This window comes from Meriones unguiculatus, chromosome 3, assembly GCF_030254825.1.
Source record: "Meriones unguiculatus strain TT.TT164.6M chromosome 3, Bangor_MerUng_6.1, whole genome shotgun sequence".
Taxonomy (NCBI): Eukaryota; Metazoa; Chordata; class Mammalia; order Rodentia; family Muridae; genus Meriones; species Meriones unguiculatus.
The window spans coordinates 151,652,991-151,941,348 of record NC_083351.1 but is presented as its reverse complement, the minus strand read 5'-3'; positions in this window follow the sequence as shown (position 1 = coordinate 151,941,348).

The window sequence follows — 288,358 nt, the reverse complement described above, 5'->3', positions numbered from 1 at the left end:
CCAAACCTTGAGCAGAGTGCAAGGAAACATATGAAAAAAGGGGGAGTTAGTAAGAGCTGGAGAGGAAAGGAGCTCCACAAGGACCAAATATATCTGGGCGTAGGGTTTTTTTCTGAGACTGATTCTCCAACCAAGGACTATGCATGGATATAACCTAGAACTTCTGAGTGGAGGTAGCCCATGGCATCTCAGCCTTCTCTACAAAGTGAGTTGTAGAACAGCCTAAGCTACATAGTGAGACTACACATACACACACACACACACACACACACACACACACACATGCACACATATATATATATACATATATATCAAGATTACCTCTTATTGATTGCTGTAGGCAAACCTGATGTAGATAATTCTTTATTAAGACTCCCTTTCCAAGTGCTTCAACATTATGTCAAGATGAGAGACATGATAACCAGAACATCATGCAAGCTTGATAACTTGAGTTTTTCCAATGAACCATACCATCAACTGAGAATAAACATAAAAAAAAAAATAAAAATATAAAATGCCACTTAGTAGAGATCTTGCTCATCTCTATATATAGGCAATATATACATTGCCTATACTGTACATGTAACTGACCACCCATGGCTGGTGGGGCCATGTAACTAGAGGTGAGCCTACTACTACCATTTTCCTAGGCTAGTATGATCTTCTCCTAAGTGGAGATCATCTTCTGGGTAGTGTAAGACAACTGACCAGGTGGAATAAGTTCTGGAATGCTGGTGAATTGACTAACTCAGCTACTACCCAGGCCCAGATCTTTGAGCTGGCCCACCCCAACATGTACCCCCAACTATGAGCCACTAGAGCACTTTAAGGGGCTGGGCCTGCACATCCAAAGCTACAGGCTTTCCATGACTCAAGACAACAGTAGGATATCTCAGAGGAGTCTCTGTGAGGGCCCATTATCGATTGTTTAGCAGAACCCAGAGGCCCCGAAACAGACTAATGACTCATTGCAATTAACGCTTACAGGTAAAGCTGCATGGACAAAAAGGTATTTTGTGTGACATACCATGACATACTGCAGCTTCCATAGCGAGATTTTACTTTGTTTGTTTTGTTTTGTTTCATTTTAATTTTGTATTTTCTTTTGAGAGGATTTACAAAGGTGGGTGGTGGATATGAAAGGACTTGGAAATTAGTGGGATTGGGGGTCACGATGTGAAATTCATGAAAAATCAATGAAAATTTATGAAAGAAAAACTAAAAAATGAGCAAAAGTTGAACATACTTGAATGACACCAATTAATAACAGACTTATCTCATGCTCTCATTTACACATACACACACGCGCGTGCACACACACACACACACACACACACACACACACAATAGTACACACAGTAGACTCAAAGTAAACATTTTCCTCAGTGACCCATAGAATATTCTGTAAAATAAACCACAAAGCAAGTTTTTAAAAAACTACAAAATATAATAAATTGTTTCAGGTGTTTTATTACATCATGTAAAACTAAAACTGAGACATGCTCTTCTCTGGGTCCAAAGTGGCTGACCCTGAGTGCAGTGCTTAGCCTCGCATCCTGAGCGTAACATTTTAGCTTTTTATGGTATCCAACCATGCTTGGGGAGAATGTCCTGCTTCAATGGCTGTAAAGGCCTGAATGATCATGGCTGCATCACACTGTTGTGAGACTCTAATCTTGCATATATACCACAGGCAAACCAAGGAGACCAACACCAGAAGGCCTGCTAACGCTCCCATGCCCGCCCATTCCTTCAGATGATTCATGGCTGCAGCAATCCATGATGATAATCCTGTGGCTAGTCCTGCGTCCACTCTGGTAGAATTTACTGTGACAATGGCCACTCTCAGCTGCTCCATCATAGTATCGAATTCTCCAGTCCAATTACCTAAAATATAGCTAGACAATTGTTTAGACATTTGCAGCACAGGAAAAATTCTCATGTTATATGCTAGTGACTCAAGAAAAAGGTATCGGACGGGTCTGATGCTCTTTGGGTGGATGACACCTAAATGAACATCGATACAAAGTCCCAATTTATTTCTAATATCAGAGATCAGACCTCTACTCTTGCCTGATGCATCTAAAACAAAAAGGGGGAACTGTAGAGAGCTGCGGAATGCTGTGCCTTAAAGATAGAGCTGGTTTCCGCCTTCCACCTTCCCGATGGTGAGTGCTCTCTGTCACGAACAATTCCACATTTGGCTAAGGCTGAGGATCTGGCTTGCTTCCATGTATGTGGACCTATCTGCATTGCCCACGTGGCACGCCTGGGTTGGCTACCCAGAGGCTATTTAAGCTGTGGGCTGGCTTTCCCCGGGGTCCGAGGATTGTTCAATGTTCCTGAATAAACTGCATTGAAAAAAAAAAAACTAAAACTCAATAACAAAATGTAAGCTAGAAATTAAAAAGATGTGTTCCAAAATGACAATGAATGTGTCATGTCTGTTATAAACATGGATTCAAGCAGGCATGGTTAGCTGCACACAACCTGCAGAGTGAAGCACGCTGAAGGGGCAGGACTCCTGTTGGTCCACCCTACTTGAGGAACTATTGCTAGATGCTGGCTGTCAATGGAAGGAGAATAAATGTTCCTTGGGGGACTGCCCATTGACACTTTATCTTGCCTCTGTAACTGGTCTTACACACTTGCACATAGCGGCGGCTCCAGATAGACTCAGTGAGTCAAGAAAAGAATGAAAAGAGAGAAAGAAGACAACACAAGGCAAAGAAAAAAAGGTGGAGATGTTATGGGCCTCAGGTATTTGAAGGGAGAGAGTAAAAAATATGACCAAGATACATTGCCTATACTGTACATGTAACCGACCACCCACGGCTGGTGGGGCCAAGTAACTAGAGGTGAGCCTACTACTACCATTTTCCTAGGCAAGTATGATTTCTGAATGCACTAAATTCTTATCCTTATATTCACAGATTAGTTTAGCTATCACCCTTCTTCACAGAGGCTTCTTTTATGAGGCAAAAACTACTATAGAAATCTAATACTCATCAAATGCAGACAACAACTGATTGTGAAATGTCCATCCCAATGGATACATTGACAGTAAAATTTTCACACTTAACAATTAAGAAGATGGCTGAACTTCATTTTCATTAAGTGGGTTTCCATAGTAAGGGGAACAGGGACTATTTCTGACACGAACTTAATGGCTGGCTCTTTGACCCACATCCCCCAGGAGGAGCAGCTCTGCTAGGCCACAGAGGAGGACTTTGCAGCCAGTCCTGAAGATACCTGATAAAACAGGATCAGATGAATGGGGAGGAGGTCCTCCCCAATCAGTGGACTTGGAAAGGGGCAGAGAGGAGATGAAGGAGGGAGGGTGGGATTGGGAGGGAATGAGAGAGCTCAGGATACAACTGGGATACAGAGTTAATAAAATGTAACTAATAATTAAAATTAAAATTAAAAAACATAACAGAATAAACTCATTTTAAAGAAGAAAAAAAAAGAAGATGGCTGAAGAGAAGACTAAAGGTTAAAAGAACCAGAGGACCTGAACTCTACTTTAGGATAGTGTCTTATAACACTAGAAGAGGACAAGAAATGGGAGAATGGAAATAGGGAAAGAGTGGATGTATTGGGGAGAAATAAAGAATAAATATGACCAAAACATGCTGAATGAAATTATCAATGAATTACTGTTACATATAAAAAATTATAATAATTGGTTACAATAAAAATTTTGATAGTTTGCTAATAAATTACTTAATGATATGTTAGGAAATTTAAAATAAGCCATGCTCGACTATAGTATAGATAAAATACAGATTATGGCAGAAATTAATGAAATATATATATAGTACATTGAATCGATTAAAGAGTTGCTTTTTTAGAAAAAAAAAAGAAAGATTAAGAAAACTTAAGCCAGCTATGACAATGAAAGGTGGAAGACACAAATTACTAAAATTAGGGATAAAAAAAATGAAGAGGTTATAACAGATTCCAATAAAATTCAGAATTATTAACAAGTACCTTTAAAACACATTAAAAATAAAAACCAGAAGAAATGTACAACTTCTTAGACATGTATATTTTTAAAAAGTAAATCAAGAGAGTACAGACAACTTAAAATATTTATACATGATAAGACTCCCAATAAAAGACTCTATCTAACAACATATCAAAGAAGATGCTGAGACTCATAACCAAATCTTTGGTAGAGTGCAGGGGATCATATGAAAGAAGGGGGAGTTAGTATGACTGGGAGAGGACAGGAGCTCCACAAGGACAAAATATATCAGGGCACAGGAGTCCTCTATGAGACTGTTTCTCCAACCAAGGACCCTGTATGGATAAAACCTAGAACCACTGCTCAGATGTAGCCCATGGTAACTCAGTATCCAACTGGGTTCCCTAGTAAGGGAAACAGGAACTATTTCTGACATGAACTCAAAGACTGGCTCCTTTACTCCTCCCTCCCCCCCTCTGAGGGAGGAACAGTCTTGCTAGGGAACAGAGAAGGACATTGCAGCCAGTCCTGCAGATATCTGATAAGCTAGGGTCAGATGGAAGGGGAAGAGGTCTTCCTCTATCAGTGGACTTGGAAAAAAACAGGGAGGAGATGAGTGAGGGAGGATGGAAATGGGAAGCCCTCTGTGGCAGGCTCCTGTACTGTTTCCTTTTTTCTTCTACTTCTGATGTCCATGTTCTTTGTCTTTATGTATGGGGTTTGAACACTTAGCCAGAGTAATCCTTTTTGATTAGTTTCTTTAGATGTACAGATTTTAGTAGGTATATCCTATATTATATGTCTAATATCCACTTATAAGTGAGTATATACACTGTGTCAGCCGCTTTGGACCCAGAGAAGAGCATATCTGATTGCATGCGGGTTGATGCCCCAGGTCCCGCCTCTGAGAAAAAGGTATCAGACGGGTCTGATGCTCTTTGGGTGGATGACACCTAAATGAACATCGGTACAAAGTCCCAATTTATTTCTAATATCAGAGATCAGACCTCTACTCTTGCCTGATGCGTCTAAAATAAAAAGGGGGAAGTGTAGAGAGCTGCGGAATGCTATGCCTTAAAGATGGAGCTGGTTTCCGCCTTCCACCTTCCCGATGGTGAGTGCTCTCTGTCACGAACAATTCCACATTTGGCTAAGGCTGAGGATCTGGCTTGCTTCCATATATGTGGACCTATCGACCTATCTGCATTGCCCACGTGGCACGCCTGGGTTGGCTACCAAGAGGCTATTTAAGCTGTGGGCTGGCTTTCCCCAGGGTCTGAGGATTGTTCAAGGTTCCTGAATAAACTGCATTGAAAAAAAAAAAAAAAACCAATCCTCTACAATAAAAGATCTTCTGGAGGTATCTCCATCCCTGATCTCAAGCTGTACTATAGAGCAACAATAGTAAAAACTGTATGGTACTGGCATAGAAACTGACTGGTAAATCAATGGAATCGAATAGAAGACCCTGAAATAAATCCTCACACTTATGGACACCTGATTTTAGACAAAGATACCAAAACCATACAATGGAAAAAAGACAGCATCTTCAACAAATGGTGCTGGTCTAACTGGATGTCTACATGTAGAAAAATGCAAATAGATCCCTACTTATCACCCTGCACAAAAGTAAAGTCCAAGTGGATCAAAGTGGGACTGTCTCTGACATGAACTTATTGGCCTGCTCTTTGATCACCTACCCTGAAGAGGAGCAACCATACCAGGCCACAGAGGAAGATAGCGTAGCTACTCCTGATGAGACCTGATAGACTAGGATCAGAAAGGAGAGGAAGACCTTTCCTATCAGTGTACTTGGGGAGGGGCATGTGTGGAGAAGGGGGAGAGAGGGTGGGATTGGAGCAGAGGAGGAAGGGGGCCACAAAGTGAATAAAGTGTAATTAATAAAAATTAAAAAATGAAAAAAATTATTTACATAAAAATAAAAAAGAAAGCTATAGGTCAATTTTTATAAAGAATGCAAAAGTTCTCCATAATATTCTTGGAAATGATAATCAAAACCACATTATGAAGATATTTGTCATTACCAACATAATATCATTCCAGGGATTAAGTTGATTCAACGTTAGGGAAAAATAAATTTAATAAATCACATAAATAAATACAAGGGCAGAAATTTCATGATTGTCTCTATATGCAGAAAAGGACTTTCATGGACTTCAAGATCCTTTCATGATTAAAAAAACCATGAAATAATTAGGAATGTAAGGAACATACTTCAGTATAATAGAAACTTTACATCACAAACATTTAATACTTTAAATAGGGAAAATGAGAGCATTTCCTCTATAAAGAGCAACCAGAAAAGGGTGCTCCCTTTCTCTGCTTTGCTTTGATATGGTGCTCAGATATTTGGTAGTGTCAATAAGAAAGAAGTAACCTGCCTACAAATGAAGAAATCACTTTATTCTCCTATGCTGACTACTTGATTTTATGCTTTAAAGGTCATTAAGGTTTCAGTAGCAAAGTCTTACAGCTGAGAAATACTTCTAGAAGAGCAGCAAGATAACAATTACCATACAAAAATCAGTAGTTTTTTTTTTTATAGCATAACAATCTCTCTGAGACAAATAAAAAATCCAATTCACAATAGCATCACAAAAACAAAATGTTTAGGAATAAACCTGACCGAGGATATATACATACTTGACAGTGAAAAATTGAAGACTCTGAAGAAAGAAATTGATGAAGGAACTAGACGATGGAAATACTTTCCATTTACATAGATTGACAGAAAATAAATAATAATAGAATAATGGCTATATTACAGAAGGAAACACACAGGTTCAACAGTCTTCATCAAGATTCCAATGACACTCTTATCAAAATATAAAAATAGTCCTATGATGAATATTAAATAAAAGTGAATATAAACCACTCTAAGAAGAAACAGCAATGCTTATATATCAAGGACCTAATTGCAAAAAAAAAAAAAAAAAAAAATCTGAGTGAGGGAATCACATCAATTTTGGGGATTGGATAAAGTCCTGAGAAAATATGTGTTATGGACATAAGCATGATCACATCAAACACCTCAGTGCCTCAGACCCCTTGGAATGGCAGGGCCTTCTATTCTGAATATAGATGTTGACTGTGTGAGCAAAGTATCATACATAGCTTCCTCCTCCAAGACTCGAACTTGAGATTGGTCTCTTACATAGGTGTGCTAACCCTTTTCTTCCTTTAGCTAAATATAATAAACTTGCCTCCTCATTCAGCTGTATGAAATAAACCCACTTCCTTCTTTAGCTGGTTATAATAAACATGCTCAGTTTCCGTTCTGCTGGTGCTTCTCCATCAGACTGCACTGCCCACCAGAACCCAGCCTTCCTGTACATGTATCTGTCATTTCTTTATACCCTATTTACCCAGTCACTTTAATCCCAAAGAGATGCAGATTACAGTAATCAATGTTCAATGTCTCGTTATTTACAGTAAAAAATGTGGTGTGTATGTACAGTGGTGTCATTTGCATTAAAAAAGAACGTTATTATGACATTTGTATAAATTCCATGAAGCTAGAGATCACTATGTGAAACAAGACAGAATCAGAGAGACAAAACTATGTCTCCTCTTACATACAGAAACTGCACTTGAATTTATTGTGTGCTTATGTATTGTGAATATCTGTACATATAAAAAGGAAGGACACACAAAGGAGTGAGAAGAGGTATGAAGAAAAAGAATGGTTGGGGTTTCAGAATAAGAGCGGTATGATGACAGAAGAGGGATGTGGTGGAAAGAAGGGTGATAACCAGCAAAGCAGTAGAAGGATTATATGCAGATACATACAGACAAAGGAGAAAGATCATATACTAGATCCAAAAGAAATTTGGGGAGATTTTTTAATGGAATGTGAGCAATATGTTTAGCGCATGCCTAATGAGACACACGCCTGATTACACTGCATATGTCAGAGAAATATAGCTTTACTCTAAAAGCTGATTTCATGAATTAAAATATGAAGTGAAGAATTTGAAAAACTAAGGGCAAGAACACTAACTAAAAAAAAATCAAAACAGAGAATATGTAATACAGCTTTCTGTACAAAACAGAAGCCCATTCAGTTTCAGTGGTAGAGCTATAAGAAGAAAGAAAAAAAAAAGACTCTGGAATGGTTATTTCATGGGAAGGCATTGGCTAGAGGTACAAATATCTAAAATAATCCTTTAGGAAGATGAGTCCGGTGTCTATTCTGTTTTCCCTTCTGAGTGAGATTTAAGCATCTTCCCTAGGTTCCTCCTTGTTGTTTAGCTTGTTTAGGTCTGTAGATTTTAGTATGTTTATCCTATATTATATGGCTAATATCCACTTATAAGTGAATACATACCATGCGTGTCTCTCTGCCTACCACAGAGCCTACACAAATGTCCCCTAAAAGACTCCACCCAGCAGGGGATCAAGTAGATGCAGAGACTCACAGCCAAATTTTGGACAGAGTTCAGGGAGTCTTATGGAAGAAGGGGGATATAGAAGGATCTCAAGGGAACAGAAGTGGTATAAGGAAAAGAAAAAAGGCAAATAAAATAAAATAAAAAAACCTTGGCCAAGCTGGGATTGCAGACATTGGCACATCAACCAAAGACCATGCGTACACAGGGCCTACACACCTTGCTCAGTTGTAGTCCATAGACAGACTGCATCTCCATGTGGGTTCCCTAGTAAGAGGAGAAGAGACAGTCTCTGACAAAAACTCGTTTGCCTGTTCCTTGATTACTACTCCCTGGTGGGAGGATCTAGCTAGCCCACAGTAGAAGAGGATCCAGGCAGTCCTGATGAGACCTGATAGGCTAGGGTCAGGCAATAGGGGAGGACAACCTCCCCTATCAGTGTACTACATAATACTGATAGGGGAGGAAGAGGGAGGAAGGGTGAAAACTAGGAGGAGATGGGGAGGGTACAACTGAGATACAAAGTGAATAAATTGTAAATAATAATAAAAGGGGGGGAAAAGACATATGAGTCAGAAAGAGGTGAGGAAGTGTACTTCATAGACTGCAGTATTCCTTAGAGCTGTGTAGGTGTCTTTCCACAAAAATAAAGGGGGGGGGGTTCCGTCACAAAACTTGCTTACAAAATTATTTTGTCTGCTTTTGTAACCTCCTAACAAGTCGTCACTGTTTGCAAAAGCCTGAGCCTAGAAGCACAATGGGCATTGTCTTTAGGAAGAGGAGTTAGCCCTTCAAATTTTTTAAATTTTCTTTTTCTTTTTTAAATTAGTTACAGTTTATTCACTTTCCATCCCAGCTGTAGCCCCTTCCCTCATACTCTCCCAATCCCACCCTCCCTTATCTCCTCCCATGCCCCTGACTAAGTCCACTGATAGGGGAGGTCCTCATTCCCTTCTATCTGACCCTAGCCTCATCAGGACTGGCTGCATTGTCCTCTTCTGTGGCCTGGTAAGGCTGTTCCCCCCTCAGTGGGAGGTGTTCAAAGATCCAGCCACTGAGTTCATGTCAGAGACAGTCTCTGTTCCCCTTATTAGGGAATCCACTTGGATACTGAGCTACCATGGGCAACATCTGAGCAGGGGTTCTAGGTTATCTCCATGCAATGTCCTTCATTGGAGTATCAGTTTCAGAATGATCCCTGGGCCCAGATTTTTTGGTCCTGTTATTCTGTTGTGGAGCTCCTTTCACCTCCAGGTCTTTCTATCTCCCCTTCATTCATAAGATTCCCTGTACTCCGCCCAAAATGTGGTTATGGACCTCAGCATCTGCTTTGATACACTGCTGGATAGAATCTTTCAGAGGCCCTCTGTGGTAGGCTCCTCTCCTGTTTCCTGTTTTCTCCTTCTGATTTCTGTCCTGTTTGCCTTTCTGAGTGAGGATTGTTCATATTACTCAGGGTCCTCCTTCTTGCTTAGCTTCCTTAGGTGCAAAGATTTTAGTATGTTTATCCTATATTATATGTCTAATATCTACTTATAAGTGAGTATATACCATGTGTGTCTTTCTGCTTCTGGATACCTCACTCAGGATGATCTTTTCTCGTTCCTACAATTTGCCTGCAAATTTTATAATTTTCTTGTTTTTAATTGCTGAGTCGTATTCTATTGTGTAGCTGTACCACAATTTCTGTATCCATTCCTAAGTTGAGGATATCTGGGTTATTTCTAGGTTCTGGCTATTACGAATAAAGCTTCTATGAACATGGTTGAATAAATGTCCTTGTAACTTGAGCATCTTTTGGATATATGCCTAGGAGTGGTATAACTGAATCTTGAGGAAGCACTATTCCTAATTGTCTGAGAAAGCACCAGATTGATTTCCAAACTGGTTGCACAAGTTTACATTCCCTTTCTCCACATCCTCTCCAGCATGTGTTGTCTCTTGAGTTTTTGATCTTAGCCATTCTGATGGGTGTAAGGTGAAATCTCAAGGTCGTTTTGATTTGCATTTCCCTGATGACTAAGGATATTGAGCATTTCTTTAAGTGTTTCTCTGACATTCGATATTTCTCTGTTAAGAATTCTCTGTTTAGGTCTGTACCCCACTTTTTGGTATTGTAACTCATCACTAATGTAGAGCAGAAGGTACTAGATGTTTGCTTCCATGAAGCTAACTGAGCTTGTGAAGGTAAGTGTATATACCTGTATCCTCACTAACCATCATTTGAACAGGAGACTTTAGCAGAGTTACAGTCAGTAAAATCCATGCTGGTGCTAAAGATAGGAAACCATCATTCTGTTGCTATTTAAATTTCATAGTTTAACTATCCTGGTCTCAATTTCATCCACTATGATTTGAAGGTCACAGCATGATATCAGTTGAGAACTCTTCCTGGCAAGGCTGCAATTTAATTATTGACTTAGTGTCCAAAGGCCTCATTCTGAGCTCCTATTGTACCATTGTTAATTAGCTATGTGACATTAACCAGAGCTCATAATTACTCAAGATATATTGAGTCCACAGAAAAATTGTGATTCAAGCAGCCATCTCAAGAAGAATGTGAGATAATGATGTAAAATGCTACCTAAACGTGAAGCAGTATTTTAAGTATAAAATTGGTAAGGTTTCAAGTTTCAGAACCGGGTGAGGGAGGTGGACAAGAAGCAATCGTAAGGATAATCTTCTTATAAGATAATCTTTGACTCCATTATTTAACCAACACAAACTTCCAATTAAATGTGATTAAGCGATGAATAAGGAATTTATATCGTGAAGTCTAACTGAGAAAATATACCGATCTCTTTAAATAACATAGTCTACTAATACTTAAATCATGATAATTATTTCCTGCTCTTGTCTTTCACAGAGAATAAATGGCAATCATTCTCCATTTAATAACCTTTCATAATTACTTTTATATTATTATTACTGAGCTGCTGCTGTTAATGTTTGTGGTACTTAAAACAATAGCCTTGTGTGAATCTGCTATCCCTGCATGCAGAGTCCATTTACTTCCGTGCCTCCCTTCACAGCCCATGACTTCAAAGGCATGAGGAGAGCAGAGGGAGGCTGTGTTCCTTGTTAAGACTAAATAATTAATTGGGTAAATAAAATCAAGGCCAGGAAGAAAGGAAATAACTGCTGCTTATAAATGTTTACTTCGTTTGCTTTGATACCCATGAGTGTAGTTCTGTATAAAAACCTGGATACAGTTTGCAAGACAGTATGCTAATAAAGAGGGGGAAAAGCAAACAAGGAAACAAAAACTCTAATCTCTTTGGCCTTGGTTAGTGTTCCTCTGCTGATCACAAAGGATTTGAGGGATGTTCTGAACTCTGCAGGTTTCAGTATTACCTGTGTTCTCTCCGATGTGGCTGCCTTAGAATTTTGCGCATTACTCATCTCTTCTTTGAAAGTATTTACCATCTTCAGTTTTAACAGAACATTCCACTTTACTTTGACTCCTTTGTCTGCTAGCAGTTTCCATCATTCTTAACAATGTAGTGCTTATTTAGATAATACAGTACATTAGGCTTTGTCAAACACGTTGTAAGGCATGCTTTTATAACCTTGACAACAACAACAACAAAAAACGATTCAGGAAAACAGTTCTGGTATCTGTTTTCCTTGTTTTTCTGTCTTCAAAGACATAGGGAACCCTGTCCAGGATTAGCTTTATCCCTGAAGCTTCACAAGTGTCCATTGTTTGCTTTCACTGAGGCTACACAATAGCTGAAATCCAAAGCGTAGCACTTATATACCATTAACATTTGTATTTGAAGGTTGTAATCATCATCAAAACCAAATGCAACAAAAGACAGTTTCCATGATGTCCCTGGTATGTAAATTAGATCCAATGGGTGGGTCACATTAAGCACCCTTGAAACTGCAGGTGGATAGTTAATAGCAGTCAAAGCCTTAAAGAAAGTGATAACACTGCAATCAATTCACTGTTTTTAATTTGATGCTTGCAATAACTCCAGGAAAATTAGAAGAGTAGCTTCTGATTCCACTAGAATATAGATCAATCAGCAGTTCCAGTCCCCCTGGTCTTCTGAGGTAACCAATACTTTCAAGGGTAAATTACTGAGTTTATGTGAAAGGTCTTTTAGCTTCTATGGTTGACATTTGAGTTATGGACAAGTATATATGAAAATATCTGTGAACACTATGTTTATCTCACTGCAATTGCCTTTCACTGTGGTTATGTTTTGGGAGATAGGCAGAGAAATTTCACTTATCACAGTTGTGTTTGTACTTAATAACATTATACATTATCATAAATGTCTCATGAAAGCAAGTTGCCACTGAAATATGCCACCTCAGCTCAAACAATGAAGTTTATAAGAGTTTATAAGTTGGGAAAAGGACTTTATATATATAAAAAAAATCCTTTAAAGAAATCATAGTGAGACCACGCAAAATCAACATTGATGAATTTCAGGTTCATCAGAGAGTCTATTATCAATGAGACATATTATTACACCATTGCATATAAAATAAAGCTCATCATTTTAACAGTTACTTTGTTTATTGATAATATTCATATTCAATAAATATGAAATTTTAAAGAATTTGTTGCAACTGTTTTAAAGAGAAAACTGTTATTATGCCTATAGATACATGTTTTCTAATTATGGGCATTAAATCAGTGTTTTATAATGAATTTAACATCATTGTTAGTTACTGCAGATTACCCTCTCAAACTGGTAGATGAGAAAAGATGTAGCGGGCAAATAAGTCAGGTGAACCTGCATTCCAGGCACTTTATACTATGTGTCATAAATAACATTCTTCCATGACAAGTAAGGGAACACAGCTTGTACATGAAGTAAAAGGCTATTTGTTGATTCTGATGATAGAAAAGTCAAGGGGAAGATGTGATGCTAGAAAAAGTTTGACTATGTGTGTTGTATTTTGTCATTAGAATTTACTATTGATATATCTTTTAGTAAAGCTGAGATTAATCCTAAACAGCTATTTAACCAAATCACCACACAGAGACTAGGATTTATTTAGTTAACCTAGAACACAATGCTGGGCAACAGTTACTCCATCCTAAACCTCCAAGCCTGCATAGTTTTCTACCATACAGATTCACCCATTATGCTTGCTTTTAGTGATATCTTAGATCCGATTCATTCTCCATGTCGTTCAAAGCCCTGTCTTCCAGCTTCTCCTCTCCCAGCTCCTGTTCCTCTCTCTCCTCCAGCTCCTAACTCTCTCCCTTCTACTCCTTCCTCTCCTCCTGCTTCCTTCTTTTCCTCCCATTCTGAACCAGGATGCCCCACCCACCCACAGTATCCTCTCCTTTGCTCAACATTTTGGCTGGTTGTTTTAACTGACAATTTAGAGAACAAATGGTGGCATGTTTACACAAACTTGAGACAGGTGATGCTTAGAATAAATATCACAATGCAATGTCCAGGTCGAAACCAGATAGTGGGGGAGAAAAAATCAGCATTTGAATGAACAAGGGTAAGGTGTATACATTCCAAAAGAACATTATGCCAACACCAGTGGTACAAAAAGCCATCAGGATTCTAGCTCGAGATCCTTCATACCTGCTCCCCTCACTGTGGTGCTCACTTACTGAGGCACATGTCAGCAGTAACTGTGGAATTCTAGACTGTGCTCATGAGAGCTGTCTATGCTGGTAGATGTTCTGAGCAAGTTACTGTGCTAATGAGGATGCGTGCATGCACTGCATCACTACTGTTGGGATGGAAGGTAAATTATTATTTTAAAAAAATCAAACCACTGTTTCTTCTTCCCCCTTTTATTGTAAATAGATATTTTTCTCATACAATATATCTCAGTTACAGTTCCTACTCCCTCTACTCCTTCCATATCCTTCCCACCTTCTCTCCCATCCAGATCTACTCACTTTCTGTATCTCATTAGAATAAAACAAGTTTCTACGAGATAACAACATAGCAAAATAAAATATAATAAGATAAAAAAAAAAAAAACATTACTTCAAAGTTGGATAGGCCAACCCGGCAGAAGTAAGAGAGTCCAGAAAAGGCAGGAGAATCAGAGACCCACTGTTCACACACTCAGGAGTCCCATAAAAATGCTAAACTGACCTGATCCCTACAGTACCTGTACTTGCTGCTGCAGACTCTGTGGGTTTCATAAGCGCTTTCCCCAGATGATTTAGAGGGACTGTTCTCCATCCACATGACAGAGTGATATGGCAGTATTATTACTCTCTGTAGAGATTATCTTAATTAGAATGCAAATATGTAAGATATCAGGGAATTGTGTGATAGCGCAGTTTTGAATGGCCTGGAATATTAGCTTTAAGAGACTGTTAATTTTAGAATCTTTATTATCCAAAGCATACACTAGGATCAAAGTTATCTCCTCAGAAACTTACTATTCTTTCCCCTTAAATGTTTGCATGAATATGGCAACTAGAAAGAAAAACATAGAGCTATCTCAAGGTACAAATTAAAGTTTCAATAGTAGGCATTCAGTCTTGCAGAAAGGAAATGATTTAGATAAAATTTAATCCACCCAAAAGCAGATATTATGGACTGAGAAATTAAGCATACTTTTCTGTGCCACATATGTAATGGTGTTGATGGCTTGGGTTAGTTTCTCTCCCCTCACTCCTGAGATATTGCTGTAGAGGAGAACTCATCTGAGCAGTTAAGGTTGTTAGTGTTCCAGGGTTGTTACCTTTCGTACTGAAATGTGAAATTTGCTGATGGTTGGTTTTGTACTTTAGTGAGATTATCTTTTTAAAACAGCCTAAGAGTACCTCTCAAACCTAGAAAGGATTTTATTTTGAAAACAAGGAGAAGAAAGAAAGCCATGCACATCCTACTTATCCTAGATCCTTGTCTCGAAAGCAAAGCTTAGGAGACAAATCTTAACACTATGGTTAGGGATTACTCTAATGCTTCATTCCAGATTTCAATTGTGGACTTGACCAAGGTTTCCCCTGACAGTTGGGAAAAGTTCTTATGTTTGTTTGTTTCGGTTTATTTGTTTTAATTTATTTTTAGGGACTCCAGAAACAGCTCAGTAATTAAGCATACTGCTGCTCTTGAAGATTATGTTCTGAGCACTCATATGGTGGCTCCCATCCACCTGCAACTCCAGCTTCCGAGGGTCTAACGCCTTTTTCAGGCCTCTGTGGTCACCTGCATGCACCTGGCATACTTAAACTCACATGGACAAACACAAACAAGTACATTTTTAAACCAAAATCTTTAAAAATTATTTAAAACCAGTAATTGTGGTTGGAGTATCACCTGAAATTTTTTCTGTTTTTTTGTTTTATTTTTAGATTTTTATATTAATTACACTTTATTTACTTTCTATCCCAGCTGTATCCTCTCCCTCATTCCCTCTCAATCCCATACCTCCTCCTTTACCTCCTCCCTGCCCCTCTCCACTTCACTGATAGGGGAGTTCCTCCTCCTCCTCTTCCATCTGACCCTAGCCTATCAGAGCTCATCAGGACTGGCAGTATTGTCTTCCTCAGTGGTCACATAAGGCTGCTCCCTCCTCAGGGAGAGGTGATCAAAGAGCCACTGAGTTCATGTCAGAGACAGTCCCTGTTCCCCTTTCTATGGAACCCACTTGGATACTGAGCTGCCCTGGGTTACATCTGCACAAGGGTTCTAGGTTAACTCCACGAACGCACCTTTGTTGGATTATCAGTCTCAGAAAAGACCATGGGCCCAAATTTTTTGATTCTGTTGCTCTCCTTGTGGAGCTCCTGTCCTCTGCAGGTCTTACTTACTATCTGCCCCTTCTTTCATAAGATTCCCTGCACTCTGCCCAAAATTTGGTTATGAGTCTCAGCTTCTGACTGCTGGTCACTGTGCTGATCCTGCTGTGCTGCTGGTCAGAACAAGAGTCCACCCGGCGCTGCCATCTTGCCCTCCACAGCATCTGCTTTGATACCCTGTAGGGTAGAGTTTTTCAGAGGCCCTCTGTGGTAGGCTCCTCTCCTGGAATGTTTTCTCCTTCTTTCAAGGTCTATCCTGTTTGTCTTTCTGAGTGAGGACTGATCATATTACCCAGGGTCCTTCTTTTTGCTTAGCTTCTTTAGGTGTATAGATTTTAGGATGTTTATCCTATATTATATATCTAATATCCACTTTTAAGTGGGTATTTACCATGTCTTTCTGCTTCTGAGATACCTCACTCAGGGTGATTTTTCTAGATCCCACCATTTGCCTGCAAATTTTATAATTTTCTTGTTTTTAATTGCTGAGCAGTATTCCATTGTGTATGTGTACTACAATTTCTGTATCCATTACTCCGTTGAGGGGCATCTGGATTGTTTCCAGGTTCTGGCTATTATGAATAAAGCTGCTATGAACATGGTTGAGCAAATGTCCTTCTTGTGTACTTGAGCATGTTTTGGATATATGCCTAGGTGTGGTATAGCTGGGTCTTGAGGAAGCGCTATTCCTAATTGTCTGAGAAAGCGCCAGATTGACTTCCAAAGTGGTTGTAAAAAGTTTACATTCCCACCAGCAATGGAAGAGGCTTCTCCTTTCTCCACATCCTCTCCAGCATGTATTGTCATTTGAGTTTTTGATCTTAGCCATTTCTGATGGGTGTAAGATGAAATCTCAGGATCGTTTTGATTTGCATTCCCCGATGACTAAGGACGTTGCACATTTCTTTAAGTGTTTCTCTGCCATTCTATATTCCTCTACAGAGAATTCTCTGTTTAGCTCTGTACTCCATTTTTTAATTAGATTACTTGATTTGTTGCTGTTTCACTTCTTTAGTTCTTTCTATATTCTGGATATTAGCCCTCTGTCAGATATAAGGTTGGTGAAGATCCTTTCCCAATCTGTAGGATGTTGTTTTGTTCTAATGATTGTCCATTTTTAATTGAATTATTTTGCTATCTATTACATTTCTGGAGTTTTTGCAATAACTAGCTATTAGAGATTTATTAGTTATATTTTATTGCATATTAATTGTTTATGTTCTGAATCTACTCACTCTGTCAGTTTTGGTGTGCTGAAGATCAATTTTAATTTGTTGAATTGCCACTCATGTGGTTTTTTGTTGTTGTTGTTTTGTTTTGTTTCCTCTGCTTTTAGTGTGTTTTAAAATGCTTTTGCCCATAACTCTACTTTGAAGTATCTCTCATGTTTTGCTTCTAATATTTTCATAGTCTCTATAATCATTAGAGTTAAGTCTTTAATCAATTTTGATGGGTTTTTTTTTTTGTTGCAGCTTGTGAGAAATAGGAGTCTAATTACATTCTTCCTCCTGTGTATGTTAAAATCTGCTTACACCATTTACTGAAAAGGCTGCCTATTCTCTGATGCACATTTTCTTTTGCACCATTATGAAAATCTCTGGACTGGAAATGTGTAGGTTGCTTCTAGCTTTCTGCTTTGTTCTGTCAGTCTTTGTCTGTTTTATGCTAAAGAATGCTATGAGGATTGCTGCATCTATGCAGCATATATTGAAGCCAGACAGCATAATCACTCAGGCTTTGTTCTTTTTATTCAAGAATGTTTAAGTTACTTGGACTTTTGGGGGTTTATACAGATCTTTGAAGAATGTTACTAGTATTTAAAAGATATTGTCTTGAATCCATAGACTGCTTTGCATCATGTGAATATTTACCAATGCTGATTTTTTTCCCAATCCATACCCATGCTGTACTTTTTCACAGTGTTTGTTTGTTTGCATTTTCTCTTCAGTTTTTAAATAAAAAGATCAGTAGTTTTATTGCTGATGTTTTTTTACTTCTTTGTTTAAAAGTGTTTCAGGCATTGTACTTTGTTATTATAAATGGAATTGCTCAATAGCTTAGCGTTTAAGGAATTAAACTGACCTAAACAAAGTTTAATTGGCATATTACAGTGTTCCTGATTTATATGTTAATTTTGCATTACATAATTTTCAGAAACGTTTAAGTAATTCCAATAGATCTCGATGGCATCTTAGAGGACGCCTGTGCACAAATAGGATCATGGTCTTTGCAGAAATGGAATCAATTTGACATCTTTTTTTCAATATCTACCCCTCTTATTTCTTTCTCTGAACTAATTTCTTTGTCTATAAATTTCAGTATTGTGCTGAATAAAGTATGGAAAAAGGCATCATTGACTTGATTCAGTTATTTATGAAAAAATCATTCAGCTTTTTTCCTTTCAGTATAACATTAGATCTCAGCTTGTTACATATGGCTGTTGAAGAACTGAGATACATTCCTTCTTTCCCCCAAACGTCACTATTTATAATGAACAGATATTGGTCCCAATCAAATGTTTTTTGTCCATGGTTCATTTATTGACTATGTGTTGAGCCATACTTGTAACCATGAAATGAATGTTACTCCATTTCAGTGAATACTGCTCTTTGTTTACTGGCTCTTTTAGTTTGTTGAAACTGTCTTGGGGATTTTTTTTTAATCTACTTTCATTGGCCTAGAATTGTGTGTGTGTCCCCTGTCTGCTTTTTGTATTCTGGTAATAATAGCGTCATAGAACGTATTTGGAAGTAATAAAAAAATAAACAACTTTAAAATATATTAGCTTTGCCGTAGTTTAACTTTTTCTAGAGTTAAGCAACCTGAATGTATAAAATTAGACTGAAAAGAAAAGAATAAAATTGATATATATGTATATACATAATGAATTTTCAGTTAGTCTAACTTTAGTCATATACATACATATATGTATATGTATGTATATATATGTGTGTATGTATATATATATACATCATATATATGTTGTAGACATATATATATATATGTCTACAACACTCTCAGGGACCAAACCAAATAGCTGCTTCTCTAAATTTCCTTAACACTCACTTACAACTCTTTTGTAATGTTTCATCACCTTATATTCTAAGTTCTACCCCCTACCATCAGTTAGGCATTAATCCCATCATGATTGTAACATTCAAGCCATAGAAAAATCATTGTATTGTCCTTCAGGAAAGAAATCTGAAAGAGAAAACCTTGTTCAACTGAGACTGAGAAACTGACCTAAACAAAGTTTAATCCCGAGGAAAGAAAGAAAGAAATCAGCAAATTGCTTAGCAGTGGCTGAGGTTGCAGAGATGTGGTCCAGTTTACCGCAGTGTGTTGTAATGTGGTATCATAGTTGCAGGTAGGCTTGCAGCAAAGAGATGCTCTATAGCCAGGCAACAGGCACTGATTGTGCAGTGGACAGATCGAAGAAGTGATGGAAGGTTGGAGACATAACAATAGTCGTGTAACCTTTGATTTGGGTGATGTGTCCATTCCTACAAGAACCATAATGTTATCTGGAATGCCAAGTCTCTAAGGGAAAAGACCATTTGTGCATCAAAGAAGTCTATGCAAAGTATCATAGGAAAGATTTAGCCATAGAGACAGACATGGATTCAAAACATGGCTTTGCCACATTTCAAATTACTCTGGAACATCCTTCTTTAAACTCTTCATGTTCCCTCTTTTTCACCTTAAAATGAGAATTATAACATGTATTGCCTATACATAGTAAGAAGTAGAAGAAATTGCTGCTCCATAGTGATTACTTATGAAGCAGTTTTCAAAGAGCTGTTGTTTGCAAGATAAACATTAGTATTTCTATACTAATTAATTATTCTCAAAGTGCTGCTTCTGTCCACTATTTGCTAGGCCTTTTAAAGTTTAGGGAGATAGTTGCTGTCCGAAGCATAATACTGTGTTTTTATTACTTCATTATTATTATTATTTATACAGTTCATTCACTTTATATCCTAACTGTAGCATCCTCCCTCATCTCCTTCTGGTCTCACCCTCCCTCCCTCTTTGCCCCCTATGTCCCTTCCCTAGTCGACTGATAGGGGAGGTCCTCCTCTCTTTCTATTTGACCCTAGCTTATCAGGTCTCATCAAGAGTGTCCAGATCCTCGCTCTCTGTGGCCTAATAAGGCTACCTCACCAGGGGTAGTGATCAAAGAGCAGGCAACCAAATTCATGACTGTGACTGCCCCTGCTCCCCTTACTAGGGCAGCTGGAGACTGCGCTGCCCATGGGCTACATCTGAGCATACAGTCTAGGTTCACTCCATGCATGGTCCTTGGTTGATTCATCAGTCTCTGCAGGCCCTCTTGGGCCCAGATTATTTTGGTTCTGTTGGTCTCCTTGGGTCCCCTCCAGATCTTTCTGTCTCCTCCTACATTTGACAGAGGGTTAATATACAGAATATATAAAGAACTCCAGGAGTTAAAAATGAACAAACCATGTAATCCAATTAAAAATGGGATACAGAACTAAACACAGAATTCTCAACAGAATATTGAATAGTGGAGAAGCACTTAAATAAATGCTCAACATCCTTAGTCATCAGGGAAATGCAAATCAAAATGACCCTGAGATTCTACTTTACACCCATCAAAATGGCTAAGATTAAAAACTCAAGTGACAACATATGCTAGAAAGGTTGTGGAGAAAGGGGAACCCTCCTCCATTGCTGGTGGGAAAGTAAACTTTTACAGCTACTTTGGAAATCAATCTTGTACTTTTTCAGAAAATTGGGAATAGTGTTACCTCAGATCTAGCTATATCACTCCTGGGCATATAACTGAAAGCATTTGCTCAAATATGTTCATAGCATCTCTATTCATAATAGCCAAAAGCTGGATGTCCCTCAACTGAAGAATAGATACTGAAACTGTGGTACCTTTACACAATGGAATACTACTCAGCAATTAAAAACAAGGAAATCATGAAATTTGCAGGCAAATGGATGAAGCTAGAAAAGACAATCCTGAGTGCAGTATCACAGAGGCAGAAAGGCACACATGGTATATAATCAGTTATAAGTTGATATTAGCTATATAATGTAGGATAAACATACTAAGATCTATAGTCCTAGGGAAGCTAAACCAAAGGGAAAACCTAAGGAAAGATTCTTAATCCTCATTCAGTAAGGCAAGTGAGATGGACATCATAAGTGGAAGAAGACAGGGAATAGGACAGAAGCTTTCCACAGTGGGCCTCTGAAAGACTTCACTCAGCAGGGTATGGGAGCAGATGCTGAGACTCATAGCCAAACTTTGGGCAGAGGGCAGGGAGTCCTATGGAAGTCAGTGTTGCTTTTTAGCTCTATTATATTTACATTTCTTATGCCTCTTTCTCCTTACTGCACCCCAGTCCTTTCCAATAATCTAATGCCAGCTAGTAGAGAAAGAACATTAGTGGGGAGAGTGGGCATAGTTCTTTTAGCTACTTCTTGCTAGTTAGGGTACTCAGGTTTCTTGGGGCAAGTTCAATCCTCCTTTCAGGGTATCTCCAATTTCTTTGTGTTACAGTCCATCAACCACAACTAGAGGCAGCAGAAATGAACACTAGCAGCCTTCTTCTTTCTTGGAGCTCCTCAACACTTTCTGGGCTCTGACTTTTATTCCTTCTCCAGATTTAAACTATCTGCAGTTGGAAAGAGCCCCCCTCAGAGCCCGCATAAATAGTTTGCTGCTGTGGACACTGAATCAGCCCCATATCTTATATCTGGGATCAAAACAAAAATACGTTTACATCCACAACAATACTATAAAACTTTATTTTTTTCTTGATGAACAAAAGACCATAGAAGTGTTAGAAATATTATTTAGTTGCATGCATAGAATATTATGCCAATGTAGAGGAGGCACCTATAAGCAACATTGCCACTGACGGAAAATATAAATTAAAACAGATTTTCAGAAACAAGAAATACATTAGCTTTTATTTTAATATATAATTGAATAATATAAACTGTGATAAATATTTCATGCAAAAAGAATAAAATATGTAACACCATATAGCTTTCTAAATAAAAGACATTTATTTAGCTAACAGTCCTAAAAATTCAAGGGATTTTTACTGACATTTCCTTGACTCTGGTAAAGGTTTTTAAGTGAATGACATTACATTTTTGAGTTAGTGAGCCTCTTCCGGAAGATAAAAAGAAGATAATATTTTTTAAAAATACTCCTATCCATTATAACTGCATGAAAATAAAAGATAAAAGAAAGTATATGAACAGAGAAGGACATAATGAACTCAGATAGATGGTACTTTGTTTATGACAAAAAAAAAGAATGAGTGAACACATAGAACTCATTATAATGGGCTACATATGCCACACCCTGAGTCTGAAGCATCTTTTTTCATATAAAGGAAAATAAAGTGAGAGAAAGTTTGACCATTGGCTTATGCTTAAACAAGAGCCTCACAGGAACACTAATCTGCGATTCAGTTGTCCAAAAAAATCACAGGCTCTAAGAGCAACAATCAACAAATGGGACCTCATGAAACTGAAAAGCTTTTGTAAAGCAAAGGACACCTTCATCAAAACAAAACGATTGCCTAAAGATTGGGAAAAAATCTTCACCAACCCTTTTTCTGACAGAGGGCTAATATCCAGTATATATAAAGAACTAAAGAAGCTGAAAAGCAGCAAACCAAATAATCCAATTAAAAAGTGGAGAACAAAGCTAAACAGAATTCTCTGTAGAGGAATACAGAATGGCAGAGAAACACTTAAAGAAATCCTCAACATCATTAGCCATCAGGGAAATGCAAATCAAAACAACCCTAAGATTTCACCTTACACCCATTTGAATAGCCAAGACGAAAAACTCAAGTGACAACACATGCTGGAGAGGATGTGGAGAAAGGGGAACCCTCCTCCACTGCTGGTGGGAATATAAACTTGTACAACCACTCTGGAAAGCAATCTGGTCCTTTCTCAGACAACTAGGAATAGTGCTTCCTCAAGATCCAGCCATACCACTCCTAGGGATATATCCAAAAGAGACTCAAGTACGCAATAAGGATATTTGTTCAACCATGTTTGTAGCAGCTTTATTTGTAATAGCCCAACCTGGAAACAGCCCAGATGCCCCTCAACTGGGCAGAATGGATGCAGAAATTGTGGTAATCTACACAATGGAGTATTACTCTGCAATGAAAAATAAGGAAATCATGAAATTTGCAGGTAAATGGTGAGAACTGGAAAGGATCATCCCGAGTGAGCTGTCCCAGAAGCAAAAAGACACACATGGTATATACTCACTCATATAGACATGTAATATAGGATAACCCTACTAAAATCTGTACATCTAAAGAAACTAAGCAAGAGAGAGGACCCTGACTAAAATGCTCAATCCCCATCCCAAAAGGCAAAGAGGATGGACATCAGAAGAAGAAGGAGAAAATAGGAAACAAGCTAGAAACCCTTCACAGAGGGCCTCTGAAAGGCTCTGCCCTGCAGACTATCAAAGCAGATGCTGAGACTTATGGCCAACTGTTGGGCAATGTGCATGGAATCTTATGAAAGAAGTGGGGAATAGTAAGATCTAGAGAGGACAGGAACTCCACAAGGAGAGCAACAGAACCAGAAATTTGAACACTGGGGTCTTCCCAGAGATTCATACTCCAACCAAGTACCATGCATGGAGATAACCTAGAACCCCTGCACAGATGTAGCCCATGGCAGTTTAGTATCCAAGTGGGTTTCATAGTAATGGGAAGAGAGACTGCCTCTGACATAATCTGATTGGCCTGCTCTTTGATCACCTCCCCCTGAGTGGGGGAGCAGCCTACCAGGCCACAGAAGATGACAATGCAGCCACTCCTGATGAGATCTGATAGACTAAGATCAGAAGGAAGGAGAGGGGGACCTCCCCTATCAGTGAACTTGGGGAGGGGCATGCGTGAAGAAGGGGGTGGGCGGGTAGGATAGGGAGGGAGGTGGGAGGGTCTTATGGTGGGATACAAAGTGAATAAAGTGTAATTAATAAAAATAAAAAATTCACAGGAAAGGTAATCTGTGATTCAGTTGTCCAACAATCAGCAAGATACTGAACAATAGATCAAAGAAGGGAAGGGAAAAGACATATTTTTACTAGGGAAACATACACTAGGAAGACATACAACAGATATTTGGCAGGCATAATTATTAAATCATATGATATATTTTTTTAATTTTTTATTTAACTTTTATTAATTACACTTTATTCATTTTGTATCCCCCCATAAGCCCCTCCCTCCTCCCCTCCCGATCCCACCCTCCCTCTCCTTTCTGCATGCATGCCCCTCCCCAAGTCCACTGATAGGGGAGGTCCTCCTCTCCTTCTTTCTGATCTTAGTCTATCAGTTCTCATCAGAAGTGGCTGCATTGTCCTCTTCTGTGGCCTGGTAGGGCTGCTCCACCCTCAGGGGGAGGTGATCAAAGAGCAGGCCAATCAGATTATGTCAGAGGCAGTCCCTCTTCCCATTAAATATGATATTTTTTTAAGAGAGTATGTGGCAGTGGGTTTCAAACATCCTGTGTGTCTGTATCAGTGATAGAGTTTCAAATGCAAATTTCTGGGCATCAGCATGATTGTTTTGGCTGCAGTGTGTGGAGTGAAAGATCTAGAATATTAATAATGCTTTCTATTTGTTGTGTTGTATGAGAAGGCTTGAGAATTTATTTTTGAGTGATGAAAATGGAAGACTCTTCTAATGCACAAAAGGTTGCATCAGGAGTCAGTGTGTCAGCAATACAATGAGGCAACACAAGCAATAAAGGCAAAGAAATCATCAGGAGGTGTAGGGACAGGTCTTGCTGTGCCACTCCTATGATTATTTGCCTCTGGATCTGAAACTTTATGACTTTTCCACCATTACAGAAGTTTTAATCAGCCAATTGCCCTTGTAGAATATTCTACACAGATTTTGCATATTTTTTGAGAATATCAACTTGCATTGCCCAACCATTCCACTGAGAAATGACAATAAGGCTAGGCAGCTGTGACTGAGTTTATTATTTCAGATTTGATACATTAGGGACTGTATTCAAAATAACAAGATGAATTCAAGACATACTAGGTATGTAAATACAGATAAAGGCCAAAGCAAAGGAAGCATCCAGTTTACTCTCTTATTGCAAAAGTTAGGATCCGCTGGATGAAGAGGGATGGACTCAAACTGCAGGCAAAAGCGAGGATTCCCTGGTCACTAGCTCCTTTTATTTTTCTTGTAGGAGCTATTCTTTTTCTCCTGTCAAGTCTTAAGAGTATCTATATACTTCATTATATACATTACCACAATTTATAATCTTCAGTAATGAGTTTAATGGTTCAAACATTATGACTTCATTGAAAAAAGGAATAGCCGGGATGAGAAGGAGAGGAGGAATGGAAAAGGAGAAAAGGGAAGGGAAGAAAAATAAAAAGGGGTGGAAAAAAACGGAAAGCAACAGAAGAGACCCTTTAACCAAAACCAAAGCACTTGCTAGAGGTTTGGAAATTTCTGCTCAAGGATCTTGTTAAAGCAGTACTGTATTCAGGGAATAACAACCATTGTTTTAATAAACGGAACAGGTGTGTGTGTGCCCGTTATTTAAGGAGACTTTTCCTCAGTCATTAATCCTCATATAAGAAAATAAGAAGGAGTAATAAATCCCCAGTACAAATGGGTTGAATTTGATCGATGATTCTCCTCAGGAGAAGTAAATAATAGAGTATCCCCAACTCCGCAATATGTATATTCCCCCACATTTTGTGGCCCTGGTGTGGAGGTTGATACAGACTGCTAAAGGGAAAGAAGACCTCATCCTTGCTTCAGAACCACCACAGAAACAAGTCATCATTTATGCTACAAATAGCACCCCACCCAGGAGCAGTGTCCTATCACGGAAGAGCTGCCCTGAGCTTTCCTTCTTCCTCCCAGAAGAACTGAAAAGGGCTCATTTCATCAATCATCCTAACTTCAAAGAGGGAGGAAATCACATTTAGAGAGAAACGACTTGATAGTGAACAGTTTACTTATTCTCTGATATAGTCCCTAAAACCCCTGTGTGGAAGTGAAAACCATACTTCCAAAAGAGAGAGCATGGGTTTGTAGGTTAGCGCAAAATATGATGTCATATACAGATTACATTTTGTTCAAATGCTGATTCTTCACCTGAATGTCTGCTCTCAAAACCCTATCTGATGTATGTTATATTATATGTTTTATTTAGAAGGAAAAGTTAATTCAAAGCCACTAATCTAAAGACAGGAGAAATTGAACATCTCCAATCAAAAAATATTTACTTAGGAATACATGGAATAACAGTAGATAATTGCTGAAATTGCTCATGGTTACTTATATTCAAGAAAGCTAGAGTCCCCAGAAAGAAATAGTTTAGTATATGATTCAGGGGCAGTGCCTATGCCGTTTTTAATACCATTAGACATGAAAAATGCTTTTTGATTATATAAGTAGCCCTTCTTCCCCTCAAAACTACAGTCGCTGGATATCACTCTTCAAATGTGTTCAGTAGAATATTGTTAAAATAGCTGGCTCCTATCCAAGTAGGAGAGCATGACAAGTAAGGCTTATATCAAAATGAGGCTGATAAATGGGAAGTAAAAGAAAAGGCAACTTTTATTGGATTTAAAGGGGAAAATGTTGGTATAATGTTCTTGCAGAATGTATACAGTTTACCCTTGTTCATTCAAATACTGATTTCTCTACTCCATGAGATCTGGTTTCAATTAGACATTGCATTGTGATGTTTATTCTAAGCATCACTTGTCTCAAGTTTAAGTAAACAGTCACCATTTGTTTTCTGTATTGTCAATAAAACAACCAGCCAATGCTAACACTGGAGAGACTAGGGTGGGACATCATGGTCCAGAGGGGAGGAGAAGGAAGTGGGAGGATTCAGAGAAGAGAGAGGGGTAGGAGAGGACTTGGCACCAAGAAGAGAGATAAACCGGACCTAAGATATGACTAAAAGCAAGCAAAATGTGAGAAATCTGAATGGTAGAAAACTATGTGGGTTTGGAGGTGTAGGATGGAGTAACTATTGTCCAGCATTGTGCTCTAGGTTAATGAAATATTTAAAAAAAAAAAAAAAACAGTGAATAGAGGTCATCAGAAAGAAGGGAATTTCATGTCAAATATAAACATAGAAAAACATACCTTATTCTTCTAACTCGAGGCTTTCAGCTGTGAAATAAGGAATTATATTAGATGACCTCAAACCCTTTTACTTTTAGAATTAATAAAGATAATGGTTCAATAATTGGAAGAATTTGTCTGTTTTTTTTTTCCTAAGAGCAGAGTAGTAAATGGAATTTCATTTGAAAACCTATTCACTTCTGTTTGTCATTATTTTATGGATTGTTTTCATCTGCTCTATTGAACTATTTAATAACTAGTTGAATAAATTATTTCTAAGTCACAGTTTAGAAAAAAATTAGCTAAGACTATAATCTATTTTAAAGATAGCAAAATATATAAATATGTTTTGGACATTAAAAGATAAATTACTGAGGCTATAACTTGGGAGGTATTAAATGGTATTTCATGAAGTAATGGGGAATGAGGTTTGGGTAATAGCTTGAAATTCAGCTGTCTACAGGATCCAGAAATAAATTTCAATAAATGAAAAAAGAACCAATTATAAGAGAGTAAAGAGAAATTAACTGTCCACCTGAGATGCACTGGGAGCAGAGGAAATGGTCCACATTGTGGAGAAGTGGATTAAATAAGGCTTCCATCAAGGGACAGCTAGTACTAGTCACAAGCAACAGTTGTCCCCTGGGAATATGAGTGGTCTGTCATCACTTCTAATATCCAGGGGAAACTGGGAATGTTTACATTGAAATGAAAACTCTTAAACTTTTCCTCTTGAAAGGTGACTTCAATGAAAACATCTGCTTTCCATTATTTGAAAGGTAGCAATTCACAGACCAGAGGACATAGCTTCGTGTTATTATTGACAAACAAGCTCTCTGCTTCAACAATCAAATAGGGATGTGTTTACAATAGTAACAGACATATTGGTGAGCCAGCATTGTGGGTATGGTAGCTCGTTTTATGTCAACTTGACACAAGCTAGTCTTTTGGAAAAAGGGAACCTCGGTGGAGAAAATATGATTACCAGATTGACCATTGGTACATTTTCTTAATTAGTGATGGATGTGAGAGAGACCAGCCTATGGTGGTACCACCACCCCTGGGCAGTTAGCCTGAGGGATATGAAAAAGCATGCTTAAAATGTCCTTGGATGGAGCTGGCAATCCAGTAAGCCGTGTTCCTCCATGGCCTCTGTATCAGTTTCTGCCTCCAGGTTTCTGTCCTCACTTCCAGTCAGTGATAGAGTGTGACTTGGGAGTTGAGGTAAAATAACACTTTCTTCCCAAGTTGTTTTTAGCCACAGTGTTTTATCACAACAATAGAAACCCCAGCTGAGACCACAGGAGAAAGAAATCTCTCAATGGGGTGTTTATGGTGTTTATGGTGGGACAGTATTAACTAATGAAAGACATTCACAGACATGGAAACACAGCAATAGGTACTTCAATTACCATTGAAGAAAGTTATATGGGGAAAGTTGTGGAAGCTGAGTTTGTTCACAGAAATCTTCACAAATCTCAGCAGGAGGAATTTGTAGGGAGGCTGAGTTAGTCACAGCTATAGTCAGAGTGTGAGGAAAGGAACCATCCCAGCTCTGTTTCCAACTGTTTTTGTAACTGAGCACAGTAAGCGTGATAGAGAAGAGTAGTTTGCCTAAAAGTATGCATTTTGATTCACTGAATTTAGGAAAGACAACCAGCACTTTCTGTATTAAGTCTTGTCTTTATTTTTATTTTGACAAAGCATAATGCTTTTGTTATCTTCAAACTGTATCTCTCACAAACAACAAAGGAATATTACAATAAATGTACCCTGTGACAATACTTTGTTAACCCTTCTCAAGACCACAAAAATTACACAATGCAATGTTCTTTAAAACTAAGCACAGGTAAGCAGCTTGCATTATAGAATATCAAAATGATATCCATTAGATAATTGTTCCTTTCAAATGAGTCCATGTAATTCTAACTTTAGCAGTAGGATGTACTAAAGTACAGAATAAAATGTGTCATGAAAAGTCTGAATATTTGCACTTTTCTTCTTCCATATACATAAAGGAAGACAGACAATGATCAACAAAGGGCCGACAAAACCTGTGATCCAAAAATTACCCTGCCTACAGGAAGTACAGAGATAAAGAGGAAACAAATATAGAGAAAAGTTGGCCCATAATTGGCCCAACCTGAGACCCATCCCACAATAGAGAGTCAGCATCTGACACTATTTATGATACTCTGCTATGCTTGCAGACAGGAGCCTGAGTTGACTGTCCTCTTGGAGGCTCCAGTCAACAGCAGATCAACGCAGACGCTGGGACTTGCAGGCAAGCATGGGGCAGAACTCTGGGGGTCCTGGAGAAGTGTTGTGGGAAAGATGGAAGGAACTGGAGGGGACAGGAGCCTCATAAGAAGACCAACAAAGACAACCCAGTCCCATGGGGGTTTTCAGACACTGAGCATCAACTAAGGAGCAGGCATGATCTGGACCTAGGCCCGCTGCACACAGGAGGCTTGGTCTTCAAATAGGGCACCTGGCAAATGGTGGGAGGGGCTGTTTCTAACATGGACTCTATTGCCTGCTTGTGGATCACTTCCCCCTGGCAGCGCTGCTTTGCATGGCCTCAGGGGATGAAGATATGCTCAGTCTTGATGTGACTTGATGTGCTGGGGAGGACTAATATGGGGGGAGGGAGGTTCCCTTTTTCTGGGAGAAAAAGGAGAAAGGAAGGAGGAAAGCGGGGAAAGCGGGGGGGGGCACTAGGAGGAGGAGAGGGAGGGGGTACCCTCGGGATGCAAAGTAAACAAACTAATATAAAATTTAAAATAAATAAATAAGTAATTTTAAAAAGAAAAAAAAAATGTCAGCGTTAAAAGAAAAAGAAATTGAGCTGTGACACGGAGCTAACATCCAGGAGCAGCACCTCAAGGTTTGAAGCTACAATGATGCAGGGCTGACCCTGGTTGGGTCACACTTGCTGAATCTTTGGTTTCCTACAAGACATGACAATGGCATCAGAATGGCTGGGTGGGCTATGGCATTGAGTGAGATGTCTCTCTGTAGCTAAGGAAACCATTTCCTCCTTCGGTAATGTATCAGCTAGCGATTTCAGGACTTAGGGAAATAGTTTCTTTGTTCTCTGCTACCAGTAGGTTCTAGATTAGAATACTACAATATTCATTCCTTTTTCTTTGTTTGTTTTGTTTTGTTTTTTATGATCACACACTGAAATTTCTTTGTAGGCAGAATTTTACAACTTCATAGACCACGACTTTACCAAACATTCTGCACTAAGTCTAAATGAGAAAAAAAAAAAAAATTCCCCCCATAGTTTTGTGAACTTTGTCTCCAGTTGGTGTCACTGTGTGGAGGGTAAGGTAGTGTAATCTTACTAGATAGAGGAAGTGTCGGTGGAAATGGGATCTGAAGAAGAAAAGGCTGGCCTACTTTGAGCTCACTCTCTCTGTTTTGCGCTTGAGTTTCAGTATACACATAGGCCCTCGCTCCTTATCTGGCCGTCATCCTGCTGCCTGTTACCTTACTGTCCCTGCCATTTCCAACTCTAACACTCTGGAACCACAAACCTACCTAAGTTTTCCTTCCCTAAGTTTCCTTGGTCATGGCGTTTTTTTCCTAACAAAATAAAAGCAATGTCGACCTCCTAGGTTCATTATCTTGAGAGGTGTTATCAACAGTTGTAGTATGTATTTTTCACATTTCATTCTCTTTAGAACTTTTTCTTTTTTATTTCAATTTTATTTTTTTCTTATTAGTTACATTTTATTAACTCTGTTTCCCAGCTATATCCCGCTCCCTCACTCCCTCCCAATCCCACCCTCCCTCCCTCATCTCCTCCCTGCCCCTTTCCAAGTCCACTGATGGGGGGACCTCCTCCCCATTCATCTGACCCTGTTTTATCAGGTATCTTCAGGACTGGCTGCAAAGCCCTCCTCTGTGGCCTAACAGGACTGCTTCTCCCTTGGGGGGTGGGGAGACCAAAGAGCCAGTCATTGAGTTCCTGTTAGAAATAGTCCTTGTTCCCCTCATCTAAAAGTAAATTTCATGTGGTTTGTCAGGCACTGATTGTGTTTTTTTTCCTAGATACTGAGTTTTATTACAACACAACATAAGATATATGCATCAAAAGCATATAAAAATATATTTTCATTACCTAAGTCGTTAATCAGTGAGACTTCAGGGCAGTCATAAAAACTGCCTAGGCTCAGTAAAGTGTCCACCGATGATGCCTCACTGACATACTTCATTTTAAGCTTTCAAAAGTGTTCATCTATTACGACCTTAGCATTAGGTAATATGGTATGTGCTAAGTATACATATAAGCCTCTATCTTTTAGCACCTAATCATAGGGAACTTAAAGTCACATTGAGGAAATACACATAGAAAGAAGAAAGAAGGAAATATATAATTCTGTCTATTAACAAAAAAGCTGAAAAATATAAAATAAGGTGAGCCAGCAATTAGATTACACACACCAAAGGGTTTCTGTGTGGAATAAAGTCTACAAAACTTCTACACACAAATAAATAAATAAATAAATAAATAAATAAATAAATATACAGAAAAACTTCTACACCATCAGTCATCACATACTTGCAATGTCTTTGATCCGAGATAGACCAACTCATGTTGTTGATGCACACCAGTAATAAAGTACTAGAGCAATAAATTGTAAGGACAACTCTAATATTGGCAGAAATATTGAAAAAAATCAAGTGTTTATCATCTGAAGGAGGTCTCTGGTTAAATTTTTGGGGCCATTCATGTATATCATGATGTCATCTGTGAATATTGATACTTTGAATTCTTCCTTTCTGATTTCTATCCCCTTGGTCTACTTTTGTTGTCTTATTGCTCTAGCTAGGACTTCAAGTACTAGGTTGAAGAGATATGGAGAGAGTGGGCAGCCTTGTCTTGTCACTGATTTCAGTGAGATTGATTTAAGTTTCTCTCCATTTAGTTTCATGTTGGCAATAGGCTTGCTGTATATTATCTTAACTATGTTTAGTTATGTGCCTTGTATCCCCAATCTCTCCAATACTTTAAACATGAATGTTTTTTTTTGGATTTTGTCAAATGCTTTTTGGGCATCAAGGAGATGATCATGTAGTTTTCTCCTTCAGTTTGCTTATATGGTGGAGTGCATTGATGGATTACTGTATATTCAACCACCTCTGCATGCCTTGGATGAAGCCTGCTTGGTTTATTAGCACTATTTTTAATGCTCATAAGTCTTATCAGCTAAGTAATCATGAGTTTCCTCAAACGTTGTTGCTGAGAATGAAAAGACAAAGGAACTTCCAGGACATCATCAAATAAAATAGTAAAAAATTAATTTCTTGTGTCAAAAAGTTAAAATTTAGGAATGAAGAGAAAAAGAGATGCCAATAAAAAGCTTATACTATTTCTTATTCAAAATATCAAGGGAAATTTAAAACTGGATTGATTTAGAAAAAAAACTATTTTTAGTCACTTTGCATTTCATACAGTTATCTAACTTTAAGAGGCAATTAAATTATTAAGTATACACATTTGCATCTGAAGGAGTCATGGGACATTTGAGGAATCAGCAAATTATATATTAATAAATGTCCCCATTGTCTTCTACTTGCAAACCAAAACTTTCAAAGATCTGTGTGCCCAAATATTTGGTTTTGAACTATCATTTCAAGCCTTGTGTATTTGCTTCAGGAACTTTCCTCAATCCAGGAAAGTGCCTTAAGTGTAAACAGTGCTAAATTCCAACAATGTAGGAGACCCCAGCTAGTGAGGTCTTTGGGTATCAAGGGACAGAAGCTATAACCCCTGTGTTTCATCAGTCGGAGTTGGTACCTTTATCATTTTTAGTACTTGTCCTCAGAAGTGATTTATGTATTATGGTATGTGATTACTGGATGTACTTTGATGAAAAATGTATTTTAAAATAACCATGATCAAAGATAATTTGATGGAGAAAACTTCCTACAGAAACACACCTCTGTTACACACCACTGACAGTAGGGCTTTGATAATAGGCAGGAACAGAGTGAGGACTTGCCTTAGAAAGCAGTGGAGATGACTTGACTGGCCTGGGGATATAGACCAGATCATTCCTGTGGGAAGGAAAATGGCTGTCATTCCAGCACTGTTTTGAAAAGTCATGAACATTTGTTAAATTGGGTACCTAACAGACTTGGAAAGGAAATTCAGCCCACCACGTTTTTGAAGAATCGTTTAGACTAGTCAGTGATGATTTTTATTCTTTAAAGAAGCATGGTAAAGTGGACTGTCTGGTAAAATTAGCAAGAGAAAAAGATGACACTCAAAGAAGTAAAAGGGCAATGTAATTCTATTTCACAATGTTTGACTTGATAAATTAAAAATTACATTTCAGATCCAAAATGTAAATATCTGAGAAAGATATTCCCACAATTGTGCTTAGTAAATATAGTTACCATTAACAATAGTACACAGAAGCCATTAGAAATTTTCAGATGAGTTATCTTCTCAGTTTAAAGCAATATTTGAAAAAGCTTGAGAGGAGAGTTTGTTTAAAGAATTCTACTATAAAAATAATTATTGATGTGCATTAACATTTAAATATATGTACCAGTTTGTTTCTATATTGATATTTAAGAATCCTAGTTTACTACAATTTTTACACAAATGTTTTAATATTCATACAGTGCATTAAGCATTTATGAGGGAGAAGACAACATTTCAAGTCCTCATGTTCTGGACCAGTGAGGTGACTCAGAGAGTAAGGACACTTGCTGCTAAGCCTGACAACCTGAGTTTGATCCCAGGAATCCCTGTGGATGAAAACGAACTGACTCTCTCTGTTGTCCTCTGATCCTCATGTAAGGGTTGTGATACCTCCCAACACATAAAATTTTAAATGCCTCATGTTCATGTAGGCCAATACCTTTTGGTAGTTGTTGTGAAAAGTGCTGCAGTAAACATGCAGCCCATCCACACACTAATGGGTTATGAAAATGCAGTACAAATCTATCATGATTTTTTATTTGACTACAGCAAAGTATGAAACCATGCCATCTTCAGGAAAATGGATAGGGCTAGAGAACATCATACTAAGCAATTAAGGTCAGATTTAGATAGATAAATATAAAGTCCTCTCCCATGTAATATAAAGTCCTCTCCCATGTGTGGGTAAACTAGGCTTAAAGATAAATATGAATTATGAAAAAGTAGCAAAGTACCATGATAGGGAATTAGCTCTAAAGAGAAGAGAGAGAGAGAATGAAAGAAAGTAAGAGAGAAGGAGAGACATAAAGTATCAGGATTTTTCTTACATGCAAAATCAAGATTTAAATGTAGACATATATACAATTATTTGTGACCATAAAAGCAGAAAATATTTGGAGAGAGGAACAGGCCAGTAAGACGGAAGAGGAGAATCAAGGAAGATACTAGTGGGGAATGGATATGAGCAGAGTATAGATAAGTTTCTAAGAAAAGGTACTAAAAAACAATTGTTTGGCACAGTAACAGAAACTAATTAAATTTTAAAACAATCTTGCTTAGGAATAATTACTTGAGTAAAAACAATAATTTAAAAATATTTTATTTGTACAATATATGTTATCATATTTTTCCTCCTTCAACTTCTCCCAGAACAACTCCATCTCACTATCTCATCTACTTTATGTTCTCTCATTCTCTGTGTGTGTGTTTCAAAAAAATATTAATACTAAAAATCTGCAATGCCTTAAAAATTTAGTATTCAACACTTAAAGATATATGTTGAGTACTTCATTAGGGAATTATGGTTAAATAATTGTTTGCATAAGAAGTTGCAATGTAGCCCATGACAGTTCAGTGTCCAAGTGGGTTCCATAGTAATGTGAAGAGGGACTGCTTCTGACATGAACTGATTGGTCTTCTCTTTGATCACCTCCCCCTGAGGGGGGAGCAGCCTTACCAGGCCACAGAAGATGACAATGCATCCATTCCTGATGAGATCTGATAGACTAAGATCAGAAGGAAGGAGAAGGGGACCTCCCCTATCAGTGGACTTGGGGAGGGACATGCGGAAGAAGAGGGAGGTAACGTGCGATTAGGAGGGGAGGAGAGAGGGGTTTATGGAGGGATACCAAGTGAATAAAGTGTAATTAATAAAAAAATTCCGTAAAGAAAGAATTAACTGTTTCTTTTCTTGTACTCATAGTAGCTTGTTCCTTTTACTTTACAATTAAATATTCTGATCAATAAAAAAAAGAAGAGAGAGGGAAGGTGGGATGGGAAGGCAATGGGTGAGGGGGCTACCTCTGGGATACAAAGTGAATAAAGTATAATTAATAAAAATAAAATTTAAATAGTTAAAAAAGTTGCAATGTACATCGATCTATGTTGAAGTTAATTACATTTTAGTGATGTCTTAAGCTGAAGCAATCATACATGCACGCAGCACACAAGCATACATGCAAACAAGCACAATCAAACTTTCAAATGAACACAAATACAATCACTTTTTTTTTCACAAATCACAATAAGAGACAATAGTCCAGAAATAAGATGAACAGCTTTTTTGAAGTTTTTTTATATTCATTTTTTATTTTTTAAATTAATTTATTTTTTATTGATTACAATTTATTAACTTTGTATCCCAACTATAGCCCCCAACTGTATCCCAATCTCACCCTCCCTCTCTCATCTCCTCCCATGCCCCTCCCTAAAGAGATATGATATATATATTTTTAAATTTTTGTATATATTTAAAAATCTTTAATGTCTTAAAGTCCAAGTAGATCAAAAATCTCAACATAAAAACAGAAACACTAAATCTGTTAGAAGAAAATAGAGAAGAGCCTTGATCTCATTGACACAGGAGATAACTTCTTGAACAAAACATCAACGCTCAGGTTTTAAGATCAACAATCAATAAATAGGACCTCATGAAACTGAAAAGCTTCTGTAAAGCTTAGGACACTGTCATCAGAACAAAACTTCGGCCTACAGACTGGAAAAATTTCATCACCAACCCTATATTCGAGAGAGGGCTAAAATACAGAATATATAAAAAACTCAAAAATTAAACACTAACATACCAAATAACCCAATTTAAAATGGGGTACAGAGCTAAAGAGGATTCTCAATGGAGGAATATCGAATGGTGGAAAACACTTAAAGAAATGCTCAACATCCTTAGCCATCAGAGAGATGCAAATTGAAAGAACTCTGAGAATCCATCATGCACATATCAGAATAGCTAAGATCAAAAACTCAAATGACAACACATGCTGGAGAGGATGTGGAGAAAGGGCAACACTCATCCTTTGCTGGTGGGAATATAAATTTGTACAACCACTTTGGAAATCAATCTAGCTCTTTCTCAGAAAACTGGGAATAGCCCAACCTCAAGACCCAGCTCTACCACTTCTGGCCATATACCCAAAAGATGCTCCAACATACAACAAGGACAGTTGCTCACTATGTTCATAGCAGCTTTATTCTTAATATCCAGAATCTGGAAACAACCTAGATGTCCCTCAAGCAAGGGACTCAGAAATTGTGGTACATTTACACAATGGAATACTACTCAGCAATTAAAAACAAGGAAATCATGAAATCTGCAGGCAAATGGTGAGAACTAGAAAAGAACATCCTGAATGAGGTATCCCAGAAGCCGAAAAACACTCATGGTGTATACTCACTTCTAAGTGGATATTAGCCATATAATATAGGATTAAGAAATTAAAATCAATAGAACTAAAGAAGCTAAACAACAAGGAGGAGAACCCTAGGGAGGATGCTTAAATCTCATTCAAAAGAGCAAACAGGATAAACACTGGAAGCTGTTGAGGAAAGGGAACAGGATGGGAGCCTATCACAGCTGTCATCTGAAAGACTCCACCCAGAAGGGGATTGAAGCAGATGTGGAAACTCACAGCCAACCTTTGAGCAGAGAGTAGGAGTCCTATGTAAGAAGTGGGATAGGAGAATATAAGACCTAAGATGGAAGAAGAGCTGCACGAGGAGAACAACAAAGCCGAAAAATTCTGGGTCGAGGGGGGGCCCTGCAAAGACTGATGCCTCAACCAAGGACCATGCATGGACATGGCTGAGACCCTCTGCTCAGATGTAGCCCATAGATAACTCAGTCTCCAAAGGAGAACAGGGTCAATCTCTGACACAAACTAGGTTACCTGCTCCTTGATCACTTCCCCCTGTAGGGGTGACCTTACCAGGCCCTAGAGGAAGAGTATCCTGGCAGTTCTCATGAGAATTGATTGGCTAGGGTTAGATAATAGGGGAGGAAGACTCCCCTTTTCAGTAGACTAGGAGAGGGGGAAAAGGGATGAGGGGAGGTGGAACTGGGAGGAGATGAGGGAAGGGGCTACAGTTTGGATACAAAGTGAATAAACTGTAAAAATTAATAAAATAAAAAATTAAAAGTCTTAGAAACAAAATCTATGGTGTCAGATTGGATGATTACAATATGATCAAATTGCTTATACCTGAAATATACTCACACACAAGCTAAATTTATTTCATTTTCAAAAATAAAATTCTAGATGACCATATCCTATAGTTTTGTAAATTACAAATGTTGTTTTAAACATCTTGAACTATAAAACAACTCAATTCAAGACATCCCTGCAGTTCAATGCAATGTTACTTGTGTATGTGTGGAAGGGTAATTAGCACAAAATGCCAAAAAAATAAAAGCAAAGTTTATCAGAGTCACTGAAAACAGCTGGTAGCAACATTTTACTATCTTTTTCTCCAAACCATATTAGAAGTTGTTAATTAGCGTAATTACACAGTAACTTGGCTTTTTACTGTTAAAATTATTAGCTAGTTAGTGAGCATAATATATATCAGAGATGGATTAATTATTAGCAAAAATAGTAGGTTTCAAGAAGTCTAGCTTTGGGTAAAAGGGTCTTAAATAGCATTTTTTTTTTTGCCCTTGTATTATGGAGGGATTCCAAACCATACAAGCAAAGAAATCTGGGCCCTTTTAAGTTATAACATTGGTAGTCTTGGGTCTTCATCTTACTCGAGAAAGTTGCTGCATTGCAACTCCACCAAGCATGCCAGACTGAATCTTACTACATGATTAATGCCATATGTGAAGCACCCAATACCTGTGAATGAGTCAGGATTACGATCTACCCGCTCTAAGGTTGCTTATGGGGGAACCTCTCACCATCCCTTTAGCTATCAGACGCTATACAGAAGCTCTCCTCAAACTGTGGGTTGCGACCCCTCTGTAGGGCAAGACACGTTTCACAGGGGTCACACATCAGATATACGATCCTTAACAGTAGCAAATCACGGTTACGGTGTATCAATGAAATTAATTTTACGGTTGGAGTCATCACAATATGAAGTGTTAAAAGGTCACAGCAGTGGAAAGGTTGAGTCCCACAGCTACAGAGAGTCAGTAAGGAATCCAGTCCGGTGTTAGCAAGCTAGGTAAGGGCCCTTACAAACCATTCCTTCAGATATAAAGACTGATAAACTAACTTGTCAGTAAAACCAAAACTTTGGAGTTTATAGCAACTGTTTAGAAGGTAATGTTTTCAGAGATCTGTTCACACTATTGCTGATCTGCTGAGTATATTTCTAAAGCTTCATGGGGTTAGATTTGCAATGTATGGCAAAACTCTGCTTATAAAGAATTTAAAACCAAAAAAAAAAAAAAACAAGATTTTTTAGTATGAATCCTGAAGTTAGCTTTTTTTCCCTCACAATTTGTCATAAGCATATTTCATTATCACCAAGGTAAAAACATAAAACATATACTAACACATTTTCTATGAGTGATAAAAAAGGAGAAAAATATTTAATTGTGTTCTAAGTTCCTTCTAGAGAACTAATTGTGTTCTAAGCTCCTCCTCTAGGGATCCTCCTAGATTATCTTTAGCAGCATTCATCCAGATGAATAGATAATGTTTATTTTAGTTATAAATACATTACAAGAAATGGGTTACAGAATATAAGAGTATTCATATTTGATTTTATTTGTTTCACACAGACAATTCTGTTTATTTTAGTTTTGATTGACACTCTTTAATTATATGCATTGATGGGGTTGAGTGTAATATTTCAATAAAAACATACAAAATAAATGAAGGACACCACCTTGGTACACACCTTGCTTCATTCAGCAATGCTCAGCCTTTCACAATCATTAGCTCTCATTCTTACTTTCTATTGTTTTCAGGAATGTTATTCAATTGCAATTATTTTGGTACAAATGATAGGATTCTGTGCCTCTTATTAGTTTTCCATCACTGAGGAGCATCAGCGTCCATGCATGTGCACTCATGTCTTCCTGGTTTTTGCTGGCTAGTTTTAAGTCAGCTTGGCACAGTAGAAAAGGAGGGAAACGCCTTCTTAAGATGGGGTGGTGGGCAAGCTAGTAAGGCATTGTTTTTTAAATTAGTGATTGATGGGTGAAGTGACCTGTCCTGTCCCGAGGGCTAGTCCAACAGAGTCCACCTGAAAGAGGGAGTGGATATTGGGGGACAGAGATGCGAAGAATGGAGACAAGACAGATTCCTGATCAAGTCTCAGTTTACTGAACTTGCAAACAACACTTAGAAAGCAAAGGGTACAAGCAAATTTTTTTTCACGGTAGCAACACATCTGTGCCACCTGGCAAGGCATGCAGGAATTCACTCAAGGTTATACAAAGTTTGCTGTCTGGTTCCCAAGGTTGCAGGGAGCTTGCTATCTACTTCTCAGGCTCAGAGCACCCCGTCTGTAGAGACCGCCAAGGACAGTCTCTGAGAAATGGAACTATGAATAAGACCCGCTTCTGCTAAGGCCAGGAGGCAGAATTCCAATTACCAGACTCCTTCAGTGAAGGTTCAGGAATTGGGAACATTGTGCCATCCCTGAGATAGTGGAGCTGGGTTTTATAAGAAAGGAGGCTGAATAAGCCACTGGCGTAAACCCTTAAGCAGCATTCTTCTATTTCCTCTGCATGAATCTCTGCCTCCAGGTTTCTGCCCAGTTTGAGTTCCCCCTTGATCTTTCCCTCAGTGACGGACTGTTACTTGGAAGTGTTGCTTTTAGTCATAGTGTTTCATCAGAGCAATGGAAATCCAAACACACACACACACAATCCACACAATCCCTCCCCTCCCCTGCCACATGTTTGTATGTATATATCACATTTTCTTTAAACATCTATTCATTTATGTGAACAAATTAGATCCACATATTAGCTATTATGAATACATAATACCAATTATGTATTCTAAATCTCTCTCTCCCTCCCTCCCTCCCTCCCTCCCTCTCTCTCTCTCTCTCTCTCTCTCTCTCTCTCTCTCTCTCTCTGTGTGTGTGTGTGTGTGTGTGTGTGTGTGTGTGTGTGTGTGAGCTGGGACATCTGGATTAGATGGTAGCTCTGTTGTCAAGCTGATGGACTTACATACGGTTCTTCATAAAGGCCCACCTTTAGAACCTTACACATCTAGCAGCTCATGTGCTCTTCAGTGTTATAACCTCAAGAGCAAGCCTGTGCCTCATCTAGCCATGCCGTCATTTCCTGTTCATCTACTCCAGTCTTTACTATTCCAGGTTTATCTCTGCAGAAAGCTTGCAAGAGTATAAAGTCACAGATGAAGTCATAAATCATTATTTGAGTATTTTTAGCTACTAGGTGGTCCAATTAAACATAAAACCATCAAGAATCCTCTTCTTGGTTGTGTCTTTCACTATTCCCTAAAAGTGAAATTTTCTAAAACCAAGTGTTTTGTTCAAATACCACCGAACTGTTTCTGCTTTTTGAAACTGCTATTATCTATTTGCAGTAAGAAAATCAGTGGTCTTCTTTTACACATTAAAGGTTTGCAATATTGCCAATCCCACTCTCCTTCAGCAGATTTTAGAACAGTTATGTTTTTCCCAACACTCCCCCAAAGGCTATTCACCAAGTCATTTGTTTTCTTGGTTCAAAAAAGAAAACTACATCGGCAAAGAAAGTATTAGGTAATGAATAAACTTAAAATTCAGAAATGTACTTCCATGTTTATTGCATGTTTAGTGAATAGTAATGCAATTATAACATACAAGACATCAATAGAGAAAAAACTTCCACCAGGAAGTGAATTTTCTTCAGTGCTGTTGTCATCCTGAAATCACCTAAAATACAGCTCTGCATTAAGATAAAGATCTACAAAGCTGATACATAGATGTTTTATTTATTCATTTTTTAATTTTTCATCAATTACACTTTATTCATTCTGCATCCCCCCATAAGCCCCTCCCTCCTCCCCTCCCAATCCCACCCTCCCTCCTCCCTCTGCTTGCATGCCACTCCCCAAGTCCACTAATAGGGGAGGTTCTCCTCTCCTTTCTGATCTTAGTCTGTCAGTTCACATCAAAAGTGGCTGCATTGTCCTCTACTATGGCCTGGTAAGGCTGCTCCCCCCCAGAGGGAGGTGATCAAAGAGCAGGCCAATCAGATTATGTCAGAGGCAGTCCCTCTTCACATTACTATGTAACCCAATTGGACTCTGAACTGCCCTGGGCTACATCTGTGCAGGGGTTCTGGAAAAACTGCATGGTACTGGCATAGAAACAGAATGGTGGATCAATGGAACCGAACAGAGGACCCAGAAATAAACCCACACACTTATGGACACCTGATCTTTGACAAAGACGCCAAAACCATACAATGGAAAAAAGATAGCATCTTCAACAAATGGTGCTGGTCTAAGTGGATGTCTACATGTAGAAAAATGAAAATAGATCCATACTTGTCACCCTACACAAAACTGAAGTCCAAGTGGATCAAAGACCTCAACATAAAACCAGACACATTAAATCGGCTTGAAAAAAAAGTGGGAAATACCCTAGAACTCATTGGTACAGGGGAAAACTTCCTGAACAGAACACCAACAGCACAGGCTCTAAGAGCAACAGTCAATAAATGGGACCTCATGAAACTGAAAAGCTTCTGTAAAGCAAAGGACACCGTCATCAAAACAAAGCGACCACCTACAGATTGGGAAAGAATCTTCACCAACCCTTTATCTGACAGAGGACTCATATCCAGTATATATAAAGAACTAAAGAAGCTGAAAAGCAGCAAACCAAGTAATCCACTTAAAAAATGGGGAACAGAGCTAAACAGAGAATTCTCTGTAGAGGAATACCGAATGGCAGAGAAGCACTTAAAGAAATAGATGTTTTATTAATTCTAGCTTATTGATCTATTTAGAAGAGAGCCTGTAAAAAGGTATGGGAACTTATTTCCAGAATGTCCCATTTACTTCCATAAAGAAGCCACTCGGTTTGTTAAACATAAAAACGTTACAATAATCCTCAAAAGAAATTCAAATCTGAGTTTAAAAGCAACTACAGTTGTCCCTTTCCTAGTATGTTGAATTATGTTTCATTTATGGAAATAATAAATTGTTGTGTACCAGATTCTTATGTACTGTCTGGGATTCTCTCTAGTATCAATCACCATCATTGATGTAACCATAAAATACTTTAAACAACCATATTTGTTTCAGTTTCTAACTTCTAAGATTTGCTTATCACTATCACCTAGCTTAATGCGTTTTTCATATTGGTTCAAAAGTCACTGAGACCTCTTTTTATTTTTAGAAATGGACCAATTAACTAAACTATTAATTAGCCAGCCAATTGATAATAAATGTTTGCTATAAATATGCCTATGTGAGTGTATTATGTGAGTGTATTATAAATATGTACACATTTATACATTATTCTCATCACTCTTCGTTAATCATTTCTTTTTATTTGTGTTGTTTATTCTCTGCCCAAGAAGAATAGAAGATTAGCTAGCAGCCCACGTGAGTCACTTTATTCTAATTTGGTTACATTGTTCGATTGTTGATATTTTTAAGAAACTGAATTTCCTTACAGCAGCTAGTGTTTCATTTTTGTAATCATTATTTCTGTTCAAGACAATTAGAAATGATGAAGGCCTCATTGGCTAATTAGGAAGAACTATGGAACACTGCTCCACTGCTGTAATTAAATTCTTTTTAAAACTCACAGCACAAGCCAAAGCAGGCTGTTAAGGATCAGCACATCTTATCTGTTTGGTTCCATTTTTCTTTCATGTTTTTTTTTTTTTTTTTTGCTTTTTCTTTTAAGCCAGAGTGTTTCCAGGTTTCCTAAAAGGAGAGTGAAGCAACCACTAAGAGATATTAACTGGAACATCCAAAAGAATACATCTTAAAGTTTCCTCTTCTGTAAAGTGTTACTATGTCGTTATCTGTCAAAGGGACTTCCTTTTTGCTCTTGCCACTTTCCAAGGCAATTTCCAACCCCAAGTGAAAAATAACACAGGAAAGGAGACAATTCCTCATTTAACTTCTGTCTTTGAAAATAAGGAGTTTGTTACTCTATTGAAAATTATTTTCACATAATTCTGTGTCCTGAAAAAGTAAACATAACTCTTATCTATTGTGTTGCTGCTACTGCATAACTAATAAATTTCTTAACTTCTGCATCATTTTCATTACAGTTTCTTTTAGTTCTCTTCTTCCGTAATTAATATATATTATGTACTTACCCAGCCATTGATTTTTTTGCATTCATTGTGCAGAAATTTATTTATTCATAAATTATGCACAACTTATTTGACTTCAAAGGAGTATTATGAGCTAAGTAGAATGACCGTGTTCCCTGTGTGGTTATGGTACACTCAAAGGAAACCAGTGGAGGAGACAGAGGGAGAGCAAAGAGGACAGAGAAGAATCTCAGCTGCGTGCTAAGGGCTTTTTTTCTGCACCGAGATCAGTTTCCATTCTGAAGGTTCTCACAGCTGAAAGGTCAGTCAGAATTCCATATGGATAGTGGATTGCAAGTGGTTGAAATCATAGTTACCCATCAAATAGCCCATACATTTTTTTTTCAATGCTGTTTATTCAGGAACATTGAACAATCCTCGGACCCCGGGGAAAGCCAGCCCACAGCTTAAATAACCTCTGGGTAGCCAACCCAGGCGTGCCACGGGGGCAATGCAGATAGGTCCACATACATGGAAGCAAGCCAGATCCTCGGCCTTAGCCAAATGTGGAGTTGTTCGTGACAGAGAGCACTCACCATCGGGAAGGTGGAAGGCGAAACCAGCTCCATCTTTAAGGCATAGCATTCCGCAGCTCTCTACAGTTCCCCCTTTTTGTTTTAGACGCATCAGGCAAGAGTAGAGGTCTGATCTCTGATATTAGAAATAAATTGGGACTTTGTACAGATGTTCATTTAGGTGTCATCCACCCAAAGAGCATCAGACCCGTCCGATACCTTTTTCTCAGAGGCGGGACCTGGGGCATCAACCCGCATGCAATCAGACATGCTCTTCTCTGGGTCCAAAGCGGCTGACCCTGAGTGCAGTGCTTAGCCTCGCATCCTGAGCGTATCATTTTAGCTTTTTATGGTATCCAACCATGCTTGGGGAGAATGTCCTGCTTCAATGGCTGTACATTTTTTTTTAGTGAATACATTTTAATTGGCTTAATTATTAACATTACTGCAAAACTGCCTCCTACAGTCTTATGAACATGCAACAGTCTTATGAACAATACTGACCACTAATCTGGCTAAAAGAAGGGCATATTATCCAGAAAATGTTCACCAAAATGGAAAGACTGGGATAGGCCCCTTGCTCTTTCCTTTGGATTTGTTTAGAGATTTCATGAGATCAGATTCAGATTTTTTTGCCCATGTGTAACTCTGTTCAAAATGACTCATATCAGTGCTTAAAATAGGACTCAAAAGTATTTCTAAGACACATAAATCAACTATCCCTTTCACTAGCTTTCCTGTCATCATCTCCTACTGAGATTTTATTTGTGAACTGAGAAATTTTAGGCCAGGTGATATCAGGTCTGTCAGATTTATAAGCTTAGAACACACAACACACTGCTTGTGGACATTGATTACATAATATATAAGCCAAAATATACCAATATTGCATGCTGTTGAAAATATTTCAGGTTACATTGCTACATTATTTTCCTACGTATTTATAGTTTACAAGTTATGTCTACAAATGCCATAATTTGTCTTCATGCAATTAATTTATTAATTAGTATAACAAAGAATGATTGTATACTCCCTCCATTTAAGCTACTTATTTGATCAGTAATAGTTAAATACTCACTGCAGAATACCATCACATAATCTTTCTGTGAAGTGTAAAAATTGCTAAACAAAAATAATAACTTGAAAATTTTCCACTATTTATATTATACTGTTATATATTGGCGTTATATAAATTGTAACTAGACTAATAAAATAGTTTTATAATTTAATTAGACTTGATGAGAAGTTTTGGAATGTAGATAAGATACATGAGACACTCAAAATAAAAGGTAAAATATTAAATTTGTCAGAAATATCACAAAAACAAAGAAGAATTTGCTGAAGGTATACATTTATTTTTCTAGTAGTAATAGATGCAGCATTAGCTTTAAAGTCATTTTCTTGTGTTTCCCTTGAAATGGAGTAGCCATTAATTTGGGGGTGTTGCTGGTGAAGCCATGATGTCTTGATTTATGATGGATGTTTTCTTTCGCCGACCCGTGGCCATTTGTTCACTGTTTGTTCCTGGATTCTGAAAATCAGACTGGTCTTTCTCTGGTGTCTGGAGAATTTTTCAGGAAGATGAGAGAGGTGGTTTCAGCGTGCACATTGGTATTTCAGCTGTACCATGGGAGGAAAGTACGCAGGTGCAGAAGGACAAATGCGGGGAAGCGTGTGAGCGTGCCTATGCATGGAATTGTGCCCTGAGAGACAGGGTGCTAGAGAATGTAGAGGCCTTCAGTGTGAGGGAGGGGTGCCTTGCAGGCAATGAAGGGGTCGCAGGCACTTAAGATATCACAAGCACTGTTAGTGATTGTGGGCACAGATTCCCTGAGTACATCTGTGGCCTACAGGCTACTGGTATTCTTCTCTAACTGAGTTCCGGGAGTTATTTGCCTAAACTCCACTGGTAGATCCACAGAGCAGTGGCTTCAATGTCCCATGCGGCCCTCTGTTTTCCATAGTGGATATGTGGGTGGGGAAGGGTCTGATGTCTGGCTGCTAGCTTAGAAGTACCCCGAATCTGGGGTTCTGTAGGCATTTGAGGGCACACTCACTCTCTAGCAGGTAAAATTGAAAAACACAGGGTTTCCTCCTGGTCTCTACTGGCCAGATTGGACCTCTGAGTCAACTATGGCAGGTTGAGCTCAGTCAGCTCAGTGGTGCTGCATCTGTTACACAATGGAGTCCAGCTGTGGCTGCAGAACTGGACTGTCCAGGTGATTGCTGGTAGGTCCTGGGGAGCCACTAAAGTTGTCCACAGACCTAGGTGGCCCAACACCTGGTGTACCTGGGTGGTTTTGCAGGTCTGCTGGACTTTGGTGTCTGTTCAGCTGTCTGTCTGTCACTGAGGGGTTGGATGGTCCATACAGTCAATGGCTGGGAGGCCCTGCGGAGTCAGTACTGATTCTTGTAGAAGTGGGACTTGAGAAGGATTGTACTGCGTGCGGATCTGGGACTCTGTGGCAGGCCTAGATGCAGCATTAGAAAAGACACAGCTTTGCAGCCAGAATCTGACATATGGGGTTAGATGGTGAAAGAGACAGAATCACAGACAGAACAGCATGAGAGAGGACATAGAAAAAGAAAAGATGATCAGGTAGCAATCAAAACTGTGTTTTGCCTGCAGATTAAGAAAGGAGAGAGCCAATGCCTGGTGAGTATCAGTTGTGAGTTCATAGAATAACCACTAATGAGCTACTTTTCAAAAGGAAAATAGATAAATCAAATACACTCACACACTTCTTTTAGTAGGAAGACGACCTTTTGCAACTAGAGGCATGACTAAAAGGGTTTCTCAGTGCTCTGCAGTGGAGTACCTCTGGTAACACGTTCCTAACCTCTGTTTCTCCTTTGATTCACTCTCCTGCCCTCACAGATTACTTCTGTATCTGGAAATTGGAATGAAGCACTGGAAAGATGCTTTCCTGTGTTGTCTGAGTCTTTGTCAACTTCAATATTACAGTCCACCAAATGTTGTCATTGTCTACAAGAAACTTAACAGCCTTTTAAAACTCAAAAGTCTTAAAGCTGAGAGAATCAGAAGGCATGTGGCTTTTTTATCACAGGAAAGATTTGGAGTTTGTGATGCTAGTTAATTTGGATATAGAGAGAAGATGAGGTAATTTAACAGACTCAATTGTGAATGATACAGCAGCCCTCAATTGCTGTGTAGCTGCTGAAATGCCAAAGGCTGAAAAGAGGTTGCTGAGCATCACATTTACCAGTGAAGTCTGGAAACCTACAACCTGATGCTGTTGATTTCTGGATTACACCCCGTGCATGGTGTCACCTTTGGAATACCATTTAATCAAACCGCTACACTTTGCACACACAATAGAGCCATATCTGCTTAGGAGATATTTGATAAGTCAAAATTAGGGATTTCTGCATCAAGAATGCAATAGATCTGCACTACTTAGGGGTGCTGCCGCTGATGCAGACACCATGGATAGATGTTATTTCTTCACGGCCACAATTTATTTATTTTTCTTCATGGACACAACATCTAAAGGTTTATCATTATTAAGCTTGAGAGAGTTGAGAGGATTCATAGCTTGGAAAGATTTAGCACATAAGAAAATAAAATTTGGAATGTTTCATGGATTGCTAAACATTGAAGATTTGCAAGGTCCTGAGTGAAAGTGTTTTGCTGGTGTGATGAACATGGCTTTCTTTCACAAAACAAGACACAGACTGCTTTGAAATGTTTCCAAAGCATTCATTCAGTGTTGGTGCTATCAATGCCAAATGTCGCTTTTGCCAGAAGTTGCACTCCTACAACAATCGTTTTCGTGAAAACACTCTGTTCTGTAGACAGAGGTGAAATTTCTAAGTTATGGCAAGTATCTCAGGTCTGTTAGTTGAGTCTATAGCTGAGTTTACCTACTCTATTTACTCTACTCCACTTATTCAATAACTGCAATTTCTGAAAGACTACTGTCTCTGTTTATTTGTAAGCATAATTCAACCTAAACTGGGGAGATAGATACTTAATTCTAGAGAAGATTGTGAAAGCCTATTTCGGAGTATGAGTTTTTAAAAATGGTAATTTATGCAAATGATTCCCTAAATAGTAGAAAAAGGAGAATAATATAATAATTAACAACAAAAATTTTGTGGCTATTCAAGCATGATGTAAGCCTGGTTTTGATGTGTACAATTATTCATGTACCCAGGTCAGTTAACCATCTTCTGTGAGGCTGAGCTTTGTATATATATATAAATATATATATCTATATATCTATATATATTTATATATATATATATATATATATAGAGAGAGAGAGAGAGACTATCTATATGGCAGAATAATAACTAGTTCTTGAAAACATGACATAGAAATAGTATCCTAGACATCCCTCAACCAAAGAATAGATGCAGAAATTGTAGTGTATTTGCATACTGGAATACTATCCAGCTATTAAAAAAAAAAGGACATCATGAAATTTGCAGGCAAATGGATGGAACTAGAAAATATCATCCTGAGTGAGTTAACCTAGAAGCAGAAAGACACATATGGTATATACTCACTTATAAGTAGATATTAGACATATACTATAGGATAAACATACTAAAATCTACAGATCTAAAGAAGCTAAACAAGGAGGTCTCTAGGGAAGTTGCTTAACTCTCATTCAGAAGGACAAACAGGATAGATACTGGAAGCAGTAGAAGAGAGGGAACAGGATTGGAACCTACCTCTGAAATACTCCAACCAGTTTGGGATTGAAACAAATATGAAGACTCACAGCTAACATTTGGGCAGAGAGCAGGAAATCTTATGGAAGAAGGGGGATATAGAAGGATGCAGGGGGACAGGAGCTCCACAAGGAGACCAACAAAGGCAAAAAATCTGGGTCATGGGGGTCTCTGCAGAGACTGATGTATCAACCAATGACCATGCATAGAGAGTACTTAGAACCCCTGCTCAGATGTCGCCCACAGGCAACTCAGTCTCCATTGGTTCCCTAGTAACAGGAGCAGGTGTAGTCTCTGACATGAACTCAGTTGTCTGCTTTTTGATTACCTCCCACTGACAGCATGGACTCACTAGGACACAGAGAAAGACGATCCAGACAGTCCTGATGAGACCTGATAGGAGAGGGTCAGGTAGTAGGGGAGAAGTGGATGGAGAGATGGGAGGACTTCCACTGTCAGAGGAGTATGGGAAAGTAATGGGAGGATGAGGGAGAAACGGTGGGACTGGGAGGAGAGGAGAGGGTGCTACAACCAGGATACAATGTGAACAAATTGTAAAAACAAGAAAAAAATATGAATAAGAAAAAAAGTATTTAGCCAGCAATGAGCAGAAACATAGTAAAATCACATAACAGAGAGCTCACAGTCTTCTGTTACAGTCATCTCTAATGAATAAAAGCCACCCCATCTCCATCAATTGGATGATGTATGACATAGGATTTCCTGAGGGTTGCTATGCCCCTAGAATGTGCCAGTGTCTTAAAAGCTGAGCTTTGTGCTTGCATAAATTTAAGTCAGAAAAGGAATAAACCAAAGGTATGGAACCACTAAACTTGCGGTGGGCGAAGAGCAGGACACGACTTAAGCCTGAGTGTTCTGTGAGGTGACAGCATGACAAAACGGCTTCCATCTCCACTGACCGCATTCCCTTTTCAAGTGACCTTTCTTTTATGAATTAGGTATATTGATCTTGAGGGAGGAAATGTTAAAAACTTTTAACAGAGGACTGTGAAGCAGCAATGACCACTCATTTCCTGTTACCTTCAACGGAGAGTAGCTGAATGAAGGTTATATACTGATGTCTTCAGTCAGGAAATCCTAGAGGGACAAGTGACTCTGATCTACCACCCTTGCCATGGGCCTGAAGCTGACTTGTCTAAGGATCTTCAGTTTTCCATTTTCCAATCTCCAACGTCAGTATTTTCTCACCGCAGGCCTTTGAATTACAGAACTTGACGAGGTGTATTTTATTCTGTTTCCTATGCTTTGGGTTTTATCCTCCTCACAGTGGCAAGAACTTTTCCCCATTCCAGGTTTTGGTGGTAAAAATAACAAAAAAATATCTACTCAGTTTATTATAACATATAAGATATACTTTACATACGACATATAAACTTGAAAATAAATTTTTTTGCACAATACATTCTGATCATTTTCCCTTCCCACAATGCCTCCTAGAGCCTCTATACTCCCTCACCCATCCAACTTCATGCATTTTTTGTTTTTAATTGTTTAATTATTGTTTTATTAATTAGTTTATTCACTTTGAATCCCAGCTGTAGCCCCCTTTCTCATTCTGTTCCAATCCCACCCTCCCTCCCTCATGTCCACCCATGCCCCTCTCCAAGTCCAAAGATAGGGATGTCCTCCTCCCTTCCCTCTGATCCTACTCTATCAGGATTGGCTGCATTGTCTTTGTTTGTGGCCTGGTGAGGTTGTTTCCCCCATACGGGGAAGTGATCAAAGAGCAGGCTAAGGAGTTCATGTCAGACAGTCCCTGATCCCATCACTAAGGAACCCACTTGGACACTGAACTGCCATGGACTACATCTGTGCAAGGGTTCCAGTTTATCTCCATGAATGGCCCTTAGTTGAAGTATCAGTCTCAGAAAGGACCCCTGTGCCCAAATGATGATGATGATGATGATGATGATGATGATGATGATGATGATAATGATGATGACTATGATTTTGCTCTCCTTGTGGAGCTCCTGTCCCCTCCAGGTCTTTCTATTTCCCCTTTTTTCATAAGATTCCCTACACTCTGCCCAAAGTTTGGTTATGATTCTCAGCCTCTGCTCTGATACCCAGCTGGATAGAGTCTTTCAGAGGCTCTCTATAGTAGGCTCCTGTCCTGTTCCCTGTTTTCTTCTTCTTCTGATATCCATCCCATTTGCCTTTCAGAGTGAGGATTGAGCATCTTACCTAGGGTCCTCCTTCTTGCTTAGCTTCATTAGGTGTACAGATTTTAGTATATTTATCCTATATTATATGTCTAAAATCCACTTTTAAGAAAGTATATACCATGACTGTCTTTCTGCTTCTGGGATACCTCAGTCAGGATGATCTTTTCCAGTTACTGCCATTTTAATGCAAATTTTACAATTTCCTTGTTTTCAATTGCATGAACATATTAAAGACAATATACAGCAAGCCTGTAGCCAATATCAAACTAAACGGAGAGAAATTTAAATCAATCCCACTGAAATCAGGGACAAGACAATATCTCAATATCTTTTCAACATAGTTCTTGAACTCCTTGCTAAGACAATTAAAGGAGAGCAAATGGATTCAGTTCAGAGAGGAAGAATTCAAAGTATCACTATTTGCAGATGATATGATAGTATATATGAGTAAAAACAAAAATTATACCAGGGAAGTCCTACAACTGATAAACACTTTCAGCAAAGTGGCTGGTTACAAAATTAACTCAAAATAAGAGTAGCCCTCCTATATACAAAAGACAAAAGGGCTGAAAAAGAAATTAGGGAAACACCACCCTTCACAATAGCCACCAAGGACGTAAAGTACCTTACTGTGTTCCTAACTAAACAAGTCAAAGACTTGTATGAAGAAAAAAATCCAGTTTCTGAAAAAAGAAATAGAAGAAGATATCAAAGATGGAAAGACCTCCCATGCTCATGGCTTGGCAGGATTAAATTAGTAAAAATGGCCAGTTTAACAAAAGCAATCTACAAATTCAACACAATTCCCATCAAATTACCAACACAATTCTTTTCAGACATTGACAGGAAAATTCTCAAATTCAGATGGAATAATAAGAAACTGAGAATTGCTAAAAAAAAATCTCTACAATAAAAGAGCTTCTGGATGTATGTCCATCCCTGATCTTGAGATGTACTATAGAGCAACTATAGAGCAATAAAAACTGCATGGTACTAGCATAAAAACAGGTTGATGGATCAATGGAGTTGAATAGAAGACCCAGAAATAAACCCACACAGTTATGGATACCTGAGTTTTCACAAAGATGCCAAAACAATACAATGGAAAAAAAGATAGCATCTTCAACAAATTGTGCTGGTATAATTGGATATCTACATGTAGAAAAATGCAAATAGATTCATACTTATCACTCTGTACAAAACTAAAGTCCAAGTGGATCAAAGACCTTAACATAAATCCAGACACACTAAGCCAGTTAGAAGAAAAAGTGGAGAAGAACCTAGAACTCATTGGCACAGGATACAACTTCCTGGACAGAACACCAACCAGACATGCCCTAAGATCAACAATCAATAAATGGGACCTCATGAAACTGAAAAGCTTCTGTAAAGCAAAGGACACTGTCGTCAGAACAAAATGACAGCCTATAGACTGGGAAATCATCTTCATCAATCCTAGATATGACAAAGGGCTAATATCCAGAATGTATAAAGAACTCAAGAAGTTAAAGAGCAACAAATCAAGTACTCCAATTAAAAAATGTAGTACAGAGCTAAACAGAGAATTCTCTATAGAGGAATATCGTATAGCAGAGAAATACTTAAAGAAGTGCTCAACATCCTTAGGTATCAGGGAAATTCATATCAAAACGACCCTGAGATTTCATCTTACACCAATCAGAATGGGTACGATCAAAAACTCATGTGACAACACATGGTGAAGAGATTGTGGAGAATTGGGAGCCCTCCTCCACTGCTGGTGGGAATGTAAACTTGTACAAACACTTTGGAAGTCAATCTGGTGCTTTCTCAGACAATTAGGAATAGTGCTTCCTCAAGATCCAGCTATACCACTCCTAGGCGAATATCCAAAATATGTTCAAGTATATAGCAAGGACATTTGCTCAACCATGTTCGTAGAAGCTCTATTTGTAATAGCCAGAAGCTGGAAAGAATCCAGATGTCCCTCAGTTGAGGAATGGATACAGAAATTGTGGTACATTTACACAAAGGAATACTACTCAGAAATTAAAAACAAGGAAAACATGAAATTTCCCATGCCGTTTTTAAATCTCTATTTTTGGAAAATAATTAGAAAGAAAATTAAAAAATAATAAAAAGCAAAAAGCACAAGAAACACAGATACAAAACAAAGCCCATACAAACACAAAACTGAAAAACATAATACACAAATGAAAGACCAGTAAGGCCAAAAAAAAAAAAAAAATGCTTAAACAGAATAAAGTGAAACAAAAAGTCTACATAATGGCCAGTATACACAGTGAGACTCCATTGAGAATTTTTTTCTTTTTTTTTTTTAATTCTCTATTAATTACACTTTATTCACTTTGTATCCCCCATGTGGTTCCCTTCCTCCTCCCATTCCAATTCCTCCCTTCCTCCACCCTCTGCATGCATGCCCCTCCCCAAGTCCACTGATAGGGGAGGTCTTCTTTTCCTTCTGATCCTAGTCAATTAGGTCTCATCAGGATTGGCTGCATTTTCTTCCACTGTGGCCCGGTAAGACTACTCCCCCATTAGGGGAGGTGATCAAAGAGCCAGCCACTGAGTTCATGTCAGAGACAACCTCTTTACCCCTTACTAGGGACCCACTTGGAAACTGAGCAGCCTATGAACTTCCTTTGAATAGAGGGTCTAGGGTTGGTAGAGTGTTGGAATCCTTATGGAAGAAAAGGAAGATAGAAAGACCTGAAGGGGACAGAAACTCCACAAGGAGAACAACAGAGCCAAAATACCTGAACCTAGGGGGGCATGCAGAGACCGATACTCCAACTAAGGAATATTCTTAAGAATTTTGTTAATAAAGTTGTGATTATTTATTTTAGATAAAATTTCTATTTCAAATTCTCTTTCTTTTTTTGTGCTTAAAGGGATAAAGAGGATCATTGGTTTTTTTTGTTTTGTTTTTTTACAAGGAGTGTCATTTGGAAAAAGATTCTCAGTTGGAGACATGAGACCCTATCCACTTCCTCACTTAGGTCACTCACTGGGTCACCCACTCTGGCTTAAACCTGCAGCTGTGTGCATGTTGACACAAAGTCTGTGAATATAGATTACACGTGTGCATTCATTCTGTTTTGTCTAAAAGACCCTGTTTGTTTGGAATCATTCCTATCCTCTGTCTCTTATAGTCCTTCCACATCCTCTTTCAGATAGCTCCATGAACCCAGAATGAAAAAGTTTGATAAAAAACCTCCTATTTATTGCATGGCGTTCCAAAGTCCCATGCTATCTTCACCTTTCCAGTCATGGATCTAAAGTGGAATTTTCTGGTTTCTTTGGATACTCAATTGAATCATGTGACATTTTGCAGAACACATGTAAAACTTTTTTGTGAACTCAATATGTGATTTAACTTAAACGGTGTCTTGTGTGGGAGAGAGAATATATGTACTATTGATGTCGGATAAAATGCTTCTCACCAATAGTAATAAAAAAGGCATGGCATTGGCATAGAAACAGAAAGGTGGATCAATGGAACCAAATAGAAGACCCAGAAATAAAGCCAAACACCTATGAGTACTTGATTTTCAACCAAGAAGCCAAAAGCATTCAATGGAAAAAAGACAGCATCTTCAACAAATGGTGCTGATACAACTGGATATCTACATGCAGAAAAATTCAAATAGATCCATACTTAATACCTTGCACAAAACTAAAATCCAAGTGGATCAAAGACCTCAACATAAAACCAGATACACTAAATCGGTTAGAAGAAAGAGTGGGTAAGAACTTGGAACTCATTGGCACAGGAGACAACTTCCTGAACAGAACACCAACAGCACAGGCTCTAAGAGCAACAATCAGTAAATGGGACCTCATGAAACTGAAAAGTTTCTGTAAGCAAAAGATATTGTCAATAGAACAAAATGACAGCTTACAGACTGGGAAAGGATCTTCACCTACCCTATATCTGACAGCGGCCTGATATCCAGAATATATAAAGAACTAAAAAAATTAAAAAGCAATAAATCAAGCAATCCAATTAAAAAATGGGGTACGGACTGAGCTAAACAGAAAATTCTCTGTAGAGAAATATAGAATGACAGAGAAACACCTAAAGAGATGCTCAACATCCTTAGCCATCAGAGAGATGCAAATCAAAATGACCCTGAGATTTCACCTTACACCCATCAGAATGGCAAAGGTTAAAAACTCAAGTGACAACACATGCTGAAGAGATTGTGAAGAATTGGGAACCCTCCTCCATTGCTGGTAGGAATGTAAACTGGTACAACCACTTTGGAAATCACTCTGATGCTTTCTCAGACAATTAGGAATACTGCTTCCTCAAGATCCAGCTATACCACTCCTAGGCATATATCCAAAAGAAGCTCAAGTACACAACAAGACATTTGCTCAACCATGTTTGTAGCAGCTTAATTCTTAATAGCCAGAACCTGGAAACAACCCAGATGTCCCTCAGTTGAGAAATGGATACAGAAATTGTGGTACTTTTACACAATGGAATACTACTCAGAAATTAAAAACAAGGAAATCATGAAATTTGCAGGCAAATGGTAGGATCTAGAAAAGATCTTCCTGAGTGAGCTATCCCAGAAGCAGAAAGACACACATGGTATATCCTTACTTATATAGACCTATAAGCTAGGATAAGATATAAGATAGGCTATACACCTAAAGAAGATAAACAAGAAAGATGACCTGGAGTAAGATGATCAATCCTCACTTAGAAAAATGAATGGGATGAACATGGGAAGTAGGAGAAAACAAGTAACAGGACAGGGGCCTACCACAGAGGGCCCTGAAAGACTACCTAGCAGTGTATCAAAACAGATGCTGTGACTCATAACCAAACCTTCAGCAGAGTGCAGGGAATCATATGAAAGAAGAGGGAGTTAGTATGACGTGGAGAGGACAGGAGCTCCACAAAGACAAAATATATCAGGGCATGGGGGCTGTATGATACTGTTTCTCCAACCAAGGACAATGTATGGATATAACCTAGAACGCCTGCTCAGATGTAGCCCAGTAACCAAATGGGTTTTCCTAGTAAGAGGCACAGAAACTATTTCTGACATGAACTCAACAATTGGCTCCTTTACCTCCTCTCCACTCCCGAGTGAGGAACAGTCTTGCTGGGCCACAGAGGAGGACATGACAGCCAGTCCTGAAAATACCTGATAAGCTAGGGTCAGATGGAAGGGGAGGAGGACCTCCTCTAGCAGTGGACTTGGAAAGGGGCAGGGAGGAGATGAGGGAGGGAGGGTGGGATTGGGAGGGAATGATGAGATGAGGGATTGGGAGGGGGCTATGCCTGGGATACAAGTTAAATAACCTGTGATTAGTATAAAAAAGAAAATTAATAATTAAAAAAATAAATAAAAAAGCTAAAATGCTTCTCACATGTCTGTTGATCTTCTATGTATTCTTTAACTCCATTATTTCTTAATGTTCTATGTAAATTATTTATCCATTGTTTAATGTAGGGTATTAAAATCCTTCACTACTGTCTACACATTTCTTTCTACATCTCCCTTCAGTTTTGTTAGTAGTTTATTTATGTATTTAGGTGCATGTGGCATTGAGTCTACATACATATGTGATGAATTTATATCTTTAACATGACAAAATATTCAATTCACATCTTGTTACATACTTATTGTGCATTTTGTCTGATGCTGATGTAGCTACTCCCTGCCCACCCCCATTGTCTTCATTGGCATTGGATATCATTGCCATGCCCTCGCCATCAGTCTACACAATTTCTTAAAACCAAATGAGCCTCTTATATGTATCAGATGGTTGGCTTTTTTTTTTTTAGATCGATTTCACCCCTATGCTTTACAATAGAGAAATGAACCTGTTTATACTCAATATGCAAAGTTATTAATATATACAGATTATTGCAGCCATTTGGATAATTCTCCATGGCTTTGGTTTGCATTTTGTTCCTTTCTTCCTAGCTCTTGTCTTTTTTGATAATTTAATAGTTTTTTATTATTATTTGCTTTGGTTTGATTCACTCCCCTTTATCATTCCTTTAGCTACTGTAGACAGTGTTGAGGTAGTAGCTTTCCGATTAAAACACAGAACGTTCACAGAGCTTGTCTGGCTTATAGGACTTAGGATACGGTGTGGTGGTCCTTGTTCTCAGGTTGCACTTGTTGACAGTGTCTTACAGGAGATAGAGAAGGAGCTAGGAGTTTGTTCTTGTTTGGGGGATCCGAAGCAGTGGGTGTCACTTGTTTAGCCGGGGAACAAAGCTACCAGTGTCCTCTGTGGAAGAATCCACAACAGAAAACCCTAAGAGGATCTTTGCTGTGTTTGCTACAAGGAGTCTATGGCTGCTGAGGGGCAGACTGATAACAACCTTGACTGTGGGAGTGACTGGAAATCTCTGACAAGCATGATAATGGGGACTGCAATGTCATCTTCTATGGCTGATTTTGGAATCCTCTGTGCCTTAATTTTCATTTCTTCTTGCTGTAATAAAATAGCAATGGAGGGAGAAAGGGTTTATTTTAGCTCATGATCCCAGGTTACAGTTTATCATTGCAGAGAATTCAAGGTCACAGAGGCATAAAGCACCCACAGCCAAGAATACAGAGGAATGGCTGTGCACACATTTGTGTTCAGCATACCTTCTCAATATTTTACTTTAATTTATTTCATTATTTTTAAAATTTATTACAATGTATTCACCTTGTATCCCAGCTGTAGCTCCTTCCCTCATACCCTCCCTATCCTTTCCTCCCTCCAGCTTCTTCTCCCGTGCTTCTCCCCATTTCCACTGATAGAGGAAGCCCTCCTCTCCTTCCTTCTGATCCTAGCCTATCAGGTCTCATCAGGAGTGGCCTGATAAGGCGGCTACTCCAACCAAGGATCATTCATGGAGATAATCTGAACCCCTGCACGGATGTAGCTCATGGCAGCTCAGTCTCCAAGTGGGCTCCTTAGTAAGGGGAACAGGGTCTGTCACTGACATGAACTCAGTGGCTGGCCTTCTCCACTCTTAAAATAGCTTAGGATCTCCTCCACAGAGAATGGTGTCACTTTCAGGAGGGAGGTCTTTCCAACATCAATAAACACAGTCAGTATTATTCTCCATCAGATATGCCCCTGGCCAACCAAATCTAGAGAATCTTTCAATAGGACTTTCTTCCCAGGTGATTCTATGCTGTGTGAAGTCTACAATACTGACTAATCATCATCCACTCTGCCTATGACTTCTCTCTACCCATCTTGATGTATTTCAGGTATGCTGATCGTCTCAACACTTTTTTTTTATCAGTTATTGCCATTCGGTTTCACTGTATGGTTATAAATTCTAAAATGGATTTTAAAAATTACCCAGAGATATTCTCATTTGCAAAACATGGTTTTATTTTAGAAGGTTCTTGTGGAGGGAGTAGGGAGAAAAATCAACTAGAAAAAGCACAAAAATACTCCGACAACTGAGCTGTCAGAGCCTTTTTCTATTCAGCTCTTTTGGTGCCAGTGTATTTTCCTATTCTTTTAGTTCTGGTCATCATTTAATTATGTCATATAGTTCTTTTGATAACCAGAAGGAATTAACTTTACATCTATAATGCTAAGGAGGACTCAAGACTGAGGAATGTTAAAAGGTTTCTACGGCGACTGTTGGAGGAAGCATGCAAGTGTTAGTAATGAAGCTCAAGATGCTGACCAAACTATGAAGAAAGTTCCAGTTTATACTCTGCTGCCTGCTGCCTGCTTCCTTTTTATTTTAAATTAATAAATTCTAGCAGATTTGGGCCTGATAGGCCTTGACAGCTTACGTCAGGGTGGCCGTGGGCAGTTGTTCCTAATATCCAAAACAACCCATTGATAAACAACTACCATCCACTTTAGCTCTGAGTCATTGGTTTGACACAGTTGGCCTCACCCATCTGTCTCACTCTAAAATTCGAGCAAACACATTTGATCTCTCAGCTGATAATTAACTTGATCAAAGTCATCTGCTTGTTAATGAGTTTTTAAGAATGTTAGGAAAGGCTTTGTTTCTTTAAAAACTTACCAATGCTTCAAGGTAGAAACTAAACTACATATGGTTAATTTATTGTAAAACCCTCAGAGAGAACCTGTAGAACAAGAACATGGCCTTTACAATTAAACACCAAGTAAGATGTGCCTCAATCTACAGACGAGAGGGGGAAAAAACACTTTTTTAAAAAAAACCTAAACCTGTTAAAAAATTTTTAGAACAAAGTTGAAAAGTGTAATACAGTTGTGAAATAATAATTTTACGGATGTCAGAAGAGTCATTCTCCTCCATGTAAAGCTAAAATCAGGTGTTTGCCTTAATTGCATTGTAGTAGATGATGATAGCAACGCATATTTATTAAACATGTTATATACAAATCACTGTGGGAAATAGAGAGGTAGGCAGAAATAAAATACTAACATATTCAGGTTTTTTTCAATACATCATTTTCCCATTACTGAAAAATTCATAAACAATCATAAAGTAAAAGTAATTTTAATAGGAACGAAAGCAGTGTTTCTATGCACTGACTTTGAATAGGACCATGAAGGATGCATTCTGTACTCTTGGCGTAGCTACCAACACTGTAACTTTCCCACGCTTACTTATTTTTACAATGGTTGTTAGCATTCTTATGAATCAGCTTTCTGTCTCCTTAACAAAGTATCTGAGACAATTAGCTTGTAAAAGAGTTTATTTGGCTTACAGTTTTAAAGTCTACAGTTCATGAATGAATGCTCCTATTGCTTTGCCCCATACATTGGGATGAACGACAAAGACAGGAACATCCAGACAAACGGACGTCACGAACCAGAAAGCAAAAGATAAATAGGAAGAGATGGGTGTCTCATCATTCCCTTCAGGAGACTTCAAGAGTGACCTAGGTCTAACTTTCAACCTGTGTTCCACCCCTTATGGTTATATGTCTTTCATGCATATCTCTCTGGAGAACATTCAACCTCCAGCATATAGTAGTTTTCAAACTAAAATTTTTTGTACTTATTTATCAACTCCGACCCTTGGCTTTTATCTCCCTTCCAGTTCATAATAATGCAAGAAAGTTCAAACTCTCTAAACTTAACCTTAGGATCATGATCTCAGCAGATGGCCATTTTTATCCAGCTTTCTCATTAATAACACAGAGGAAATCAAATATATCATGAACAAGCAGTATCTCCAAGAATTATGGTATAAATGGTCCCTTGAAAAACATATTAAGTAAAAGTATACTTATTCAATTAATAAATCAAAGCAGCAGTGACCAAATCTAAAAGAAAAGAGGTACTGAAGGGCATGCATCACAGCTATAAAAAGGCTGGCGGTTAAAGGCACCCTCTCCACATTAGGGAAGATGCTGCAGATGTATCCTCTGAGTGTAAAAGAGAAAGCTTTTCTCCTATTACAAGTGTCATTTACCAAATGAATTTGTAATGCCCTATTTCACATTATCAGTGCTAATATTAGCTCTTCTGGCAATATCTGACTTCCAGAAGGGACTAGCAAATGATAATGAAAATATTACTGTGATGAAGTTGTACCCTGAGACAGTAATGCACAGTGGAAGATTCTCTCTGACCTGTGGCTACAGGCTACAGTGGACACACTTGGCAAGCTTTATTTAGAGCCAATTACAGACTGATGCTATTGATTTGAACGTTTTTCTTTCTTTAATTCTTTAATTTCTTTCTTTAATACAAAAGTATGTTTTAGATCCTTGGCACTCACTCGAGGAATTACCCTCCAGGAACAGGAAGTGCTATGATTAGGAGAGCAAGGACTACACTTACCCAGGAATTGTCATGGCATAAATTCCCTATCACCTATCTATGATATGATGAAACAGGAACCTAAGTGACTTACGAAAGAAACCTCTGGTTAATAATACAGCACTATACATTGAGTAGGATTAATCTATGATTCTGTTACTCCGTTCTTCTAAATAAATGGAGAAGGGCCAACGGATGAGACAACGGAATGAGAAGATTTCCAATTTTCCAGTGGAATGAGCACTGGGCTCCAACAACTGCCACCAAGGGGAAATCAAGAGATTCACAAATCACTCTTGATGGAAGAAGGTTTCAGCAACCCTTAGAGGGTTACAAAACGCTTAATTTTATAACAGTTTTAATAATAATGAGCAACAGAGAGTAGAAAATTTATCAAAAGGAAAATGGTTACAAATTATAAAATAAGTTCCATCTTCTGTACTCTTCTTGAGTCTTTCATCATCCAGTACTTTGAGCGGAAAATTAAATTTCTGAAGACCCTGGGCGGAGTGGTGGTGCACACCTTTCTTCTCAGCTCTCAGGTGGGGAGCTGGACGTCTCTGTGTTCAAAGGCAGCAAGCTCTAGGTAGTGGGCTCAGGCCCTGCTGCTCTAGGACTGAAGCTAAGCATTCTACTAAAAGCACACTCTATTTCTTTTGTTTTAATAGTATGATTACATTTAGTTATGTAGTTTTATTATAACAGTAAATTTTAGAATAATTTATAAATGATGATTTTTCATTATAGTCATGTGAAATGTATGCATTAATATATATTCAGGAAAAAAATTTTCATTCAGTTTTCTGAAAGTCTCCCTCAAGAAAATTCTTTGGTTTTGACTTCTAGATTTTTACTTACTATTTTTACCTCAGCTTTCTGCATAGAAAAATACAGATTCAGAAAAGAATTGCAGTCACACAATTTAATATTAATATTAAAGTAGTTTATTATGTACCAAGTTCTATAATTAAAGCAGAATGTTATTTCACTTAAATTTTTCAGAAGCCCAAAGGTAGCAGGGTATAGGTTTGGGACCTTGTTTCTTTGATCTCTCCTTATTTAGCTCGGCTTATCCTTTGTCAACTAAAATCTGTCTGACTTTAATTCCACTCCAGTTTTCATGTGGTTACCTGATGGTCTCAATTTGATATTTCAATATTATGGCTCTTTAATTTTGAAGTCAACACAATTCTCTTTTAATTTAAATAAGGACTCTCAGGATCTCACATCAGAGTTCTCCATCAATCACTGAATGCCCTTTATCTTTACAGTCTTAATATCCCCATTCGCAATTTTGGCCACCGACAACTCTTCCTTTACATTTCCTATGAGTATATTCCAAATGTACCAATCACACGCCAGTTAAATTTAATTACCCTTTGACTTGATCTTTGCACCTTCTGTTCTTTCAGGAGGTCCTGTCTATGTTTCACCTACTTTCTTCACTCCATCCTGGACTCGCAGGCCAATGACGTTAAGTAATTGCTAATTCTTACTAAGAATATTCTGATCAAAAAGTACTGGATATAAAATAAGACATGTAGAGGTTAACATCTTATTTCTACTCTGTTGAACTCATGATTGTCTCTGAAGCACTGAGATGTCTCAATTTTAATTTCCTCTCAATAAGATGGAAATAATGTCTATCTCTAAAGACTTTTAATGACAAATGTGGAAGTATTTTTTCTTTACTAAGTCTAAGTCTTTTATTCTTACATTCACATCCAATTTTTCTTCCAATTCTAAAAAATTACCTTCTTTTGCATTCCTCTGAGAACCTAAAATATATGAAACTGGATGTCTATCAATCTTTTGTCATACAACTGCAAGTTTATATATCCCTATATGTATATAAGCCTACCTTTCCCACCTTAAATTCACTCTCTTTTCAAAGTCATTGAAAGAATACTCTTTATTTTCTTCATTTTCTAAGGTAGCATTCCCTCCTTAACCCAGAGATATACCTTTATTACTTATAAAATAAATTGTGTTATTGTATCTGGTCAGTTTTTTTTCTTTCAAAATCTCATGGGGAGCTCTTATTTTTATCTTAATATGTTTAATTTTTATTGAAAATATATTCTTCTCTTATACAATATTTTCAGGTCACAGTTTCCTCTTCCTTTGCTCTTTCCAGCACTTCCCAGGACCTCTCATCTCTCCCAGATCCACTCCCTCTTCATTTTCTCTTCAGGAAAGAGCAGGTTCTCAAGACACAACAAACAAACACGACAAAACAAAATACAGTTAGACAAAGCAAAAACCCAAACGCTAATGCTGGAAAAAACAACCCCGTAGGAGGAAAAGTCTTAAGAGCAGCCCAAACAGTCGGAGGAACACCTGCCAGCACTGGTATGAATCCTAAAGAAACAACAAACTAACATCCATAACACACATGCAGAGGACCTGGTGCGGACCATGCATTCCCCCGGTTTGTTGCATGAACATTACTTTCCTTTTTTTTTTCTTTTGTTTTTAATTTTAGTTTTTTATCAATTACAGTTTATTCACTTTGTATCCCAGCTATAGCCCCTCCCTCATCACCTCCTAATCCCACCCACCCTCCCTCATCTCCTCCCGTGCCCCTCCCCAAATCCACTGAGAGTGGAGGTCTTTTTTTATTCAGTGGGCCATTTTCTCTTGGTATCCTCCATTCTCTCTGATTCCCACAATCTTTTTTCCCCATCTTCCATGGGTTTCCTGATTTTCCAGGGAAGGGAGCCTATGCAGACCTCCAATTTAGACCGTCTCATCCTCTTTGTTGGCTACTGGATGAGGCACTGATCTATGAATACAACAAGATAGCATTAGGAATCATTTAAGTGGTTCTGAATGTTTGTTTTTGTTTTCTTTTATTTTTATTTATTTATTTTTTTTACTTTTGGCCAGGTCTTTGGTTCTAACCTAGGTCTCTGGGCTATCTAGTCTCAAGTCCCTGGTTATCCAGGCAGTATATTGTATGAGATTCCTCGCACGATATGGGCTCAAGTTAAATGAAACAGCTTTTAAATTCACTGTCCAGCTTCTCTCAAAGATATTTGTAAGTTTGTTGTGTTTGTTTTTTTTTTTTTAAATCACCAGTAACTCAATAAGCACTCTACTATAAATTATATCACTAACCTTTACCACATTGTTTTCCTCTTTATGACACAGGATCTCACTAAGTTGTGCAGCATGGCTTCCTTGCTTTACTGCTGAAGTTGTATTCCATCCTTCTATCCTAAGTGAGTGGGATTGCAGGAACATGCATCATGACTTGATACAGATATTAACTTCTAAAGGTATTTTTTCGCCTTATAAACTGAGTGTATGTTTTTCTTCCTATATCTACCAGCAAATTCTTCCATTTTATTTTCTCCTTATTTTACAGCCTTAACATTCTTTGTTTTCCTTGTATTCTTTTTATACATTTTAAATAAAATATAATCACACCATTCTCTATTTTTCCCTTCCTCCCTACACCCCATCCCATTTCTACTCCCTCATGCCTGGCATTTAAGTTTTGCTAGGCTGTGCTTTGTGGTTTTGCTTGGAAAGCATTGCTAGCCCAAATTGTTTTATTTCCTCTAAGGTACATATTCTAAAAATTGTATCTATTTATAAAAATTATTATAATATAAAATATAATACGGAACATGTATAATATATATATATATGTTAACTTGTACATGTTTACAAGATAGTAAGTTCTGTGAAATTTTTCAGACAAATTGTCTACTTTTTCACTTCTTTTTCTTCTTCTGTACTGATTTACCTTCTTTCTTAGCTGGAGTCCTCTCCACAATTTTCTGTTTCCCACTTCATACAATCTGCGTTGCTATTTTGCTCTCAGAAGGCCCCAACATGACTGGTTTCTTTGTTTTTCCATGTTGTATATTCACATCTGAAGACTTGGAGCCAGGAGTCAGAAATGACAGAGCAAATTTGATTTCTCTCTTAGAGGAAGTCAGAGTGAAGTTGTTTTTAGTGATCAAAACTATGGCCCTGTTGTTGCTAGGATGGCGTTGTAGCATTGAGTTGCATTGCAGACCCTAACTTTCTTTTGCAACATATATTTTCTTCAAATGTTTGTATTTATTTTAGTAATTGGTACTAGATAGCTACAACTTAACTCCAATTATCCAATGCTTATCATAATTCTTTGTGTATAGCAGTGTGTGCATGTGTGTTTGTCTGTGTTTGAGTTGTGTATGTATGTGAGTGTGTATGTATGTGAGTGTGTATGTATGTGAGTATACGTTTATGTTTGTGTGAGTGCATGTGAGAAAATGTGTGTTTGTGTGAGTATTTGTGTTTATGTGTGTGTGTTTGTGTTTAAGTATGTGTGTGTGCGTGTTTGTCTGTCTGTTTAGAGGTTAAGTCCAAGGAACTGAGAAGTTAGTGTTTCTTCTCTATATATGAGACAGTCAAAGGGAAAAGAGTAAGAACCTGAATAAAAACCAATGAACATGCATTGACATCTGAGGCAAGAGTAGGTCAGAATAGCGATAAAAGTACAAAAGGAGTGTAGTAGATCAGGCAGAAAACCCATGTTGAATGTTGGAATTGGTATAAGCATGCTAATGGCCCATGATGCCAACTGCCAAAATGTTCTGGGGTAGACCATGTTGCCCCAAGGCAGACCTAGTACTAGACCATTGCTCCTCAAGTAACATCATTACATATAACAGCTCTAATTACCTACTCACTGTACTATACTACCTGCACTGACAACAGAAAAATCCACATCAATCTCTTCCATTAACAATACTTCAGGCCGTGCTACTGTTATTCGTCAATTACATATACTTCTATTGTAGCCTGATTATCATTTTCTCTTGACTACTTTACCACCATTCTTTCTCGAGTCTATTTCATCTTCAGCAATGTCCTTGGAGTAAGCATTTCACAACAAGAGTCCAGACAAGGCAATCATTTGCTTTAAAGATATTCTGCTAAAATTCCTGATCCTTTAGAGTAATTGGGGTAATTCATAAACCTATCTTGACACTTGTGTAGGTTTAGCTAACACTGCTCGTTACAACTGTCTTCTTGTATTCTGATTATGATATATAGTCATAGCACATATTTATATTATAACGGGTACGGGGGGTATTAATGTATTAATATATACTTAAGAACAGGGATCACTTTTATGAATATTTGTAAGTCCCTTATTTACATGTGTGCCTAATAGCTGAATATTCTCAAAAGATGTCTGTAGACTCTCTGGTTACTTTAATAAATTGATGGGTTAATGAATGAAAGGCTATTGTAGGCTATTATGCTTCATGCAAAGACCAAGATGGCTTGAACATGCTTTACTCTTAGTGAAAATAACTGCAGTGCTTTGCAAAAGGAAATCAAAATTAATTACAGAGAATGAGAAGAATTCTCAGATCCAAAGAGGAAGTCTTCCTTTCACAAACTAGGTGACAAGATCAATGATAGCGGTGCTCTTACTGTTAGCATTGGGAAATTGCTAAATGATATTTAAATACATGAAATTACTACTCTTCATAGTAATTATAGCTTAAGAATGGATTTAATGTAGTCTCGGAGGGTAAATTAGCATGTGGCAACACATAGGTGATATATGAAAAGGTGAGGTCCTGTTGGATGGCTCCTGTTCTCAGGGCTCCTTTCAATAATTATTGATGTCTTTCTCCAGCAGGTTCATCGCCAATTTATAGAGAGTGCACTTGGTCCCAGAAGCCGTCATCTGCTGCAGCCTGGAGGAGGCAGAGAAGCTGCAGTCCTGCCTGTAAATGCAGCCCTTTACATGCTTCATGCAACAGTTTCTCCTCTGGCACTTGGCCTCTCCTGTTGCCCAGTCTTCCCAGGCAGGCCCTGAGATGGCACCTGCCTCGTGCCAACTTCCTTCCCCTTTGGCTAGATGGATAGGTCCCTCACATTAAATCAGCTTGTCCGTACTGATTGCTTTAATAATACTTCTCACCCAGAGGAACGCTAGGTAGTGAATCTTTGTGTCTTCCTACTGTTTTCTTAACTCGGAATTATATTTACATTCAGCTTTCAACTATTATAGTTTTGAAATTGAGTTTTTAATATAAGGGTCCATCACCACGATTCAAGTACATCAAAGATCTTTTTCTTTCTTTCTCTTTTTTTTTTTTCAGCTTACATAAGGGACAGTAAGTCTTGTTGGAGGGAAAGTGAGACCTTTTCCCCCATACAGGATATTTAGTAAAGTCTAGAGCTATTTTTTGATGGTCAGAATGGAGGCATCCTTCTAGTATTTGTGGGTAGAGACCTGCAAACCTGTGCTTTTGGTCATGCTATAGTGTCCAGGACAGCTCCCACCATCTCACAGTGAAGAATCAGCTGGCCCAAAATGTCAGGCTGATTCTGCAAAGACCTGTGCTTTAAATTTATACAATTATTGGGCTTAAAGCATCAACATCCTGCATGGCTAAACTGGCCTCACTTATAAAATCAGGGCAGAAAGTGAATAAAATTTACCAATTTGGTACCCTATAGCCTAGTCATTTGGACTCTTTCTACCCATTTTTTCCATCTTGATGAACTAGCAGCTGACCATCCCTCTTCTACACGGGGCCCTGGAGGCTTAATAAATCCATTTTAATGAGGCACTCTGCCATCCTTGGGTGAAAAATGTTCCACAAGTGTTATTCCCACACAAGGGAGAGCAAGGATTGCTTTGCAGACAGGCACATGAAGTTCATTCCTGCAATGCTCCTCCATCCCATCGCTCCAAAAAGTACAAAATTTGCTCATAAAAAATAGAAGCGGACTGACAGCTTCAGCATTTTCTTTTCTCTCTGTCAGTAGAAGTGGAGTCACTGAAGAATCAGCTGTCAGACAGCTGCGTCTTTAAATTATCCTGCGCGTCAGCCACTACTGTTATTGAATTTCGCTTGCTTCAGAGAATACCCTCATGTATAAAACAGGCAGGAGAGGCAGATTACACTGATCTCACAAAAGGGGCGATTAAAAAGTTCTTATCGTGCCCACCAAAAGTTTTAATCTAGCGCCCGGCGGCATATGTAAAGCGCTAAAGATTGAGAGGAAAGATGAAGGACCCGGCCTCCTTAAAGTTCAAAAAGGCAACGGCGTTTTTCCCACAGGATCGAATTTAAATGTTGATCTGTCCTTAGGGTGCTGCACACAGGAAACCTAAGGGAGCTTAACTTTTTCCTTCTAGGAAAGCTGTGACATAATGACACTGCGAAAAAATGCTAAAATAATATTTTTACCATTTAAAATATCTTCATTAAAAGTATTTCCAAGAAATACTTTCAAGTATTGCTTTGATATATAGAGTGAATATGATGATGTTGAATTTTATAGCGTTTTAATTAACTTTATTCAATATAATTTTACTATTCATTCATTTTTATTTCATATAAATGTTTATAGAATATGTTCTCCAAGCCAGTACTGTACTTATAGACCATCAATCCTACAATACCGCTGTGCCAAACCACTATATCTTCTTGTTTGCACTACTTTTTACAACTCTCTACTTTATCTCTATTTTCAATTTAGGGAATGAGTTTGGCCACATTAGGAAGCTGAGTCTAATAAGAGTAGCTTAAATAAAATTGGATGTGAATTTTATGTCATGAAACTGGGAGTGAGCATGTAATGGTCTCTGCCCTACTCTGCCTCTCAGACTTCCTGTGATCACAGCTTCTGCCCAGCTTCTGCCCTCCAGGTGTTCATTCAGTCATAATTTGCTCCTCGTTTACCCATCCTGACTTCCACAAGAAAGAAGGAGAGAAGGAAAAATGAAAGACTACAGAATAGCCCCATTTGAAGAGCTTTGCCCATCGCATGATTTCAGCTTATCTACTCACAAAACAATTTAAAGCTACAAGGTAGGTTGAGCATTTCTCTGCCTAAGTGAAGCGAAAACATAACACACACATACACACACACACACACACACACACACACACACACACACACATATATATATATATATACATGTATATATGAATATATATATAATACCCAGTGTTCTTCTGGAGATATATATGTATATATATATATATGAATATATGATATGCTATTTTCGCAGATTTGTTGCAAGCTACTGAATGTAGTTAAGTGACTACATATTAACCAACCGGTCAATATAAACACAAGTGTGTAATGGTGCCACTTAAGACCCATACTACAGCAGTTCTTATCACAGAGTCTTCAAAAACTGCCAAGACATTTTTGAAATAGTTAATATTTTTATTTTTCTTTATTATACAATAAAGTCACATCGAATAGATTATTAGTGGATCATTATTCGGTAAGTATTTTGACACTTCAAAGTTTACATTGTGAATTCAATTCTGACCTAGTTTTAGAGGCCAAAAATTATGATGGGAAAAGAAGAGTTTAAATCAGCTTTATATCAAAGCTACCATCCCTAAAACGTGTGTTAACCTTCAAACACAAGTTTCTTCTTCGTATTATCCTCCTTCCTCCTACAACTGTGGTAGTAACCTATCATATTCATGATACTTGTAAATAGAAGCAGATGTAGAATTATTTAAATCCAAAAAACAAACAAAATACTATAGACACAGTAAAGCACAATTAGTCAAACTCTGAAAACCCTGTGCCTTCAAATGAGACAAGGGTTTGCTTTAGTTTTGCTTTGTTTCGCTTAATATAGTTTAGTGTTTTCCACACAGTGTGATTGAAGATGGACTGGGCATTTCTCCTGGAGAAGACACAGGAATCCACTCAGACACTACATTCTCAAGGATGGACTCCAAAGTCAGCTTGCGGTCAAAACATGTGGCTCCATCCCGAGAGCATCAGATCCAAAATATCTGGGCCCAGGGGTCTTTTCTGAGACTGATACTTTTCTGAGACTGATATACCTCATGGAGATAACCCAGACTCCTTGCTCAGATGTAGCCCATGGCAGCTCAGTCACCAAGAGTGTTCCCTAGTATGGGAAATATGGACTGTCTCTGTCATGAACTCAGTGGCTGGCTCTTTGACCACCTCCCCCTGAGGGGGGAGCAGCCTTACCAGGCCACAGAGGAAGACAATGCCGTCACTGCTGATGAGACCTGATAAGCTAGGGTCAGACGGTAGGTGAGGAGGACCTCCCCTATCGGTGGACTTGGAGAGGGACATGAGAGGAGATGAAGGAGGCATGGAATGAGGGAAGGGGCTACAGCTAGGATACAAAGTGAATAAACTGTAATATAAGAAAGGAAGAAAAATAACTTATGTTGGAATTCTTCAGCCTGAAGTGTTTCATCTCAGAGTGAAACATGGTTATTTATTCTGTCAATCTTGTAGCTCCTGTTGGTTGCACAGTTTCTCTTGACTGGAAAACACAGGGAACATGTGCTATATCAGCTATACCATAAAGCAAAGGACCTATTTTGTGTGTATTTTGTAATTTACCATGGTTCTAAATAGAGAGGAGTATTTAGGATAAAAGATTTTTTTTTACTGATAGTAGCAAAGAATTTTTTTGATTGACACATCAGGCTTTGTGCTCTGAAACTAAGGTTTCGATAGAAAGTGGGAGAAAAATCTATCATTCACAAATAAGTGAAAATGTATTTTAAATTATTTAAATGGACATCGAATTGCATGGCAAGTAGTATTTATCAAAAATTATACATCATAAAGACGTATTTTGAATTTGGTTTCTTTAAATGATCATCAAATATGCTGTACAAGTAATTTTTTTGCCCTTGTGTTGTTGATATTGTTATTGAAGAAAAGGAAATAGATGCTTTTAGTCTTCAACAAACATCAGTGATCTTAAGAATTTAAAACAGGATCAGATGAATGGGGAGGAGTGGACTTGGAAAGGGGCACGGTGGAGATGAGGGAGAGAGGGAGGGACTGGGAGGGAATGAGGGATCGGGACACGGCTGGGATACAGAGTTAATAAAATGTAACTGATAAGAAAAAAATAAAATTTAAAAAAAGAATTTTATTTTTCAAGTAACAGTGTTTTAATTACAAAATACCAAACAATAAAACTAAATTCATGATTGACTGAAAATGTTATTTATTCCTCAAGCATAATAAATCTTGAATGAATGCAAAACAAATTTTAGCAAAAATGCTCACATAAAACAATTTATTCCATAATATTTACTGAAAACTATGTTTTAGGCAATATTTATAATGTTCCTAACTACTAATAAAATACAAGGACGAATTTTTAGTGTCTATATTGATAGTCATAATTACCCCTGGATTTTACACAAACCTAAAGAAATTAATCATTACCTGCCAACGACCTCTCTTAGTCTTAGAATGCTGTGTTAGAACTTAAAATTTTTTCTGTAAAAGATATATGTATTTGGATTTATGTCAGAATAGTGTTTTTACATTTTATGTTCAATCTAACCCTGTTAAGAAGTAAAATTGTAGCTGCTTCCAGAGGCAAAGTTTTACAACACGGAGTCAGTGCATCACGCATTTTCTTGTTTGCTATGCGGTTTTCAAAGGGCAAAGAGTGACATTATAACCACGCAGAAGCTTTAAAGTCATTTTGACTTTGTAGATATTTAAAATGTGCACCTGCTGTTGTGCTGTGCTGGCAGGTGGCTAACAATTTTTAACACTTCGAACCTTTTCCCGTTAATGCCTGCGTGAGGCTTCGTGTCATTTTCTGTGCTGTGGAGCAGAGTGCACCTGCTGTCGGAGCTGCCTGACCGTGGTTATGTGATAAGCTTTGCGGTTTTGTGTGTGCCTGTGTTAAAGCTGCAGTTCAAGACACATTCAAGAAGCACTTTAACTCCAAAGCGATTATCTCTTCTTTTCTCTTGTGGATCTCGATCACGTCCAACATAAATACTCTCTCCCATCTCCCCCAGACAATGCTGCTACTTCCCGTCCCGCTTTATGTCCTCATTTTTTAAGCACACTGGTTCCACTTACTGCTGCCTACATGAACATGGATGTGTGAACAAACCCTAGAGTTTTGCAACTGATGAACTGTCACACCACCCGGGGTGGGGTAGGGAGGAATAGAAAGGGCTCCTCTCTCAGAAGCCAGTAGGCAGCAGCTACATTCTTAATAAAGGTGGAGTCTGACAAGCCCCTCCCTCTGCCAGCTATCGTGGATTGTTGACTTGCATGATGTAGTGCAGGCAATTATAACTACTGTGGGTTCAGCAGTGTGCCAGCCATGTCATGTCAGAGGACAGTGCTTCGTAAGAGCCCTCTCCATTCTCTAGTACGCAGCTTCTTTCTGCCCTTTCTTTTGTGATGTTCTCTGAGCCTTAAGGGGATACAGATTTCTCATTTAAGACTGAGCCCTCAGCAGTCCCTTTCACCCTTTGACCAGTTGTGAATATCTTCATTAACCGCAACCCACTGCAAAAAGAAACTTCTCATCGAGAATAAATGGATATTAAAAAAAGTACTTAGAAAATAACTTGACAGCACATCTATTTATCAATAAATAAAAGCAGTAGGCTACCCACTAAGCTCAGTACATTGATGGGTTTTCTTTCTTGGTGAACTGTACAGCATGTTCTGGAACCATGAAATCTAACCAGTAGGGAAAATTTTTTTTCTGTCAGTTCCAGCTTGACCTACATCCTAAAACAGAAATGTTTTACATATTCAGCAACACACCTATCACCTGTCTATAGTAGGCAACCACGAACAACGATACTAGCCCGTTTTGTTTTGAGAGGTTTTGGTGCTTTACTTACCAAAAACTCATAGAGAGGTTTCAATGTCTGACATAAAATAGTCAATGATTAAACTTCAAATATGGTTCCACATGATATTAAAAAATATGATGAATGAAGATTTTCTAGTCCTTAGAGTATAGAAATCCATTCCTTCAAGAAGTCATTGTTTCTAAGGACCGGACTTCAAGTTTTTTTTGCAAATCCAGATAACTTACTTTATTATGTTACCGAAATCCAATCAGGCATTCAAAAATTAAGCCAGGGAGTGGGTAACACTAGAGACAATAATTCATTGGCTCAGGACAGAGCTCTGAATTTCCTCAAGCTACAATACTGCACACACCTCACACTTCACAACCACAAAGTCCTGTTCCATTTTTTAATAATAATTTGGGACATTCTGAGGCTTTGTTAAATGACAAAATTGAAGAATGTCTGAACTGATTTAATAAAATGTGTGGAACTAGTATTTTCTTTAGTATTAAAAAAAAAACTTTTCTTGAGAAGAAATAAAAAGAAGCGTATTCATTAGGGCTCATTCTGATTCAGGAGGCATGCAGTGAACACATGCAAGCTTGCATAATTTGCTCTATAATTCAAAATGAGAGACATACTTATTAGCTGATACTAAGATCTACTGTAAGTTGGGAGCTGCTCTCATGGACCAAGTGGAAGCCTGTTTGATATCCAAACCAAGCAGGAGACTGTTTAATGTGACATTCATATCCTCCATCACAGCATCACCTTTCCAGGATGCAGAAAACCAAGCAAAAACTGGCTTTAATGTTTTTCCTGTGTCCTCTTCTAACTCATACAAACCTCACTTCACTCTGGTTGACACTTTTCTTCCCTCAGACACTTGTACAAATGCAAGTTTCTTTATTTCCAGTCTTACCCTGAGGCCTCTTTGTTCATCATGATCAGACATGGGTATTTCCAAACTTCTACAAACACTTGAAGAAAATAAAATGGTATTACAGTGTTATAACTAGCTCTGAGTGAACTCCCATTTCCTTCTAGGATTCATTACTTTCATTCAAGTAAACTGGCTTTTTGAAAGTAAGACCAAGGTAATGTTATAAAATATGAAATAGATTATTTTTTAATCGTTGCCTGCCAACATAGTCTGCTGATTTTCCATTCCCCACAGGAGACAGACATTTTTAATGAGCATCAGAAAAAGATTCTACAGCTTTCTGGCACTTTTATTCTTGCTCCAACTCAGCACAAGATTCCACATGCTGATTCGCATAAAGGTTAACTCTTCCCCATTGTTGGCTTTCATTGCAGATTTAGGAAATTAATTGGAAAATGGTTATATTTCTTTTTCAGTGCTTTCGCTTGTTATGTCTTTCCAGAAGTAGCTACTACAATAATGAGCATAAAGAGAAAAGCAATGAAAATGATGAGCATTGGTCTGTTAACAAGGTCCACCCCAGTTTTCTCTGTGTTGGCTGTTGTTGATTTGCAGCCAACATGAATGAGTGCCTTCTGCTTGCTAGTGTGTTTCTCTAATGAGGCACTTCGATCTCTCACACACATTTCTCATCTGTTAGGCTACATAATGCCAGGAGAAAAAGAGTTCAAGCCTCTTACACCGTGATATTCTCTGCTTCAGGGAATGGTGCTACCTATACTTCCATATCAAATAATCTATTTTTTTATAAGCCCATCTCCTTTCATCATCTTCTCTCCTGAACTACGTGTATGGCGGGAACTCACTTGCCTTCTTTGACAGTGTGTACTTGACACAAGGGAGATGAAAAACTCCTTAGCATGCTCCACAATTCTTTCTTCTTCTTTCTAACCTTCTCCTCTTATCCTCAGATGAGCAGGAACATAGTAAGAAGTGCGCTAGTTTACGTTCAGAATAAGATATGCTAGTCCCTTCCTGTAGTTCAGAAGTGCCAGGATCTAAAGGCATCCTCATCCCTTGATTTTGAAAACAGTGTAGGATGGTCACTTGGGTAGTGTTACAGTACCGCACTATCTGTCATCTCCTTTCCCTGAGGCCAGTGACACTGATGTCACTCTCTTTATTTCTTGGCCCCCAATGTTTTGGATGCATTAGAAAGAAAATAAAGTCAAATATTAAGTATTACAGCAAGGCCTGTGCTTAGCTGATTCTGAAAGGAGAAATATTGCACCAGTTTTTGGTACCTGTGGGTGAAATACTATAATAGTGTTGACATTTTCTTTTTCTTTATACTGACTTGAACTATTAGATCTTAAGAAAAAGGGGGAAAGTCCTATTAAACTTTCTATAACACATTTTACTATGTTATTTGAAATATGGCTGACTATATTCAACACAACTGACATTGCAGGAAATACCAACATAAAGAAAACAGAAAATGTGTCTAGATCATGTGTCTGAAGGAACTGACTCATGACCTGTCTTTGACCACAATGTTCATAGCTGCTCACTGGGTTTAACTTGAGCCTTTTCTTAGTGTGATGATGTATTTATTAAATGTGATAAGGTCACCTGGAGGAGTGAGAATGGCTCTCAGTGGGAGACAGGAAGTTAGGGACGACTTCACAGATGAAGAATTGTCCCTCCTGTCTCTTACTAAGCAGGTAGGAATTGTCCTGTTTAGAAGATAAGAATTGGCATTCAAGGCAGAGTTTTTCAGAGGTCCTCTGTGTCAGGCTCCTGACTTGTTCCCTCTTTTCTCCTTCTTCTGATGTCCAGCCTCTTTGCCTTTCTGGATAGGAATTGAGCATTTTAGCAGGAAAGGCATGCATGCAGAGGGCAGAGAAAGGGAGGGATTGGGATGGGAGGAGGGAGGGAACCACGGTGGGGGGGGATACAAAGTGAGTAAAGTGTAGTTAATAAAGAAAAATAAAATTAAATAAATAGATAGATAAATAAATAAAAAAATTGGCATTCAAGACTGAAGGAACAGCTTGAGAAAAAGCAGGAAGCCACAAAGGAAAAGGAAAAATACAGGTAATCAAGCATGGCTTCAGCAGAGAGTCCATAATAGTAAAAAGATAAGCAAAGTAATTTTATATTTAGTAACTTTCCTTTGAAATGAAAGTTTGAATGACTGAGTTTTACCACATAAAATTTGTCAGTGTTCCTGCTCACATACAAATGAAAAAACTTGAGTATTAGAATGAGAGTTAAACAGAGCAAACAGAGCCTTTTTCTGAGGGGAAAAAAAAAGTTTATTCATGGTTTTAATGTGAGAGAGAAGATGTGCTCACTAATCATCAAAAGACAGAAGTTGTGTCCAAAACGAAGAAAGGACAGTGGCTTCTACAAGAAAGTGGTAATGGAAGCTTCCTGGTCAAGGGATGGACATTCAGGGCAGCAGCCAACCATATGTAAAGTTGCATGATCTATTTCTTAAGGAGCTATCTCACAAATTTGGATGGTCTAGTCTGATTTCTTCACTCACAACAACTAATGGAATTTCCTTTGTCTGTCACTGAGCCCCAGTGAGAAGGTTGGCAGGAGGCATTCCATATTTGTTTGTAAAATAGCTTCCATGGAAAATGGAGCTGCATCTCCAAAGGAACCTATCAAATCCTTTGGTCCAGTCTCAAAACCTGACAGTTAACTAATGAAATAAATCCTATGTGAATTCTCCCATAAGTTCTCAGAAAAACACGGATGAAAATATTTATGATTGTGCTGTACAATAGCTTACTGTTACAGCATAAAAATGGGTAGGAATAATATTCTGAGATATTAGTATACGACCACGTTTTTCCAATCTTATGTATTTCTCTTAATAATCAGGCAATTCCAAATTTTAAGACCTACAGATGCTTCATCTCTCTTTAACCACCAGGGCACAACTTGGGGGTAAACAGAAATTCCTGAAGTCCCAATATTTTTTAATTTGTAAAAACCAAGTGCTCAAAGTAAAAACATACAGAACATACGAAATTTCAAACATTAAACATCACATGTGAGAATGAACAGAGACTTATTTAATTTGGTGTGCTACAAATGAACCTAAGCAATTACATATGTTTAACATGGACAAGTAGAATATGCCACCTTCTTCTTTTTATGAGTACGAATAACATATACAAACAAACAAACTCTGAATAAAAAGGCAATGATTATCAAATTAGAAGCTTAATTTCCAAGAGAGGGAAGCAACCTACAGTCCCGTCCTGCTATGGTGCCCATGAAGCACAACAATGACCAGCATGACACTATGAGCCTAATGGTACTGTCGGCACCCATCCCTTGGGAGTAATCAAAAGCTCTCTAAGCAGAATTAATATCTACTCAACAAGGGAGAAATTGTGGTTAGTTCTGAAAACCCAGCCAACCCTAAATGCTAGTGAAACCATAGATCTTAGAGGAAAAGATACTACTACCACTTTAATTAAATATTCTAAACATAAAGGTAACATTAACCACTCATCAAGGAAACTTTTCTTTCTTGTTTTATTGTCATTTTAAAAATTTATTTTTTTTATAAATTACAGTTTATTCACTTTGTATCCCAGTTGTAGCCCCCTCCCTCATCCCCTTCAAATCTCCTCCTACTTCCCTCATCTCCTCCCTTGCCCCTCCCCAAGTCCACTGATAGGGGAGGTCCTCCTCCCCTTCCATCTGACCCTAGCCTACCAGGTCTCATTAGTACTGCCTGCATTGTCTTCCTCTGTGGCCTGGTAAGTCTGCTCCTCCATCAGGGGATGGTGATCAAAGAACCAGACACTGAGTTCATATCAGAGACAGTCCCTGTTCCAATTTCTAGGAAACCTACTTCGAGACTAAGCTGCCATGGATTATCTATGCAGAGGTTCTAGGTTATCTCTATGCCTGCTCCTTGGTTGGAGTATCAGTCTCAGAAAAGACCCCTGTGCCCATGATTTTTCTTTCTATTACTCTCCTTGTGGAGTTCCTGCCCCCTCCAGGTTTTTCTATATCCACCTTCTTTCATAAGATTCTCTGCACTCTTCCCAAAGTTTGGCTATGAATATCAGCATCTGCTTTGATACCCTGCTGGGTAGAGTTTTTCAGAGGCCCTCTGTGGTAGGCTCCTGTCCTGTTGCCTTTCTTCTTCCTCTTTTGATGTTCATCCAAATTGCCTTTCTGAAAGAATTGAGCATCTTAGCCACTGTACTCCTTGCTTACCTTCTTTAGGTGTACAGATTTTAGTATGTTTATCCTATATTATATGTCTAATATTCACTTAAGTGAGTATATATCATGTGTGTCTTTCTGCTTCTGGAATACCTCATCAGAATGATCTTTTCCAGTTCCCACAATTTGCTTGCAAATTTCATGATTTACTTGTTTTTAATTGCTGAGTAATATTCCATTGTGTAAATGTACCACAATATCTGTATCCATTCCTCAACTGGGAGACAGCTGGGTTATTTTCAATTTCTGGCTTTTACAAATAAACCTGCTATGAACATGGTTGAGCAAATGTCCTTTCTATATACTTGAGCATAGTTTGGACATATACCTAGGCTTGCTATAGCTGGATCTTGGGGAAGCACTGAAAAATCTGGTGTCTGAGAAAGCACCAGATTGATTTCTGAAATGGTAGTACAAGTTTACATTCTCACCAGCAATGGAGGAGGGATCCTTTCTCTCTGCATCCTCTCCACTTGAGAGGATGTTGTGTTCTTAACCATTCTGATGGGTGTAAAGTCAAGTCTCAGGGTAGTTTTGATTTGCATTTCCCTGATGACTAAGGATGTTGAGCATGTGTTTCTCTGCCATTCAATATTCCTCTATTGAGAAATCTCTGTTTAGCTCTGCACCCCATTTTTTAATTGGATTACTTTATTTGTTGCTGTTTAACATCTTGAGTTCTTTATATATTCTGGGTATTAGCCTTCTGTCAGATACAGGGTTGGTGAATATCCTTTCCCAATCTGTAGGCTGTTGTTTTGTTCTGATGACAGTCTCCTTTGCTTTTCAGTAAGGAAACTTTTCTTTTGTAATTGAGACCATTACAAAACAAAACAAAGACACAAATGAAAAACATAACCAATGATGAAAATGCAGGGTGATAAAGCCCAGTCCTAATGGATACATCCACAACACAATTCACTCACACAGGCTCAGGTATCATTAAAGAAAGGGTGCAGAGATATTGTAAGAACCAATGAACTAGAAGTTTCCAATAAGTCTGTGTTTACCAGAAATGTTAGAAGCTACATGCATAAAGTGTTACCAGCATGAGTGATTCAACATGACCTGAACAAGGAGGACTCTAACAGACTTGTTGATATGGATGCAGGAGAGCTCATGAATCACAGAACTACAGGCAAATAAGGAATGTTGAGAATTGGAAAAAATGTCCTCCCCAGGAAAGAGCATACCGACTATATACCGTGTACCATATGGTAAGCCCTGAAAACATATACATTCAAGTAACATTATATAGACTAAGCAGGTTGTATTTATGTATTTAGGAGCACACACACACACACACACACACACCAATTAAGTTAAAAAAAAAAAAGAAGCCATTAATTTGAAAGAGCAGAAGGGGTGAGGACAAAGAAGGAGGAAATGATGTAATTGTATTCTAATCTAAAAACTATAAAAGAAATTATAAACTTATCAAATTATTGGCAACCCCCAGAATATACTCTACACATGAAGTTCTTTGAGAATAGCAAAAGTGACATTGTTTCTCTCATAGGACTGTTCACCTAATGTGCACTGAAGAAATAGTTGCTAGATGATTGGATGAGATGAAATTTAATGGTGTTATATAAATATAGTATACCATTTTGTACCAAGCTGCAAAATTGCAATCATGCCACATCTGAGAAACTATCTGCCTTCTTTGATTGAACAATGAAAGCACACACAAGGGTTTAGGCATGCAATTCCCAGTTTCTACTCTGTCTGTGACCTTGGGTGTAACTTTGGGTAACTGGACTAACCACTCTTTCCGTCTATATCCCTACACTTCAGTTCACTCAGTCACAGAATCATAGTAACCAATGTAATCCATCCTGACATCTTTTGAGAATGGTGAGAGATAAATAACCAAAGCTTTCAGAAAGCCCGCTGTGGCTGAAGCCTGATGGCCTTCTGAAATGATTGTTGAAATAGTCAAGCTGACCTTTCAGCAACCAATGAATTATTCAGTCACTGTCACTATAGAGACGTCTAAACACCAGTGAGATTTCTTTGACACTGACACAAACATAGCATGTCCAATTTATGTGGAGGAAATAATTTAATATCTTTCATGTTAAAATTAATAAAAAGTCTCTACCAATAAGAAAACCAAAATATTTTTAATAATCAAATCTAAATGAACACTCAACATTTAGTTGAAGTAGAAATTGTGTAAAACAATGATAGATAACAACCTTCACTCTGAAAACCATAAATTTCTACTTTCTGCTTATTTTTTTGTTAGATACCACACTTGTCTATGAATAACGAATTTTAAAATCTAGTTGATATATGGCTATTGTAATAGAATATTCAGCCTGGTTCCTAAATTCTAAAACTTTATTTCTGGCCAGAAAAATATTGCCAAGACAAAATTTAGTTATGAAGTGTGGTTAATATTTTGATTCTTTAATACTTTTTTCCCCTTTTTTGCCTGTAACTCCAAAAACATTAGGTATATGAAATACAAAGTGGAAAGCATAAATTTCATCCTTGCTTTCCTGAAATGAAGAATATTGTGGCTATCTAAAACACACAGCAGGAGACTCTTGCAGAGCTTAATGATGATAATGGCATGAACCCTGAGCCTGGCTCTGCTGAAGGGAAGATCAAAGTTGGTGAGGAGAGTGAACATGGCCTTACATTTGTCAGTTTATGAAAAGGATCACATCAAAGACGAAATCTTCAGAGTGGCGACAAAGTGTCACATTGAAATGCTACTACTTGCAGATGATTGTATGTTTTCTTTTCCTGCAAAGGTAATAAAATGTCACAACACAAAATCACAGAAAAGGAGATTTTGCTATTACTGAAGTAAGGTATGCATGTGGATTTTCTTTTAAGTACAGTAAACCACGTTTTTCTTTCATCAGAATAAAAAGCTAAGTATTCCTTTAATACACAGTTTCAGACAATATTTTAGCTTGATCCCACATGAGGTCAATTCACCACAGCTCTGACACCCTTAGCTCAGTTGCCTTATTCTTTCAAGTGCTAACATGAACTTTTTCCTTGAATATTGTACAAATCCAATTAGGCAGGCACAACATTTTATTTATTGTTTTAAGAGGGTAAGGTGTTTCCTCACTCTGCTAGTTTATAAAACCAAAAGTGTTCAGCAAAGGCTTCCTGCGAAACGTGTCAACTGACTACAAAGCAATAAATAAGACAACCTGAAAAGCTACCAGGTCACAAATGCAGTCAAGCAGGAGAATGAGAGAACGGGCCAAGTCCACTGCCATCTAGATGATACCAACTCTGCTTAAAAAATCTTAAATAACTTCAAGTGATAGATCATGTATCACATGATGGCTAGAGCATAATAGTCTCCTAGAAACAAAACAAACAACACCTCTGTTCCCCTAGGGAGCTGCTCATCTTGAAACTAAAACTTAAAAATACAAAGATTGGTAAACTTGTTTTGTTGTTGTTGTTGATGTTTTTCATCACCAAGGATCAAAGCCAGAGATGTATTCAGGCCAAGAGAGGAAGCACTTTACCACTGATCCACATGCCATTGTGTTTTGCTGTTGCTGTTCTGTTTTGTTTCTACTTTAAACAATTGAATTGCTCATTGGCTCAGCTGACTTTGAATTTATTATGTTGTACAAGCTAGCCTCAAACATGTGATTCTCCTGTCTTGGTTTATTGAGAGTTGGAATAATAATAATATGCTCACTATGTTCTGCCACTGTTACTTTAATACACACACACACACACACACAGGAGAGAGACAGAGAGAGAGGGAGAGAGAGAGAGAGAGAGAGGGAGAGAGAGAGAGAGAGAGAGAAGACAAAAAAATCTATCTCAGGCTGGAAAGATGGCTCAGGGGTTATGATTATTTCCTGCTTTGCAGAGTACCAAGCCAGGTTTGATTTTCAGTATCAAGACTGTGGCTCACAAACTGTCACCAGTTCCAGTCCCAGAAGATATAGTACCCTCTCATGGCTTCTAAATGTAACATACATGCATGTAGTGAACACACATACATGCAGGAAAGCACTCAAAGAAACAAGGAAGGAAGGAAGGAAAGAAGGAAGGAAGGAAGGAGGAACAGAGGGAGGAAGGAAGGAACAAAAGAAAAAAGAAAGAAAGAAAGAAAGAAAGAAAGAAAGAAAGAAAGAAAGAAAGAAAAACACTTCTTGAGAAGATGCCACAGAAACAAAATGAAATCTTTCAATTACTCTGACACAGCTACAGAAAAAAAAAAGACTCATACCAAAATTCACCTTCATAATTAACCTAAGATTGCTAAAATTGAAGAATATTGCTACAACTTCTCAAACTAGAAATGCATCAGGACATTCAGCAACACCATCACTTCACTCCCAAATTCCCAGACATAGAACCAACCGTGTTCTCTGGGAAAGTATAAAGAGAATATTAAATAGGATAAACATATATGCCAAGTTTCTCCCGAAGAGAAGACAGGCATACAAGTGACAAAATGTGATAAAACATGAGTAAGTTGTACAGTGGAACAAAACTGTATGAATAATTGGATTAGAATTGCAAGAACATTCTTCACCAAATCACATATTCTATTCTTCAAGTCAATTTTAATTTCTTTTTTTAAGTTTTTTTTCCACTTTTTAAAAATTTATTTATGTTTTTATAAATTACAGTTTATTCAATTTGTATCCTTTCTGTAGAACCTTCCCTCATCCCCTTCCAATCCTACTCTCCCTCCCTATTCTCCCATGCCCCTCCCCAAGTCCACTGATAGGGGAGGTCCTCCTCCCCTTCCTTCTGACCCTAGTTTATCAGGTCTAATCAGAACTGGTTTCATTTTCCTCCTTTGAGGATTGGTAAGGCTGCTCCTCCATCAGGGGGAGGTGATCAAAGAGCCAGCTACTGAGTTCATGTCAGAGACAGTTGCTGTTACCATTACTAGGAAACCCACTTGGAAAATGAGCTGCCATGGGCTACATCTGTGCAGGGGTTCTAGGCATTCTAGGTTATTTCAATGCATACTCTTTGGTTGGAGTATCAGTCTTAGAAAAGTCCCCTGTGCCTAAAATTTTTTTGATCTGTTGTTCTCCTTGTGGAACTCCTGTCCCTTCCAAATCTTCCTATATTCCCCTCCTTTCATAAGATTCCGTGCACTCTTTCCAAAGTTTGACTATGAGTCTCAGCATCTTCTTTGATACCTTGCTGGGTAAAGTCTTCCTAAGGCCCTCTGTGGTGGGTTCCAGTCCTGTTGCCTGTTTTCTCCCTCTTCCAATGTCCATCACCTTTGCCTTTCTGAGTGAGGATTGAGCATCCTACCCTGGGTCCTCCTTCTTGCTTAGCTTCTTTAGATGTACAGATTTTAGTATGTTTATCCTATGTTATTTGTCTAATATTCACTCAAATGAGTATATACATATATGTATGTGTTTTCCTGCTTTCAGGATACCTCACTCAGGATGATCTGTTCTAGTTCCCACCATTTGCTTGAAAATTTCATGATTTCCTTGCTTTTAATTGCTCAGTAGTATGCCGTTTTGTAAATGTACTGCAATTTCTGTATCCATTCCTCAGTTGAGGGACATCTGGGTTGTTTCCAGATTCTGTGTATAAAAAAAAAACACGGCTACTAACATGACTGAGCAAATGTCCTTGTTGTTTACTTGAGCATGTTTTGGATATATACCTAGGAGAGGTGTTGTTGGATCTTGAGAACGAACTATTCCTAATTATCTAAAAAAGCACCAGATTGATTTCCAAAGTGGTTGTACATGTTTACATTCCCACCAGCAATGGAAGCAATTACATTCCCACATCCTTTCCAACATGTGTTGTCACTTGAGTTTTTGATCATAGCTATTCTTATGGGTGTAATGTGAAATCTTAGGATTGTTTGATTTGCATTTCTCTGATGACTAAGGGTACTTTAAGTGTTCCTCTGCCCTTCACAAGCCTATAGCCAACATCAAACTAAATGGAGAGAATCTTAAATCAATCCTACTGGACTCAAGGACAAGGCAAGGCTGCCCACTCTCTCTGTATCTCTTCAACATAGTACTTGAAGTCCTATCTAGAGCAATAAGACAACTAAAGAAGATCAAGGAGATACAAATCGGAAAGGAAGCAGTCAAAGTATCACTATTTGCAGATGATATAATCGTATACATGAGCAACCTCAAAATTCAAACAGTGAACTCTTTCAGCTGATAAACACCTTAAGCAAAGTCTCTGGATAGGATATTAACTAAAAAAAAAAAAAAAAAAATCAGTAGCCCTCCTGTATACGAAAGACAAAATGGCTGAGAAAGAATTTAGGGAAACAACACCCTTCACAATAACCACTAATAACATAAAGTACTTTGGTGTGACTCTAACCAAGCATGTGAAAGACCTGTTTGAAAAAAACTTCAAGTCTCTGAGAAAGAAATTGAAGGAGATATCAGAAGATGGAAAGCTCTCCCATGCTCATGGATAGGTAGGATTAATAATTTTTATTTCTGAATCAAACTATTCTTTAATATTTTTTACAATATGAAAAAACAAATTTACTGCCAGAGCTTGAATATCTACAATTTTTAATTAAATTTTTATTATTTTTTGTATTTAATTACAGTTTATTTACTTTGTATCCCAGCTGTAGCCCCTCCCTGATTCCCTCCCAATCCCATCCTTCCTCCCTCATCTCCTCTTTGCCCTTCTTTAAATCCACTGATGGGCAGAGGTCCTCCTCCCCTTCCATCTGATCCTAGCTTATCAGGTCTCTTCAGGACTGGCTGCAATGTCCTCCTCCAGGGCCTGGCAAGGCTGCTCCTCCCTTGGTGGGGCGAGGGAGGTCAAAGAGCCAGTCATTGAGTTCATGTCGGAGACAGTTCCTGTTCTCCGGCTCCAGGTTTTTCTCTGTTTGTGTTTTCTTTATTGATTCTAATTCTGTTTTCATGTCTTGCACCATTTCCTTCATCTGTTTGAATGAGGAGTCCTACTTTTCAATGATGGCTTCTGTTTTCTTGTTTGTTTGTTTGTTTCCTCTCTGTATGCTGCTAATTGTGCCTCTACTTGTTTGGCCATATTTGCCTGTATTTCTTTGAGAGCTTTGTTCATTTCTTCTTTATTTTCCTCCATCTGTGTGGTTATTTTTTTGAGAGATTTGTTCATTTACTCTTTATGAGCCAGGCAAGGCTTATGGTGGTTGGTCCTGGGGGAGTTCTGGGAAGGGTTGAGTTGAGTGTCCTCAGTCCCAGATCCTGAGCTGGGGTTTCTTTGCCAGGACCCGCAGGCACTAGAAGATATTGCAGCTGGTCCCAGTAGAGTGCCAGAAAGGGTTGAGAGTCCTCAGTCCCAGATCCCGAACTGGAGTTTCTTTGCTAGGAGCCTGCGTTTGCTCTGGGACCTGGGCTGTATGGACTGTGGCAGATTCTGATGGCCACCTCCTCTGCCTCCTCCAAAGAGGGAGTGGGGAGGTGGATACCGGGAACTGCCTGTGATCGAGCCCCCAGGAAAGGACCATGGAGGAGTCTGCCTGTGACCTGATTCTAAATGAACTCAGTTCATGGTTAATCTCTTTCTCCCTGGAAGCCTAGATAACTCTGTTTTAGGTTCAGCAGCCCCTTTACTCACCAATTTCGTGGTTTCAGATCCTTCACCCCTCAGATAAGGTACATACTCTCCGCCACCATCTTGGATCCCTGCCTATTCTTTAATATTAACCAGCCTCTTTCACTCAGATTTTCACTGGTCCCCTAAAACAATTCTCAGCACCTGTATCCTGTATGCTAACCTCATGTCAACTACACAATTTAGCTATATCACAAATATTGAACAAATTGTAGGTTTTTGTCCCATCAACCTCATTGGTGAATGTTATACAAATACACCAAAACATATGGTTCTAGTATACAATGGAATCAAAATGTAAATAATGATAATCATCTTAAAAGTTAAGAAATAAGAAGTAGGGGGACTAAAGGGCAGGCTGAGAGGTTGGGAGCACTGTTTAGTTTGCAGAGGAGCCACCTGGGCTCACTATGGAGTGGCAGTTTACAAGTATGATAGCTCTGGTTCCAGGAGATCAAGCACTCTCATCTGATCTCTGCAGAGATGAGGCATGCACACAGTGAATTCAAATAAGTGAAAACAAACATTCACACACAGACACACACACACACACACACACACACACACACACCACCTACGCATCACCACAATCATCAACAATAAAAACAACTTTTAAGAAAAGAAACACAAGTTAGTACTGTATAGTGAAATACTAGAAAATTAACCATTGCAAATAATTTTGATATAGTCTTCATTTCTTCAATTTGTAACTTTCTCAAAGATCTATCAGAGTACACTTTGGAAAACTAGGCTAAGTTTGTAGATTTCGTAGATTTTAAACAAACAGGTTACAGATTTCTTCATCTCATTATTAATGGTTAGGGTCTGTAAGTGAGCCAGATAGGAAGATTCATGATTTTATGGATTCTAAAACAAAAAGTAACTCACAGATTTAGTGTCACAATGAAATTACCAACAAAAGCTGTGTATCTAAGAAATAAGTTTAATCTGGTAATGTTTCTGTTACAGATGGCTGGTTAAACACATATAAAATGATTGATACAAACTGAGAACTGGTCTCTGAAACAGCCACTATTCCTCAGGAATAACTGAACCAGTTTCATTTACTATTTATCCACTTGAAAGGAACCATGTAGTTTCCCAAGCATTTATTGCGGAAAGTTTGCCCTCAAATGTGAGTAGAGAAAACAAAACAAAACAAAACTGAACAGTTCAATTCATATTTCCTTACTTCTCTGAATCAAAAGAAACTCTGTAAGATGCTTGAAGTGAACAAGAAACCAGAAATATAACCTTAGGGTATTTGATGTCATGTTATAAGTTTCCTAGCTTTATGCCATCATGTTGTCAAAACATCTAGATATGACAGCACTTCAGCTTTCAACATCCCTTACTCAAATGTCACATAGAAAAACCAAAAACAAGATTAATGGGGGGGGGAATTGAAGAGGAGTCTCCAGAGCATGGGTGGAAAATGAGAATTCTAAACTATAAAGAATATTTACAAGTCTTAAAATGTTTTGTTCATTGTCTGAATTTTCAATAAATAAATGCTTACAATGGGATTATGAAAATAATATAAAAGCTAGACAATACTTCACATTATTGGAACTTTGATAGAAAAAGATACTGTTTGTTTTTTCTTTCTCACTGAAATAAGTCATTGATAATCTACACTGTGAACATGGGGAATCTTAGAGCCATGGAAAAAGAATTAATGCAATGTTCCCTGACCAACTGTCTACTACCACACTTTCTATAGATTGTAGATGAAAACACTTAGTTGGAAAACTGCCAGATCTTCAAAATGAATAACTCTATGATGCCACCTCAAGGTTTACACTAAAAATATTGGGTCAGGTTTCTATGTTTTTCATATTTTGAGGGTTAAGATCATGACAAACTGCCTGTGAATTAAAATAAATGAAAATACTAAAGAATATAAGACTTATCACCTAAAACCCTCTTCTTGTCATTGAAGTCCCTTTTACCTTGTAATATAACATATTCATAGTTTGGGGGGAGTTGACATGGCAGTCTCAAGGAGTCATTGTATTCTATCTACTAAGAATTATATATGGCTAAGGAAACAGAAGATAAACACTATACTACTGACTGTAAACCCAGCCATACCATCTCATATTAAAATGTTAAATCTTATGTCAGTATATACAAAATGATCATGCCCAAGAGCTATTCATATGGACTCACTATTATCTGAAGGGTTGTTTCTAACAAAAAAAGTTATAGTAATTAGTGTCAAGCATTCATTTCATTTTAATTTACCAAGTTTAATTAAAAAAACAATATAACTTTCGATTACAAGGAGATAGCCAGTGTTATTAAAAAAGTATTACAGAAACATACAATATTTTGTATATATTTTTCTGTCTAAAAATGTTCTGATATTTTTGAAATACACATGGCATTTTGGATTCATGCTGATATGTTCCTGAATCACCCATTAGTTCATTACTTTATTTATTATGGCTTTGAATCACATATCTCATGATGATAAAGAAATGGCTCATTTAGCTTTCTTGTGGCTTTTTAAAATTTTTTATTAATTACATTTTATCTACTTTGTATTTTTCCTGTAGCTCCCTCCTCTCTCCCCTCCCAATCCCTCTTCTCCTCTCCCTTCTCCAAGTATGTCCCTCCCCAAGTCCACTGATAGTGGAGGTCTTCTTTTCCTTCCTTCTGATAATAGTTTATTAGGTCTCATCAGGCGTGGCTGCATTGGCTTCCTCTGTGAACTGGTAAGGCTGCTCCCCACTCAGAGTGAGGTGATAAAAGAGCAGGCCAATCAGTTCATTTCAGAGGCAGTCCCTGTTCCCATTTCTATGGAACCCACTAGGACACTGAACTGCCATGGCTACATCTGTGCAGGGGTTCTAGGTTATCTCCATGCATGGTACTTGGTTGGAGTATGAGTCTCTGGAAAGACCCCTGTGTTCAAATTTTCTGGTTCTGTTGCTCTCCTTGTGGAGTTCCTGTCCTCTCCAGATCTTATTATTTCCCAATTCTTTCATAAAATTCACTGCACTCTGCCCAAAAGTTGGCCATTAGTCTCGACATCTGCTTTCATAGTCTGCAGGGAAGAGCCTTTCAGAGGCCCTCTGTGGCAGGCTCCTAACTTGTTCCCTGTTTTCTCCTTCTTCTGATGCCCCTCCTCTTTTCCTTTTGGGAGGGGATTGAGCATTTTAGCCAGAGTCCTACCTCTTGATTAGTTTCTTTAGGTGTACAGATTTTAGTAGGTCTATCCTATATTATTTGTTTATATGAGTGAGTATACACCATGTGTGTCTTTCTACTTCTGGGATAGCTCACTCTGAAAAAAAGAATTAGAAGAAGATATCAGAAGATGGAAAGATCTCCCATTCTCATTGCTTGGAAGGATTAACATAGTCAAAATGGCCATCTTACCAAAAGAAATCTACAGATTCAATGCAATTCCCATCAAATTACCAACACAATTCTTTACAGACCTGGAAAGAAAAATTCTCAACTTCATACGGAATAACCAGAAACCCAGAATTCTTAAAACAATTCTCTATAATAAAAGAACTTCTGCAGGTATCTCCATTCCTGATCTCAAGCTGTTCTACAGAGCAACAGTAATAAAAACTGCATGGTACTGTCATAGAAACAGAATGGTGAATCAATGGAACTGAATAGAAGACCCAGAAATAAACCCACACACTTACGAACACCTGATTTTTGACAAAGATGCCAAAACCGTAGAATGGAAAAGAGATAGCATCTTCAACAAATGATGCTGGTCTAACTGGATGTCTACATGTAGAAAAAATCAAATAGATCCAAACTTATCACCCTGCACAAAACTAAAGTCCAAGTGGATTAAAAACCTCAACATAAAACCAGACACACTAAATTGGTTAGAAGAAAAAGTGGGGAAGAGCCTTGAACTCATTGGCACAAGAGACAACCTCCTGAACAGAACACCAACAGCACAGGCTCTAAGAGCAACAATCAATAAATGGGACCTCATGAAACTGAAAGCTTCTTAAGTCAAAGGACACTGTCATCAAGACAAAATGACTGCCTACACATTGGGAAAGACTCTTCACCAACCCTTTATCTGACAGAGGGCTAATATCCAATATATATAAAGAACTCAAGTTAAAGAGCAACAAATCAAATAATCTAATTAAAAAATGAGGAAGAGAGCTAAACAGGGAATTCTCAGTAGAGGAATATTGATTTCTTTTTATTTTATTAGAGAGTAAAACAATTTCTCCTGGCCCTCCATCTGCCTCCATGTCTGATATCCATTGCATATCAGTACCTCATTATATAAGGTCAGATTATCAACAAGGAAGAGGAGAGGGAAGTCTCTTGGGTAGTCAACAAACCATCTTGGTAGTGTAATAACAAAACCCTTTGCTGGTAGTCGGAGTTTCTTTGTTGTACAATTGTAAAGACTTTCATACTTCACCTCTCCCCTTCTTCTACCACATAAGATGTTCATAAGAAGTATAACACTTTACTTTGATGCTGGAAGTTCAAACTATAAATGACACTCAGGACTCTCATCCAAATTGTCAATTTTACCATCATTTCTCAAAACACCTTAGACTCAAATGGAGACCAGTTCTGTGTTTCTCTAAAAAGCCTCATTATGGAGGACCTCCCTTATCAGTGGACTTGGGAAAGGACATAGGAGAAGATAAGGAAGGGAGGTCGGAATTGGGAGGGGGCTGCGGTTGGGATATAAAGTGAATAAACTTTAATTAACAAAAAATAATTAAAAAGCAAAAAATAAGTAAATAAATAAACTAATTTCAAAAAGAGCCCTCAAATAACTATTTTGGCCAAAAAATATTCTAAGTAATGGGCAACTTTTTGTGTGTTTGTTTTTGTTTCTGTATTTCTAACTTAATATTTATCAGAGTGCTGACATCTAGAATATGCAAACCTCTAAAACAATTAAAAATTATGAACATAAACAATTCATTAGAAATTATGAACTTGAAATGGTTTGAAAACAATGACACCCCCCCCCCACCAAAGGGACTAAGCATATTTAAATGCTTAGACATCAGGGCTTAGCACTATTTGAAGAGATTAAAAGAATTAGGAGGCATGGCCTTCTTGGAGGAAATGTGTCAATGTGGGGTCAACTTTGAGATTTCAAAAGTCTAAGCCAGACCCAGTGTTTCTTTCTCTCTACCTATGGATAATGATGCAACTCTCAGCCACTGCTCCAGGGCCTGCCTGTATGATGCCATGAACCCTGCATGATGATAATGGACTAAACCTCTGAAACTGTAAGCAAATGCCAAATTAAATGCTTTCTTTCATAAAAACAAAAAAAAAGAAAGGAAGATTTGTACATAGACATCACCTGCCTACAGGAGGAATCTCATGTTCATAATTCGTCACTAAGGAGGTATGCCTAAAGCATGTACTTCCCTCACAGCCTCAATTAACCTTGACTTCAAATTTCCATCCTTTACATGTGAGAATTCAAATTTGTATAAACCAGCCAGTTTGTGGAACCTTGTTACAACAACCATGGAAACTAATCTATACTCAGCCTGTCTCCATTACTCCCCTTTTCCTTTCTCTCTCACCCTTTAGCAAGATTGCTTTGAATGTACTCTTCTGAGGTGCATAGAACTGGGGCAGTGTGTTGGTTTGAATAGGTCTGGGCCTCCAAAGACTCATGGGTTTGAATGGTTGGCTCATAAGGACTGGAACTACTAGGAGGTATGGTCTAAATGGAGTACATGTGGTCTTGTTGGAGGAAGTGCGTCACTGTGGAGGTGAGCTTTGAGGTCTTGCGTTCAAACAATGCCCAGTGTGACACACAGTCTCTTTCTGCTGCCTACAGATCAAGAGTGGAACTTTCAGCAACCACTATGATGATAATGGGCTAAATCTCTGTAACTGTAAGCTAGTCCTAATTAAATGTTTTCCTTTGTTGGAAAAAAATAAAAATCTTCTTTATATATGGTCCTAACATGTTGCATACCCTTATGGGTAGTGTGCAACATTGTCAGTGTTAATATCCAAATCAGCTTGTAGTAGAAAATATTTTTAAAGCAGGGTGGTGATTAGGGAAGTAGCTGCTTCCCTAATCCAGTTCTTAACTTTTATGAAATATTTTTGCAACAATTCTTGCATATATTATCACTTATCTAAATGGTCCAAAGTGACAGACTGGGATTCTGAAATATAATTATTCTTCCAAAGGCAGATGAAAAATGGCAAACCTAGAGCTTCAACACTGCAGCTGGGAGTGGTTGTCTTTGAAAAATGATACTCCTTGTGCTTATTTCTTTTGTACTTTTGTTTTAAGACAGGCTTTTACTGTACAACCCAGGCTGGTGTAGAACTCAAAAGTTCCACCTGCCTCTGCCATCCAGGCTTAGGGATTAAAGGTATGTACCACCCTTCCTGGCTAGTGTTTATTTCTGAAAGAAGAAAAAGAAAGAAAGAAAGAAAGAAAGAAAGAAAGAAAGAAAGAAAGAAAGAAAGAAAGAAAGAAAGAAAGAAAGAAAAGAAAGAAGGAAGGAAGGAAGGAAGGAAGGAAGGAAGGAGGAAGGAAGGAAGGAAGGAAGGAAGGAAGGAAGGAAGGAAGGAAGGAAGGAAGGAAGGAAGGAAGGGAGGGAAGAAAGTCTTTATTTCAACCAACTTAATAAAATGTGTCTCTAGCTAATGTTTCTCTAGAAACTGTAACCAGAAAAGTGTCAAAGATTTATACAACAAATAATATAATGAAGCTCTGTCTGGTGGAATATTCCTATACTCCTAGATTGGGAGGCAGAAATGGGAGAATTAAGGAACTTTCATTTGAAGCCAGCTTCGACTATATATAGAAAGGCCCTTTTTCCAAAACACAAAATTAGAATATAGAATAAAAGAAAAACATTGCTGCTTAAATAAAAGGATAGGTTCTTTCTTAAGCAAAGTATAAAAGTATAATGACATATAGTCAAGAGACAATCTGCATAGAATAGATCTATAAGCTGCTCTCTCTTGCTCTCTCTCTCTCTCAGCTTCTCCCATCCCATGTGTGTGTGGTGTATAGGAGTGTGTGTGTTCTTCAGTTTTTGAGACTTTCCTGTTAAGTCAGCATCCTTATACATCATACCTGCAATAATATTCTTTTAACAATGCTGAGAGATAAATATTCTTATATTTCACAGATAATAAATTAAAGTGCTTAGAGAGTTTATGTAACTTGCTCACATTTATGGAATAGATATGTTCTACAACTGTGATTTGAATCCAAAAGACATGGGTGCATATAATATGTGCAATTGGCACTATATCCTTGATGGTTATGCTTCTAGATATTATTATGATTTTAGAGGTAAACAATTACTATATTGAAATGTATCCAGCATATATTATTGTTACTGTTTTAATATTTGAGTACTTTACTTAGACTTATGAACTATTTTATGATAATGGCTACAAAATATTTATTATTTTTGATGTCCTAGGACATAGCCTGAGTTTCTATATCTTATTACAGCTTTGGATAATATCATTAAAGAAAATGAAAATGCCTTCATGACCGAGTTCTCACATTCATTATTCGTTTTAGAATTTCCCTTGATTTCCACGGTTACTTTTACAGTTCCAAAGTGCTTTCATATTCTCATTTGATCCTCATAAACAACCCATCAAGGTAAGAGGGAAAAAAAAACATTATTATTCCTACTTCATAGCCACAGCTGCTGCAGAGAAAGTTTATGCATAATGTTTCAGAGTCTAGTGTAATGTTTTCATCCTGAAAATAAACAAAAATGTTGACAACATAATAGCTTCCGAAAGAATGAATTTTGTTGTTGTTGTTGTTTTTTTAAGGCTTTTGAATATCATCGTGTAATCACCTTCAATATGTACTTTACAAACTATGCTTCGTGCTGAAATGTCATAGGGTATTCTGTTATTTTATATGTAACATATATTCTGATGTAAAGTGTTTAGAGTTTCGCCATGGCTGCAAAATAAGCATATTAACAATAGATATATTAAGAGGCTTTAATTATTATTGCACATTTGCTTTAATCACTTTTCCACTTATACATTTAAACCATTTTATTTGATTGACATGCTAGCATAAAACACAATGTCTGTTGTAGTCACCTTGGAGAGTTTTCCATTTTCTAAGCATAGGTGTTTGATGATAAGTCAGGGGACAACTACATCAGAGCTAGAATACTTTTCCACTCATTCCGAAGCTAACAGTTAAGGAAACGCTCTTAATTTTGTGAGCTTCATTTCTCTGATGAAAAGAAAATGGAGTCCAGTTTTAGGGGAAATTGGTTAATGATGAGGATTCGCTATAAGCTGATAAGTATTTCATTTCTGTTCAATTCCGTATTCAATAAGAATTGTTGGTGGCTAGGAGGTGGCCAGTATTGTTTTGGCAGGAGCGCTAACACAACAATAATGTACATCGTTCTTCCTGTTTATCGAGCTTGCTTTGCATCGAGGGCAGTGGGTGACGAGAAGCCTTCTATCTGGCCATATATAATCATGAAAAAATATTGGCATTGATTCTATTATGGAACAATTGTTCCACAGTTTTATCCATGAACACTATTCCCATAGATCGACGCTGTCTACTAAGTAGAAGCATTCAGTTTCCACCCTAAGAGCTTTTAAATATAATACACCAGTCTAAATGTGGCATTTCCCCCTAATTATTCATTTTTCCCTTCCTCTGGAAAATCAGTTTCTCCAAATTCCTATCTCTTTCCTCGTTTGTCTACTTGAAAGTAAGGTGTATGGAATTAGATAGGACATTCCCTCTTTTAAGGTAATGCACCTCGAAGGTCCAAATAGATTCACCAAGAGCAACATGACAGCCATCTGCGTTGATCCCCCAGCCATCTGAAATCTATATTTGAGGCAGTTTTATTGTCTCTTAAAAAATAAATAAATAAAATAAACATAGGCTGATTTACACTTTATTTGTTAGTGTTTAATTTATCAAGACTTATATTTAGTTTTCACTGTGCAACATTTTAGTTTCCCCTCTTAGTTTTGTATAATTTGAAACTTCAAACATGTCTACTCTTTCTCAATGTAGTCACTGTTATAAAACATAAACCATTTGTTATAAAATGTTGAGAAAAGGAGAGCTCTTTGTTTCAGTGCTAAAATTCTCCTACCAGTTTGAAATCAAGCCATCCATCATTGATGTTTGGACACTAGCAACTGGCTATAAATCTATCTGGTAATGTTGTTTTCTGTAGAACCAAATTACCACAGTGGAAATTGGAATTACAATCTCCTATCCCATTTCTGGCATTTATCTTAGTCCTTATAGTTCCTAAAACCTACCTTAAAATTCTATCTGCAAGTTGTCCTAGAGAAAAGAATTTAATCACAGATCAAAATAAATATAAATTTTACTTTAGAATCCAATCATTCATTCCCTTCATCTTTGGGGACACTCTTCCCTTTCACTTTCAGTAATCATTTGCTTTTACAGTAACTAATCTCAAAAAGAAAGTTTCTATTTCTTCAGGTCATCTGTATTAATACATAAATATGAATATATTTCCTTATTTCCCTAATATTACATAATTGGAGGGTGATCAAAGTGCTTTTAAAAGGTAGACAGAAACATTTTTCTAAACATATGGCAAAAATATAAAAAAACTATTACTTTTTACAAAATAGACACATTTTAATTTTTTAAGAATAGAAGTCATCATTAGCACATTCTTTGTATGAATAATTTATTTAACTTTTTAAAATTTTTTAATTCACTTTATATCCTTGTTGTAGTCCCATCTTTCTTCCCCTCCCAGATCCAATCTTCCTCTCACCACCTCCCCTCCCCTTTTCCACAGAACATGGGGGCTCTCTTTCCCATCCAGTCCAGCTCATCAAGTTTCACCAGTACTGAGCTACTGAGCTTATTCTCTTCCTTTGTAGTCTGGCAAAGCAGTCCCACCAGGGGGAAATGATCATAAAGATAACAATTGAGTCCATATCCAATGCAATCTCCACTTCTATTACTAGAGGACCCACATGAGACCTAACCTGGCCATCTGCTACTTCTTTGTAGGTCCAGTTCATGCATGGTCTTTGGTAGATGCTTCAGTCTCAGCAAACCCCTCTGGGCCCTGGTTAATTGGCTCTTTTGCTCTTCTTGTGGAGCTTCTGTCACCTCCAGGTTCTTTTCTCTTTCTTCCCACTTTTCCACAAGACTCCCTACGCATCACTCATGTTTGACTATAAGTCTTAGAATCTCTTTTGAGGTGTTGCGAAGCACAGCCTCTCAGAGGACAACTCTGTCAAGCTCCTGTCTCTAAGTTTAGAAAAGAATGTTGATAGTGTCAGGGGTTGGCATTCTCCGATAGAGTGGGTCTTTGGTTGGGCCAGGCATTGGTTGGGCATCCCTGTCAATCTTTGCTCTTTGTGTTCTATCTTTGTTTAAAACATATAAATCTTGCTTTTAACATAGTGCATTTTTTTAAATAAAAAGATTGCATCCTGTTGAAAAGGTGAATTTTTAATTATATTTGAATGACATGTTGCTGAATGTGAAATTTATAGTCAAAATTTGTTTCAATAAATTGTGAATTATTCTCAATAGCATAAACATCAACACTGTTTATTAAAAGATTTTTTATGATTTCTAAAGTGATTACACAGTCTCCTTTTTGGTTCAATTTTGTTTACAATGTATTTTACTTAAGTGATCAAAAAGATGGAGCAAATATTAAAGGCATATATTTTAAGTAGCTGTTACTCACTAAAAATCTAGATTTCTATTAATACTCCCAAATTTCTCAGAGCATTAGAATAATATTTAGTGATTAACATTTGACTTTTCATTCCCATTTGAAAACTGTTCTCATTTTATGATACTAAATAGATTTTTAGCATACTTTATCTGTTTAAGATAAAAGTTTTAAAACATATTTGATCAAAAAATCTTTTTGCCATTGAGTTTAGAGAAATCTGTGTATCAAATGCTTTATCCTGAAGGTCTGCATTTATCTCTCTTCAATCACGTTGGCAGCATTCCGGCATCTTTTATATCTCATATGCTTTATCCTTAAACTGAAGTTGATTTTATGTTTCTTTAGGCACTTTGATAACAAGGTGTGATCCTTCTATAATGTGTCATAATGCCAACCAAAATACTGGATGAAGTAAGTTGGTTTGCTCTTTTTTTATGAAGCAAATGAGATATAAGCCTTCCAGGTTATTCCTTTAATACCAGTCATTTCCTTGGCAGGAAATAAACTAAACATACCATCCGCTTAATAATTCCTTGCAATATTCTCACTCTCAACATTCAGAATGCCTCGGTAGTTCACCAGACTTTGGTGCTGGGCACTTAACATAGTCTTCAGTCACACCACATCACAAAAACTGATGAATGCTGCCAGTGTTTTGCCATTCTCACTCTTCAGATGACCATATTCTGCCCTGGCATGTTTGCAATATTAAAAAAAAATGATGCCTATTTTGATGTATAGCAGTTGGGAACTATTATATTTTTAATGCTTTGGAAGGACATGTTAATGTTTGTGAAGTCTCTTCCATCATTAGGCTTGTGTAACATTTCTGCCTTTTAATATTTGAATTTCAGTATTGAATGTTTAGACCTCTTGAAAATGGTGTTTAGTAATGAATACTTTATGCATATTGTCTGTTCTTGAAATTTGTCACTTGTGCTTGACATGGAGATAAATCTTCAATTTGCATCTTTCTTCACTATGTTGATCCCATATTCCACTTAAAATATTATCTTTGACCCTCCTTTTCTAGTATGCTGTATATTTCCTCAAAACTATATTCAAATGATGGAAGAAAGTCTTTCATATGCTTCTATTGTGGTTTTCCATTTTAATTTCTAAAATTCCTATTTCTATCATGATATACTATGAAAATAATATATATTATCTTAGACTCTAATTAATAACTTGTCAGAATTTCAAAGAATGAGGCCTCGTAAGTCAATTCAATTTAAGAATAAATAATCTCTTTACTGACAAAGTATCCATAGTGTAATGCCTCAAATATAAAAAAATAACTAACCAGAACAATTATCTTTAATTAATTTTGGCATAATAATTTGTGTATGATGCCTATCATGTGATTATTGGTAGCTAATAACTACTTTTTATTTTATAGGGATTTATTTAATAGCAAAATTCAAGCCCACTAGAATTTGAATATTATGTTATGAACCATATAGTTCATATAATTAATTACAGATAATGTAAGTGATATTGCATGTTAATGTGATTGTCAAATTTACAATAAAGAACTCTTATATTTAATTTCAAGATAATGAAAAAAATCTTCTATAGAGGCACATGCAGTTTAAATTTGGCTTGATCAATAAGTTTTGCTATCAAAATAAATTGTCCTGCATAATTCAAAGCGGGATGGCTTATTAATTCTGCAACAATAAGGAAAGCTACAGAGATTTTTGTCCGCCAGAGCAAAAGTGTCAGTTGTCTTCAGGAACAAACTCCCTGATACATTACCCAAACCTAAGTGGTCAACTTTCAATACACAGGAACACACTGAATAGACTTGGAAGGTTATATATAGCTCTCAAGGTTGCCTCCTGTTCCCTTCAGGCTCACAAACCTGCCATAGTTGTTACTACCACCATTGTTTCTAGAACTGCCCACTTAAATCACAACTAGAGCTGCAATCTCTGCTTTGATTACTGTTCTCCTCCACTGAGTTCTGCCCAGAATGATTCCAATATATGCCTGAAACACTGAAGAGCATGGATACCACATGTAGTTATTTGCTACTAAGGATATAGCTAGGAAGTTTCCCTTGTTAAGTACACATGCACCACCCCACCCTCAACAGAAATCACTGCAAGTATCGATGGTAGTGATTTATTTTCATAGACATCTCAAAGAACAACCACATTATGATATTTACACACAACTTTAAAATGGCCAGTTACTGTGCCTTTATAATGAATTCTTAGTTCTTAAATTAAAGAGAAAATCATCAGATCCATTTATAGAACTGAAGCACCAACCAAGGACCATGATGGACTGGATCTTTGCACATATGTAGCTGATAGGAAGCTTGGTCTTCGTGTGGGTTTCCCTAGTAAGAGGAGCAAGGGGAGAGCACAGGTTATCTTTGATAAGGACTCTATTGCCCAACTTCAATCACCTACCTCTGGTGAGGATGCCTTGCCTGGCCTGAGTGTAAGAGGTGGGACTCAGTACTGATGCAAATTGATGTGCTGGGCTGGTTTGGTTGGGGTCTCCCCCTTTTTGGAGCTGGGGAGGGAAAAGAGGAGTAAGCAGAAGGAAGAGGGCTACAATCAGGATGTGAAGTGAATAAATAAATGAGGATGCTGCTACTACTAATAATAATAATGAAAAAACACTGGAAGCATGAGATTCACAAGAATTACATTACTACTTTAGCAATTTGGCACTCAAGTTAGATCCTAGTAATCAGCTAGACATCCACAGACTACTCGTTATCAAAACTCTAGTGCCTTCTTGGGTTAAGTTTTGAAAAGGCCAAAGTCTGGTTCACTCTATAAATTTTACTATATAACAACATGTCTCAGTGGAATTCATGAGTATATCTAATGAATGAGGTCATCCAGCAGCCTAACCATAGGGTGCTCTAGTAGTATATTCAATATTCCCTCACTTCTACAGCTATGAAGATTTATAAATTTAGAACTCATAATAACAAATATTGCCAACATTCTGCAAGAAGCCTACTTCTTATCAGACTCTTATGTATCTGAATAATGAGTTAATTTCCAATTCACTGATTCTCCCCAGAGCTCCAAAATTTCCTTAGAATTTTATTGTTTCACCTCAATATTATTCTTAATAATATGCTTCATTTTGGAAGGCAATGTCAGAAGTCTTCACACATTGTTAATGAGCCATCTAAGCCCTTCTCCCCAGAGATCAGTTTGAATATAGAAAATCTTGTAAAAAATGAAAATTCTTATGCAAAAAACATGTTAGAGTATAAGAATAGTTATGCCACAGTGAAAAAGAAAGTGTTCCACGTAGACAATAAATTAAGACAGTCTTAGAACACTGAATAAATTCTGCAGCCATTTTCTCTGCACTGTTTTGTTTCCACATTATGCCCCGACTAAGAAACATCAGATTTCATTTTTCAAAATCCTCCATCGTGATAAAAAAAACCACAATACATTCAAGCTTGTTAGCACATTTTCTAAGATAACATTAGATGTGCAGCCACAGTGGGAATTCTAAAATAATTCACATATAAAGACTATTGTACTTCAGAGGAAAGTAAGTGTGTGGCATGTTTTGTTTCCCGTGATTAGAATGTAAGTTTTAGTCATGCATACTGGAGCCGGGACAAGGAAAGAGTTTTAATGTTCCCCAATTAATTAATGGCTGTTCTTAGGTGGACATTACTGTGAGATAGTTAGCTGAAACAATTTCTCCCTGTTCCGAGTAATGTGCTACTCTCTTTCCCCAAACCTTGGAGACACTAAAACTCTGAGAAAAAAAAAATTCTCATCAGAAAGCTAATGCTTCCAACTGTGACAAGTGAACATTAAACTCAGGAGTTGTCTGTGTCCTCCATCAGTCCTGATAATAGGCTCTTATGTTTCATGTACTGATTCAAGCACGGTTACTTGCTGAACATAACTCTAACTATGCTGATACAGGGCTCAATTCACCAAACTTCTTGTGATTCAAAAGCACTAGCCTCAGACCCAAGACTTGCAGCCATTCTGAATCAGCTGGAACAGTGAAGCCTTTTGTAAGCCACGGTGCTGACATTTCAAGGATTAAAACAAACAAAAACAAAAACCCAGAGTGATTCTTATGTGAATCATGATGTGCAAATTGATTATGAATTTTGTTCTCCTGTTTTATTCCTTTTGTTGAGAAAGAGAGACATTAGAATGTTTAATGTTTTAAGACATATGTCAGCTTATGGCTGTCCTGCTCACTCTACACAAATGTTTGTTGATAGACTGTTATATTCTTTTCTTACTAAACTACTGTTACCTTAGTCTTTGGTCATTAATAATATAACCGCTTTAGGACTAACTGTTATAACACTAACTGTTATATGAATATGTTTAATTCATTTTTTATAGTTTTTTTATATTAATTACAGGTAATTTACTTTGTATCCCAGCTGTAGCCTCCTCCTTTATTCCCTCCCAATCCTGCGCTCTCTCCCTCATCTTCTCTCTGCTCCTCTAAGTCCACTGATAGGGGAGGACCTCCTCCCCTTCCATCTGACCCTAGCTTATCAGGTATCTTCAGGACTGGCTGCAAAGTCCTCCTCTGTGGCCTAGCAAGGCTGCTTCTCCTTCGGGGTGGGAGGAAGGTCAAAGAGAGCCATTGAGTTCATGTCAGAAATAGCCCCTGTTCCCCTTACTAAGGAACCCACTTGGATGCTGAACTGCCATGGGTTACATCTGAGCAGCGGTTCTAGGTTATATCCATGCATGTATTAATGCTCCCAAACACATTTCAGTTTCTTTATCCCTATTTCCATTGCCCCTACTCTCATTATCTCTCCTTGTTGCAATCTCACCCAAGTAAGATTCAGTCCACAGTCCCACCTCTGCCAGAGTGCTTTTACATCACAGTTCAGCCTCTTGATGTCTTTTCTAGGGCTTGGAGTGTCTGAGAAATCTATCTCCAGCATGAAAACAGGGGAGAGAATGTGTTAGAGAGGTGCGCATGGAAGGTTCTAGTAAGTTCTGGGAACAGTTCCCACCACTTCGGCTCACCTTCGAGTGGCTCAAACTTACTCACATGGGCACTCCTAAGTGCAAAGGAAATTCAGCCATGTAGTTGGGTTGCTAGGTTCAAAACAAAGAAAAGAAATATTTGCTAAGGGCTTGACCGTCTCCACCACACTGCTCATACCTTTTGGCAGTCCTTTCTAATTCAATCTGGTCTCTGCAGACTGTAGTCAGTAGTCCATACACACAGGTTCCCATGCTTTCTAGAACTGATCAACCACACTTTAAGTAAGATGAATCTATATTGAGCATGTACTGAGATAAGTCTTGTCATTCAACCCCCTAACAATGCAGTATACTATTTACATGGTAATTCCACTGTACTTAAATATTTTAAGTAACCTGGAGACCATTTAAAGCACTTTGTAATTTATGAAAAGTTTATGTATATCCTATAAGGTATTTTATTATTCTTGGATCTCTGTATCCAGGGATCCTGGAATCATTTTTCTGCAGATATCAAGGGTTAGATATAATACTTCATAACCAGATCTCTATAGTCCTCTGGTTTTTATACACATACATTTCGATAGTGAGACACAGGAAGATTCATGCCCTTAATACATATTGAGTCGTTGCTCTGAATCTGGACCTGTTCTCGGTGCTGAAGGAAAGTTGTACATGTGGCAATCAGAAGAAACAACCCTTCACAGAGCTTGCATTGACTCTGTACCTTCTCACATTGTAAGGAGAGACTAATAGCCACTTCTCTGTGCCAGAGAACGAACAGGGCATTCAGGAAATTCTTCTGAATAGAAATAGTCCATGGATTAGGCTAGCACGTGATTAAAAGGGATTCAGTGACTTGAATTAATTTCCCCTTTTCACTTTAAATAGTATTAATTGTTCTGGAAAGTATGATACATTAAGTTGCAAGAGATTCTATCTGGATGTACCCATTGTGTTCCTCTTTTTTTTTGAGACAGGATATATGACAACATAGAAAATGAAAGGATTCCAGAGGCATATAAAAGTAAATAAAAGGTGGACAAAAGGTGATTTTTTGTCTTATATTTTTTGTTTTTATTATTAATAAGACCATAAAGATATTAAAAACTTCAGAAAACATTTAACATATATAGCAGAAAAAAACACAAATTAGAAGAAATAGATTATTGAAGAAGAAAACTGTAATATTTATGTATATAATATATATGCCTTATATGCCATATATGCTCATGACTATATATGACTATATATATGGCATATATAAATGTAATATATATTAATAAGTCTATGTTGATTCTTATTATTCTACAGTTGATTCTCTTTTTTTCAAAAGGTGATTCTTGCAGCATAATTTCACTCCAAGATTCTGTGAATGTTATGTGAACTACTTATTATTCTTATTTGCACAGGTTGAAAAAGAATTTGCATGAGACGCCGTGTTTACACCCAGAATAGTGTATGCTGAACTTTGCCATGACTAACCTCATCAAGTATTCAGTCTCTAAATTAATATAATGTAGACCACTTTTAATCACCCCCCAAAGTCACTGCTTTATAGTCTGAGATTCACTTATGCCTCTGCTACCATGGTTCAGAGAGAAAACTCCTTCCCTCTCTCCTGCTGCTTTCACGTTGCTGCAGTGGTGAAAACCAGTCACGCGTGAGGTCACATAAATGAGATTTTACATGAGATATTGCAAGCATAGTGTGTGGTTTCCAGTGTTTTTCTGTACGTTTCAAGGAGCCGAGTCCTCACCAGTCCTCTCATGGACAAGCCCATCACTTCCTTTTGAACCACGTCTACAACAGTACTCAGATATTTTGAGGAACAAAAAGTTTTCACACAAAGGTTATAAAATGACTTCCATGTGGGGTTCTTTCCATAATTATTAAATATGTTTCCTGTTAGTGGAAAAAAATATATACTGTCAGTAGTTCACTTAGGTTTACTATTCATCCCAGCTCTCTGTGAACTCGGAAACGAGTAGCTTCGGATACAGCTGAAAAATAGCCATTTCGGCCCAGGCTAACAAAAGAAACAATTGCTGGACTTTTGTAATTATAAGCTTCTGGAGACCAGGATATTCTAGAGCTACAAAACTGTTTTAACCTAATTTTGCACATGAGAACTGTAGAAAGCCATTAGGAAGACTAGAAAAATCACCCACCTGGATTCTTCCTTTATGACACATGAGCAATATCAGTTACATATAGGAAGCATGTATGATTTGGGGGGGGAGGGTGGATGATGTGTTGAGACAGGATTTTCTCTGTGTAGCCTTGGCTGTCCTGGACTCGCTTTTGTAGAAGAGCCTGTAATCTGCCTGCCTCTGCCTCCCTGAGTGCTGGGATTACAGGCATGCGCCGCTGCACCTGGCTCCAGGTTGTTAAAGGACTGGGTGGATTTTATTTTCAGATCTCACGTGAGAGAACAAGGAGTGCAATAATTTTGGATAGACATCAAATAAAGGCAAACAAGAGTAGATATCGCTTTTTAACAAGTGTCACGAGCTTCCACTGAGCATATTTAATCGCGTATATTCGTACGGGCGCGGTAAACCGACCAATCCCTGTAATTACTCGGAGAAGCAAATATTTCTCTCTGTTTTGAAAGTGGGTTTGCTCTTGTTAAATTAGTTATCCTAAGGGAGGATGAAATCTAATTCAGAGCTTGTTTATCTATTCAAAGTGGTGCATTCCCATTCTGCCTCCACTGCGAAATTCAAGGAAACTCAGGTCCAAGGCATTAATGCTGAAACTAAATCTGTTCATTGACTCTTTACAGGATTAACTTTCTAAGTATGCCTTAATTCGGAGGCATTTGTTTGCGATGGAAGTCAGAATCCTTAAGCCTAATCAGGAGCGGTTGCTGCAGTTTATTTATAGTTCAGAAGGTCAAACTGATCCACTTAATTGGAAAACGCGGGTTCCTAGTCTATGCTCTTATTGATGTACTGTACATTTGATGCGATCAGTTACCAGGGTGAGATTCTAAAATGACCTTTGTTAATAAGGTGCATTCTCCATAATGGGCTGTTTGCAGTTTCTGAGAGTCGTTTACATGATGTGCTTGGTAATCAGTTATACGGTGCAATTCCCAGAGTGGAAAAAAAAAAAAATCACCTTAATTGGAATAGCACTGAAGGCCCAAATCTGAGAGCTTTTTAGCAATTTGTGTCTGATAACTTATAAAATTTTACATAATTTTTTTTATTTAATTCAAAGATATTTGTTTGTAGAACTAACCTAATATCACACATTTCTCATTTGGAAAATTACACAGCTCAAGACACAGGCGTTACTAGGGAAGAGTTTTTGAGTGACATAATGGAAAATTATTTAGATGAATATCATTTATAACATAACCATTCCGCATTCACTTCATTGCATAGACTCTCTCTGTCTCTATCTCTCTCTGTCTCTCTCTACCTCTCTCTTGCAAGCACACCACACACACATACACCCCAATTCCATCTCACTTTGTAACTTTTCCAAGTCTCCGTGGAAAAGAACATTGTCGTGAAAAATACTTGGCCCACCAGTTTTAAAGAATGCAGTGATGCTTAAATGCAAGGACACAAGACAAGAACGTGCTTTTCAAAGAGAACAAAGAAAACACGCTTTCTGAAGGAGTAGCTTGAGAGAGTATAAAGTCCTCTAGACGCAGAGCCATGTGCCCTGCAATGTGTGTTGACCTCACCATTTATTTGCTGTGTGATCTTGGTCAAATTAATTATCTTCTTTGAAACTATGTTCATTTGTCTATGAAATGAGAATAATAACTATTTCTTTGGCATATGACTATTAAATATCAAATAAGGTGTCATACAACATTTTTGATACGCACGATATACATGAGAATCGCTGTTTGGCTATCATCTTTCGGGGAGGAATGGAAAGGAGCAGATCTAGAGAAGAAGGTAGGTGTAGGTGCTGGGAGGAGTGGATGGTGGGAAAACTGTGGTCAAGATGCATTGTATGATAGAAAAAAACTATCTTCAATAAAAAAAAATTAAAAATAAAAACACAAAACACAATACCAAAATATCAGTCTAACAGTTGTGTTATATTTGTTTTCTAACAAAACTAGTAGAAACAAAATTCATGGGTAAGAACCCTTAAGGAAAAAAAAAAAAGTCTTTGTCCCTATACAGTCATTAAGAGAAATGATTTCACTTAGCTATAAAGTTGTAGTTATAAAAATATTTCCATAAAATCCTGAAGCTAAACATCTCTAAGACCTTGATCTTCAATTGCTTATTTTGCTGGCTAAAGTACAGTGTTTGTCCCCAGTTCCACAGTATTTCTGACACAGTTCCCCTCGTGGTCATATTTCTAATACAACGCAAGGCCATTAAAACAAAGGAACTCTGCTGCTAAACCATGACCGTGTTTGCTGTCACTACCAGTCATATCAAAGGCAGCCTGCACATTTACAGTAATGACCAGCGGGGCTGGAAAGATTGCTCAGTGCCCAGTGCTGTTCTAGAGAACTGTAATACAATTTGCAGAACCCACATCTGTTTGCTCATCGCAGCCTATGTCTTCAGCTGTAGTTATACCCTCTTCTGGCCTCTAAAGGCACTGAATGTATGTACGATGACAAACCTACACAAAGACATGTGTGTACACATAAATAAAAATATAAATAAACCTTTAAACAAAATGAATTGTTTGGTAAGATTTTTAAAACCCCATATTTCAGACTCACCTAATATGTCTGTAAGGATGTCAGACCCTACACTGTAATAAGTGCCTGAAATGGCTCAGATGTAAGAAGTCTACAAATGTGCTTGGTGACCCAGAGAAGCATGCAAATCATTTTTCATGACTACTTTCTATTTTTAATAATGCCATCTTTAATGTGCCTTAGTAATATGCAAGCATTAAAAGGGATGATATCCTTGAAAACATGAGCCACAAGATTCTAAATGATTTATATGATCAAAAATGTTATTTATTCTGCTAGCCCAGATGATAAGTCACATTCGTAGGAGGTAAGGTAAGATACCAGAACGTCGCTGTGGATTGCAGCCGTCGCTGTGGAGGCATGATCTTCAGGTGTCTTGCTAACAGTGGGTACCTGAGAACTCTCCTGGCTTTAAGACAGTTCTCCACCTGTGTGAAATACTGCTCGGAGATACATAGAGTAGAGCGGGCTTCAAGAATTTAAGTCAGCGGATGTAGACAATCATCAGACAAAACAATATTACTGCGTTTGGCCAAACTGCATTTTTTTCCCTCACTGGCCTAGCCTGGTAAATGTGGATGTGAGACAGTACAGCACAAACTCTAATAAAATCTCTTACGGGTAGTTAAAATTAATTATGATATTAATAAATATAGGAGAATTAGTCTGGTTTTACTAGGGGATTTATTTTAAAATTTCTCAGACTAAGGCATTATGGCTTAATTAGGAAAATAAAGTCATTAAGGAAACTGCATGGACGCTTGTGCCCAAGGGAATTCATTCCTCAGCTTCATTCCTTAGTTTATATTACAAAGTTCCAGATTTCTAAGCAGACAAATATCTTAAAATGCAGATTCATCTATGCCTATCTTTCAAAAGAGAGCAACTAGAAAGCCTTACCTTCTAGTGCATATTAAAATACACGATTTTACATTCTTAAGTTACATATGTTAAGAAACTTCCAAGCATAGCTGATAATAACCAAACTGCCTAATTTTTAGATTTTATCTCTTCCTTTTTCAATCCAAAACATACCATCTATTGTAAATACAATATAAGAGGCAAATTAAAATCATGTAGATACTGCTTCTCCATTTTATTAAGCCATCTTGTTTGTTTGTTTGTTTGCCCCCGGAATTAATGACAGTATAAAAACTGGATAAAATTGATAGCTTTCTATTTTGAATATAGTGTTTTATACAGAAATGACAATTACTTGTACACAGTGAATACTTCAAGCTTAATAACTGTACAGGAAAAATATGTTTGGAATGGGTAGAAATCTCTGGAGCACTGTGTGTAATGAGCTGCAGTCACAGAGCTTGGTTGCATTTCTATTTATTTTCAAAGCTTTCTTCCTCATCTTGCAATACTGTAATCTTTTAGATAATGTATCCTTTATTTGATTTGACAGAGTAACAGCTGCTTTATGTCTCATGTTTCTTCACCATCTTTGTTAAGGGAACATTGCATGTTCTCCATTTTTTAATCATGTTTAATATGAAAAAAATTATGTGAAAACTGATTCATGAGCCAACTCTAGTACAGTGGGTTTGCAGTTTATGCTTCAACACTTTTAAGAGCAAGGTGCCTCTGGGTTTTTCTTAGATCAAGGGTGTATACGTTTTCAGAATGTAATGCCTAACTTCCCAGATTTGAAAGTGGAGCTACCCTGACACAGAGTTGGTCTAGGACCGACTAGCTTCTTTGTGTGCATGCTGAGTGCTCATGTGCTAGAACTGGCTCCATCCCCATCATGGCAAAGTAACAAAGAATCCTTGTGTCTGTGCCGATTGAAAGTCTGCCTGGTATTTCTATAACTTATTTGAATGGGATATCTGTGTAAATGAGTTACAAAACTACAATTATTTACCCCAATGAACATAATAGAATAATGCTTGTATAGCAAAAAGATTTTATAGTTAATGTGACTATAACTCTTGCTACATGTCTCTAACTTGCAAAGCAATGACCTTATGCAGTCTCCTGTTTTCTCTGCACTGTTATCTTTAAACAAGAAATATTTCTAAAGCTAGTTGCACTGGGAAGGATGATTGCCCAAGATAAAATATGTAAGAAGGAATCAATAAGTAGCTCTGTTTTCATTGTGTTCTCCCTCCACATCTGCTCACTGTAAGAGTAAAAGGCAACTTAAAATAAAAGAGTAGAAGCTTCATTCTTGCTTGCTTGTGTTGATGTAAAAAGAGAACTAGATCATTAAGTCAAAACATGAAAAAGAAAACACAGAAGGAAGCCACCAATTTTAAAAACAGGTTCTGCAACCAACAAGAAAACAGAGCTACAAGGTCAGCTCTATCTGATTTCCTGGCTTTTAATCTGTTTCCCAATAATGTCTTCCTTTATGATTCCTGAAAACTAATAAAGTTTAAGGCATTACTTTTACCACACTTTTTCCTGACTTTTTAAGCCTTTTAAGTGTCTTTTGTATCGATTTCCATCTAAGTTTTTCTTTTTGTTGTTTTTTGTTTTTGTTTTTGTTTTTAACTCTAGAAATGGTGAGATTAATTAAGAGCTTGGATTGAATGATAGTCCTGCATAACTTGGTCCACCAGAAGACTCCCCAAACGGCATTTTTGCACAAGAGGCGAAATATTGTTTCTTTAACTGATAACATTTATGTGTTACTGTATCTAATGTGAAAACTGGTAGTTACTACATGATTCATAAGACGTGGTTGCATTGTGGAAGATTCAGACTGGAAATCAAGTGTTTGATCTGGGTAGCATCACTGGGCTTTTAGGTGACATGGCTGTGGCTATCAGTGGCTGCATCTTGGGAAGCTATATCTTCTGAACCCCAGCATTCTGTAGGTATTACTTGAAAGCCAGAGGATAAAGACAGCACTTAATGTCTTTTTCTTGAGCTAGTTGGGGAAATTTCAGAAGCACAAATAACTGAACAAAAGTAGGCAATGCATCCCAGTACCCTTTGTTAATTCTAGTGTCTGCTGGGGTTGTTTACAATAAACTATAATCTGTGTAACACAGTCATATCCATACCACTGCACAATGGATGGTTTCACCAAATATATGACCAAGGACCAAGACTTATGTAGCAGATTTAATTGTAACATAATAATAAAATTTATTTGACTAAAATAGTCTGGCTCTCCCTCTGCCTTATATCACTGGATCCTCATCACTGTAACCTCATTTTTATTCCAAGAACCAAAAAAGTGCACACATAGATGATTTAAATTCTTTCCACGCTGCTTTAAAAAGCCTTCACTTATAGCTTTACAATCTAGTTTCTTTCTTTCTTTTTCTTTCTTTCTTTCTTTCTTTCTTTCTTTCTTTCTTTCTTTCTTTCGTGAGCTTTCTTTTATTTTAAATATTTTCCCTAACTTATTCTTAAATCTTATTTTTGATTATAAGGTATGTGAGGAATATGTTAACACAGGAGTATATGAGCCTATAGCCCTAAAGCACATAACAATGAACTGAAATTTAGATTCATCTGATTGACAGTGTAATTCAAAAGTATACTGTAATGTAAAGGCCAGCTTTGATCCCTAACAACACAATGTTAAACACACACACATACACACATACAGAGACCACACTCATTGATTCCAGATGAAGTGAAAAAGGAGGGAAAGCTTTGCTTTTGGGATCACAATTTAACTTGGTTAGTAAGCAATATTAATATTATTAATATCAGAAAGAAAACACTACAATATCATCAAGGGTAATATTTAAAAATGGAATATAGATTCCCTGAACTCTGCCAAGGACAGCAACAGATCCAAAAAGTCTGGGCACAGGGGTCTTTTCTGAGACTGATGCTCCAGCCAAGGACCACTCATGAAGATGACCTGGAACTCCTGCATGGAGGTAGCCTATGGCAGTTCAGTGTCCAAGTGACCACCATAGTAATGGGGAGAGTGTATTTTCTTCTTTATTTTTAAATGTTAAAAACATAAAAATACAAATTCTTATACATGCATGTGTTTGTTACAGAAAATTTATTTTGATGAAGCTTCCTTTAAAATTATGAACTATATAAAATTTTATTTAGCTCATTAAGATGTAATAGATTAGAAGAAACTATCTACAAGTTCAAAATGGCTAGAAATTTTAATTTTTTAATGAATATTAATTTTACATAATACAGGGGTTCATTATGACATTTTAATAAATGTGTTTATACTTAGATTTGGCTTTAACTCCCTGTTTGCCCAAACTTGTCTCCCTGCCATTAGTCACACTTTCATTCTCTAACATTTGTTTTGAATATTTGTGTGATTTTTATGTGCATGTTTTGCCTACGTGTAAGTATATCATACACATGCAATGCCCACAGTGGCCAAAGGATCGCAACAGAACACTCAAAACTGGAGTTACACAAAGTATGAACAGCCATATACATGCTAGGGACCTAACCTGGGGTTTATACCTAGGGACATAACTTGGGGTTTATACAAGAGTAGAAAATATTCAACCACTGAGCCACCTCTCTATCCCTAGCTTTTCATACTTTAAAAAGAAAATTATTTCACATAGGAAATGGTATAAGGACTCATTTCTTATTTTAACTTTACTTCTTTTTCTAAAAGTATCTTTTAATTTTGTAAGGTATGTCTTGTAGTATATGTATTAATCTTTCAAGTCACTATCTCTCTCCTTCACTTTCATTGACACACATTTGAGGACTTTTTCAGCCTTGCCTTTGGTACAGCTATTTGATTGGCACTTTATTACTTTTCTCAAAGAGTTATTTAAAGTTTGAGTCCGTGAAAACTGTTTCTTATCTATAAGATTCTGTCAGCTCTATACACTTGATTTGTATTTCCTATGTAGACATTACACTTATCTATTGTATACTTCGTACTCTTCTTCTAGTTTCCATGGGTCATGTCCTGTTGAACTTAACTTAGAGTAAAAAAGTAACTATTCACCCAGGGAACAATGTTTTAAGGAAATTTTTCAGTGTATTTTTCTGGAAAAAAAATGCTTCGTTTCTTTAAGTCATGAGATATGCTCCTCTAGTGCATACAGATTTTTCTTCCTTTTACTTTTTCTTTCCTAATTTTTGAACAAGAAGTCTACCCAGACTCAAACTTTTCCCTTTGAGTATGTGTGTTTTGCTTTCGCATTGGACTTTTAAGATAATGGATTTTTCCTTTCAATGTTAACCCTGGGAGAGCTCAATTTTGTTTCCTGCCGGTATCCATCAGACGTAGCTTCATTGGCTGGTGAGAGGTATTTAAGCCCCAACAATCAAATTCTTTATATACGCCAGAAAATTGGGTATGGTTTGCACTGGTCAGCTTTAACACTACCTTCCTTCTCTAAAACTCTAATACCAATCCTGCTCTCCACTGTCCCACTGCTACATGCTGTGACTTCTCTAGGCTGGTGACACATCTTAAAACACAGTTTCTGCTGACCTCATCTCTGCCTTTATATGATTTCATGTACAGATAAAGAGAGAACTAAGCGATGCTGTTGGAGTGCAGTAAAGACAGATTGGTCCATGCTATTATAGCTTTCTCTAACTCCAGCATTGTAATAAATGAAAAGGTTTACATTGCCTGGGTACTTATTTTACCTGAAACTTCAAGGGCTCATAAGATAAGCTAAACTTACAAGAGTTTGAGATCTTACACATCACAACTTAATAATTCTTTCAAGAATGCAAGTCACTGCTGGATACGGATGAAACAGCAAAATTCTTAAGCCTCCATCACAGCTACTCATCCTAGCACAAAGCGCAAAATATCCTGTTTTCTACCTTACCTATATAGTCACCTCATTTCCACAGGGTTGGGGTGGGTTGGTTTAAGTTGTGAAGTGTCTTTGCCTCACACAACAACTAGAAATACTTTCCCCATTAATCCAAAGATTTCAGGCATATTTGTCCTAAGCAATTCTAGATAATTGGGTGCATTCACTAAAGACATTAGAGATGACATTATTGCTAGCAAAAACCATTTGGTTATTTTGGTCATTCAATTCTTTGAAATATGAATATCAGATCTAATCTTCAACCCCCCAAACCCCAATCTCCCTTTCAAAGTACCCAGACATCCATTCCCTACTTGTGTAAATAAGGAAAACATTACAGATTTATGATTTTTCCTCTTCCAAATTATAAGGTTATTTGAAGATAAAAAATTTTCTCATATCTATTACCAATAAAATGCCCTTTAAAAATTGTGTTTCTAGGTACAGACCCCTCCAGGAGAGACAACTGGAATGGGGGAGAGGTATCTCTGAGACAAGCTAGAATCAAGGACAATGGAAGCTCCTAGAATCTATGACGGTGACCTGAACTAAGACTCCCAGCAATGGGAAATGTGGCCGTAAACTGGTCATCTCCTATAACCAGGCAAGGCTTCCAACAGAAGGAATGAGACACCATTCCACAAAAGAGCCGACCCACAATTTGTCCTTTCTACAAGATGTGCAGGGACAGAGTTTTAGCATAACCATCATCAGAGAGGCTTCACAAAGCAACTGATGGACACAGATGCAAAGACCCACAACCAAATATTAGGTGGAGCTTAGGGGATCTTGAAGCAGAAGGGAAGGATTTTTGAGCTAGAGGGGTCAAAGAAACCACAAGAAAAACTACAGAATCAACTATCCTGGGCTCACAACTACCCATAGTGGCTCCCAGAGACCAAACTGCCAAGCAGGGAGCCAACATGGGACTGACCAAGACCCCCTGCACATAAATTACAGTTGTGTAGTTTGGTCTTCAAGTGGGAATCCTAACAGCAGAATCAGGGGATATCTCTGACTCTGTTGCCACACGTTGGGACCCATTCCTCCTACTGGGCTGCCTAGTCTTGCCTCAATAGGAGAGGATGTGCCTTGTCCTACTGTGACTTCATATGCCATTGGTAGTTGATATCTATGAGAAGCTTCACGTTTTCTGAAGAAAAAATGGAAGATTAGTGAATGTGAGGTGGGGCACAACACAACAGAACAAGGCGCACGGGGGACTGGGAGGAGAGGAGGAAGAGGAAACTGCAGTGAGGATGTAAAGGGAACATTCTGCTCGTGCATATGACTGGATTTAGTTCCCAGCAGCCACATCAAGCAAGTCACAATGGCCTGTTACTAGCTCCTAGATATCTGATGCCAAAACCTACACAAGTGTGCATATAACTCTCATAAAAACTCATACACATACATACAAGTAAAATAAATCTTTAAAAACATTTTTTTTTTCTGGAGATCTTATTGTTACAACTTTTAGTGAAACTTCCCCACCAGGCCGATATGAGTGATAGCATTTTTTGTTTAATGAGATTGTGACACTTTTAAGAGTTAGATCTTAACTAGAAGAAGCTAATCACTAAGGGAACACTTTGATATCTATAGGCCAGCCTTGCCTCTGGACTGAACACTCTGCTTTCTGGCTCATGGAGATGTGCGAAGTCCCTGTCATATATTCCCAATGCCACAAGTTCTACCATGCTGTTCCCACTCTGATGGACTGTATCCCTTGAAAACATAATCTAAAATCAGTTCCTTATTTGTTGCTCCTGTCAACTATTTCGCCACAGCACTGAGAAAAGTACGTAGCACAGCTTGACTCTCAAGAGGATATTTATCATCTAAGGTAAAATCAAACTCCTCCCCATGCTTTCCTAATGTCCTAGTTAACCTCAGTTTCTGTATCCCTGAAGCATATTATGATACTGTCACTAGGAACTTCCGAGTTCCAACCCAACACTTCATACCACATATCTTCACTTGTCTTTTTCTCTTTCCTTGGTAAGTTTTACACTTTTTTAAAATTAATTTTTTTACATTAATTACATTTTATTCACTTTACATCCCAGCTGTAGCCCCCTTCCTCATTCCCTCCCAATCCCCCTTCCCTCCCTCATCTCCTCCCATTCCCCTCTCCAAGTCCACCAATAGGGAGGTCTACTTCCCCTTCCACCTGACCCTAGCCTATCAGGTCTCATCAGGTTACACTCTTAGCAAAAGTTGGCCTTCTTGAAATTAGATGCTTACCTCCAGTAAGGCAAGACATTTATTTCAATTGAGTAAGTAGGAGAAATAAAATGATATCTTAAAGATGTAAAAGGAACAAGAACACACTCTTAGTAAGCCTGAAAATATTTTCAAAGTTACCTTGTTAGTAACTGGAAGAAAAGTGAATTAAGCTGATTACTCTAATTGAAAATGAAATCACACTGAACCTAATTATACCACTGCATAACACAGAGGCTACACAATGAAAATATCTGTTTTACTGTTGCAGACCCTGTAAACATTGCCAGCATTCTGGGAATGCCTCATTTCACTCAAGCTCTTTCTAAATATAGCCAGGATTTATTGATGTGTTCTGTGAGGTCAAGTAATGAACTTTCAAAGGCACTCTACAAAAAGGAACATGGCTTCTTTCTGGCTTCTTCTAGCCATCTCTTCATAACAGATTATTCCTACTGATTCATTACTGTTACCACCGTGCTTTCTAGGCACTAGTTATCTGCCCATTCTAATTCTCATCTAATCATAAAGATTCTATGATATCATCTAAGTAATTCATATTAGCTTTTTGAATAAAGTAGGAATGGTACACAGAGCCTTTATTCATAAAAATACAGATTTGTGGATATATTTTCTTCAGTTCTATAAAATGAACCAAGACAAAAGTTCCTGGTCAAAGTTGCTATTCACGCATTCAAAATCTCATCACTCTCTTCAGTCACTACCTCTGTCTATTCTACCTCCTCTTGTGAATGATATTTATGCATCCTCCCTTGGATCATCTATGTTATCTTCTTTGTGTCTGTGCCTCATAGTACACTTATCCTGTACTATGAGCTAAAGTCTACTTATAAGTGAATAGACTTACCATGTGTGCCTTTCTCAGTCTGGGTTCTCTCACTCAAGATGGTCTTTTCTAGTTCCTTCCATTAGCCTCCAAATTTCATGATTTCTTTGTTTTTAATAGCTGAGTAGTATTCCACTGTGTAAATGGGTCACAATTCCTTTATCCATTCTTTGGTTGAGAGACATCTGGGATGTTTCCTGTTTCTAGCTATGGTGAATAAAGCTGCTATGAACAAAGTAGAGCAAGTGTCCTTGTATGGTGGAGCATCTTTTGGGTATAGTACCTCTTCTGGGCATAGACTCAGTCTACTGGAAAATGACAACCCCCTACACTATGAACAATATTCTGCTAAGCTTGCAGACAGGAGCCTGACAGAGTTGTCCCCTGAGACACGCTACCCAGCAGTGACTCAAAACAGATGCTGAGACTCACAACCAAATATTGGGAGAGGCATGGGGAACCTTGTGAAAAAGTGGGAGGAAAGAGAAAAGGACCTGGACATGACAAGAGGTCCACAAAATCAGCAACAGAGTCAATAACCAGGGCACAGAGGACCTTGCTGAGACTGAAGCATCAGCCAAGGACCATGGGCGAAATGAACCTAGGCCCCTACAAAAACATAACAGATGGGCATATTAGGCTTAATGTGGGTCTGAGTAAGGGTGGCAGACTCAATTGCCAGCTTTTTCATCCCTTTTGCCTAGACTGCCTTGCCAGGCCCCAGGGGAAAAAGATAGGTTCATCCTGATGCAACTTGATGAACTGGGCTAGATGGGAAAGGGAGCTCACATTTTCTGAGAAAAAGGGGGACAGAGAAAGAGAGGGGTGGGACTGATAGGGGAAGAACAATGGGGCTAAAACAAGAATGTAAAGTGAAATAAAAAATAAAAATTTAAATAATAAAAATAATAATAAAACAAAATACCATCACACATAAAAAAAATTTCAGTTGAACAATTCTTACCTATGGGAACTACAAAAAAGCTAAGGCCACACAATACTTTGTAAAGTTCAGGCTCATTATAATGTCAGTGATGGAAGCTTAAATAAAAATCAAGCTTTTCTGGAGACCACTAATTAATGTGAACGAGCTTTCCCTTCTTATATTCTACAGGATCATCAACGAGCATTGTGCAGCACTTGAGGAAGAAAGAAGAAGGGACAGAGGATGAAGGTGCTTCGTTCACTTTCTTTAAAATCTTAATGTTCATGTGGCTCTCAAGTAAACAAAAAGAATAAGGTCGTAGAGTCTAGCTATAGTGGCATAGTTAATTGGGATACATCAATTGTGTTGACTTAAAGTACTTGGGAGAATTTGTCTGGACAAATAAGCATTCAATTTGTAACTTGGAATACTAAATTCTAGTTTTTAGGGAGACAAGAGTAGAATGAATGGCTTCAAATGCACATAGTTCACAGAGCCATCCTTTAGAAAGACCCTTACATTTATTTTAATGCCTCTCTATTACTGTCTTGAAATAACATTTAAACTATGGGCCATATATATATATATATATATATATATATATATATATATATATATATATAAAATACATATATATATGTATTTTAATTTTACACTTAGCCCTATGAATTATGTATCTGGTCTTGAGCATGTAAGAACTCTCCATCCTGACATGTGGCAAGATTAAAGTTACAGAGTGCCAGAGCTAGTCAGTACTACATCAGGACGGGGATGTGGTTGGGAACTAATTAAAAAGAAACTAGTTTGAAAAATAAATAAATTATATATATATCACAAGTGCTCAGAATTCAGGAACTACGTTTAGGATTTATTCTGTAACTACTCATGCACTTTTGCAGAAACTTGTAGATAAATTTGGTAGTTAGGATTGTATGAAAATGTGAATGATAAATTCAATGAATTCAATGCATTTAAAAACAAGAAGTTGAAACTGAATGTTATTTAATAGGTGTTTAATGGTATGACCTAAGATCAAAATAGAATTTGAGACATATATCAGAGTGGAGAATATGTTTTTCCTCATCCTGGTATTATGTTTATCTGCAATGTTTCCCTCCAGAATCAACAGGGGCAAAAAAACAAGTAATTTAATAATTTTGTGTCTCATTTCTAATATTATGTCAAATATATTATAAAATAACTCAAATGGTCCACAGTAAAATTTTTCACAAAGTACTCCTCCTTATATGTCAACAAACCCATTTTATTAATAAAATTGCTTAGACACATTCACACACGTCCTTTTACCCATCATTTTGCCTTCTACTTTATTCCTCCCACCTCTGCCAGATTCTTTTCTTCCCTACAAATCTCTTTCCCATATTCATGACATTTTGTCTTGTTTCTGACCCACCGAGTATATAACTATTTAAAACTATTTCAGAGAAAATATATTTAGGACAATCATATGTTTGTACCTCTCAAAAGTACTTCCATTGTGCTATCATCTTTCTTAAAAATTACTCTTGAAATAGCATCTCAGCGTGTTTTCAGTGACATTTTAATTCTAAAAATATTATAATAATAAGTAATTCCAATACTCGCTGAAAATTCTTACTGATTTTTAAACGTGGGTTAATCAGGATTAACCACTTGACAGTATAATACTGTGAATAAATATTAAAGGTTCTAAATCAATATCCAGAGTTGAAAAATAAATCTTCATCTAATACTGACTGTGAAGCATTGATTTTATTCAGAGTATTGACTCTGCTCAGTAAAGTACATTCATTCTTGCTTCATCCTCTTTCAGCCACATAGAGAAGTTTGTACAGATTGAGAATGGCACCCTCACAGTCCAAGAGAATGGCTTTGGCCCCAAATGTAAACTCTGGCTTACCTTGCCTCATCAAAAAGATTGGAGCTCAAAGGTTTTGCTCAGATAACACCTCTTGTCTGCTTAAAAATAAAGCATCTGGATCCTGAGCTTCAGGTTACAAAAAAAAAAAAAAAAAAAATCTGTTAGAAAACTGTCAACATGCAAATGTAAAAATTCTCATTTTAATTGCAAAAATGTGCAGAAATTAGCTGAATCCTGTAATTACAACTTGGTTTGGTTCATTAACATTACTTTGAAAATTCAATGCAGAAGCATTAGCACTGCCCGTCCTATAAACTCTTCCTCGCCTGCCACATGTGAACCTATTTTTCTTTCTCTCACTTTCTCCTCCTTGCTCAGCTGCAGCCACCCTGGGCTCTTGGTCTATCTTCATGTACAACCAAGCACTCAGTCCAACGTTTACGCCAACTGTGCAGCATGTTCTTTGATGGTGTATTAAACTATAAAGGAGTCAAAACACCTATTGTCTCATGCTGTAGAGCCATGCATTGCTTGTGATAATGGTGGGACTGGAGTAGCATGTCTACTGAGCTGCCAAAGGGATAAAAGCATGGCAGAAGCAGTCATGGCCAGACAGTACACGCCTGATAACGTTCATGAGTGGCTGTCATCGGTTTCTATATTTACTAGAGTATATGGCTTACTCTTGTTTTGAAATATATACATATATATTATCTTTATTTATGGATTTATCCAAGAAAGGATGACATGAGTGCAGATTTCTGGAGCTTTGGGGGTTGTAAGATTTGTGATGAAAAGCATTTAGCCATTATTCAAGGCTGCATGGAATAATATTACTTGCCCCCCATATGAGAACTTGATGTACTATCAGGGCACCAAAATTTCTGCCTTTTCATTTGGTTTATTAAAAACACTATCCACACCAAGTATTCATCCACAATTCTATCCCACTGTGTGAAAACTAAACACAGGTTTCTTAAGACAAAAGAAAGAGAGAGCAAGATCAAACCAGAGTTGTAAAAAATGAAATTTTTTGAGGAACTAATTGACAAAAGCATTGTCCTAAAGGTCAACAAGCAGATCACACACAAAATTACTAAAGAGAAACAATGTTGGTTAAAAATTAAGATGGCTACAGTCAGGTCATGCTATGTCCTATGTCTATCTAGAGGAAAATTATGTTGAGGACCAGAAAACAGAAAAATTATACCTAGTTTAATTGTCCTTTTACAAATCTTAAAGCTAAATACTTTAAATAAGCTACGCTTATTCCCTCTACAAAAATTCTAAATTTTCATAGATTATCATGAATGTAGCCTTTTTTCTGTTAAACTTATCTATTATCCATAAGCATAGAAGATCTTTCCATCTTCTGATACCTTCTTCAATTTTTCTTCAGAGACTTGAAGTTTTTTTCACACAAGCCTTCACTTGCTTGGTTACAGTCACACCAAGGTACTTTATGTTATTTGTGGCTATTGCTATTGTAAAGGGTGTTGTTGCCCTGATTTCTTTCTCAGCTCTTTTGTCATTTGTATACAGGAGGGCTACTGATTTTTTTTTAGTTAATTCTATATCTAGCCACTTTGCTGGAGGTGTTTATCAGCTGTAGGAGTTCTCTGGTAGAATTTTGGGTTCACTCAGATATACATACTATCATATCATCTGTGAATAGTGATACTTTGACTTCTTCCTTTCGATTTGAATCTCCTTGATCTCCTTGGCTTGTCTTACTGTTCTAGCTACAACTTCCAGTAAGATGTTGAGATACGGAGACAGTGGTCAGCTTTGCCTTATCCCTGTTTTCAGTGGGATTGAGTTAATTATCTTTCTGTTTAAAAGAGCAGCATACTTTAAAAAAATTAAGTGCTTGTTTAATTTTGCTCATCAAACATAGCGGAAAATTTGTTCTGTGTAATGCAGGAATAGGTTAAGGAGCTATATGCTTTGGTTTCTGTAATAATCACTCCCATGTGTAAACTCAGCAGAATTTATAAAAGTAAACTCCAGATGACTTACCATCATATCAGTGATTTTATTCTTGTTTTTTTAAATTAAATAATCACATTTATACTTTTTCTGAAAAGTGAAAAGAATCTATGAATGATAAATTATTTTAAAATAATGCTTACTTCATAATAGGTGCTATGTTGTGATTTGAGTTAAGGTTTATGATACACAACTGAATAATTTGTTAACACTTCATGTAGACTAGGCACAGAGAGGTCTCCACTATCTTATCATTACTTTGTGTGTAAGGCTTAGGAAAATAACTTCAAAATAGTGTTACATAGTTAAGACTTTCGGGTGAAATGCACCCAATAAATGAGCTAATCACATCACAATAAAAAATAATTTCTTCTAAAGTTTATTTATAGCATAAAAGCCTTATTTAATGAAACAGTTACACTGATAATTTGAAAATCTTGTTCCAATTCTCAAGTATTTTTACTATTTTTTTAAATCTTTTTTTAATATTTTATGTTTTATGTGTATGTCTATCTGTGTGTAACAATGATGTTTGTGTGTATGTGTGTCTCTGTATGTGTGTGTCTCTGTGTATGTCTTTGTGTGTTTGTGTGTCTGTGTACATATACCTGCCTGTGTGTGCATGTCTGCATGTTTCTATCTCTCTGTGTTTGTGTGCATGTGTGTGTCTGTCTATGGAACATGGTTATTCTAGAAGAAGAGGTCACAAACTTGAAAGAGAGTAGGGGAGACACTAGAGTTAGGTATGAGAGAGGTCAAGGTCAATGGTGGAAATATTTTACTCATATATGAAATTTAACAACTTGGTAAATCACTTAGATTTATAACAGGTTAAAACTTCCCGCATATAAAGCCATTTATTGTAAATGAAAACTATAGGAGATATAAACTAAAAATGAGTTTCTTAATATTCTTCTCACATGCACTAATGTAAAATGAGCTTTTTGTTATCAACATTTTGTTCAAGAAAAAAAGAGCATTTGAAATCAAACAATTTAAATGAGCATATTTCCACGGGGAAAGTCTTACTAAGACAGGTATGGCGGCATTAAGTTCTTGGTGGGTTCTGTCTAGGATTTAAATTTAAGCCAGTGAAACTAAGATACAAGGTCTTGATTCTATTTTTAATCAGAAACCAGTAATATATATAGTCTGACAGAATATGAAGCATAACACACAGTCAGGTTATGCATTATTTTGCTAAATTGTTCCATTATCTTACTTCTCTGAATGACCATTAAGTTCTTTTAAGTAATAAGATATTAAACATCATTAGTAACCATGAAAAGCTGTAGAACAAACAACACTGGTCATTTCCTACTTCCTCCTTATCAGTACGTGCTCCTGCCATTAGCTTTTTGCTTTATAGTGCTTTTTTTGTTTGTTTCTTTGATTGTTCGTTTGTACTTGGTGTTTTTGTAAAGAATCCCAATACTTGTGAACATATTGCCTGGCATCTACGACTATTAAAATTAAACTGTAGACCACAGAAACCTGAACACATCTGTCTGACTTTTTTTTATTTTGCCAAATGATGTGTTTTGAGCATGTTATGTGTGCACTGACAAATAAATGTGAAATTGTTCTGATGTGCTGCTTGAAACCTCTAAAATCCTTCTTTGCCAAGGAATTTAACCCAAATCAAATAGCATTTCAAAGCTGATGAAAAGGGGTAGGTGGCAGAGTCATAGAGTAAATGCCAGTGAGTATATTTAATTTGTGAGTTTTGAGGTAATAAATATCACATGGTTACAATCTGCAAGTGAACTAAATTGGACTGGTGAGTCTGGGGCATTTAGTGGAAAGGAATCAGAAGGTACAAACTACAAACACTTATGGGTCTAAAGGCTAATTAGATATCAAAAGAATACAATTGAAAGGATTTAATTCGCTAGTAAATTAACAAAGCATATTGGAATCTTATTGTTATGAATGATTCTTTTTCTCAGTTTTCTTTTTTCAAAGCCCTGGGGTAGCCTCACACTAAATGTGAGTGCAGAAGTCAAAAAATGAAATCTGGCACTGTAGTACAACGACAAAAAAGCTTTCAAAAACAGTAAGAAAATAACAGAACTGGTGATTTCTGTCCCCGTGGAGAGATCTCAGAGAAAAATAGCCTATGCATTCTTGTTCCTGCAGACGAGTCTGATTTTTCCCTGTTGGCATGGCTCACATCTCTTAACCAGCTAGTAACCACTTATGCATTCATGTCTTTCACATTTATTTCATGTTTTTTTTTTCTTTTGTTCTTAGTAGTCTATGACTCACTTCAAAAATCAATATATATATCATGTCCTTGATTTTCCTACTTCTGGCTACCTTTACCTGCAATTCAAGTGCCCACATCTATAGTAAAGTAGACCTTGCTGCCAACAACCCAACAGGTACCATTCAGAATCTCAGTCCCTAGTGCTCAGTGTCTCAACCACACTCTCTGAAATAAAATAATATTAGTGTTCATATTCCAAATAATAGTAGTGTTAATAATAATAATTTCAAAATTATTTCTTATCCCCTAAGTTTGCCCAGTCTGATGCATTTCATTCTTTTGTTCATCAAATAATAATTTTAAATATCAGGGTTTAAAAGAGTAATAAAGTACAAACCTCCCATAAGATACATATTCTAAGGAAATTAATTTGTTTAGTTTTGGGAAAGCATTCCATGTTACACCAAATATATATATATATATATATATATATATATATATATCACAAATTCATGCTTCTTAACTCTGACTTGCTAATTCTGAAACCATGTAAACATCATCTAGAAAATCTGATCATGGTCCAGAGGTGGTAATATAAACCTTTAATGCCAGAACCTGGGAGGCAGGTAGATCTCTGTGAGCTCAAGGCAAACAAGGCCTAAATGGTAATATCCTGTAACAGAACAAAGCAACAATAACAAGAACTACAAAAAACCGTGATGAGCTGCTCTAAAAAAAAAAGCTTGACAGGAACCCCACGATGAATGCAACAGAACCAGAAAATCCAAACACAGAGCTCTTCCCAGAGACTCATACTCCAACCAAGTACCAGGCATGGAGATAACCTAGAACCCCTGCACAGATATAGCCCATGGCAGTTCAGTGTCCAAGTGGGTTACATAGTAATGGGAACAGGGACTGCCTCTGACATAATCTGATTGGCCTGCTCTTTGATCACCTCCCCTTGAGGGGGGAACAGCCTTACCAGGCCACAGATGACAATACAGCCACTCCTGATGAGATCTGATAGACTAAGATCAGAAGGAAGGAGAGGGGGACCTCCCATATTAGTGGACTTGGGGAGGGGCATGTGTGAAGAAGGGGGAGGGAAGGGTGGGACCAAGAAGGGAGGAGGTAGGGGCTTATGGGGAGATACAAAGTTAATAAAGTGTAATTAATAAAATTAAATTAAATTAAAAAATTAAATTTAAGAAAAATCTTGTAAAATAATTTTATCTGAGTAAAGAATAAAAGAATAAATAGCCCATTGCAGTCTGCTTCACACTCAGAAACAAGGAGCACTTCAGCTTTCAAGAATATTTTACTCATAATCTGCCCTGATTTATAAGAAATCCCAATTGTTTTCAGTCATGGTTACTTCCATCTAATTTTTTAAATTATCACCTAGAATGTAATAGGCATACGAGAATTTTTGACCCTTTGTCAAAGAAAAGCAATCATATTTTTCATGCAATCTTTTGGAATAGTTGAAAACTTCCCTTATCATTAGGGTAGAAGCAGTTGTTAATTGTACAAATAAGGAGAAAGAAATGATGAATAATGAAAGAAGTCATTGGCCTTCCTAAGTGTTCATTCCTAGAGACATAAATCTCAGCTATTACAAATATTTCAGGCAGACTAAAGTGTACTAATGAGCATTTAGTGGAATGTGTTCAATGAATGCAGTATCTGAGAACTTCGGTGTTCAAGTTATTGTGTCTCAAAAAACAGGTATTCATATTTATCACACTGCACAAAACTAAAGTCCAAGTGGATCAAAGACTTCAACATAAAACCAGATACACTAAATCAGTTAGAAGAAAAAGTGGGGAAGATCCTGGAACTCATTCGCACAGGAGACAACTTCCTGAACAGAACACCAACAGCACAGGCTCCAAAAGCAACAATCAATAAATGGGATCTCATCAAACTGAAAAGCTTCTGTAAAGCAAAGGACACTGTTGTCAGGACAAAACGAATGCCTACAGATTGGGAAAAGATCTTCACCAACCCTACATCTGAGAGAGGGCTGATATCCAGAATATATAAAGAGCTGAAGAAGTTTAAAAGCAACAAATCAAGTAACCCAATTTAAAAGTGGGGTACAGAGCTAAACAAAGAATTCTCTGTAACGGAATATAGAATGGCAGAGAAACACCTGAAAAGATGCTCAGACAATTAGGAATAACGATTCCTTAAGATCCAGCTATACCAGTCTTAGGCATATATCCAAAAGAAGCTCAAGTACACAACAAGGACATGTGCCCAACCATGTTTGTAGCAGCTTTATTCATAATAGCCAGAATCTGGAAACAACACAGATGTGCCTCCACTGAGGAATGGATACAGAAATTGTGGTACTTTTACACAATGGAATACTACTCAGCAATTAAAAACAAGGAAATCATGAAATTTGCAGGCAAATGGTGGGAGCTAGAAAAGATCATCCTGAGTAAGGCATCCCAGGAGCAGAAAGACATGATATATACTCGCTTATATAGACTTATAAGATGGGATAAACATACTAAAATGTGTGCACCTAAAGAAGCTAAACATGAAAGAGGACCTGGGGTAAGATGATCAATCCTCACTTAGAAAAACAAATGGGATAGACATGGGAAGTAGGAGAAAATGGGTAATGGGACAGAAGCCTACTGCAGAGGGCCTTTGAAAGACTCTACCTAGGAGTGTATCAAAGCAGATGCTGAGACTCATAACGAAAACTTCAGCAGAGTGCAGGGAATCATTCAATAAAAGGGGGAGTTAATATGACCTGGAGAGGACAGGAGCTCCACACAAGGACCAATATGTCAAGGCACAGGGGTCTTCTATGGGACTGTTTCTCCAACCAAGAACCATGTATGGATATAACCTAGATTCCCTGCTCAGATGCAGCCCTTGGTAGCTCAGTATCCAAGTGGGTACTCTAGTAAGGGGAACAGGAACTCTTTCTGACATGAACTCAATGACTGGCTCCTTTACCTCCCCTCCCCTCCCCTCTGAGGGAGTATCAGCCTAGCCTTCTTAGGTCACAGAGGAGGACATGGCAGCCAGTCCTGAAGACACCTACTAAGCTAGGGTCAGATAGAAGGGCAGGAGGACCTCCCCTATCAGTGAACTTGGAAAGGGGCAGGGAGAATATGAGGGAGAGAGGGTGGGTTTGGGAGGGAATGAGGGATGGGGCTACAGCTTGGAGACAAAGTAAATAACCTGTAATTAATATAAAAAAATAAAAATTAATAAGAAATCCATAGTAAATCTAATGAAGCTTATTTTATAGTTAACTGTCTTAGTCATAGGATTTCTTGACATAGTGATAAAACCAAAACTTCTGTAAAAGACAAAACAAAAGATCTTATTACCACTCTGTATAACACTGATTGCTAAGGAGGAATCAAATAAATTAATGGGAAATTATACATCACCTTTGAAATAAAATCAGTACTTTCCTTGCCATATGCATATTCTGTTTTTAGTTTGTGTCTAATCTTTGTGTATGCAATTTATAAATGCCCATCTGGAATACTGGAATAAATCTGAGCCGATATGGAAAAAAATAATTATTTTTCCTACCATAAAATGAAAATCTATCTAAAGTGTATCTAAAAATGTTTTACGCCCCTAAACAAATTAATTTTTATTAATTACACTTTATTCACTTAGCATCACCCCATAAACCCCTACCTCCTCCCCTCCTAATCTCACCTTCCCTACCCCTTCTCCACGCATGTCCCTCCCCAAGTCTGCTGATAAGGGAGGTCTTCCTCCTTCCTTCTGATCCTCGTTTATCAGATCTCATCAGGAGCGGCTGCATTGTCATCTTCTGTTGCCTGGTAAGGATGTTCCCCCCTCAGGGGGAGGTGATCAAAGAGCAGGCCAATCAGTTCATGTCAGAGACAGTCCCTCTTCCCATTACTATGGAACCCACTTGGACACTGAACTGCCATGGGCTACATCTGTGCAGGGGTTCTAGGTTATCTCCATGCATGGTACTTGGATGGAGTATGAGTCTCTGGAATGACCCCTATGTTCAAATTTTTTGGTTCTGTTACTCTTCCTGTGGAGCTCCTGTTCTCTCCAGATCTTACTGTTTCCCACTTCTTTCATAAGATTCTATGCACTCAGCCAACAGTTGGCCATAAGTCTCAGCATCTGCTTCTGAAAGGACAGAGCCTTTCAGAGGCCCTCTGTGGAAGGTTCCTACTTGTTTCCTGTTTTTTTCTTCTTCTTCTGATGTCCATCCTCTTTGACTTTCGGGAAGGGGATTGAGCATTTTAGCCAGAGTCCTTGCTTTTGATTAGTTTTTTTTTAGGTGTACAGATTTTAGTAGGTTTATCCTATATTATATATCTATATGAGTGAGTATATATGGTGTGTGTCTTTCTGCTTCTGGAATAGCTCACTCAGGATGATCCTTTCCAGTTCCCACCATTTACCTGCAAATTTCATGATTTTCTTGTTTTTCATTACTGAGTAATATTCCATTGTGTAGATGTAGCACAATTTCTGTATCCATTCTTCACTTGAGGGGCATCTCTTCAAACAAAGACTATTTAACACAACCTTCTGTATCTATGAAAGCTGAAGGATACACAAGTTTGCACTGAGAAACTCCAACATAGTTTGGTCATAAGATCATTAATGTGTACTCAGGTTGCAGTAGAATACACTCTCCGTAGGTTTTCAGACCTATGAATAAATGATGCTTAATTTAATCTAAGAAGATCAAGCAACATACTTAAAGAAGAGGTCACAGGCATTAATACCTAATCTTCCTCCCTGAGTATCTATGCCCCAAAATAGTTGAAAAAGCAAAAATAGGAAATAAATTTAGAGGAATAGATAAGTATCTGTTTTAAGTAAATTTAACAAATTTACACTCTGAAAAAAGAAAGTATGAATAAAAGAAAAAAGTACCCTCTCGTTACAGCTACTTCAGCCTCAGTTACTGTCAGCATGACTCAGAGGAATGTCTTCAACAAGCACAGGACACAGGCAATAGCAAGTTTCTAGTAATTCTCACCTTTTCATATTCATGTTTCCTCTGATAATCCCCTGAGTAATTCAAGTCAGATTTAGTAATTTTTCTGTAACAAAAAAGATGACTCAGGGGTTAAGAGCATTGACTGCCCTTAACAAAGGACCCAAATTTTATTCTCAGAACGCATAAAGCCACTTGCAACAGTCTGTAACTCCAGTTCCAAGGATCCAGTCATTTCTTGTGCCCTCTGCAGTCACTGCATGAAAGTAATTCACAAGCCCATTCACAGTCACTCATAAATATAAAATAAAAATAATCAAATATTTTTCTTAGAAAAAAAAAAAACACAACAAAAATGTCATCAAAACTTATATCTAAAAGAGTTACCAAAGAACAAAAACTTCAAAACTTCTAAGCTTTAGGGGACAAATACATATGTTTCACTTTTTTCTTAATTAAATATAGATAGATAGATAGATTAATTAGAGTTTATTCACTTTGTATCCCAGCTGCAGCCCTCTCTCAGCCAGACCCAATCCCACCTTCCCTCCCTTTTCTCTACACATGCCCCTCCCCCAGTCCGTTGATAGGGGAGGTCCTCCTCCCCTTCCATATGACCCTAGATTACCAGGTCTTATCAGGACTGCCTGCACTGTCCTCCTCTGTTGCCTGGCAAGGCGCTCCCCCATCAGGGGAATCTCCTTAAGCTGATAAACAACTTTAGCAAAGTGGCTGAATGCAAAATTAACTCAAAAAATCAGAAACCCTCCTGTATACCAAAGACAAAAGAGAAAGAAATTAAGAAAACAACATCCCTCACAATAGCCACTAACAACATAAAATACCTTGGTGTGACTCTAAGCAAGCAAGTGAAAGACCTGTTCGAAAAAAAATGTCAAGTCTCTGAAGAAAGAAATTGAAGAAGATAGCAGAAAATGAAAAGATCTCCCATGCTCATGAATCGGTAGGATTAACATAGTGAAAATGGCTCTGGTAGAATTTTTGCGGTCATGCGGGTATACTATCATATCATCTGCAAATAGATAGATACTTTGACTTCTCCATTTCCACCTTGTATCTCCTTAATCTCCTTTAATTGTCTTATTGCTCTAGCAAGGACTTCAAGAACTACTTTGAAGAGATACTGAGATAGTAGGCAGCCTTGCCGTGTCCCTGAATTCAGTGGGATTGATTTAAGTTTCTCTCCATTGAGTTTGATGTTGGCTAGAGCCTTGCTGTATATTGCCTTTACTATGTTTACGTATGTGCCTTGTATCCCTGATCTCTCCAAGACTACATGAATGAACGTTGGATTTTGTCAAATGCTTTTTCAGCATCTCAAGAGATTATCCTGTGGTTTTATTCTTTTATATTGTTTATATGGTGGATCACATTGATGGATGGATTTCCATATTTAATATATATTAAACAGCCCCTGCATATCTAGGATGAAACCTACTTAGTCTTAGTGAATGATATCTTTGATGTGTTCTTGTATTCGGTTTGCAAGTATTTTGTTGAGTATTTTTGCATCAATGTCCATAAGGAAGATTGTCTGAAATACTCTTTCTTTGTTGGGTCTTTGTGAGGTTTAGGTACCAAAAAGACTGTGGCTTCATAGAAAGTGTTTGGTAGTGTTCATTCGGTTTCTATTTTGTGGAAAAGTTTGAAAAGTATTGGTGTTAGCTCTTCTTTGAAGGTCTGGCAGAATTCTGAGCTGAAACCATCTGGCCCTGGGCTTTTTTTTTTTTTTTTTTTTTTTTTTGGGAGGAGAGTCTTTTGATGACTGCTTCTGTTTCCTTGGAGGATGTATGAAAATAATAGTATGGATGAGTGATCCCCAAAATTCTAACAGGGAACTCCTACAGCTGATAAACACCTTCAGCAAAGTGGCTAGATACAAAATTAACTCAAAAAAATTAGTAGCCCTCCTGTATACAAAAGACAAAAGGGCTGAAAAAGAAATTGGGAAAACAACCCTTCACAATAGCCACTGTAATGCCAGATTCAAGGGACCCTCAGAGATCACCAGGAGACAACTCAATGCAATTGCAAGAGAGTTTTATTATGAGAGCAATCAAACTCAGGACCCAAGTCTCACTGACACAGCAGTAGAGAAGTTGGACCCCCGAGCAATGAGTAAACAGGATTTTTAAAGGGAAAGTCTGTGAGCAGGGGGTTTCCATGACAGCAAGCAGGGGGGCACAAGCCTTGGTGTTACGGAATTGGGTGAAGTTTAGCAGGGCGGGGTGACCTTTTCTGAGGTACATAATCACGATGGCTAAGGCATATAATCACAATGACTATTTTTCTAAACCATATCTGAAACATTGGGGAGAATTTCCCACCCGATTCTCAACCTATTCCCATTGATTATTGCCAGGGAGATTGTCTCTATTTTTTATGAAGCATTTATTTTCTATTATTTCCTGGAAGCTGTTGCTAGGAGAGTTAACTTTGCTTTCTGCCAGGTACATATTCTGTGATATTTCCTGGTACCTGAATTCAGCTATAAGTCAAGATGGCTCTTTATTTTAAAATGGAGTTATACTCAGGCTAACTATAACCAGGCTAACTTAAACTCTTCACCACAAAGAACATAAAGTACCTTGGTGTGACCCTAACAAAGCAAGTCACAGACTTGTATAAAAAAATTTCCAGTCTCTGAAAAAGTAAATAGAAGAAGATATCAGAAGATGGCAAGACCTCCCATGCTCATGGTTTGGCAGGATTAACATAGGAAAAATGATCATTTACCTAAAACTATCTACAGATTCAACGCAATTCCCATCAAAATACCAACACAATTCTTTACAGAACTTGAAAGAAAAATTCTCAACTTTATATGCAATAACAAGAAACGCAGAATTGCTAAAACAATCCTCTATAATAAAAGATCTTCTGGAGGTATCTACATCCCTGATCTCAAGCTGTACTATAGAGCAACAATAGTAAAAACTACATGGTACTGGCATAGAAACTGACTGGGGGATTAATAGAATTGAATAGAAGACCTTGAAATATACCCACACACTTATGGACACCTGATAATTGACAAAGATGCTGAAACCATACAATGGAGAAAAGATAGCATGTTCAACAAATGGTGCTGGTCTAAACAGGATGTCTACATGTAGAAAAATGCAAATAGATCCATTTTATCACCCTGCACAAAACTAATGTCAAAATGGATTAAAGACCTCAACATAAAACCAGACACACTAAACCTGTTAGAAGAAGCGGTAGGGAAGAAGCCTGAACTCATTGGCACAGAAAACAACTTCCTGAACAGAACACCAACAGCACAGGCTTTAAGAACAACAATCAATAAATGGGACCACATGAAACTGAAAATCTTCTGTAAAGCAAAGGACACTGTCTTCAGAACAAAACAACAGCCTACAGATTGGGAAAGGATCTTTACCAACCCTATATCTGACAGAGTGCTGATATCCAGTACATATAAAGAACTCAAGAAGTTAAACAGCAACAAATCAAGCAATTTAATTAAAAAATGGGGTACAGCGCTAAAGAGAGAATTTTCAATAGAGGAATATCAAATGGCAGAGAAACACTTAAAGAAATGCTGAAAGTACTTACTCATCAGGGAAATACAAATCAAAACTACCTGAGATTTCACCTTACACCCATTAGAATGACTAAGATCAAAAACTCAAGTTACAACACATGTGGAGAGGTTGTGGAGAAAGGGTAACCCTCCTCCATTGTTGCTAAGAATGTAAACTTGTACAACCACTTTGGAAATCAATCAGGTGCTTTCTCAGACAATTAGGACTAGTGCTTTCTCAAGACCCAGCTATACCTGTTACTTGTTTTCTCCTACTTCCAATGTCCATCCCCTTTGTCTTTCTAAGTGAGGGCCTCAGAAAGACTCTATCTAGCAGTGTATGAAAGCAGATGTTGAGACTCATAACCAAACTTTAGGCAGAGTACAGGGAATAATATGAAAGAAGGGAGAGTTAATATGACCTGGAGAGGACAGGAGCTCCACAAGGACCAAATATTTCTGGGCATAGGGGTCCTTTATGAGACTGTATCTCCAACCAAGGACCATGTATGGATATAACCTAGAAAGCCTGCCCAATGTAGCCTACAGTAGATCAGTATCCAAGTGAGTACCCTAGTAAGGGGAACAGGGACTATTTCTGACAGGAACTCAATGGCTAGCTCTTTGACCTCCCCTCTGAGGGAGGAGCAGCCTTGCTAGGCCACAGAGGAGGATATTGCAGCCAGTCCAGAAGAAACCTGATAAGCTAGGGTCAGATGGGTGGGGTGGAGGACCTCCTTTATCAGTGGACTTGGAATGGGGCAGGGAAGAGATGAGGGAGGGAGGGTGGGATTGGGAGGGAATGAGGGAAGGGGCTACAGCTGGGATACAAAGTTAATAAACTGTAACTAATATTAAAAAAATTTAATTAAAAAAGTTCCAGGTATACAACTCGTACGCATATATCCAAAAGATGTTCAAGTATTCAAGGACATCTCAGCCATGTTTGTAACTGCTTTATTTTTAATAGTCAGAATCTGGAAACAACCTAGATGTCCCTCAACTGAGGAATGGATTCAGAAATTGTGGTACATTTACACAATGGAATATTAATCAGCAATCAAAAACAAGGAAGTCATGGAATTTGCAGACAAATGGTGGGAACTGGAAAAGCTCATCCTGAGTGAGGTATCCCAGAAGCAGAAAGAAACATAGGGTATGTACTTACTCATGAGTGGATATTAGACATGTGCTATAGGATAGACATATTAAAATATATACACCTAAAGAAACTAATCAAGAAGGAGGAGTCTGGGTAAGATGTTCAACCATCATTCAGAAAGTCAAAGAGGATGAACATCAGCAGAGGGAGAAAACAGGGAACAGGAGAGGAGCCTACCACAAAGGGCCTCTGAAAGTCTCCACACAACAGGGTATCAAAACAGATGCTGAGACTTATGGCCAAAGTTAGAAGTGGGAAATAATAAAATCTGGAGAGGACAGGAACTCACAGGGAGAGCAACAGAACCAAAAAATCTTGGCACAAGGGTCTTTTCTTAGGCTGATACTCCAATCAAGGACCATTCATGGAGATAACCTAGAACCCCTGCACAGATGTAGCCCATGGCAGTTCAGTGCCCAAGTGGGTTCCATAGTAATGGGAACAAGGACTGTCTCTGACATGAACTGATTGGCCTGCTCTTTGATCACCTCGACCTCAGGGGAGGTGCAGCCTTACCAGGCCACAGAGGAAGACAACCACTCCTAATGAGACTTGATAGACTAGAATCAAAAGGAAATGGGAGGAAGATCTCCCCCATCAGTGATCTGTGGGAGGGGTATGGGTAGAGAAGAGGAAGGATGAGTGGGATTGGGAGGGGAGGAAGGAGAGTACTACAGGTGGGATACAAAGTGAATAAGCTGATTTAAAAAAATTAAAAAAAAAGAAAATGTCCATCCTGCCACAAGCAATCTGCAGATTCAATGCAATTCCCATCAAAATACCAACACAATTCTTTACAGACCTTGAAAGAACAATTCTCAACTTCATATGGAAAAACAAAAAACCCAGATTGCCAAAATGATCCTGTAGAATAACAGATCATATGGAGATATCTCCATCCCTGATCTCAAGCTGTCTTACAGAACAATAGTAACAAAAACTGCATGTTTCTGACATAGAAAGAGAATGATGAATCAATTGAATCTAATAGAAGACCCAGATATAAACCCACACACCTACAGATACTTAACTTTTGACAAAGAAGACAAAACCATTCAATGGAAAAAAAAAAAAAGACAGCTTCTTCAACAAATGGTGCTCATCTAAATGGATGTCTACATGTAGAAAAATGCAAATAGATCTATTTTTATCACCCTGCACAAAACTAAAGTCCAAGTGGATCAAAGACCTCAACATAAAACCAGACACACTAAATAGGTTAGAAGAACACATATGTTTCTATCCCTGTGATTGTTATTATTCATTGTCAATTTTCCTGGATTTGGAATCATGTAGACACAGCTCTGTGCATGTCTTCGAGGGCATTGTCTGAGATGTCACCTGAGAATGGAATACTTACCCTAAATGTCTACAGCACTGTCTCAGGAGCCGGAGTCCAGGGTGAGATGAAGGAGGAGAAAGAAAACAGCCAAATTAACATGAACATTCCTCTCTCTACTTCCCGGTTACCTGACATGTGAGCTAACCCACACAGCTCACTGCTGCAAACCACTCACACATGCATGCCTCTCTCGCTATGATGACCCTTATCCGCTAAACCAGGACCCAATAAAAACCTTCCCTCTTTACAGTGGATTCTTCCAGGCATTTGATCACAGCAACAAAAATAACTAATACAATGAGCAAAGAAGTAATTAAACAAGAGGGAACACAACAGGCAATAAAACAAGAGTTAATACTAGTTGGGTCTGATGGTGAAGACCTGTCATTCCAGCTATTGGTGGTGGGACAAAGAGGCAGAGGAAGAAAGATCAAGGACAATTTAGGTCACAAAACAAGATTAAAGTCATTCTGGACAACCTAATAAGATTCAAAATTCGAAACTAAAGGTAGAACACTTAGGTAGAATACACAAAGTTCTGGGTTCTGGCCACATAACAATGATGAAGAGAATACAGCAGCCAGTCCTGAAGATACCTGAAGATAGCTAGGGTCAGATGGAAGGGAAGGAGGACCTCCCATAGCAGTGGTCTTGGAAAGGGACAGGGAGGAGATGAGGGAGGGAGGGTGGGATTGGGAGGGAATGAAGGAGGGGGCTATGGCTGGGATACAAAGTAAATAACCTGTGATTAATATTTAAAAAAATAAAAATTATTTAAAAAATTAAAAAAAGAAGTTCTTGTCATTCCATTGACCACTAGCATCTCTGGTCCAACACTCCCATGGAGACCTGAATCCTGCCAACACCTCAGGGGTCTCCTTAAAATTAGGTTCTCCCTCTAAGCCATCTTAGACTTCTGGAAGATTCAGACTCAAATCACTAGAGATCAGCTAGGTGGAATCTAGATTCTAATCCACAGACCATATAATAAAAGTTTCCTGTTTTTGAATCTCTAAGTTTGAGCTAATTCATACCATAAAACACAAAACAAAATCTATATTGGAAAAAAGAAGACCAATTTCTCAACAGAATTAAGTTTTATTTCTTTGTGTGTAAACCAAATCAAACTGTCTAAAATATTAAATAAAATATATTTTCCAATAATAGTAATAATAATTATTATGTTGAGCTAAACTAAAAAATATAATTAATAACAATAATGACATATATGTTTGAACCTATTACCAATTACCAGGAAGTACTTAGGAAGGATTTGTAACATGAAGTTATATATTGATAACCTTATGGCATCTTAGACATCTTAATCAAATTTTGTAGGATTATTGCATCTCACTGAGACCCCTAAAATAGCAAGAAAAGATGCCTTCAAACTTCTACAACATTGCCAATTTTAGTTACTGAATCTTTTAAAACTGTTCTCTGATATGCTGTTCTGTAAGGCTTTACAAACACGTAGTTAGCACCATGCAGCTATGGATCTCAGATAATAATGTCAAATAAATATTTTAGCAGTTTATAATAGCTTTTTTCTTTGGGGGTTAGGAAGTAATGATTCTTAGATGAATGACTTACTTTCAAGCTCACATTTATTACTCAGTGTTGAACTTTTCCTTTTTCAATAAAGAGATGGATTCAGTGGTTTACAATTATGATATCATAGCATATGATTTAGAAATGACATACTAGTCTACTCTTGTACAAAACAGCAATTCATATCAACATTTCTGGAAACCTGGAAAGTAGTAAGCAATTCAATTTTATATAATCAAGTTGAAAGTTACAAATATGTAAAAGTAAAAAAATAAAAACATTTTCTATTCACTACCAGTGAGGAATACTGATATGCTATAATTTTCCTCAAATGATAAAGAACTAATGCTGAGGGATTTAAAAAAAAAAAGACTACAGGTAGCAGTATTTGATACAGTTATTATGTACAAAAATGTCAAAATCAAAATATATTTTAGGAAATATTTGTATAAAGTTTTATATATTGAAAACTGTATTCCATCTAGTGTAATATTGGAAAGGTGTTGGGTCGGAGCTGTTCCTGATTTCTATGCGGAGGTGGATGTATTTCATACAAGCCATTTTCAGTTAGAAATCAGCCCTGGGGACAAGTTGAGAACACCGACCAGAACAAAGCTGATCACTCTGGGCCCTTTCAAGGCTGGCAGGGTCCGCCCTTCATAGGACTGCATCCAGTTGTTATGTGGCATCCATCCTGCAGTGAAATGGTTCACGTAACTCAAGTAACAAACAAAGCTACTCAGAAAATGTAGTCTCTGAGGAGATAGGCTATCTCTGATGACTTTAAAGATAACTGCCTAAACATGAACTAAACAAGGGCAACACCGGCAGTCGTGCGGAGGTATACGGAGCAAGCCCACTAGGATGCAATCCTACACAAAAGAAACTAAGGAGAGCTGAGTGGATATTTTGTGGAGGAGAAATAGTCTTCCCTGGGAATAACACACCAACTGATTGCCTAGTGTCATTCAGCCTAAAAAAAACATACATAAAAGTAGCATTATACAGACTGAGCAGAATATATGTAGAAATATATGCATATATGCACATAATAACAATTAATTAAAATGAGGCCACAAGGCTGCTCCCAGGCCACAGAGGAAGACAATGCAACCAGTCCTGATGAGACCTGATAAGCTAGGGTCAGAGGGAAGGGGAGGGAGGACCTCCCTCTCAGTGGACTTGGGGAAGGTCATAGGGGGGAAAAGGGAAGGAGAGTAGAACTGGGAGTGGATGAGAGAGGGGGCTACAGCTGGGATACAAAGTGAATAAACTGTAATTAATATAAAAATAAATAAACAATTTAAAGTTCAAAAAAGAAGCCATAAATTTGAAAGAGAGAAAGGAAGGGTATAGAGGTTTGAAGGAAGGAAAAAGAAGGAGAAGATGCTATAATTACATTATAATGCCAAAAATGAAAGAAAAAATATATGTAGTGTGTATGGCAAAAGGTTCAGTGTACTAAACAACTATACTTAATCAGCTCTTATAAATTTTTCTCAGGTTAACATAGTATCTCCCTATTTTACCACCTACTACCCATCCTACTATTTTCTGTTTTTGTGATGTTAGTTTTTCATGAGTTTAGTTTATTCATTTGTCAAATTTGGCTGTTTTTAAATATAATTTGTTCATTTGTTTGCTTCTTCAGTTGTTATATTATTTGTTTTTATTCACATATGAATGAAACCATGCATCATCTTTCCTCATGTATTTCATCATATATCACGCCTTACAATGTCCTTCACCCATACATATAGTCACAAATGGTGATGTCTCATTCTTTGAAATGGCTATATTAAGATAAATAAATTCATTAAAATCATACCTTTAAAACTTTCTTTGCTGAGAAAATAGAAAGCACAACATGCCAACACTTTGAAAAATATAAATTAATTAGCACCTTTAAAATTGAAGAATAATAGTATTAAGAAGGAATGGTGGCAAAATTAAAAAACCCAAGTTATTACAATCTAGCAATAATTTGAACATAAACACATTGAAGAGAAAAATAATAAACATGAGGTAGAAATGACAAGGGGAAATAACAGATAAGTTGATAAAACCAAAACTAAACTCTTTCTGAATAAAATATATAAATTGCCAACCAGATAGACTCTGATAATTAGTTGAGGTTGCCAACTTGATTGGACAAGAAAGACGTAGGGCATTACAGAAGTGCATTCCTCTTGTGTCTGTGAGAGTGTTTCCTGAGGGCTTTAATTAGAGAACAACCCAAACTGAGTGAAAGCAGTGGAGTCATCCCATGTTCAGTGATCCCAGACTAAGCTGGAAGAGGACAAAAAACAACACAGTTGAGAGAGAATGTTTTCCCTCTGCTTCTTGATCCACATGTATATAGTCCTCCTGATGACCCTCGCCTTCTCTGTTATGATGGGCTTTATCATCTAAGCCATGAGCCCAAGACAGTTTTCTTACCCCAAGATTCTTTCCACAATAGCAAGAATGTTAATGAGTATATGAATGTCCTCTTTAGGATGCTTGTTTGTGGTTCTTTGTTTAGACAATTTGATATAGTCTCGGGTCATCCAGTGAGATGCTATCTCAATGGAGAAACAAACAGTAGAATGCTCAAGAAATGGATGTGGAAATGAAATTTAAATAAAACAGGTAAACTGTTGATGAAAACTTTATGAACTTCAACAGGAAATTGGAAGGCAATGTTCACCAACAAAATAAAACAATCAAAGAGAGAATCACAGACACTGAATACAAGACAGAATACACTGATACTTCAAAGAAAATATTAAACCTAAAAATAAAAAATACGGCACAAAGCCTCCAGGAAATCTGTAACCTATAAGAGAACAAATCTGCGAATCAAAGGAATAGAGAAAGGCAAAGAAACCATGGTCAAAGGCCCAGAGAATATTTCCAAAAAAATCATAGAAGAAAATTTTTCCAACTTAAAGAAGGAGATGCTAATAAAAGTGCTACATAGAAAAGAAATTCCTCACAACACATAATAATCAAAACAGTAAAAGTACAGAACAAAGAAATAGTATTAAAAAATCGCAAGGGAAAAAGACCAAGCAACACATAAAGGCACACCTATTAGAATAACCCCTGACTTCTCAGAGGACGCTCTAAAATCCAGACAGTTTGTGCTACAGATGTGAGGCCAGACTATTACATCCAGCAACATTTTCAATCAAAATACATGGAGAAAGAAAGACATTCTAAGTTTATGAGGTATCTATAAATGCAGCTCTACAGAAAGCACTAGAAGGAAAACCTCAATCTGAAGAGGTTAACTACATCCAGGAAAACACAAGAGATAAATAATCTCTGACATACGAATCAAAAGTGGAAGGTAGAACCCCACATCATTACAACAAAATAACAGGGCTCAACAAACACTGCTCACTGGTAACTTTCAACACTGTGGGTCTCAGCGTTCTCCCCTAAAAGGACACAGACTAAGATATTGGATACAAAAGCAGGATTCATCCCTCTGCTGCATCCAAGGAAAAAAAAAAAGAACTTAACATATCACCTCAGGTTAAAAAGTTAGAAAATTATATTCAAAGCAAATAAACTCAAGAAACAAGCCAGTATAGCTATTTTAATATCTGACAAAATAGACTTCAAACAACAACTAACCAGAAGTGACAAGGAAGGACACTATATCTCTATCACAATCCACCAAACACCCTTACAGTAGGTCATTTCAGTGCTCTATTATAGTCAATAGACAGGTCATCCAGAAACACACACACACACACACACACACACACACACACACAAATGGAGAAATGCCTGAGCTAACTGATATAATAAACAAAAATAAAATAAAAAACAAATAAAGAACTAGACTCCATGAAATAGGAAAATCTAAAACAAATGTATAATTTTCTTGATATATTCCAGCTACCAAAGTTGAATCAAGACCAGTTAAGCAATTTAAACAGACATATAACCCCTTGTAAAATTGAAGTGGTAATTAAAAATCACCCAGTCAAATCAAGCCCGGGCCAGATGTTTTTAACACAGAATTCTACCAGCCTTTCAAAGAAGTAATTTCAATACTTCTGAAATTATTATACAAAATAGAAACAATATTCTTTTTATGAAGCTGCTATTACCCTGATACCTAAACCACATAAAGACCCAACAAGAAAGAGAATTACAGATGAATTTCCCTTATGAACATAGATGCAAACATTCTCAATAAAATGCTTGCAAACTGGTCAAAGAATATATCATAAAGATCATCTACCATTGTCAAGTAGGTTTTATCCCAGAGAGAAAGAGATGGTTCAACATATATAAATTGATAAATGTAATCCACAATATAAAAAGATGAAAAAACACATGATCATCTCATTTGATGCACAAAAGGCCTTTGACAAAATCCAATATCATTTCATGATAAGAGTCCTGGAGAAACGAAGGATACAAATACCTACCTCAAAATTATAACAATAATATTAAGCTAGAGGGAGGCAAGCTCAAAACATTTCAACTAAAACCAGGAATAGGACAAGGTTGTCCACTCTCTTCATTTGCTGTTCAATGTAGTACTGGTACTCTTGGCTAAACCAATGAGACAACTAAAGGAGATCAACGGGATACAAAAAAGAAGGGAATCAAAGTATCTTTATTTGCAGATGATATGATTATATTGATAAGTGACTCTAATATTCTACCAAAAAATCTTATATCCAAATAACATTTTCACAAAAATAAAAACCTTTCCTATATACAAATGAAGAACGAACTGAGAAAATATCATGGAAATAATAAACTTAAACAAAAAGGATAAAATATGATGGGGTAACTCTAACCAAGCAAGTGGAAGACTAGTCTGATAAAAACATTAAAACATGGAAGAAAGAAACTGAAGATATCAGGATTTGAAATGATTCCCTGTTCTCACTGGATTGCTAGGATTAATATTGTAAAAAATGTCCATCCTACCTGTTGTAGGAAGTTATTAATATTTACTATTGGTTTATCTTCTAGTAAAGCTTGCTGTTAATCTTAAACAGCTGTATAAACAAATCACCACACAGAGTCTGGGTTTTTAGTTAACCTAGAACACAATGCTGGGCAATATTTACTCCCTCCTAAATCTCCAAGCCCTCAGTTTTCTAACATTTAGATTTCCCACATTATACTTGCTTTTTGTGAAATCTTAGGTCTGGTTTATGCTCCAACTCCTCTTAAGATCTCCCCTCCAGCTCTGCTCTCCTCACTCTCCTATTGCCCCTTCTCCTCCTTCTCCTCTCCAGCCTTCTAGCTCCTCCCCTCTTTCCTGTCCTCTGGCTCCTCCCTGTTCAAAATTGTGTCTAATTGCTTTATTTTGTCCTGTTTACACAAGAGTTGAGACAGGATGCTTAGAATGAGTATCACAATGCAATATCTGGATTGAAACCAGAGATTTGGGGGTGAGGTGGGGAGAAATCAGTATTTGAAAGAACAAGGGTAAGGTGTATACATTAAAAATAATAATAATAATAATAATAATAATAATAATAATAAAACATTATACCAACACTACCAAAATAAATATAAAGATTCAATGTAATTTCCATGAAAATCCAACACATTTCTTCACTGAAAATTGAAAGAACAATTTTCAGCTTCATGTAGAAACAAGAAAAAAACAGGAACTCTAAATAATAAAAGAATTATGCTAATAAAAACAGCGGGTTATTAGAATAAAAACAAACACATCTATGGGTGGAATCAAATTGAAAACCCAGATATAAGTCCACACACCTATGGATACCCGGTTTTTTATAAAGAAGCCAGAAACACATAGCATCTTCAACAAATGGTGTTGGTAAAATTAGATGGCTTAATGTAGCGTGCAAATAAATCTATATTGACAAAATTCAACTCTGAATGGATTAAAGACTTCAATAGAAGGCCAGATATAATGAATATTATAGAAGATAAAGTGGACAATAGTATTGAACTCATTGAAACAGGACTTTCTGAAGAGATCGCCGATAGAACAGACGCTAAGATAAACCATTAATAAATAGGTATCACGTGTGTCAAATGACAGCATAATTTAGACAATGTGGCAGGCTCCAGAATGGAAAAATAATATTGCCAACTCCATTTCCAATAGCGAGTTAATATCTAAATTATATAATGAACTAAGCAAGCTGCACGTTAATAAAACAATTCAATTAAAAACAGGGTACAGATAAAAACAGTGTCTTCCCAAAAGAAGAAACACAAATGCCTGAGAAGCTTTAAAAAATGTTCAGCATGCTTAGTCATCAGGGATGTGTGAAGCAAAACTACTTTGATATTTCATCTAACACCTTTCTGAATGGCTAATGTCTATAAAGCAAATGACATAGCTCTTGCAGGCAAGTATCCTTTCCAGGTGGGCATTGTGGAAATTAAACTGGCAGTTTTAATTATAATTTATTATCATTTATTACAATTTATTCACTTTGTATCCCTGCTGAAGCCCCCTCCCTCATCTCCACCCAATCCCACCTTCCCTCTCTTTTCTCCTCCTATTTCCCTTCCCAAGTCCACCAATACGTGAGGTCTTCCTCCCCTGCTATTTGGCCCTAGCTTATCAGGTCTCAACAGGACTGGTTGCATTACCTTCCTCTGTGACCCAGCAAAGCTACACCCCTCAGGGGGAGGTGATCAGAGAGCCTGCCACTGAGTTCATGCCAGAAAAAAAGCCCTGCTCCCCTTACTAAGGACCCCACTTGCAGTCTGAGTCTATGGGTTACATCTGAACCTGGGTTTTAGGTCCTCTCCATGCATTGCCTGTGGTTGAGATGTCAGTCTCTGCAGGGCCCCAGAGCTCATTTTTTTTGGACTCTGTTGGTCTCCTTATGGAGCTCCTGTCCCCTTCAGGTTTTTCTGTCTTCTCCTTTTTACATAAGATTCCATGCATTCTGCCCAAAGTTTGGCTATGAGTCTGTCTTTGCTTCGATACCTTTATCAGTAGAGTCTTTCAGAGGCCCGCTGTGGTAGGCTCCTGTCCTGTTCCCTATTTTCTCCTGCTTCCAAAGTCTATTGCATTTACCTTTCTGAATGAGGATTGAACATTGCCTAGGGTTTTTCTTGTTGTTTATCTTGTTTAAGACTATAAATTTCAGTATGGTTTACCAATATTATATGTCTGAGAACCACTTATGAGTAAGTATATACCGTGTGTATCTTTCTGCTTCTGTGTTACCTCACTTAGAATGATCTTTTCTAGTTCCCACAATTTGCCTCAAATTTCATGATTTCCTTTTTTGGGGGGGCTGTAGAGCTATCTTCTCTTTATTTTGGGGTCAATGTACACGCTGGTACCTACAGGCAAACATGAATGGAGCACAGTGAAGCCTACCTGCTTACATTTTGTTGCCAATAAGCCATTTTTGCCTTACTTGCTAATCTCATACCTAAAGAGACAGTTGACATAGTCTGACTCGAAGAATTTTTCATTTGCTCTATAGTTGAACTTCTTTCTCTTATTTAATGAGAGCATTATAAGGGGTTATTGGCTTTCTTTGGTGCCTTGTGAAGATCGTATAACTTCTCCACGTCTCACCTGTTCCCAAAGATCCTGTGTGAGAATGTTTTGAAGCTTTATCTCCTTTTAGATTCTGGGGATTGAACCCAAGATTTCCTTGTTTTTAATAGCTGAGTAGGATTCCATTGTGTAAATGGACCACAATTTCTGTATCCCTTCCAGAGTGACAGCTAGGTTGTTTCCAGATTCTGGCTATTACGAATAAAGCTGCTATTTTAAGTCCTGGGGTCTCACAGCTCAGGAGTTTAAGATCGCACCCTTCCCAGAAACAACCCCAGACCAAGACTCGTTGCAAAAGCAAGAGGTTTATTAACCATTGTGCAATGGGGTCACCCCTGCCGGTCAGCAAAGAGTGGCCCCCGGGAGACAAAGACCTTTAGGTTTTTAAAAGAAAAATTGCAGGAAATTTGAAGTTGTAGTTTTAGCAACTTAGGATTGGATGAGGAAGCTATAAAGTAAGATAATTGGTTAGTCTTAGGTGCTCAAGCTTGGCCAGTCCTGCCAAGTGTGGATGCAGCTGCAATTTAAGGTGGGGGTGGTTAGCTCATCCTTGAAGATTAGAGGCTGCAGACTTTTGGCTGGAGGTCAAAAGCTACTCAGAAGAAGTCTGGGTTTGTTGCTAAAAAACACTATCTCAAAGACAAGAGTCCTTCTTTTTGCTGAATGAAGGTCATTGCTTGCTTGCCTTTTTTCTATCTGTCCTCATAGATAGGGTCACATTTTTTCATTCTTTGGAAAGGTACTAAGAGGCTTTAGCTTAACCTGAACCTAAAACTCAAAACTATAGGCTTTAGAAGACATATAGGTTACAAAGTTAGTCTAACCCTTTCACTATGAACATGGTTGAACAAATGTCCTTGTATACTTGAGCCTCTTTTGGATATACGCTTAGGAGTGGTATAGCTGGATCTTGAGGTAGTACTACTCCTTATTTTCTGAGAAAATGCCAGATTTATTTCCAAAGTGGTTGTACAAGTTTACATTACCACCAGCAATGGAGGAGGGTTCCCCTTTCTCCATATCCTCTCCAGTATGTGTTGTCACTTGAGTTTTTGATCACAGCCATTCTGATGGGTGTAAGGTAAAATCTCAGGTCATTTTGATTTGCATTTCCCTGATGACTAAGGACGTTGAACATTTCTTTAAGTGTTTCTCTGCCATTTGATATTCCTGTATTGAGAATTTTCTGTTTAGCTCTGTACCCACTTTTTAATTGGATTACTTGATTTGTTGGTGTTTAACTTCTTGAGTTTTTTGTATATTCCAGATATTAGCCCTCTGTCAGAGACAAGGTTGGTGAAGATCCTTTCCCAATCTGTTGGCTGTCGCTTTGTTCTAATGACAGTGTTCTTTGCTTTACAGAAGATTTTCAGTTTCATGAGGTCCAGTTTATTGATTGTTGCTCTTAGAGCCTGTGCTGTTGGTGTTTTGTTCAGGAAGTTGATTCCTGTGCCAATGAGTTCCAGGCTCTTCCCCACTGTTTCTTCTAACAGGTTTAGTGTGTCTGGTTTTATGTTGAGGTCTTCGATCCACTTGGAATTTAGGTTTGTGCAGTGTGATAAATATGGATCTATTTGCATTTTTATGCATGTAGACATCCAGTTAGACCAGCACCATTTGTTGAAGATGCTGTCTTTTTTTTTTTCATTGTATTGTTTTGATTTCTTTGTCAAAAATCAAGTTTCTGTAGGTGTGTGGATTTATTTCTGGGTCTTCTATTTGTTTGCATTGATCCACCATTCTGTTTCTCTGCCAATACCATGCAGTTTTTATTTCTATTGTTCTATAGTACAGCTTGAAATCAAGAGTGGAAATACCCCCAGAAGATCTGTTATACAGATTGTTGTAGCGGTTCTGGGTTTTGTTTTTTTATTTTTTCCCATGTGAAATTGAGAATTGTTCTTTCAAGTTCTGTAAAGAATTGTGTCGGGAGGGAGGGGCTTATGGGGGGATGCAGAATGAATAAAGTGTAATTGATGAAAAATTTTTAAAAAAAGGGAAAAAAATAATTTAAGAACCTTAAATGACTTTCAAAAGTGGAGGAAAACATGGAGTTAGTCAATTGGCATGGAGCATGTCTCGCCCCTGGGGGCAATGGTCTCCTGAACCTACTCAGACCTCGGACACCACCACTGCTAGTTCTAGAACTGACGCAGGATGTTCCAACGAGGGGGGTTAAGGCTTCTCATAATATTTCCTATAAGCCCACACCTGTTTGTCTATATCCCCCATTTTTATTCATTATTAGCCAGATAGAGCCAAGTAATTGTGGTAATGATACTTGCTTTTTTGCCCAATGCTGGAATGCTAGTAAATTTAGATATGCCCTGGTTACTCGCATGCCTCACTGGGTGCCTGTGCCCGTTGATGCCCCTCACGCTATAACTCTCTTCAGACAGAAAAGGGATCTTGGAACTACAGCCACCATTGTTACTACCATCTCATTGGCGGCTGTTGGAGCTACCACCAGGGCATTAGCCATGAGTCATACTGGGCAGACTGCTCAGACCCTGAATAATCATTTAGCCAATGTAGCTCATGCCTTAGTTGTACATAAAGGAATTAATGCTCAACTAAAAGGAAGCTTGATGGTGTTCAATCAGAGGATTGACCTCGTGCAGGAGCAAATTGATACCCTATGGCAAATCGCTCAACTTGGCTGTCAATGAAAATATGCTGGACTTTGAGTCACTAGCATATAACATGAGAATTTTTCCTGTGCTGCAAATCTGTCTAAACAATTGTCGAGCTGTATTTTAGGTAATTGGACTGGAGAATTCGATACTACGATGGAGCAGCTGAGAGTGGCCATTGTCACAGTAAATTCTACCAGAGTGGACGCAGGACTAGCCACAGGATTATCATCATGGATTGCTGCAACCATGAATCATCTGAAGGAATGGGTGGGCATGGGAGAGTTAGCAGGCCTTCTGGTGTTGGTCTCCTTGGTTTGCCTGTGGTATATATGCAAGATTAGAGTCTCACAACAGTGTGATGCAGCCATGATCATTCAGGCCTTTACAGCCATTGAAGCAGGACATTCTCCCCAAGCATGGTTGGATACCATAAAAAGCAAAAATGTTATGCTCAGGATGCGAGGCTAAGCACTGCACTCAGGGTCAGCCGCTTTGGACCCAGAGAAGAGCATGTCTGATTGCATGCGGGTTGATGCCCCATGTCCCGCCTCTGAGAAAAAGGTATCGGACGGGTCTGATGCTCTTTGGGTGGATGACACCTAAATGAACATCGGTACAAAGTCCCAATTTATTTCTAATATCAGAGATCAGACCTCTACTCTTGCCTGATACGTCTAAAACAAAAAGGGGGAACTGTAGAGAGCTGCGGAATGCTATGCCTTAAAGATGGAGCTGGTTTCCGCCTTCCACCTTCCCGATGGTGAGTGCTCTCTGTCACGAACAACTCCACATTTGGCTAAGGCTGAGGATCTGGCTTGCTTCCATGTATGTGGACCTATCTGCATTGCCCACGTGGCACGCTGGGGTTGGCTACCCAGAGGCTATTTAAGCTGTGGGCTGGCTTTCCACAGGGTCCGAGGATTGTTCAAGGTTCCTGAATAAACTGCATTGAAAAAAAAAGAAAAAGAAGAATTGTGTTGGTGTTTTCATGGAGATTGCATTGAATCTGTAGATTGCTTTTGGCAGAATGTCCATTTTCACTGTGTTAATCCGATCGATCCATGAGCATGGGAGATCTTTCCATCTTCTGATATCTTCTTCACTAAATGTGCCAGGGACCTGGGGGAAAACCAAATGCTGCCACTGTTCTGCTAAAAGAAGGCAGCAATAACAGCAATAAAAGACTCCCAGTGACATCCTGTTATAGTTCACTGTCTTGCTCATCCATCATCAGAGAGGCTTCCTCCTGGAACGGATGGGAACAAATACAGAGACCCACATACATATAATATGCAGAGAGTAAAAGACCTTTTAGGACTCAGTTATAATTGACATGTCTGTACCAAATCCCTTACTTCACAGTTTAGCAAACTCTGTGGAAAAGAGGCAGAAATAGTGGAAGAGCCGGAGGAGATGGAGGAAACAAAACCTGTAAACACTTAAAGACTGTGATCTCACAGAGACAGAGGAAGCATAAGCAGGACCTTCACAGCTCTGAGTCAGATGGGGTGAGAGGAGAAAAGGACACAAGCCCACATCCCTAACCTAGAATCTATCTGCAACTGCCAACTGCTTATCAAAGAAAATTTAGTTTTTTCCAAAAGAGTACCATTGGAAAAAACAAACTACTCTCAAAGTGTGGTTTCATTCTAAGCAGTAGATGGACAACACAAAACACTGTCTTTATGACATTCTGAAAAGTTTTTGTCTCAAACTGACTTGCCAGGGCTTTTTGTTTTTCTCGGATCTTTTGGGTACATGTTATGGTTTCCTGATTTGTTTTATAAGCTTTCTCCATGTGTGAATATGTGCATCTCTTTGTCTGTACGTGTTTGTTGAACTTCTCTTTTCCCTTGCAGCTTTTAGTTCTCTTTTCCATACTTTTCTTATGTTTTATTTTGTCCTATTAGAATTTGTTTTTATTTTATCTTATTTTACTTTATTATTTTTTGATGCCTGTTTGCATTCTAATGAAAGAGAAAGGTAAGGATTTGGGTGAGTGAGGAAGAAGGAGGATCTGGGAGGAGTAGGAGGACCAGAGAGCATAATCAAAATAAAATCTAGGAGGGGCAAGATGGCGGCACCGGGAGGACTCTCATTCTGAGCAGGAGCACAGCAGGATCAGCACAGTGACCAGCAATCAGAACTCTCGGCCATAAAACACAGTCATTGTGTTTCCCAGGTGAGAGGATAACCCACAGTGGGGGATTCAATCAGCTTTTAACTCACCCTGCTAATCCGCGGAAGAGATCCCGGTTCCGCCAGAGGCTTGGCTGCCGGCCGCCAGCCCCAGCCCCAGCCCAGAGCCACAAGCCAGTGTCTCTGGTCACGGTCCCAGACTGAACCTTGGGCACCACACTATCAGAGACTGGAATTTTCAGTTGAGAGATAACCCCTGGGTACAGGAAACGATTGGGACCGGCCTTAGGTCACCCAGACATCCCCTGGAAAAGACTCGGGCGGGTTCCACGGGCACCCCAGGAGCCAGCCCAGAGCCAGAGCCGGGGACCCAGGTTCCGGCACAGAGCCCTGCCTGCCTGCGCGCCTGATTCGCCGCGGAGATAGAAACGGCAGGTCTGATCTCAGAGCACTCAGCTCACCCCCAACCTAAAAAGGTCCCCGGAAAATTACCCATCTGAGGGAGGCACTCAGGCCCCCAAAAGCCGCAAAGGCAGACACAGGCAGTTTCTGCGCACCAGACAGCTGGCAGAGACTGAGCCGCCATCACACAGCTGTGCTCCAGGCACAGGCAGTTACTGCGGCCAGCCAGCTGGCGGACACTGAGCAGTGTGCACCAGGGCAAAAAAAGACACTGGGAGTCCGTGTCTCCAGAGAATCCACTGGGAAGGAAGGAAACTACTGACCTAAATCACCCAATCCTTCCCTAGAAAAAGTCTAGCAGTCTAGTGGGGCCGAGGCGCCAGCACTCAGCTGTGCTCCAGACACAGGCACAAACAGTTGAGGCGCGCCTGATGTCCAACTGGGTCACAGCAGCTGATCATTACATTTACAACAAGAAACCCAGAAACAGGGCAGCTGACCTCAGGACTTCCCTGGGTGAGAGGAGAACCCTCTCGACTAACAAAGACCACTCAGGTCTATATCCCTGAGGTGAGCAACTCCTGAAAAAACACCAGCCATCCAGGGACTATACCCAAAAAGCTGAGAAGACATCCTTCAGGAAAAACCAGCTTTCTGCAAAGGGGATTCTCTCCACCACAGGATCCCCAGGAACCACCAGAAAATAACCCCAAACACCTAAGATAACACAATGGGTAGAGGCCAGCGTAAAAGCTCAAGCAACAAAAGACAGAGCAATATGGCATCTCCAGAACCCAGTTACCCAGGGGCAAGTAGCCCTGGACACCCCACCATAACCGAAATCCAAGAAGATGACCTAACAAGTATGCTCATGAAGATGATAACAGAGGAAACAAATAAGATTCGTAAAGGAAGATAGAGGAAGATAAACTCAAACAGAATATTGCCATCCGTAAAGAAATAGAGGAAGCTGCAGCCAAACAGTTTATGGCCTTTAGAAAGGAAATGCTTAAAACACTGAATGAAATGATAGAAACAGAGTTGAAGGAACTAAAAGAAAAACAGGAAAGTACAATCAGACAGGTGAAGGAAGTAAACAAAACAACTCAAGACCTGAAGATAGAATTGGAAAAATTAAAGAAAACACAAATGGAAGAAGTAATGGAAAGGAAGAATCTAGGGAAGAAAACAGGAACTACAGAGATAAGCATAACCAACAGACTACAAGAGATGGAAGAAAGAATCTCAGGTGTAGAAGATACAATGGAAGAAATCGATGTATCTGTCAAAGAAAATGTTAAATCCGAAAAATTCCTGACACAGACCGTCCAAGAAATGCAAGACAATATGAAAAGACAAAACCTAAGAATAATAGGTATAGAGGAAAAAGAAGACTCCCTTCTCCAAGGCCCAGAAAATATTTTCAACAAAATCATTGAAGAAAATTTCCCCAAGCTAAAGGAGAGGCCAATTAGAATACATGAGGCCTACAGAACACCCAACAAATTTGACCAGAAAAGAAAATCCTCCCGCCACATAATAATCAAAACAGTAAGTATACAGAACAAAGAAAAAATACTAAAAGCTGCAAGGGAAAAAGGCCAAGTAACATATAATGGCAAACCCATTAGAATCACACCTGACTTTTCAACAGAGACTATGAAAGCCAGAAGGGCCTGGACGGATATCATGCAGACCCTAAGAGAACACAGATGTCAGCCAAGGCTACTATACCCTGCAAAACTCTCAGTCTTCATAGATGGAGAAAACAAGATATTCAATGACAAAAACAAATTTCAACAATACCTACAAACAAATCCAGCATTACAGAAGACACTGGAAGGGAAAATACAACCCAAGAAAGCTAACTACATTCAAGAAAACACAGGAAATAAATAACCTCACTTCAGTAAAACAAAAAGCAACCAAGCACACAACAGTATGACCACAGCCAACATCAAAATTAAGAGATCTAACTGCCACTGGTCATTAATCTCTCTCAATATCAATGGACTCAACTCTCCAATAAAAAGACACAGATTAACAGAATGGATACGTAAACTAAACCCAGCAATCTGTTGCATACAAGAAACACACCTAAGACACAAAGATAGACATTACCTGAGGGTAAACGGTTGGAAGACGACTTTCCAAGCAAATGGACCCAAGAAGCAAGCAGGAGTAGCCATTCTAATATCTGATAAAATAGACTTTCAACCAAAATTAATCAAAAGAGATGGGGAAGGACACTTCATACTCATCAAGGGAAAATTCCACGAGGAAGACATCACAATCCTGAACATCTATGCCCCAAATACAAGGGCACCCACATTTGTGAAAGAAACATTGATAAAATTTAAAGCACATATAGATCCCCACACATTAATAGTGGGAGACTTCAACACCCCACTCTCAACAAAGGACAGGTCAACAAAACAGAAATTAAACAAAGAAACAATGTCTCTGACAGAGGTCATGAATCAAATGGACCTAACAGACATTTACAGAACTTTACACCCAAACACAAAAGAATTTACCTTCTTCTCAGCACCTCATGGAACCTTCTCCAAAATAGACCATATAGTGGGTCACAAAGCAAGCCTCAACAGATACAAGAAGATTGAAATAATCCCATGTATCTTGTCTGATCACCATGGAATAAAGCTGGACCTCAACAATAACAGAAATAACAAAAAGCCTACACACACATGGAAACTGAACAACTTGTTACTAAATGACAGCTGGGTCAGGGAAGAAATAAAGAAAGAAATTAAAGTCTTTCTAGAAACCAATGAAAATGAAGACACAACATACCCGAACTTGTGGGACACAATGAAAGCAGTGCTAAGAGGAAAGTTCATAGCACTAAGTGCCTTCAAGAAGAAATTCGAGACAGCTCATTCAAGCACCCTAATGGCTCACTTAAAAACCCTAGAAAAAGAAGAAGCAGACACACCAAGAAGGAGTAGACGGCTGGAAATAATCAAACTCAGGGCTGAAATCAATCAATTGGAAACAAATAAAACAATTCAAAGAATCAATGAAACCAAGAGCTGGTTCTTTGAGAAAATCAACAAGATCGACAAACCCTTAGCCAGGCTAACTAAAAGGCAGAGAGACACCACCCAAATCAACAAAATCAGAAATGAAAAGGGGGATATAACTACAGACACTGAGGAAATCCAAACAATCATTAGGACTTACTTCAAAAGTCTATATGCCACAAAATTTGAAAATCTAAATGAAATGGACAATTTTCTTGATCGATTTGACTTACCAAAGCTGAATCAGGACCAGGTAAATCAACTAAATAGATCTATATCCCCCAAAGAAATAGAAGCGGTCATCAAAAGTCTCCCATCCAAAAAAAGCCCAGGACCAGATGGCTTTAGCGCAGAATTCTACCAGACCTTCAAAGAAGAGCTAACACCAATTCTCTTCAAACTATTCCACAAAAGAGAAACAGAAGGAACATTACCAAACTCATTCTATGAAGCCACAGTCACCTTGGTACCTAAACCTCACAAAGACTCAACAAAGAAAGAGAATTTCAGGCCAATCTCCCTTATGAACATTGATGCAAAAATAATTAATAAAATACTTGCAAACCGAATCCAAGAACACATGAAAAATATTATCCACTATGACCAAGTAGGCTTCATCCCAGGTATGCAGGGGTGGTTCAATATATGGAAATCCATCAATGTGATCCACCATATTAACAAACTGAAAGAAAAAAACCACATGATAATCTCCCTAGATGCTGAAAAAGCATTTGACAAAATCCAACATCCATTCATGTTTAAAGTATTGGAGAGATCAGGGATACAAGGCACATATCTAAACATAGTAAAGGCGATATACAGCAAGCCTATAGCTAACATCAAACTGAACGGAGAGAAACTTAAAGCAATCCCACTGAAATCAGGGACAAGACAAGGCTGCCCACTCTCTCCATATCTCTTCAACATAGTGCTGGAAGTCCTTGCTAGAGCAATAACACAGTTGAAGGAGATCAAGGGGATACAAATTGGAAAGGAAGAAGTCAAATTATCACTATTTGCAGATGATATGATAGTATACGTAAGTGACCCCCAAAACTCTACCAGGGAACTCCTACAGCTGATAAACACCTTCAGCAAAGTGGCTGGATACAAAATTAACTCAAAAAAATCAGTAGCCCTCCTGTATACAAAAGGCAAAAGGGCTGAGAAAGAAATTAGGGAAACAACACCCTTCACAATAGCCACAAATGACATAAGGTACCTTGGAGTAACCCTAACCAAGAAAGTCAAAGACTTGTATGAAAAAAATTTCAAATCTCTGAAGAAAGAATTAGAAGAAGATATGAGAAGACTGAAAGATCTCCCATGCTCATGGCTTGGCAAGATTAACATAGTAAAAATGGCCATCTTACCAAAAGCAATCTACAGATTCAATGCAATGCCCATCAAATTACCAACACAATTCTTTACAGACCTGGAAAGAAAAATTCTCAACTTCATATGGAATAACAAGAAACCCAGAATTGCTAAAACAATCCTCTACAATAAAAGATCTTCCGGAGGTATCTCCATCCCTGATCTTAAGTTGTACTATAGAGCAACAGTTTTAAAAACTGCATGGTACTGGCATAGAAACAGAATGGTGGATCAATGGAACCGAACAGAGGACCCAGAAATAAACCCACACACTTATGGACACCTGATCTTTGACAAAGACGCCAAAACCATACAATGGAAAAAAGATAGCATCTTCAACAAATGGTGCTGGTCTAAGTGGATGTCTACATGTAGAAAAATGAAAATAGATCCATACTTGTCACCCTGCACAAAACTGAAGTCCAAGTGGATCAAAGACCTCAACATAAAACCAGACACATTAAATCGGCTTGAAAAAAAAGTGGGAAATACCCTAGAACTCATTGGTACAGGGGAAAACTTCCTGAACAGAACACCAACAGCACAGGCTCTAAGAGCAACAGTAAATAAATGGGACCTCATGAAACTTAAAAGCTTCTGCAAAGCAAAGGACACCGTCATCAAAACAAAGCGACCACCTACAGATTGGGAAAGAATCTTCACCAACCCTTTATCTGACAGAGGACTCATATCCAGTATATATAAAGAACTAAAGAAGCTGAAAAGCAGCAAACCAAGTAATCCACTTAAAAAATGGGGAACAGAGCTAAACAGAGAATTCTCTGGAGAGGAATACCGAATGGCAGAGAAGCACTTAAAGAAATGCTCAACCTCACTAGCCATTAGGGAAATGCAAATCAAAACAACCCTGAGATTTCACCTTACACCCATGAGAATGGCCAAGATCAAAAACTCAAGTGACAACACATGCTGAAGAGGTTGTGGAGAAAGGGGAACCCTTCTCCACTGCTGGTGGGAATGTAAACTTGTACAACCACTCTGGAAATCAATCTGGTGCTTTCTCAGACAACTAGGAATAGCGCTTCCTCAAGATCCAGCCATACCACTACTGGGCATATATCCAAAAGAGGCTCAAGTACACAAAAAGGACATTTGCTCAACCATGTTTGTAGCAGCTTTATTTGTAATAGTCAGAAGCTGGAAACAACCCAGATGCCCCTCAACTGAAGAAAGGATGCAGAAATTGTGGTACATCTACACAATGGAATATTACTCAGCAATGAAAAATAAGGAAATCATGAAATTTGCAGGTAAATGGTGGGATCTGGAAAGGATCATCCTGAGTGAGTTGTCCCAGAAGCAAAAAGACACACATGGTATATACTCACTCATATAGACATACAACATAGGACAAACCCACTAAAACCTGTGCATCTAAAGAAACTAAGCAAGAGAGAGGACCCTAACTAAAATGTCCAATCCCCATCCGGAAAGGCAAAGAGGATGGACATCAGAAGAAGAAGAAAAGAGGAAACAACCTAGGAACCTACCACAGAGGGCCTCTGAAAGCCTCTGCCCTACAGACTATCAAAGCAGATGCTGAGCCTGATGGGCAACTGTTGGGCAGAGTGAATGGAATTTTAGGTAAGAACTGGGAAATAGTAAGAGCTGGAGAGGACAGGGTCTCCACAAGGAGAGCAACAGAATAGGAAAATTTGAACACAGGGAACTTCCCAGAGACTCATACTCCAACCAAGGACTATTCATGGAGATAACCCAGAACCCCTGCACAGATGTAGCCCAGGGCAGTTCAGAGTCCAATTGGGTTACATAGTAATGTGAAGAGGGACTGCCTCTGACATAATCTGATTGGCCTGCTCTTTGATCACCTCCCTCTGGGGGGGAGCAGCCTTACCAGGCCATAGTAGAGGACAATGCAGCCACTTTTGATGTGAACTGACAGACTAAGATCAGAAAGGAGAGGAGAACCTCCCCTATTAGTGGACTTGGGGAGTGGCATGCAAGCAGAGGGAGGAGGGAGGGTGGGATTGGGAGGGGAGGAGGGAGGGGCTTATGGGGGGATGCTGAATGAATAAAGTGTAAAAAAAAAGAAAATAAAAAAAATAAAATCTATATTAAAAAAAACTATTTTTAATAAAAAAGGATGAACAGACTGTTTGGTTTATGTTTTTCTCTGTACTAGTGACCCTACCAAGACATATTCTTTGCAAAGTTTGTTCTTTGTATTAATTAACATGTTAAAATCATTTGTGAAATTATAGTATTGTATGCTATAATCAAATCGTTTTTGAGAAAAGCCACAAATTATTATTTTAATGTTTATAGGTAATTGATCTTCATCTTTTCTTTCTTACAACATATAAGAAGAACAAATAATTTTTCAGTAATGTTCTTTCCAAGTCATAATTTTGTTTTCTGTTATGCTGTGCATGTGCAAATGGCCCCAATGAGAAAATACGGCTTCAAAGTCTTTACATAAAAGACAAAGATAAATAAGTGAATTTACAATGAATGCAAAAGGAGATTTTGTGTTCTGTAAAGAAAACATGTTCGGAACCACAATCCTGATTAAACATTGTCATGATGGCCTTTTCCGCACTATTGTAATTTAGAACAAACGGATATTACCCAAGATCAGAGCTTTGGCAAAAAGCCAAAAACTACTGTATGCTGACATGTACTTGAGACTGGGAACACATATGTCATTAACTTAAATCTCTCCATCGCATGGAAAATGTTGCATGTGAAGATACCTTTCAAATATTGTTACAAATGAATTATCATAAATTTCCTAAAGTATTTGTTTTAGAGGAATAAAAGCAAAATTCTTTTAATACTTGTATCTGTAAAATTTCTGGTTATGAAAGATCCATTCACGTGATGATATGCAGATAAATAAGAAAAGGAGAATGGAAAAGTCAATAGAAAGGTTTCCTGAATAAAGAGGCGGTAATCATTAGGATTACAATAGCTGTTTATTGACACTCTTAAAATAGTTTGTTTGGTTATAAATGAACAATGTGGCTGAGTAACTGTAAACTATTATAAAATTTCTATATCCCCGAGGCATACTAGAAAGAAAAGAAAACTAAAGGTCAGTGCAAAATTAACATCTTCAGAAGTCCCATTGCATTCTGGATCATTATGATGCTTTACACCAAGCAATCTCCTGCTGCATTCATCACACAGAACAGGCCTGTATTTTGGATAATCTGGTTCACCCTCTTCTAAGTGGAAGGCTTTCTATCCATTTGTACTGCAGTAATAACATGTATGTCTGTTTCTCACACTTCTCCCTCCTCCCAATATGACCTTCTAAGCTCTTGTAAAAAAATATTTTTCCTTTCAGTACTGAGGTCATGCATTACCTTCCTAGCAGCCAGATTACAAAACAAACAAACAGAAAACCAGACAGGTCCTATTTTTGTGACTTATGTGTATATCCAGGACAGTAACACTGCATAGTATTTAAACACATTCGTGTCTTTCCTCTCCTGCTCCACTGAGGGCTTCTGTACTTTATTGAATTGAACTGCACTATTATGAAGTGAACTGAAATGAAACCAAGTCTTATTTATATCTCTTGTATCAGTGTGATTCTCAGTAGATGGTAAATAAACACATAACCTGAACAAATGAGTGAATTAATGATTGAAGAAATGAGTTATTTTGTATTATTTTTCTCATCAAACCCTTTTTATTTGTGCTATATAGTCTCTAAAAAACTAGGAAGTCAGATCTCTACTATGGCCTGGTAAGGCTGCTCCCCCCAAAGAGGGAGGTGATCAAAGAGCAGGCCAGTCAGATTATGTCAGAGGCAGTCCCTGTTCCCATTACTATGTAACCCACTTGGACACTGAACTACCATGGGCTACATCTGTGCAGGGGTTCTAGGTTATCTCCATGAATAGTCCTTGGTTGGAGTATGAGTCTCTGGGAAGTTCCCTGTGTTCAAATTTTCTTGTTCTGTTGCTCTCTTTGTGGAGGCCCTGTCCTCTCCAGCTCTTATTATTTCCCAGTTCTTACATAAAATTCCATTCACTCTGCCCAACAGTTGCCCATCAGGCTCAGCATCTGCTTTGATAGTCTGTAGGGCAGAGGCTTTCAGAGGCCCTCTGTGGATTGCATGCAGGTTGATGCCCCAGGTCCCGCCTCTGAGAAAAGGTATCGAACGGGTCTGATGTTCTTTGGGTGGATGACACCTAAATGAACATCAGTACAAAGTCCCAATTTATTTCTAATATCAGAGATCAGACCTCTACTCTTGCCTGATGCGTCTAAAACAAAAAGGGGGAACTGTAGAGAGCTGTGTAATGTTGTGCCTTAAAGATGGAACTGGTTTCTGCCTTCCACCTTCCCGATGGTGAGTGCTCTCTGTCACAAACAACTCCATATTTGGCTAAGGCTGAGTATCTGGCTTGCTTCCATGTATGTGGACCTATCTGCATTGCCCACAAGGCACGCTGGGGTTGGCTACCCAGAGGCTATTTTAAGCTGTGGGCTGGCTTTCCCCAGGGTCAGAAGATTGTTCAAGGTTCCTGAATAAACTGCATTGAGAAGAACAAAAAAAAAAAAAAAAAAAGATCTGAAAGAAAGAGAGGAGGACCTTCCCTATCAGTAGACTTGGGGAGAGGCATGCATGCAGAAAGGGGGGGAGGATGGGATCGGGAGGGGAGGTGGGAGGGGCTTATGGGGGATACAAAATGAATAAAGTGTAATTAATAAAAAATTTAAAAAAAACTAGGAAGTCCAGAAACGGAATATAAACCACATCTTTGTCTCATTTGGCTCACCATAATCATACTGGATGCACGAAAAATAGAAGTAGAATCACAGAATCAGAGCCGGAGACCTAAAAAGGACTTCATATGCAGCTCAGGCCAATAGGTAAAGGAACAAAGGAGTTACGCAGATCCAAGAACAGAGACACTTCAACAACTGAAAGCAGAAGTGATGGGAGCGTGTGTGTCTCTGTGTGTGTGTAAAGCTGTCTTAAACCAACACCCCAAATTGTACTAAGTCATCATTAAAAACGAGACACCTATCCACTATGCTTCAATACCCTTTGTGACACACTACTGAATAAAGTTCGACTTTTGCACACATAGATTTTACTTTGCCCCTCTTGAAAACTGAAGTGAAAAATGCCATCTATTAATATTCCTCTAGCAAAATCATTAAAATTTCCTAATGTTGTTTTAACTGCCACATCTGTGTTTTTCTCAATGCTGCAGCAACTTCTTCAAAGTTCATATAGAAGTATAAAAAAAGGTCATTTCCTTATGGTGGAACCTATTAAAAAGCTGTCTAGTGAAAATTTTTCATTTCTGTGTTTTGATAAGTGATTGTAAAAACAAATTTCTAAATGACCTACTTAGGCGATTATATGTTTTAGAGAATAACTTAATGAAACATTGTTTACCTCAGCTACAAAACTAGATAATTGCCTAGAAGTCTCTTTCTATATTATTAAAATGAAACATCTTTCCAATACAACTCATTCCTATTCAGATAATACAAACTAAGAGCATTTCTTGTATATGTGCAAATAGGCATGATAATCCAGAAAATTCTAATTATAACCCTTTGGAAATGATGTAAATTATCTTTCCTATTGCAGTAGAATATGAAAAGATGATTTATTACCCTAATAGAAATAGTTTGTCTATTGTTGGCTATAAAATTTCTCCAGACCATTAAGTAACTTATGGAGTGTTTTATGATTTTCATTGATCTCTAGTTTGGGTCTATATTTTTAATAGGATATACTTAAAGCAGATTTTTAATACCTTAGTAAAATTAAACAAACACATAAATAAGGATGCAAGGCAACTTCACTGCAAATTATCCAGAGAAGCAGATTTGAACTACAGTTTATAACATGTGTAAGTTTTTTATTCTTGGTTCCTCCATGGTCTTTCCATTGAGAGAGTGCTATACCATTAGAACAGAATCTCAACTGACTCTTTGTCACTCCTTTCCACTTATATGACTCCTATTAAAAGGACAAAGCACATGAGCATATGAAATGTTTAAACTTTCAATTATTTTAAATATTTAATTAAAGTTTGATGAATTTCACATACTGAAGATACTAAGTCAGATACCTATAAGGATATCCATTGAAGGGAGAAGTAAAAGAATATACTATACCAGTAATATATGATACACAATGATATACCATACACAATGATATACTAGATAATTAATGATATACAATGCACAGTTATATACTATGCACAATGATATGCTATACACAATGACATAATATATACAGCGTACTACTTCAAACCAAGGGCAATGAATAAATGTGGAGAAAAAATTGAAGTACTGAGAGATAGCATCAGTGATTTTCCACAGGGTTGTGTAACACAGAAGAAATATTTTATTCATCTCTGTGCATGTTTCTAATGAGACAAATGAGACAACCAAAAGATTGATGGCCTTCAAATAAAAAAAAATCCTCAAGAGCTAACAACTGAAGTAAAATCCTCTGAATCTTAGAATATGCATCAAGATAATCCCATGAGCATTTTCTCTGAGCCTGACCTATGAAGTTTTAGGCCCTTTGCAATTTTAGAAGTATAAAGTATGGGTTCCACCTTATGCAGAGGGCTTAAATTCAACAATAATAAAAGAAAACTAGTTATTTCCCATAACATTTGTGCTGCTACTGTGAAAGTTTATAAACTGGCCAAGTTTAGAGTATGAACAATGAGAAAAGCAAGAATTTGACCTGTACAATGCAAGTTTCTATTTTTAATGATACTATTCAATTTTTGACAGTTTTAAGTAGAACTTAGGGGGAAAGAACATAAATTTTCACTTCAACGATACCAATGGACTCCAGAGAATAAAGTAACTTTTCATAGCATTCAATTTCCATTTCTACCCGTGAGTCACTAAATTTAAGAGGATTCATACAGACTTCTCATTTCTCAAACTTCTTACCATGTCCCATCTTATCTGGTTATTTTCTGATGTTAACTGAAACCTTGAGAACTCTACAGAAAGCTGAAACACAAGCCTATTTTTCCCCCTCTCATCTCTTAGTTTCTACATGTCATTACCAAAAGAACCTTTCCTTTTAATGTCAAAGTGGCTCTGACATAACAATAAGCAAAGTTTGAAAATATCTAGTTAATATTAAGTCAACACTTCATGACTGTATACCTACACCTATGTGAACAAAGCCACGAGATGCCTGACCTGGCCATCTCTCACTGTCTTCTTGGGATGCACGCTAAAAGAGTCTCAGTTCATACGAGACTGTGTTCAACTCCTATGTCCATGTTCATGCTGTGTGCCTTTCTTGCTCCTTGCCCATATTTCCTCTGTTCCTTGTCTCTTGTTTGCTTTGACCCTTCTTTCTCAATTTTACTTTATTTTAACTTGAGTGTGGGAATATATTTTTCCAGAAAAAAAAAGTTGGGAAGTAAGCTAGTAAGGTTGTGGAATGGAGAAAGAAAGAGACAACATTTTGAGGAAGTCTACAAAATGAAGCATAAAGTGTCATAAGGAGAGGCAGGAGCAGGAATCACCAGTCAAGCAAAAAGATTGGAGCCCGGCAATATCTGATAATGACAGATAATAGTAAAATAGAAGAGACTTCTGGAATAAGTCTGTTTGGAGATGCAACATGGAATTCCTACCATCATACTAAAATTCCAGGAAAGAACATTACGTGTGCGAATGGCTCTTTGCATGAGATTTTTGAAAATATAGAAAAAAAAATGAGATCATGTATTGATCTCTCTCAATGTGATAAGGACAAAGCAGACTAGAGCTGAAAATTAAAGCTCTTCTCTGAGTGAGGTAACCCAGAAGCAGAAAGACACACATGGTATACTTACTCACTTGTAAGTGGATATTAGACATATAATATAATATAAACATACTAAAATCTATAGTCCTAAAGAAGCTAAACAACAAGGAAAACCCTAGGGAAGATGCTCAATCCTCATTCAGAAGGACAAATGGGATTGACATCAGAATCGGGAGAAAACAGGGAACAGGACTTAATGCCTACCACAGAGGGAATCTAAAAACTCTACCCAACTGTGTATTGAAGCATATGCTGATACTCGTAGCCAAACTCTGGACAGAGTGCAGGGAATCTTATGGAAGAAGGGGGAGACAGAAAGACCTGTAGGGACGGGAGCTCCACAAAGAGACCAACAAAACCAAAAAATCTGGGCTGAGGGGCTCCTGCAGAGACCAATACTCCAACCAAGGACCATGCATAGAGATATCCTAGAACCACTGCTCAGATGTAGCCCATAGCCAGCTGGGTCTCCAAATGGATTCCCTAGTAAGAAGAGCAGGAGCTGTCTCTGACATGAACTCAGTGGCTGGCTCTTTGATCACCTCCCCCTGAGAGGAGAGAAGCCTTACCAGGCTACAGAGAAGACAATAAAGAGATTTCTGGTGATATTTGATAGGCTAGGGACAAATAAGGGGAGGAGGACTTCCCCTATCAGTGGACTGGGCGAGGGCCATGGGGGAGAAGAAGAAGGGAGGGTGGGACTGGGAGGAGAAGAGGGAGGGACTTACAACTTAGATACAAAGTGAATAAATTGTAATAAATAATAAATAAATTTTAAAAGAATTAAAAAGAGACAAGCAAGCAAGAAACATTCCTGAGAAACCTGAGTAAATTTAGTACAATGTGTATGATACATACAGAGAGTTTTTGATCACATAATCTCACTCACCCAGCCATACCTTTGAAGGTGAAAGCAGAATTTTGGTTAATAGACACTAGGGAAAATACGAGACAGGGTTATTTTGAAAAGCTGATCAATGAGCACTAAGTTAAAGGTCACAAGAAGCAGGACATTTCAGGGCATATAATATAGTACAACACAGCAAAAAGGTAGAAGAAGAAAGTCATTTTTAAAGTTTTCTCCCAGAAAATGATCAGTGTTTGAGAAAATAGACGTGTTTAACCTGATGTGAACGTTGCTTTGCATATACTTGTAATAAAATATCATATTACACCACCAGTATGCTTCATTTATACATCGTTTGACTCCAAACCAACTCAGTGAATTTAGTTTGTATCTACAGAGGGAAAAAAAAAAAGCTTTACAGGAATTGCTTTTTAAGCATAGGTGATGTAAATTTAAAGAGGCTTAGTCAGATAATTCAAAGCTTTTGTATTTCCTGTAAAGTTGCTGTTGCCTGAGGGAAAGAGTTGACTAAAAAAGCAACCATTTGCTTTCATTTTCCATCGACCAATTTTAAGAAAAAAAAATTCATCTTAAATCAGAACGGTTTTATGAAAATTATCATTTGAAACATGATTTTCACAGGCTTCATAAATATTTGAACTTCGATTAAATCAGAGAACATCAGCTCTGAGTGTCGGTATGTGGGTACCTGATTCCCATAGCTAGGCAATGCCTGATTTCAGGGTCAGTTACTTGTTGGGAATTTGATACTAATACATCACAGGTAGTAAAGCACATATTACATGTTGCCATAGGAAACCAATACAGCTCTCCACAAAATATGAAGCTTTCTCAAGTTGTTCATTTTGCTGTGGCTGCCATTACTACTTTGCTTTATTGAGATTCTTAAGAACCAGGTCAATATTTGAAAATTGGACATCAGCCCAATCATTAGATTGTGTCGACAGCTTCCCTATGCCAGAACGTGAATCTCAGGTCCTCACACTCGGCAGACAGAGGAGACTTTTGTTTCCAATAAGGTCTTGACAAGAAAGGATCTATGAAGACTGTCTGTTAATAGCAGTATGCCCACTGTGTGGAAAAGAAAGGAACTATGTGACAAAGTGCAGTCCTTCCCCATAGGCCTTGCGTGTGAGATAGCCAGGCGAATGTGCTGGTATGAAAAGCAACACAGCTTTAGCAAACCTGATGAGCACTTAAGGTTAATTTTTGAGATAAGTGTTTCAGTTTTCAAGTTAAAGTCTTTCTTTAAGACCTGTAGGCTGCTAGCTGAAGCATGTGACATCAATGTGCTTATTTATACTAGGGCAGAAAGCCACATTTCAATCCCCATGTGGTGTGTAAACCAAGCACCTCACAAGAGATACCGTAATGAATCCAAGTCAGAGGCATCATGCAGCCACTATATTTTGCAAGTGTCAGTCTCTTTACAGGTAAGGATAAATTCAATGCTAACAAAATTCTGATAAAATGTTCATTTACCGTTGTAGTGTGAAAGTAATCCTTCAGTCATCTATTTTTGTTTAGTTTAAATTTCTACTTTTTTAAATTTTTTTGATTATTACAAATTATTCACATTGTGTCCCAGCTGTAGACCCTCCCTCAATCCTTTTTAATTTCACCCTCCCTCCTTTATCTCCTTCCATGCCCTTCTCCAAGTCCACTGATGGGGAAGGACCTCAGCCCCTTCTTTCTGACCCTAGCCTATCTGGTCTCATCAGGACTGGCTGCATTGTCTTCCTCTGTTGCCTGGTAGAGCTGTGCCTTCATCTGGGGGAGGTGATCAAAGAACCAGTCACTGAGTACATGTCAGAGACAGCACCTGCTCCCCTTACTAGAGAAGCCTTTTGGAGATTGAGCTACCATGGGCTACATCTGAGCAAGGGGTCTAGGTTATCTCCATTAATGCACCTTGGTTGGAATATTGGTCTTTGCAAAGAGCCATGGGCCCAGATATTTTGGTTCTGTTGGTCTCTTTGTGGAGCTCCTGTTCCCTCCCCAGGTATTTCTATCTCTCCCTTCTTTCATAAGATTTCCTTCACTCTGGCAAAGTTTTGCTCTAAGTCTCAGCATCTGTTTTGGTACCTTGCTGGGTAGAGTCTTTCAGAGGCCCTCTTTGGTAGGTTCCTGTCCTGTTCCCTGTTTTCTCCAGCTTCCAATGTCTATCCCATTTGATTTCTGAGTGAGGATTGAGCAACTTCCCATGTTTAGAATCTTTAGGAGTATATATTTTAGTAAGTTTATCCTATATTATATACTAATATCCATATATAAGTGAGTATATACCATGTGTATCTTTCTGCTTCTGGGTCACATCATGTAGGATGATCTTTTCTAGTTCCCACCATTTGCCTGCAGAGTTCATGATTTCCTTGTTTTTAATTGCTGAGTAGTAGTCCATTGTGTAAATGGACCACGATTTCTGTGTCCATTCCTCAGTTGAGGGACATCTAGGTTGTTTCCAGATTCTTACTATTACAAATAAAGCTGCTATGAATATGGTTGAGCAAATGTCCTTGTATACTTGAGCATCTTTTGGATATATGCCTAGGAGTGTTAAAGGTGGATCTTGAGATTGAGCATTCCTAATTTTCTGAGAAAGTGCCAGATTGATTTCCAAAGTGGTTGCACAAGTTTACATTCCCACCAGCAATGGAGGAGGATTCCCCTTTCTCCACATCCTCTCCAGCATGTGTTGTCACTTGAGTTTTTGATCTTAGCCATTTTGATGGGTGTAAGGTAAAATCTCAGGTCATTTTGATTTACATTTCCCTGATGATTAAGGACAAGACACATTTCTTTAAGTGTTTCTCTGCCATTTGATATTCCTGTATTGAGAATTTTCTGTTTAGCTCTGTACCCCACATTTTAGTTGGAGTACTTGATTTGTTGGGTTTAACTTTTTGAGTTATTTATATATTCCAAATATTAGCCCTTTTTCAGAAATACAGTTGGTGAAGATTCTTTCCCAGTCTGTGGGCTGTCGTTTTGTTCTGATGGTAGTGTCCTTTGCTTTTCACTTTCATGAGATCCCATTGATTGATTGTTGCTCTTAGAGCCTGTGCTGTTTTGAAGTTGTCTCCTGTGCCAAGGAGTCCAGGGCTCTTCCCCACTTTTTCATCTAACAGGTTTAATGTTTCTGGTTTTACGTTGAGGTCTTTGATCCACTTGGACTTTAGTTTTGTGCAGGGTGATAAATATGGATCTATTTGCTTTTTTCTACATGTAGGCATCCAGTTAGACCAGCACCATTTGTTGAAGATGCTATCTTTTTTTTTTTTTTGTATTGTTTTGGCTTCTTTGTCAAAAATCAAGTATCTGTAGGTGTGTGGGTTTATTTCTGTATCTTCAAAGGTCGCAGGTACATGTGCACAAGCGCAGGAGTATGCATGGAATTGTGCCCTGGAGGACTGGGTGCTAGTGTGTGTGGATACCTGGAAGGGTGGAACATAAGCCTAGGTGGGGGTTCTGGTGCATTTCGCAGGCGCAGTGAGCATATGCAGGTACCCTGAATGGCTCAGTGGCCCACAGGCCTGTGGCAGCTTTGCGTGTGCTCCAAGCATTCAGATCTGTCCGGGTTGCACTCTTTTGGCTCCAGGAATTGTTTGCCTGGACTCCACTGGGAGACACACAGAGTGGGGCCTTCAATGTTGAGCACACTGTCCCAAGGATGCCTATGTTGCTCACAGTGGGGTGTGGGAGGGAGGGATCCAATGTCTGTCTGCTAGTGTAGAGGGACGCTGGATCTGGGCCTCTGCACGCACTCACTTGAAGGCACACTCACTCACTCACAGGCCTGTGTGGAAAGCACAGGGGTCCTCCAGGTTCTGTAAGTTCTCTTCTCTCAGATTTGTGCCAGCAGAGGCAAATGAAAGCATAGATAATCTGTCAGTGGAGTCTGCTGTTTGGCCATTCAGGGAGGCCCTTAGTTGGTGCTTCCTCTGCTATCTCAGTCAGGGAGTGTGGAGGGTTCTGCTTGGGGCAAAGGATGTCCACTGCAGCAGCTGAGCAGGGACTCCTGTACTTGAGCCCCCCTTCTGTTGTCTCAGTCACTGAGCTGGGAGGCCTGCACAGCCTTGGCTCTGCCACCTCAGTCACTGAGCAGGGAGGCTAGTGGTTGGGGCAGCTGTAGCTGCCTTAGCAGCAAGGCAGGGTGGCAAGTGCCTGGATCCTAACTGTCCCAGCTCGTGGGTTGTCGCCTCTAGCTCAGAAAGCCTCAATATTGATGTTCTGGCTTCAGATGTCCTTCCACTTACCAGTTTTGGAGTTTGGAATCTTCTGCCCCTCAGATACAGTACGCTCAGGTTGCTGCCATCTTGGAGCATCTCCTATTTAGTTTGAAATTTTATCTTCTAATCCTGGCATGGAGGCACAAGTCTTTAATCCCAGCACTCAGGGAGGGTAGAGGAAGGAGGATCGCTGTGAGTTTAAGGTCAGCCTGGTCTACAAATGGAGTACAAGTTAGCCAGGCTACATAGAGAAACACTGTCTCTATAAAGAGAGAGAGAAGAAAAGAAAAGAAAAGAAAAGAAAAGAAAAGAAAAGAAAAGAAAAGAAAAGAAAAGAAAAGAAAAGAAAAGAAAAGAAACTTCTAGATTTCTACATTTACAAAAATATCTAATATCTCAAAATGGTTACACAAATAGCATCTGTGATATATTAGATATTATTTAATACTACAAAACTCATTTACCTAGTAAGTCCTACTTAGGATGCAGAAGAAAGTATGGGTTAAATTTTGAATGACAGTAATCAAAATCTTTCAGGTATGTTTGTCCCTACTAGAAAATGAAGCATCCTGTTACCTCTTTATGAGATGATTTTAAAAAGATGGATTTATATCTACCATATGATGTAGTTATACCATTGTTGGCCATATAAGCACAGACTGTATCCAAATATAGAGAAATCTATGATATGTGGAAGCAACCAACCAATGAACGCTCAAAAAGACATGGCATATTTATAGAATGTATATTATTCAGCTTATAAGAAAATAAAATTATGAGATCCGCAGGTAAATGGATGGAACCAGAAACAATCAATCTGAGTGAGACACACAAGACCCAGAAAGATAAGTACCACATCTTGAATAATTACCTGCTGATAGAGTTAGATGAAAGGATGGATTGCCAATGAATCTAATAAAACATTGCTCATCATGAAAATGCTCACCTTGTGTAAGTGGATTTCTCGAAGAAAAAAATAGATAATATGAACTTGCTTGCCTAAAGAATGGATTGAACTTTCTTTATTCACCATAGTTACTCACCATCTATAAAGTTTTTGCAAACATCACACTAGAGAATAGTCAACTATTGCTCCTGGTAAATAAATAGCTTCTCACTAACTTTGTCACAGGTTCTCTAAGTAAAATGTCTTTTGTTTAACTTGGCGATAACCTTACAAATAAGCTAGTCCTCATTAGTATAAAACTTGCTCTTTTACCTCACCTTTTCCCATGCAACACTTTTCAAGTGTTTTGAAAATTCTTCTGCAACATTGTGATCTGGAAATTGCCAATAGATTTAACCACCACGTTAATCACACGATTCTACTCCTTGAAATAGCCAACTCAGATACCACTGGCCCAGAGAGGCTGGACAACTTCTTTACCTTGACTAACACATCTGAATTTCTTCCTTTGCAGTTTCAAAACAAGGCTACTCATTATGCTGTTTCATCCAAATGAGATGCCCTGAGAGGAATCCGCAAACAGAACTACCGTTACCTATTTTCTTTAGTCTCTTTTGTAAATGTTACGGGAGCTCATTCTGAAACGGTGTAATATATAAATCAACAGGTTTCCTCTTCCTTTTTTAAGTGTGCATATTATTGATTCGTTAATTCTAAACCCTCAGTCCTACATATCAAATAGAACTCATGCCTGAGTGCAGCTTCCCTAAATCACATCTTCTCTGCAGAGCATACGCAACCACGTTATGCTTAGGAACCCCAGACATTTCAGCATCAGGCTTCGCAGATCAGGTTTCAGTATTGAACAATCAACAAAAATCACAAAGATAAAGATACGAGAAGCACAGCATGAACGGGGGTGCTTGTTTCCAAGTTCAGAACTAAGACAGAAGAGCAGAGCAATTTTTTTTTTTTTTTGTCTGTTCTGCACATTTTCTCAAATGGGTGCAAAAGCGCTAACAGTTACAGCCACCAACACGGGGCAGCAAATAAAATGACTGTGAGCACATACTGCAATACAGCTGTAAAGAAAATCCCTCTCCCTCTCTTCAGATGAACGAAGGAGCGCGCTTCAGCATCTGTCTGAGGAAGACTCACTTCTGGAGCTGTTCCAGAGTTCTCTGACACTGGCAGACTAGATGGTCTCCTCTATCCGTTGCACCTGCGCCATCTGGAGAACAGAGGCCCCAACAAACGATTGGTAGCTGCCAGGGCAGCCACATCAAGTCTGCTCTAAAGATCACCTCTCAGAAATGGAGCCCGCGGGAAAACTAGAAGTCTCTCCACGCACTGAGCCTCTCTCACAACACTCTCTGCTGTGGAGATTTATGCCTGCTGATTCTTTGTCATAGGCTTTTTACCAGCCTGTGGCCTCCTGTTTCTACAAACGCTATGACCTGAAAGAAGCCCCGTGTCTCCTTCCCGGTCCTGTTAGCGCACTGAGGGCATCACCAGAATCACTCCATCCCGGGATGCAGTCGTTCCCACTTTTGTTAGCATACTAGCACCTACAGAACTTAAACATGTATGCATTTTTTTCCAGCACTCTAGACTCCAGGGTCTCCTGCACACCACAAATGCTGCCAACTATTTCCTAAATGTGCCACTGGCCTCCTCTTTTGCACAGCCACTCATCTTAACATGTTTCTCCTGTACTCTCAATTATCCCCTGCCATTCTTACCCACAGATCATCTTTGCCTTCATCTCTCTTGGAAACATTTCAAACTTAGCTCCTAATGGCTTATAAAAGGAACACAAAAAGAAAAGAAATTCGTGTTGCATGGTAGTGATATGTAGGACACTGTTTTCCTAAACTTAACGTTTGACTTCTATAATCCTGTCCTTTCTGAGCACTTTTCTGTTCCTATTTATCTCCATCATTCTACACTCTTTTCTTCTTTTTACTCTTTTCCAATAATTATCTGCCGTTGCTCAGCTTTGCAGGTTGAATTCTGAATCTGTCCCTTTATTTTTTTAAATTCAGTTTCACTTTTTTAAAAGTACATTCTCCAACTAATTCTGTCTTGGAGAGAAGCATTAGTGTAGATATGAAGGGTTTGGTCTCTGGAGCCAGACTTTTCAGATCGAATCATTGGCTTTGCCATTGATCTTATAATTTGAAGAAATTAACTACATTGTCTGGGTTTTTATCTTCTCATCTGTAAAATGAAGATACAATAGCATCTGTCATACCCTTATCTTTATGTGACTTGTCCTTACAAAATCACTTAGAAATATGCATATATTCAGTGGCCACTATTGAAACTTCTTGAATAAATTAAATGCCAAGTGTCTCCCATCATGCAGAACTATCACCCTGTCACAACGACTGAGCAACATTTGATTAAACGTAAACAAATCCAGAAATGAATTTAACAGAGGAGGAACAAAAGCAGATTTGGGGTAGAGCGGTGGAGGGCCTTGACAGTTGAAAACAAATTAAATGCTTTTAATTTTTATTGAAAGTTTTTTTTTCTTATAATATATTCTGATCATGGTTTCTTGCCTCTAAGTCATCCCAGATCCCTTCCACCCCAACACCAAACCAAATGGCACCCTTTCATTCTTTCTTTCATTTAAAAGCAAAGAAGCAACTAAAACAAACATGTGAAAGAGACTAGGACAAAACAAACAAATAAACAGAAACAAATGGAGCTATAAAAAAATTAAAAGAAATACATAGAGGTGCAGGAAACCTCTCATTCACACACTCACACACACAGAAATCCTATGAAAACACAAAATCTGAACCCATAATACATAAGCAAAAGAAATGTAAGGTTAAAACAAATAGTGTCATGAGACAAAAACCATCCAAACATGTATATGTCTTGCATACATATATGTCTGCTATATATTTATTGTTATATATGTCTTTGTTATATATGTTATGTATTATGTACATATGTATGAATGTGTATATGTATGATGTATGATGTATGTGTATATATTTATGCATGTATATTCGAAGCCTTTCTGGACTTTACTGTTACTTTCAGTTAGGATGAGGAAGAGTGAGAAGCAGGCTACTCAGTATGTGCAGTAAAAAGGAAGACACTCTAGCACATGTCTGCACAGCAAAGTCATCGTAGACTACAGTAATGTACTGTACACACGGTAGGTGACAAAACACTCAAAAACGGATCTTGAAAGTTTTTACCATAAATGACAAATGTTTGTGAAAACAGGCATACTTAACCTGATTTAAACAATGTAATATATATATATATACATATCACAACATCACTCGACACCCCATTAATATTTATGTATCCATCAAAAGGAAATTTAAAATTACAAGAAGAGTAAGGCAGAGTTGATTCTCTTACAAGATTTGGGATAGATCCAGGAAACATTTAAAGAGAGTGTTGGTGAAGAGAATGGGAAGGCAGAAATTCACACGGATTAGACAGGGTTTTTAGATTAGGGCTGGAAAGGAATGAAGGGAGTCTGGCCTGCATGAGCCTCTTACACAGTATGCTTAGTAATGAGAGGCAACAGCAGTCTAGGGCAGAAAAAAAAACAGTGGTTATATTAGCATGTATACATGTTATAGAATTTTACAGCATTCCTAAATAGAGAATATGTTTAAACCACATTCATGCATTGTAATAGTTTCTACTAATTTAAATGTGATAAAAGAACACATCTTGAAAGAAGTTTGTCTTGACAATAAAGCCCTGACTTTACTAAAATGTTCCCTTATAGCACACAACGTTGAAACTTCTTACTGTCAGACTCAATGTGTCAGTATAAGCTGTTGTTGCTGCTGCTGTTGGTTTTAATTTTGTTTATGTGAAAGGAATTATCTCATAGAAAGCTTTATAAATACATGTGTGTGTACACATGTTTCTTTCCTTTGTTATAGTCTTGCATTCATATCCACCATTCAATAGAAATCACTGTCTCATTCAACCGTTCTTTTAGCAAGTCTGTAATGAGACTGTTATATCATCCAGACACAATGTTATATAATAGCAATCACAAGATGTTGAAACAGTTTCTGACCTCCTACTCAGTAATTCCTATGTAGGAAAAATAAATGACTAAAATAGAATGCACCAGTCTTCCAAAAATTGCACAGAGAACTACAGATACATCCTACTATGGAGGGCAGAGCTGCTCACCTAATCAATAACCTCATCCATATAACACCCTGTCACCCTCACTGTAACTGCTTCTATTCTCATAGATTGGTATGTCTTAACTGTGCTGGATTTATTCTCATGGCTCAAGCACTTCAGAATCACCGTGCTTCACTTTTCTTCTCATTTCATTCATGGGTTGACTTCGCACTGCATCAACATAGCCAAGCTGAAACTGCTTTCCATAAATCTTCTCACTGTATGTCTGGATCCATTAGGGTTTGCCATAAGACAAACTTAATCAAGGCTTGCAGGGTGAAAAGGAGGCAGCATCCATTATCATATGAAGTTTATTGTAGAGCATCAGCCATCCCCACAGCTCTCCTACTTGGATGCTTACCTGCTGACTTTCCCTGAGGTAGATCAGCAAGCCAGACCTGTAGATCCTGTCAGTCTTGAATTTTATCTTTGTCCTGTATTCTTAATAAACACATGGTGAGTAATCCCTCCCTGATGTATACATGGCCTCTGGTTTTCTAGAAAGCAGTTTATCCAAATCTGGTCAAGGACCTAGTTAGGATTCATAGACATTTCCCTTGTCTACCTGTGATAAGGCCAGAGGCAAACCCTTCATATTCATATTCCTCATTTTATAAAGGATTACATGAGTTTCTCACACCCATTGGTAAATAGGAACAAAATGTTTGTTAACCAAACTTTAAGATTCTCTCTGCTCTATCTTTATCCCCACACAACTTGCAGGCAGGATAAAATTCAGGTTAAAGCTTTTGTGGGTGGGTTGGTGTTCCTCTCCCTCTACTAGGAGTCATGTCTGGTGAGAGGGTAGCCTTGGCAGTATGACAAACCCCACTATGGGAAGTCTTAATTAGATTCACCCCATAACCTCCCAAGAACCTACCCTGTTGTAGGTCTCCAACTTCCCCACTCATGGTTTCTCTTCTTTCTGCAAGCACTCTAACCTTTCTCCCCTGCTCTCCCCCACATCAAATCCTCACCCTGATGTCCCTCTGCACTCTCTCCTGTTCCCTCTCTTCAACCACTTCCACTGTCTATTCTATTTCTCCTTCTGAGAGAGATTCAAGCATCCTCCCTTGGTCCCTCCTTTTTAGAGCAGAGATTAAGAGAATGTCCAACCAATGCCTGGCCTACCCCATTGGTGAGAGCTAACCCCTCTCACTATTAATGACACTCTGCAATGCTTGCAGACAGGAGACTAGTATAGCTGTCCTTTGAGAAGCTCAACAAAGGATGGAAACAGATCCTGAGACTCACAGCCAAACATTAGGCTGAGCATGAAGAGCCTTGTGAAAGTGTGCAGGGGAAGAGTAGAAAAATGTAGAAGGAACAGGAGTTCTGCAAGAAGACCAAAAGACATGGGTCCAAGGGTGCTTGTGGAGACTGAAGCAACAACCAAGGACCAGGTGTTGGCTGGACCTAGGTTCCCTACATATATGTACATATGATGGGATGTACATATGATTGGTCTTCATGTTGGTCCTCTAGAAAGGGGCAAGGAGCCTGTCTCTGACATGGACTCTGTTTCCTGTTTTTTGATCACTTCCCCTTGGCAGGGCTGCTTTGCCAGGCCATTGCAGAAGAGGATGTGCTTGGTCCTGATACAACTTGATGTGCTGGGGAAGGATGGTAGATGGGCTCCCCTTTTCTGAGAAGTAGGGAAGGAGGAAGAGGGGAAAGAGGGAGGGAGGGACTAGGAGAAGAGGAGGAAGAGAGTTATGTTTGAGATATAAAGTGAATAAATAATGTTTTTATATTCTCTTTTTGTTGTTGTATCTGGGCACAGGGGTCTTTTCTGAGACTGATACTCCAACCAAGGAGAATTCATGGAGATAACCTAGAACTCCTGCACATATCCAAGTATCTAGTAAGGGAACAGGGACTGTCTCTGACATTAACTTAGTGGCTGGCTCTCTGATCATCTCCCTCTGAGGGGGGAGCTTCCTTGCCAGGCCACAACCAGTTCTGATGAGACCTGATAGGGTAGGGTCAGATGGAAGGGGAGGAGAACCTCCCCTGTCAGTGGACTTGGAGAGAGGCATGAGAGGGAGGGTGGGATTGTGAAGGAATGAGGAAGGGGGCTACAGCTGGAATACAAAGTGAACAAACTGTAATTAATATAAAAAATAAAAATTTAATAAAAAAAAGATTCTCTCTTTTACAAGACCCTTGACTGACGCAGCAAGCGTACAACTCCATTCTACAGGCTCCCTCAGGGGAAACACTCTCAGAGCTATCTTATTCCCTACTTCATTGCACTCCTGCACTTCCCTTTTCTTTTCTAGTGTGTATTCTCTATAAATGAAATTCTTGGAATACATGGAGATCTCAAGGGCACAGCTTCCTTCTGATGAAAACCTCCCTCCCTCTCCACTAATCATTTTTGTCAGAGTAAATGTTGCAATAAACAAAGCTCTGCAGGCAAGGGAGACATTATTCTGTTCTACTACAGTGGGAGACAAACTTCATTCAACCCAATCAAAAGTTGAAGGGCGAGCTGGGGAAGGGCGAGCTGGGGAAGGGCGAGCTGGGGAAGGGCGAGCTGGGGAAGGGCGAGCTGGGGAAGGGCGAGCTGGGGAAGGGCGAGCTGGGGAAGGGCGAGCTGGGGAAGGTACTGGAGAATAGGTGTCTAACGCTGAGTTATGCCCGTCTGTGCATGCATTTATTTTTGCTAACTCGTTCCTGGAAGTTGGGTTTTCATCCTCTCACACACAAAAGAAATGTTTGTATTTCAAAGGGATGATTCTTTTTTTTTTTTTTTCAAAGGGATGATTCTAAGGTCCTGGATAAAGGTATTTCCTAGAAAGTAAAACAGGTTATAAGCTTGGAAGTTGCCAGATGTTTTAAAGAAGCAAGTAAAGAATGTGTACATCTAAATCACCTAATGTAAATTTTTCTAAGAAGAAGAGGTCAGGTCACAACTAAAAGAAGCCTGTCTGCAGTCTAGTCAAGTGGAAGGAAGCAAGGTGAAAGTTGAAGAGACTTGGTCGCTCTAAAGCGAACTCCTAAAGTCATCTTCACTAAATTCAGATGTTTTTTTCTTCACCCTCTCTCCTCTCCTGCTAGATCTTCTTCTCCACTTTGCTGAATCATGAGCTAGCCACGCCAGCAGCTCTGGGAAGAGAACTAGAGGTTTTCCAGAAGGCCGCTCTATATTGGAAGCCACGTCAGAAGGGTGTGACTGCAGCTTTGACTCATGAGTCTTTCTTCCTTTGCTCCTGTTTTTCAGTCAGTTCTGCTGACGAGAATCTTTGCCTGCACAGCATCTCAGGCCACTGTGAAGAGTAAAGGACAGAAAACGTGTCCACCCGCTCTTTTAATGGTGAAGAATCAACGACAACACAGTTGTCAACATTACGCTTAGTTGCCCTGGGGTCTGTGGCTGGCACCTAACATGCTACCTTAACTGACAAAACTTCACATCTAGCTTTCTAAATGATAAACTTGGAATATCTTCAGTCAACCTGACTGAATAAAAGCACAATGCCTTTTTATAACATAAATCTTAAAATACAGATAATAAACACGCTATGTACATAGTATAAAACATTTTTGACTATTTCTACAAATCTTTTCTATAAATTATTTTGCCAACTTACCAACTGCCACATAGGAAGAGTGGAGGGGGAGGAGGCTTTTTAAATGATTTTTTTTCCTCTTTAGAGAATGGTTTCTCCTCTCATCCTAAAAATAAGTCCTCCAATTAAATTGTTATCCCTAACACATACTGATAATCATTGGATGCCCAATGATATTTGTTCATTGTCTCTGTTTTCCACCATTATACTCAAAGTGACACTGTGTTTCTGTGTCAGGGTTGATGCCCATCCACTATATAACTTCTGAAATTTGTTACAAAACAGATTTCTCTGTCCTACTCATAGATTTCAAATTCAATCAAACCTCAAGTGCCAGAACTGGTTCTATTTCTTTGCTTGCTGATTTGTATCCTCATCACCTGCAACAGAATATTGTTATAGCCCCAGCACATCTTTTTGCTTTAGAGTTTTCCCTTTAAGCCAGTATTCTAAACCAGGAATGTGAAAGTCAAGTTAAGCTAGCAAATGTGCCAGATCCCTGACTCTGAAAACATCAAAGACGCTTTGATACAGAAATATAAAGTTTGAATCCCTAAGCATGAACTTCAAAGCCTTTCCTTCTTCATGCTAATCTTTCACAAGATTCTAGTCTTCATTATACTTGTGGTCCAAAGTGTCACAGAAGAAGCACACGTACATGTACATGGCTAGTCACATTTAGATGGGTCATAATTAATAATTTCCATACCTTACCGAGTAATGAAATGCAACCAACTGAAAGTAAGGAGAGAACGGAATAAGAGAATAGTAATTAAAAGGCATAGTTGTCAGTAGAACCTTTCTGCTACACCACAAAAATGGGGATCTCAGTAGATGGTCATATTTTTTTTTGCTTTGCTATGAGTATACTTATATTATTTACTTTTTCTTTCTCTTATCTTTTGCTGATTATTCCACATGTAATTATGAAACTTAATCACACAACTGAGATATTAATGTGTAAGCCACCTTTGAAAGACTTGATAGAATATGAATGAATCAACATGGAAATAAAGTTTGTACAGCAACATAAAATATAATGGGCAGAAATTGTGCATATTCCTGCTGCAACTTTCTACTGGGCACAGTTTTCCATTACACTGAAGCATACTGTTATTAGCATTGTTGCTTAAAAATTAAAGCGATGAAATCCCCTCCCAGAGAGATGAACTAAATATTAACAGGTCTTCTTGCTTGTTTCAACTCAGGTTTATTTTTCTTTTAGTTTCGCCTCTATTATAGAAAGACATGTTGATGTTGGTAAAACAGATTAGAACTGAGGTCCATCTGACCTCCTCATCACCCCTTGTCTCCGACCATCTGTAACATTATATGTCTCCTAAAACACAAGTTAGACACTCTCTAAATTTTTCTTACCTCATAAAGAAATTCCATTCCCAAAATGCAATGATCCTTTTTTCTTTTATTATTATTATTATTATTATTATTATTATTTACAGTTTATTCACTTTGTATTCTTGCTGTAGCCCCCTCCCTCATCTCCTCCCAGTTCCACCCTCCTTCCCTCTCTCCCTGCCATGTCCCTCCCTTAGTCCACTGATAGGGGAAGTCCTCCTCTCCTACTATCTGACACTAGCTTATTAGATCTCATCAGGACTATCTAGAGCCTCTTTCTTATTTTTTTATTCTTTATTAATTACACTTTATTCACTTTGTATCCCCCTTGTGGCTCCCTCCCTCTTCCCGTCCCAATCTCTCCCTTCCTCCACCCTCTGCATGCATGCCCCTCCCCAAGTCCACTGATAGGGGAAGTCTTCTTTTCCTTCCTTCTGATCCTAGTCAATTAGGTCTCATAAGGAGTGGCTGCATTGTCTTCTTCTGTGGTCTGGTAGATCCTCTTTCTTTGTGGCCTAGTTAGGCGGCCTCACCTTGGGGAGATGATCAAAGAGCCTATCACTGAGTCCATGTCAGAGACAGCTCCTGCTCCCCTTAAAAAGGAACCCATTTGGAGACTGAGCTGCCCATGGACTACATCTGAGCAGGGGGTCTAGGTTTCAATATGGAAAAAAAAACTCAGAATAGAAATGCAAGATCTTAAACCACTTCTCTAGGAACCTCATCAGATCACTATGGAATATTAATTACTGGAGCTGAGATGGAAAGTCGTGACAGGTTCAGGTGATGTTTTTATCTATTCCCCCAAAGAAGCTAAGGAAATCGACTAGGAGACAGTCTTCATTAGATAGCCTGTTGTCTGGGTGCAGTTCCACCCCTCTTGTCGCAAAGCACAGAGGAACCTTGCCACAAAATGTTGGTGCAGTGGTATAGTTTCCTTCCGCTGAAAACTTTATACCGACTCTTTGAATGGCCTGTGCACCCTCTTTCCTGGAGGGAAGTGTAATCGTTTTCTTCATCCGGTGGATGATGTGCATTGGTTCTACTCAGTCTCTTTTGCTTCTGCGCATTAATGAATTTTTATGCCCTTTTTCTATTAACATAGTGTCACTTCATTAAATAGTCTCAAACCTTCAGAAGAAAAATAAAAATTCTTCCCATTTCCTCATAGGCATATTTTTGTTTTTTTTTTTTTTTGTCTTGTAGTAGATGTGGAGTTTTATAATTTTTTAAAGCAAATCATTGATCCTCTCACTGAAGGTAAGTGCAATAATTAGCACTCGTTTCCTGAAGTATCTGACTTCTCAGATAAACAAGTCATTTTCTGATCTTTATGCCTCTTTCCTCCTAATCTTTGAGCAGAAGTCTTTATTAAACTCTTTTTATCTTAAAATATATTTGACAGTTTCTTTCTTCCTGAGCTAATTTAACTGATACAGGCTATGAAAAAAAGTTCTGTGGTTCAGAGTGGCTTAAGGCTGTATCTTCTCCGAACATAAAACAGTATGTTGAGAAGTGCAGATAAAGAGCAGAGGATCCCCTCCACCAAGATTTAAGGCTGGGGAGAAACCAGTGAGAGGCTTCAGGCTGCCAGAGCAAAGTACCAAAACTGGGTTAGAAACAAAACACCAAACGTGGTGTAATCTCTAAATTCCGGGGACTTAATCTGAACTCTTGGTGTTGGCAAAGCTACCTAGCCCCTCTTTTGATAAGAATACTTCCTATTTCTAGCTTATAGTCTGTCAAAAGGTCTTGGCAATGCTTGCATATGGACACATCATGCCATTTGCATACCTGTCTTCTCCCTACGTGCCTTTTACTAAGTCAGCAGAGCATGCTTATACTTGTATTGTTTCTTTTATAAGAATACAGTGGATTAGAGCCCATTCTGATGACCTTTCCAAAGGTCTTACTTCAGAATAAGGTCACAGTCTATGTTACTGGGGGTTAAGATTTAACCTATTTGGGAGGACTAATCAATCAATAGCAACAGCCAGTTGGAGTGGCTAAAGAAGGGCATCTCCTGGAGAGACAGCATCCAGCATGAAACACCTCGTTTTGAGAAAAAAGCATTATCACAGGACCAACAAGCTTGCTCTTTCTATGACTGGAAAATAAGGACAGAGAAGAGCAGACAGTGTGACATGCCATGGAGAGATAAAGTGGAACAATGAGAGTCACAGCAAAATGCAGGTAAGGGAAAGATAACCAAATGCTTCAAGATGATAGGTAACGGTATCTGGTCTCTATTTTCAGAATACCGCTTTGGGTACAACCTCTGCAGTATGGATGGCAGGACCTGGGGTCAATACATTTTTTTTTACATAAATTAAAGAGATACCTTTAAAATCAAAAGGCATTATAAGTGAAAAAGAAATTGAAAGCATTATAGTAAGCGAAGTTAAAATTGAAACAGAAAGCTGGACAAATATTTATACCCTACATTAAAAAGTTATCACCTTTATAATAAAAGTTGTAAATTCACTAGGAAAAAAATGGCTAATCTAAAGAAAATAAGAAAGGGATGTGAGTGAACAGTTCATGGATGGCATGTGGATGTGGCTGACATCAAATAAGGCCATACAGTTTTATTAATCCTTAGGGGTTTGAAAGACTGGGAAATTGTTCATGTATTTAGTTTTAAAAGTTTGGCAATAGTCAATATTAATAACTGAAATTCATGAAAGAACACACTGCTATCAGAACTATGACTAAGGTTAAATACTTTAGAATTAAAATTAGAAATTCTACATTATTTTTAACATTTAAAATGCACTTCCTCTATATCTATCCTATTGGGTAGTTTGTTCTCAAAGATGTATGTGCCATGACATTTAATAAAGTGATATGCAATATACATATAAAATACATGTATTTTTATAGAAAATATAACTGTAAAAAAAAGAACTAATTTCTGTAAGGACATATCCAGAGACACAAAACAAACATAAAATTATTTAAAAAAAACATATACCACGTTACTTATAATAGCTATTTCTGGTGAGTAAGCCAAATTGAAAACCACCAAATTAATAAAGAATGTTACCTCATTGCTTCCATTCCCTAAATCAGGACAATGGATCTTCTATATAGACATCATGAGAGAGCTTAACAGAGGAGACTCCAGAGACACACTGGCTGGTTTATGCATCGATGACCATGGGCAAAGAACTTGACTTCTTTTTTTTTTTTTTTTTTTTTTTGTATTTTTTAAATATTAGTTACAGTTTGTTAACTTTGTATCCCTGCTGTATCCCACTCCCTCTTTCCCTCCAAATCCCACCTCCCTCATCTCTTCCTTGCCCCTTTCCAAGTCCACTGAGAGGGGAGGTCCTCCTCCCTTTTCATCTGACCCTAGTTTATCAGGTCTCATCAGGACTGGCTGCAGTGTCTTCCTCTGTGGCCTAGCAAGGCTGCTCCTCCCTTGGGAGAGGGGTCAAAGAGTTAGCCACTGAGTTCATGTCAGAAACAGTCCCTGTTCCTCTTATTAGGGTATCCACTTGGATACTGAGCTACTATGGGCTACATCTGAGCAGAGGTTCTAGGTTATGTCCATACATGATCCTTGTTTGGAGAAACAGTCTCAGAAAAGACCCCTGTGTCCAGATATATTTGGTCCTTGTGGAGCTCCTGTCCTCTCCAGGTCATATTAACTCCCCCTTATGATTCCCTGCACTCTGCAGAAGGTTTGGTTATGAGTCTTAATATCTGCTTTGACATACTGCTTGGTAAAGTCTTTCAGAGGCCCTCTGTGGTAAGCTCCTGTCCTGTTACTTGTTTTCTCCTACATCCAATGTCCATCCCATTTGTCTTTCTAAGTGAGGATTGATCATCTTACCCTGGGTCCTCTTTCTTGTTTATCTTCTTTAGATGTATAGATTTCAGTATGTTTATCCTATATTATATGTCTATATGAGTGAGTATATACTGTGTGTGTCTTTTTGCTTCTGGGATAGCTCACTCAGGATGATCTTTTCCAGTTCCCACCATTTTCCTGCAAATTTCATGATTTTCTTGTTTTTAATTGCTGAGTAGTATTCCATTGTGTAAAAGTACCACAATTTCTGTATCCCTTCCTGAACTGAGGGACATCTGGGTTGTTTCCAGCTTCTGATTATTACAAATAAAACTGATATAAAAATGGTTGAGCAAATGTCCTTGTTGTGTACTTAAGCATCTTTTGGATATATGCCTAGGAGTGGGATAGCTGTATCTTGAGGAATCAGTATTTCTAATTGTCTGAGAAAGATCCAGATTGATTTTCAAAGTGGTTTGCATTCCCACGAGCAATGGAGGAGGGTTCCCCTTTCTCCACATCCTCTCCAGCATGTGTTGTCACTTGAGTTTTTGATGTTAGCCATTCTGATGGGTGTCAGCTGAAATCACAAGGTTGTTTTGATTTGCATCTCTCTGATGGCTAAGGACATTGAGCATTTCTTTAAGTGTTTCTCTGCCATTCTGTATTCCTCTACTGAGAATTCTTGGGGGGGAGGGGAAATCCAAGATGGCAAACGCCAGTGTGCACCTTACCTGAAGGGCAAAAGACCTGCAACCCCAAAATCGGTGAGTGAAGGGCCTGATGAACCCAGAACAGAGTTACTTAGGCTTCCAGGAAGAAAGAGACTAACCATGAAATGCACCCGCAGACTCCTGTTGGAGGAGACACTCTGGGAGGCGATCCTTAGGTGACTTCTTTTTATCTCAGATTTTTTTATCTGTAATATGAATATAGAACTTGAAATTGCTTGTGTATTGCTTTGACCATATTTGGTAATTACCTAAGTTTATCTGTGTATATGCATATGTGCAAAGATTTCAAGGTTTTGACATCAACCCTAGCACCTGTTATGTCTCATGTGTATTTTAAAGTATTTCAGAATTTCATTGTGATTTCAAGGTAAGAGATTATTGTCCATTTGGAAAAATAAGAACAAGAGTGAATACAAGTCTATATTGCCCAACTGTACTATTTCGGAGGGGGTTACTGTCTACTATTTGAATGAGGAAAAAACTAACAGACAATAAAGGACTTTAAACTTCAGAGTTGGCTGGGATCAGAGGAGTTTGAAAGGTGAATCAGTGAAGAAATATCTCTAGTTGGGTTAGGTCATTCACTTCACTGTGCTGAAGGAGATGAGCATGAAGCATGAAAGGCTGCTTTAAATTCTGAGTTTAGGGATTGGCAATGCATCTCTGAGGCCAGGAATAATCTGGGATGCTCTCTGAGCAGAAGAATGCATGGTCCGATGGCTGTTCCAGGTGGACTTCTCTCTTCTTGGTATGTGGCTTGTCTTCTATGATGAAACCAAGACAAACGCTATCTATCATGGCTTTAGCAACTGTTTGTGTCATGACAAAGATAAGAACTAAAATTTTTAGAGAGGTAAAGAAACTGAGGACCTAATAATATTAGGCTTTTGCTCCATTACAGAAATACAGTCTTTATCAACAAAGAAGTAGCCAAGCTCAGGATATAATACCAGGAAATTCAATTTAGTTTGGATTTCAGGTAAACAACGAAGCACTATTGCATCATGCTCTGTATAAAGAAAACATGGAACTGACCTGATGCTTGTCCTTGGGTTCAGATATAATCCTGCAACCTGGAAACTAATAAGATGCATTATCTCTTCCCCATCCTTAAAACTTAAAATACCCGGTTGTCTCCTGTTGAAAAAAAAAATAGGTACTGAAAGTTACTTAACTAAGCAGTTACCAATCTCCAGAAAGAATTTAATTCTTATTACTGGTGCAGGTGAAGGCCCAGACCATATTCTGATGATAGAGAACTATTCTTAAGCTTAACCAAATATTTATGGTAAGGATTGTTTCCTGAGAACACCATTTCTGATCATCTGAAGTATTTCCTTATTTCAGCATCTAGCCAACTATAAGACATATATGTCCTGCAGAAAAACACAGCAATTTTTGCAGTAAGTTTTTTTAATTAATGTTTAATTCCTAAACTGTTTTTTAATTAATGGATCCTGGCAAATTTTGTTTTGCCCCCAAGTAGTGATGATATCCAGGCTCTTTGCAATAGTAAAAATAGGTCAAAAATACATTTCTTAGCCTGATAGTTCACTTTCTTTCTTCCACAGTTTACTAGATTCTGGGTTATTCAAGGGTTTCTACAACTTAACATTTCGTTTTGAGGCACTCTGCTTTTCCAATTCTGCAGTATGTTTCAGCATTAGACTTTCTTTAGCCTGTGATCTTTGACTGAGAACCAGTCATTCGTGCCTGACATAATCTGTCCTGTGACCATAGGAGCCACCACACTGTCACTGTCTAGTAAACTTCCCCTTAGAAGAATTTTCCTAGACATAAAGTGGCAGTACCATCATCTTATAAATGGGCTCTTTACTCTTCTGGCTACAATAGTTTTCTTCGTTGCTCGTACCCACTTGCAAAGTCAGCACCATTATTTTAGTTCTGTTGTAATGGAAGCCTCCATGATAACAGCCTTTTCTGACTTAGAGTGTTATTCTAGCAATCAAAATACTTTATATATGTCAAGCAAGAATCAATTTAATAGCAATGAGACTAGTGGGATCAGTATCCCCTTCTCATGAACTGGATTGTCTTGCATCTCCCTCAGTGGTGGAAAATATTACAATGCATCTTTGAAGACTCCCAAATCCATATCACGCTTATGTACATTTTACTTGGGATTTTCCCCATTAGGGAAACCATATGTAATGTAAAATGACTAGCCTTCCAAGAGTGCCGTACTAGAGGAGCGAGCTGACAAACAGCTCCACTGCAGACCACACTGTGAGCCACAAAGGATATCTAGCCTATTTCCTACTTCATGACGTCTCACTGGAGCCATCCAGGAGACCCTAGGCAGAAACTAGATGCCTGTACCTCCCCAAATTTCTGACATATAAAATTATGAGCACAGTAATATGGCTTTCCAACCTACTCGGTTGGGAATAATTTTCTTTTGTCATAGCACTAAGAATAATATATGTCAGATACTTATGGCGTGACTGGAAAGAATCCCTGAATCTACCAAGAAAAAAAGAAACTGTCATAGAGACTTTTCTCCTGTCATAACGTAAAAACTACAACACTGGGAATATATATATATATATATATATATATATATATATATATATATATATATATAGTGTACCACAGTAGAGACAAATGGCAGTAGCTGTCTGGCTTCCTGATAAAGGACCAACAATGAGATACCTCCTGGGATTGCTGAAACTGAGTCCTCTCCTGCTTGTAGGTCTAGAATGGAATGAATGGAATGAATGGAACACAGAGCCCTCTCCCAAGTGGACATTATGCAAGATAAAAGCAACCAGAATTTCCCAGGCAGAGGACCAGAGAAGAGTACTTACTTAGAGATAGTGTCATTGGACTCAAAGGTTTCATTTCCATGGACTAGGTAGTTAAATGTAATCAATTCACACAGCTCATGATGCTCACTGATTGGAATAGTTTTCACTTCCATCATCTAAAATAGAAAAACGCCAAATTTTCTGGAGATTATCATGTATTCTGAAAGATGCTGATTAAAATGTGTGTGTAAATCAGACCTAACTGAAAGTTAAACGGTACTGTCTTAGTTAGGGTTTCGTTTCTGTGAAGAAGCACCATGACCACGGCAACTCTTCTAAACGAAGACATTTAATTGGAGCTGGCTTACAGTTTCGTAGGTTTAGTATATTTTCATCCCAGCAAGACACATGGTAGTGTGCAGGCAGGCATGGCGCTGGAGGAGCTAAGAGTTCTACATCCTGAACAGCTGCAGCAGAGGGGGACTGGGTTTCACACCATGCAGAGGTAAAGCATAAGAGACCTTAAAGGCCACCCCCACAGTGAAGCAACAAGGCTATACCTACTCTCCTAAAGCTGCACTTCCTACAATGCCTCTTTTCAGGGACCAAGTAGCGAACACATCAATCTGTATAGGACAAACCTATTCAAACCACTACAGAACTATAAAATTTATAGTACACACAGCATGCTATAATCCAGGAGAGGTTTCAGGTTTCAAAAAGAAGCAGAGAACGATGACCTGTGAGCAGAAAGACGGTTAATTAATAGAAGTAGAACAGGAAGTGGTAGACTAAGGACGGATAACCATGGATTGTGAACCTTTCCGCATGTATGTAAGGATGTAAAAGAAGACATCAACAGTGTAAGAAGCACAAGGGAACTACTGAAAAGATTTAAATGGAAATTGAGAGATAAAAAATAGACTATTTAATGAAATAACAGTAGGATAATCATCAGAACAGATGTATCAGAGGAAAAGAAAAGCTAACTAAAAGACAGAAAAATAAAACCACTAGAAATGGGGGGTAGTAGAGAAAAATAAGCAAAAATCTCAGCTCCCCACCAGTTTACCTGTCTCGTGTGGAACAGTATTAATGTAACATGTGAATAGATGGAGTCTTAGAAAACAAAAGTTTGAGTAAAGAAAAAAATTGTAGAAGAAATAACTTTTGCAATATCAAATCCAATGAAAACTGTAATCCTAGAGATTGAAGAGGCTGAGAGAAAGCCTGAGGAGAAAAAGAGGAAAATTTTAAATCAACAACAGAGATGTTCCACTTTTCCCTCTCTCTCTCCTATTGCTGTCCCGTTGTCTCATTTTACCAAAAGTAAAATCCATTGATATATTTATATAAATTGTTAAAAGGAAAAATTATCAGTGACAATTTTATCCTCATATAAAGTATGATCTTAAAGGCAAGAACAAAATTGTGACTTTTATAACCCAAATAAACCAGAAGAATTTATCACTAATATAACTGAAGTACAAAAGTTCACAAAAGACCATCAACACTAGTGAGAAAATGAGATGATGGGAACCACAGTGGTAATTAAAGGTATAAGTATACAGTATTATTTTGATCCGTTGTTGACCTGATCACTGATGGTAAATAGCAAAAATAATGCGTGTCAAGACTATCTGATGAGTCAGCACAAAACAGACCAGAAAATCAATACAGCAGTCAGAGAGGCTTTCACACTGTGTGAACAGGTTTCATTTCATAGACACATGGACTGTAAAAAGTTAAAGATCTTAAAAAAAAAACATCAAATAATAACCCATTTACCAGCCAATAACCAATAAGCCAAAATAGTGACAAAACAGAAACCACAGAAACTCTAATCCAAATAATAAGAGAGCAAGCTGAAGTAGAAAACCCGAATATAGATAGGGTGACTAACACTGCGCAGGAAAGTACAGGAAAGGTAAAGGTCTGTTCACATAAACGTAAAGGCAGAGGGGCGTCACAATAACTAAAAATAAAAGAGCAAGCTCTAGATCTGTGCTGCTTAGCGAGAACTAAACAGATTAGGGGATAAAAGAGACTTAGAGTGAAAAGCGTCTGTGTTGGCGTGTATGTACCCACGTTCCTGAACAGGTGTGTGTACATACATGATAAAAATGGACGGGAAGGAAACTAGAGCGGGGATGCCAACATCAAGCCTTGCATCTGGAGCCAAGGGTGACTGGAGTTACATATGCATTATTCATGAAGGAATTATAACAGCCTTAATCACGATTCCCTGAAGCAACCGAAATCCAACATCCGTGCCTCAAATACGCATGAAAATTAAAGGAGACTTAAATAAACACACAATTAAAACCGATGACTTTATCATTCCTCTATTTGGCATGCCCAGAATGAGTCAGCACATGGAAACTTTAGCAACACCAGTGCATTTTATCTGATTCGCTTCTGTAGACTATTTCGCCCAACAACAGCTGAATATAAAACATGATTTCTTTTCAACCGGGCATGAAACAGTCCTAAGTCTGATTATTAACCCCCACAGAAATAAGTTTCTAAACAGTTGAAAAATTGAAGTCACACAAGCAATCGGCACCAAAACAGACATCTGAAAAGAAAATATTCAAACATGTGAAAACACGTAGCAGCTATGTAAATAATCAATGGTTTTTAAAAATCACGATAGAAACAAGCAATATTTTAAATTGGCAGAAAACATAATATATACCAGTGACATCTGACTTCTTTTCTTATATTTTAGAGTTTTACTCATGTTGTATAGATTGGTAAGTTGTGCTTTTTATATGGCTAAGTGGTATTCGACTACATAGTTAGACCAACTTTTTTTATCTCCATTAGCTGGTTGGTAGATGAGAATGTTTCCAGGATGAGGTTTATGTTTGTACTAATGTGACAGTCTCACGTGGCCTAATATAGCTACTTTATTTTCAGGGTAAAATCCCCAAGTATCTGGGGTTTGCTTGCAATGTTTGTGGCAACTTTAATTTTCTTAGCAATCCGTAAGAGTTCCAGTTGCCTCTCAGTCTCACACAAGTTTAATAGCGTTAAAGTGGTCTCATCTTAGTTATCTCGTTCTATCAGTGTGGTTTCTAGTTTTAGTTTTTATATTCCAGTTACCTTGGTTATTGTTAAGTATTTCTTTACATTTTCATAATCCAGTTGTTATCATTGCCAAGAATTTTGATATTACTATATGATATGCAATAGAAAACATCCAATCTGGTTTCCACAACTTAACTATTCAACCAAATTCTTAACATTCACATATAAGGATATGCCTTCTTTGTTACAGGCTGGGTACTTTTCTGCATATTCTAGGTGTTGTGGTCAATTCAAAATAGTAATGAAATGCAACAAAAACAAACCCCCATATTTATGCCCAACACAAAATACTAGATTAATAGAATCCTGAATATCCAGGACAAGTCACTGTGAATCCAAATATGAGTTTCCATTCTGAATCAAAACATTACTAGATCAAGCGGTCAGGATAGAATCAAAACTTTAATAGAAAACAAGCATTTTAGTTTATTGAGTTTTTTTTTAAGAGAATGTTGAACAATTACTTGTAGATAAGATTCTTGATCCCATCTAAAACAATGAAATTACTCACCTAAATTTTTCCATCTCAAGCTGCCTTGCTGGTCGGAATAGCTTTACATCCAGGGTCGTTTGCCTGGATTCCTATCTTAACTGTGCTAACTCACCTCTTTCATCCATCACTAGAATTTATTAGACTCCTTTGCATGAACTCATTTCAGCTACTTGTCCCTGCTATTGATAATTTCTGTAAACTTTTCTGTATCTTTGTTTGAGCTGGCTTTGGATCTATAACTACTCTGCTGTGTCGTCCGGAGGGGAAAGACGCTTTTATTCAATCGTACTTAACAAGATGCTCTCCACTTCCCAGAGCTCACTTTTTCAACACGTACAAATTCATTTAGCTGGTTTCTTGATTTTTAGTGCATTATCATCCCTTTGTGTTCTTCAGTTCCCTCTAAAGCCTTTCAAATGATCCTTTGTTCATGTCTGGAGTTCAACTTTGGCACCTCATCTCAGTAATTGAAATTATGTAGTAAATTTTCTTAACTACTCAATAATCTTTTCTGAAAGCTACAAAAAAAAACCTTCAAATAATCATACACACATATTGAAATTGTGTCATTTTGTTCTGCCCTGATCCTCTTCTTTGACAATTTTTCTACATTATTATTGTTTTGTTGTTAATTATTATGATCATTATTTTATTTCATTATGATTCTTTAAAAAGGAATTCTGACACTCTTTTTTGCAATTTCCATTCTTTTCATCAGCCAATAATTTACTAAAATTCTCATTTTGTGGTTTGAAAGCCTAATTATCTCAAGAATAATACATTTTTTAATTGTTTACTTTAACTTCAGAGATATGTCAAACAGGAATCCTCAGCACACCAGAAGAATGGGGAAGGGGAATGAGTTCCAGATATTTGAGTATAAAATGTTATATGCAAACATTCTTGTTACAACACTGCAAGATTTCCAAGCAAACTAACCTTTCCAATCTGTACATGTACTTTTAAAAGCAATGTTTTTAATTTATTCTTTGAGAATTCCATTTGATGTAATTTGATCATATTTATCTCCTTCCCCGACTCCTCTCAAATTCCCCTTAACCTCCCTACCTACCCAGCTTCATAGCTATTTTCTCTTGCAATTGCTCTAGCTCAAAAACATAAAAGTAAAGCACCCAGCCTAGTTTGTGTTGACCACTTAGTCCTGGGTATGGTACCTTCCCTGGAGTGTGGTAAACAAAAGACATATACATCCCCTGGTGGGGAGGCTGGCTGTCTCTCTCTCCCACCAGCTATCAAATGACATTAACTCTTCAGCTCTGGGTGGGGTTTTCTATTTACCTCCTCTGCCCCAAGCTTTAATTTCCCATGGCTTGAGCCTGTTACAGGTGTTATACAGGCTGTTATAATCTCTGTGGGTTCATGTGTGCATCTGCCCTGTCCTGTCTGGAAAACAAGATGTTTTCCTTGAAGTTATCTACCACCCCTGACTATGACAAGACCCAAACATGTACATACCTTACATTTTTGACATTATATCAAAATCCACATGCTTCCAACAGATGGCTTCATGGAGGATGGTGAAGTTTGCGTGTGGTTCATTCTTATAAATGTAATTCTTCTGTCATGCCTAGGATGCGACTGCAGAACTTAGTTTCTTTCTCCTTTGCTTGGTTTTCTCTCTCTTCATATAAACTTGACTTTTAGCTTGTTTCTATGATGTTGGCATGAAAATAAATTCTCATCTTCTATTCTTTCTAGGTAGAGCAAAATAAATGAATATTTCAATACATACTTCCTCATTCTTCAAAGTTATTCATACAAAAGCCATAAATTTCATAAAGCTTCAAAGACTTAGTGTGTGTGTGTGTGTGTGTGTGTGTGTGTTTGTGTTTAACTTCTCCACATATAAATTTCTAATCACTGGGGAAAGAAGAAAGGATAATCTGAGAAGTTTCATCCTGTGATGCTAATTGTGAAGATTTGCCATTCTGCTATAGCACAGCACAAAAAAGTTAAGGATATTAAGGGTTAAGTTAACATCCTTTTAAATTTAAGCTGGGAGAGCCCTGGAATTCAATGACAGCTTCATGAGAAGAAATGATAAATTTGATCCTATCAAAGCCAAGACTCCTTCCTGAGACATTTGATATTTGAGAGATCAATCTTGACATTCAAGAGATAATAAATCTTGATTCCTTCACAAATGTGAAAATGTGTCTACAGTCTCCAGCCTCAGCTCACACTCTGCTTCCAAGCAAAGTTATACACATGCAGGCAGACACATATATATGTGTGTACATATGTGTGTATATATATATATATATATATATATATATATGTAGCTACACACATATATGTACACACATAAACAGATCGATTTAACTTGTGCACATTTGTTATTAAACTACCTTTTTCATGAAGAATGAATTGTTCGGGACAATTGTTTAAACACTGACTTTAGGGGTGACCATGAATGGAAACTTGTGTTGTAGCCGTCTGAAAGCTTGTCAGATGTACACGCCTGTGTCTCACTCAGCATGTGCCATTTGAGTTTATGCTTTGTCCCAATAATATAGTTGTGCCTAATATAATCAGCACTGGAAAGTTTCTGGAACTTCAAATGTTTAATTCACATCTATTGAAAGAGCGCTCAGAAGAGTGAGCTAATCTTCTACACTGTGTGCTTTTTTGCTGCCATTATGTGGTATATCCAGCTCAGCACATGCTTAGGAACTAAGGGAGAAAAACTGCATGCTAGATTAGTGTCATAAGTGTGCTGTCGGAAATATATATCAACATGTTTGAGTCTATCTACAATGTCAGGACTTTTTTTGAATAACAGTGAATTTATCAGATTCATTGACAGCCATTTCCAAACAAATCTTGATTTCTCTTGATCTCCAGTCAAGACAAACACAATGGTATCTTTTATTTTGTATTTTGTATAATTATAAATATTAACTCTCAGGTCACATACTACACATCACACTATCACACTAATCTAACTCTCTCTCTCTCATATATATATATATATATGCAAAGCGTTAAAGAGATCACAGCAAGGGTCTAGAAGTTTCTAGGAGTCCTCTCTAGAAACAGGTGGCTGATAGGGATGCAGAAAGAATCTCTGTGAAAAGAAGATAGCAAGCTCTGCTGGAGGCCTGTGCTTCAGGCTAGAGTTTAGCTAAGGTTCAGGGCTGAGTTGAGCTGCTGAAGATGCATGACCCTGGGTGTTATAAAGGGAAAGAGCAGGACTTTCTGGATAACAGAGCCAAGCTGAGGCCCCTGGGATCATCTGGAGTTTTCTATCTGCTGACCCCTTACTGTGTATGCCAGATGGTTAGATGACAGGTTGGTAGGAGTTGCTGCAATCGCAGTATTAATTGTCTTGTTTACAGAGTCTACATGAAATTATCACAGCCTTCCCTCAGTATAATGTGCTTGATCATAACCTCTTGGGCCTGACAGACCTAATGTGATTTTGGTATATCTTTGTGCTCATATGGTACCACTTCCTCTTGATAAATTTAAAGGCTATCCACTGGATCAGAGACAACATTCCAGCAGCCATATTCATAAAGAGAAAGGGCCTGACTCACCCAGAAGCCTTCAATTGCCAAACTCAGCTAGTATTGAAGACTCTTGGAACTCCAATACCACCCATGCTGAGATGTTGATGGGCCTGATTTTGAATAGGTCCTGTGTAGATCTTGCATAGCTGCCATGAGTTCTTGAGTGCAACCAGCCATGTCTTATTCAGAAGACAGAGTTCCCCTTCCTCTAATGTTACATTCTTTCTACCTTCACTTCTACATTTTAGGTTCAAGCCAAGCTGGCCTTACACTTGTAGCAATTCACCATCCTCTGCCTTATGAGTACTAGGATTCTTGGCATAAACTACAATGTCTGCCCTAGAAACTTTAAAAAAGACACTCGTCAAATTTTATGAATATTTTCAACAAAGAAGAATCCTCTATCCTCAAACTATCCGTAGCATGTGATCTGCTTGTGATTTTCTGTATACATGCTGGCTATGAATGTAATGTCACTTTAGCATTGCAACCATCACTGGGAGCTGCATTTTTGTCCCTGTTACTATTTCTTAAAAAAAAAACAACAAACAACAAAAAACAAAAATAAACAAACAAACAAAAACCTCTTTTTTAAAATTTAGTTTATTTACTTTATATCCCAAGGGTGCCCCCTTCCTCCTCTCCTTCCAGTCCTCCCCTTTCTCTCCTCCTCCCTTCCCTCTTCTTTTTTCTCTCAGAAAAGGGAAGCTCCCTCTCCCCTTGTATCAACCTTCCTCATCACATCAAGTCACATCAGGACTGAGCATATCCTCATTCCCTGAGGCCAGGCAAGGCAGCACTGCCAGGGAGAAGTGATTCAAAAGCACAAAACAGAGTCCTTAGTAGAAGCAGACCCCTCCTCCACTAGCCAGGGGCCCCATATGAAGACCAAGCCACCCATTGGCCACATATGTGCAGGGGCCTTAGTTCCAGACCATACATGCTCTTTAGCTCATGTCTCAGTCTCTGTAAGACCCTATGAGACTGGGTTAGTTGTTTCTGTTGGTTTTCTTGTGAGGTTCCTGTCCCTTCCAGGTCCTTCCATCTTTTCCCCAACACTTCCATAGGACCCCCGGAACTCTGTCCCATGCTTGGCTCTAAGTCCCAACATCAGTTTGCTGGCTGGACCCTACCAGATGACAGTCAAGTTAGGCTCCAGTCTGTAAGCACAGCAGAGCATCATTAATAGTGTCAGGGACTGGGTCTCTACCATGGGTTGGGTCTCAGGTTGGGCCAATTATTAGTTGGACATTCCCTCAATTTTTGTTCCCTCTTTATCCCTGAACTTTTTGTTCCCTCTTTATCCTTGCACTTTTTGTGGACAGGGTAATTTTTGGATCAAAGGTTTTTTGGGGGTGAGTTGTTGTTCTGTTAATATTTCTATTGAATATTTTTAGGATACTATAAAAAGAAGCATTCACTGAGCTCCTAAACTTGTGTAAATGTAGCTGGGACACAGCAAATGGTTCTGAGGTTAAATATAGCTGTGCAAACAGGGAAAAGGCATTCACACCAAATCAACGTTCTCCCTCACCACACCGCCTTTTCTTTGTGATTCAAGCCTGTGAATCTCCTGGTATTTTTGCATAATAGCTCTAAGTAAAATACTCCTACACATTATTCTGAAAGTTAGCCTGTTAAATGAAGCATTGTGTAGCATCGGAGTACAGCAGCTTTTGAAAGTAATATAAGAAATAGTAAAAAGTATTGTAACTATTGTAAGAAATAGTAAAATAAAGATTTAAAAAATTACACATTCTTAATATACATTTTAGCTCAATTTCCTGGTCATGAGTCTTTATTCTGCTTTAAAAAAAATTAGCACATGTAGGGAAGACACAAACATAAGAAAGTGAGCATAACAAGGACTCCAGCTATACTTTTAAATATAGTCAAGTATCAAAATTTATGCACAAAATAATAGCACCTAATCTTTCATTTCAACCTCAGAATTATAACCGGTCTTTACACCCCATTTTATTTAAATAGAAAATAGCCGAAATAGTATTCGCTTCTGTAGTTTGTCTGAGAAAAAAAAAAATTAAAGAATCCTGAAATTTTGAGTGACAGTTACATGGAAGAGTTAACATCACTAAGTTACCGCTGCATCATTAAGAAGCAGCATATTTAAGAATACACGTGTCTGCACAAATACATAGATGCAAGCAACAACAACAGATGAAATCTGTGGCCTTGAATTTGAAGGAGACAGGAAGGAGGTACATGAGAAAATTTGGAAGGAGAAAAAGGAACAGAGAGATGTTGTAATTAAAAAACATTCTCAAAAAAATTTTAAAAAGCAGCTGTCTGTGGGGGCGTAAAGAGATGGCTCATCAGGTAAATATTTTTGCTGCTATCATAGGGTGACCCATTTGCTTCCTGAATGAAAAAGTAGGGAGGAAAGGATACGACTGCTCCTAGATACGGTAGAGGAGAGAGGTTTTTTTTTTTTTTTTATAGCTATGTGGGAGACCACAGCCAGAGGCAGGCACCTCTGGGAGAGTCCAGAAAGGACCTGATCAAACTGAGCTGGGCCATATTGGGGAGAGGGAGAAAACGAGCGAGGCCACAGAGGGAAAGGAGGTGCAGCAGCCAGGAGGGCAAAGGTACAAAGAAGGCAGGTAACCCAAACGTCTAGTTTATATAAGCCTGTGAGGGAAGTCTAGTCCAGCCACTGGGATGGAGAGTTTGGGGTAGGGAGTGGAGGTATGCCGGTGAGGAGAGCCCCGCGACAGGTAGAAACCTAGGCATGCTGGAAGAACTTGGAGGCCAGGTCTGCTTTGATGTGTTAAATAGATGCCTCAATAGTTTGCTTGTCCTGGGTTTGAAACATCTTTCACCACCCTCATGGTGACTCATAAACACCTGTAATTCCAATTTCACGGAATCCAATACCCCCTTCTAACTTCTGTGGTCTCCTATACATGCCTGGTGCACACACATTGACTCAGACACATAATTCACATAAAATTGAGTACATAGTACTTGAAACAGAAGTGGCTTAATGTCCAAAGATAGCAAAGTTTCTCCTTTCTCATCACTAAGAAGCTTGACCATCAAAAACATGCAAAAATATAAACCATTGAAATTCCTCTAAAAGTGCTGGTCCCAGGAGTATTATTATTGCATTACCCAGAAATGCTGCTCAAAATGATCCCTATGTTCAGCAAGACTTAAAGAGCACTTCATCAGAAGCTGTTGCACTGAAATTTCCAGAGCTACTATGTTTGTTTGCTTGTTTGTTTTTAGTAGTAAAAGATATTCAGCATTTATGCATTTCATTAATCACAGTTAATTACATTTTTTTAATACGCTTAACTGGTAAACATTTTTTTCTTATGTGTGTTTCATACGTGAACACTTATTGAGGTGAATTTTAAATAGTTATGATCTAATAAGTAAACTATGGTCTCTGAAGAGGCAAAATTCAAACCACAGCAACAATGTTTAAAAGAGCATATGCTGTAAGCAATAAGAATCCCAATCAAACTGGGAACTATTACCCCAAATTAGTGCCCTTTGAAGTACTAATTCTTATTTTATTCAAATGCATATATATCTTAAAGCTTTGTAGGAAAAGCCATTGTGTGTTATGTATGTGTTCTGTATACCAGAAACACTTAACAAAGTCTAAAATACCTCTAAAACAGGCATTGTGTTATTGTTTCTTACATAAATTCTCAAAAATTTTGAAAAGAAAGAGAAGAGTCTTTCATAAACTATGACTATCATGTATAATTATTTGGGGGACTAAGAGAGAGCAAGACTAGTAGAGGTATTTCTGTCTCCTGAGCTCTACGCTAAGCGGTGAATGTGAGTTCTTGCTTCTTTCCATTTCAAGGGACATGTTCAGAACACACTCAGGAGCTGTACAGTTTCCTGGATAGAGGATGGCAAGCCCATCGAAGACAGTCTTCCCTCAAGAGTATTATGTCTTAGGGAGAAGATAAACATTGATCAAGAAACAAAATCCACCAAGGAGAAATGGCTAGAGTATCCAAAATGATACAACTGTACATTTCATGCCAAAGCAGAATCCTGAAAGACGGATTGAATTATCTCGTTCCCTGTCCAGAAAACATCCAAAGCAAAGAAAGCAACCATCATCTGAAGAGAATGGAGCCTAACCACTAGTTTGAATTCTACCTTCATTTTAGGAGATGGTGTGAAATGTGATGGAATTTGAATACACACAGTCTTTTGCTTGTTTGTTTGTTTTTTATCTGTATCCCTAAACAGAAACCACGGCCTAAACATGTTTGGAGTAAGTTAATTCTTAAAAAATGTCCCCATCAGCAAACAGAGTTTCAAATAGGGTTGTAGTGAATAATACAGAATCGGGTGAGTCCTGAAACAGCTATGGCAGCTAAGGGGACCACTAACCCTTCCCAGATGGTGACACTAGATCTGTGGACAGGTGGACAGGATCAAGAATTCTCACTGTGATAGAGTGGAAAAAATAAATAAAAAAAATAGTGATACAATTTTAGGGTTTGGTAACTTGTCAATATGGTCCTGGAAAATATTACAGAGTCTGACATTACACTGAAATTAAGGGTTCATAAATCGCATCAGATTTTCGCTAAGCAGACATAATGCAACATTCCTGGAGGAGGATAGATGTTTCTGACTTACACTATACCCAGACATTTTTAAAAACCTATATTACTAGGTTTTATAGAGCTAAGTTTCCAATAAAGGGGAATACTTTGAAGATCAATGTTGATCATGTATATGCATATTTCTAAGGTTATTTGGTGGGGGAGGAATAAAAGGATTAGGTAATAGCCAACAGATTACAAAAAACAATGGCCAGTGCTGATTGTATATGGTGATATAAAACTATCTTATTCAACTCACAAATTCTTCACCGGGCTTCTAACTGGTCAAATGGTTTTCCATTCCAGAATTTAATAGACAAGCCTGCACTGTAAGCTGTTTTCAGTTCATTACAGTTTATGTAAAAATCTACACCCTAAAAATGGTTTAAAATATTATTTAAAAGCTCATACATTTAGGCATGGTTTCAAGTGATGGACTCTGAGGAAATGATTGAATCATTAGGGTTTTAGTCATATCTATTCATTAACCCAAAGATGAGTTTATAATGAGAAATGGGAAAACTATGAGTTTGGATCTAGTTGGAGGACGTAAGTTACTGGGGCTGTTTTTGAAGTAAATATTTGGCTGACAGGTCTTCCTTTGCTCATTCACTACGCTTCTTTTCCACCATAAACTTCTACTACAACCATTCTGCCATGATGTTCTGCTTTAAAATACACATCTCCAGAAGCAGGAGACCCCGGTGACCACTGTCTGAGAATTCTGAAGCTCTGGGTCCAAATAGATCTTTACTCTTGTGCGCTAGTTTTTCAGGCAATATTTTTTTTTCTCAGCAACAAAACATGTCTGACACAAGACACCTGCAGCAAAGTTTATAAACATATTACTGCCTTTCAAGATTTGGCATGAGAAAAAATACACAGGGAAATTAAAATTTCCCAGAATTATTTTCTTTCACATTCGAAAATGTTGAACAGTGTTTATTGAAAAGTAAAATATGCCTGCGGATTTTAGAAAGCAAACTCAGGTTTAAATGGAGAAGGTAGCATACAGGCAGCAGGATGCCAAAAACAATTAATTTGAATAAATGACTCAGAGGGTGTTGGCAAAAATTGCTTTAATTCTTTTTATGAACAGGCTATCATTGGGATAAATATCAAAATTAGATTCCAAAGTGATTGGATTATTTTATGAGCTTGAAAAGCACTTACAGGTAACCAGCTCAGGCAATAATTTTTTAATCAAAGCTCATGATGCAGGAAGAAAACTGATCATTCGGAGGTCAGAATGACATTTTACAGGCTTGAGAAATTCCTGTCTCTGAAAGTAGCTGAGCTTGCACTGCTAGAGGTAGAACTTGAGTCAATGGATTTATCACTCAATGAGGAAGAGTTTTTATGTAACTAATTAATCATTAGGGACCAGTAGAACATTCTGTCGGGCACTAGTTCATTTTCTTAAAGTAATAGTTTTCAGAGGAATCTGATGTGTATTAATGAAGTACCCAACACTGAATGAACGAATGTATTCTTATCACTATTTCAGGTATGTATGGCACTTGCTATGTAACTCTTAAGTCATAAATTATATTAAGCAATAAGACTATTTGAGTGTTGATTTTTTTTCTTCTTCTTGAAAAGTTCACATGCTTTGCTTCAGTTCAAATCCCAGAACAACATAATTTGTCTTTATTTAGAAACAGGGCCATTATAATTTGTTAAGTTACTTTATTTTTAAAGTCATAGTGAAGTAGAGTGAGGCCTCACGTACACACACATAGGAAAATAGTAAATTAGTCTCTGTGGTTACTATTTTATTGCTGTAAAGACACACCATAACCAAGGCAAGCCTTGTAAAAGAAAACATATAATTGGAGGTCCACTAACAGTTTTAGCGGGTAAGTACATAATGAACATGGTGGGAAGCAATGAGACAGGGCCCTGGAGAAGGAGAGAGAGAGAGAGAGAGAGAGAGAGAGAGAGAGAGAGAGAGAGAGAGAGGTTTTTGGAACCCTAAAGCTCCCAGTGATACACCTCCTCCAATAAGACCATACCTCCTAATCCTTCCTAAACAGTTCCATTAATTGGAACCAACCATTCAAATGTATGAGCCTATGGGGACCATTCTCATACAAACCACCACAGCCACCAAAGATTCAATGATATCATGAGGGAAATGTCTTCACCGGTGAAATGTCTTCACCGGTGATGCCTTTCCACAATTTACATAACACAAACTATTATGGCAGCACACACCGTCCCAGTTATCAGAAGGCTCTGAAAGAAAGGTTACAAGCTTACAAGCAGTCTAGATGATCTTGTGCAACTCTGTCTCAAAACAATAAGTAAACAATGCTGAACAAGCTTTAATCTGGCAGATATACATGCTGCCATATCCTTCTCTGATAAAAATGTATGAGTGCTGAGAATAAGGCATGCATATGTGAAAACCCTTTTAAGGACAGTAGATGTGGATTCATTGTGTTTGCATGGTGACTAGTCAAAGAATACATGCTCTAGTAGTAAACAAATCCTTGACTCCATTAAAATGAAAATTGTGCCTGACCTTAGGCTAACTTCCATTTCTCATTTCTAAAAACTTACAGGCAAAGAAATTCATCAGTGTAGAGTTTTGAGTAGCTTATACAATTACTACAGATAATTTTGTTGTTTTCATTGGTTAGCTCAAAGAGAATGTTGAAATCCTGGCAACTGAGTGTGTCATATTTACTATGTCTGTTTTATTATTGGTTGCCAACAGAAAACTGAAGCAGTGTGACCAAAAGAGAACCTTTTTTATTTTTTTATTGTTTGTTATTATTAGTTACATTTTATTAACTCTGTATCCCAGGTGTATCCTGCTCCCTTATTCCCTCCCAATCCCACCCTCCCTCCCTCAGCTCCTGCCTCTTTTCAAGTCCACAGATTGGGGAGGACCTCCTCCCCTTTCATCTGGCCCTGTTTTATCAGATATCTTCAGGGCTGGCTGCGAAGTCCTCCTCTGTGGCCTAGCAGAACTGCTCCTCCCTTGGTGGGTGTGGAGTCAAAGAGCCTGCCATTGAATTCCTGTCAGAGATAGTCCCTGTTCCCCTTACTATGGGAAACCAATTGGTTATTGAGCTACCATGAACTTCCTCCAAGTAAAGGTTCTAGGTTATATCCATATATGGTCCTTGGTTGGAGAAACAGTTTCAGAACCTTTATGGAGTTCATTTCTATGGCAGTAAGATTAGTCTAACATGTATGGAGAAAAACATCCTTAGCTAACTGTTGAAGAAGATAAAGGAAAACCTATACAAAAAGAAAGTATAATTTCAACAATGTGTACTTCTTAAGCCTTTTAATCAAATGGAAAAGTAGACACAATGGGCAAGGTATGTGGGACTTGCCCATAATAACAGCAGTTGAAAAACAGAGAAGGGAAAATTTGAAGTCAAGTTCCATCCAGAATGCAAAGCTGGACTCTCTCTCTCTCTTTCTCTCTCTCTCTCTCTCTTTCTCTCCCTCTCTCTCACTAAAACCTAAAGAAAAACAAACAAACAAACAAAAACGGTGGATGTGATCAGTTAAGTTATTTTAATTGCTATATTTCTCCTTTCTGCTAAAGCTTAATATTTAATGCTTTATGTAAAAGACACTCATGGATTTCTGACACTCATGATGACTTTTCCGTTGGCATCTAGATGGATCCCACCACTAGGAAATTCTACCAGAAGACTAGGCTGAGGTTAGAGAACACTGTATTTCACCATAGCTTATTCCAAACCACCATTCTGGTGGTATTTATGTACTCTGTGTTGTCCATAACAATAGAAATTGCTAAAAAGCTAATCAGATATGCTCATAGCTACCACTAGGCTCTAAGGTGACCAATCTCTACCATTCTCAAAAGACAGTGAAGTAGTAATTGCTTTTCAACACCATGGCACCTGTTTACTCTGCTTTGTCATTCCTTCTAGGCCCTGCTAAGTGCTTGAATCTCTCCAATCAATGCCTTCTTTTAACTCTTAACAGTTAACCCTTAAATACTAACATCTTCTCGGAACATGTTAATTGGCAAATAACATGCGAGTGGTAAATGTCTTTTGTGATTCCCTAGTGTTACAATTTGCAAACCAATAAAAATTATTTTAATTATCTATTTTTAATGTTTTCATCAGATACTGTTGTGAAATGTACTTACTAGCAGTGTTCATTAAAGAGAAAAGGGTTTTGAAGGACAGGTAATATTTCTCAAGAACAGGTGGATTAAAAGTAATAGTATACTTAATATTATGTTTTATAACCAAGTTAGTAAACTTGCACAAAGTTTCCATATTTGTACCAAAGAAAATTCATTAAAAGTCTATCAATATATGTACGCAGAATGAATTGGTAAAATAACATAAATGAAAGTCTCCAAATGAAGTATGTTGGTATGATAACAAGGAATCCTATAAGTTATTTATTTAAAAGCCTATTTTTATTGTTTAGTACAGTTTATTCACTTAGTATCCTGGCTGTAGCCCTCGCCCTCATTTCCTCCTGATCCCACCATCCCTCCCTCTTCCCCCACTATGTTCCTCCCCTAGTCACTGATGGGGGAGGTCCTTCTCCCCTACTATCTGACCCTAGCCTATCAGGTCTCATCAGGACTATCAGGATCCTCTTTCTCTGTGGCCTAGCAAGGCTACACCACCAGGGGGAGGTGATCAAAGATCAGGCAACCAAGAGTTCATACCAGTGACAGCCCCTATTTCCCTTACTAGGGAACCCACACCTAGACTGAGCTGTCCATGGCCTACATCTGAGTAGCCAGTCTAGGTACTCTCTATACATGGTCCTTAGTTGATTCATCAGTCTCTGAAGGCCTCCCTGGGCCCAGAATTTTTGACTCTGTTGGTCTCCTTTTGGAGCTCCTGTCCCCTCCAGGTCTTTCTATGACCCAATTTTTCCAAAGGAGGGAATCTTATGGAAAAACCCAGTTTTATAAAAACTCAGAAAAACAACTATGATGGTTTGAATGAGACTGTTTCTTATAGGCTCATGCATTTAAATACTTAGCCTCCAGTTGGTGGCACTGTTAGGGGAGATTTAGGGCATGTGGACTTTGAAGAAGTGTGTCACAAGAAATTGGTTCTCTCTTTTGTGTTTGTTTCAGGTCTTAAGCTCTCAAGTAGCCACTCTAGACACCATGCCTGACTGATGTCTGTCCTGAACAGAACACCAACAGCACAGGCTCTAAGAGCAACAATCAATAAATGGGACCTCATAAAACTGAAAAGCTTCTGTAAAGCAAAGGACACTGTTGTCAGAACAAAATGACAACCTACAGATTGGGAAAGGATCTTCACCAACCCTATATCTGACAGAGGGCTAATATCCAGTATATATAAAGAACTAAAGAAGATAAACAGCAAAAAAAAAAATCAAGTAATCCAATTAAAAAATGGAGTACAGAGCTAAACAGAGAATTCTCAATAGAGGAATATCGAATGGCAGAGAAACACTTAAAGAAATGCTCAACCTCATTAACCATCAGGAAAATGCAAATCAAAATGACCCTAAGATTTCACCTTACATCCATCAGAATGGCTAAGATCAAAAACTCAAGAGACAACACATGCTGGAGAGGTTGTGGAGAAAGGGGAACCCTCCTCCACTGCTGGTGGGAATGTAAACTTGTACAACCACTCTGGAAATCAATCTGGCACTTTCTCAGACAACTAAGAATAGCACTTCCTCAATATCTAGCCATACCACTCCTAGGCATATACCCAAAAGAAGCTCAAGTAAACAATAAGGGCATTTACTCAACCATGTTTGTAGCAGCCTTATTTGTAATAGCCAGAACCTGGAAACAGCCCAGATGCCCCTCAGTGGAGGAATAGATGCACAAATTGTTGTATGTCTACACAACGGAATATTACTCAGCAATAAAAACAAGGAATCATGAAATTTGCAGGTAAATGGTGGGATCTGGAAAAGATCATCCTGAGTGAGATATCCTAGAAGCAGAAAGATGTACACATGTACACGGTATATACTCATTCATATAGACATATAATATAGGATAAACCTACTAAAATCTGTACACCTAAAGAAAATAATCAAGAGGGAGGACTCTTGCTAAAATGCTCAATTCCTATCCAGAAAGGCAAAGAGGATGGACATCAGAAGGAAAAAAGAGGGAACAAGTCAGGAGCCTGACACAGAGGACCTCTGAAAGGCTCTGCCCTGCAGACTATCAATGCAGATGCTGAGACTTATGGGCAACCTTTGGGCAGAGTGCAGGGAATCTTAGGAAAGAAGTGGGAAACTGTAAGATCTGGAGAGGACAGGAACTCCACAAGGAGAGCAACAGAACCAAAAAATCTGAGCACAGGGGTCTTTCCTGAGACTGATACTCCAACCAAGGACTATGCATGGAGATAACTAAGACCCCTGCACAGATGTAGCCATGGCAGTTCAGTATCCAAGTGGGTTCCATTGTAATAAGAACAGAGACTGTCTCTGACATGAATTGATTGGCTTGCTCTTTAATTACCTCCTCCTGAGGGGGAAGCAGCATTACCAGGCTACAGAGGAAGACAATGCAGCCACTCCTGATGAGACTTAATTGACTGGGATCAGAAGGAAGGAAAAGAAGACCTCCCCTATCAGTGGACTTTGGAAGGGGCATGCATGAAGAGGGTGGAGGAAGGGAGGGATTGGGACTGGAAGAGGGAGGGAACCACAGGGGGAATACAAAGTGAATAAAGTTTAATTAATAAAGAATTTAAAAAGTAAATAAATATATCTTAAAAAATAAATAAAAAATAAAACAGCAACAGAAAAGTAACTAATATAATAATCATTGTTACTTAGCTAGTTGATGCATTTCTAGTTTTCTTTATTCTCATGCTGCTAAGGGTTGATAATGATCCATTTTATCAACTCAGAAGTACTACTGTAGTTAAGTATAACTCCTTAATAAACTGTCCAAATAATACAGTTAGGGAGCAAGGCTTGATGAGATCCTGCTTTTTCTTTCTCTCCATTTTATTTTCCTTTCAGAGAAAGAAAACATAAAAAAAGAAAAAATACTTTCAAAATATTATGCTCAGTTAATGACTTTCACTTACCATTCCATGGCCATGGCCTTTGGCCGCATACCCAAGACAGCCACTGAGCAGCACCCTTTCTGCTCTTTGAGGGTGCAACAGAATCCTGTTGAAACACAGTCTGTAAATGTAATAGAGTAATGATCGTGTTTGAGGCAAAAAAAAAAAAAAAAACAGTTCATGGTCTCTCAGAAGAAAGCTGTGCAATGGTGTTGGTTACAGTTCCTTGCAGGTAAGACATCCTCTTACTTCATTCCCTATTGTGGGAAAGTCTCCATAACAGACTTGTCAGCTTTAGCCAACCTGTGTTTGTATGTCTCAGTGAAGAGATGATTCAAAGAAATCTCTGAAAGTTGGGATAAAATACTACTAAAAAAATGGAATCTTTCATCAAATAACTTTCATTTTCTTCTGGAAAATGAGAAAGGAAATGAACTATTATTTGCAGTATATTTTTAATAGTATTTTGAGTAGCTTTGCTATTTTTTTCCTGTGGGAACATGAGAGTCAGGCATGTTCTAAGAGAACAATCTTCCGTTTACATAATAGATGTCTGCAAATTGAATTTGAATGAGACAACATGACAACAAAGTCAGTCAGTGTTTATCAAGGAGTCTTTTTTTTTTAGAAAGAAACCAAACAAACAAACAAACAAACAAAAACCATTGAAAACAAAAGAGTTACTCATAATGGAAATGATAAATTGTGTTACAGGGCATGGATCTTACCCATGGCCCCTTCTTTTACCTTATGTGGTGAGTGTGGCTTTAACAATAGTTCATGATTTTACTACTGTTGAAATTTCTCAGGAGCCAACCATCTCTTCCCATCCCATCTTCTCTCTCTCTCTCTCTCTCTTTCTCTCTCTCTCTCTCTCTCTCTCTCTCTCTCTCTTTGTGTGTGTATATGTGTCTTTGTCTATCTGTCACTTCCTCTTCTCTCTCTTTCTCTCTCTCACTCTCTCACTCACACACACTCGTGCACGTGTGCACACACAGAGGACCTCTGAAAGACTCTACCCAGTAGGGCATCAAAGCAGCTGCTGAGACTTATAGCCCAACTTTGGGCAGAGTACAGGGAATCTTATGAGAGAAGGGGGAGATAGAAAGACCTGAAGGTGACAGGAGCTCCACAAGGATATCAACAGAACCAAGAAATCTGGACCGAGGGGCCTTTTCTAAGACTGATACTCCAACCAAGGACCGTTCATGGAGATAACCAAGAACCCCTGAATACAGATATAGCCCATGCCAGCTCAGTCTCCATGTGGGTACCCTAATAAGGAGAACAGGGACTGTTTCTGACATGAAATCAGTGAATCAGTGGTTGGCTCTTTGATCACCTCCCCCTGTGGAGAAGGATAGCTTTACAAGGTCATAGAGGAAGATAATACAGATGGTCCTGAGGAGACCTGACAGGCTAGGTCAGATGGAAGGGGAGGAGGACAACCCCCCCTTATCAGTGGACTGTAGGAAGGCCTTGGAAGGAGAAGGAGCGAGGACAGGATTGGGAGAGACTGAGGGAGGGGGCTACAGCTGGGATACAAAGTTAATAAATTGTAATAAATAAAATATATATTAAAAAATAAATTGAAGTGAAAAAATGTATCTCTTCGTTTATTTATTTCTTTTACCATTTTGACTATAATATCCAACTCTTTCCCACCCTTACAAGATTTCTGCCTCTAAATACACATCTGAATCCTAAGATTAGGAATTCCTTTTCACTTGCATTCAACATTCACTTTTTCTTTACCTTTGGTGAATCTTGGTGAATATGCCTTTATATGTCTTTATGTTTTATCCCTTTGAAGTTTTTGTTGTGTGACTCCAAATGTCTCTTTTTATTTTTCCATATTTAGACTGTTTTGTGATTCTCTTCTTTCTTAGTCTATTTGAGAGTTAAATATATAAAATAATTTATTTGATTGTGTGCTATAAACACTAGACAAGTTATTCTTTCATTTCATTTCATTTCTTTTCTTTCTTTTATTTATTTATTTTACTTTTCCCCCTCTGGGAAATTTCAAACAACCTGTCTTTGAGCTCACTGACTCTTTCTTCTAGTTGCTCAAAACTACTATTGAAATACTCTGAAATATTTTTAGGGCAGTCACTGTGTTTGCAGCTCCAGAATTTATGTGTGTTTCTTTTGTATAGTTTCTTTTTGAATAACTATTTTTATTGAAAATAAATTCTTCTCTCATACAATACACCCCTACCAGTTTCCCATCCTGCCTCTCCTCCAAGCTATGCCCCACCTCCCCTCTACCACAAATTCTGTCCCCTATTTCTTATTCAGAAATGACATTTCTTGAATAGATGACTGTCAAAATTTTATGTTTATTGATTTTCATCTTATGTCTAGACCTCATTAAATCGGTAATGCTTATGTTGTTTTCACTATAAAATAGTTGACATGTATAGAAATATATATTTTTTAATTAATTTATTTTTTATTGATTACAGTTTATTCACTTTGTATCCCAGCTGTAGCCTCCTCCCTTATCCCCTCCCAATCCCAACCTCCCTTTCTCATCTCCTCCCATGCCTTTCTTCAAGTCCACTGATAGGGAGGTCATCCTCCCCTTCCCTCTGACCATAGCATATCAGGTCTCATCAGAACTGGCTGCATTGTCATTCCCTCCCAATGCCACTCTCCCTCCCTCATCTCCTCCCTGCCCCTTTCCAAGTCCATTGATAGGGGAGAACCTCCTCCCCTTTCATCTGACCCTGTTTTATCAGGTATCTTCAGGACTGGCTGCAAAGTCCTCCTCTGTGGCCTAGCAGGGCTGCTCGAGGAAATCATGAAATTTGCAGGCAAATGGTGGGATCGAGAAAAGATCATTCTGAGTGAGGTATCCCAGAAGGAGAAAGACACACATGGTATATACTCACTCGTATAGACCTTATCAGGCCACAGAGGAAGACAATGTAGCCAGTCCTGATGAGACATGATAGGCTAGGATCAGATAGAAGGGGAGGGGGATCTCCCATATCAGTGGACTGGGGAAGAAGAGGGGAAAAGGAGAAGAAGGAAGGAGGGCAGAATTGAGAGGGGAAGAGGGAGGGGGCTAATGTTGGGATACAAAGTGAATAAATTGCAATAAATTAAAAAAAATTAAAAAGGGCAGTATAGGTTTTCTTGATCACAGTTCTTTAGGATCTGTAATACATGATCGATTGTCTGGTCTTTTTCTCAGGACCTTCAGGTTTATGAAAGGAAAGATGGACCTTAAAGAACATCATCATCCTATATATAGGTGTGGTTCAGGATTGCCAGGAACCTCTAATCTATAGGTCTGTGGTCCTGAAGTACCTGAAAATATCCACTACAGAGAGACTAACTCGAGTGACCCAACCTTAGCTCAAAGGCTACTGCGGGGGTGGACTATAAATGCTCATTTCTCTGAAACCTTGGTGACTTTCCTGGGATAGGAGCTTCTGACTGGCTAACCATACAAAAGAGATCTATACACCCTCTGGAGACTGACCTCAATCAGAATAAATGGTTTTGTCTTCCTCCTATATAACCAATAGTTATTTCTTCCTTTACAGGAGCAAGCCTGATAGCTTGGCTATACTAAGAAAAACGGGCATCTTCCAAGGGAAGGACAAGCTCCAAGGATGAAAGTCTCTGTAAGCAGATAAATGTAAGATGACAAATGAATTGAAAATTTATTTTATTTTCAAACAACACTGACTTTTCTGCACGTCATTTATTTCATGAACATTAAATGTTAATTTTTTCTCTAATTCTGTTCTTTTGAAGCCATGATAGCAAGTTTCACTGCCAATCTGGGGATATGACTGCCCCAGGACAGCCAGGATAATGGTCTTATGTTCAAAAAGACAAAAGAAAAATAATGTACATTCTGCATTTCCCAGACATCACCTCTTATCTCCTTCTTCCACAATTTAGTATTAAAGTCCTGCTAGTCAAAATTGGTTTTTTTTCCCTACCTCTGTATTTTTATATTCCGAACCCCTTTCAAAATCCTTCTCAAATATTAGCTTCTTTGTGATTCCTGGGAGTAGAAGTTATCTCTATTATCTCCAATACCACATCACATTTTTTTCTGTTTGCTCTTCTGGCATTTATTACTCCCACTCCTAAACTTCAATAACTGTTTCATGTACTTTTTTTTCCCCCTTGCACAGACCTGTATTCTTTGCTGGCAGGTGTTACATGCTGCTGAAGAGTGACCTAATGGGAATATATGTCCAGCTCTTCTGCAGTTTTGGACAAGCCACTCAGATTCTCTTAATGTCAGTTTATCAGAAAAATGGACATAATATCAAGAAAGGGTTGGAAATTTTGAAACAAACTTTGAATATTGAGAATCCAGTATAAATAACTGTGATTAAATATTAAATTAATACTTGTATGACTGCCACAATATGAAGAATAACAATAAAATATTTCACGATGTTTGTATAGACCCTCATAGGATACCCTTTTTATATACCTTGATTCAAAAGTTCAAGCTATTTCAGAATAACAGCAAAAACAAAACAAAACTTTTCCTACAAACTGTTTTTCTTAGGACTTTAAAGTTTCAAACATTATTTTGTTTGTTGCTTTATTTTTTAAATGTATTTTAGGGACAAGGGTTAGATTGTAAATACTAATATTCAGAAAAGTTGGGACATTCGTCCAAGGACAAATTCTGGCTCTGTTGTCATGGGAACAGGTTGGAACAGGATCCCAACAATTCTTACCTCTGTTCTTCCTTCACCAATCAAAAGCAGCAAACAGAAAATCCATGCTAGACTATGGATGTGCTATTCTGCTTGAGCTGGATTTTTTAAAAGCATCATTTTTCTTTTCATCATTTCATTAGTAATAATTATGATGGCAATAGTATTATCGGTTTACTGTGCAGAGCATGCCAGAAATAAATCTCATGCCATTGTAAGGGTCAGGATTCCTACCTGTATTATTAGGAATTGCAAGCACACTGTTTTATTACTGATCCTGGCAAAATGAATCATTTTAGAGCAGAACTTGACATTAGGAATTCCTGGAATTTAGTCACTCTAACCTATTAATTCTTTTATTGCCTGGGTTTAATAATTTACTTTCCTTATCCTATCCAAGACTAACATCTCATAATCCCACACAACAGTTGTATCCTACTGTTACTAGAATACTGTACATGCTTGTAACTAAGTATATGGGAAGAACGGAAGAAAATTCTCTGTTCTTGAGCATTTTCCATTTCTATTCTCCACTTCTTCACCTTACCCTCTATTTCCTCCTCTACCTATTCTTTCATTGGAAAATGGACAAAATTTCAGCCTTTTAAGCAAGCACCCAACATTTTGTGCTAGAATAATCAAAAGGCTTCAAAATGAAGTTTTACAATTACTTTGAATTTTGACTTTTATTAATTTATTTTTGTTTGTCTATTTTAAATAAAGTATAAAATATTTGAAGAATGATACTATAAGTATACAATGAGCAAAACATGACAAATTGTGCCCACTTAGACTTGAAACCTGCCTTTTATACATGGAACACATACCTAGAATTCAATCTATCAGTAATAAATGCTATCCATTCTGGTACCACTCGGTAACCATATTTTAAAAGTAGGTGTTTGATATATTATTTTTATATTGTCAAATCCAAGCTTCCTTGGCAAAGCTTCAAAATGAAGAACATCTTATTCTAACATGTACCAACAGAAATTCATGAACATGATTGAACTGAACACATTACCTTCTGATCCATATTCTTATGATCATTTAAAAACAAGTTTCACCAAAATTGAGGTCAGTTGATGGTACATGCAACAGCACCTTTATAAAAGGCAGTGCTTAATTCCATCCGTTTGCCTACAAATTTCATGATTTCTTTGTTTTTAATGGCTAAGGAAGATAAAGTCAATCCTCATGTGAATAGATGAGCTGGGGTGTCTGGATAGTGGGGCTCCCCTGTTCTGAGGAAATTGAAGAAAGATGATACGGGAGGATGGGTGGGACTTAGAGGAGAGGGGTGAGAGACCTATTACCAAGATGTAAATTGAATTACTTAATATAATATAAAGAGGCAATGCTTTTCTGGTTTCTCCACAGAAACTCACTTATTATTTCGTAAAGTCACTTGGTTATCAATTTTACCCCAAACACAGGTTTAATCTGTGAAACTAAACTAATTATTTTATTATTTAACATGTCTGTGACTATCCAAGGTTAAGATTTATATGGTGTCTCATTTCTATGGATTCTTCAAAAGTATTTGAAGACCTCTGATACCTTTCGTTTGCATCAATCTTAGTCCATGTGCACAAATTTCTGCTGTCGTTTAGTCTGCTACTAAACCCTTTTCATCTATTTCTTTGGTACCCACTCATGCAAATGTACCTTTTGACTTAGACTTTAAGCAGACAAAGCTCATTTGAGAATGTAGCTTATTATACTCAACAGAAGTTATCAAAGTCACCTAAATCTTAATGACAAGCATTTATAGCATTTATTGATGCTCATGGGTATTTGGGTGACTTGGATGATTGATTCTGGGATCCTGCCCCGGTGCATTCATATTCTTCTCTCGATTCTGTATTAGCCTGTTTGTTTTGGCTGGGCCCACTTAAACCTGGAGGTCAGCATATATATGCCTAACCTAGTAAAGGAATGATGTGATATGCAGCTGTGATCTATATATTTATTTGTTTCTCAGAAAATTTGGAGAAAATGCTAGAAAGCAAGTCAAAGTAACAGGAGTGCCATATTGAAAATACAAATGCCGTTCTTCATCCTTACAATTGTTTATAAAGAAGTCCACAAATGGTCATTTCATTGCTTTGCTAATGCCTCTTTGCAATATACGTGTAGAAATATCTGGGATCTGGGCAGCATTTTGACATGATTTGATTGACATAGTATATCAGGAGGCTTTATTGCTCCTACTTATCCTCTTGGAAATTTATATTACCATATAATAAACTTTATGAACAGCTTTCTGTAGGATAAAACCTCAAGGCATTGGCTGAGAACACTTAGACATCTCAGCTCCAGAATTGAGCTACCAAATGAGTTTACCTCCATAAACAGCTTAAAGCCCAGACCAGCACAGAACCAGTGAATAAGACATCTGAATGAAATCCACCTTCCTGTCTTAAAGAACTATGAACAAATTTCAGCTCACTAATTTTAGGGTGGTCTCTTATTCAGCAACAGATAACTGAAATACTTATTAACTATGATGTTTGAAATACCACATTGATGGAGTCATGCTACTTGGCTGTTTCTAAGATAAGTGAGTAAAGCTAAATAAACCAAAAATGGTAAAAAGTGATTATTAAAACCAGGTCCTCCCCAATCCGTGGACTTGGAAAGGGGCAGGGAGAAGCTGAGGGAGGGAGGGTGGGAATGGGAGGGAATAAGGGAGCAGGATACAGCTGGGATACAGAGTTAATAAAATGTAACTAATAATAATAAACAATAAAAAATCTATCCATGTAATCAGTCTTCTGAGATGCAATTAATAACCAAGAAACTAATAATGATAGTGGAGTCACACAGAGTATTGTGAATTAAGTAACAGAAAGTGTTGGTCTTATCTGGTTCAGCTAGAAAGTCTGTGTGCTTGAATTCTACTGCTGAAGAAGGCCTGTGTTGGAAGGATGCAGAACCTGAACTTCTTACAGCTCAAGATTGCAACTGCTCTAAGACCAACACTTGAAGTTGATTCAGCATTATTCATTCATCCAGCTCAAGATTCAGCAGAATGCTCAGAACCAAGGACCAAATCTTAACCCAAATCTTAACCCAAATATTTAAGATCAATCAAAGTGCATCACATTTTTACTGAGCATCGGTGTACCCTTGTTTGTTTTAATCTGACCTCAGTAGTGTTACGTTTTGGATAGCTAGACTCCAGCCTCATTCCAAATTCCTGTTTTCCCAAAATATGTGCTCTAGTCCTCTTGAATATCTTCTCTGTAACTCCCCTGGAAATTAACCCATTTATTTACTGTTCTTGCCTTTCTTTGCCAGTAAACACTTATGTGCATTTTCCCAGAATCCCTACAGTATTTTCAGATCATTAGAGGTCTTTCTTCAGGCACCTTCAAGAAATATCCAAATCAATCATTCTTCAAATCATTCTCCACATTTAATAAATGACCTGGGTATTTAAACTTAAATTCTATCTCCAGTTGTTTTCATGTCTTTCTATCCTACTAAATCCAAGAACAAACTGTTGTACTTACCTTTCTGTTTCCTCACTTTGTAGTACATTGACTTAAGATAACAATTCATTAATACATACACACACTATATATGTATATACACTATATACATATACAAATAAAAGTTCAGAAGAATATACTTATTATTTGAAGAAGAAGTTTTATATTGGTGCCAATTAGAGTTGTATTTCTTCTTGATGTTCTTTTTACACTGACTGAAGGGTGAACAGATTAACCACTGGTTACTGTAATGATAAGGAAGTAGTCATACTTATCTTCTGATGTATCTTACATGTATCCCTGTGATCTCTGAGTTAATACCTCAAGAAAATAGAGTTGTTGATGTTTGCCACATCGATTGGTGAGAACACGTAGATGCCCTATATTCCGTTAAAATATAAAAATCATATTTATGCAGCCATGTTGGTGAAACTTTTTGGGTATAGCTTCTGATGTGTAGAAGACACAATTTCATAGCAAATTCTGTATCTGGCCCCATTCCTCAATGATCCCTGATATGTCTGTCTTTATATGTGACCTGGCCTTTTTTTTCTTGCAGCTTTTATGTACAGGAGGTATGTTATAGACCTATCTGTTGGACACACACACAGGCACACATGCATGCATACTCCATACACAGCACACACATGCACACAGGCAGGTGAACAGCCACATGTGAACACACATATCTGTGTGCACACATACCACGTGTAACAAAAATGGCCGTGAATTTGAAAAATAACATAAGGAGAGGTATATAGAAAAGTTTGGAAGGAGGCATGAGAAAAGAGATATGATGTAATTATTATAATCTCAAAAAATAAAAAAATATTTTTAAAGAATAAAAGGGGATTATATTTAAATATGTAGGCTGGGCCAAAGCAATATTCAGCTTAGAGCTCTCTCCACTGATGGCTCCTGATCCTGCCTAGGACACAGCCAGCAAATCCAGCAGAGGGACCAACAGGACCAGAGACAACAAGATGGCTAAATGTAAGAGTAAGAATATGAGCAACAAACCCCAGAGCCACATGAAAGCACCGGAAGCCAGCTGTCCTTCCACAGCCCTGGAGGTACCATCACACCTGAAGTGCGAAAATATGATCTTAAACCTAAAGTTATGAAAATGATAGAAGCCATAAAGGAGAAAAATAAATTCCTCGAAGAAATACAGGAAAATACAATAAAATGGAAGAAAGAAACAAACAAAACTATTCAAGACTTAAAAAATGGCAATAGAAGCAATAAAGAAAAGACAATTTGAGGCAATCCTGAAAATGGAAAACCTAGAGAAGAGAACAGGAACTACAGACACAAACATCACCAACAGATAACAAGAGATGGAAGAGAAAATCTCAGGTGTAGAAGATACAATTCAAGAAATCAATACATCAGTCAAAGAAAATGTTAAATCTAAAACATACAAAACTGATATCTGGGACACTGTAAAAAGACCAAACCTAAAACTAATAGGAATAGAAGAAGGAGAAGACTCCCAGCTTGAAGGACCAGAAAATATTTTCAGCAAGATCATAAAACTTTTCCCAACCTAAAGAAAAGTGATACCTATAAACATACAAGAGGTTTACAAAACACAGAATAGATTGGAAGAGAAAATAAAATCCTCCAGCCACATAATAATCAAAACACTGAATGTACATAACAAAAAAAGAATATTAAAAGCTGCAAGAAAAAAGAGGCCAAGTCACATATAAAGGCAGACCTATCCGAATTACACCTGATGTTTAGCCAGAAACTCTAAAAACCAGAAGGATACTGGCAGGTGTTCTCTCCATCCATAGAGGAGACTTAGACCCCCTGTTCAAAGAAAGCCCATTGGCTGCTTGGTTTCCAAGTGGGTTCCCTAGTAAGGAGAACAGGGATTGTCTCTGACATGAACTCAGTGGCTAGCTCTTTGACCTTGAAGGGGGAGCCTTGCCAGGCCACAGAGAAGGACATTACAACCAGTCCTGATGAGCTAGGGACAGATAAGCTAGGGACAGATGGAAGAGGAGGAGGACCTCCCCATCAGTGGACTTGGAGAGGGACATTGAAGGAGATGAGGGAGGTAGGGTGGGATTGGGAGGGAATGAAGGAGGGGACTACAGCTGGGATATAAAGTGAATAAACAGTAATTAATATAAAAGATAAAAGTTTAATTTAAAAAAAGAATGTTTTCTACCTGATGGACATTGTCTTTGTCCTGCCTCTAAATTTGCAGACATGTACTTTAACATCGTCCTTCCTAGGTCTATTATAAACCATTCTTTATAATAAACACTATCTCAAGCACATTCTATGAGTTCTGTTTCTTTGGGGAATCATAAATCACGCCAAGTCTTTCTTCCCAATGGTGTAAAAGGATCTGCTGAGCGAGCCAAGCATTCCACAATGATCTCAGTTGCCTCAAAGATTAAAAGCAACCATCCTTTAATATTAAATTTTAACTTTTGTGTTTTTATGAAGTATCTCCCTTATGGAAACTAGATATAACATTCAACAAATGTGTAAAGGAAAAGGTTGTTTCTCTAAAAGGCTAAAAATGCCGTCTGCTACATTTTCCTATGTTCATTAGCTAGGCTTGAACAAGTGATTAAAATTAATACACATCCTTAAATTCAGATAATTGTCATAGCACTCAGCAAAATGTTTTTATTGTTTTTGAATGTTCATTTAGCATTGATAAAATAGTCTGTAACCATTCCCCCGTGTGATGTCAGAACAAGTGTTTGTTTCCTTTTTATTATAAGAAGAAATAAAAAAATTAGAAAAGCTAGGGAACTGGAACTGATTTTTCTATTCTTTTATCTTTTTTTCCACTAATAAAACTGGTAAAGATAATGTATGCGATTTAGTAAGCATGTGTATAACATTTCTATTTAAAACAACAACAATAATGACTCAGAAGGCCCCATTCAAGCTTCTAAAGGAGAGAATTAGCTGACAGTCTTCCCCAGATAAATGTCCTATGAGCCAAAGCAGTGACTAGTGCGGTATAATAACCCTAAGGCCCGAGCAGTGGCACCCATACCTTGATAGTAAACAAAACCTCTCTAATTAGACTTAAAACCTACATGGGAAATCATGCCTGGTACCAGAAACCTAGTCAACTATACAGGGCTAGTGAAATCATAGATCTTGAAGAAGAACCTACAACCACCTTTTATTAAACAAATAAAATCCCTAGCCTTTTTCTAACTGTTTGTCCTAATTGACACTGAGAAGTATAGCCTTGGCTTTCATCAATGAGACTTCTCTTTGCAAAATATGGAGAAAAATATTACAGGAAACCACACCAATCAAAACGAAGAGTTTATAGAGTATAGACTGAATGGATACATCTACAAAATAACCCCCACACCCAAAGCTCAGGAAACACTATAGAAGATGGGAAGGGAAGATGGTAAATGCCAGAGAAACAGTCTCTTGTGGGATGATATTGTGTCTCCTAAGAATCTCAGAAGCTCTACTCATGAAATCTGAACAAAATAACAGCTGAAATAGAAGGCAGGTCTTATTTATGTATTTAAATAGATATATGTGTGTATATACATATATGTATGTACATATGGGATATAACAACAATTAATGACTAAAAGAGTCCATAAATTTGAAAGAGCACAAGGAGGAGCATATTGGACAGTTTGGAAAGAGGAAAGGTAAAGGAACAATTATATAATTATATTATAATCTCAAAAATTAAAAATTAACTAAAAATAAATATGTCAAATAGGGTAATTTGGCATAGCAGTCTAATAAAGTATAAGAATTCTATAAAATCAAACACTTGGAAGTAGGAAATGAATAAAAATTAATGGCAGAAAATTATACGGAAAGAAAGCATTTCATGTAAAGGATTTATTTATTTATACTTCTTGAAGTTTAAGAAAGTAGGGCATGAAGTGATTGTCATAACAGTCATCACACATCTAACACACAAATGTCATATTGCTGAAAATGTGAGGATATAACACATAGGGAGAAACTAGAATGGAAACATCTTGCAAATATAGTTCCTATTTTTTTTTATCCAATGATATAACATTTTTTTACTATTTATATTAATTATAGTTAATTCACTTTGTATCCCACTTGTATCCAACCTCCTTCATTCCCTTCCAATCCCACCCTTCCTCTCTCATCTCCTTCCATGCCCCTCTCCAAGTTCACTGAGAGGGAAGGTCCTCCTCCCTCTCTATCTGACCCTAGCCTATCAGGTCTCATCAGGACTGATTGCATTGTCTTCTTCTGTGGCCTGGCAAGGCTGCTTCCCATGGGGGGGGGGGGGTGATCAAAGAGCCAGCCACTGAGTTCATGTCAAAGACAGTCCCTGTTCCCCTTACTAGAGAACCTACTTGGACATTGAGCTACCATGGGCTACATCTGTACAGGGGTTCTAGATTATCTCCATACATCATTCTTGGTTGGAGTAGGAGAGATGGCTCAGCCATTAAAGGGTAGGCTCACAACCAAAAATATAACATGCCATTTTAATAAACAGAAATGGACAAGGATGTAGACAACAGAGTATACAACTCTAAACCCAGAAAGTTAGGGTCCTGAGTATCAATAGCTTAAAACCAAACTATGCTTCATAGAACAGGCCTGTCTTGAGTTAATTTTTAAGAAGAGAGGAAAATAAATAAAAAGTATATTTCTTTCTAATGGTTAACTAATATAATTTTCTTTAGCACTAACCTGTCATTACAGTGTTAGAGACAGACACAGAAAGAAGTGGGAAAGAGAAGAGAGAAGGAAGGAAGAAAGGAAGGAGGAAGGGAAAAAGGAAAGAAGGAAGGGAGGAAAGAATGAAGGCAGGAAAGAGAAACAAGATGAGAGGGGAGCGGAAGAGAGAATAGGAAAATGTAAGGAAGAAGTGATGGAATGAGGGGAGAGAATATCAGAATAAGTTATATAATTGCAGCCCTATCTACAAAAGACAGACCCTAGAGAAAACTTTTGATTGTATAAAGAAATCAACACTACATGGGATATTTCAGGGCAATTTTTAGAAGTTACCCCTTTTTTTCCCCTGATAACAGTCCTCCTCCTGCCAGTTCCCCTTTCCTACAAACACCTACATTCTCCTCTCTCCTCCTCAGAAAAGGGGGAGGTTCCCTAATGGTACCAACCTGCTCTGGTCCATTAAGTCGCTGCAGGACTAGATGAATCCTCTTTTACCCTTATTTTTTATAAAGTTTTATGATTCTAATTATTTTAGAAACTCCAACTCGTTACTAAATATATCTTTAACAATGTGTTATCTTTTATTATTTCTTTTTATTTTTATCAATTTTTGCAATTTATTCACTTTGTATCCTGGTTGTAGCCCCTCCGGGGGGGGGAGGGATGGGGGCTACAATGTATTGTCTTAAGTTTTCATTTTGAATTTATTGTAGACTGCAAAGGAGTAGTATGCAGCCATCTAATGAACCTTCATGTACTTGTCCCCAAAGGTTAGCTGCAATATAGTAACTGAACCGGAAAATTCTCCTTAGCGCAATGCATGTGTCTGTATTTCTATCCTCTTTTAACAACTTGGTAGATTTCTACACAATTGCCTCAATCAAGATACAGAGATGTTTCACTGCTCTGGTGCTCACTCAGCTCACTCACTGTACCCCTTTATAGTCTTTTTATTTTTATTTTTATTAATTAATTATTTTCTTAATTATTATTCACTTCTTATCCACCCTGTAGCTCCCTCCCTCTTTACCTCCCAATCCCACCCTCCTCCCCCCTTTTCCACCCATTTCCCTCCCCAAGTCCACTGATAGGGGAGGTGTCCCTCTCCTTCCTTCTGAATCCTACTCTATCAGGTCTCATCAGGAGTGGCTGCATTGTTTTCCTCTGTTTCCTGGTAAGATTGCTCCTCCATCCGGGGGAGGCAGTCAAAGAGCAGGCCAATCATTTCATGTCAGAGACAGGCCCTGTTCCCATTTCTATGGAACCCACTTGGACATTGAACTGCCATGGACTACATCTGTGCAGGGATTCTATGTTATATCCATGAATGGTCCTTGGTTAGAGTATCAGTCTCAGAAAAGACCCCTGTGCCCAGATTTTCTGGTTCTGTTGCTCTCCTTGTGGAGCTCCTGTCCTCTCCAGGTCTTATATTTCTCCCCCTTCTTTCATGAGATTCCCTGCACTCTGCCCAAAGTTTGGCTGTGAGTCTCAGCATCTGCTCTGATACCCTGGAGGATAGAGCCTTTCAGAGCCTCTGTGGTAGGCTTCTGTCCTGTTCCCTGTTTTCTCCCTCTTCTGATGTCCATCCTCTTTGCCTTTCTGAATGGTGATTGAAGAACTTAGCCAGGATCCACCTTCTTGATTAGTTTCATTAGGTGTACATATTTTAGTATGTTTATCCTATATTATATAGCTAATATCCACTTATAAGTATATACCCTGTGTGTCTTTCTGCTTCTGGGATACCTTACTTAGGATGATCTTTTCCAGTTCCCACCATTTGTCTGCAAATTTCATGATTTCCTTGTTTTTTATTGCTGAGTAATATTCCATTGTGTAAAAGTACCATGATTTCTGTATCCATTTCTCAACTGAGGGGCATCTGGATTGTATCCAGACTACATAAAGAGCTCAAGACGTTAAAAAGCAACAAATCAGTTAATCCAATTAAAAAATGGGGTACAGAGCTAAAGAGAGAATTCTCAATAGAGGAATATCGAATGGCAGAAAAACACTTAAAGAAATATTCAACGTCCTTAGTCATTAAGGAAATGTAAATCAAAACAAGCCTGAGATTTCACCTTACACCCATCAGAATGGCAAAGATCAAAAACTCAAGTGACAACACATGCTGAAGAGGATGTGGAGAAAGGCGAACCCTCCACCATTGCTGGTGGGAATGTAAACTTGTGCAACCACTCTGAAAATCAATCTGGTGCTTTCCCTGACAATTAGAAATAGCCCTTCCTCAAGTTCCAGCTATACCACTCCTAGGCATATATCCAAAAGATGCTCATGTATACAGCAAGGATATTTGCTCAACCATGTTTGTAGTAGCCTTATTTGTAAGAGCCAGAAGCTGGAAACAACCCTTTATAGTCTTAATCTTACTTATGTAAATCCTTTTTCCTTAACTTTGGTAACCATTAGTCCATAATGTATACATTTGTCATCAATATGCTGCATATATGAGTATGAGGAATTTATATACATTACTATGTTTAATTTCAGCAATAGAGTTATTTTATAAATAAAATCACACAATTTGAGACCTTTGTCTTTTTCTTTAATTCACATGAAAACTGTCCAAGTTGTTGTACATATAAAGCTAATATATGATGTTGGGTGATGCATCACAATTTATTTGTCCATTGATTTAATGTGGTATATTTGGTTGTTTTTAAGTTATAGTCCCACAACTAATGAATGAGAGATTTACTTTCTTTGCAATGCCTGTCAACATTTGGTATTTTTGCTTTCATTTAAAATACTGTATTTTTTAAAACACAGAGATTTCCCATACAACCACACCCCCACCCAAATACTCACTATTTTTTTGCAACTTCCAATATTCCCCACTAGTCAACAGATGGGCCACATTGCACCCGCAAACCAGCACTATACAGCACAGTTGGCTCTACAGATTTTCACAAAGGCACAATAGCACGTTATAATCTCAGAGTTGGTTCACCCCACTAATACTTGTCTTGTCATTGCAGCTGTCACTGGTGGAACACCCAACAAGACTACAATGCCTGTGGATTGGCAAAAGGCTCAGAGACGAACCACTGCTGAGATAGTCTTAGGGACCAGTGTCTGCTTTCTTGCACATGAGCAACTACTTTTTTTTTTCAATGCAGTTTATTCAGGAACCTTGAACAATCATCTGACCCTGGGGAAAGCCAGCCCACAGCTTAAATAGCCTCTGGGTAGCCAACCCAAGCATGCGACGTGAGCAATGCAGATAAGTCCACATACATGGAAGCAAGCCAGATCCTCAGCCTTAGCCAAATGTGGAGTTGTTCGTGACAGAGAGCACTCACCATCGGGAAAGTGGAAGGCGGAAACCAGCTCCATCTTTCAGGCACGGCATTACGCAGCTCTCTACAGTTCTCCCTTTTTGTTTTAGACGCATCAGGCAAGAGTAGAGGTCTGATCTCTGATATTAGAAATAAATTGGGACTTTATACTGATGTTCATTTAGGTGTCATGCACCCAAAGAGCATCAGACCCGACCGATACCTTTTTCTCAGAGGCGGGACCTGGGGTATCAACCAGCATGCAATCAGACATGCTCTTCTCTGGGTCCAAAGCAGCTGACCCTGAGTGCAGTGCTTAGCCTTGCATCCTGAGCATAACATTTTAGCTTTTTATGGTAACCAACCATGCTTGGGGAGACTGTCCTGCTTCAATGGCTGTAAAGGCCTGAATGATCATGGCTGCATTACGCTGTTGTGAGACTCTAATCTTGCATATACACCACAGGCAAACCAAGGAGACCAACACCAGAAGGCCTGCTAACGCTCCCATGCCCGCCCATTCCTTCAGATGATTCATGGCTGCAGCAATCCATGTTGATAATCCTGTGGCTAGTCCTGTGTCCACTCTGGTAGAATTTACCGTAACAATGGCCACTCTCAGCTGCGCCATCATAGTATCGAATTCTCCAGTCCAATTAACTAAAATATAGCTAGACAATTGTTTAGACAGATTTGCAGCACAGGGAAAATTCTCATGTTGTATGCTAGTGACTCAGTCCAGCATACTTTCATTGACAGCCAAGTTGAGCGATTTGCCATAGGGTATCAATTTGCTCCTGCACGAGGTCAATCCTCTGATTGAACACCATCAAGCCTCCTTTTAGTTGAGCATTAATTCCTTTTTGTACATCTAAGGCATGAGCTACATTGGCTAAAAGGTTATTCAGGATCTGAGCAGTCTGTACATTATGACTCATGGCTAATGCCCTGGTGGTAGCTCCAACAGCTGCCAATGAGATGGCAGTAACAATGGCGGCTGTAATTCCAAGATCCCTTTTCTGTCTGAAGAGAGTCATAGCGTGAGGGGCATCAACGGGCACAGGCACCCAGCGAGGCATGCGAGTAACCAGCTAGTAAATTTACTAGCATTCCAGCATTGGGCAAAAAAGCAAGTATCATTACCACAATTACTTGGCTCTATCTGGCTAATAATGAATAGAAATGGGGGATATAAACAAACAGGTGTGGGCTTATAGGAAATATTATGAGAAGCCTTAACCCCCTCGTTGGAACCCCCTGCATCAGTTCTAGAACTAGCAGTGGTGGTGTCCGAGGTCTGAGTAGGTTCAGGAGACCATTGCCCCCAGGGGCGAGACATGCTCCATGTAAATTGACTAACTCCATGTTTTGCTCCACTTTTGAAAGTCATTTAAGGTTCTTAAATTATTTTCCCCTTTTTTTTAATTTTTCATCAATTACACTTTATTCATTCTGTATCCCCCCCCATAAGCCCCTCCCTCCTCCCCTCCCGATCCCACCCTCCCTCCTCCCTCTGCATGCATGCCACTCCCCAAGTCCACTGATAGGGGAGGTTCTCCTCTCCTTTCTGATCTTAGTCCATCAGTTCACATCAAAAGTGGCTGTATTGTCCTCTACTATGGCCTGGTAAGGCTGTTCCCCGTCACGAGGAGGTGACTAAAGAGCAGGCCAGTCAGTTCATGTCAGAGGCAGTCCCTCTTCACATTACTATGTAACCCACTTGGACACTGAACTGCCCTGGGCTACATCTGTGCAGGGGTTCTGGGGTAACTCCATGAGTAGTCCTTGGTTGGAGTATGAGTCTCTGGGAAGTTCCCTGTGTTCAAATTTTCTTCTTCTGTTGCTCTCTTTATGGAGTTCCTGTCCTCTCCAGCTCTTACTATTTCCCAGTTCTTACATAAAATTCCATTCACTCTGCCCAGCAGTTGCCCATCAGGCTCAGCTTCTGCTTTGATAGTCTGTAGGGAAGAGGCTTTCAGAGGCCCTCTGTGGTAGGTTCCTAGGTTGTTTCCTGTTTTCTTCTTCTGATGTCCATCCTCTTTGCCTTTCCGGATGGGGATTGGACATTTTAGTTAGGGTCCTCTCGAGCAACTACTTTTTATAGTGGGAACCTATCGACTGTGACTGGTTAGCACATTACCTTAGATTGAACAGTCAGCGCTCATACCACCAGGGTCTCTCTGAGGAAGAAACACATGAAAGAACACTTGGAAAATGCCCACACATCAGCAGGCCAGCTCCAGGCTATTCACACTACTTCAGAATGAGCTTCCTGGGAAGGCTCAGGAGGATGTGCACCATGTCTATTCTAAAGAGTGCTGCGTCCCAGGTAGGCTGACCCCAGGTCATGCCTGCATTTTCTCCTACTCCGACTGTTCTGATGAAGTATTCCTTTCTTCCCATCCCCTTGGCAATCAGAATTTGGATATTGTTGTTCATGCTATTTAATTGTACTTTTCCTAAAATGGTATTTATTTGCATCATATGTTTTTTTTTTCAGAATAGTACTTTGACTTATATACATTTCAGTTCTTTTTTTAAAAATTTTACTATTAGTTACATTTTATTTACTCTGTATCCCAGCTGTATCCCACTCCCTCATTTCCTCCCAATCCCACTCTCCCTTCCTCAACTCCTCCCTGCCCCTTTCCAAGTCCACTGATTGGGGAAGACTTCTTCCCCTTTCATCTGACCCTGTTTTATCAGGTATCTTCAGGACTGGCTGCAAAGTCCTCCTCTGTGGCCTAGCAGAGCTGCTCCTCCTGGGGAGTGGGTCAAAGAGCCAGCCATTGAGTTCATGTCAGAAATAGCCCTGTTCCCCTTATTAGGATACCAACTTGGATACTGAGCTACCAAAGGTTACATCTGAGCAGAGACTCTAGGTTGCATCCATATATGGTCCTTGTTTGGAGAAACAGTCTCATAAAAGATCCCTGTGCCCAGATATATTTGGTCCTTGTGGAACTCCTGTCCTCTCCAGGTCATGTTAACTCCCCTCCCCCTTTTTTTTATTCCCTGCACCTTGCTGAAGGTTTGGTTATGAGTCTTAATATATGCTTTGATACATTGCTAGGTAGAGTCTTTCAGAGGACCTCTGTGGTAGACTCCTGTCCTGTTACTTGTTTTCTCCTACATCCAATGTCCATCCCATTTGTCTTTCTAAGTGAGGATTGATCTTGCCAGAACCTGGATACATTTCAGTTCTCGCTTATCTTTTTTTATAGCTTTATTGCTTATTTCTTTAGCACTAAATACCATTGTATTGTCTGGACATACAATACTTGACACACACACATTCAGAGAATGGATCATATACTTTCACCAACAGATTCATTTACTGAAATGTTAACTCCTATTACCTCAGAATGTCGTACTTGAAGATGAATTGTTTAAAGAGATAAGTTTAAATGACATCATTAGATTGGACTCTGATCCTATATAAATGATAGTTACAAGAAATTAGAATACATACATGAATAGAATGCAAACAGTCCGAAGATAAATAAAGAAAACTGACTTTCCCACCAGTCCAGCAAAGAGGATAACAGTGATTTCTAAAATCCCACTAAGACATTGTAATAAGAAATGATGTAAAGAAAACATTTCCTATTTTCTACACCTCGTATTTGTACATCTGTTAAGTTTAAAAAAGTACACAGAAGATAGTTCATATTATTTGCTCACTTTATCATCATGACCGCTTTTTGGATCAGTGGAATGGAGTATTATTGTTGTTAAATCTCAAGAGATGAAGAACCTGAGGCTAAATGCGAGGGAACAGAGAGTCCAGTAACTGAAACTTTAAAACAGATGATTGTCTTTTTGCAGATGATTGTCTTTTTGCATAATAGCAAAGGGATTATAGATAAGTAACTATTAAAACTATATTATAGAAACTATTTTGGGGAAATGAGGAAAAAATATGATCAGTGAACATAATACATAAATGTAGGCTTAGACTGTCTGTATTGTGCCTTGTATAAATAGTGCTATCAAGAGACAAAAGAGAACTATGAAAATGCCTTGAGGAGGAGAGGGTTGTCAGCAAAGCATGAGATGTTGAGCTCAAATCTCCAGAAACTTGATAAAAGCCAGATGTGGTAAAAGGTATCACTGTGATCCTAAACCAAGATGAGAGACTGAGGCAGGTGAATTCCTGGAATCTCATGTCAAGCTAGCCTGGTTTATGCAGTGACAATTAACAACGAGACTGAGACTCAAACAAGGTGTGAGGAAAACAACCAAGTTTTCCTCTGTCCTTCACACATGAGCCTTGGAACACACATACTATGATTTCACACACTAACACACACACACACACACATCACAATACATATGTGTCATATACTTACACACAGAAAAAGATAACAAGAGAAAAAAATCAGAAAACTAAAAACATTAAACAAATGTTTACCTGTTATTAATATTAATTCATTTAAAATAGAAGCTTTAATGGTAAGTTGTTACACCTGGAATAAAGCTATTGATTAAGACAAATTCTTCTGCCTTAAGGGTTATTGAGAAGGTGATGTGATAAGGGTCAGACTCAAGGGATTGATTTTTAACTCTTGGGACTCGGTTGGTTTATGCACCATCTTTTAATGTGCAGCCTGATAGAAACTCTGATTGGAAAAAGGATCACAGACCAGAGAGAGTGACTATCCTAATATATATTATTAGACTAACACAAATTGATTATACACTAGCTCATTGCCACAAAGAAAAATCTATAGCTACTAATGGGTTTTGCTCTCAGGGTTAAAAGTCACAGAAAGTATTATATTTCTGTCCTTTAATATTAATTAATTTATCTTTAGTGACCACTGGGAGATATAAAAGACGACAGAGGCTGAAAGGGTCTCATAAATTTCAACCATTATGTATTTAAAGAAAATAAAGTAGACTTTAATGTCAGGGGTATGTTTTCCTATATGACATCTTCAGAAACATCTAAGAAATCTAGTCCAGTCTATCTGTATTATCCCTAAAGATTATCTAGGACCTTGAGTTGATTTTTAAGGACAATACTTATCAATCAAAGGTACTCATCGCTTCTTTATGAGGAGATATGCCCAACATTTTATACGGCTGAAAATATCTTTGTGTTCTCTTATGATCAGAGTATTTCATTCAACCATATAAAGGATAAGATAACAGTTTATGATTGTAAAACATAATGAAACCTTTTAATGGACTAAAACAAACTCTTCTACTAAGCAATCTTTCAATTGGCAAGTAGAGTCAGTCTGAAGATGAGTAACTTTCTGTCTGCAAACAAAGGAATTTAGCACATGTTCAACGTCATGAAAGTTTGCTGGTCTAGTGATAGAAATAATAAAGACGACTTTCCTTACAAAGGAAGCTTTTTTAAAAATTTAGTTAGTATTTCAGGCCACGGAATGCTATGCCTTAAAGATGGAGCTGGTTTCCGCCTTCCACCTTCTGGATGGTGAGTGCTCTCTGTCACGAACAATTCCACATTTGGCTAAGGCCGAGGATCTGGCTTGCTTCCATGTATGTGGACCTATCTGCATTGCCCACGTGGCACGCTGGGGTTGGCTACCCAGAGGCTATTTAAGCTGTGGGCTGGCTTTCCCCGGGGTCCGAGGATTGTTCAATTTTCCTGAATAAACTGCATTGAAAAAAAAAAAAAAAAAAAAAAAGATAAGCCATAAACACAACAGTCCATAATATGAAATGTTTACACAGACAAACTAAACATGGTAAATTGCAGACGCTGCCTCATCTTTTTATCTGTGTGTTTTATCACACAGCTTAAGCAATTTCTTTCTTAAGGGTAGTGAAAATAACTTCCTCCTCAGTGCAATCATGTATTGCTTTACTCACAGACATGCTAACAAATGTGATACTAGGAGAGGTTAAAACGGGTCTACACATTGGGTTTATTCCTACACTTTATTTTAGCAGTTATCTGAATGAATGACACATAGAAAAGAATACACTGACAACAGCTAATATTCCCAAGTTTTCACCAATGGAAGAATTTCATATTAATACATTTCCTTGGGACTGAGATTAAATCCAAGGACTTTGAGTCCTTCTGAAAGGCCTGGAGAAGAATTCAAGGGTGTCTTTACTGAATAAATGGATTTGTGGATTGTTAATATTAAATTTTGCTGATAGCAGCCCAATTTCTAATTTGTAAATAATAATAACAATACTGTAGTTAATCCCAGAGGTAAGCATGTCTTCTAAATAATTGAGAAGTGGTTTTGAGTATTATGGAACTGAAATCTAATACAAAGGAAACCCACAGATTTTTTTAAGGTAGTAATATTTACAAAATGAGAAATATTAAAATAGGTGGGGAAAGAATGAAACAAAACAAAAAAAATAGTCGTAGTTAGAAAGAAGGATCATCTTAGTCTTACTTGGCTTTGCCATTTTCAACATACAAAACCAAATGTAAGTCAATAAATATATTCCATGAAATGGGGATGAGACAACCATTTCTTTTTGCAGGATTTTCTGAATTAAAAAAGCCTAAAGGCTATTTTCATATTCAAACTTTGAAAGAATTTATCTCTTCTTGAGTCAGTGGCACAAAAACAAAATATTTTCTGAATCTAGATTCTGAGTTGTGAGTTTGGGCTGAGAAAAGTGGCTATGCTTTCTTCAATACCATCCTCTCTGAAGGCAGAGATTTATAGAAATTGAAATTGAGGGTTTGATGGTTTGTTCCCTAAGACATCTGAAGGCAAATGCTTTCAAGAACATGCTCGCCATATGTTAGTATGTATCCTTATAACACAATGCCTAGGCTCCATCAAAACAATTGCAGATAGATGCTTAGAAGATTCTAATGCAACTGTGTTGACCCTTAGTACCACTCTGTAACTCTACTGTGAGGACCACATGCCCAACAGAGCCTTAAAGGAGATACAAAATGTACAGAGAAAAGAGAACCTGCCCCAGGAAAGCCCTACCAACATATCTAGTAGCCTATAATCTAATAATGTAAGCAAGCCAGCAAAATTAGTAGGACCACCTATATTAAAATTGTAAATTTAAAAGAGCTCATTTCGTGAGGACCTCAAGCCTGCGTTCACTCTTATAAGAACTTGTAAAAATAAATAAATAAACTAAGATCCACATGCTACACCCTAAATAACATTTTGTATGGAAAAGAATGCTGTCTCCTAGAAAGAGCCTGGCCATAATGCTCATGAGATCATAGTTTCTCTGATAGCCTGCAAAGGACCTCTACAAAGTAAATCAATAAACATGAGTACAGTTGCTGTCAGTGTATACCAGTTTATACCCAGTGAGTTCGAGTTCCCCAAAACACTATTTCTACAGTTATGTTAGAGGTGTGTCTCGGGGGTTAATTAACCTTTTCCCTTAAAAAAAAAAAAAAAAAAAAAAAAAAAAAAAAAAAAACGCTGCCTTTGCACTGCATTCATTGAACACCTGTTTAAAAGAAGCTGCAACTTTCTATTCTGAGTGAAATACTTAGATATGCACATATCACAAGCACACACACAGGCACCTCTTATTGAGCCATGGGAACATCTGTATGAGATTTGCCATTTGCACTGCTGAGCAGAGCCACCCAACAAATTATCTGTAGGGCGCTGTTAATGTTAACTGGAATGCCAGTCGGGTTTGCACATCTGTCTGCAGAATCAAATTTGCATCTTTAACATTTTGTTGCCAGAATGCCCTTTTTAAAAGCAGGAGAGCATGAGGTAATCGTGAAAACTAGAGAGAGAAACAGGACAGGAAGAACAGAGGTAAAGTGTGTGAATAAGAAAAAAGTATAACATGTTTATAAAAACACATGGCTGAGAAGCTCATTTCTTTGTATAATAACCAAAAAAGCAATTAAAAGAAAACAAGCCAATGAAGTACTGTTTAATAAAGGGGCCTACATTAGTAAAAAATGATTGCTATTTTATGTGTTATAAATGGTGGCAATTGTATATCTAACTTTGGCTACATAAGTCTATAAATGTCTATGTATGCTAATAACTAATAATAAGGCAATATTGTTCCTCATAATAGATACATCACAGGGCCAAATTAGTGGCCTTTGCAGTATTTGGAGAATTTGAATGAGGAAAAAATAATTTCATGGGTATTTATTCTTCCATACAAAGAACTAATGGAATAAATGGGTATTATTTTATGCATGCACAATATTTTGAGTTCAGAAAACATTCAACCATTTCAAGCAACATAGGCACTGAAATTAGGCATGAAGAGTAATCTAAGATATCAACTGATTTGGTCATCTAATGTGTTTCTCACGCCATTATTATACCATATATGCTTAAAAACTCATATATTCCACTGAGACCAGAAAATATCTATTAGCATTAAACACTGATTATTTTTTTAAATCACTAGCTGTGTTTTAAAGAAACAGTAACAGACACATTGCTATTTGGGTGGGCTCTGAATTGAATGTGAAAAGTTAGTGGCTCCAAATGATAGCCTACTGGATAACCTTGAATGACCTCTGTGAGCTCTGTGACACAGTTTTCTTATATGTAAAGTGTGAGTAGCTGTACCCATGTGGCATGAAGATTAAAGAAGTTACCACACAGCTGCATGAATCATGCAGATGATCAGGCGTTGCTGGGAGATTGGTGGGTAGTGGGTATTAGATGCAATGCTGTTAATTGACATGGGTCCTTCTTACTGCAGTAGCAACGGGTAGGAGGATCATTCATTCAGTACTTGGCTTATCTCTAGGAGTCTGTGCTGTTGCTGGGGACTGCGGAGCAGTGTCACGGGTACTCTTGCTACAGTGCTGTGAAGCCTTTCCCCTACCCCTTCCATTGTAAGTTCATTATTCACATTCTTCTACAGATCACCTTCCTCCTTACCTCTTTCTCTTCTTTAATCAAAGATATTTGAATCAGGAGTGTATACGTAAAGGTCGGTAAAATCATAGAAATGGTGAGAGTCCTATGGAACATGTTTAAATGGCACAAAATGAGAATCAATAATATGTGTTCTGCTAGATACACTTCAAAGCAATACATCATTTCTTTTGGTTTCATAGTGGCTCCCTGGCCACATTTTCCCTTTTTTTCTATTTAGATTATTGCAACAAACTGCCCATTGAGGAGCATTCTTAGAAATGTCTGGCAGGTTGTTAAGCCAAAGAAGCCACGTTCCTGTTCAGTGTAATCAGATAAGCAGTGTAAGCACAGTCACTGTGTATGAACATTGAGTGTTCCATACGGCGGTGACTGATGATGCCAGGGCCTCTTGCAAACCCCATGCTTCTTTTATGTGTGAAGATAAAAGATTTTCTTCATAACTATTCTGTCCAAGGGCTAGCCAGACAGCCATCAGGTGATACCCTAGCTCCCAAATCTATTGCAGAATTTTCACTAAATATAATCTCATCCACGAGTATTTATAACATTTTCATAGGGTTCTTTATATGTGTTTTTTATGTCTGAAAGGCATTTTATTTTCTTTCTTCTCCTTTGAGGAAAAAAGCACACGGTTGATGTTATTTAAGGTCTTATGTCCCTCGGTAGAGTAGTAAATGAGGTCATAAATGGCTCCAACAGTCATCAAAAGCCTCAGCATCAACCGAGCATTTAATCATCTGTAAAAACCAGTTATGGCCTCATATACTTTCCCACATGAACATTATTCCTCTTATATGACAAGGTAAAAAATATTGTCAAGAACAAATTAAACTATATCATCAAAAAATAATAAAATATTTTATCTTCGTATTTTGTGTTATCTACTTCTGCTGACTTCTTTAAATGTGCATTAATTATTCAACACTTCTGTACAGTACCATGAAGACTGAATGCTCTATATAAGTGCTAAGTGTTATTAATGATGTTATTGTGTGAGCTTCAATTGTAGTCATGGACTAGATGAAGAATAACACAAGGAAATGTACTGTTGGAGAAAGAAGAGAAATTTGTGACTAGACACATGACACATTTCATCCAGATGTATTTCCTTTTTTCTGAGAAGAGGTATATAATGTTGTCTGCAATTTAATTGACCCAGATGTCTTAATTTGTATACTTAGTACATATTATACTTATACAGAAATTTTTCATAATAGGTAGTGCTGTATTTATACAGAAAAGAAAATATCATTGACATGTCACAGAAAAAAGGAACACGTCAAGAAATTCCAAATTCCTCGGCTGTGTTTGTATTTTCAAACAAGTATACCATTTTGCAGATATTACACACACACACACACACACACACACACACACACACACTTTTCATGCATTCCACATTGACTCTAGCATCAAAGCTGAAATTAATAAAAACTCTATGGAAATGTTTTCTGGCCCACATATGATTTGAAACGAAAGTCTCTCTTTTATTTACACTGTCGCTTACACATGGTCAAACTTCTTAGCAGCAAATAAAACAGAAAAATAATCAAAATCATATATTTATTGCACAAAGATAATGAATATCACTCTCCCCGTCAATATTTTATGAGTGGATTTCCAGCAACTTTGAAACAAATAAGATGTACGTAATCTTCAATTTCTACAGCACTCCATTGCACTGTTTAATTGCCAAATTGAGCATGAAGGTAAAATGTTTTATGGCTATCCCAAAGTATTGAGCCCCTAGATCAAAAGCAAAGAGATGCAATTTACACACCTTAGGATAGCAAACATTCATTTGTGCAGCCAATTTGATCCAGGAATTATCTGGGGGAGGGGACGTTATTCTTTTTTTAGATTCATATCAACTATGTGCCTTCTCTTTTCCTTCTAATTGCATTTCTTTGGAGAGTGAACGATGAAGAACAATTTTGTTTATTGACAGAAATGGAACTGAAAAATATCTTCATGGAAGATTTATGATACATAGCCAATTACATCTGGATTGCAGACACTAAATTAGTTTTGGATTTGTCTTATTTTAAAATCATTGACAAGTGTGATTCATCATCATAATTTTGCAGAGAAATCAAACAGATCATAGCCTGTACCACATGCAACTCTATGTCACAATCCATCATGATTATATAGTGGCCAAGAATTAGATGAATAAGAACTTGAGGAGGTAAGTAAACAGTAATAACAGATGTAGACCTGAAGTAAGAGATGTGGAGTTGCCTATGGTTGTACTAACTTACTTATAACAAGCAGGATAAATATTGGGTTTGAAACGTATTAGAATGTTTTAAACAGTTCATCCTAAAATGTAGAGACAAAACTCTGTGAAGCTATTAATTAAATGCTGGTGTAATCGCCTGTATTTAAATGATTTGGGATGGTGTTATGAGTCTTAGATAACCACCAGGAAGTACCAGGTGTACTTTAGAACCATTTCAAGCCTACAAAATATTTCTTCCATAAGAGTCTGAGCATCTCCAGGCCTGAATTACTATGAATTAGAAAGAACATATGTAAGATTATAAGTATTGGGGAAAACTAGTCTTTTCTTAGTTCCTTCTGTCATGCCTGCTCAAAACAAGTCTAATACAGACAAATTAAATTTATTGTTGCTTAAAATTCCATGATTAGGTAAGTCAGCACAAGAGAAGTTAGTCTATGTTATGATAATTCTAAGTTCAGTGACATTTTCTCTGTGTCACTGAATTATGTCAGTGACATAATTCTCCAGTGACATTTCATTTCCATGATGATTTATTTACAGCCTAGTTTTATTTATTTATTTATTTATTTATTTATTTATTTATTTATGTGTGTGTGTATATATTTATGCACACAACCTGCCAGAGGGTATGTGAAAACCATAGCAAAATTTGGGGCAGCTTGTTTTCTCTTTGCACCATGTAAGTAACTCCTGAGCCTCAAACTCAATTGTCAAAAATTAGAGGCAATAATCATTTTTTGTAAATTTTCCTATGTTATAATATAGTATATTCCTAAAATATACTATATTTTAAAATATAGTATAATGCTGTTTTGTTCTATTGATAGTGTCCTTTGACTTAGAGAAACTTCTTAGTTTCTTTGTTAACTACATCTATTTTAATTTTTAATGTTCTTTTTATATTATTATAATTATTTATAATTTATTCATTTTGCATCCCAGGTGTGCCCCCTTCCTTCCACTCCTCCCTGTCCCATCCTCCTTCCCCTTCCCTCCCTTACCCATCTTCCCTAGTCTACTGATAGAGGAAGTCATCCTGTCCCCACCAGCTCCTTTTATATCCTCCTTCTTCCATGAACTCTGTCCAAAGTTTGGCTGTGAGTCTCTGAATCTTCTTCGATCCATCTGTGGTAGGCTCTCATCCTGTTTTCTCTCTTCTACCACTTCCAGCAACTATCCTGTTTAACCTTCTGAATGAGAATTAAGCATCTTCCCTTGGATCCTCCTTGTTGTTTAGCTTCTTTAGGAGTATAGATTTTATTATGTTTATCCTGTATAATATGGCTAATATCCACTTATAAGTGAGTATATACCATGCATGTCTCTCTGCTTCTGGGTTACCTCACTCAGGATGATCTTTTCTACTTCCATCCATTTGCATGCAAATTTCATGATTTCCTTGTTTTTAATAGCTGAGAAATATTACATTGTGTAAATGTACCACAAATCTGTATCCATTCTTTGGTTGAAGGACATCTAGCTTGTATCCAGATAATGGCTGTTAGGAATAAAGTTGCTATAAACACTGACTGGGAAAAGATCTTCATCAGCTCTATATCAGGCAGACACCAAATGGGAATCTGCAATATATATCCAAAGATATATATTGTGTAGGGTAAAAAAAAGTGTATGTACATACATACATACATACATACATACACATATATTTAAATAAAAATAAAAAGTGATAAGATAACCTTTAAAAATAAGAAGTAAAAGCACTGTCACTACATTATTTATAAGAAACCTCCAGAGGTAACATTGAGTTTGTTTTCCATTGTTACCAACTGCTGGGCATGCAGCCTACCCTTAGGAATAGTTGTTTTCATTGTATGGTTTTGGCCTCTTTATCAAAAATCAAGTACTCACAGGTGTGTGAGTTTATTTCTGGGTCTTCTGTTCGTTTCCACTGATCCACCATTTTGTTTCTATGCTACTACCATACAGTTTTTATTACTACTGCTCTGTAGTACAGCTTGAGATCAGAGATGGAGATACCTCCAGATGATTTGTTGTTGTACAGGGCTGTTTTAGCAACTCTGGGTTTTTTGTTTATCCATAGAAAATTGAGAATTGTTCTTTCAAGGTCTGTAAAGAATTGTGTGTTGGTATTTTTATGGGAATTGCATTGAATCTGTAGATTGTTTTTGGCAGGATGGCCATTTTTACTGTGTTCTACTGATCCATGAGCATGGTAAATCTTTCCATCTTCTGATATCTTCTTCAATTTCTTTCTCTGGAGACTTGAAGTTTGTTTTTTGTTTGTTTGTTTGTTTGTTTGTTTGTTTGTTTTCATACAAATCATTCCCTTGCTTGGTGAGAGTCACACCAAGGTCCTTTATGTTATTAGTGGCTATTGTGAATGGTGTGACTTCCCTAATTTCTTTCCCAGCCCCTTTGTCTGTAATATACAGGAGGGCTACTGGTTGTTGTTTTTTTTGTTTTTTTTTTTTTTTTTTTTTTGAGTTAATTTTGTATCCAGTCACTTTGCTGAAGGTGTTTATCAGCTGAAGGAGTTCTCTGGTTGGATTTTTGGGTTGCTCATGTATACTACATATCATCTGCAAATAGTGATACTTTGACTTCTTCCTTTCCAATTTGTATTCCCATGATCTCCTTTAGTTGTCTTATTGTTCTAGCTAGAACTTCAAGTACTATGTTGAAGAGATGCAGAGAGAGTGGGCAGCCTTGCCTTGTCCCTGATTTCAGGATTGATTTAAGTTTCTCTCATTTAGTTTGATGTTGGCTATAGGCTTGCTGTATATTGTCTTTACTGTGTTTAGGTATGTGCCTTGTATCCCTGATCTCTCCAAGACTTTAAACATGAACGGGTTTTGGATTTTGGCACTTAAGGAGATTATCCGGTGGGTTTTATCCTTCAGTTTGTTTATTTGGTGGATTACACTGATGGATTTCATTATATTGAATTACCCTTACATGCCTGGGATGGATCCTACTTGGTCATGGTGAATGATATCTTTGATGTGTTCTTGGATTTGGTTTGCAAGTATTTTTTTGAGTAATTTTGCATCAATGATCACAAAAGAGATAGGCCTGAAGTTCTCTTTTTTGTTGGGTCTTTGTGTGGTTTAGGTATCAAGGTAACTGTGGCCTCATAGAACGAGTTTGGTAATGTGCCTTCCTTTCTATTTTGTGGAATAGTTTGAAGAGTATTGGAGTTAACTCTTATTCAAAGGTCTGGTAGAATTCTGTGCTGAAACCATCTCTCCCTAGGCTTTTCTTGGAGAGGAGTATTTTGCTGAGAGCTTCTATTTCCTTGGGGGATATAGAACTACTTAATCTATTTACCTGATCTTGATTTAATTTTGTAATTGGAATCTATCAAGAAAATTGTGTTGATTTAGTGTTTTGAGTATTATGTGACATGAGGATTTTCTTTTCTGTTCTAGTCTATTTGATGTTCTGTAAGCCTCTTGTTTGTATAGGGACATCTCTTTCTTTAGGTTGGGAAAATTTATTTCGATTTTCAAATTTTGTGCCATATAGGTTTTTGTCATAAGACCTAATGATTGTTTGGATTTCCTCAGTGTCTATTGTTATGTCCTCTTTTTCGTTTCTGTTTTTGCTGACTTGGATAATTTCTCTCTGACTTTTAGTTAGATTGGCCAGGGGTTTGTCTATTTTGTTGATTTTCTCAAAGAAGCAGCTCTTAGTTCCATTGATTCTTTGAATTGTTTAATTTGTTTCTAATTTATTGATTTCAGCACCAAATTTTATTATTTCCAAGCATCTACTTCTCTTGGGTATGTCTGCTTCTTTTTTTTTCTAGGGCTTTTAGGTGTGCCATTAAGTTGTTTGTATGAGATGTCTCTAACTTCTTTTTTATTTTTGGTTTTTTTTTAATTTTTCATCAATTACACTTTATTCATTCTGCATCCCCCCATAAGCCCCTCCCTCCTCCCCTCCCAATCCCACCCTCCCTCCTCCCTCTGCTTGCATGCCACTCCCCAAGTCCACTAATAGGGGAGGTTCTCCTCTCCTTTATGATCTTAGTCTGTCAGTTCACATCAAAAGTGACTGCATTGTCCTCTACTATGGCCTGGTAAGGCTGCTCCCCCCCAGAGGGAGGTGATCAAAGAGCAGGCCAATCAGATTATGTCAGAGGCAGTCCCTCTTCACATTAGTATGTAACCCAATTGGACTCTGAACTGCCCTGGGCTACATCTGTGCAGGGGTTCTGGGTTATCTCCATGAATAGTCCTTGGTTGGAGTATGAGTCTCTGGGAAGTTCCCTGTGTTCAAATTTTCAACATAGGACAAACCCACTAAAACCTGTGCATCTAAAGAAACTAAGCAAGAGAGAGGACCCTAACTAAAATCTCCAATCCCCATCCGGAAAGGCAAAGAGGATGGACATCAGAAGAAGAAGAAAACAGGAAACAACCTAGGAACCTACCACAGAGGGCCTCTGAAAGCCTCTGCCCTTCAGACTATCAAAGCAGATGCTGAGCCTGATGGGCAACTGTTGGGCAGAGTGAATGGAATTTTAGGTAAGAACTGGGAAATAGTAAGAGCTGGAAAGGACAGGGTCTCCACAAGGAGAGCAACAGAACAAGAAAATTCTAACTTCTTTTTGAAGACAGTTATTGCTATCAACTTTCCTCTTAGCACCACTTGTGTCCATAAGTTTGGGTAAGTTGTGCCTTCATTTTCATTGAATTTTAGGAAGTCTCTAATTTCTTTTTTTTTTTTATTTCTTCCCTGACCCAGCTGTCATTGAGCAGAGAGTTGTTTAGTTCCATGTGTATGTAGGTTTTTGTTATTTCTGTTATTGTTTAGGTCTAGTTTTAGGCCATGGTGATCTGATATGATACAAGGGATTATTTCAATCTTGTTGAAAATGTTGAGGCTTGCTTTGTGACCAACTATATGGTCAATTTTGGAGAAGGTTCCATGAGGTACTGAAAAGAAGGTATATGCTTTTGAATTTGGATGAAAAGTTCTGTAGACATCTATTAGGTCCATGTGATTTAGAACATCTGTAAGTGTCATTTTTTTCCCTGTTTAGCTTCTGTCTAGATAATCTGTCCCTTGGTGAGAGTGAAGTGTTGAAGTCTACCACTATTAAGGTGTTGGGATCGACGTGTGATTTAAGCTTAAATAACGTTTCATTTACAAATACAGGTTATCTTGTATTTGGGCATAGATGTTCAGGATTGTGATATCCTTCTGGTGGATTTTTTCTTTGATTGAATAAAATGTCCCTCTTCATCATTTTTGATTAATTTTTGTTGAAATCCTATTAGATATTAGGATGGCTACACCCACTTTTTTTCTGGGTCCATTTGCTTGAAAAGACTTTTTCCAGCCCTTTACTCTGAGGTAGTGTTTATCTTTGTTGCAGAGGTATGTTTCTTGGAAGCAACAGAATGTTGGATCCTGTTTCTGCAATGATTCTGTTAGTCGGTGTCTTTTTATTGGAGAGTTGAGTCCGTTGATGTTGATAGATAATAGTGACCATGAATGTTAGTTCCTTTTATTGTGCAGTTGGTGATGATAGTGTGTCCCAGTGTTTGTTTCCTTTTAATGTATTGTTGGGAAATTATCTATACCCTATATCTTAGGGGTGTACTTGCTTTCATTGGATTGGAGTTTTCCTTCTAGTATCTTCTGTAGGGCTGGGTTGCTGTGGAGATATTGTTTAAATTTAGTTTTGTCATGGTATATTTTGTTTTCTTCATCTATGTTGATTGAAAGCTTTGCTGGGTATAGTAGTCTGGGTTGGCATCTGTGGTCTCTTAGAGTCTGCATGACACCTGCCCAGGCCTTTTTGGCTTTCATAGTTTCTGTTTAGAAGTCTGGTGTGTTTCTGATAGGTCTACCTTTATAGGCTAGTTGGCCATTTTTCCTTGCTGCTTTTAATATTTTTCCTTTGTTCTGTAGATTTATTGTTTTGAGTATTATGTGACATGAAGAATTTCTTTTCTCTTCTAGTCTGTTTGGTGTTCTGTAAGCCTCTTGTTTGTTTACAGACATCTCTTTCTTTAGATTGGGAGAATTTTCTTCTATGATTTTCTTGAAAATATATTCTTGACCTTGGAGCCCAGAATCTTTGTTTTCATCTATTCCTATTATTCTTAGGTTTTGTCTTTTCATGGTGTTTGATTTCTTGGGTGTTTTGTGTCAGGACCTTTTCTGATTTTATGTCTTTTTGAGATGTGTATTGATTTCTTCAATTGTGTCTTCGGCAACTGAGATCCTCTCCTCCACATGTTGAATTCTGTTGGTGATGCTTACCTCTGTAGTTTATGATCTCTTCACTAGGTTTTCCAGCTCCAACAGTTTCTCTGTGTGTTTTCTTTACTGAATCTAATTCCATTTTCATGCCTTGCACCATTTCCTTCATCTGTTTGGATTTGGATTCCTGTCTGTCCATGATGGCCTCTATTTTTGTTCATTTCCTCTCTATATATTTCTGTATGTGCCTTTTATATGCTCCTCTGCATGTGCCTCTATTTGCCTGTGTTTCTTTGAGATGTTTGTTCATTTCCTCTTTATTGCCTCTAATAACTTGGTAAGCATAGATTTGAGTTCATTTACCTGTGTTTCCAATGAATTAAAGTATCTGTTGATTTGAGGAGTTGCTGATGAAGCCATGATGTCCTGATTTTTTGCTAGATTTGTTCTTACTCCTGCCTCTATCCATCTGCTTATCTGTAACTTTTGCTATTTGTTCCTTGAGCCTGTATTGCAGACTGGGTCTGTCTGTCTCTGGAGTCTCTATTAGTCTTCAGGAAGATAAGAGGGGTTCACCTGTTAAAGAGTGGATGTTAGTATTTCAGCTGTAGCTAAGGGAGGAATGTCGTGGCACATGTGCCCAAGTTCGGGAGTGTGCATCGAGGTGTGCCTTGGAGGACTGGGTGCTAGTGTGTGTAGATGCCTGGAAGGTTGGAGCATAAGTGCAGGTGGTGGTACTGGCTGGTTTCTTGGGCACAGTGCACATGTGCAGATGCCCTGAATGGCTCAGTGGCCCACAGGCCTGTGGCAGTGTTGTGATCCAAGCTATTTGGGTTGCACCGTCTTGGCTCCAGGAATTGTTTATCTGGACTCTACTGGAAGACCCACAGAACAGGGGCTTCAGTGTTGAGAATGCTCTTCCAGAGATCCCTATGCTCCCCGCAGTGGGGTTGTGGGGGAGAGGGATCCTATGCCTGACTTCTAGCATAGAGGCACCCCCGATCTAGCGCTCTACATGCACTCACTTGAAAGCACCTAGTTTTCAGGTCTATGCAAAAAGCACAGGGGTCCCCTAGTTTTCTACTCTCAGATTTGGAGCCTTAGGGGCAATTGAAAGTGGAGGAGATCTGTCAGTGGTGTCTGCTGTTTGGCCATGCACGGAAGCCCGTAGTTGGGGCTGCCTCAGTCAAGGAGCATGGAGGCTTGGGCTTGGGGCAGAGGCTGCCTGCTGCAGCAGAGGATCAAGGATTCTTATACTTGGGGCTGCCTCTGCTGTCTCAGTCGCAGGGAGGATCATGCTTAGGGCAGTGGCAGCTGCAGCCATGGCAGCAGAACAGGGAGGCCCATGCCTGGATCCAAACTGTCTCAGCTCACGGGTTGCCCCTCTAGCCCGTGAAGCCTCAATATACAATATTCTGGCTTCAGCCCTACCTCCACTCACCAGTTTCCGGGTTTTGGATCATCTGTCCTTCAGATACGGTACACTCTGGTAGGAGCCATCTTGGAGCCCCTCCAGTTTCTTCTTTTCATTACTTAGTCAATAGTGCAAAGCTGACTCCCAAATGTAGCCCATAACTACTTGACTATTTTGTATTCATTAAAGAATTAATTTTATTAAGAGTTTGAAATAAGAAAAATAACATACATCTACACACACCTTCTACCCAGGTTCAGAAAAATGATTATCACAGTTAGCTCTTATAGTAAATTATATCTGTGTTTATCCTTTTCAGAAAGAGTGACTCTCTTGGATGCAATACTTAATGTCTTTATGTATTCCTGATCACTCTGAAGCAAATATGTACATCTGAGAAATAGTAATACAAATATATATATATGTAATTTACATGATCTTGGTGCATATAAATACATAGAAATAGAAATACATGCTATTTTAATAATAAACTCTTGAAATTGATGCTAACTAAAAGACATAACATGGATTCATTCATTTTCACTAATCTCCCACTGCACTGACTAGAGTACAATTTATTTACCTCATATTGTTCTAGTAGACATTGAGGTTTCTCTTAATTTTTGTCTTATAATAATTTATTGCTTAAAACATTCTTATGCTTGCCTTCTTGTAAATTGTATACAATGTAAAACAATTTCTCTAGCGTGCATGCGTTAAAAATATATCTTCCAAATGATAGAGACCATTGGTCAAGCTAAACTAGTTTTACAGCAGTAACTAATAATCCTAAAATCACAAGACTTTAATGCATAACCCCTGAAAATTTTGCCTACCATGAAACAGAACATGTTATGTGGGAGGATATCTATGTTTTCAGCGTTCAGATTGTCTTCATTACACAGAAACTTTTCATTACTATAACCTCAGAAGGCTGCTGCTACAGAATGAGTGGAGTCTTCCATAGTAACTCAGGTGCACCGCTTGGAATTGACATCTCACTTCTATCACATTTCACTTGCCACTGGAACTTACATGCAGTCAGCATCAAGACAACAGAAAGTTTCTTCGCCTCCAGGCTACCCAGGCTTGACGAACTGAATGTGTACCTTTAATCATATTTTATATCTTATTTTAAATTAATTCAACTTAATATTAATATAAAAGTCTATCGATAATTCCAAAAGTTCAACTTAAACCATGTAGTGAAAAGTGTTATGCTTCACATTATTGCCAAAGATTGATATTGTAAGACATTTTCATTTCCATCTTCTTGGTAGAGTGATCATTAAGTAGCATCTTATTCTGGCTTTAATTTGCCTCTCCATGGCTGATAACAGAGATGGCTGATATTTCATGTATTTCTACTTCTATGACATATTTCACTGTTGGCACATTTTTCTATCAAGTTGTCATTTTCTCTTTGATGTGTAGTTTTAATTTTTTTTTTACTTTGGATTCTAATTCCATGTCACTTATGTGCTATAAATATCGCTATAGAGCATGTGACTTCTTTTATATTTATGGTGCTTTTCAATGTGAGGCATGTTTAATTTAATGTTGACAACATATCTTTATTTTCCCCTTTGATATTTTGCTTTGTTTCTTCATCATTTTTTTTTCTAATCTCAAGTTAGAAAAGAATTTTTAGGAAAGATTTTAAAGTTTTAATTTTGTATCTAGTGATCTATTCCACCAATAACTAAAAGCTAAGGTCAGATAGAAGGGGAGGAGGTCCTTCTCTATCAGGGGACTAGAGAAAGGGCATAGGGGTAAAAGAGAGAGGGTGGTGGGATTAGGAGGAGATGGGGGAGGGGGATGCAGTGAGGATACAAAGTGAATAAATTGTAATAAATGAATATATAAATAAAATTAATTTAAAAAATAAATTAGAGAAAAACTGGAATTACACATTTTTCCCCAGTCATTTCAACAGTACTCTGTTTTTATAGTCTTCATATAGCTGTTTTCTTTCTTGAGCATGATATCTACATTTATCAGCTGATGTTTTGAAGTTGATTCCTGTTGCCTGATAATGTGTTTTAGGGTTCCTGTTTTGTTATTGTTGTTGTTTGTTTGTATTATTTTTCCTTTTTATTGTCGTCATTTATTACAATTTATTCAATTTGTATCCCAGCTATGTGCCCCTTCCTTGTCTCCTCTCAATCCCACCCTCCCTTTCTCTTCTCCCCCTATATTCCTCCCCTAGTTCACTGATAGGGGAGGTCCTTTTCCCCTTCTATCGACCCTAGCCTATCAGGTCTCACCAGATGGCTGCATTGTCTTCCTCTGTGGACTGGCAAGGTTTCTCTCTGCCCTCTCCCCCCCCATTTTTATCCAGTCATATGATGTTATATTTACTATGCTCCGGGTATTTCTGGGAACTCGTAGTCCATTAGCAATCAAAGTAAATGAACCTGTCTGCTTTTACTGTTTCACTTTTAGCAAATAGGTGAGCAATAACACATCTCAGACAGTGTTAACCACCTTGTGTGATACAAATTGGCGCATAGCATGACAACAGTTGAAACGTGAGAACCCAAGACTCAGGAGGCAGTGAAACAGCCATTTTGAATAAGAGAAGCCTCTAATTTGAGTGGCACCTGATAGCAAGATCATTGCAGTATGAGGAGCTAGAAGTGATGCTGGGAAAGGGGATCTGAGTTTTAGATGTCTCATGCATGTCCAAGCGTGGTTTATATATTTTAGAAGTGGATGGAGTTTTCTAGGGAGATGATCTTGTTCTTCCTTAAAATTGCCTCAGCAACTCACGTGCGTTTGCTTTGCTATATAAACATTTAGAAATAAATTCTTCAGAAGGTAATCTTCAGCGATATTTATTTATTATAAGACTATTAGCAAAGTCTACTCAACCTCTATAATAATAGTCATCTTCTATTACAATATTATGTAAAACAAAAAAATAGGTGTTTACCAACTCTGTGTCCTCCTCTTGATACTAAATAGTTTCAAATGTCACAGCTGAGCACTCCAGAGTCTAGGTCAGTGGTTCTCCACCTCCTTAATGCTGTGACCCTTTAATACAGTTCTTCAATTTGTGGTAAACCCCAATCATAAAATTTTTCCATTGTTAATTCATAACTGAAATTTTGTTACTGTTATGAATCATAATGTAAATATCTAAAATGTAGGATGTCTGAGATCTGACCCCTACGAAACATTTGTTCAACACACAAAGGGACCACAGCCCACAGGTTACGAACCACTGTTCTAGAGGATCTGGCAGCCGTGCTTGGGGAACTTCTGAAGGGAAACTCATTAACATGCTAAGGTCAGATTTCTAACTCCGCAACATTGTTTGGCCTCCAAGAGGTCACACTTGAACATTAACAGCTTTGACTTGAAATTGGAGCAAGAGGGAAATCACAGATGCCTCTATCTTCAGAGTCTGAGAGAAGAAGATTAAGAATGTATGTTAATTTGTAACTAAATACAATTTTGTACAGCTCAAAATCTTCTTTTTTCTCATCTTTGATGTGCATGGTTGGACATGTTGGTCAGAAGCATGTCACTGAGAGTTCACTCCGGATGTTTCCAGGGCAGTGAGTACTGCCGGATCAAGATAATTGGCATGATAACTTCCTTGTTAAAATCCTTTAAGGATCCATCACCCTTGGGACAAATACACACACACACACATACACACGTGTGTGTATACATATAGAAATGTATATATGTGTGTGTGTGTATGTGTGTGTGTGTGTGTACACATATGTATGTAAACTTAAGTATCAGCAGCAGGTCAAGCTTCTGACCCCTGATTGAGCCTAACCTTACGCTGCCGCTCTCTCACACACATGCTGCAGTCCATCCACTTTCTAGGTCTTTGCAAAGCTCTTCTTTCTTAGCACACCCTCTCTTACTCATTAGTTAAGAGTTCTTAGTGTTATAAAGCTCTGTTATCCTTCCTCTATTAGTTGAAGACACAGTTAGGACATCGCCTCTAGCTATGTGATCATTATGTCCCAAGTACAGGACAGTCAACTGTGCGTGTGTGTGTGTGTGTTAAGAAGGTTTGGACCAGGCACATCCTGATTGGTCTGAAGAAGATTATAAAATACAGTTGAATGGAAGCAGGGCAGAAGCTTTTAAAACCTATGACCTACAAAATTGCATATGTCCTAATAGCCCAAGATAATACTGTTATTGGCAAATATGTGGGGCCAATATCCCTTTATGACTCTCTGGGAACTTCACAATGTTCTTAACACAGTTCGGTATTGTGCCTACAGTTCAGAGATGAGCAGAAGATCATCATTACCTGGTGTTAAACAAAGCATCCTGTGAATTGAATTGGGTCTTAAATGCAGGTACCTATCAGAAGAAATCTACCACCCAGGAGATCTATTTTCATGCTCCCTCTTACCTATAAAGGTACCCTTCTGATTCAATGAGCATATTAATTGCTCTCTTTGTAGGGAGTCCTATGCCTGGGAAATAAACTTGGCTGACCAGCCTATGAACCCAAATCATCTATTTTTGTATTGATTTAGCACTGACTCGCTTAACCTATTAAAGCACCTAATTTTGTTGGGTTATATAGCCGGGTGAAATTTCTTTTATATTTATTGCACCTTCCTAAAGCCCCATGAAGTAAACGGTCATAAATGACAGTTGCAAAAGTTGTGTGCCAGACTTCTCTATTGGAGTTATTGGACAGTGTTCTGAGGCAGAGGCCAATTGAGCCATTGCATGTAAATGTATATTGATAATTAATTCATCTGAGTTCTCTTTTGTCATTCATTTACTTCCTCCCATATACCGTGTCACGTCTCACAGAAAAAAAAAAAGTGGTGTTAAGATCTTACTACAATTATATTTTTCTCATATGTGTGTGTCTCACAGTGCAGGAATTAATTTTTACACATTCCAATTCCAAGTTCACAATATAGTTTCGTTCCTCCTTTCTCCCACACCAAATGTATTTCTAAAAATGACGGCAAGAAAAACTTGCTTCTCTGAAAAACACCATTAAGAAAATTCATTCTATTTGTTTTTAGGCCACCATTGCCCATTTAGCAGACAATTTTATTGAGCTATGTACATTGATGTGTGCATCTTTTTGAAAGTTCATTGTACAGTGGCTCCAACATTACTTTCTTGCTATGGGCCATGAGGAGAAAATGTGAGGCTTTTAAGTGTGTAGTATTCAGAATTAATTTGTACCCATAATCCTACTAAATCACATGGCGTGCTGTTCCTGTTTATTAACTCTCTCTCAACTCTCAGTTATTTCAGCAGCAAATCTAAGATCAGAAATTTACTGAGCCAAATTTATAAGACTTATATATTAAGGTTCTGTAAATGTTAAATGACACATTCCCTACATTAAGAGTTTTCAACGTGCTAATTCACGGTCAAACACCAATATCTGTATTTGGGTAGCTTTCAGACTAGATATACCCCTGTGCCTTCGGATGCCTAACTCAAATTCAGTATTTTAATCTGCCTTGAGTGTTCCTTCTTCCAAAAAGACAAGTTTGATGCACAGGCTGACTTTGATGGTTTTCCTACACGCTCACCCTGCCCTGCTAACATGTTACTTACACTCCCACTCCACCCTGCGTGTATGTATGTTCTCTTTGTACTCTCATGCCACCCTGGGCAAACATTGTGAGAACACTTGTCTAAGCACACCTCAAATTTGATTGTCTTGATCTCTACGGATAACAGTATTTTAAAATCATATTGTGCCACATCCTAAGCGTAATACCTGTAATGCAGCTGGTGCTGGATGAACATTTGAGTAAAACTCGTGAGACAGATTATTAAGAAAGGATGCTTGCCACCAGTGTTATGGACCTGAGATCAATTCCCAGAATGAAGATGGTGCGAGAAGAAATGTTTTCCTCTTTCTAGTTGCCCTCTGACTGTGGCATGCACACTCGTATATACACACCAAAATAAATGTAAGGCTAAATATAAAATTTTTAAAACTGAGAATTAGAAAAGAAGTATTTAAATAATAAAGGCCAAGGAGTCTTTCTATTTTACTTTCATCTGAGAAAGATCCACTACTGTAGGCATGTACATCTGAACATGATCTTACCTAAATGAAGTTCAGGGCAAGACTGTGCATCTATTGAAAGCCCCATAAATATTTATGGAAAAAGAATTAATAAATATCTTGCACAGAATTCTACCAGCTCTTCAAAGAAGAGCTCACACCAATACTCTTTAAACTAGTCCACAAAATAGAAACAGAAAGAACATTACCAACCTCATCTTACGAGATCACAGTCACCATGATATCTAAACTGAAAAAAAAAAAAAAAAAAACCAACAAGGAGAAGGAACTTCTGACCAATCTCCCTTATGAACATTGATGCAAAAGCACTCAATTAAAAACTCCCAAACCAAAGTCAAGAACATATAAAAGAGATCATCCACCATGACCAAGTAGGCTTCATCCCAGGTATGCAGGGGTGGTTCAATATACTGAAATCTGTTAATGTAATCCACCATTATAAACAAACTGAAAGAAAAAATAACCACATGGTCATCTCCTTAGATGCTGAAAAAGCATTTGACAAAATCCAACACCATTCATGTTTAAAGTCTTGGAGAGATCTGGGATACAAGGTACATACCTAAACATAGTAAAGGCAATATACAGCAAGCCTATCGCCAACATCAAACTAAATGGAAAGAAACTTAAATCAATCCCACTGAAATCAGGGACAAGGCAAAGCTGCCCACTCTTTCTGTATCTCTTTAACATAGTACTTGAAATCTTAGCAAGAGCAATAAGACAATTAAAGGATATAAGAGATATAAATTGGAAAGGAAGAAGTCAAAGTATCACTATTTGCAGATGAAATGATAATATACACGAATGACCCCAAAAATTCATGCAGAGAATTCCTTCAGCTGATAAACACCTTCAGCAAAGTGGCTGTATACAAAATTAATTTAAAAACCCCAGTAGCCCTCCTGTATATGAAAGACAAAAGGGTTGAGAAAGAAATCAGGGAAACAACACCTTTCGTAATAGCTACAAATAACATTCTAACCAAGCAAGTGAAAGACCTGTATGAAATTATAAATTTCTAAGAAACTTTCTCTCGAGCACTAAACAATGTTTTTAAAAACCGAGAAAAATAAAAGGAGCCTGGGAAAGGTCTCAGTGGACAAGAGTGCTTACTGCACAAACATGAGAAAAAGAGAGCGTTTGGATCCTCAGCACCAGGGCCTTGCACAAGTTCTGCAACCTTGGAACTGGAGCAGAGGGTCAGGCAGAGACAGATGGCTCCATCCATCCATCCTCACCAAAACGCTGAGCTCCAGCTTCAGGACACCCGACAATGCAAGAGTAATATTGGAAGTAACAGAGAAGGATACCCAGTGTCAACCATCTTATACTCCCTGTGCACAGAACCTATACATGTTTGCACAGCAGGCTTATAATTTGAAGCTGGGCTATTACAGGGTTTGCCAATGGTTAGCAAAACATCTTAACTTTTTAAAACCAGGAAGAATTTTGGGAACAAATGCTTTACCAGAAGAAGAAGAAGAAGAAGATACTCATGGTCACTATTTATCCCACTGTGAATGAAAGCCAAGTACAGTGGAGTTTATTATTATTCTTTAAATTCGTGCCTACACAAAATCTCCCTCTACCTTCCACCTGGCAATGGAGATTGATCCAGTGCAAAACATGCCGCAGATGAATTGCTCAGAGGGGGTCGGATAGGAATGTTTCTGTGCACATCCTTACACTATTCTGCAATGGTGATTTTTCATGGGCATCCACATCCTGGCAATATATCCCTGGATTTGACTATAATCTTGCTGTTGCGCTCACCTGCAGGCCTCGTAAACTTGTTTTAGTGTAGCTTTAAGTCAGAGATTCTGTGTAATCAGACAGATAGTGCTGCCCCATAGCATCTGTTTGAGAACACATCTGAGCCTGTACCTCATACTGATAAATGTTGGCAAAGGAGGACCACATTCTGTCGAATGAGAACACAGCATTACAAAGCCATTAAGTGGTCCCATCCTTATTGCCTTTGTAATTGGGTTAGTCATTTTAATGTGTACTAGGTTTTCTGGGACACCTTGTACTCCCTCTTGAATTTTACACCATATTCACCATAAAATAATAAACATCGCTTATACTTTGGATCATATTTTAAAATTATATATAATAAAATAGTAATTGTATTTTAAAACTTCTTACTTTAAAAGTCCAAAGAACAACTGAATCTCAAAATTTAGGCAACTACTGAGTAATTAAGTGAGGTATAAATAATATAGTTTTCTTCACAACTAAGTCACTTATGGTAATTTTCATGCTGTTCCCAAATGATACAATGCTTATGTCATTGTGAAGGATTAAATAGTGATTCTTTCTAAAGTGTGTCTGTATCTACTCCCAGAAAATATGAATATAATCATAAGACTTTATTTGGCCAAAGGATTTTTGGAGATAATTTTGGAGATAATTACGGACCTTGAGTTGTTATTACCCCAGGTTATCAAGTCCTTCCTAAACCCCAAAATCAGGTCATCCAGGTGAAACAGAACAACATGGAGAGGCATGGATTGGAATTAGGTGGTCAAAAAGGAGTGCAAAGGACATTGTGTGTTACTAGAAAAGGAAAGACTCTCTCTTCTAGAGCAGACAAACAGAGAGAGAGAGAGAGAGAGAGAGAGAGAGAGAGAGAGAAAGGAGTCTGCCAACACCTTAACACCTTATGCCAGAGTTGTATGTTTTAACTCACTGAGCCAGTGAAATGCTGGCACGGCAGCAATATTTTTCAATGAAAATTTTGTCACCTAAAAGTCACATGCATGCTCAGGAGTACAGGGTTCTGTCTAAGACACAAAGTATGACCAATAAGCCACAACATTTAACTTCAGAGTTCTCAATAATAAAAATCCTTGCCAAGGAACGGTACTGACCATGTGTTAATTTATTCATTATTTTGTACAATTTTACCTTATTTAAGGGGGAATTTTGTTCATGATTGGCTATGCTTTGTGTTTCGATTTTACCTGCTGTTACTCATCCATTTCCCCATCGTTTCATGACACTTAATATCCCTGAATAGGGACTGATGGGAACTTGAGATAAAGATGTAATTTCATTGAGATCATTGGATTATATTATGCGGTCTTTACTTATTTGTATACTGTTATTATTTCTTATCTGCTACATGAACTGTTTCCAGGAATCTTTCCTTCAACAGTATTGGCAACTAATTGGATAAATTACCCACAATGCAGGTCCAGACATAGCATCATTCAAAGATTATGCCCTGACATTTCAAATATAAAACATATGCTGGTCGAAGAGAACAGTTTGGTTTGAAAGTTATTATAAAGCAAGAAGTTTGTCTGAAAATAATTCTTCCCATCTAGTATAAACATAAATATCAATGAGAAGTGATGTCTATAAAAATTTCTTTTTACTATGTAACCCAATTGGACTCTGAACAGCCCTGGGCTACATCTGTGCAGGGGTTCTGGGCTATCTCCAAGAATAGACCTTAGTTGGAGTATGAGTCTCTGGGAAGTTCCTGGGGTTCAAATTTTCTTGTTCTGTTGCTCTCCTTGTGGAGACCCTGTCCTCTCCAGCTCTTACTATTTCCCAGTTCTTACATAAAATTCCATTCACTCTGCCCAACACTTGCCCATCAGGCTCAGCATCTGCTGTGATAGTCTGTAGGGCAGAGGGTTTCAGAGGCCCTCTGTGGTAGGTTCCTAGGTTGTTTCCTGTTTTCTTCTTCTTCTGATGTCCATCCTCTTTGCCTTTCTGGATGAGGATTGGACATTTTAGTTAGGGTCCTCTCTCTTGCTTAGTTTCTTTAAATGCACAGGTTAGTAATGTGAAGAGGGACTGCCTCTGACATAATCTGATTGGCCTGCTCTTTGATCACCTCCCCCTGGGGGGGGGAGCAGCCTTACCAGGCCATAGTAGAGGACAATGCAGCCACTTTTGATGTGAACTGATGGACTAAGATCAGAAAGGAGAGGAGAACCTCCCCTATCAGTGGACTTGGGGAGTGGCATGCATGTAGAGGGAGGAGGGAGGATGGGATTGGGAGGGGAGGAGGGAGGGGCTTATAGGGGGATGCAGAATGAATAAAGTGTAATTGAGGAAAAATTTAAAAAGAAAGGGGGAAATAATTTAAGAACCTTAAATGACTTTCAAAAGTGGAGGAAAACATGGAGTTAGTCAATTTACATGGAGCATGTCTCGCCCCTGGGGGCAGTGGTCTCCTGAACCTACTCAGACCTCGGACACCACCACTGCTAGTTCTAGAACTGATGCAAGATGTTCCAACCAGGGGGTTAAGGTTTCTCATAATATTTCCTATAAGCCCACACCTGTTTGTTTATATCCTCCATTTTTATTCATTATTAGCCAGATAGAGCCAAGTAATTGTGGTGATGATACTTGCTTTTTTGCCCAATGCTGGAATGCTAGTGAATTTAGGTATGCCCTGGTTACTCGCATGCCTTGCTGGGTGCCTCTGCCCGTTGATGCCCCTCATGTTATGACTCTCTTCAGACAGAAAAGGGATCTTGGAACTACAGCCGCCACTGTTACTGCCATCTCATTGGCGGCTGTTGGAGCTACCACCAGGGCATTAGCCATGAGTCATAATGTGCAGACTGCTCAGACCCTGAATAACCTTTTAGCCAATTTAGCTCATGCCTTAGATGTACAAAAAGGAATTAATGCTCAACTAAAAGGAAGCTTGATGGTGTTCAATCAGAGGATTGACCTCGTGCAGGAGCAAATTGATACCCTATGGCAAATGGCTCAACCGGCTGTCAATGAAAGTATGCTGGACTTTGTGTCACTAGCATACAACATGAGAATTTTTCCTGTGCTGCAAATCTGTCTAAACAATTGTCTAGCTATATTTTAGGTAATTGGAATGGAGAATTCAATACTACGATGGAACAGCTGAGAGTGGCCATTATCACAGTAAATTCTACCAGAGTGGACGCAGGACTAGCCACAGGATTATCACCATGGATTGCTGCAGCCATGAATCATCTGAAGGAATGGGCGGGCATGGGAGCTTTAGTAGGCCTTCTGGTGTTGGTCTCCTTGGTTTGCCTGTGGTGTATATGCAAGATTAGAGTCTCACAACAGCGTAATGCAGCCATGATCATTCAGGCCTTTACAGCCATTGAAGCAGGACAGTCTCCCCAAGCATGGTTGGCTACCATAAAAAGCTAAAATGTTATGCTCAGGATGCGAGGCTAAGCACTGCACTCAGGGTCAGCCGCTTTGGACCCAGAGAAGAGCATGTCTGATTGCATGCGGGTTGATGCCCCAGGTCCCGCCTCTGAGAAAAAGGTATCAGACGGGTCTGATGCTCTTTGGGTGGATGACACCTAAATGAACATCGGTACAAAGTCCCACTTTATTTCTAATATCAGAGATCAGACCTCTACTCTTGCCTGATGCGTCTAAAACAAAAAGGGGGAACTGTAGAGAGCTGCGTAATGCGGCCCCTTAAAGATGGAGCTGGTTTCCGCCTTCCACCTTCCCGATGGTGAGTGCTCCACATTTGGCTAAGGCTGAGGATCTGGCTTGCTTCCATGTATGTGGACCTATCTGCATTGCCCACGCGGCACGCTGGGGTTGGCTACCCAGAGGCTATTTAAGCTGTGGGCTGGCTTTCCCCGGGGTCAGATGATTGTTCAAGGTTCCTGAATAAACTGCATTGAAAAAAAAAATGAAACTCAACTCACCCATTTAAAAAAAATTTTCTTTTTTAACAGGAATATTATGTCATAACAATGAAATGTATATGATTTAAAAACTATTCTCAACTCCATGGTGGAAATCATAATGTAGGACTGTATCACCTGCCGTGTATTTGTAGGGCATTAAACAATGGCATCTCTGAAAAGAGCAAGAATGGCAGTATAAAGTTGTGTGCTTTTTGCAGCCCAATTCTCAATGGTTAAAAAGAAATTTCCACTAACATGGCAGAAGAAACTATTTTCTGTATAGACCTGTATATTACAAAACTGTAATCATGGGAAGAGTTGATCTTAAAGTACACAGTCTAGCCAGGTCTGATAATGCAAGCCTTTAATGCCAGGACTAAGTTGTCAGAAGCAAAAGGATCTTTGTCAGTTTGAGGCCAGCCTCGTCTATATAGTAAGTTACAGATCGGCCAGGGATACAGAGTGAGACCCTGTCCCAAAACAGAAAATTGTACAGCAAAACAATACGAAAAAATAGTTTAATGTATGATTATAGGATTGCTGTAATACAGAAAATTATTTTAAAACATAAATTTTCAATGTTATAACAATAATTAGTGAAAAAAAAGAAGCTATAAATTTGAAAAATAGCAAGGAGGGTTATGTAGAAGGGGATGGGAAGGAAAATAAGAGAAATAATTTAATGTTTTAAATTTTGTTTTGGTATCATTAATTTTAATAGCTTAAATTTTCATGATTTCACTTTCAAGATGAATATCCACATTTTTGTAGCAGTTCTTGCACTTTTTCCTTTTATTGGTCCCACTGAATTGTGTGTGTGTTCCATCCTTCACAACCAAAAGGGCCAAGGTTACCAAAAGGGCCTGGCAACCTTGCTGCCAGTTTATCATGTTAGATTATTTTTAATATACTATTTTTTCTTGGGAGATTAACAAAAACTAGAAATAGGCCCTTCACTGTATGGAAAAAAAAAATATTTTCGGTTTTCAAGTATATCTCGTTCTGTCCAACCAGCAACAAAACAATGTTATAGATTGCTTTCTTTTGAAATTCTAAGACTTTACATATATTAGCTTAGATTTCCCCTGATATAAATATACACACCATAACTCTCAGAATCAATTTTTAGATGTGAATATAATGTAATTATTACCTGACCTAACAAGTCTATATATTTCATATTAGATCTCTAGAATTCTGTCTTCTTCATATAACTTCTGAATGCTGGGGTTTTTCCTTTGTGGGTTTTTTTTGGGGGGGAGGGTATGGTTTATTTGTTTGTTTGCTTATTTGTTTTGAGACAAGATATCAAGTAGCTCATGGTTCCAAACTCCTTATATAGCCAAGGATGACCTTGAATTTACCCTCCAGAGGAAGGTTCCTCCATTCCTCTGCACCTCCAGAGGAATGGGGTTGTGGGATTACAGAAATAACACCACAATACCTGGTTTGTGGGATGCTGTAGATCTCAGGCAGGGCTTTAGGCATAGTAGCTGAGTACCTTACCAACTGAGCATCATCCCCAGCAGAGTGCATTTGTATTTTTTGTCCAGACTAACAATGTGGAATCCAGTTTCATGTCTGAGCCAGATTGTTCAGGTCAAAACAGAAGAGAGAAATGATTTATAGAGATGTGGAGAAGCACTCTGAGTGAAGACACTGCCCTGCAGCAAAGTTGCAGTGCTTGTGCTTGTGGTCCCTTGGGAGTCAAGCAATATTTTCCCTTTGTGGTGCCCCAGGAAGAGAGGAGAGAGAATCACTAACCAACGCAGGAAGCCCTGGCAAAGACTGGGCTTGGAGCTTGTCTCCTTGTCACATAAGCATAAGTGCCTGCAGCCTCTGTTGTATTCCTGTCCTGGGAACCCACAATTTTCTGAGATCAGTTGCTATGACTCTAACAAATCCTGTTTGTATAGCACTGTGCAAGTTGAATATCATTCCAAAAAAATGTAAACTTTCCTAAAATGAAAAAACAGTGGCACAGTATTATTAGATTCAAGGTGTCAGGACTTATCTTAAGGTTCCTTGCCTTGTAGCCCTAACTCTGATGCTCGGAAAAGCACAGCAGTACCTGTCACAGGAAAAGAAGCTAGAGAGAGGCATCCCAGAACTGCTTCCTAGTTGCCTGTGAAATGTGTCACTTCTTTCATTCTAAAGAATCTAGGTCTAGGGAACTGAATTGGTAAGAGTTGTGATACAGTAAGAATTCAAATAGCGCAAAATGAATGGCATTTCCTAAAGCCTGCAGAGCTCCTTTGAATAACTAGCAAATGCCATGGAGAGCTGCCATCACAGAGTGCCCTTCCTGCTGAAAGACAGCGAGTCTGCTTCTTGATTATCCTCTCAACAAATGATAATGTGGTGCATTCTTTAATACAATGTGTGTGTGAGTGAGTGTGTGTGTGTGTGTGTGTGTGTGTGTGTGTGTGTGTACTAGACTGTGGGTCTCTCTATCCATCTAGTCTATCTATCATCTACCTATTCTCCCATACAATACATTCCAAATACAGTTGCAGTTTCTCCTCCCTCCACTTCTCCCAGTCAAATTCCCCTTCCTTCCCCTCCCCCAAACCCATTCATCCTCCCTTTCACTTTAGAAAAAAGCAGACCTCCCAGGGATGTCAACCACACAGAGCATAACAAGTTGCAATAAGCCAACCCTGATAAGCTAGGGTCGGGGAGGATGTCCTCCACTATCAGGGGGGACTAGGAAAAGGGCATAGGAGGAGAAGAGGAGGGTGGGTGGTACTGGGAGGAGACAAGGGAGGGGGCTGCAGCAGGGATACAAAGTGAATGAATTGTAATAAATAAATATATAAATAAAATTTTAAAAATCAAAGAAAGCCACTTAAAAAAAAAGATTAGGCACAAACCCTCATATCACTGCTGGATAAGAGAACCAGCATGAGGAAAAGGGTCCCAGGAACAGGCAAAAGAGTCAGAGACAACCCCCCTCCCCTGTTAGGAGTCCCACAGGAAGACCAAGAAAAACAATCATAAAATATAGACAGAGGAACTGGTCAGACCCATGGAAGCTCCCTGATTGTCACTTCAGTCTCCTTGAGCCCCTAAATGCTTAGTTGATTCTGTGAGACATGTTGTCCTGGTATCCTCAACCCCTCTGGCTCCTATAATCCAAGCATAATTCCCCAAATTTACCTGAAAAGCATTAACATGTTAATAAATAAAGACTTTAAAGTCAAAACTGTTTAAAATACTTACCTACTAAGAACCAAAGGATTGATTTACTGATTTACTTGTGGTTAAATCACAAAAATATGGCTTTAGCAACAGTGTCTTTGCATGTTTTGTCATAGCTGCCTACATTGGTAGCTGTCACATACTGGATGACTTTCAACATTCTTTGATAGCTAAAACCCATTAGTACTTTGGATTTAAAAGAACTTATTTTCAATGTGGTGTCTCAAATATTAAAAAATATTAATTAAATTCAACTATAGATAAATACATAGATACACAGATATATAGATACTTAGATACATAGCTGACATTATACATATTCCTCAACTTATAATCAGGTTATAACCCAATAAATACTTCGTAAGCAAATGCAACTAATATAAGTAAACTAAGATCCCATATCCTAAACTACATTACATGTGGTAAGCATATTTTCATTCGTCCACCACGGGACAAAATCAACACTTTTATTATTATTATTATTTATTATTATTATTATTTTATAATGAAAGTTCTGAATATCTCATAACATATTTAGTAGGTACAACCAGAAACACACTGTCAATAGACCATAGTATAGTTGATGAGTTGTTCATCCTTATAATGGCATAGATGCCTGGAAGCTACTGTTTACTGCAACTTCCCAGCATCTCCAGACAGTATGGTACATGTCCTTTCCATTGGACAAGACAAAAATTCAAGCCTGGAAGCATGGTTTCCACTTTGAATACTATCTCTTATGAGGTGTTAATTAAAAGACTAAATCAACCTGTCATAAACTGGGCATCATCTACTGTTCTCCATCTTACTTTCTGAGACAAAAATCTGAGCCCAGGGGTCTTTTCTGAGACCAATACTCCAACCAGAACCCCTGCACAGATGTGGCCCATGGCAGTTCAGTCTCCAAGTGGGTTCCTAGTAATGGGAACAGGGACTTTCTCTGACATGAACTCAGGGGCTGGCTTTTTGATCACCTTCCCCTGAGTGGCAGAGCAGCCTTACCAGGCCACAGAGGAAGACAATGTAGCCAGTCCTGATGAGACCTGATAGGCTAGGGTCAGAGGGAAGGGGAGGAGGACCTCCCCTATCAGTGGACTAGGGAAGGGGCATGGGAAGAGATGAGGGAGGGAGGGTGGGATTGGGAGTGGATGAGGGAGCTGAGACACAAAGTGAATAAACTGTAATTAATAAAAAATTAATTAATTTAAATAAAAGAAACTAGATTTTACTACTCTAGGAAGACTGTTCCTCCAGCGAAGCCTCAGGATCCTCCCATCTCTGCCTCTCAAGCAAAAAGATTATAGATATGTGATGCCATGTCTGAATTTTTTTTATGTGAGTATTGGGGATATGAGCTCAGGTTCTCCTAGCTGCTTAGCAATTTTACCAGCTGAGTCATTTCCACAGCCAGACTGTCTGTATATTTAAATCTCAACTAAATATTCACCTATATAGTATTATTCCATTTAAAATCTATTATTTTTCTCTACAAAAGGTTTAGGAAGATTGTAATTAATTTGGTGCTAAGCAATTGACTTTTACTAATTGAATTTTACACTCCTGGCCTATCTCTTCCTTTTAGCGCATTCCCATTGGAATTTCCTATACATTTCAGAAATGTATAGGTAATGCTCAGTCTCATATCCTGTCTGATGCTCCTCCTGAGATCCAGTCTCATTTCTGATTTTCTGCTGGCCATCTCCACTTTGACTCACCACCAGCCCCTCTTATAATACATATAAATCTAAGCAGAACGTAGTCTTCACTTGAACCTCTTCTCCACCTGTTTTCTAGCTCTGTTCATCACAGTTTACAACCTAGTAACAACCGAAGGTTCTGTCTTTCTTCAGTACTTTCCATACTTACACAGTAACTTAGCAGGTTATGTGGATAAATATCACCAGATTTATTCCTCTGCCATAGTGAAATCAGCCCCCACCTTCTTCTACATTGTTATGTCACCAGCCATCAATCTCACCTAATTTGCTCTCCAACCCATCTCCTGTATGACTGCAACAGTAGTGCTAAGGTCAAATGGAGAATGCCACTGTCCCTCTTAAAATTGTTTAGGGGTGTGTGTGTGTGTGTGTGTAGGGAGTGCATTTGCATGTATGAATAAGATACCTTAAGAAAAGCAGCTAATGAAAGGAAGAGTTTATTCAGGCTCAAATTCAAGGCTCAAATTCATGCACAAATTCATGATTATAGGGAGTCCTGGCAAAAGGGAGCTTAAGGCAACTATCACGTTGCACCATCAATAAGAATTAGCATCCTCCTCTTCTTTCTTTCTTTTTTTCTTTTTCTGAAGTCCAGAAACAAAACCCAGGGAATAATACTGTTCAGTTTAGGGTAGGTCTTTCTACAAGAACTAATTAGTTAAACAGTTACCTTCATAAGCATGTGATGCACATGCTTGTATCCCATGTGATTCTGGAAACTATAAAGTTAAAACTCCACCCTTGTCAATTCGACCTTCACACACAGCATTTTAAACCACAACCTTTCATACCTCAATCCCATGGGCTCATGGCCAATTTGTAGTGCAAAACAGTAAACATTCAGTCTAATTTCAGATGTCCCCATAGTTTTAAAATCCCAACACTGTTTAAAAATCAAAAGTCAAGACATTCTTTTAACTGTGGGTCCCTATCACATGAAAATACAATTTACATATATTCAGCATGTAATGGTACAGAATAAATTTTCACCCCAAAAGAGAAGAATCTGAGCATAGCAAGACCAGTCCACAGAAAGATAAACCTTATTGGAGCAGACACCAAACCCTCAGCTCTGAGCCTGGCATCTGGAGCTTCCAGCGTAATCTTCTGGGATCCCAATGGCTAATGTAATTTCCTCCCTCCAGCTATGCCACCTGCAGCACACATGCCCTCTGTCCAAATCTGGTTGCACCTCAGACCCACAGCTTTCTTCAGAGGATAGCCAATATCTCTGGCATCTACAACACCCTTGGTTATAGAACGCGTAGCATGGGCTTTCCCTTCGCAGCTGCACATGGTAGCCTCCTAGGGCCTTCTACAGGAACTAAGAAGCTTTCACAAATTGCTTGGCTTCAGAGACTCTGTGGAACCATAATGCAAGGTTCCACGACTCCCATCAATAATACATTTTTCATGCGTGTAAAACTAGGAGCATGTGGGCGATGGTGCCATTTTTTGCTGCCAGTTAAAGATGGAGCCTGTCCATCTTGGACCATGGCTACATTAGCTTCTGTGTAGACCCTGGAATCACACTTGCCTTGGCAGCTGCTACTGCAGAGCAAAGAATCCTTTCCATGGGGACTCTGTGTCTGTTTAAGGTTTTTTTCATCGAAAATGAATTCTCATTTTTACAAAATAGAACCTTTGATATCCTTTTGATACCCACATCTTTCTCTCAAGAAACATTTTCTGTTGTCCCAATACAAAGCACCAGGTTTTCTCTTAACAGTGCTAATCATTTTAACAGTGACAGATGGGTTCAAACTGCTTCCTGTGTAAGGTTAAGCTTGTTCACACTGCTTTCTTTACCAGAATGCACATTTTTTATTTGTTCCTGCTTTCTATAATGCTCTCGCAATATAAATATGAATGAAATAAGGAAACATGGGAAGACACTTTCTCCTGCTCTCAGCATTCCTTCGTTCCCTATAATTTGTCTGTGAGGTTGAGGCCTCTTGAGTTTTCTCCATCTTTTTATTATTCTTTTACTATTTTCATAGGATATATTGTGATAATATTATTTCCTCTTTCTTAACTCCTTCCAAGTCCTCACCAATATCCCTAATTTCTTTGTCTATTTCTCTCTCTCTCTCTCTCAAAAAAAAAAAATTACAATCCTACTTTTAAGGTGGATCTTCCCAAATCAATTACTGTAATCAATATAATCCCTCACAAACATGTCCATAGGCTAACCTAATATAGATAATCCCTCCCAGCATGCCCAGAGAGTTGTCTCCTAAGATATTCTAGGTCCTGTCAAGTTGCTAAAACTAACCTTCACAGCTCAGTATAAAAATTTAACTTCTTAACATTAAAATGTGTTCTAATCTGGTTCTATTGACATCTGTCAAATCTTTTTCCACCTCTCAGTGAGCCATGCTTTCTCATCTTCCCACAAAGTACCATAAGTAGAATACACCCTACGGCAGTGGTTCTCAACTTTCCTAATTCTGAGAGTCTTTAATATAGTTTCTCATGTTGTGGTGACCACCAACCATAATATTATTTCATTGCTATTACATAACTGTAATTTTGCTATTGTCAACAATTGTCTGATATGCAGTCTGTCTGATATGTAACCTCCAAAGGGATCTCGACCCACAAGTTGAGAACTACTGCTCTATGGGAAATTCTTTTTGTTGTTGCTGCTGTGGTTTTTCAAGGCAGGGTTTCACTGTGTAGCCTTGGCTGTCCTGGAAGTAGCTCTGTAGACCAGCTTGCCTCAGATTCACAGGGATCCACCTGCCTCTGCCTCCTGAGTCCTGGGATTAACGGCATGCTCCACCACTGCCCAGCAGAAATTCATACTCATCCTTCAAAGTTCGCTTCCACTCATTGTTCATCAAGAAGCCTTTTCTGCTCTTACATCTAGTTGGTTGCCTCTCCTTCAGTGTCATCTCTATATTTCTGTATGTTACTGTTAGTACACATGCCAATGGTATCATCAAATATTTTCTATTTGATTCCTGCTCCTTCAAATTCCCCAATTACATTCTTCATCAAATCTCTCTTCCTCTCTCTCAAAATATCCATTTATTTGTCCTTATGAAATATACAAATAAATATATATTTATGCAAAATACTTGGGATGAAAAACCATTCTCTAACTTCATACATCTTTTAAGTACTGCCTTGCTTTTCCACTCTCTTCTATAGCAAAGAAAAGAAAAGAATTTCCTTCAATTATGTGCTTTTGTCTTGATTTCTCATCATATCTCTCAATCATTACAAATCTTTTTCAGTTCTATTGAAAATGTTTTTGCATTGCCATCAATAGTTCCATATTGACAATTCAAAGGTCAATTTTTAGCCTGTTCTATTATGCTGTGTAGGTCTCTTTTTTAAAAATATTTTTATTTTAATTTTTATTAATTACACTTTATTCACTTTGTATCCCACTTGTAGCTCCCTCCCTCCTCCCCTCCCAATCCCTCCCTTCCTCCCCCTTCTCCATGCATGCCCCTACCCAAGTCCACTGATAAGGGAAGTCTTCCTCTCCTTCCTTCTGATCCTAGTCTATGAGGTCTCATCGGGAGTGGCTGTATTGTCTTCCTCTGTGGCCTGGGCTCTCTTTTTTAAGCCACTTTTATTGGTCTTCTCTCACACCCTTGACTTATTAATGTGAAAGTAGCCTCGGACTTGGACAGGCTCTTGTCTTGGTAACCTATGTCTGCTCTTTTGAGATGTTTATATAACATCATGCCCAAAGTATTATCTTTGCTCTTACAACTGTAAAACTTACATTTCCAGCCACAGTCTCTATCCCAGATTTCAGGCTCATATCTACCCAGTTACTTGGTGTAGAAACATGAATTTCTTTTCAGTTTCACAAATTTCAGATTGTAAACACAAAATTTGCATCTTCTCTTTCTTAATATCTTCTAAATTGCAGTTGATGGCAATTTGATTCTTGCTGATATTACATGACCCTGATAGTCTTTGCTTTTTCTTTTTTTCTCATATTTCATAAACTACAACTTTAGGATATACCAGAAATATGACCATTTCTTATCATACTTTCTCTTTTATTTATTGAAACTAGATTCTTCTTTGATAGAATATATCCCAAGCATAGTTTCTGCTCCCTGGATTCCTCCAAGGCCTGTCCCCACTTTTCTTCTCCCATGGATCTACTCCCCCTCCTCTCCTTTCAGAAAAGAGCAGGCCTTCAAGAGGCAGCAACCAAATGACAGAAAATAAAATACAGTGAGACAAGGCAAGAGCCTAAACACCAAGGCTGGACAAAGCAACTCAACAGGAGAAAAAAATACGATCCTAATAACAGGCAGAGAAGTCGAAGACACACCTGTTCCCACAGTTAGGAGTCCCACAAAAATATCAAACTAACAGATATAACATATATGCAGAAGACCTAATGCAGACCCCATGTTTTTCCCTTCAGTCTCTGTGAGCCCGTATATGAGCTGCTTAGCTGATTCAGTGGGGTGAGTTCTCCTGGTGTCCTCCATCCCCTCTGACTCCTACGATCTCTTCTCATCCTCTTCCACGGGAGGAAATAACACTGAAAGTGTTGCCAATGCCACTGAAGTTTTCACTCTGCTTCCGCCTCCAAAGCTGGTGCTGCTACAGCATGAACCACACCACTGCAGCGCTCACCTTTCCGTGACTTTCCAGTTTTCTCAGGGCCTAAGTCAGAACCATCCATAGATAAAAATAAAACTGTGAAATCAGTTTGGCAACTCGAGAATTCTTGGCCCTTTTCTCCTTCCCCGTTTTAGCTTTCTGAGCCTCTCTCCAGCTCCACGAATAACACTAACTAATCATGCTTCAGGTCAATGCATTTGTTGTCTTTAAGCCTCCAACTCTCCTCCAAGATAGACACAGCTCATTTGCTTCCCATCCTTGTGTCTCTCTGCTCACATGTTAGCTTCTCTGTGGGACTGTGATCACCTTATTTATGGCCGTAAGCCTAATCTCTTCAACACACCACAGCTCTTCTCATTTTCATTTTATTTTCCTATGACAAAATTCTATTCTGAATTCTTAGGCATTTTATTTGCATATTGTACCTACCACCACTAAAAAAAAAAAAAAAAAAAAAAAAGTGAAGTCTAGGACTCCCAACATGTTTTTGGCTTACTTTGTACTCTGCAGCCTATAATTACGTAGGCACTGCATATATATTTATTAAGGAAATGATTGATTTATTTATATATGGATTATGTCACCTCTGTGGAGACATATACCCTGCAAGGAGCAGCCAAATACATTAAGTAAAATAAAATATCTACATAGGACAATAAATTCATCAAACAAGCAAAAAAAAATTTAAAAGGCTTTTCTGTGTTTGTGTTTGCTGTCACAATACACTACTTGAACACAGTGCAGACACTGGAGGTAACTGAAAAGGCTCTATGAATGAGAGGGGAAATGCACATTTAGGACTCTGCCAATTGAAGCTGGAGGTTTCAGCTCACCTTTCTGAAAACAGTGATTAGGTGATCCCCTGAAGGAACATACAAAATGATGAAAAGAATGGAGGGAATACATGAGGGAAAAGAGGAGGAAGAAGAAAATGATTGAAGCACCAGGACTGAGAAATGAAACTAGTTAGTCTTAATTGGGAAGGGAACAGTAACTAATTCCCTCTGAAAGACAGATCAGAATTACAATCAACCTAGTATAATAAGCTTATAAATACCTTTTTACATTTATTTTAACAAATAAATGTATTTTAAATGTAAATTTTACCATAGTGTATAGTAAGAAGTTTGACTTTTCTAGAAAAGTAACACAAAAATTTGAAAAGCATAACCTTATAATTTTCTTTTTTTTCTACAGACTCCTCACAATCAGGTAAAGGTCCTGGATCTCTGGCTTCTATCAGGATCTGTACTTCTCCTTATCAGGTAACTCTGCCATCACCTTGGAGTTTCTGCACTAGATTTTCTATTCCTAAAAAGTAGAAAAAGAAATAACAAGCATATCCATCTGGGTTCATCTGTCTACACTCCAGTTGTGATGCAAATATTATGCACATAAACACACAAAGCTGCAATAGGGGTTGTGAACTAGAGCTTAGCCATACATCTAAGAGGGAGAGCTAGCTGTCTATGAATAACAGTAAGGAGTCTTTACTTAAAAATTTCACTGACTTTTAGTCTAAAAAATAAGTGTGCTGTCATTTCATGAACAGTGATAAAAGTCACGATACTTTGGGTCAAAGGCAAATATTAAATTACGCATAGGTTAGAGAATCTGATTGCTTTGTTTTACTTAATTTATTGGCAAATCCTGACATCTAGAGCCATAGGATGTTGAGAAGGACAGATGGTGCCTTTAATAGATTCTATTACAGCAGAGGAAGCTAAATCTTTCATAATGAGCAGCAAGATTGCTCGACCTTTGCTCTAGCAATACTATCATCCTGTCCCACTTTTGATTTATATACAAGCATCTTCTAAAAGAAGCCTTGAACAAATAACCTCCGGTGCCTTACTTCTAAGTTAATCAAAATTCCACCAGATTCATGAACAAATTCATCCCCAAACAGCCATACATAATTAAGCAGTTCTCAAGCAAATCATTTCAGGTAATTTGAGGAAACCATACTAAACAAGTTATTAGCCGCTAGATTTATCTGCGACACATCATAGCAGGAGACACTGTCTAGACCGATCTAGATCAAGAGAACCTCTTTTCACCCACCTACATACAAGTGGGTAAAAAGCAGTGGCTGTGAAACTATGGCATTTAGAAGCTGTGATGAATGACAGGCAGACCTTAAGCAGAGAAGAATCTGATATGTGGCTAATAGCATCTTTTAAACATTGACTGGAGTCGTAAGAATTCAATGATATTTCTCCTAAAAAAATATGTCGGGAACCCAGAACCTGAAATGATAAAACAGACTAACACTTGAAAGAAGCTGAAGGACTAAACATCTACCATGGGGGAACACACACACACACACACACACACACACACACACACATGAGAAACCAAGTGAGCTTTGGGAAAGGAGACATATGACCACTGTTAGAAAACCATAGAATCAAAAACATTATAGCTTCTGGAGTTACTCGTTTGTTTTTCTTCAAACCTGTGTGATTCAACTGATACGTATTTTGGCATACTGACCTAAATATAAAAGTTAAAGGCAAAAAATCCTTGTATCTCAGTAGAGATGTGTATTCATGCACATAACTGTGATACACTGAAGGAATGTTGACAGGGTGATGTACTAAGGGCTGTGAGGAATATAAACAGAAGGCCACAGTAGTGGTTTGTATGAGCGTGCCCCATAGGCTCATCTATTTGAACATTTGATTTGCAGTTGGTGGAACTGTTTGGGAAGGATTAGGAGCTGTGGACTTACTAGAGTCAACGTGTCACTAAGAGTGAGCTTCGAGGTTTCAAAAGGCCACGACAGCTGCCAAGCTCTCCACCGTGATGATTAAGAACTCAGCAACTGTTCACAAGTCCCCAATCAAATGCTCCCTTTTAAAAGTTGCCTTGGTTGTGGCTTTTCCTCACAGCAAAAGTAACTAAAACAATGATGAAACAACACACACACACACCACACACACACACACAAATAAATTGTCTTCACCTGCTTATCTTCGTTCTTATTCATGTAGCACTGTATCTCAGTCATGAAACATAAATTGGAGATTTTTCAAAAGGTCCAGGAGGGATGTACATTATAATGAGCCTATTCAATGTGTACAAATTCAAGCACACCTGGACGAGTGCATAAAGCACTTCATGATATTGAAAGCAACAAAGTGTTGGGATAAAACGTCCTTTGAGATGAGTAGTGATAAAAATCAGACAAAATGAAACAAAAAAAGCGAAGAGGAAGTCAGGATATATGTATATATAATATATATTGTATATGTGCAAAACATATATGTATATTATATATATGTGTGTCTGTGTGGCAATGTAAAAGCTATAGTTTCCTTCTCATTTTTATTAGTTCTTTGAAATTTTTGTGTAATTATCTTAATCAAATTTATCTCCTCCCCAAACACCCCTAGGATCCACCCCTTTCATTACACACCCAATTTTGTGTCCGTAAAAAATATATATCAAGTACAATTTGTGTTGTCTGCATACTCTCACGCGTGGACTTCTATTGGAGCATAGTCAACTTACAAATGGCCGCACCCTAAATATAACTGATTCTCCCTTCCCCAGGAGCTGTTAATAACTAATAACTTCTTAGTTAAGGGTGGGAGTCCATGCCTAGCTCTCTTTCTCATACTGGAGTTATGTCAGGCTTGCTCTTTTATTGGTAGCCTTATGCACAGTGTCACAACCGTTAGTTTATGCAACTGCCCTGCTGTATCTTTACAACATTGTTTTGTTAGTCCCCTATCACCTCTTGCTCTGACGGTCTTTCCAAGTGATCCTTGAGCCTTAAGAGGAAAGAATAGCAGAGATGTCCCACTAAGGGCTTAGTACCCCTTAGTATCTTATTCTCTTCATAGAGAATGGTTGTCGTTGTTCATACTAATCATAATCTATCTCAAAAAGAAATTTCTCTGATGAGTGTTAAGAGATGCATTTATCTATGGGTGTAAATAAAAGTCATTAGGAGTCAGTTTAATTGCATGTCAGTTTAGTAGAGTAATAGTACTAAGTCTTCTTCTAGGCCCAATGATTGACCTGGCTTAACCCCAGTGATAGTGCACCCCATTTTATTCCACTTGGTAAACACAAGCCCAGGATTTAGAAAGCAATCAGACTAAACTCAGTTCATTTATTACCTTTTGCACTAAAACCTTTAATCTTTTTCTTTCTTAAATTTCACCGAATATTTTTTTCTAATGTCTACTCTTTTGACAGATTCTCTTAAGAAATGGGTTCTAGGAAATTCAAACTGAGATACAATTTGTACTTTTTTAACTTTTTTATTTATTTATTGTTTATTAATTACACTTACTTTGTATCCCCCCCTCTAGTTCCCTCTCTCCTCCTCTCCCAACCCCTCCCTTCCTCCCCTTCTCCACACATGTCCCTCCCCAAGTCCACTGGTAGGGGAGGTCTTCTTTTCCTTCCTTCTGATCCTAGTCTGTTAGGTCTCATCAGTAGTGGTTGCCTTGTCTTTTTTTTTCTTGCTTTTATAGTGCTTGTACTTTCAGTTGCTCTCTCTCTTAAAAAAGATGAACTAGAAAACATCGAAATAATATTTTATGTAGAATAATAAAAATGAAGACTGAGTTTTTCAGATTGCTGAAAGACATTTGTTCTAATATTTTAAGTAATTAAAAAAGGGGATTTGGATGAATTTTATTTATACATTAATATCTAAACAATAGATAATAAAATAAAAACAATTTGATGAGTATCTGAAATAAAAAATTTCTGTATTTACTGGTGTATATAATATACTAGATAAGATTAAAATTCACTAAAATATAACTTAAATATTAACATAGCAATGTACACTTATTACTTTCTTATTCACTTTTAATTAAATTTTATTTTCTGTGAATTTCATCCCAAACTTGCATTCACCTGCACTATCCCTGGCTTTGTCACTCATGAAAGGATAACTTTATCTCCATACAAAACAAGAAAGGATCGCAGTGGGGTTTTATTTACTTTATGTGGCCTCCAACAATGACACCTTGCTGTTGCCTAGGTGCAAATGTATAAACAGGGCTAACTAGCTTGTCTAATTCATGAGGTTTTTGTGAAGCTCTTAGGTCATAGATGAATGCACAGTGACATCACAATATGAGGTAGATGAAAGCACAGTGAGATCATAAGTAACATAAACACATGTTAAGTTTCTCTTCTTTTCATCTCAAATCTGACATGAAGTCACAAACTAAAACTGTTTGACCTCCTTTTGCTAAATCACTTCCTGTTTTGAACTGTATTTCTCAGGCATGACACACTTTTTTAACTTTTATTAATTATACTTTATTTACTTTGTTCCCCCCATAAGCTCCTTCCTCTTCCCCTCCCAATCCCACCTTCCTTCCTCCTTCTTCACACATGCCCCAAGTCCACTGATAGGGGAGGTCCCCCTCTCCTTCCTTCTGATCTTAGTCTATCAGATATCATCATGAGTGGCTGCATTGTCATCTTCTGTGGCCTGGTAAGGCTGCTCCCCCCTCAGGGGAAGGTGATCAAAGAACAGGCCAATCAGTTTATGTCAGAGGCAAGTTTGCTAAGCTGAACATTATTCCTCACACCTATAAAATGCAATACCCACACTTGTGAGGTTTGGGGAGGAAGGTTCTGTAAGTCAAGGATAGCCTGGGTAAAGGAGGGGAAAGATGAGAAGGAGGAGGAGAAAGAGGAGAAAGTGGTAGAAGAGAAGGAGTATTAGAGAAGAATAAGGAGGAAGAGAGGGCTGCAACCAAGTTCAACACAATTTCTATTGTAGATTTTAAAACAAAGTAGAAAATACATGAAGAGATAAATAAAAGGAGCAAGTAAATGTGATGCTGTTAGGTAGTTTGTACGAGCTAGCACAGAAGTGAATGACATGGGCCTTTAATCAGCTTTCAAGGACAAAGAAAAGTTTTCTGGTAAAACAAATTCAACATCTGTTGAGCCGCAGAATTCTAACTATTGCAGATGATGGAGACTGAGAAATTGTGTGTTCGGATTAGCACAGTGGAATCTTGTTATTTGTGTCATTTGTCAAGAAAAAAAATTTGTCAAGAAGGAAAAGGTAGTACATGGATAAATACTAACCATCGTCTTGGCCTTTCATCTCTCAGATGACCCAGATGCTGACTTTTCCCCTGATCCACACGGAGGCGTACATCACCATTAATGCCGCGCAGGTTAACTGGGAAGACAAAGGCACTCTAGATGAGCTGGTAGACTCTATAGGGACCAATTACAAAGACATATATGATGAGATCTACAGCCACTGGAGAGGTAAGGTCCTGGGTCCAAAACTCTGTGGCTCACGTTGCCAATCTGAAGAAGGCAAAGGTTGAAGAACTGTCCTCTAAACTGTTAAATGTGCACTGCTGAGTTTTCTGCACACAAATATAATTTTTAAATTGCCCTTTAAAAAAGTGAGGAAGACACTGGTGGGCTTACAGTAGGCCCATCACTAACACACACACACACACACACACACACACACGAAATAGATCAAGTCTGGGATATAGTACAGACATAAGAAGTATAGGTTTAGATCACTCATTAAGACAACTCCCTTGAATTCCACCTTGACACTAGTCTCAATGAGAGCATAACAAATGCATGAAATGATGCTTGTACCCATAAATGTGCTTATTAATCTCCGTCTACATAATGCCTGTGGAGGACATGTCTTTATGAGGTTATATGAACTCAATCTCTACTTCAGAAAATTGAAGTCATCATTATTGGGGTTTTATTATTATCTACCTGTGGCTGGTACAAGTCCATTCTAGAAGAACCGTAACTCACAATAATAAAGCATAATGCAAACTTCTCCCTACTTGCTCACCCTAGAACTGAACTCTGAAATACAAATATTATGGAGATGAGTTCATTTTCATAATTGAAAATTTGGAAAATACGGCATTGTTCAACCTTATTCAAGTTTCTCATTTAATTTCTGAGCAAAATAAAAAACCCACTCACTTCTGACTCGTTCCTATTTCCTGTACAGTAGATTGTCTCCATGAAGTCCTGAATTCTCAGACATATAAAGTAAAATGTACATTTCCAAAAACTCTGTTCTAGAATTCTCTTATCTGTGTATAACTGTGAGCAGATAAGCAATATTCATATTCACCGATGTTCAATACAATTCAATCTCTGAAAGAAGGTATTGGAATAAGGGTGTATCTGTTTCAGGTTTTGATTTAAATTTGGCTTTTCCATAAGTTAATGCATTATCATAATATTCAAAAAACTTTTATATGCTGATATGTGTATGCACAGAATGCTGATTTAATTCTCTCTCTCTCTTTCTCTCTCTATCTCTCTCTCAAAATTCCTAAAGGGAAGTACAGCCAGGAAGAGCCATCATCTGTTTTTAGCCATTTATTCCAGATTTTTTTCTTTGTTTGGAGAAACACGTTGATCTTAAAACTTAAAGTAATATATAAACATGATTTTTAAATAGCCTTCATCAACAAGTTGTATATCTATCAATTTTCCCCTAAGCTACAGCTAGCTATAAATTATTCACTATGAATGAGAACAAGTTCTTTGAAAGGCAGAAATCACCCCCATGATGCTTTAATAAACTGCAACTCTAAGAGGAAACTTCTCTACCAAGTTCTTAAACCCCAGGCCCTAAAGAAAGAAATGATTATCCTGAGTCGCCCAACATGTTTATTAATTCTAATCACCAGCTTCACACAGATGCCATGCTTTAAAATCCTGTTTTATTTGGCATTCTTAATCTTTGTGGTTGTTTATGAGACATGACATTATCAGTAATTAAAAGTTATTTCTTAAAAAATAAAAACAAAACAGAAAGCGGAACCTATAATCTGACAAGCAAATGATAACTTTTTATAAACAAAAGGGAATGAAAGTAATTCCAGAGATAACAGAAAGGAGATTTCTTATTTTTGAGGAGTCCTATCTTTTTCTGGGATATTCTAGAGAATTGCTAGAACAGAATGGCCAGGGGAATAGAAAAGGCATTGGGACATGATGCAATGGCCTCTAAATGGATCACAAGACCAGACACAGAGGCTCTAAACCTCTATCCAAAGGAAGCTTTATTAATTTAATGTTATTTATGCTTGCTTGATCGGAGATTTGTAATACTCTACAAAAGCTCCATTTACTTTCTAGTTAAACTTTCAGGCATGACCCACTCCCTGAAGAGCAGAAACAGGTTAGTAAATGTCAATTCATTCACATAACCCTAGATAGCTCCGGTTAAAAAATGCAGAAGAATCTTGCTTATTAACCAAAAGTCAGAGAAAAGATTCAGAGGTGATAAGCCAGAAAGTAATGTTATTTCTCTCAAATCAGAATTTGTCTGTATATCAGAAAATATGGAGAAGTTTCTTATATGCAACTCATTTGGAAAGAACACAGGCTGGACTGTGGACAGAGAAGAATGTTTGAGGGATCTGGGGCTGATGGGTATGTTTTGTTTGTTGGTTATTGTACTATTATTCTCTTTTATTAATATGCATGAAACAGAGCACACTGTTACCAAAGGAGACTTCTAAGGACTCAGGTTATGATGTAAGAATGATCATTTAGAACCCAAAGTATTCTGATTGCTTGCACTCTACCTCCTACTTAGCTCTAGAAACTGCATCATCTAAAAAATACTCTTTTGTACACACACACATGCATATACCCACAGAAAAACATACACGCACACACATGCACATATGTACACTCACATACATGCATGCATACACGCACTATAAAACACCTCTTGATGAGACTCTCAGCATTCCCTGAAACTTCCTGATTTAGACTATGACGAACATGACCGTATGGGCTCAAGTACACTATCATTGCCCTGACCAGGTATATTACCCTGGTACACCCTAAACTGGCAAGCTTCTCTCTTTACCAAATTTTTACATTGCTTTGAATTATCATTGCACTGGCAGCAGGATATACAACATGAATAAAATGAAAACGGAGCTGACCTTTATACAGCATGCAGACTTAGCCCTTAGGCCAAGCTGGAGACCAGACGGAATCCCATTCTGTTCACACTAGTGAACATATATATGTATCTACTATTGCAACTCAGTTTAGGGGAGTCTTCAGTTAGCTCCCCAGGGAGACAAGACTCCAATATACTAAGCCTCAATTCTTCCAAGTAGGTTAAAAGTGATTCAACCAAGGTATTTAAGGAAATCTGAATTTTTGCTAAACTCCAAGGGACCATGAAAAATAATAAGTAGGAAAGTAAGGTGCTCAATTGCTCCAGACCTTGGGAATATTATCCATAGCAGGTGTTCTCCTTTAAAAGCTTCTGGCAGATAAAAGGTAATGCATTTGGTTTGACTGAATCACTAATATCATGAACAATCTCAAACATGCATTTTGAAGATGGTTGTATTTTCTACCAACCCAGAAAAACCTTCCTAAAAGGGTTTGAAATCAGGGTCACAGAAAAGCAGTGGCCCATGGAAACTTAGCTCATATTTGCTCACATATAGCCAAAAATGCATTGCATATCAATTATGAATCTCATTATTAAGAAATTTTAGGCTGTCAAAACTTTAAAAGCCATATTTTCCCCATAACACAGAGATGCATTTTCATTCACCTTTCTTATAAAGGGCTCCATTAGAATAAAAGAAAACATTGAATGACAATTCTAAAGAGAACTAGCCGACACTTTCATTTTTCTGTAAAGCTTTCCGTAAAGCTTCTACTATATAGTCTATTAGAGTTGATGTTTAAGTTGTCAGCATACAGCAGATACACAAGTATGTTGGACTTCCTAAGACAACAGCAATATAAAGAAAGAAATGCTTCAACTGTAGGATTTTTTGTACTGTAAACTTCCAGTTCAATTAGTTGCTTGCTATATTAGTTTATAGCTATATTATCTTTGGTAGGAAGGAAAAACCCTATCAGTAATTTTGCATTTGTAAAATTCCCACTCCCACACTCATGGTTGAACACTGATTGCCCTCAAGTGGCCCTATTTGAAGAGCAAGTAGAAATGTTCTGTGTCAGGTTATAGCTACAGGAAGTATGTCCAGGGGTGAGTCCTTGGAAGCTGACCTGCTTCCTGTCTCACTCTCTACTTCCTATTCAGACAGGATGGAAATTGTGTTGCTCTACCATGGATTTCTCAACATGATAGAATGGTCTCTCTGAAGCTATGAGCCAAAATAAATTATACCTCTTTTGTATTTATTCTGTCACAGTGATAACAAAGCTAACTAATGCAACATCTACAGTATTTGGGCTCTTTTTTGCTTGAGCTTATTTCGTTCCTACTGTTACCTCTAGCTTAAATATATGGAAAAACCTGCTGGCTCTTTAAACTCATCTCCACTACACGTGGTTACATTGCTAATTTTCAAATTTAAATGCCTGCAAGCTCCAGGTAGCTCATGTGAGGTTGGTGGGGTGTGAAACAAGAGAGAGAGAGAGAGATGAAGTAGGGTCTGTGAGAAAGGAGGAGGCAATGACCTCCGCTAAGAAATCAGTTGTGTCTGACTTCTTCTCACTTGTCTCCACAAGCTATGTGGCCCCAGTGGCCAGGAAAGAAAATATGTTTTTGTCTGTTTATGACAGCTCCCAATTTATAACATTAACTTGAAAACACAGTAAAATACAGTCAAATGGTCAAATGTCATGCTTGCAGGGAAAATTTAAAGGGTCAATTGACTCTCTCTTTGCTACATTGACTGACTATGAAACTAGCAATTAAGTCAGTTGACTTTGAAGCAGGACATTTGCCCCAAGCATGGTTGGATACCATAAAAAGCTAAAATGTTATGCTCAGGATGCGAGGCTAAGCACTGCACTCAGGGTCAGCCGCTTTCGACCCAGAGAAGAGCATGTCTGATTGCATGCGGGTTGATACCCCAGGTCCCGCCTCTGAGAAAAAGGTATCAGACGGGTCTGATGCTCTTTGGGTGGATGACACCTAAATGAACATCGGTACAAAGTCCCAATTTATTTCTAATATCAGAGATCAGACCTCTACTCTTGCCTGATGCGTCTAAAACAAAAAGGGGGAACTGTAGAGAGCTGTGGAATGCTGTGTCTTAAAGATGGAGCTGGTTTCTGCCTTCCACCTTCCCGATGGTGAGTGCTCTCTGTCACGAACAATTCCACATTTGGCTAAGGCTGAGGATCTGGCTTGCTTCCATGTATGTGGACCTATCTGCATTGCCCACGTGGCACGCCTGGGTTGGCTACCCAGAGGCTATTTAAGCTGTGGGCTGGCTTTCCCCAGGGTCAGATGATTGTTCAAGGTTCCTGAATAAACTGCATTGAAAAAAAAAAAAAAAAAAAACAAGAAAGGCAAGGAGGATGGACATCAGAAGGAGAAAACAGGGAACAAGTTAGGAGCTTGACACAGAGGGCCTCTAAAAGGCTCTGCCCTGCAGACTATCAAAGCAGATGCTGAGACTTATAGCCAACCTTTGGGCAGATTGCAGGGAATCTTATGAAAGCAGTGGGAAATAGTAAGATCTAGACAGGACTGAAGCTCCACAAGGAGAGCAAAATCTGAGCACAGGGGCCTTCCCTGAGACTGATACTTTAATCAAGTAGCATGCATGGAGATAACCCAGAACCCTTGCATAGATGTAGCCATGACAGTTCAGTCTCCTAGTGGGTTCCATAGTAATGGGAACAGGAACTCTCTCTGACATGAACTGATTGGCCTGCTCTTTGATCACCTCCTCCTGAGGGAGAAGCAGCCTTACCAGGCCACAGAGGAAGACAATGCAGCCAGTACTGATGATACCTAACAGACTAGGATCAGAAGGAAGGAAAAGAAGATCTCTCCTACCAGTGGACTTGGGAAGGGGCATGTGTGGAGGAGGAGGAAGAGAAGGATTGGAAGGGAAGGAGGGAGGGAACTACAGGGGGAATACAAAGTGAATAAAGTATAATTAATAACAACAAAAAAATAAAGCAAATTGTCCCCCATATCATCAATAGACCTTACTGAGTCAGTAGAAGGTCTTGGTAAAAAGAGATCTTAGTAAAAAGAGATCTTAGGAGAGAAAACCCCAGATTTCCGGAGACCTAAACACAGTATCATCTTATCTCATCATAATCTACAGATTTTGTATTTGTATTTCCATAGTCTTTGGAGACAATTCCTAAAAATAAGTAAATTTAGATAAACATATGCTATCATATAATAGATAGATAGAAAGAAAGATAGATAGATAGGTAGATAGATAGATAGATAGATAGATGGATGGATAGATAAATAGATAAATGATAGATAGACAGATAGATGATAGATAGATAGATAGATAGATAGATACATAGATAATAGATATAGATGATAGATAGATATAGATGATAGACAGACAGACAGATAGATAGATAGATTGATAGACAGACAAACACATAGATAGATAGATAGATAGATAGATAGATAGATAGATAGATAGATAGACAGACAAACACATAGATAGATAGATAGATAGATAGATAGATAGATAGATAGATAGAATTGAAGATAGATTTAAGATAGAATGCAAGAAGGAGGGGCTTTGCTGGTCCTGATTTTCTGGAGAACTCGGTCCAGATACATCATTGTTACCAATACAGTCCCGGGGTCTGCTTTTTTCCCAGGTCAACTACATAAGACTTACATTTAGCCCTTCAGTCTACAACCCAAGTTATCTTTGATCTGAACTCCATGGAACCACACACATTGGTGATTTTGAGTATACATTTGCACTCAATTTTCTCCCTTCAAAGATCAGAATTGGTTCCAAACTAAAGATGCTGATATATCATTTTTATTCTATTATTTATTTTACTCTCATCTGGTCTCTCAAAGCTGAGAATTTAAAGGAACCTGGTTTATTCCCCTCCTTGATTTTTATGTGCTCCAACATGGCATGTTGCTTAATTCAACTTTGCCCTCTCTTAAGTCTTTGGCTCTTATTTTTTTTTTTCAAATGAAACCCAGGGTTTCCTCTATTTTCCCTCCTCAACTTCCTCCACCTACTTCTATCCTAATGCGTGGTATGCATCCTTACAGGCTAGTGTTCTTTTTGGAAGTAACACAGAAAGTAAAATAATAATTAACAACATTTTACAAAAAAATTAGAATGAATTACACATGGATGTTTCTCTTATTACCAATTGATAACAATGACTAATGAATAGTCGTGATTTTAAGGTATCAGAAATTGCCCCAAACTCTTTAAATATTTATTTTAGTCTTCAATACATTTTATATTCCTTTATGAGGTATTGTTATCATTCTAATTTTTTACATAAAAAATTGAGCCACAGAAAGGCTTAGAAACTTACGCAAAGTTAATAAGTGGTTTCAGTTTCATAGACAATCTTTTAAAATCTAGTTTGACAATTTAATATATTACCTTTCCTTATCATTCTCCCACATTTCCTTAGTCTTTTTCTTTGCAATTCATCCCCTTCTTCCTAACCCAGGTCACTAATGCGTGTGTGTATGTGTGTGTGTGTGTGTGTGTGTGCGTGTGTGTATGTCTGCCTGCCTCTATGTATGCATCTGTGTGTTTGTCTTTCTGTGTCTATATGTGCTGTATGATTCTCTAGGTGTATGCCTCTGTATATGTGTCTCTATGTGTGTTTGTCTGTCTGTGTGTATCTATATGTGTTATATGTGTCTGTGTGCATCTCTATTTGTATGCATCTGTGTGTGTCTCTGTGTGTGTCTCTGTGTTTGTCTGCCTGGGTTTCTGTGATTGTTTGTGTGTGCAATGTATGTGTGTGTCTCTGTGTGTGTGAAAGGTATGAATGTGTCTGTATGTGTAAGTAAGCAGACACAATTCTAACCAGTATGTCTGTATGTGTGTAGGAGTATCCTCACTCTCCTTTAGCAGACAACTCACATACTTAGGGATAACTTATGCCTCAGTTCTATCACTATCTAACTGAGGACAGAAAGGTTCAGGGAACTTTGTACCCTAGGATCTTAGCTGCTTCTGTCTCTGTCCCATAGAGGCTGTAAATCCATCTGGTAAGTAAAGGAAGAGAAAAACCTGTGGCTACAGAATTGATGTGCATACCTTTTGTCTCTACAATTCTCAATCCAGAGTCTATTCATGCGTCCCATGGGCTGAAAAGGGAAGCTAGGAAGGAGACCTGAGTGGCGAGAAAGGGGAAGAAATCCATGCTAGTATGCACATATACTGTGGACCATAAATTCCTGGGATCATCTCTCAAAACCCAGGGTTGTCAGAATGAAATTCAGTCAGTATATTCTACTGTGTTACAAGTGAAAGCAACTTAGCATATGACTGTATCACCAATGAGTCAGCTTTACACTGGAAATTAGGCTCCAAAGGGTGGATGGACAGCACATTCTTTCCAAGTTTTCTACCAATGACCTCACCTGAAACATCCTTAGGGTAAAACCAACACCACAGTAGAAAGAGAATATGAAACAGAAAGTAGTTTTAAAGGAACTGCATAGTGAAACTTATATTTAGTCATTCAATTTATGCACCTTTACCATTTGGAAAACAATATGCTTGGGAATTTCAGTCCATTCACAAATAAATAAATCTGAAGAGCAAATTTTCATATATTATAATAAAGCTTATACCATATGTAAAACAGTTGATTTAGAGACCACTGGCCAAAACAGTACACAATAGTCTTAAGTTAAAGCTGCAGTAATTCAGATTTATTGTTTAGACAAGTTAGGAAAAGAAGAGTTTTTGTACACAAGACAAATAAAAACATCTAAACAGTAAGAAGCAATTCTTGTGGTTAAAAATGTGAAGAAAAGCAGCTTTCCTAAAGTTAATAGGAAACCAAGTTTCCATAGATATTTTTAATATAATCATATCACTGGTAGCTAAACCCCCATCTGCCCTTATCATTAGTTTTAAAGGTCAAATATCATGATTTTCACAAGCTGCTCAAACTATGAAATACGTGTTTGAAGAGATACATTCAACCTCCACAGAAGGCAAAAAGAAAACGAGGTCCATGCTTTATTATTGAGTACGCCTCATTATTTTAAACACAGCTTTTAGCTTTCTGATTTTTTTTACTTGCTTGTATATTACTTCTTTTATTTCTCAGAATCTGTGTTATTCAACAGGTGTGTCAGGAACAGTTTACACCTATCTTTTCATCAGTTGATAGAGGCAAAATAAAAGTTTTTAAATGACAGTCAAATCACAGATTTCCTTCTGGACAATGAAAATGTTTTGTTCTCCCAGACATATTTTTCTCAGTCTGACCATATCCATTGCTGTAGCAAAATATCTAAGTCTGGATAATACATGCAGAAATTCTATCTATTGGTTTTAGAGGTTTAAAAACACAATGTTACCTCCACACAGATATGGCAACAGATCCATGGTAGACGGCATCACCATGGTGTGAGCATGGGTGACATCACTGCACAGGGGGATAAGAAACTAGAGATTTTGGAGAGCTTTATCACTGTTTAATAGCATCCTAATCTCATGAGAGATAAGTGGAGTCCACAGAGAACTGCATCAATTCCACCGTGTTTCTGTCAGTCTAGACTGACTTCTATTTTCATCACTATCCAAACAGTCAATGTTTAGAAGTTAGAAAGGAAGAACTAAGTTATTGCAATGTGCTGACCTAAGATAGAGTCTGAAACTGAATAGCAATGAATTGTGTATGTGGGCCTGCTTTGTCTCTTGAGAGTCAAGAGGATAGTGAGCACTGGTCATAAGTAAAACTGATTGCTATAGACTTCTAGATTCTTTGTTGGGTGTTGCTGGTGCTATGGACTCTGATGCTAATTATTGGTCCCCAAGATATGGTTGCTGCCCACAGGAGCACATTCTCATGCACACCTGTCCTTGTGTAAACCATGCCTAAGAAATTTTTTCCTGTTTGAACCACAAAAAGCTGCTACCTGGGCAGGGCTGAAGGACGGTAGATGTGGCAAAGGTTAGTGGGATTGAGGGACAGAATTATCACCATGGGAGAGGAGATAGGTACCTGGGGAGGAAGGAAGAAAAGGCTGTCATGTGTTAGCATGGAGAGAAGCACGAGGCTGGATGGTGTGGATGGAGGAAAACTGTCCAGATGTGAGAATAAGCAAGTATTTATGCAATTATGGGTAGGAGGTAGCCAGACAGAAATTATTAGAGTAGATGGTGGGAGATGATGGCCTGGGAGGTAAAGAGGAGGTAACTATCTGTCATGCAGTAGTTGATATAAGGCTATTCTAAAATCTATCAGGTGTCTTGTATCTTTTGTGATAGTGGGTTAGATAATGAAAGATGTGGCAAATGTGGTATTTATTACATTGGGGCAATGCTAGTGGGCAAATAAAGAAATTTCACCTTAGTTTTGCATACGTTAATAAGCTTTGAATAAAAGAAGCAGCATTCAAATGTCTAGCTTGAATTGTTTCTTTTCTTTTTTTATACTTCATTTATGTATTTGTTCATTCTACAGTCCAATCGCAACATTACTCCCTTTTGTCCTCCCAGATCTACCTTCCCACCCTCTTTCCCCATTCCCCATTCCCCATTCCCCATTCCCCATTTCCCATTCCCCATTCCCCCTTCCCCTTCACCTATCTTCACCCCTACCCCAGGTACCAACCCACCCTGGCACATCAAGTTGCATCAGGAAAAGCAAGACAAGCCCCCCCCCCCGCTAGGGAAACAGGATCTAGAGGGAGGCAACAGAGCACAAGTCAGAGACAGCCCCTGCTCCACTTGTTGGTGGACCCACTTGAGGAATAAACAGCTCTTCCTGACTCAGAAGCCAGTGGCGCTCACCCTCACCATTCTGTGGAAGTGTTACTTTCTTGTACTATGGGGGAGACACAGCTGCATTCTGCCTGCTCCTCTGCTGACTGGCTCACCTGGGTCAAAATCAGCAACCCCACACAGAGAACCCCACAGAGCTGAGCTAGGCACAGGCTCCAAGTCCCATTGCCCACCATCTCAAGGAAGCCTGTGGGGCACTGGAGCCTCGCTAGTCTTGAAGAGCTAGTCTTGAAGATCTTTTCTGCCTGCGCTCCGGCTACCTGGCATGCCTGGGCCAGAGATAGCTTGAGTTTTAAATGCAACATCACTTAAGCATTCCTACTGGAAGCCATCTCTAATCCTAGAAAAGTAGCAAGGTTCCCACATTATTTGGAACCTGAAATATTGAATGAAGTCTTGGGCTTTGTCTCTAGACCATTTTAAGTCTTGGGACTCGAATTTCTTCCCTGTTGCTTAGAAACAATGAAAAAAAATTTTCTCAATTTAAGTAAGGAAACTGAAGCAAAATAATAGTGTAATCTCTTGAAAACTAGGACTTTCTAATACTTTTATTAGGGGGAGGGAGCTATAGCTGGACAAAAACGGGTTCCACCAACTTCCTTCCCGCATTGTGAGAGCAGCATTGTGAGTGCCCGCAAACACGTCTCTAGGATTTGATTTTCATTCTCATCTGAGATGCTGTAGGTGAAAATAAAAATACAACCATTCATCCAATGAAAAATAGCCATTCGCCTTAACTAACATGATCATTATCCCTGATAGCCTAGCAGTCACTGAATATAGTAAATTTACGCTGAACATAAAAGGATATAGCAACGCTGGCTTCCCAGCACACCAATATTTTTAAATTAATGTAAATGCCTATGTAATCTTGCAACACACTCAAAGGTATATAGATAAGTGGAATGGAGTTCCCAAATAGACTTACTCCTAAGAGTTGCTTATATTGAGTTGATCATTTTGCTTCCATTTGCTAGGGGTATTTTGTTTTAATTTCTAGCAGTCAAGAAACAGCCTTAGTGGAAACACAGTATATAAATATTGTTATTACTTGAAACACAGATATTGAACTGTGTGTTTTTTTTTTTACCTATGTATCACCCTGTAAAGAAAAAGACTGTTTTGTGAGATGTAATTTTTAATATCATGTATGGGATTCAGTTGTGGAAGTTATAGCAATATAAATAAGTATAAATCACAAAGGCAAAAATATTGCTCAAAAACACTCATAAAAAACAGAGATAAATTGTGGAAAATTTTTTTCCTTTAAATGATAGGAAAGCTTATGTGTTGGTTAGTTTTTTTTCAACTTTTTATAAGCTAAGTCAGCCGAGAAAAGAGAACCTCAACTGAAACAATGTCTCCATATAATTGGCCTGTAGGCAAGTCTGCAGAGAATTTTCTTGATAATTGATATGGAAGAGCCTAGGTGGTTGTGGACTGTATAAGAAAATAAAATGAGCAAGTCGTAGGGAACAAGCCAGTAAGCAGCCATCCTCTGTCTGCTCCAGGAGCCTACCCTGATTTTCCTTCGTACCTTTGGGTCATGGTATTTTATCACAGCAATTGAAACAAGATATTACTGTATTTTTCAGTAATTTAAGCCAAAATTAAAAGATCAATACAATGAAATATCATTAAATCATCAGTATTATACATTGGTTTACTTGGTTAGCCATGAACTGAGAATTGTAATACATATATATAATAGTTAATTATAAGTCTCACAATAGCAATAGCTTTAGAAGACATGAAAAGATCATTATATAGTTATATTTACATTAGTATAAGAAAGATTGCATAAATGTCACAGAATTTTTGAAACTTTTTTGTGAGAAATTTAAATCAAAATATAAAAACAAAAATGAATCCACACTATTTTCAAGTAAATAACTTTGTTTATCAATCTGTTAGAAATCCAAGACACGGAAGAAATGTTAGGTCGAATCTCTGCAGACACACAGTCTAGCAATGACTCTTGGAAAGCCTCTTGATTTTACTACACTGCAATTTCTTTTTCATTTCACTAGAGAAATAATAATTTCCATTCTTTTCCCTTCCAGGACATTAATCATAATAGAATAAGAGGTATATGTGAAGTTTATTGAGTACTTATGTGACAAACACTCTTTTTAAATGCTTTATAGGCACTGGTTTATACAATAGTCCCAATAAGACTCAGAGGAATGCATTACATTATGTATCAAAACTACTTATAATCCACTGAATATTATATATTACCACAATCAAATTATTAGATTATGGAAACATAGCTGATAATGTTTGAATTCTGGGAACATGCTAGTAGGCTTTAATTTTATTAAAGGTGAAAAAGCAGAGAATCACTTAAAGGGTTCTGAGTGGAGAAAGGGGGTGTGTTGGCTTACATTTTAAAAATTTGTTTTAGCTGTTGTGTTGAGAATGTAATACCGATTGATAAAGACCAGTAGCTAGATGAAAGGAGCTGGCAGTAGAGAGATGAGAACGTTGAGCTTCTTGGTGTATTTAAACACTGAATGCATGGATTTTTCTGGTGGATGACATAAGGGATCAGAAAAGAGAAAGTCAAGGGTAAACCAGAGATTTTGTGGACTCAAATGCCTAAAGAAAGGAATTGCTAAAAAAAAAAAAAAATGAGGGGCGCATGTTCACAAACTGTCTTCTAATGTTCCACTGCTTCTCTGCCAGGCACAACAGCTTCATCTTGCTGTTTTGGAGCATGTATGTGTTAATATGTCACCTGACAGCCATCAGGAGTAGATGCGGCATTTTGTCTATTCAGTTGTTCTTGTTTTATGTTTGTTTGTTTGTTTGTTTGTTTGTTTGTTTTCTGACTCACTGGCCTTTTCTCACCCCCCGTTATGGTTCTACCCCATACACTGAACATGCAGGATTCATGGTTATTCACTTGGGAAGGGAAGGCTCATGTGGAAAGCTCTCATTCAGGGCTGGCTTCAACAAATTCTGTTATCTGTAGCAAAATGTGAAAAACAAAAAGGGAACTGCTGTTCCTATTATTTTGCATGGTCATACACTTATTTTCTTTTTGAGGTAGAGTCTCATATTATAGTTCTGCCTGGCCCGAAGCTCACTATGTAGAACACACGCCCTCTCCATGTGTTAGGTCCTCTCCATGCATTGTCCTTGGTTGGGGTATCATTCTCTTTAGGGCCCCCAGGGCTCAGTTGTTTTGGCTCTGTTGGTCTTCTTTTGGAGCTCATGTCCCCTCCAGGTCTTTCTATCTTCCCCCTTCTTTCATAAGATTTCCTTCACTCTGCTCAAAGTTTGGCTATGAGTCTCAGCCTCTGCTTTGATACCTCTGCTTTGAAAGACCTTGATAGTCTTTCAGAGCCCATCTGTGGCAGGCACTTGTCCTGGTCCCTGTCTTCTCCTACTTCTGATGTCTATCGTGTAAATGATCACATAAAGTCATTAGAAGTGACTAGAAACTGATTATAAATATGAGTATGAAGCCCTGAAGGTGAATCATTACTCCTCTACCATGCCAGCCAAGCCCTTCATAGCCTCATTCCTGCACATAAGTAAAAGACAGACAGAGATGTCTGTCTCTCTCTGTCAGAGAAAGAGAGAACAGAAAGAGAAACGGAAACACCATAAAAAAGGATCCAGGAAGAACCACAGATAGAAATCAGGAATGTAGAGTGGAGATGAAAATCTCATTCTGCAGCCGATTATCTGTGTACGCAGTAGATTGACTGAGACTTCAGGCCCCACCTCTAACCCAAAGCCTCCTGGCTGAAAGCACATTAGATAGAAGAGCGATGCAGTGGAGCCTGCCTTTCCACCTGCAATCGGATAAGGTCATGTGGCTTTAAGGCAAGTCTAATAGACTCTGTGGAAGGTTACAAAGACAGTGCTGTCTTGACACATCTGCTAAGGAGGGCAAATCGCTGAACTCATCAGCAATAAGAAATAAGAGGTACTGACAGAAAAAAAAATACCAGAGAGGAGAAGGATTGAGTTACTTTAAACTTCACTCCCAGGTAATGATCTGTGAAAAGGATGGTTGCTTTAATACCACCATGATGAGAATAGACCTTAAAGAATATGCATTTCTATTTGAGAAAAAGAATGCTACTGTGTGAGGAGATGACTGAATCAAAGCACTTGGTACACAAGCATGAGGATCCAAGATTGAATCCTCAGACCACCATCAAAAACTGGGCACAGATGTATGCACCCACTGTCTCAGTGCTGGGGAGTAGATACAAGAAGATCACAAGGCTTTCCCTGCAATCCAGCCAACCAAGCTCAAGGCTGAGTGTATGTCTCACATGGAAAGTGGAAAAACAACAGAAAAGGATATCAAACAATGACTTCTATTCTCTACGCAAACATGTCCACGCACACATGCATGCAGACATGTTCAGACATACATACACACACACACGAGAGAGAGAGAGAGAGAGAGAGAGAGAGAGAGAGGTAGAAAGTGATATCATTTCTTAATTTACCTCATGGATTTCATCCTCATCAATCAGCCTACACTGGTTTAAAAAAGTAGTAGAAAGTGGGTTTTACATGATTAAAGACCCAAGAGATGAAGACACACTGTGATGAGCTGTTGAGTACTGAGTGTTGAAACATGTCAAAACACCATGGAGAGAGAAGCCAGGTTGTTTGTATTGGTGTGTAATACAAACAATGATCAGCTGTGATCGTTACGATGAAACAGTTGAGGAAATCAATTTAAAGACTGGGCCATTTATTTTGGTTCACAATTTCAAATATCGTGTTCCGAAGTCACTTAGATCCATTACTTCTGGTGGCTGTGGTGAGGTACGTTATTGTGGTAGATAACATGTGGTGTGGCAGGTCAGCTCAGTTCTTAGCTATGAGGAGGCCTAGGACCCTAACATATCCTTGAATGGTATGGTTGCCATTTCCTTTTTCTTCATCTACGCCCAGATACACTTCTTGAAGAGCCCAAGCCCTTGAACTTTTGAGAGACATTCCAGATCCACATTAAAATAGTTAGGTTCTTGTTGGTCATCCTAAGTAGGTCATTTAACTTATCTTTGCCTTCATTTCCTAATCAGAAACACACACACACACACACATATATATATATATATATATGAGACCTACTTATTGGGTTCTTGTGAGGATAGCAGTATTCAATTTAACAAACACCTTGGACAGTGAGAGTTACAGGGAAAGTGTTTCCCAAATGCCAGTCATCTACTACATCATATTGTTGAAACAAGGAGAAGAGATAAGAACACATCATATAGTTGGAAACTTTAATAGAGAATCCCAAAACTTTTACAGCTGAAATATAATCTTGACAAAACAACAGCAACAGAAAGAAAACAAGGATATACATGGTCTGAAGTTTCATCTTAAATGGTCCTCAAAGTTTAAGTGCCGGTCTTCAAGTCCTGTTGGGAGATAGAAGCCCCTTTATGAATTGAAGCATGTTGGAAAAGGCTGGGTTCTTAAGGGTATGTCTTTGAAAGGATATTGAGATACATTGTCCCCCAAATGTTTTCTCTTTCTGCTTCTTAATTGTCATAAAGAAAATACCTGTGTACCTCCATTACTCCTCCCGTCTTGATATTCTGAGTCACTAAATAAGCAAGATCCAGGGGGCCATGAATGAACACCTCTGAAACCAAGCGCCAAAATAAACCTTTTCTCTTTTCAAATTGTTTGTCTTGGGAATCTTCACAGTCTCAGAAAGCTGACTAACGCAAGAAAGATAAAATAGCACAATTTCTATCAGGGAAAGAAATAAAAAGAAAGGAGAAAAGTAAAACTTGTGAGAGTCAAAGCTGTGGTGGTAACTATGTAAAAACCCAATACAAAGTGCAAAGAATACATTATCAAAAAGAAATTAAGTAGTTGAAACAGTTGGAAAAATTATATTATAACGTTGTCGTATCAGGGTAACTTAAATTAAAATTAAATGGAAAACTTTCAGAGTCTAATAAGCTAGTAAAGATTGAAAATGATTTTCAGTGTTAGCTCAGTCCTTGGAAAAGGAACACTTTCATAAGCAGTGTGTGATTACAGATCATTTGGCAAACAATTGGTAATATAATCCAGAGAATTTGAAATATTTTACCCTTGATCTAAGATGCATATTCTTAGAAAAAATTATCTATAGTGAAAGGGTGTATTATATAGGCAAGCTATATCATAGCCAAAAATACAATTAAAAAAATATATGTAAGAGAGCATAAAGAAACCAGATGGAAGGCAAGATGTGCATGCCTCTGTGAAACAGTGACTAAAGAGCCTTGTAACCAGCTGCCCTTGATTGGATCTGAGGCTTACTCCATGGAGGTAGGGTTCAATGTCTGGCACTGTAAGCCCAGCTAACAGCTTAGCTTTAGGGACATAATAGATGTATGTAGAGCCCAGCTAACAACTTAGATTTGAGGACATAACAGATCCATGTAGAGAGCTTATTGCTAATATCTAAGTACACTGACAGAGTAGCAGTAAACCGCCATAGACAAAAGCAGATCCCACCCTTGATCATAGGAACTCTTTGGAGTGTGCATGATGAATGCAGAGGCTCATGGCTTTTCAAGATGCAGAGAAATTAGTAAGGATTGTGAGCCCTGCCCTAAATAAAATAATTAAAAAAGGTTTGTAGAACAGTGTGGAAAGGGAAGTGGAAGTGTTCGCAAACAGGGAGATGAGGTAAAGGGCTGCAAAAATGTCTTTTTCCCGATTTGGTACAACCATGGCAATTACAAACCAGCAAGAACCGAAGTTACCTAGACACTGCCCATGTCAGTCAAGGAAGGAAGGGGGCTCATGATTTTATACCCTTTACTTCTGAACAATTGGCTATTGATGGACTCTAGAGGAGGGAAACTCTGTTTTTAGTTGTATTCTCACCCTTGAGCCCAACAAACTCCAGTGGAGAGTTCCAATCTCACAGTCACACAGATGACCCAGGTCAGTGTCATTGGATCACCAAACAAAATGAATAGATAAGAATGTGAGAGTAAGATTTATGGAAAAGTGAATCAAGAAACAGAGAGGTGGAGGGCAGAATGGTCACTGCATACACACACAAAGTTACAAAGAAAAAATGTAATTGCAATAAAAAATTAAATTCACAATAATTACGTATCAAAATGCATAAATCTATCAGAGTAGCAATTCTTGTGGCTCAGAAGTTAAGAGAAGCCTCGGCAGTTAAGAGTACTTGTTCTTCTAAAAAGTCTAATTCCAGTTCCCAGAACCCATGTGAATTGGCACACAACAGCCTGTCACTCCAGATCCAGGGGATCTGGTGCCCTCTTCTGATCTCTGTGCATATCTGAATGCATATGTACACACATGTACACACACACACACACATACACACACACACACACACACACACACACACTTCAGAACCTTAGAATGAAGAACATCCTTGATAAAGGGTAAAGACTACATTTATCTGTGGTTATAACAAGACTATCACAAACAAACGATCAACAACCCACAGTCCATCAAAATGTGGAGCCCAGTCCCAATGGACACATCTACAAAACGCTCCTGCAACTAAGACTAAGGAATCATTTTGAAAGCAGGGCAGAAAGACTGTAAAGAGCCAGAGGATTTGGGGGTTTGCTGTGAGGTTGTGTCTCCTAGTAAAATCAGAAGCTACTCATAAAGTCTCATCAACGTGACAGCCGGAATGTAAGGAGAACAAGGAAGACACCAGTAAACATGCTAAAGTGGATGGAGAAAACCAGGAAGCTTCAACCATACACAAAGATCTACAGGCAGCTGAGCAAAGCCATAGAGGGAGCCTTCCCTACAGAAGGCATACACACAAAATTCATTGTCCGGTAACAGATGATTAGCCCTGAAAACATAGTTACAAATAACATTATGTAGACTGACATGTTATATTTAAGACTATAGATGTATACCCTATACATACAATGCATACAATAACGATTAGTTAAGAGGAAATGGAGGCCATGAGTTTGAAGGAGAGCTGGGAGGTATATGTAGGAGAGTTTTGAAGGAAGAAAGGGAAATGAGAAATGTTGTGATCAAATTATAATCTCAAAAATAAAAACAAAACAACAGTGAAAAGAAAAAGTTTAATATGAGGTATCAAAAAATCAGCTCAATTATCCAAAACAACCTATCAAAATACAAGGAATGTTATAAAGGGAATGTGCACAAAGATCAATAATAAATATGAAAAATATAAGTTACTTTGTCCTTAATTCCACTTTCTATTAAGTTTCAACGTTTTTCTCTATCTCAATAAAACTACGTTTCTTATAATCCGAATCTGTAGTTTCAGTTCTACAAAGCCCCAGAATCTGGAAGGCAAAAGCAAGCGGCAACCACAGATCTTGTCTGCTGTGAAGAGTTATGTGCGTGCAGACGCCCATGATGTGTGATGCAGCAGCTGTAACCTTCCGTGTTGTCCAAAGTACCCCTTTCTGTAAGGATGCTTTCATTGTGAAGCTGCAGTTAAAGTGCATTCCTTTAGCCAGCTTACTGCGCTTCTTTGTAAGATAAATGTTTATCCAAGGTCCACTGCTCTTCAAGGTGAGTGTGCTATGGCCAGCAAGATGTATTCTTAAGAGACCAGTACCCACATTCTTTTCGGTTTTATTTTGTTGTGACACCTGGATTGAATGTTTTCATTACTCTGAACCTGGAACTTTTGCCTCCTAAACTGTTTTTTTTTTCCTTTTTCTAGCCTATCTTGTCAGAGTTTATTAAAAGCACATTTTGTTCTGTGGGAATTAGATTTCCATCTCCTCAGCTTGATGGAATTTTTGTCTCTTCACCTGAGAATTGTAGATCACAGGATAATTCAACAAGAGTTTAAATCAAGGAATTTAATAAAACTGTTATGTTGGATACAATTTAAAGGCGCTCTAAAACAGATTAGTCTAAAATATATGCTTTGCCCTGTAGTTTCTATGGCTTAGTATAGATAAAGACTTTTAATGTGTGTATACATACATATATGTATATGTATGTATCTAAAAATGAACCTAGATCTGAAATGTACATTTTATGTAAATATATATAGATGTACATATATGCTGTGAGAATTTCAACAGAGGACCACAGAGTCAAAGGGGTGAAACAGGAAAAGTAGTAAATTACCTTAATTAGCTCTATCTCCTCTCTCCCACTCACTCACTCTCACTCTCTCACTGTGTGTGTATGTTAAAGAAAGAGACTAAATAAAATAATAAAGAAGCATATTAAACTATGTAAAAACTAAAACTAAATGAACTCATATTGTCAGTTTCACTTCTTTGGTCATTTTTTCGAACTTATGCAAATATATCATCTGTCCACACACAGCAGTTTTACTTTTACCCACTTCTCTAATTAGCAATTTCTTTTTAAAAATATCTTTTCTAGAGAATATAATGCTCATTAATACTTCAGAAATTTTTCAATAATCATAAGTAAAATTAGAGAATATTGTGCTGCAATTTGTCCGTATAGACACTCTGAAAGAAACAGAAAAGATATGCATTAATTCTGTTCAGATGTAGCCCATAGGCAACTCAGTCTCCAAGTGGGTTCCCTAATAAGGGGATCAGTGGCTGTCTCTGACATGAACTCAGTGGCCAGCTCCTTGATCATCTCCCTCTAGAGGGTACAGCCTTGCCAGGCCACAGAGGAAGATGATGCAGCCAGCCCTGATGAGACCTGATAAGCTAGGGTCAGATAGAAGGGGAGGAGGACCTCCCTTTTCAATGGACTAAGGAAGGGCATAGGGGGAGAAGAGGGAGGTTGGGTAAGATTGGGAGGAGTCAAGGGAGAAGGCCACAGCCAGGCTACGAAGTTAATAAATTGTAATAAATAATAAATTTTTTAAAAGTTAAATATCACTCAGTTTGCTAATATTTTAGGATAAGAAAATAAGAAGTAAACATAAAATGCTTAAATTTCAGGTAAAATACTTTTAAAGTTGTGCTTCATGCTGGGAAGACGACTCGATGGGTAGGATGCTTCCTGCGTATGCTTGAGGGCCTGAGCTTGGATCCTCAACATCACAGAAAATGCCATGCTAGGTGTGGAGCACTGCATCCACAACCCTAGCCCGGGGAGGTAGAGACAGGCAGATTCCTGCAGCTTACTGGCCAGATGCAACAGAACTGACATGCATATGAGCTCACGGAGACTGACAGCATGCCCAAGACTTGCGTAGGTTCAAAGCACACAGACATCCTAGCACTGAGAAGGAGAAGCACTGAAAAGCTAAATAAATGTGGGCTCTGACCAACAGAAAAGCATCCCATCTCTTGTTCATTGGTACAGCATTGGTACAGTTCATTGGTACAGCAGTTTGGACCTGCTCTGATAGCTTACTTTCTTCACATTTTACTTTAGAGAATCACATTGTGTGTTCCGCGTTACCTTTTCACAGAGATCCCCCATCCTCCACTCGTGTGTCTACAGCTGTCAAGGCAAAGTGTAGGGTGCGTGTGGTATTTATAAAGGACCCTGACAAAGATCCCCATGGTGTTCTGGGTCCAGAAATTGTTGGAGAAATTTTTCACCAATTTAACTTCTTTTTTTTCCCAGCAGTTCCAGCAGGAAGATTATGCCTAATGATCATCTTGAATGCCAGAGGTTACGATGAGTTGTCTTACACTGTAGAAAACAACTCCGTGGGGGGCAAGCATGGAGGAAAACAAGGTCTTCAGTGGGCTGAGTTCAATTGTATCTAAAGTGGTTAAAAGCAGGTTTGGTACAAATTATCTCTTTCCTACAGTAAGCTCCTTTTACTACTTGATGCAATTATCTAAAATGTGTTTTAAAAGCCTTGACATCTATGCAAATATAAGTTTGCATTTCAGGTAGAGAAAGCTTTTTCTCACAAAACAACTTAACCGTCAGAAAATACTCATCTATTTAGAAATACTTTTTATAAACTTGGGACTCAACAGTGAAAAGTAAGCAGACAAGAAAGCCTAGACATAATAAAACAGGCATTGACATCTATTCATTTTCCATTTCTTGAAATGTTTGTTTCCTCAAATTTTCTCATAAATGCAGTCCAGTCTATGAATAGAATATTTTCATATCCAAATTATATTCTTCAAATCTCTCTCTGATTATAGCTTATTCTTTTTAAAGAAGAAACGTGTGTTCCCAATTTTACGTTTATTTTATAAGATAAATTCTCCCCAAGCATGGTTGGCTACCATAAAAAGCTAAAATGTTACGCTCAGGATGCGAGGCTAAGCACTGCACTCAGGGTCAGCCGCTTTCGACCCAGAGAAGAGCATGTCTGATTGCATGCGGGTTGATGCCCCAGGTCCCGCCTCTGAGAAAAAGGTATCAGACGGTCTGATGCTCTTTGGGTGGATGACACCTAAATAAACATCTGTACAAAGTCCCAATTTATTTCTAATATCAGAGATCAGACCTCTACTCTTGCCTGATGCGTCTAAAACAAAAAGGGGGAACTGTAGAGAGCTGCGGAATGCTATGCCTTAAAGATGGAGCTGGTTTCCGCCTTCCACCTTCCCGATGGTGAGTGCTCTCTGTGACGAACAACTCCACATTTGGCTAAGGCCGAGGATCTGGCTTGCTTCCATGTATGTGGACCTATCTGCATTGCCCCCGTGGCACGCCTGGGTTGGCTACCCAGAGGCTATTTAAGCTGTGGGCTGGCTTTCCCCTGGGTCCGAGGATTGTTCAATGTTCCTGAATAAACTGCATTGAAAAAAAAAAAGATAAATTTTCATTCTTCTGTATCTACAGTGCTGTTTCCTGAGTCTATCTAGCTGACAACAAATGACTTCTGAGGTTAGCCACCTTTGCATGCTATAACACTCTTCATATGGAGTAAAATATCATCTCGTGAAACCGTATAGAGATATTTTAAGGCCATCATGTGCTTCTATTAGCACATCATAAATTTTAGTTTTGAAATGTCTCCCGAAAGATTATCTCTCCATGCTTTCACTAGCACCTACATTTCATCCTATCTAATTTTCTGAACTTTACAAATATGTACTTATTAAAGGTTGAACTTGAGAAATTTCTCTGAAACACAGAAAAGTGAAAATATGCTTATTGCAGAATCGGTTTTTCCTAGTATAAGGGATTAGGCTAGTGAATTCTAGTATCAGCTTGTCTAGGTCAGAAGAACCAAATATTCACTTAAATACCAGTTAGTCTAGATGTTACTGTAGTGGTTAATTTGGGGATTAACATAATTTGTTTTTGTTTTTTTTTAAGATTTGTTTTATTATGTTTAATTATGTATCTGTGTCTGTGTGTGGGTATGTGCAGGTGAGTGCTGGTGGCCGTGTAAGTCAGGGGTTTCCATGCCACCCAGGGCTTTGTGAAAAATACATGGGTGCTGGAAAAAAAATTGTATCTTCTACAAAAGCTGTAAGCTATCTTAACCACCGATCTATCTCTTCAGCCTCCAATTTACTTTTTATTTATTATCAGTAGTGTTAGTATTCCTGTAGTGGTGATAGTAATATTGGTGGTGGTGGTGGTGTGTGTGTGTGTGCGTGTGCGTGTGTGCTTGTGTGTGCGTGTGTGTGCGTGCAGTGTTTGTTCAAATACAGATGCATTCCTACCACAGCATGTGTTTCAAGGTCAGAGAATAACTTGTGGGAGAGTCTCAGTTTTGCCTTTTGAACATGTGGGATCTGGAGATAGAATTGAGGTCATGTTTTGCCATTTGATCTCAAAGTCTCAGTTATCCAAAGCAGAATTTAAGCAAAGCAAATCTTCCTCCACAGTATGGATGAGTCTCATATATGGAGGAATGAGTTAAAAGTATTAAGTAGAGAACGAGATATTCTGAAGGAGAACTGTCCCTCTACTGTCTCAAGACTCAAGCTGTAACTTCCATGAGAGGAAGGGAACCAGAAAGAGGGAGAAAGCAAAGATGAGAACAGAGAAAAGAGAGGGAGGGAGATAGTGAGGAGGAAAAAGATTTCCTTTTTTTAATGATTTGAATAAGAAATGCCTCCATAATTTCAGGTATTTGAACATTTGGTTCAGTTGATGGTGCAGTTTTCTTTATGTTTCGTGTTTACAGGTGAAGATATGGCCTCTCAGATTCCTGCTCAGGCTACCTGTTTCCATGTCACCAACACCATAATGGAATCTATCCTTCCACCTATGGATGAAGGATGGATTCCACTCCTTCATACATAAATTGCTTCTAGACATAATGTGTTCTCACATTAATAGAAAAGTAGCCAATACACCTATTCCTATTTCTCAGGGAACTTTGATCTGCATAGGAATAATAGCAACTTATAGATCAAAAAGGAATACCATGATATAGAATAAAGTAAAACTGACCTATCTAAATAATATTTGTTCTAAGCAAATTATTGCAATTACAAAAAAATATATACATGTTTCTTATTTCTTTGTTCATTGTCGGTCTTTCTTGCAACTTTCACTGTTGCAATCATAACAAACCCAGGATTTCTGGGTTTGTTTGTTTTATTATTTTCTGTAGTGTCTACTACACCTGTGCAAGGCTATTTTAGTAGAAACTCAAATCCTGTATGGAGAATGAAAGAACAATGTCTACTTCATAAGGATATTATGAGATTATGTTTATGAGAAATAGACAAGGAAAATGATAAATAAGGATAATGACTTTTCACAGTTTTAATGAGATAATGTTTATTAAACTAGACAAGGGAACTTAGCATTCACTTTGCTTTTATTGCATGCAAAATTTTTTATTCTTATGTTGCCATATTGAATACTTGGCAATCAGGGTAGTGTGCATTAATAATCGTTTTCAAATTAAGGTAATAGCACTCAAATTTTTGTCTTCCATGATAAGCAGAAATGGGAAATTAAATCTAAGTCCAAAGCATTGTGACTTCTAGGACACTCTTCATTGAAACTATTAAATATGCAGTAAATATTATTTTCACTGATTTTATAGATGCCATTTTCCTTCCATTTTTGACATAATTTTATCTTCTCAAACTCTGGTCTTCTGATTGCTTTAATACAGACTCAAGTTTACATTAAGGATAAAAATCAGATGAGGTTACTCAGGGAAGGGTATTGCACATGAAGTTTATTTTTTCATGAACCCTGGTTAAGTGAAAGAACTAAATGCTATAATTTCTCTCATATCAGTTATGTATTTAGCCTCATACAGCCAGTCTCTGGAGCAGGTTTTTTTTTTTTTTAAGTAAGAATCACCCTGATAAAAATTGCTGAGAGCATATAACACAGTTCCTAATTAATTACACTGTTTTTTTCTTTTTTATAATTTTTATTTTTTTATATTAATCACAGGTTATTTACTTTGTATCCCAGCTTTAGGCCCTTCTCCATTCCCTCCCACCCTCACTCCCTCATCTCCTTCCATACTCCTCTCCAAGTCCACTAATAGGGGAGGTCCTCCTCACCTTCCATGTGATCCTAGCTTATCTAAAGGCATCTTCAGGACTGGATGCAATGTCCTCCTCTGTGGCCTAGCAAGGCTGCTCTTCCCTTGGGACGGGGAGATCAATGAGCCAGCCTTTGAGTTCATGTCAGAAATAGTCCTTGTTCCCCTTGCTAGGGAACCCACTTGGGTACTGAGCTACCATGGGCTATATCCAAGCAGGGGTTTTCAACCATATTTGTAGCAGCTTTATTTGTAATAGCCAGAACCTGGAAACAACTCAGATGTCCATCACCGGAGGAATGGATACAGAAATTGTGGTACTTTTACACAATAGAATACTACTCAGCAATTAAAAACAATGAAATCATGAAATTTGCAGGCAAATGGTGGGATCTAGAAAAGATCATCCTGAGTGAGGTATCCCAGGAGCAGAAAGACACACCCTGTATATACTCACTTATAAATGGGTGCTAGACCTATCAGATAGGGTAAATATGCTGAAATCTATACACCTAAAGAAGATAAACAAGAAAGAGGACTTGGGGTAAGATGATCAATCCTCACTTAGAAAGACAAATGGATAGACATTGGAAATAGGAGAAAACAAGTAACAGGACAGGAGCCTACCACAGAGGGACTCTGACAGACTCTACCTAGCAGTGTATCAAAGGAGATGCTGAGACTCATAACCAAACCTTCAGCAGAGTTCAGGGAATCATATGAAAGAATGGGAAGTTAGTAAATCGGGAGAGGACAAGAGTGCCACAAAGACCAAATATATCAGGGCACAGGGGTCTTCTTTGAGACTGTTTCTTCAACCAAAGACCATGTATGGATATAACCTTTTCTTTTTAAATTTTATGTTTTTACTTATTACAATTTATTCACTTTGTATCCCAGCTGTAGCCCCCTCCTTCATTCCCTCACAATCCCACCCTCCCTCCCTCTTCACCCCCTATACTCCTGATAGAGGAGTTCCTTTTCCCCTTTCATCTGATCCTAGCCTATCAGGTCT